This window comes from Urocitellus parryii, chromosome X, assembly GCF_045843805.1.
Source record: "Urocitellus parryii isolate mUroPar1 chromosome X, mUroPar1.hap1, whole genome shotgun sequence".
NCBI lineage: Eukaryota > Metazoa > Chordata > Mammalia > Rodentia > Sciuridae > Urocitellus > Urocitellus parryii.
In genome coordinates, this window is record NC_135547.1 from 37366266 (window position 1) to 37612348 (window position 246083).

Genomic DNA, 246083 nt, shown 5'->3' on the forward strand with positions numbered 1-246083 from the left:
CGGTTAGGGATATTATCAGCTTATCATACCATCTTTTTGAATCAAATAAAGCAAAGATAATTATTTCCATTTTATAGAAGAGGAAATAGTAGCAGAACAAGTTAAATTACTTATAAGTGATTGCATACTGACAAGTTGTAGAAGATAGAGCAGGAATCCAGGGTTCCTGACACCTCTTTTGGATTAATCATAGTTTGAAAGGATATAGACCTATTTCTGCCTCCTCCAAGAGATGCAGGCACTGTGAAGTTAGTAAAATCATGAGGCATTTGAAAGTGGATTTTGTAGGTTAGGGAAGATTCTGGAAACTTCTCACACCAAGGGAATTAGGGGTGGAAAGCCACACAGAATTATCCAGACTATTGGAATAGCACAAGAGAAATGAAAGAAGACTTAATATAGTAAGAGAAGAAAAGAAAGGAAACTGTAATCTTTTAATATTCATTGAGTCCATGACAGCATGCTGTTTCACCTGCTATTCAGCATTTCACATTGGCAACACTGAGTAGGCATATGTTATATACAATTTTACAAAGCTCCTTCACAAAATAGTCTAGATTGGATTCACAACACCTCTGTATGGAAGAACAATTATCATGATTCTATTTTATAGGTAAAGAAACTGAGATTGGGGGAGTTAATTGATTTTTCCCAAGCTGCTCTTCTTCTTCTCCTTTTCCTCCTCCTCCTCCTCCTTCTCCTCCTCCTCCTCCTCCTCCTCCTCCTCCTCCTCCTTCTTCTTCTTCTTCTTTCTCTCTCTCTCTCTCTCTCTCTCTCTCTCTCTCTCTCTCTCTCTCTCTCTCTCCCCCTATAGATGGGGATGGAACCCAAGCCTCCTGCAAGCTAGTCAAACACACTACCACAGAGCTACATTCCAGCCCTGCAAGCTGAAATAAAATTCAAACCTTCTTCTTTTATAGTGTTTTTCTCTTCTAAATATTCTCGCTCATTGAAGAATGACATATATAAATGTCTCATGAAGTTATGACCCAGGGATTCTGGGATGCTAATATAAACAATAAATGTCACTTTATATTTAGTTATGTAGTTCTACCCTCAAAAACTCAAAATACCCTCTTTATATAATTCAGATACATGAACAACAGGTGGCAGTAAGTTCCTGGGGTAAGTGGCTTGAATGATCAATTTGAACTTCTTAGGTGTGATGACCTTAGACAAAATTTATGGAAGCCTGGGACTTTAGAGTCTTATAAAGAATGCCGAACTTTTCTAGTCTATCTTATTTTAAGTAATATGTTCAGGTGTTTTTAAAGGTCAGGCATATAAAAATCATTTCAAGAAAATAAAAGTATGTAAATTTTTTGTCTAGAAATAATCCTTGATAGCTATAATTTAACTAAATCTTTATCTCATCTTCAGAATATAACTAGAATGTGCCTTTCTACTTGACTCTAAGTTTTAATTTTTAAATCAAATTTCTTCCTGATTAGTACATGACTACAAGGTTTCTATTTGATTTACTAACAAAACAGCTATGGGCTCTCTTCTCAAGTGGAAAGTTTTTATCCTTCCCTATTTTCTCTGGCCGCTTTTGGATAAAGGATTTTAAAAATGAGAAAAGAGTACATACAACCATTTTTTTTCTTTTGAGTTCCCTTCTTTGAGCTTCTCTGCCTCTTCCCAACTGACACACTATCAAACAGCAGTGTGTTATCACTGAAAACAAAGTCCTATACTTTTTCTCTTTTTTGGCTATCTGAAAGAGGTAAGTTTTCATTCTAGTTCCTATAAAGAATAGCAACATCCCTCTTCCTAACAGCTAGTTTCAAAAGTACCTACTAGCCTGGCATGCTGACACACACCTGTAATCCCAGAGACTTAGGAGGCTGAGGCAGGAGAATTGCAAGTTTGAAGCCAGCCTCAGCAACTTAGGGAGACCTTGTCTCAAAATAAAATAAATAAATAAATTAAAAGGCTAGGAATATAACTCAATTATAAAGTGCAGTGAGGGGCTGGGGATGTGGCTCAAGAGGTAGCGTGCTCGCCTGGCATGCGTGCGGCCCGGGTTCGATCCTCAGCACCACATACCAACAAAGATGTTGTGTCCGCCGAGAACTAAAAAATAAATATTAAAAATTCTCTCTCTCTCTCACTCTCTCTCTCTCTCTCTCTCTCTCTCTCTCCCCCCCCTCTCTCTTTAAAAAAATAAATAAATAAATAAATAAATAAAGTGCAGTGAGTTACATGGTTACATGGTTATAATGGTTCAGTTCCCAATACTAAAAAAGGGGGGACTTCCAAAAGTAGCAGCTGGCTTAGTGTAACTTGAAATTTAGATGTGGTGAATTTCCCTAGCAAATTCTTAACTACTGGCAACATCTACAGAGTGCCTTCTGCCAGAGATGGGCTCCTCTTTTCCAAGCTAAGGGATAGAACATCAAAACAGCAAATCAAACAACCCACATATGTAAGTGCTTTTTATAGTAATGTGCAATTATTGCATCAAAGATAAACTTGCACATTGTAGTAACAAATGTCCATGTTGTCAGTGAACTTTAAAGGTGAGACTATCTCAGCTTGGCACTGTGCTTGGGACTTTGATAACTCAGGAGAAATGTAAGTCACAGTTCATGCCACAAAAGATTTACAACTGACTGAGGAGATGAGATTCCTAAACTAAGCATTTCTTTACCAGTATAGTATATACATAAGTACATATTCAAGAGAGTGAATATAGTATGAAGTACAGTGAATTATAGTAGAGTTTCTAGTAGTACAATGATTTTCTGCTTCTGGTCCTTGCTTAATTCTGAGAACTTAAAGGACAGAGTTTTTCCATTTTTAATTAATTATTTATTTATATGTGACAGCGGAATGCATTACAATTCATATTACACATATAGAGCACAATTTTCATATCTCTGGTTGTATACAAAGTATATTCACACAAATTCGTGTCTTCATATGTGTACTTTGGATAATAATGATCATCACATTCCACCATTATTTCTAACCCCATGCCCCCTCCCTCCCCCTCACACCCCTCTGTCCTATCTAGAGTTCGTCTATTCCTCCCATGCTCCCAGTCACTAACCCACTATGAATCAGCCTCCTTATATCATAGAAAACATTTGACATTTTGGTTTTTTGGGATTGGCTAACTTCACTTAGAATTTTCCTCTTTAACTCCATCCATTTACCTGCAAATGCCATGATTTTATTCTCTTTTATTGCTGAATAATATTCCATTGTGTGCATTGTGTGTATATGCCACATTTTTAATCCATTCATCTACTGAAGGGGAGTTTTTTTCATATTTTTATTGTTGAGTTATGGTTGTACATAATTGTGGTATTTGTTGTTACATATTTGTACATGCACATGATATAACAATATAATTTGGCCAATATTCCTTCCTAGTACTTTCCCCCTCCCTCACTTCCTCCCACTCTTTGTTCTCTTTTCTCTACTGATCTCCCTTTGCTTTTCATGTGATCACCCTAAACTTTCTTTCCCTTTTTCCTCTCTAGCTTCCACATATGAGAGAAAATATATGATCCTTGACCTTCTGAGTTTGACTTATTTCATTTAACTTGTTGGTCTCTAGTTCCATCCATTTTCCTGTAAATTACAAAATTTCATTTTTCTTTATGACAAAATAAAACTCCATTATGTATATATACCGTTTTATTTATTCATTCATACATTGATGGACACCTAGGCTGGTTCTACAGTTTGGCTACTGTGAAATAAGCTGCTGTAAACATGGGTGCATATGGATCACTGAAGTATGCTGACTTTAATTCTTTAGGATCCATATTGAGGAGTGGTATAGCTGGGTCATGTGGTGGTTCCATCTCTAATCTTTTGAAGAACCTCCATGCTGATTTCTACAGCAGTTGTGTTAATTTACAAAGGGATAGATATATTTTATATAAGCATATATAAGAGGCAAGTATAGGTCCAGAAAAGAGAATAAACCCCAAAATTCAGGTGAGAAACAACCTGATAGGATTTCAGGTCAGGTGGAAGCTTGCCTAGAAGGAGCAGAAATTAGGGTGGAGAAATATAGCTAAATTATATTATGGATTGTCCTAAAGGCAGAGTTTGGAAAAGATGATCCATTTATAAGACTTTTAATCTGCCTTGCATGGAGACTGCTCTAACAGTTAAGAATAAAGGCTTAGCCCAGAGGAGGTCTAGTAAGAGAAGAACAGCCAAGTAGGGGAACTGAAGATGATTAATCTGTGATATGAAAAAAAGGGAGGGACCATGACCTTGAAGGGTTAAGTCAAGAGCCAGGAGCAGAAAATCATTTGTACTACTAGAAACCCAAAGACAGTTGGAGAAGGAGAAAAAAATCTGTTTGGCATGTGAACATTGGAGGGTGATAATACATGTACAGAAGAGACAGCTGAAGATGCAGTCCCAGATAGAGGATGAGAGTTAAAGAAAAAAAAATTATCTTCGCCTTTTGGAGCAACTGAGAACAGCACATCAATAACATCAGAGTCCCCAGGTCCAATGTGGCACCTTCTATTTTTCATCCAAATGTTCAGCCCCATTTATCTTCCCTTCCCACAGATCCTGCATTTAATAGCTCTCACATTGTTCAGGAAACTTGATTGCAACACTGTCATTTTGTGGGTACCAGTCAGAAGGCTTATACCAAAGTCCTTGCAGAAGACAATTTTCAGATAAGATATGTACCTGTCATATCTATAGCAAGCATCTGTCAGCCTCATCATAGGCTGCAGGTAGAGAATTAGTTTCTAATCCTTAACACTCCAGCTTCCCCATGTTGCTTCTCCTGAGTGGATTAAAACATACAAATTAAGTTTAGTTTATTTGATTTGCATTTGAGTAATCACCCTACTATCCACAAAGTAGCAGATAAAACAAAAAAATATCTTTCAAATTGACCAGCTTACCTAAGACCATTGAGAATGAGACAGTCAAGCTATAAAATGCCTTTCAGCAATAAGAGGAGCCACGTTCATAAAACATGTTCATTTTTTCCCACTACAGAGCTATAGGCAATATAACCCATGAAAAAATAGATCAGAGATTCCTGTCATTTTCAAGGCACTGGTCCAGAAATCAGCAAACAAAGACTCAGCAAGATATCCTCTTTACCAGCTGAGGCAGTCAGTTGTAAGTGAAAAATTTAAAGAGACAGAAACTTCAAGGTCATGAAGAAGACTGTGTCAGCTTTTTACCCCCAAGGTTATCAGTAGAATAAAATACCCTATCCAAGGTTTTACTTTCTGAAGTTTCAGTTACCCATGGTCAATTACAGTCCAAAGATGTTGAAAGGAAAATTTCAGAAATAAACAATTCATAACTTTTAAATTATAGCAAGATGAAATTATGTACCATCTCACTTTGTCCCACCTGAGACATGAATCATCAATTTATCCAGTGTATCCACGCTATATGCATTACCTAACTGTTAGTCACTTAGTATCTAAGTTATCAGATCTACTGTCTTATTGCCAATGTGCTTGTGTTCAAGTATTCCTTATTTTATAATAACCCCAAAGTGAAAGTGTAGTGATATTGGCAATTTGAATATGCCAAAAAGAAGTCATAAAGTGCTTCCTTTAAGTATATAGATTAAAGTACCAAAAGATATTTTGGTACACTGTGTTCACATAGCTTTTTCTTACAGTATAATGTTATGATTGTTCTATTTTGGTATTATTATTGTTTATCTCTTTCTGCACATAATTTATAAATCAAACTTTATCACAGGTATTTTTGTATAAGAAAAAACATAATACATACAATATTCAGTACTATCCATGGTTTCAGATATCACTGGGGTCTTGGGATGTAGAACATATAATGGTTTAAGGGTTTGGACTAGAGAGTTTGACTGCCAGGGTTCAAATCTTAGGTTTTCCAGCTATTAGCTATGTAACCTTCTCTGTAAAATATAGAAAATAGCATTATTTTACTCACAAAGGGGATTAAATAAGTTGATGTATGTAAAACACATAATACAGTATCTGACACACAATGTGCTCAGTAGATGTTATGATTATAATTTCAATTTCTTTCCAGCCTTATGATTCTGTTATCAGTCTTATAGTCATTAGCAGGTAACTATAATGCTTATAATTATTAAGAACTTTTATTTATATAAATTATATCAATTCATATCATTGTGTCAAATGTAGCAGATGTGGTCATAATTATCCTTCTTCCTCCTTACCACCTTAGTGCATGCTGCCCCAACTCTTACTGCCAGCACCTCCATTTCTTTTGCTGAAGACTCTCTGCATACCAGAGCCTGCTTTGCCAACACATGTGGAAGAGTTAGTATGGTAAGGAACTAATTAATGGCCCTCAACCAAAAACTGAGCAGTTCTCAACTAAAGACCTGTAGGAGTTAGGGTACTCTCACCTCTCAAGTGAAGTAACTCTGAATCCGACATTTTACATTGCCTCCTAGACTGAAGGATTAAGCTCCACTCTTTGTGATAGCTAGTCTGATGTTCCCTTTAATACCTGCTTGCTTCCCTCTTTTATTTTTCACTACCCCATTCTTCTACCAGTATTTTTTTCAACACTCAAAGAAATTACTTAAACTTAAATCCCTGTCTCAAGGTCTATTTTTAGGGGAGCCCAAAGTAAGATTGTCTCACAAACCTGTGAGACAGGTAAGGGTAGATCTATTTTTGCAATAAGGAAACTGAGTTGTAGATCATGTAGGTAATTAATAGAAGAGCCAGGCTGAGAACCCAAGTCTCTTGGCTACCTGGATTTTTTGTTCTTTTACCAGAGTACATATCATAGCTTTTTCCATCTATGTACAGGCCGGTAATTCCATGTTACTCTCCTCATTGCATATCAGTTGATCTCCCAAAAGTATGCCTGGACCAGGAAGGGAAGGGTCACACTCTATCTGGCATGTGTAGTTAAACTTCTCCATGCACGACATGCATATTTATAAATATTTTGTTTAAGTGTATGATTTTAAGTGTTTACATGCCTAATGAACACTGAATTACCTGTCAAAGTCTATAAATGGATTGGTCTAGTTCATCAAGAGTCTACCTAAAGGCTGGGGTTGTGGTTCAGTGGTAGGGCACATGCCTAGCGTGTATGACACTGGGTTCAATCCTCAGCACCACAAATAAATAAATAAAGTTGAAAATGTTTTTAAAATTCTAGCTAATATAGAGGTTCTGAATTAGCTGGAACTGATTTTTTAAAAGTAACACTTGGGATAATTGTTATACCAAACACAAATTAAGGTTCCTTTGATGACTCAGTGGAAAACTAGAGACCTAAAGGGCCTCAGGGTCATGTGTGTACACATCAATTCTCATTAGTTTGGAAGACCTTCAAAAGAACTGAGTGCTGATGGTTTCCTGATAACTACTAAGTAATAAGAATTTATGTAAGGCACCATCATTTCAGGGCTTTCTCCATGTTCTGTATCTCCCACCCAAAAGACAGGTACCCCATAACCCTGGGTACCATAACTAAAATGCAAGTTTGATTAAACATCTGTTAGATGTAGAGTACAAGAAGGTTCTGTCCATTGGGGTCTCTTATTTGGAGAGTCTCCCTAATTAGTGGCCATCTGGTCCCCCATGAAAGTCAGTAATTAAAGTAGCAGGACAGAAAAACTCTCCTGTGCCTGCCTTCCCTCCAAGATTCTCAGTACTCAGGTGAATGTCAAGGTCATATTGGGCTATTTTCATTTTTCATAAAAATAACTTGGGCCCAGAGGTTGGAATTAAATAAATCACTGATTGAATTAAGTGGCACACATACGACTTGCTGACATCTGAATGCCTCTCACTGAATCTGATTCAGCACAGATCTGCTGTTTTCATTGTCCCTGTTTGTTCCAGCTGATTTTAGGCTCTGTGTGCCAGTAATAGAGGTTTCCTGCAGCTTTGGGATAGATAAAATCACTGGAAAAGACCCTTAGCTTTGTCAAAGTATCTGCACATGTCTTTTCCACAAAAACATGAGGGACAATTCCTGACAGTTATTCCTTATGACAATAATCAAAGGAGTGTTCTTTACACAAGCTCCCAAAGAACATCTGATGAGTTAGAAATCATATATTGCTATATTCAAACCTAGAGATGTGACCAAACCAAATATTTCCCTAAGCATGCAAAAAAACCAATAAAGAACAAGAGAGCTGAGCCCTACATCTTTTTGTCAACCTTATCACCACTATATGTAAGACCTATTGGTAAAACACTTGAATCCCATGCATCAGGTACAAAGTGCTCCTGAGATCAGAAACTGGGGTTGAAGGAAAGGAGTCCAGCCCACTGATATGCTTAAACTATAGTCCTTAGCTATGGTTTTAATATATTTCTCTGAAAGAGATAAAATAATTCCTATCATTTTAGAATAGTGGATATAAATATGAAGCACACAGTCAGCTATCTCCTTGCTTTAGAGTAATTTAAATGTTACTATAAATAATGACCCTTTAGTAAGCAACTCAGTGAGACCCTATCTTTAAATAAAATACAAAAATAGGCCTGAGGATGTGGCTCAGTGGTCGAGTGCCCTTGAGTTCAATCCCCTGTATGAAAAAAAAATGACCCTTTAGGGCTGGGTTTGGGGCTCAGTGATAGAGCACTTTCCTTGCACGTGTGAGGGACTGGGTTCGATTCTCAGAACCACATATAAATAAATGAATAAAATAATATCCATCAGCAACTAAAAAAAATTTAAAGGACCCTTCACCTTTCCCAACCTCACTTTACATAAACAGCAACATTGCTTACCTGTAATATAGATAAGAATCAGGATGTAAGCAAAAAGGGCATCTAAGCACCAAACCCATGCATTTTAACTCATTTGCTTCCTTCAAGGTGAAGTCCTATAGGACTTGACTCAGAATCTGTACACTTGCATTTTACACATCATTCTAACCAAGTTTGCATGTTTTATTTCTGGTCTTACAAAAGATTAGAAACATCATATTAAAATCTAAACAGTGGATGATGCAACAAAGACAACAGAACACTTAGAGCAAGGGGAGAGAGAGAAACAACTAGAAAAAAGCTGACAAAATAACTCTACAGTCTGGGAACATTTAGTGTTGGAGCAAACATTCTTATAGCTATAATAGGCCCCAGGGGCATCACTGGATACAGCATGCTGAGAAGTTTAAAATCATAGCATGGACCCTGAGTCATCAAGAGAAGATGAAATTATATTCCATATATTCTGCCTAAGGAGGCAAGGAAGTGTGCAATACATGTTAGGAAACGTTCTAACCAAAGTGGTTAAATTAAAAATCATTAAAATGCAAAAAAAATAAACTTAAACTTCAGAAAATTCTGCTACTCAGAAAGATTCCTTTTTCAGAGCTCCATCTGTTGCTGAGGTTTCATTCCACATCATTCTGACCTCATCCTTTACAGCCTTGGTCACCCCCTGGTAGAAGAAGATGATGAATTTGCATCTGATATTCCCTTTTAGAGTGGAAAAATACATGTATATGGGTTTACCAAGGTTTACAACTCTCAGAAGAAAGAGGAATCTTTATTTTAAATTATTTTGTATGCTTCTAGGACATCATATAGTGTTCCCATTCTTATATCAATGGTAAATTTCCAATAAAAAACTAGTACAAGTTTTCACACCCCTAAAGTGAAGGAAACTTGCCCACAATGTATTTTTGCAGTAGAAGGTTGGTCCAATTAAATGATAACACAATTAGTGTGATTTCCCATTTGTATACTCAGCACTTAGTTTCCATTTCACCTGCAGCAACTACAGCTTTGACAATTACTCTGATGGGTCCATAATCTACATTCTCTAAAAATGCAAAAGAAACAGAAGCTACCTATGTTTATAAGGTACAGTTCAGAGATTTTGAAAAGGGTAAGGATAATGGACCCAGAACAGAGAGAGAATTGAGATGAAGAGGAAATTGTATGGCTTAGTTCTAAGACTTACTGGAAAGACTGAAAAACTACCTCTAAAGGAGAGCAATGCTGCAAGAAAGAATTTGAGGGAGAAATTATGAATTTGAGGGAGAAATTATAAGGCCAAGATGGCCAAATAAAATTGGTATGGAATTCCCAGTATCTAAAATAGATTCCAAAGTAAGGAGTCAGTGTGAGTGAGATAGAGCAAATCTGATAAATTCTTTTTTATCTACTCTTTGGTGGCAGTGGTGGATAGGGGATTTAGAGAAGCAATAGGAGTAAAGTTTAGAAGTAGCTGGCCTTTAGTGTTAAGGTAAATGAACTGTGAAAAGTGATAAGTATGAATGAAGAGAAGATCTATTAAGTAAACTTGAATTACCAGGGGAACTACCTAGGATGGTGGAGTGTAATAGTATTTCAGAGCTGCACTTATCAAGAAAGTTTTTGTTGCATGAACAAAGAATGTTTGTAATTGTTGAGAAAGAGGGGAGAAGAAAGAACATCCCAAGGAGAGAATAAATACAAATGTAAAAAGTTATTTGTGGGGACACATTTTGAGGGAAGATTACACTTTGGTCACTAGACTTTGCAACATTGCTTGATTTACCTTCTCATTGCCTTAATCATTAGCAGAATCATTTTCACCACTCATTAAAACTCAAATGTCCATCCTTTAGGCCTAAGTCTAAGCAAGGATTTCTATGTGGGAAATATATATGGAGACCAAGGTTATTTTTGAATTCTCTCTGTAGAGAGAAGAGTCTGCAGCAAACAGAAACGATAGCTTTCTTAAGCCAAATCTTCCAGAACAATCCTTGGATTCAATGGCCCAGATTAAACTTTGACAGTGAAAATGACATCAGCAAAATGGCAGAATAAGCAGCTTCAAATTCCCACCCCTCCACAGAAACATTGAAAAATAAGTAAAAATGGTTGGAAACAACTTTGTAATAACTATGGAAATTTGTCAAAGATTTATAGAAAATAAGCAAGTGCTGAATCAATAAAAGGCAACTTCTACATGGAACAAAAGCTTTGCGGTATTTACTTCTGTTTTTGCCTCATCTTGTCCCCAGTTTGGCAGTGATCTTGTAGGTCATAATCCATGTTCCTTTTATTGGGCCTTGGCTGCTAGTTTCAGAAGAAGCAGAGCAAACCTTACCAAAGAATTATTCGTTTGGTCTGTTCTAAACAATCTGGGAGCTCCCTGAAGGATTAATGAAAGGTACATGTTTTCATTTCACTTAACTCATCAGTCATGCAGGATATAAAAGTGGTAGATATGGCTCAAAAACATTATAAGGCAAATTAAAAAATCACGTAAAGCCTAGAAGAAGAATCTGGGGAGATAATTTATTTAGAAAAGTAAAACATTCAAAATCACCCATGTGTACTGAGGAATTTAGACAGCCATGGACATACCCAGAGCATAAAACATATTCAGAAAATACTTAGGAAGATACTAAGCTTTCACCTCTGGCTGATCTTTATGCTCTGTACAGGAAGGAAGTGAAGGCTAAGGCAGAGTTATAAATAGCCTGGCTAAGTGTACCAGATAGAGTGGAGAGAAGAGAAGGGTTTTGTTGTTGTTGTTGTTTTTGTTGTTGTTGTTGTTGTTTTAAGGAAATCTCTGTAAAAACACTAGCTGAATGTAAGCTAAAGGAACAGAGACTTAACTGACCACACATGACAAGGAATATAGCACTTGCAAAATAGTTGTCTATTTTTAAATGACTTGAAAAAGTCATTTAAAAATAGACAATTATAGCCCTCCACAATCAAAAACAGCTAGCCTCAGAAAAGAGGGAAAATCTGATATCCAGAATTACCACATTATAATGTTCAAATGTACATATTTCAATGAACATTCACAAAAGTCATACTGAGTAATAGGAAAGTATGACCAATTCATTTGGAGTGGGATAGGAACTGCTCCTGAGGAAATCCATTATTAAAAGGAAATTTTGTAGCTGTAAGCTACCCCATTAACAAAAAGAAGGAAGATTTCAAGTCAATAGTATAACTTTACATCTTTAAAAAAATAGAAAAAGAAGACTAAGTAAAATCAAAGCTAGCAGAAACAATAATAATGTTTATAAAGAAAACTGAGAACAAAAATAATAGAACCAATAAAATTAAAAGTTCTTTGGCAACATCAACATTGACAAAACTTTAACTAAACTGACAAAGAAAAAAATGAAAGAAGGTGCAAATAACTAAAATTGGAAATGAAAGTGGAGTCATTACCATCAACCTTACAGAAAATACCAATGATTATAAGAGAATGCTATGGACATATATAATGGCAACACATTAAGTAACATAGTCAAAATGAACAAATCACTGTACACATATAAATTAATGAAACTGATTTAAAAAGAAATAAAAATACTTAACAATAAAGAGATTGAATCCATACATGAAAGAAACTTAAAAGATAAATGGGAAAAAACTTTTCAAGAAAGAAAAGTTCAAACCTGATGGCTTCCCTAGTAAATTCTACCAAACATTTAAAGAGTGATTTAAACAATCTTTTCTCAAATTGCTCCAAAAGTAAAGAAGGAGAGAACACACATTCACTCATTGTATAAAGTTAACATTACCCTGATACCAAAGTAAGACACAGACATTTATAAAAGAAAACTATATAGCAATATACCTTATGGATATAGATGCAAAAATTCTCAACAAAATAGTAGCAAACTGAAACCAGCTTTTATTAAAAGGATTATATACTATAACCAAGTAATATTTACCCCAAGAAAAGAAGTGTGCTTCAGCATAAGAAAATCTATCATTTGGGCTGGGGATGTGGCTCAAGCGGTAGCACGCTCACCTGGCATGCACAGGGCGCTGGGTTTGATCCTCAGCACCACATAAAAATAAAAATAAACATGTTGTGTCCACCAAAAACTGAAAATTCTCTCTCTCTCTCTCTCTCTCTCTCTCTCTCTCTCTCTCTCTCTCTCTAAAAAAGAAAAGAAAAGAAAAATCTATCAATTTACTTGGCCATGATAACCTGGCAGGAGGAACTGGTAGGAATGATGAATAACTGCTGGGGGAAAAAAAAGAAAATCCATTAATATTGCATCAATAAAACATCATATTGAGAGAAAGAAGTAAAAATACCACATCATCATCTCAATTGATGCAAAAAAGCTAATAAATCCAGCAATTTCAGGATATAAAATCAACATACAAAATTGGTTACATTTCTATATACCAGTAATGAAGAATCTAAAATGGAAATTATGAAAATAATTCAGTTTGCCATAGCATTCAAACAATTCTAATATCTAAGAATAAATTTCACCAAGGACATGAAAGATATAGACTGAGAGTTGAATAACATCATTGAAAGAATGAAAGAAAGCCATAATAAAGAGAAAGACATTGTGTATTCATGGATTACAAAACTTAATACTGTTAAGATGTGAATACTAGCCAAAGGAATCTACATATCCAATGCAATCCCTATCAAAATCTCATGGACTTTTTTTTTCCAGAAAAGTAAAATGTGATTCTAAAATTCAAATGGAACTTCAAATTGTCCCCAGGTAGCCAAAACAATTTTAAAGTTAAGCATAAGGGTAGAGGACTCACATTTCTTGATTCTAAAACTTAGTTCAAAGTCACAGTAATAAAAAAAAATAGTGTGGTACTGGCATAAGGATAGGCATGTGGATAAATGGAATAGACTAGAGAGTCCCGAAATATATCCATACATCTATGGCCAATTGATTTTCAATAAAAGTGTCAAGACAATTCAATGGAAGAAAGAAAAGCCAAGAAAGAAAAGAAAAGAAAAGAAAAGAAAGAAAGAAAGAAAGAAAGAAAGAAAGAAAGAAAGAAAGAAAGAAAGTCAAGTAATGCTAGGACAGCTAGATATTCACAAGCAAAAGAATCAAATTGGGCCCCTACCTCACAATGTATATGAAAATTAACTTAAAACCTGTAAATGACCTAAATATAAGAGTTAAACCATAAAACTCTTATATGAAAATTTAGGGGTAAATGTTCATGTCTTTGGATTTCACAATAGATTCTTAGATGTGACAACAAAAGCATAAAAACAACAGAAAAAAATAGATAAATTGGACTTCTTCAACATTAAAATCCTTTATGTATCAAAAGATATATTACCAAGAAAATGAAAAGACAGCATACAGAAAGGGAGAAAATATTTGCAAATCACATATCTACTAAGGGTCTGGAGATATATATATATATATATATATATATATATATATATATCCAGAATATATATATGTGTGTGTATACATATATATTTGAAAATTTTTCCAATTCAATAACCAAAAATTAAAAACCCAATTAAAAATGTGTAAAGAATTTTAATAGACATTTCTCCAAAGAAAACATATGTAAAGATTATTTAATTGCATTGGTGATTAGGGAAATGAAAATCAAAACTAGGAAACTCTTCACACCCAATAGAATTTCTAATAATTAAAAAATGAACAATAACAAGTGTTGCTGAAGATAGGGAGAAGTCAGAACTTTTTGCATTGTTGGTAGGAATATATAATGATTCAGCTGCTATGGAACGCAGTTTGGTTATTCCTCTAAATTTAAACATAGAATTGCTATATAAACCCACAATTCCACCCTTAAAATTCTGAAGAATTGAAAACAGGTACTCAGGTAAGTATATGCATGTACATATTAATAGCACCCATATTTATAACAGTCAAAAGGTGGTAATAGTCCACTGACACATTTATTGATACAAATTGTTTTATATGTATACACAGACACACACAAGAGTTGCCAACTTCAGGTGGCTCAAATTGTGATTGTTTTTTTTTACTTTATGATATTCTACATATTTAGTAGAAACTGAACTTCTCATTTTGAATGTTGATCTTTTCCTAGACTAGTAATATATGGTATGAAACTCTCTCACAATACTGGACAGCAGTGAAAATCTGCAGTTCTCAGCCAGCCACAAAGGGAAACAACCCATGCTATACAGTGTAATTCATTGATAAGCTATGCCATTCAGTAGGTTAGGAGTATTGAATGCATTTCAACTTAAGGTTTTCCAGTTTACAATGGGTTCATTGGAAGGTAACCCATCATAAGTCAAGGAGCATTTGTACAATGGAATAGTATTCAGCCATTGAAAGGAATGAAGTACAGATAAATGCTACAACATAGATGAACCTTGAAAACATATGAAGTGAAAAAAGCCAGCCATGAAAGTTTACATATTGTATGGTTGCATCCATATGAAATATCCAGACTAGATAAATCTATAAATACAGAATGCAGATTGGTGGTTTCCAAAAGCTGGAATGGAGTGAGGTGGTGAATAATAGGGGAAAATAGCTTAATGGGTAAGGGTTTTCTCTATGGTGATAGAAATGTTGTAGAACTAAATAGAGGTGATGGTTACATGACATTGTTAATGTACTAAATACCACTGAATTGATCATTTTAAAATGGTTAATTTTATGTTATGTGAATTTTTCCTTTATACTTAATAATAATGATAATAATAATATTAATAATATAGCTTTATGGTTATACATAGTAGTTGTGTTCATCCCAACAAACTCTTACATGCATGGAAATATACTTTGATTCATGATCCCCCCCTTTTCCCTCCAGTCCTTGCTCTACTCTACTAGACTTCCTTTCAATTATCAATTAATTTGTATTTGATTAGTTCTCTTTTTGTAGTTGAACACAATACCTTTACTTTATTTATTTATTTTTATGTGGAGCTGAGGATAGAACCGAGAGCCTGCCACATGCTAGGTGAGTGCTCTACCACTGAGCCACAACCCAGCCCCTTGATTTATGTAGTGTTATCCTTCCCTCCCCATTTCCTTTATTTAATATTTTATTGGTGCATTTTGATTTTACATATAGTAAGATTTAGTGTGACATAATTATACATGCAAATAGTACAATTTGGCCAATTTCATTCCCTAGTACTTCCCATTTCCCTCACCTCCTCTGTCCCCTTGATCGACTGGTCTCCTTTTTCTACTCTTTTCTTGAGATCCATTTTTTTATTCCTGTTTCCTCTGTAGCTGCTGTATATGAAAGAAGATATTTCACCCTTGACTTTCTGAGTAGCTTATTTTATTTAGCATGATAGTTCCCAGTCCACCCATTTACCAACAAATGCCATAATTTAATTCTTTTCCATGACTGAGTAAAACTCCATTGTGTATATATGCCACATTTTCTTTATCCATTTCTCTGTTGACAGACACCTAAGCTGGTTTCATAACTTAGCTCTTATGAACTGTAGTGGTATAAGCATTGGTATACATGTATCACTAAAGTAATGATACACTTTTTTAATTTGTTAGTGTTCAATATGTTTTAAATGCTAATATTTTAACTAGCCTACTCCCATAAACACAATTAAGAATACACAAGCTTCAATAAACTGAAACATAAATTTGCCAATTAGCAGGTGAAGGAATTGGAAGCAGTAAGGTTGAGAGGAGTGCATAGTTAAAATGAAAATAAAAACATTGTCTGACTTTGATAGTCAAGAAGCCATCCCAGATGCTTGTCCTTGGTCTGACTAGAGGCAAAAGAGATACACTCAGACCTTTCATCCCAAAAAGGAATAGGAAGAAATAGGATTTAATCCTTCAGTTCTATCTCAAGGAGCTACAATTATTGCCCCTTTTTCTGGAAAATATAGTTGATTGTATTCATAATTTTACCATAGAGGGACTTCTATGGTAGAATTTAGAGACAACTAAGAAAGACAGATTTCCCAGCTGTCAGTTTTATATCATTGTGACAAAATATCTGAGATAATCAACTTAACAGGAGGAAAGATTTATTTGCTCGGAGTTTTGAAGGTTTCAGTCCATGGTTGGTCCCATTGCTGTGGGACCTATGACAAGGTAATACATCATGATAGGGCAGAGGAAGCTTCTTATCTTATGGCAACTGAGAAAAAATAGTAAGAAAGAGTCTGGCTTCCCACAATCTCCTTTGAGAGCACTCCCCAAAGACCTAACTATCTCCCACTAGACCTCACCACTTAGGCCCTACCACTTCTCAATAGCACCATATGTTGATGACCAAGACTTCAACACATGGGCCTTTGAGGGAAATTCATAGCACTAGTTTATCAAGACTCTTGTAGATGGCAATGACTGTGTTTATAATGGAGGATGAATACTATAGTGGAGTAGACCTTAGATTTTAGAGCCAAAAAGGCCTGAGTTCAAATCCCAATTCTGCCTGTTAAGTTGTGTGATCTCAGCCTGTCTACTTAGCAGTCTCAAACTTCAGATTCCCCTCCTGCTAAATGTGGATGTTTGACCCTACAGAATTGTTGTAAGGATTCAGCAGGATATATATAAAATGCCAAGTACAATGAATGGCATATAGTAACTACTCAACACTAGTTGTTTTTCTTCAGTCAAATTACAGATAACTTTTCTCTCCCACTCCATCTTCCTTATGGAAAAAAAAAAACAATTAGAATTGGTTAATATGGAAGGATAATAAAACAAAGTTTTGATTACAAAAGATATCAAAACAATTGTATAACAATCCTTTATATAGCAATGCTTTTGTATATGCACTTGTGTAGCAAAGCAATGCTTTTTCACCTGGTAAATTATCCTGCAGGAGGAAGAATAAAAACAGATTCCTCCAAGAGAGATCAGCAGAATGAGAGAAAAATAGGCTGATGGACAATTCCACTCCAGAATCCATGTCTTTTCTACTGGCTTCACAAATACCCAAGATATTCATATTCCATGGGCAAAAGGAAGCTCAGCTAATGGATAAGTCTCAATGAAATCATTTGAGTCTGGAGAGTGATGATTTTCTTATCATACTCAGTAGGCTCTAGGATTCAGAAGGCTATAGTGACTAACAATAATGTGGGTATAGATCCAGAAAGATGTTGATTCAAATCCCAAATCTTCCACTTAAAGCTACTGAGTCCTTGGGCAAGTCATTTTTCTTCTCTAAGCCTTAGAATTCTCATTTACAAGTAATAATGCTTATTTTGCAGGTTAGTTGTGTGTATTATACAACATGATACACATAAAGTGCTTAGCACAATTCCAATCACATAGTCAATGATGGATAAATATTCATTCCCCTTCTGCTTCTATCACAAAAACTTCTATTCAATTTTATAGAAATGAACTCCTTTTTTAACATGAGATTGTTATGAAAATGAATCATTATCTCTTCCTTTATTCTCATTTGAATTATCACTTAAGGGTCCCTTATTTCAAGTTATATAAGTGCCTATTAATATGTCTTAATTTAAAAGTTGAGGCAAAAAGTTTTTGTAGTGGAAAATATAACAAAGTTAGAAGTATCAAGTTCAGCCTCTGCTTTTCCACTAACTACCACACCATCTTTCTGGGCCTGTGTTCACATATTGTGAATGAGGAGCTTGGACTTGAGTTTCCCTTCCAGTTTCAAACTGATATTTCCAAACCTACCATATTTCATTACATAATTGTTTCAGACTAAATGTTTTTGCCAAAAATTGGGGTGCAACCAGTATGTGAAGCTTTATATAAATAAATGTGCTATGTTATTTAAAAATAATTTATTACTAAACTGTCTTTGGTGCAAGATGAGGATGCACAGAATACTCATGAATATACATTAAAATTGAATAGTCCAGATCCACACACAGCATTTCTTCATGAAGTATAGAAAGCATTTTTCTGGTCATTAAAAAAAAAAAGTTGACACATTTGTTGTTACTGATTTGTGCACTTTAGTCAAAATAATACACTAAAGGGAACCTACTACAGCATTGCAAAGTATGGATTTAACAGGATTTAATCTTCTATGTCAGAATATTCTGTGCTTCTATCATTGTTTTCCTTATCTGATACATTGTTCTCATCACCTCTCATATAAGATGTGTTTCCCCAATAGTATAGTATCACAGTGCTCTTAACAAACTGAGCAGGTCAGCTTTGAAAATATAGTGATAATGCACATTTGCTGAGATTCTAGGCTTGGAGTTCAGTTCACAGTGCACAAGGAGACAAATGTGCATTCACTGGTGAATGCACTGGTGCTGTTTACCTTTTGTGTGACCTGGAAAATAGAATTATACCATGCAACGATTACATGATAAAAGGTTAGAAATCAGTTTTTGGAAAGAAAAAACAAAGTGCAAGAATATGCAGTGGTGATGATTGTGATGTGAAATATGGTGATCCTTCAGGCTGACAGTGAAAGACAAGTCACAACTTTGGTAATAAGAAGGAAAGAGTCATGGACATGTGGATATTTGAGGGACCCTGAAAGATCAACCAATTTATTTAATATTAGAATAATTTAAGCTGAGCACCTGAGATGAAGAGCCCTACATTCCTTGTTGCATTTTCTAGGGTTTGCTCTTCCTGAAAGTAAGCCTCTGAAATTCATATGCATGGACCAAATTATACAGATATCCTGGGTATATAATAGTCACTATGTTATAGCAGAGAATCAGCATACCCTGGGATATTATGATGTGTAATTTAGTATGGAATGATTTTCAGGTATTCATTAAAAGACTTTCAGAGTTAAGGGCATATTTTTCCTACTATGAAACCTAACAAACTAAAGTTTACAGAAATACAGGGGTAAACTATTTTTCTTAATTTTTTTTTCAGTACTAAGAAATTAAACCCAGGGTCTCACTCACTGTTAGGCAAGTACTACATGGGTAAGTTTTGACCACTATACTTTGAAAGATAATATAAAACAGAACATAAAAACTTCACAAACATTTATACATATGTGCATACACACACACACACACACACACACACACACACACACAATTTCCTTTCCTCCCTAAAGAAATATGGTTTATCTCTCAAATTATACCACTCATATTTGATTACAAAAATCCTTAAATCATCTTCACTATGTAGGTCAAGCAATCTACCAATACCATCTAAAGTAGAACTACTAGAAGGACAAAATTTAGAGAAGGTCATTAAATTCATGTCTCAAGATCAAGGGCAAAAATGTGGTAACTGTTACCTCCATCTTCCTTGTGTAAGAAAATGGCAAAAACACCTTCAGACTATTAAACAGAGGATTAAATGCCTCCAGGGGGAGGGAGATTGTCCTCTTCTTTAGCCATGTATTTTGATGTAGTACCTTTTCTACACAAGATAATATGTAATCTAGAAACTCAATGTTACATATGTTCATTACCCTTAAGAAGCTTGTAATCCAGCCAACACTCCACATACGCACATAGAAGCATAAACTATATAGGCTAGGAAGAATTCTTAGAGATCATCCAGTCTAAGGGTTCTTACACTCTTTCACAGGGTTCCACAGAAGGGCCTCAAACTGCCATTAAGAGGGATTTAGGAGAGTTGCTTACACTCTGGAGGCTCTAGGTCCATGTACTTGCTTTATTGAAAGAGACTCCTTAGACTCCTTTTCAATCCTGTTTTGCATAGTGGTGTGTGTGTGTGTGTGTGTGTGTGTGTGTGTGTGTGTGTGTGTGTAGTTAGTTAGTTAGTTAGTTAGCTAGTTAGCTAGCTAGCAAGTTAGTAAAAAGGGTTCTACGGCCAAAACACAAATCTTGAAAACCATAGCTCTGATTTAAATGTTTTATTTCAAATATGAGAAACAGAAGCCTTGAAGGATCCAGAATCCATTCAAAGTTTTACTGTGTTTGCCAAGCCATGAAATGTTGAAGAGAAGAGAATACATATTGCCTGGTGATACCTCTGCTACTGTTAAATGTCAAATAAACGCTGGAGATAAATCGTGTAGGTGGATATGCACATAGACAGACTTGAAAGGACGGGAACTGCTTTCTAGACAAGATTGGATTTGAACTGCATTTTAGCACCTGTTGGGAGGGTTTCAAGAGTTGGAAAGAGGGTACAGAAGTGCAGGGTCGGTCTCTGAAGCATCCAGGAATGCTCTTTTATCTATTCCCTGCAGAAATAGTGTGTTTTGATTCATTAACAATGTTCAATAACATTGAGAAAAACACTATGGTATATATGTGTCAGGTGAAACAGAATGAGGAATGGAACCAAAATCCATGAAGCAAAAGTTTTACTCAGAAGCACTGGAGAGGTTAGTGGTATCAACAGGAAGCAAATTGGAAGTCCACAGACAGCAGGGTATTCAACAAGTGTGTAGGGTTCAAGACAAGTATAAGCACCTGTGGGACTATGTTTTTATTAAGGTTTATAGGTATTATTATTTAAGGCTTTCCTTTGGGAGTTGTGAATTTTCTAGTTTAAAGAAAACACAGGACAGGCAAAATTATTTCAAATGGCTCTAACATTACCATTAGGTTTTATCATGGTCAATAGCTGTGTGAGCACAAGTTGTGAGTCAGTGAGATGAAGAACCAACAGACTATATTGCAAACAACCACATAGGGAAGTTTTAACTAGACCAAAGGCAATAGGTCATGACTACATTACAAACAACTTATCTCAGGTCAAAAATCAATGTCAACTCAACAGCTATATTAAGTAATTTTATGGCATGTTGCCAGTTACGTTTCTTGTTCATCATACTTTTGATTCCCATTTTGAAAAACCTCTTCCTATTGATCCTTTTAAAATAGTGTCTATACTAGAGAATTCTACCATATAGAATTCAGCTTTTTGTGAGTCCTTATATACTGAAGTTTTTATAATTGGCATAACCAGCTAGTTTTGGAAGACAGTATTGGAGATTGAACCCAGGAGTGCTCTACCACTGAGCTACATCCCCATTCTTTTTTTCCCCAAGGGAGGATCTTGCTAAGTTGCTTAGAGCTTCATTAAATTGCTGAGGCTGCCCTCAAATTTGAGATCCTCCTGCCTCAGCCTCCTGAGTAGTTGGGATTACAAGCATGCACCTCTACATCCTATCTACTCAGCTAACTTTTGTTTTAATCTCCAATAGAAAATTTGAGATAAAATGACAAATTTTATCTCATGTACTAAAATATTATAATTTACATGGGTTTGGGTTTTATTTGGCTAAACTGTTTTTATAATATTTGAGTTCCCAGTTCCTGCACATAATTCTATTGAACTATTATGACCACACAGATCATTCTCCCCAGAAAATATTATGTCATTATTTCCATTAAAAAATACTAAAGGAAGCAAGAAATTCATGTTGACTTTGGTATGAATAGTATCAAGGACAATTCTAATAAATAGTCCTGGTTAAAAGAAAAACATGGGAGTTCTTATCATTAGCTTTTAACAATAACTGAGTTAGTTCACTTTTTGTGGTGCTGGGAATGGAACCCAGGGCCTTGCACATTCTAATCTACCATGGAGCAACAACCCCAAGCCCCTCATTTGACATTTTTAGCATACCTATGCCAGAGGTATAGAGGGTTCATTACTACTTTCACATAAAATGGGAATGAAAAGGGGGAGATGACTTACCCAAAGTCATGCCACAAATAAATTATTGAGACAAGATTACAACATTTGTTTCTTAATTTTTAACAAAGCTTATTCTCTCCCAAATATCCCTAATTAGAAATATTTTCTCAAGTCTAATAAGACTGTTTGAAACTTTCTTTCATCTTTTCTCCTGTTCCTCATGGAGCAGTCAGGCTTTGCTGTGGAAGGGCAGATGTATTAGTCAGTGTTCTTTAGATATATTATTATAAGAAATTGACTCATGATTATGAAGGCCCAAAAGTCTCAAGACCTGCTTAATGGAGACCCAAGAGAGCTCATGGTATAGTTTCAGTCCAAGTTTGAAAGCTTGAGGACCAGGAGAGTGGTTGTATAAGTTCAAGCCCCCCAAAATGACAGGCTTCAGACCTAGGAAGAGAGAGTGTTTTAGTATGAGTCCAAAGAAAGAAAACATTTATTTTAGCTGATGTTGTCAGGCAAGAGGTGCCCTCTCTTACTCAAATGACAGGCTGTCTTTGCCTTCTATTCAGATCTTCAACTGATTGGATGAGGCCCATTCACATTAGGGAAGATAAGGTGCTTCATTCTATATACCAATTTCAAATGAAAATCATATCCACAAACACCCTCACAGACACATCCAGAATAGTGTTTGACCAATAGCCTGGGTATCTCATTGCCCAGTCAAGTTGACATATAAAATTACCCATCACAGTAGGGATGGAAAAAAACTCTTTCAGGGGAAATAGAACTTGAAGAATCATCAGTTCATTGTCAGACATGAAACAGCAACTTCAAGAAGTTATAGTTCACTTTTTTATTTGTTCTAATTAGTTATACATGACAGCAGAATGCATTTTGACTCAGTATATGAAAATGGAGCACAACTTTTGTTTCTCTGGTTGTACACAATGCAGAGTTAAATCATTGATGCAATCAGAGGGAAGGTTATGGGGAATGGGAGTGGGAAAGGTGGTGGGATGAGATGGACATTATTATCCTAGGTATGGTTCATTTTTAAGATGGTATATGAATCTTACAAGCCCAGAATTTCTATAGAAAAATTTTCCAGAGATTGAAGACACCATTTCCTAACTCTATAAATGGGGCAAGGGTGTAAAATTACTAGTTATAATTGCCTTCAATCCCTTTGTAATTTTCTTTTACTTGGACCGCTCCCACCTTGCATTTTCTTTTTATTGGGACTTGAGCAGGGTTAGAGCAGCAAGGGTATAAGAATATGTAGTGTGCTAGGGCTGTAGCTCATTGGTAGAGTGCCCGCCTCGCATGTGTGAAGCACTGGGTTCGATCCTCAACATCAAATAAAAATAAATAAAGATATTGTGTCCAACTACAATTAAAAAAAAACAAAATAAAGAATATGTAGCAAGGGAGTCATGAACTTCAGAAAACATGGAAATATAAGGCAGATTATGGAAGCAAAATACAAGAATATTCAAAAAAGAATCCAGATACATGGAGTTCATGGAAACTGTAGATTATTATAAAATAATAAATCAGATTCAGGCAAGTAAACATAGAAACTCTAGAAGCTGCAAGGCAAGGCAAGCCCAAGGAAGGGCTACATAAGCATCAGAGATAACAAGCCTTTAATACAAGACAGCTTCTCTCTCTGACAGGAAGTCTTTTAGACTTTTTCACAAGATTCTAAGACCTACTTGCCAAAATTTGACCAATTCAGGACTGACAAGGCTGCGCATTCCAGAATCAGAATTTTTGTCAGAAAATTCTGCCAGGGACTATGAGAAACCCACAAGAGACTGAAGGTTGGGAACACATTTCAGTGGCAGGTGGTAGATTTGCAAAGATAAAGTGAATAAGAAAGGAGACAGGGAAGAATTTAAAAGTAACTAAGTCCTGAGATAGATAGATAGATAGATAGATAGATAGATAGATAGATAGATAGATAGATCTCCTAATCTTCAAGGACTATTTTAATAAAAGAGTTTTGCTTTATTGGAGTGGAACTCTATAAATGCTAAAAAATAAAGTGTAGAAAAATGTTAGTATTGCTGTTAATAAAATCCATAGCAGTTAATGTTGTCCCAGAAAAATATTTACAGTAAATTTCATTGTGATTAACATATTTTTTGCCTTTTCTTGAACTGGAGCCAAGCTGGAAGACCTTGCCAATATAATCTTATTTTTGTGTTTGTAAATTTGGAACTACCATAAACTTCTCTTCCTCTTATAGTTGTGCCTTTTTTAGATTCCATACTCCCACTACATGACACACTAAAAAGCAATATATAGGTATTTGTTATGATGCCCCATTTATAATGGTGAATGAGAGCACTTGTTCATTCACTCAACACATGTATTGAGCTTCTATTATGTGCCAGGTATTTTTCTAGACACTAGAGACATAACAGTAGGAATATTGCATGAAATTGCACTCTCTGGGCTGGGGATGTGGCTCAAGCGGTAGCGCGCTTGCCTGGCATGTGTGCGACTCGGGTTCGATCCTCAGCACCACATACAAACAAAGATGTTGTGTACGCCAAAAACTGGAAAATAAATATTGAAAATCTCTCTCTCTCTCTCTCTCTCTCTCTCTCTCTCTCTCTCTCTCTCTCATTTGAAAAAAAAAGAAATTGCACTCTCTCAGGGCTAGGGCTATGGCTCAGTGGTAGAGCACTTGCCTAGCATGTGTGGGCACTGGGTTCAATTCTTAATGCTGAATATAAATAAATTAACAAATAAAAGTCCATTGAGAACTTTAAAACTTATGTTTAAATTTTTAAAAACTGTACTGTCTCAGGAAGCTTGTGTTCTTGTGAACTTCCCACATACTATTTGGAGGACCTGATAACTAGGACTTTGGATCTGTCCTGGTACACATATGAAGAATCAGCTTTTTATTTCAACTAGAAGATTTTTCCTATCTGCCTGAATTGTAATGGTTAATGTAACATCTAAGTCCTAGAAAATTACTCCTACTCTCCATCAAAAATGACAGAGGATTTGGATAAATAGAAATCTGAGTGTGACTTAGAATATCCGATTCTTACAGTATAAATATAGTATCTTCACCTACTAATCTTTGGTACTCTTATCTACTCCAAACTGTATACCTACAACTGACTGTTTAGGCTCCTGGATCTCTTGATGCCAGGGCATTTAGGACCCTCATTCAGAATCTACAAACATTTGTTGAATACTCATTACGTCAGACATTTGGCACTCAGTGCTAGTCACTCATAAGATTATCCCGTTTATTCCTCACACCAACTCCATGAAAAATGGAGAACAGGTATCCTTAACATCTCTTGGCTTTGTGTTTCAAAGCAATATATGTCAATGACTTACCTCAGGTCAATAAATTAGTGAATAGTCCATCTGGAACATAAAAATTGCTCTTTTAAATCCATAATCTTTGCCCCCTAGTGTCCTAGTGGGGTATTGTCTTTCTTCAGCAGTAACCCTAAGTGCATGAAATATCTATACCAACATAACCCACACAGTAGCCTCAGTCTTTGGAGCAGGTATATTCAATAATCTTGACTTTTCAGTGGCTATTATTCCCTTTATTTTTCTTTTGTCTATATTTTATTGGTGCATTATAATTATATAACAGTGGGATTCATTTTTAACATATTCATACTTGTACACAATATAACAATATAATTTGGTCAATATTGTTCCCAATACTTCCCCTTTACCTCCCCCTCCTCCCTCCCACTGGTCCTTTTTTATTTTTTAAATGGTTTATATTAGTTATATACAACATTAGGATTCAATTTGACATAATTATAATTGTATTCATTTCACATAATTATAAATGCTCTAATTCAGTCCCCAATATTTCCCCTTACCCTTCCCCACTTTATTATCCCTGTTCCCTTTTCTCTACTCTAATGATTTTTCTGCTGTTTACTTACATTTTTTTAATTTGGTGTCTTGGATACATGCATAATGGTGAGTTTCACTGTAGTATATTCATACATGTACATTCGAAAGTTAGGTCAGATTCATTCCAATGTTTTCCCCTTATTCCATCCCTCCTCCCTCCCCTCAATCTCCTTTATTCCACTGATCTTTCTTTTATGTTAATGAATCCCCTCTCCATTTCTTTTCTCTCCCCACTCCGTTATTTTATACTAGCTTCCGCAAATCAGAGAACAAATTTGACTGTTGACTTTCTGGTTCTGTCTTATTTCACGTAGGGTTATAATCTCCAGATCCATCCATTTACCAGCAAATGACATATACTCATTCTTCATTATGGTTAAGTAACACCATCTCTGGGCTATTGTGAGTTGAGGTGCTATAAACATTGACATGGTTGCATCCTATAGTATGCTCATTTTAGATCTTTTGGCTATATAACAAGGAGTGGGATAGCTGGGACATATGGTGGTTATATTCCTAGTTTCTTGAGGAATCTCAGCACTTCTTTCCAGAGTAATTGTACAAATTTGCAGTTCCCCCAATAATATATGAGTGTCTCTTTTCCCCCACATCCTCACCAGCATTTATTATTATTTGTATTCTTGTTAATTGCCATTGTGACTGGAGAGGGTTGAAATCTCAATTTGGTTTTGATTTACATTTCCCTAATTGCTATAAATGTCGAACATGTTTTTTCATGTATTTGTTAGTCAATTTGTATTTCTTCTTTTGAGAAGTGTCTATTTGGTTCTTTTGCCAATCAATTTGTTGATTGGGTTATTTGTTTTGTTTTTGGTGTTAAATTTTTTGAGTTCTTAATATATTCTGGATATTAATCTGAGGAACATGTAGGAAAGATCTCCTCCAATTCTATAGGCTTTCTATACATGCTTTTGTTTTGTTTGTTGTACAGAAGTTTTTTAATTTGATGGCATTCCATTCATTGATTGGGGAGTTATTTCTTGTGTTTTAGAGGTCTTGTTAAGGAAGTTGGTACCTGTGATAACATTGTTGGAGTGTTGGGCCTACATTTTCTTCAAGAAGTTGCACATTTTCTGTTCTAATTCCTAGGTCTTTGGTCCACTTCAATTTGAGTTTTATGCAGGGTGAAAGATAGGGTTTAAATTTCATTGTGCTCTATATGGATTTCCAGTTTTCCCAGCACCAGTTATTGAAGAAGTTATCATTTCTCCAATGTATGTTTTTGGCACCTCTGTCTAGTATCAGATAACTGTATTTATGTGGGGTTTTTCTCTGTGTCTGCTAGTCTCTTCCATCAGTCTTCATGTCTGTTTTGGTGCCAATATCATGCTGTTTTTGTTACTACAGATCTGTAGTATAATTTCAGGTCTGATATTCTGATGCCACCAGCATCAGTCTTTTTGCTTAGGATTGCTTTGGCTATTCTTGGTCTCTTACTTTTCCATATGAATTTTAGTACTGTTTTTTTCTAGTTCTATGAAGAATGCCATTGGTATTTGATGGGGATTACATTGACTCTATAACACTTTTAGTAGCATTTTGACAATATTAATTCTGTCTATCCAAAAATATAAGACATCTTTGCATCTTCTAAGGTCTTCTTCAATTTCTTTCTTCAGTGTTTTATAGTTTTTATTATAGAGATTCTTCACCTTCGTTAGATTAGTTCCCAGCTATTTTTTTTTTTTGGTATTGTGAATGGGATAGTTTTCCTAATTACTTTTTCAGCAGATTTATTATTGGAGTATAAGAAAGTAATTGATTTATATATGCTGATCTTGTGTCCTGCTACTTTACTAAATTTGTTTATCATCTCTAGAAGTCCTCTGGTGGAGTTTTTAGAATCTTCTAAATATAAAATCTTGTCATCAGCAGACTGAGATAATTTGACCTCTTCTTAGATCCTATTTCCCTTTCCAATTTTCATGAGATTCTCCTACCATTTCCTCTTTTCTTCCCTCTATATCTTTCACATATGTAAGAAAACATACAACCATTGACTTTATGAGTTTGATTTATTTTGAATGACATAATGTTCTTGAGTTCCAAACATTATCTGGCAAATGGAATAATTTCATTCTTCTTTGTGACTGACTAGAACTCCATTGTATGTACATAGAACATTTGCTTTATTGATTTATCCATTGATACCTAGGTTGGTTCTATAATTTGACTGTTGTGTGCTACTATAAACATGAGTGTGCATGTATCACTATAGTATGATGACTTGATGTCTTTGGGATAAATACCAAGAAGTGATAATAGCCATGTCACACAGAGGTTTCATACCTAGTCTTTTCAGGAAATTCCATATTGATTTACAGAGTTGATGTACTAATTTACATTCCAGTGAATAGTGTAAAAGTGTTCCTTTTCTCCCCACATACTCTTCAGAAATACTGAGCCACAATCCCAGCCCCTGTGGTATGATTTGAAGTTGATATTTTTATGCCTCCAGCATTGTTTGTTTGTTTGTTTTTTCTTAGAATTGCTTTGGCTATTCTGGGTGTTTTTTTCTTATCCAAATTAATTTTAGGATTGTTTTTTCTAGTTCTGTGAAGAATGTCATTGGTATTTTAATGGGAATTGCATTGAATATGTATATCACTTTTGGTAATATAGTCATTTTAATAATTTTAATTCTATCTATCTTTGAACATAGGAGGTCTTTCAATCTTCTAGTATATTTCTTAATTTCTTTATTTAGTTTTCTACAGTTTTCATTACAGTGGTTCTTCATCTCTTTTGTTAGATTTATTCCTAGAGTTTTTATTTTTTGAGGCTATTGTGAATGGAATTGCTTTACTGATTTCTTTCTCAGCATATTTATTATTAGTGTACAGGAAAGCTATTGATTTTTGTATGTTGATTTTGTATCCTGTATTTTTCTCTTTAGATTCCACATTTGCATGGACACACCAAGAGAGGCACAGAGATGATGGTGGTAGTGAGAGGATCATTCACTAGTGCATGACTGAGAATCTGAACTTCAATCCCTATTCAGTTTGGCACTGGGAAATCTTAGGTCTGAGCATTTTTCAACAGAGACAAATGCAAAAACTGGAGCAATATCAGACATCTGTGTGAATGCCAAAATTTATTAATATTCTATGTCATCATTGGACAATAGAGAAAGTCTTCAGTTTTGACTTAACTACAGGAGTTAATTAGACAGAAGCACCTATACTGACCATCTGGATGCATTTATGTGTTCTATTTCTGTTTGTTTTGTTTTCTTCTTGTTGTTCATTGCCTGCCTGTCACATTTACTGTGTGGGTTGGCATAGTGCACATCATCTGATTTTGCAAATCCAGAGGGTCTCCTGGACCATCAAGTCAATTCTCAATTATATAAAAGGATGGAGTAGAGCAGGGGTGGGGCATAGGTGACAGATAATTCTTCATAATGCAGTAGAATCAATTATTTGTTTCAACCACAGGTCCAACCAGACCTTTCTTCAAAGCTTCTAACAATAAGAAAGTAAACTGATTTTCTGCCAGTTCCTTTTATTCTCTTGTGACCCTGTGGTGGAGGTGGTAATGAGAAGGATAAAGACCTCAAAGGCCAGTAGCAAATGGAAATCATCAAGTGGCCTGAAGCATCACAAAACTAGATAAACATCCCCAGAAGAGTTGAAAATTGACTGCTGTCATGAGTGTGGAAAAGTCAGCTTCAGTCAGGTTATTGATTATTTTGTCATTGAAAAATTATCCTCAGTGCCTGAACCTGCTGGAAACATGAACAATGAAAAGAAAGCATTCTCAATAAATAAACTAAGTTGATTTGACAGGGACCTGAACAAGGCACCAGCCCAACTTCAGAGGTAAGGAACATAGGAGGCAGCTGTGCCTTTAAATTCAATCATTGACAAAATCAAATATGATCATTGCCACTCAAGCCCCAGAGATTCCATTTTTATTTTTTCTGCCTCTGCAAAAATAATACTTGCTCATCTCATCACATTGATAATGTACTGTCAGCACTAGAGAAACAAACTGTATACATTTTCTTTAAATTCAGGCCTAAGACTGTCACTCAGGTAATATTCTTTTGGTGCCTCATTGGTTTACACTTCATTCTGTGTTCCTCATCAGATCCTTTGGGTAGCGGGATATAAAAAGTGGACTTTGAGATATAAAGGCTGTTTCCATGGAAAGCTCTCAAGATTTCTGGCCCTCCTGGGATCTTTAATTCCATCACTATTTTGTCTTAAAGGATAGAAACACATCTTTTCCCAAGTTCCTTACCCTTTAAACAGTTGTTTTAAAGAAAATTATACATATGAAAAATGAGAAATTCAGCACAATTTATGATTTAACAACCAATACATTCAATGTTAGATATGAATGAGAGAGTGAATTCAATGTTATATACAAAGTAGGTTTATTTTTCTAAAACTCAAAAATATATGTTTTTAGTCTATAACTTATTTAAGAATGCAGGTAAAGCATGAAAATATGAGAAAATTAGTTTGATAAGAGATTATAATCTTACCAAATTTCAAATGATCTGTCTTTCAGCTATTCTACCAGTCAACAAATTCCACAGGAGGAATGTGAGATGGATACATTGACCTCCCTCACTAGGCTTCCACCTTGTAGGATTCCATTTAGGCATCTGACAAATGGGAGAGTTAGTTTGTTATCTTTAGCATGCTTTTCAATGTAAGCATTTCCTTAATTAGAGTCCTGTCCATAGGTCCCATGGCAACTTCCTCAATATCCCTTCCTCAATAGCTCTTAAAGAATTGACTACTTCTATAGACTGTTTCTGCTCATTATTTTATTTTCACTGAAAAGATACTTGGGGTTCTATAGCAGGTAGAATTCTAAGATGAGCTCCCAAGATTCCCAGTTCCTGTGTATGCATACCTTCTCCCAGGTATTCAATCCAAAACTAATCTAGGTACTGCTAGAAAGGTATTTGCAGATGTAATTAAGGTCCCAAATCAATAAGATCAGGTGATTATCTGGGTGGGACTAACTTAATTACTTGAGCCCTTTCAAGATACAGGGTATTCTCTGGCTGGTGAGAAAGAAGTCAGAGGAGCAAGGCTCTAACTGACTTGGAAAAAAGCAGACATTCATCTTGTGAATTACCTTTGGGGGTCATAGAGAAAGAAACTGTGGGCAGCCTCTATGAGCTGAAAGAGAACCCAAGCCCATAGCTATAAAACAATTCTCCAAACAACCCATGGAAATTAGAAGAGGCCCTGAACCCAGACAAAAAGTACAGCCCAGGCCAGACACACTTTAATTTCAGCTCAGCCAGACCCTGAGCAGAAAATCCATGCATACTGTGTGTAGACTTCTAATCTACAGAAACTCTTTAGAAACTCTAAAAAACTAACTAAATTTATGTTAGTCAAAGCCATTATGTTTGTAGTGATTTTTATGCAGCAATAAAAAATGAATACAGGTTCTTTTAGACACTAAGTCCTGGGCCTTATTGCCTCTCCACTTTTCTTGCTTTAAATTTCCCTTGGCTTAAAAATTATTTCCTCTTCTTCAAATCACTTCTCTGAACACACATAGGAAGAATTTACAGATAATAATTTGTAAGTGGAACAACATTGCATCACTTAGCCATAGCTACAACTTCCTGTCATTTGTGAAATTAAAGACATGAAATACACTAATGTGAATTAAATACCCAGTCACCCAGAGGAATGGAAAAATAAATCCAAAACGATGCCATGTACCTTCTAGCCAAAATACCAGGGTTCGATACAAACCCAGATACATGATCAATTTCTTCATTTGGTCATTTGAAAATACTCAAGGGAGCACTACTATTTGTCATACAGCAGGGATATCACAGTGAGCAAGTCAAATAAGGTGCCTATCCTTAGGAAGCTACCAGTCTGATGTAGCATAGTCCAGTGAAAATATAATGCAAACCACATTTATCATTTTCAATTCACTACCTTCAAAAAAGTAAATATAAAACAGGTGGAATTTTTTAAATATATTTTATTTAGCCCAGTGTATCCAAAATACCATAGAATTATTAGTTAGGCATTTGACATTCTTCTTTCTGGTCTGTATTTTACACTTACAAAGTATCATATTTAAGATGACCCACATTTCAAGGGTTCCATAGCCATATGTGCCTTGTGGTTACTATACCAGATAGCACAAGCCATTGAACTTAAACTACGGAAGGGAAAAAAAAAAACGGTTTTTGTTGTTGTTGTTTGGTTGGTTGATTTAGTTTGGTACTGGGGATTGAACCCAGGGGCACTTTACCACTGGCTCCATCCCCAGTCCTTTCTTATTTTTTATTTGAGACAGGGTCTCACCAAGTTGGTGAGGGTCTTGCTAAATTTCCCAGGCTGGCCTCAAATTTGCAATCCTCCTTCCTCAGCCTCCTGTACACTGAGATTACAGGTGTGAGCTACCATGCCTAGCCAAAGAAGTTTTAATAAGTGTTTAACCAAATGAATAGTGATGGAAAGGGTGGTTCAGAAGAAATAACATAAGCAGAGAACTGGTCATGGAAGAAGATGCAAAGGCCAAAGATAAGCATGCTCAAAGGCTAGAGGAAAGAAAGAAAAGCACTTGCAGAGAACTACAAGTATTTCAGAAACCACTGGAGTGTGGATGGGGAAGGAAAAAGAAAGGCCCAATGTCGCACCACAGAAATTAGCCTCAGTGACTGCTCATTCAATCTGTCAGCTCTGGCTCTTGCTACTTAAGGTCCCTCACAAGCAAATCCTACCCAGTCCTTCCTGTACTTGGAAACTTTATTCTCTAAACTCTTCTTCCCAAGAGTATCTTACACCTCAGACTGTGAAATGGTAGGCTTAATTCCATCATAATGTTAGTGGCAATGACCCAAGGAAAAAGCTATCCTTGGGGCCCAAAATAGTTGTTTTGCATATCCTCAGATATTTAGTTTATATTGCCAACACTCTGGGCTTCTCTGCCTGCCCCAGAAGTCTCTGCTCCTGTTACAACATCAACATGCATTAAGTATTTAAAATGTGCCAAGTTATGTGCTTTATGTGGATTCTTTTAGCCCTCTATATTAGCGCTTTTGTTATCCTGTTTACAGACAAAACCTGAGGCTTCGAGTGATGAAGTGATTTGTTCAAGGTAGTGTAGCAAATAACAGGTACAGTCCCAAATTCAAACACAAGCACTCTAAATTTGGGTAGTTAACACTTTGCTGTTCTGCACTTCACCTCCTTCTACACATACATGCACACATGGGTGCATGCCTGAGCACGTACATACCCAGGTCTCAAGAAGGTGAGATGGTGGTCATTCTGAGGGAGGGAACCTAAAAAGATGGTGATAAGTACCAGGATGTGGGGCCAGGAAGAGAAAAAGTATCACTAACCTGCCAATCCTGTTTTCTGAGTAGCCCCGTCTAGGCCAGCATTTATACCATCTTGGCCCTGCCTAGTCTATTTAAGAAAAACATAGATAAGGAGATTGAATAGTTAATAAAGTTAGTATTGTTCAGTCTCCCTCCCCCCATATCTCTCTCTCTCTCTTTCTCTCTCTCTCTCTCTCTCTCTCTCTCTCTCTCTCTCTCTCTCTCACACACACACACACACACACACACACACACACACACACAAACCTACTAAGGTGATTTTCTATAAGGTAATTGGTGTTTCTCAGGGATGCTGGGCTCATTTATCATCTCTGTTCTTTCCTGAGATCCTCTAGAGAAGAGTAGATGAATGGCAAATGCAGGGGCTACATTGCCAGTCATTCTGAGCAAATAGAATGATTTAACCATTTCCTTCCATGCCTCAATATCCCTGTCTAGTTGCCCCCCACCCCCCCCCATCTTGATAGAAAATAATTAAGCTTGCACATACTGGGCAGTGTTACCTAAAACTGATTGTGATGTTCATAAGCAATTCAAAACATTCTTCTTCCTGGTCTGTTGCTCCATATTAGGGGTGGCTTTTATTTGTTTTGTTCTGTTTTCTCCATGCCTGTGATCTCTAATTTGTCCTGTGTTTTAACAGTAAACCCATTCCTATTTAAATGGTAGAAGACAGTTCTAATTATGATACATGGAGATGGAACAAAGTCACACAAGCCCTACAGAGACTAAATCAAGATAAACAACCTAATTATTTAACTCTTTCCTCTGCTGCTGGCTGCATCCTATTACCCCAGAGAATATTTGTTTAATTCTCCTGATGGGTTCCATTTGTCTTTCATTTGTCTTTGCAAATGGATGCTTGGCTACTTTGATATAGCTCTCCTCAATACAGCTTTGTGAGCATACACACCCTTATAGTGCTTGAAAATTGTCATGGGAATTTGGGTTTAAAAGGTTGCCTATCACAACTGTGTTTTAAGGGGTATCAGATGAAGAGAATTGTGCCCCTTCCCTGACAACAATGGTTTACACAGTGTGGTCCCTGGGTGGACAGCATCCACACCACCAAGGAACTCACTAGGAATCCAGATTCTTGGCCCCATCACATTCCTCACATATCATAAATTCTAGGGAAAACCTGTGTGATTCGGGGTGACTCTGATGAATACATGCATGCTATAGTTTCAATACCATTGCCTTATAGAATCCCTTCTAGAGTAAAGCTCAGAGTTACAGATACTCTGGATTTAAAATCAGCATACTATAGTAACACAGCCACATCAATGTTTGTAGCAGCTCAATTCACAATAGCTAAACTGTGGAACCAACCTGGATGTCCTTCAATGAGTGAATGGATAAAGAAACTGTGGTATATGTACACAATAGAATATTACTCAGAATTAAAAGATAATAAAATCATGCCATTTGCAAGTAAATGGATGGAGTTGGAGAATATCGTGCTAAGCGAAATAAGCCAATCCCCAAAAATCAAAGGCTGAATGTTATCTCTGATAAGTGGGTGCTGATCCATAATGGGGTTGGGGGGCTATGGGAAAGATGGAGGAACTTTGGTTGGGCAAAGGGGGAAGGGGTGGAGGTTTGGGGGCAGGAAAGATGGTGGAATGAGATGGACATCCCTTACCCTACTTACATGTATGACTGCACATATGGTGCTACGCTACATTGTGTACAATCAGAGAAATGAAAAGTTGTGCTGTCATTGTGTACAGTGAATCAAAACGTATTCTGCTGTTGTATATACTTAATTAAAATATATAAATAAATTTATTTAAAAAGTTTTAAAAAGACAAGAAGACAAAGTAAAGGGAAAAGTGGCTTTGGTTTTAACAGTGGTTCTTTCTCAAGCTTGGATGTACATTAAAATCACCCAGACAGCTCTGAAAATACCAGTCTGGACCCTACCCCCAGAGATTCTGACTCAGTTGGTCTGGCATGAGATCCAGGCATTAGTATTTTTAAAGCTACCTAGGTAATTCTTAATGTGAAACCAGGTCTGAGAACCACTATTTTTAGAAATATGAAAGAGGATGTCATCTAGAGTTATCAACTGGTACATGCTGTGCACCACATATAAATAAATAAAATAAAGGTCCATTGACAACTAAAAGGTATATATATATTTATATGACTACATATTCCATAAGCAGAAGTTCATTCTGCAGATCGTGTTTAGGTGATCACCAACATTGGATCAAAGGAATGCCAGAGTGACTCATGAGTAATTTGGAGGTATTACCAGTTAGACAAGGGAAGGAAAGGGAGCTATATAATGCATTGATTACTTGCTATGTACCAAGATCTATGCCAGGCCCTATGCCCACATATCCCTGAGCAGACTGATTTACTAGTAATAATCACTGTGGAGCACCCAAGGTGTTAGTCAGCTTTGCATTGCTGTGATCCAAATACCTGACAAAAACAACTTAGCTGAGGATAAGTTTATTTTGTGTCATGGTTTCAAAGGTGTCAGTTCATGGTCAATTGACTCCATTACCCTGTACCCAAGTGAAACCAAACATCATGGCAAAAGGTCATGGTGAAGGAGCATTGATTCTTTCACGGCATCCAGGAGGAAAGACAGCTAGAAGAAAGGGCCACAGAGAAGATGCACCTTCCAGGGCATGCCCCAAGTAATCCATCTCCTCCAGCCATGCCTCACCTGCTGCAGTTACCACCCAGTTGGTCCATTTAAACTAGGATGGACAGAGTAAGTTGCAGCTCATTTCTCCTCTGAATATTCCCACATTAACAAAAGAGCTTTAAGGGACACCTCATGCACAACCATAAAACAAGGGGAAGAATTAGGATAAAATTATTAGTTCATAAGAGCAGACAGAGAAAGTGCTCATCATATTCATTCATAAAGGAAAAAGTGGGAGTTGCCAACCATACATTTGGAATGGGTTAGGTACATCCCAGTTTAGATGCAGAAGACTGGACTAGATGACCTAGCATTTTTTTCCAAATTTCTTGCACTTTCATATATCATACATAAATAGAGTATAATTTCTCATTTTTCTGGTTGTACATGTTGTAAAATCACATTGGTCATGCAGTAATATATTTACCTAAGGTGATAATGTCTGTTTCATTCTACTATCCCTCTAACCCCAGACCACCTCCCATCCCCTCACTCCTCTCTACCTCATCTAAAGTAACTCTGTTCTTCCCTAGCCCCTCTTATTGTGAAATAGCATCTGCATATCAGAGAAAACATTTGGCCTTTGGTTTTTGGGGATTGGGTTATTTCACTTAGCATGATATTCTCCAACTCAATCCATGGCAAATGACATAATTTCATTCTTCTTTAAACCTGAATAATATTCCATCATATATATGATATATATATATATATATATATATATATATTGTATATATCACATTTATATATCATATACATCACATTTTCTTTATCTATTCATCTGTTGAAGGGTAGGTGGGTTCCATAGTTTAGCTATTGTGAGTTGAGCTGCTGTAAACATTGATGTGGCTGCATTACTATAGTATGCTGATTTTAAATCCTTTGGGTATAAACTGAGGAGTGGGATAGCTGAGTCAAATGGGGGTTCCATTCCAAGTTTTCTGAGGAATATACATACTGCTTTCCATAATGGTTGCATCAATTTGCATTCCCTCCAGCAATGTATGAGTGTACCTTTTTCCCCACATCCTAACCAACATTTATTGTTGCTTGTATTCCTGGTAATTGCCATTCTGATTGGAGTGAGATGGAATCTTAGAGTACTTGTGATTCTTTTGCTGAGAAGAAATTGAATCCATTCCATTTACTGATTCTTGATTTTCCTTTTTGTACTTTTGGGGTCTTTTTAAGGAAGTCAGATCAGGAGATCAACATTATCATACTTATTTTATAGACTTGAAAGGAGATTTTTAGTGTGGCCCCTGGACCTTCAGAGTCAGCACCTAAGAATTTCTTAGAAATGCAAATCTTCAGAACCTATCCTAGTTCTACTGAATGAGAAACTCTGAGAGTGGAACTCCACAATCAGTGTTTTAACATTTCTCTAGGTAATCCTGATGCTTGTTCAAGTTTGAGAACAACAGCTCTAGTGAGGTCATTTGATCCTCAAAGGAGGATTCTGTCTTTTCACAACCATAAGTCACTGAGAAGCCTGCCTATCTGGACCAAATCACACCATCCTCCCAATTGCACAGAAAAACACTGAGATGTGCAGGTCTTCAGTGAGGACTGGCAAGGTGGATGGTAGAAAAAACTAGAGAGTGGAGTGCTAAACCCTGTCACTTGCTTGTGGTGTGACTCTAGGAAAGTCGCCTGACATTTCTGAGTCAAAATCTGGCACACAGCAGCTGCTCAGTAATATTTGATGCCTGAAAACCTAAAGACAAGAATAAAAGTGCTGAAAGAAGTATGTAATGAAGCAAACAGAAGTCAGATATATCTGAGTTTGACTCCTGGCTCTGGTTTGAACTTACTTTTTAACCTTGAGCAAGGCACTACCTGCATCAGCCTCAATTTTCCCAGCTATTAATTGGGGGAGATAAATTCTGATTACCTAATCCTCTGGAGGTCTCTTGGCATCTAAATTTCTTTCATTTCAAAGTCTATGCTGTGATACTGACAGAGTATAATGACCAAGACAGTTTCTGTATATGTGGGGTCATATAAATACAAAATCTACTAAAGCCTCAGAATATGTTCTGTATACATTATCAATTTCCAGCACCCAACAAATAAGTAGGTGGTTTAATCATTAATGTGTGGCAAGAAACCATCTGCAACAAGCTGATTAAACACTGTGCTGACCCATTTAATAATTAGAGTTTTCCATTGTCTGAGACACAAGAAGCTGTTTGGAGTATCTGGGAAACGTTACACTCAAATTATTGGGGCAAGCTGCTTATGTTTATAAGTATTATACAGTTAGGTGAACCCCTCAATAACCCTTAAACATTAGAAAGTGAAAAGCATAGCAAATGGTGATGAAAAATCTTAAACCCAGATTATCAGGAAAGAATGCAAATAGTGGGGCTGGGGCTGTAGCTCAGTGGTAGAACGTTTGCCTAGCACATGTGAGACACTGGGTTCCATCTTCAGCACCACATAAAAATAAATGAATAGAGTTTAAAAGAGAATGCAAATAATGAAAAGAGATAGGGCAATGGAAAGAAGCCAGATCTGCATTCAAATCCCTGCTGCACAGTAGCTGTGTGATTTTGGATACACCATTTAGCATCCCTGAGCCACAGATTCATCTGTGAAGTTGAGATAATAACACCTGCCTCATAAGGTTGTTCTGAACATTAAATAGGACAATGTACTATCTATTTGGCCCAGTATAAACATGCATATCCTCAAAAACCCCACAGAATTCATCAATGAAAGGTGATATTATTATCCTGATTTGCTTTTGCATGTAAAAGCAAAGGGAACTGTGAGATACTAGTTGCCTGCAACTTAATCAAATGAAAAAGGGTTTGACAGTTACCTGATACATACCAAGCTTTGTGCAAGATGCCATGAGGCATAACTAAGAAAATGGTAGGTGATAGATACCATACAGAATTGCAGTATGTGACCATTTTAATAACAAATTCACCACTGTTGTGTGTTTCAAACTAAAATGTGAGTTGATGCTCCATTTCACAGAAAGTCTGATCCCTATTGAGAAATTATTGATGCATAGGAAAATAACAGCAATCCCTCAATGTTTAACCTAGTGCTAAATTGAATGTAATGCAAAATGTGAAGTACAAAGAAACAGTTGGTAGCCTTAGGGACAGCCAACACTCTCTCTTTCTGCTGAGTAACTAACCGAGATCACCATACTTTCTGAATTGCGTTTTAAAAATACCTTCATTTTGGCCACCCATCAGGCCCCATTCCCTCCTTACCCACCAGCTCACAGATATGACGGCAGCAGAAATGCTTAGCCCCACCTTTAGAAGCCCTGGCATGCCAAAGCTGGTGTTGAGGAGCCCTGCTCTGCCAAGCAGAGGATCTCAGTACAAAGTGAGGTAGAGATGGGTAACAGACTTTGATCCTTGAGATTACTTGAGCCCCCCTCCAATGGGAACAGGCTGTTTCATAGAGCCAGACTTTTCTTAGAATAGGCAGCAGATTACTCTTTCAAAATCACAGTCATTATTATGTCTATAACCTTTTCATTATCAAAAAATATATGCATGTCCCACAGAGCTTTGCTTATTTCTATTATCCTTAGGGGGCTGCTGCATTTCACACCCACCAGATTAGACACATTCTGACTTGTTCAGGGACTGTCAGTTTAGGTCCTTCCATACTAGAGACAACAAAATCAACCAAAGGGATTAAAGGATACTAAATATAACGAGAAATTGGGAATGTTTTTCTTGGCAGAAATTTCCCAAAGACAGCCCCTATCCCAGCTGATGAGCCATTCTACCATGTACACAGAATCTAGCTGGTCCTTCTTTTGTCCACACAGCCTCTTCAAACTTAAAATGTCCATTTCTTACCTTTGTCAAATTGTGAAGGGCTGCATGTCCCTCCTGTAGAGGATTAAGATCACTCTGTTTCCAGCCTAGATATTCTTCATGCTTCTCCTGAAGGAAATGAGTACCTGTCTGGCTATCCCTCTCATAGGCTTGAAGTTTGGCTGCCTGGCATCTGCAGTTAAACATTTATTTAACAAACATTTATGTAACATTGCTATGGTTGGTGCATTGGAAGCTTGTGGCAATGTGAGGTGTAGTGAGACCTTTAAGAGGTGGAGCTTATTGTAAGGTGATTGAGTCTTTGAAGCATATTGCAAGGTGACTGGGTCTTCAGGGGTGCTGTACTCAGAAGGAATTGATGTGGTTCTTATGAGACCTCAGGTCTCACAAAAGGGTTGTTATAAAAAGAGCAATCCTGGCACCTCCCCTCACTCTGTCTTCCTGCTTTGCCATGTGATTTCTCCTACTGGCATGCACCCTACCATGACACCATCCACCATTAGGCCTTCACCAGAGACTGAACAAAATATACCTGCCCAATTTTGGACTTTCAATTTCCAAAACTGTGGGCTAACTAGACCTTTTTTCTTTGTAAATTACCCAGTCTCAGGTATTTCATTATAATAACAGAAAAATGTACTAATATGCTTACCATGAGAAAGGCACCATTTTAGGAACTATGTAAATATTAGTATCCTTATAACAACCTTGTGAAGTATGTGCAATTATTAAGCCCATTTTATAGATGAGGAACCTCAGGCAGGGAGAGGTGTAACTTTTCCATAATCAGAGCTAGTAGTTACTCCAGAATCTGTTCTCTGAACAACTAGAATATCTTGCCTCTTGAAGTGTTACTGGTATAGCCATTTTCACCAATGCATGACTTGAGAGGCATTAAAGACTTTTGCTCTAAATATCTTCCCCTTGCCTTGCTGAATCAAAATTCATACTCTACTTGCTCATCTGAAGTCCTTCCTGAATTGTGAATAAAACATAGCAGGAACAATAACGATTTTCAATGGACATAAACACCCAGTCTGAAAGAACATTGTCATATTCAAATTGGAGCAGAGTCCTAAGAGCTTGGGCCCCTAAACAGTCAAGTTGTGAAGATGAGAAACAGACTTTAGAAAAGAACTATGGATGGAAGAGCTGCCTAGGGTAGAAAGGCCTGAGGATGACCCTGACAAGGATCCCTAAGCAGCCAGTGATTTCAAGAAAGTATTGGGTATCTGGAAGGCAAGGTCTCACAAAGAGAAATAAGACTGCTTTGAATTCAGATGTCTCTCCTTCCTGATTTGGCCCCAGATCTCACCTCATAAGCTAAGCCCCAACTCAAAACTAACCAGTGGCAGTAAAGTCCTCTTCTACAGTGGAAGAGAATTCAAGGTTAATAAACAAGGCCCTTAGTGTGTGGGGGAGGTGTCCCAATTCAGAGTTGCCTTTCTCTTGAGGGTGACAAAGAAATACTCCTTAGTGAAGTCTGCCCCATAGTACTGACCCTGGAGCACCATTTGAGAGAACAAGGCAAGAGCAAAACATTCAGATCAGAAGGCTCAAGAAAGCCTTCTCATGGTCTGGATAAACCAAGGTTAGTGGCTGTGGCCATGACAAGAAGATCTCCTAGGATGTCTTAAAGCCCAGACTCCCAGATGGTGATGTTGCCACATACTCAAACCACTAGACTTCTCTCATTGTGAGTAGGATTATGATTAATATCTCATTTTTTTTACTATTTGAAATGCCCTGGACACTCTTATAAGTGTTTTACAAATATTAACTTATTTAGTCTTTATAATAACTTTATTAAATACCTATTATTATGCAAAAGAAAACTGGGGCTGGAGAATTTCCATGGGTCTCTGTTTTAGTCAGTTTTTTTTTTTTTGTTTGTTTTTTTGCTGCTATAACTAAAAGATCTGATCAGAACAACTGTAGAAAAGGAAAGGTTTATTTGAAGGCTCACAGTTTCAGAGGTCTTAGTACATAGAAGTCCGGCTGTATTCCTCAGGGCTCAAGGTGAGACAAAACATCATAGTGGAAGAGTGTGGCAGAGGGACACCACTCACATGATGATCAGAAAGAAGAAAGAGACTCCACACTCCAGATACAAAATATATACCACATACCTCCACCCACAATGAACCACTTCCTCCAGCCACACCGCACCTGCCTCCAGTTACCACCCAGTTAATCCCAACAGGGATTAATTTGCTGATTAGTTTAAGGATATAGCCCAATAATTTCTCCTATAAACTTTCTTGCATTGTCACACATGAGCTTTTGGGAGACACAACATCTAAATCATAACAATCTCTAAGGTCAACTTCTCAATTTTTAAAAATCAATGGGGCCCATGCAAAAGGAGATGACTTCTGTGTGAGGCTCTGTCAATCTTTTCTCCCTCACTTGGAAGTAAAGAGATTCTGAGTTCTGTGGTAAATGAAAGACCCAGAAGGTTGGAGATAAAGGTTGGAGATGAAGGAAGAGGTGGGCCAGGGCCACTTACATCAATCACCAAGGCACCCATCTTCTCACTGTGTCCAACCCTGACCTTCCTCATAAGGGGAACTAAATTATGAGTGTTCAGTTGGTAGGTTTCACCTTGTAGATTACCATTTAGAATATACTGAGACACTTCATGAAACAGAAGACAAGCAGGGAATGAGTAATAGAATAAAGAGTGGCAATTTGATAACATTCTTCTCCCTTTAAATCTCCACATTACCCAGGGAATTAGGCTATGATTGGTGGACTCCTCCATTCTGCTACTTTAATATGGAGTTGCCCTAGCACTGGTCTAAAGCATACCTTCCAGGAAGCACTGGGACTGAACCCCCTTTTATTGCCCTGGGTCCAGATTGTCCATTTCTAACAGTAACCAGAATAGAAAGCAAGGCTATCTGCTTTGGAACATTCAGACATCAAAAGTGCCTCTGTGTCCTAAGGGTTAAACTGGGGTGAACAAAGCCAAGTAAGTGCTGAGGATATAGGGAAGACTAACAGATTCATCAAGGTGATGAATCTGTTATACCATCCTATTCCTCTGTACCTGGAATGATCTTCAGGATCCACGCAGACTCACAGGCATGGAGAGAGGGATAAGTAAGTTGCTGCTGTGTGCTCCCTGATTCAAGCCCATGTAGGAATTTCCTTTCTACTCTAAAGACAACAGATATCAGAAGAGTTTACTTTGCCTGCCCTGGCTCCCAGGAATAAACTTTAAATAACTATCTCTCCTCATAGGGAGGAAACAGAACGCAGAGGCAAAACAAGAGATCAAGTCACTTAAGGGACAGTATCCAGCATAAATCAATTCACATTCGAACTCTTCTGAACACCAAGTATGCAAGTGAAACGAAATAAGTTTCCAAAGTAAACTTATCAGTTTCTCTCTCAAGTTAGCTTCTCTTCCTAATGCTTCCATTCTGTCATGCAGAACTGATCTTAGACTTATCATTGAATATGAGAAATGAAAGAGAAATGGACACTTATGAAATCCTGCTGATTCTACTTGTCCATCCTTTTCTTTCTGGCCTCTGTACCACTACCCTCATCTCCTGACCTTATTCATGCTACTCCTGCCTCCCTATTCTTCATCTTCTTGGCTGTCTTTCTGTCTCTAAGTCTGGCTTCATGGCATGCCAAGCGAGCAGTGTCATGGGCACTTGCACTTGATTTAATGCCCTACTCTTACAACCTTGAAAGTCTTAGTAATTTTTGAATAAGGAGCCCTGCATTTTCCTTTTGCCCTGAGCTGCCCTATCTCTGTCTCTCCCCATCTGAACACATTTTACATATAATCTTTATTGCCAGAGCTTGTTTGCTAATGCCAATAATAATGTCCTGATGTGTCTGTCTAATGGCTCTCAGGTGCCTCTAGAATAAAACTTAAACCCCACAGCCAGGCCTTCAAGGCCCTCTATTACCACATCTCTGTGTAATCTTCCATAAATACCACACAAATTCTACCCATTCCAGACTGGGCATGGTTTTAGAAGTAACTAACTGCAGTAGAGTTGGTTAACAGCTCACAGTTTGGAGTCACTCCTTGGTTTAGGGTCCTGGTTTAAACTAATTGGCTCTGTGGCTTTTGGCAAATTCCTTAATCTTTCTGAGCCTCAGATTTCTCATCTGTAAAAAGGGGATAACAAAGCACTTGTATCATAAGGTCAAATGAGATCATCCATACAAACAAATCTCTAAGCACAATACTCACTACTAATATTGTTGTTTGTTGTAATTGTTATGAAGCTGAGTCCCTCCAGAAGTTCCTACATCTTTATTTCAACCTAATTGGCCACACTGCTGACTATTCAGGTGCATCACAGTGACTGTCATGTCCCTTTACTTCCCTCTCATGCATGCCTCCACTACTCTCGTCTGATTGTAGATGATCATTATTTGGAAACCATTGAGCTATGTTCACCACCTCCCTCTTATCTCCCTCCACTAGTGTGGGAGCAGCTGATGGGCCAGCAAAAGCTGCAGAGGCAGACATGGAGATTCAGAAGCAGCGCACTTGCCAATTAGGGCTTATGGGGAAAGCAGCTCTGAGAACCTGCATTCAGGCTCTGAGCGCCCTCCTCCCACTGCAGAGGCTTATCCATTCTCCTGCTTTGCCTCATAGTGAGTTTTAAAGGATACACAGAGATTTCAGAGGAGCTTGGGCCAGGCAGTTGTGTCAAATGACTCTAGGATCGTCCCCTCAATCATATTAGATAAACTCCAATTTTACAGCAGAGTTTTATCCTAAACTGCCGAAGTCATTCACAAAATAGTTCAGGAAGTGGTTCATGCCAAATGAAGACTAAGAACCCCCACCCCCACCCCCTGTTGGGATTTCTGCAAGGGTCTTTTGCCACATTCCAGAGAAAATGAGGAGAATAGATCTCAGCAGGGTTACTTCCTGCTCTGATTTGGATATGGGTTGTACCCTCCCCCAACTCATGCAGGAATTTAATCTCCTAAGTAATTTGTTAAAGTATTAAAGACTCATTAAAGACTTGGGTCTTATTAAGAATAAGATATAGTCCATGCCTATATGAATATGTCAAAACAGATTCTACTGGCATGTATAACTAAAAGAATCAATAAACAATTTTTATTAAAAAAAAGATCGTTCTATGGTGTTTAGACATGGAATCTTTGGGAAGTGATTAGGATTAGATAAAGTCATCAGGGTAGAATCCCCATGATTGAATTACTGGTGGCTTTATAAGAAGAAAGATCAGAACATACATGTGTTCCCTATCTCTCACCCTGTGTTACCCTATGCCATCTCGGGATTCTGTCAGCAGGAAGGCCATTGCCAGATGAGGACCCTAGACTTTGTACCTTCAGAATTATAAACCAAAATAAACCTCTTTCCTTTATAAAGTATCCTGCCTCTGGTGTGTCATACTAACAAAGAAGGTATTAATATCCTCCTCATTCCTTCCCATCCACTTACAAAGGTGCTTTGTCCTTCTCTTAGAAAAGGTGTACTCCACCTTAGTTTACTTTTTAATTACCTGTGGAACTTCTGAAGCATACCAGTTTGGGGGCACTCTCAAGACTAATTACAGCTGGATATCTGGGAGAGGAGCCCTGGAATTGGTAGTATCAATATACTTCCCAGCCATTTTTAATGTGCATCCAGGGCAGAGAACCACTGGATTAGCTATAGCAGATTCTTGCCGGTCTCCTGGTGTCCATGTCATTCTCTTTCTTGAACACTTCTATATCACCTATTATTTGAAATATAAAGTTCAAGAACCCTCATTATGATCCTATTCATTTTTGCTGCCAATCCTACCCATGCACCCTACCCTCTAGCCACAGCTGTTCTTTAGCAGTCCCCAGAGGCACCACCTATATTAATCTCATTAAAATTTTGCTCACACTGTTTCCTGGAACTAGAATGGCCCTTCTCCTTCACCAAAAATAGTGGTTCTCAAACATAGCCTGCATCAGGGCTTGTTAAAAAATGGCTTTCTGGGCTCCACCCCAGAGTTTCTGATTCGGTAGTTCTAAAGTAGACTTGAGATTTGAGTTACTAACAAATTTCCAAGTGATGTTGGGGCTGCTAGTCAAAACACCAAAAGTTAAGAACCACAGACCTTGAAAGATCTCATTCATTTTTTAAATATTTATTTTTTTAGTTGTAGTTGGACACAATACCTTTATTTTATTTGTTTATTTTTATGTGGTGCTGAGGATCAAACCCAGTGCCTCACACATGCTAGACAAATGCTCTGCTGCTGAGCCACAACCCCAAGCCCAAGATCTTTTTCATCTTTTAAGGTCTGGCCTCCCCAAATGCTGCTGTCACTACAAAGCCTTCCCTTATGCCCCTACTTTTTTCCTTAGGTAAAACTGGACACTCATATTCTGCACTCCCATGGTGTTTTATGTGTGCCTCTGTTGATTTTACTTGGTTGTATTTCTCTCACCCCCGTTGGAGTATAAAACCATTGAAACCATTTATGTTATAATAACTTTTGTATCCACAACAATGTTCAGTGCTTCATTTCAGACTAAAAGAGTCCCATAAGTATGTCTTGAATGAAGCCATTTACTCTAACATCTGGAGGAAGCCCAAATATGTGGGCAGCCTCTGCAAACTGAACTTGAGTCTGATAGGATAGTACCATTCTTCTGTGATTGCATAGTATAAGCAATGCCAAGAAGCTTGTCTTCTGCTTTGCCTTGTGACTCAATAGAAGCTTCTCTCCCCTTCTTGAATTTCCAAAAGGCCTCTTTGCAACTGTAGTGCAGCTCCAGGAAGAAATGACTTTAGCAGGATATTTTCTTTGCAAAGTTATGAAAGAACAAGTTTCTTTTCAGCATCCTTCCATGTATCTTCACTCTATTCTAATTCCCACCCTCCTATTCCCAAGCAGCTGGGATTTTCATTTGGCTATTAGCTGTTCAAAATGCTCCACAACAAAGGTTCTTGTACTCCAAACTCAGTCACTGTACTCTGCTAAGAAGCTCCGTTGGTAATATAACAGCTAAATATAGCCCCATGGTTACTAAGGAAAGGAACACAGATCATGGGCTCTGGGGTCAATGAACTACTGGACTCCTGGATCCATCATTTATCTGCTGCATAACACTGGAAACTCACTGAGCTTCTCTGATGCCACATTTACTCATCTGTAATATAAGGATATCATGCATATTTGCAAGGGTATTATGAAGAATACAGAAAAATAAGGTACATAAAGGACATATCACATATCTTTCATATATTAAGTGCTCAATAAATAGTTGCTATAACAAATGCATTAAAACTTACTACTATCAATACCTAGTGAAAGCTTACACAGTTATCCCCTCCATTCCTGCCTCTTAGGTTGTCTTTGCATTTTTAACAACAACCTTATCAATGAGAATCTCTGGGGAAACCCTGTGTCTTTGCTCTGTACCCAGAATGATCTTTTCAGAATATAAATTGAATCACTTTCTTCTGCTGCTTAAACTATTTCTCCTTCTTTCTTCCTTGCTTGTAAGACAGAATCCTAAATTCTTCAATGGTCTATATAGCTCTATATTCAGTAGTTCTTCACTGGGAGGTGTTTGGAAATTTAGGAACTTTCTGGTTATCATAAACACCAAGGAGGGCATTTAATGGGTAAGGCAGGGACACTATACTTCTGCAAAATTATCTATGCAAACAAGCACTCTCTATCCCCATGCAGGATTACCCCACCCCCAAAGACAATGATACTCCCATTAAGAAACACCCTGTCAAAATCACTCCCTTTTTCTCCACACTCCAGCCACCCTGGGCTTGTTTATAGTCCTCCAAAGCACCTCAGACCAGCTGTTCTTTCAACTTGAAATATACGATTTTTTTTCTGATGAGTCATTTAAGTATTACTGACCCTTCAAATCTCAGTTTAAGTGATATTTCTTCATGGAGGCCTTCATTAATTCCCTCTTACAGTATACCCTTCCTTGGGACTGTGTTCCTTTCCTTTCAAGTATTTATCACAGCTTATAATCATATACTCATCTGTGTAATTATTTGATTAATATTTGTCTCACCCATGAGATCACAATCTCCAAGAAAGCAGGCCTCACATCTGTTTTTGCTCACTGTTGCATGCACAGCACCTGGCTCAGTGCTTGAGTAGTAGCAGACCTTCATTCTCTCTCTCTCCTTGAAATGACTGCCCATCTAATTAGCCTCTAATTTATCAAGTCTTAAGGGAAAGTGGGTTCCTATCACTTTGCTCTACTTTTAGGGGTCTTAGAACATCCAGCTCCCACTGAATCCCTTGAAATCAGAGGGGGAACTGGATAGAATACAAAGATTTTTTCCCACTCATTATTTTGCTTGCATTGCATCTTATTAGAATACAAGGGTTGGTCACAATGGCTATGTGTCAAGTTTTTTTTCCCTGATTCCAAAATGCTACATATAGACATACTGATTGATTGCCTGCTTCCAGTACTAAAATAAATGAAGGACGGTTTAAATCATGTTGTCTGTTCATTTTGATGCTTTCAAGATAGCAGAATACCTGACTCATTTTTGGAAAATACCTTGTCAAGAGTATAACCATCTTGAAACATGGTACTATACATGGTGGAGTTCAACTCTCCAGTGAGTTCTACATTAAGAATCAAGACAATAAGCTGCATCAGCTCAAAGTAGTTTGGAGTTTATGTGTTTGTCTTCTTAATGCCATAGTGTAGGCAATCAGAAAGAATGAGAAAAAAGAGAGGTAATATATAGTGGGAAAGAAGCTGAAGAGATAAACAGAAGTGAATTTCATAGGTACTGTTAAAGGGGACAGTGTGCCAATGAGTAGAGAAAATAGTGCCATGCTGCACAGAGATCTCACCCTGACAGTCTAGATGGGTCATATTCGGAGAGGCTGCATCTGTGTTTTGGAGTCACATTTGGGATGTCTACTATTTGAGAACATTTCCTGGACTTCTAGAAAGTAGCACTGAGCAGAATTTAGGGATAGAGAATAGTTGACTCTTGCTTGTTTTCTTCTCACTCATCCCTATGCCTGATGTCTGGGGCAACCAACTTGCCCCTCTTCCGCAGTGTTTTGGTTAAGATTCTAGTTAGAATCAAAGAGGTTTGGAATGTCTGCCCTGAATATTTCACCTGGGCACTTTAGTAGCACTCCTGAACTGTTAACAGTATGTGCAAAACCTTATGAGGCAGCTCTGTGAGTTCTAGTGGACTTGTGTTTTGTAAACCTAGGGAGATTTTTTTCACCCTAAAGCTTATTGTGACTCATGTAATTATGTGGATTTAGCGCAGATGGGAAAACCAGAGACTTCCTAAGTTTTAAATCTTCTCTATTCTGGAGCCTAAATTCATATCCCCAAGAAAATATCTATGAATCACATTTTATTTGGACTTGCAATTTCACAAACAAATAAGGCAAAGCTTCAACAACCTTGCTAATAGTTCTTAGGATTTTTATGTTCCAACCACCTGCCCCCTATAAAGGTTTTTAAAATGTTAGGTTGGGCATGGTGGCACATGCCTATAATCCCAGCAACTTGAGGCCAGCCTCAGCAACTTAATGAGGCCCTAAGCAATTTAGCAATACCCTATTTAAAAAAAATTAAAAAGGGCTGGAGATGTGGCTCTGTGGTTAAGCATCCCTGGGTTCAATCTCTGATACCCCCACCCCCTCCCCCGCTTTTTTAAGGCCATCATCCTTCCTGATTTTCATTTCCAAGGATTTTTGTCAATATTTTCCCCCACCAACCCTTTGTTTTTCCATATTTTGCCAACCAAATGATTCCATCAAAGTCAAACATAAATGTGCCTAGAATGTTATTACCTTAGACTATATCCTGTTCCTTAGAGTAAGAAGATACTAGAGAAGGCTACATAACTGTTTAAAACTATTTATTCATTCATTCAATAAATAATTATTGAAGAAACAAAATATTCCCAACACTGTTCCTGGCATTGGGAATAACAGTGAACAAAACCACAATCCTTGCCCTTGCAGAGATGAAAATTTGGTGATGTGGGACAGACAATATGTAATAATTAACAAATGTGTCAAATGGTGACAAACTGGAATGGAGAAAAATAAAGTGGATTAAGGTGGTAAGTGAATGCTAGGGGTTGGGATGCAGTCTTATGTAGGATGATCAGGAATGGTATCTCAAAAAGCAGTGTTTGAACAGATATCTGAAGAAGTGAGGAAATAAACTAAGGGAAGTTCTAGAAGGGGAGCATTCCTGGTCAATGGAAGGACAAGGGTGAAGCCTCTGGGGCAGGAGTGCATGCCTAGTATGTTAAAGAAATGCTAATTCTATTCCAGTGTGATGAAAACCAATAAGCAAAGGAAAAATAATAGAAAATGAAATCAAAGAGGTAGCTAAGAGCATACCAGGTTGAAAAAAAGCCCACTTCTATGAGTAAGCTGGGGAGCCAGGGTATGGTTTTGATCATAGGTGCAGCATGATGTAACTTAAGTTTTATTTATTTATTTATTTTGCATTACAATTGTTAATACACTTTATACCACAATTTACCATATCTCTGATTGTATATAAGGTATGTTGACACCAAATTCACATCTTCATACATGTATTTTGTATAATGATGAGGGTCTCCTTCCACCATCCATGCTATTCCCCTTCTCCCTCCCTTTCCCTCCCACCCCTATTCCCTATTTAGAGGTAATAAAAACTTAAGTTTTTAAAAGGTCATTTTGAGTGTTGTTTGAGGGAAAGATGGGAGCCATATGGGCAGGTTACTGGGTACAAAGGACAAAAGCAGCCATGCAAATTAATAGGCTGTTGTAATAATTCAGGTGAAGGGAAATGGAGGCTGTTGATCAGATGGCACTAAAAATTTATCAGATTCTAGATATCTTATGCAATAAATGCGAGGTGTGAGAAAAACAGGAATTAAATATTCAATTATCCAACAAATATTGAGTACCTATTATGAACCAGGTACTCTTTTGTGTGCTTGGGATATCGCAGTGAGCCTACCTCGGTGGAGCTTACTTTCTAACGGATAGTAACAGCCAACATATTCGAGCACTTTTTGTATTCTAAGCACTTTTCTTTCTTAACTCATTTAACCCTCACCATTTCACAGATGAAGAAATTAATGCCAAGAGAGGGTAATTAGTTCCTTGAAGTCTCACAGTTTGTCAAGCAGTAAAGGCATTTTTTAAAACCAATAAGTTCTACTTGAAAGTCTGAGACGGAACCATTCCATACCACTGCCTCTTTAGCAGGCCAGTGTTCCCACATCAAGCCCATACCTTGGGACTAGGCTGTCGCTCAGTGGCAGAGTACTTGCCTAGCATATGTGAGGCACTGGGTTCAATCCTTAGCACTGCATAAAATAAAGAAATGAAATCAAATAGTTATTTTTAAAAAGACCACATCTCAGGGTTATTTTTCATTTTTGTTCTCACATGTTTCTTATTACCGTATCGGATGGGAGATTTTCATGGAAGAATCCTAAGGCAGTTCCACTGACCAAAGCTCCCAAATTTGCCTGGTGGTATGTCAGGTTTTTAGCAGGTCTGATAAACTTCTGCCCTTTTGATTTCCACTTAACCATTCTAGTGGATACTTAGAGCTAACATGTGCATGATGCTATGACACAACATTTTGTGTCAAATAACATAGGGAGTATTAGAAAGTATTTATTGGCCCAAATCATTCTATGTTCAGGATACAAATTTATGTTCAAAATCAAGCACTTTGAGGGTTGGGGATGTGGCTCACTGATAGAGTGCTAATCTGGCCTGATAAAGCCCTGGGTTCAATCCCCAGCACCAGAAAAAATTGATAAAGGCAAAATCAAGCATTTTCAATGGCTTGTGCAGTCATCTCTCAGTATCAGAGGAGGATTGGTTCCAGCACATTCACAGAAAATGAACTCCAACAATGCTCAAGTTCCTTTATATAAAATGGTGTAGTGTTTACATATAACTTATGCACATCCTCCCACATACTTTAAATTATCTCTAGATGACTTATAATACCTAATACAACATAAAAGCTAAATAAAAAGTTGTTATACTGAATTGTCTAGGGAATAATGAGAAGGAAAATATGTACATGTTCAGTACAGCAGCAATTTTTTTTCAAATATTTTCCTCCACAGGGAATAAGGGAAGAAATGTTTAAATCTAAAAGTCCTTCAGCTTGAAAGCAGCCGATTTCTTTCAGTAAACATACAAAGGTAATTAATTGCCAATTACTTCAGAGAACAGGCTTGTATGGTCTTCCCTCAGTATACTCCTCCTCCTCCCCCACGAAAGATACCAAAATCCTCAGATGCTCAAGCCCCTAATATAAAATGGTATAATATTTCCATATAATCATGTATACTTTAAATCACCTATAGATGAGGTATAATACTTGATACAATTTAAGTGTTTTGTAAATAGCTGTTATATTGTGTTGTTTAGAGAATAATGACAGGAAAAAAAACCTCTCTACCAGTTTAATACAGTTTTTTCCCAATATTATTACTCATGTTTCTTATAGTATTAAATCAGTAATTCTTTATGAATTTCTTTACCTGCTTTGGTACAACCTCATTCAAACATGTACCCCGTCTCTCCTAATTCATTTTATAATCTCACTGAGGTCAGGGGCTCTGATTTGCTTACATTTTTACTTCTCAACAGTTTCCATTATGGGCATCTGCCCACTAACTTTTTTTTTGCAGGGAGTGGTACTGGGAATTGAACCCAGGAGCACTTGGCCACTGAGCCACATCCCCAGGCCTTTTTAATACTTTATTTAGAGACAGGGTCTCACTGAATTGTCTAGGACCTTGTTAAATTACTGAGGCTGGCCTTGAACTTGCAATCCTCCTGCCTCATCCTCCCAAGCCTCTGGGATTACAGGCATGTGCCACCGCACTTGACTGCCTGCTCACTTTTGATAGAAGTGAGTTATCAAAAGAAAAGCTGAATGGCTGCAATGAATAAAATGCTTAAAGAATCCGCTCATGATTCTGAATGCTTTCATCCAAAACAAGATTAATATCACTGTTGCAGGTAAAATACTAGCTGCCATTCCTTTCAAACTTAATTTGGCTCAACACTGTGCTAAGTACCCTCTTCTCATGTTATTTTTTTTTAATTCTAGAAGTCTGTATTAGGCACTGTCATCACAATCCCCATTTCCCAGACAGTAAAACAAGACTCAGAGGAGTTTCAAAACCACCTCAAAGTCACTCAGAGTAAATAACTGAGCCACAAGTCTGTCCAACTCCACAGTCATTTTGCTTAACCACCGAGAATTGTCTCAATGAGTAAATGCAATTTTCAAAAATCTATATCTTCAAAATTTTATGCCTTATTGAATTGTATACTTGAAGTACAATAAACTTTGCATATTTAAATTGTACAACTTGGTAAATTTTGACATATGTATGTACCTATGAGACTATCATTACAATTAAGATAGATGGAAATATCAATCACTTCCAACACTTTCCATGCTTTTCTGTAAGCCCACCCTCCTACCACTTTCTGTCCCCCACCAGGAACAAAATACTTTTTTAGTGTGTATGGCTAAGCAGTTTGCAAGAGTCTCAAATGATACCAACTGTTATGGTTCAGATATGAAGTGTCTTCCAAAATCTCATGTATGAGATAATGCAAGGATTTTTAGAGGTGAAATGATTAGAATATAAGAGTTGTTACCTAATTGGTGGGTTAATCCAATAATGGATTAACTGAATGGTAACTGCACACAGAGACAGGGTGTAGCTACAGAAGGTAGGTCACAGAGGGTGTGCCTTTGGGGTTTATATTTTTTTTAATTTTTGGTTGTAGGTGGACACACAATCTTTATTTCAAGGTGCTGAGGATTGAACCCCGTGCCTCATGTGTGCTAGGCGAGCACACTACCACTGAGCCACAACCCCAGGCCCTGGGGTTTATATTTTGTCCCTGGTGAGCAGAGTTATTTCTGCTTCTTGGTGGCCATGTACTGAGCTACTTTCCTCTGCCATGCCTATCTACCATGATGTTCTGCATCACTTCAGGCCCATAGCTATGGAGTCAGCTGTCTATAGACTGAGACCTCTGAAGACATAAGTCTCAAACTTTCTCTCTTTTATGTTGTTTTTGTAAGATCTTTTGGTCACAGCAATGAAAAAGCTAACTAAAATATCAGCTCCATTCCTAACATACTGAATTCATTTGATTAATATCAATTTGCTGATCTATGAATTGAGATTCTCAATATTGAACATCAACTTTGGGTTGACATGTAAGCTGAGTATTGTAAGAAGAATGACAATAAATTCTCTCTGAGTTAGAAAGCTAATTTAAGAAGTCAACTGGGCTGATTGATTTCTTTTTTTATAGAAATAAAAGATGTGGATTATTTATCAGATAAACTGAAACCCTAGGAATCCTCATGGGCTCCTATGTATTAGGAAAAATGGGTTTGGTATTTATAAGCTTTTGAAAAATATCTATATTGCCTACTAGAGCTATTTCCAGTCTATGACAAAGGCAGCAGAGCCAGTCAGCATCTAAATTCATTTTTTACAAAAATCTTCTTTAGTATTTATTTGATGAATGTACCTTGAAGTGATAGATTGCCACCAGGTTCTTAAAAATGATGCATAGGAGCCCTAAAGGGCTTTTATTCATCAAATTGATTCATCTATCATCTTTGCACATTTCTTCATGTGTATCCTCCACCCACACATTAACCTAAGAATTTTGCTCTAAATGAGGAGTAAAACTGAGGGTGAAGAAGGATTGTATGAACATCTGGAGCCTGACAGATCACTGATTTTGGCCACTGCCATCTAGCTGTCTGATTTCATCCTTGTTTATGAAATGGGATGATAGGGAAAGAAGATTAATATGATTTAAATGGTGGGAGAATTTAAAACATTAGGATTAATCTATATGGTTCAGCTGAAATGCCAAAAGGAAAAATACTGGTCACTGTGTACTAAGGTTGACAAGGAAGCCTTCTTGAAGAAGGGACTATATATAGGCCTAAAAGACAAATTGAAAGTATTCTAAATGAGTTGAGCCACTGGCATAGCCACTGGGTTAGAGGCAGGAGTAAGTATAGCAAATGCAATGGGCATATGGGGGAAAAGGATCTTTTGTAGCATTGAAGATATTTAACAGCTCTTATTGCTGACCTAGAAGAGAGCGGGGGAGGGAGGGGGGAGGAAAATGGTGGGGGCAAAAGAATACTTGCAAATTAGTTCTTCTGTCTCTAAATGTCTGGGTCTTTTAATTTCAGACAATCCCTTGTCTACCCATCAAAGATTAAGCAGTTGTGCTTAGAGCAGCTTCTATTAGCAGCAGCAGTTAGCATAAAAGAAAAAGTAAGCATGGGGAGGAAATTCTGCAGAAAAACATTTCCTCCTAATTTTCCTGTCAAAAAGTAGACATCTTTCATGGTGGGAAATATCTAAGACAATCCAACTTCTCTGTAATAGGCCATCTGGTAGTCAAGCACTCTATTCCCCGATTCCTCCATTAAAGGCAGGACAGAGTTCATGCATGAACCCAGAAAGCAATGAATCATTTAAGAGAACTGAAGAAAATAATCTTCATTTATTTTCCATTGATTGGAGAGAGGTAGGATCTTGAATTTTTGATTGGAAATATGAAGACCCTAATGAAACTGGATCTATACAGCCCCTTAATTCTGATTAAGTGAAGAGGCCTCCTCATCCCCAGTGGGAATGACCTATCTACCTCTGTCTAAGAGGATTGATCTTGAATTTCCTAAGGAAAATCTAATGGCCTCCACTGAGATACTTGTATAGTGTCCTCAGGACCCACCCCATCCCTCCCTACTTTCTAGACTGATAACTGGACTCAGGTTCCAGCAGGTCCCTAAAGATGAAGTACAAAGTATGAACTATGAGGATGTACACTACAATGCAAAAGAACTACTTGAGTTTTCTAATGTGTATAGATGGAAATCCAGGGAATCCATGTGAGAATGTATATTAAAGATGTAGGATAATGATGTAAGGGACACAAAGTTAGATCGGGACAATTTTATCAATATGGGCTCACTAAGCATATATTTTGCATTTAATGTTACAGCTTATGGAGCTAGAAAAGATTCTAACAGCTTGCTTTGTTAGATGAAAAGACCCAAAGGCTCTCAGCGAGTAAATTGGAAATGCCAAACCTACCTTAGTTTAGTGCAGATAAAGAGATTTAAAAGTCTAGAGAGACTGGAATTTTTAGTGATTTTGCATTTATGAATTCTTCTCCCATCCTTGAAAGGTCCAGAAGACATATCTTTCAACATAATTGTAAAAAATAAATTTGTGAGGGGGATCCTCAGCATATTTGAGCAGTTCTGTGATTGCTTTTCTCTGTAGAATGGAACCTATATTAGGAATTGCAGGTACTGACTTGGGAATCTAAATGCAATGAGAGTAATTGGATCCCAGAGTGGCCAGGGACAAGTGCAGCACTCAGCCATCAAAGGTAACATGGGTGTGCTTATCATAAAGAACAGCAGAGTCAAAGCAGCAATCAAAATTGTCTGACTTTTGCAAAACTAAAGCATTAACTACTTGATCATGGAGTTCCTACAAATTAAATAGATAGAAAGCCGAATAAATTGTTACTTGATCTGTGCAACTAGAAAAGTGATAAGTCAGGGAACAACAAACTCTAATCCGAATCATAAAAACAGAGTCAATTAATTCCCTCATTTCAGCCAATTTTCAGATCCAGAACCATTTAAATGAAGAGGAGGCCAGATATCCTTGAGAAAAGACCCCAGTCCACTGCCAAAATTTATTTAATGTTAATCTTTCTTCTGTTTTTTCCCAAAGGGATTTATGACCTTTTGCCAAGGTAACTATGCACTGGGAAAAAAAGAAATGATCAGACATTTCAGAGACTACATGACTCTAGCTAAGTGGCAATAATTCTAAAGTGTGTGTCCACTAGTCAGAATAGGGGCTTATGGAGGTCAAGTGATCAATGGAGTTTTAGCTCAGGTGTGTATTACAAGGGCATAGTGGATTCAGGAGCCAATCTTATGGCTGTTTTCCCAGTTCCATAGTTCATAATTGGAATATATATTCTCAGCAGTTGGAAAAATCACCACGTTGCTTTCTTTACCTGTACAGAGAGGGCTATTGTGGTAGGAAAAGTCACATGTATGCCACTATAACTGTGTCTTCCTCATAAAAACAGTAAAGCAAAAGTAATATCCCATTCCTGTAGGGACATCCTCATTCAGCTTGCCCATTTGGCCTGTGCAAAAGACAGATGGATCCTGGAGAATGACAGTGGATTATTGTAAACTTAACCAGGTGGTGACTCCAATTGCAGCTGCTATACCAGATGTGATTTCATTGCTTAAGCAAATTAACACATCCCATGGTGCCTGATATGCAGCTACTGATCTTACAAATGTATTTTTCTCTATTGCTATCTATAAGGACCACCAGAAACAATTTTCTCTCGGCTGGCAAAGCCAGCAATACACCTTCATGGTCCAACCTCAGGGGTACCTCAACTACTCAACCCTGATGTTATAATTTCATTCCCAGATATTTTGATCGCCTTTCTATATCACCTTCCACAAGCTGTCAGAGATTCATTATATCGATGAAGTATACTGATTCAATATAGTGAAAAAGTAGCAATTTTCTATATCTATTTGTGAGACATTTGTGTATCAGATTGTAGAAAATAAATTCAACAGAAGTACAGAGGCTTTCTACTTCAGCGAAATTTCTTGGGGTACAATGGGTATAGCATATCAAGATATCCCTTCTAAGATGAAGGATAAGTTGTTACATACTTTCTCACAATCAAAAAACAAAGCATAATGCCTTTTGATGCTAGTGAGCCTCTTTGAATTTTTGAAAGCAACACTTCTCATTTGGGTATGTTACTCCACCCCATCATCAAGTAACCCAAAAAAGCTGCTATTTTTTTAAAAACTTATTAGTACATCATGGTTATACACAATATTGAGTTCCATTTTAATATCATTATACAAGCATGGAATATAATTTGTTCTAATTCAGTCCCAAGTATTTCCTCATTCCCTCTCATCCTCCCTCCTCTTGTTCCTTTGCTTCTGCTCTATTTGGGACCAAGAATAAGAGAATGCTTTCAACAGTTCCAGGCTACCAGTCAACCTGCTCTGCCCTATGGGCCATACAGTCCAGCAGATCCAATGGTGCTTGATGTGCCAGTGGCAAATAAAGATATTCTCTGGAGCCTTTGGCAGATCCATATGGATGAATCACAACAGAAGCCCTTAGGTTTGAAGAAAATCTCTGCCATCCTCTATAGATAACTATTCCCCTTTTGAGAAACAGCTCTTGCCCTGCTTTTGGGACTCGGTAGAAACCGAAATGATTGACAATGGGACACCATGTTACAATGCAACCAGTGCCATACATCTTGAGATGGATGTTAATCTGTCCCAAAAAGCATGAACTTGGGTGTCACTCCACCAAAAAATAAAAGTGATATATACATGATCAGACTTGAGAAGGCTCTAAAGGCTCAAGGAAGTGACATGAAGAAGGGCCCAAATGTCCACTGTCCCTTCTTCTGCTATACTGTATTCTCTCTCCGGCCTTGCTGAAGTGTTCCCAAAAATTGGACAACAGAGGAAAAGACTCAGGTCTGATTTAGATAGTTTTTCATGATAATATTTAAGCACTGTTAATTTTAGATTTATAGTATTTAGCTTTTAACGTATCAAATCAAAGAGTAAATACCACTTAAGGACTTTATTTCTGTATCTTGGGAAAGGACTAGTGCATTTTCACTTACTCACAGAAAAACATTATATCATGATAGGCTATGTTATAACCTTTGTATTGTCTTTATTTTGAGATTATGATTTAAGAAGATAGCAATGGGTGACAGGTTGACAAGGGTGGACTTACAATGGTTAATTTGATGTGTCAATTTAACTGGGCCTTAGAGTACCCAGATATTTAGTGAAATATTTTTCTGGGTATGCTTGGGAGGATATTTCTGAATAAGATTAACATTTGAATTGATAGACCAAGTAAAGAAAATTGCCCCTCCTAATGTGAATGTACCTCAATTCAATCAGTTGAAAGGCTGAATAGAACAAAAAGGTTGACCTTCCCATGAGTAAATTGGAGACTGCTCCTCCTTGATTACTTGAACTTGGGAATTCATTTTTTCTTGCCTTCAGACTTGAACTGAAACATTAACTCTTTGGGGATTTTAAGCCTTTTATGTTTTAGATTGAAACTTACATAATCAGTTCTGCTAGTTCTTAGGCCTTCCAAGTCAGACTAGAACAATACCACCAGCTCTCCTGGGTCTTTACCTTACCAACCACAGATGTTGGGATTTCTTCATATCCATAATTGTGTCAATACCCATAATTGTATGAGTCAATTCCTTATTATCTATGTATCTGCATCTCATTGACTCTGTTTCTCTGAAGAATCTGACTAGCACATAAATTGATTTCAAGTTGCATATAATTCACAAATAATAAATATCCATTACTCTTCACTGTAAATCCCATTGAATTCTATTGAATCTCAAGAATTCTTTCACTTTTTTTTCTTAAGTCTGTATCCTTAAACAAGCCTATGGTTGTAACTGATGGAGTGTAGTTCTGACTTGAATACTGGGTGAAATTTTTGTTTAAGTTAATGAGTATTTGACCCATTTTGAGTTTGATTTTGCATATAGTTTAAACTATAGATCAAAATACATTTTTCCATAAGTAAATCTAATTGTTCTAGCACCTTAGTTGTAAAAGATTCTCCTTTATATATAGAATTGCCTTTGTACCTTTCTCCTTAGTCAATATATATGTAGGTATGCTTTTGGATGCTATGTTTCCATTGATCTATTTATCTCTGTTGGTGCTAATACTACATTGTCTTGACTATAATACCTTTGTCAAAAGTCTTGCCATCAGATGGTATTTAACCCAATGTTGGTCTTCATTTTCAAAGTTGTTCTGGCTATCTAAGGTGTTTGGATTTTCATGTAAATTTTATGATTAAATTCTCAATTTCTATACCACTCTTCAATTGGATTGAACCTATAGATTTATTTGGGGAGAATAACATCTTAATAATATTCAACATTCAGACTCATGAACATGGTTCATATCTCCATTATTTAGGTATTCTTGAATTTCAGCAATATTTTCGATTTTCAGTTTTTAGGTATTATATACATAGGTATTATATTTGTCAATGGGCCTAAGTATTTTATATATCTGATGACATTGTAAATGATATTTATACTTTATAAAAGAATTTTCTGATTGTTTATGTATATAAATATTGATTTTTATGTATTAATTTTTTATCCTGTATTCTTACCTTTCTGACAAGTTTTAGCAATATTTTTGTAGGTATAATCAGATTTTCACATAGACTATTCTATTATCTGCAAAAAGACAGTTTTAATTCTTTTCACATATGTGTGTGTGTGTATATATATGTACATATATATGTATATACACACATACATATATATATATATATATATATATATATATATATATATATATATACCCACCACATATGTATACACACTCATACACATTGCTTACTTTTTTCATCTAGTGCTAAAAAAAAGTATAATATTAAATAGAAGGGGCAAGAGTAGACATCCTTGTCTTGTTCTTATCTTAGTCTGTCATTATTAAGTATGATGTTAGTTGTAGAGGCTTTTTTATTTTTTAATTGGTGCACTATAGTTATATATAATATTGCAGTTCATTTTGACATAACTATACAAGCACAGAACATAATTTGTTCTATTTCAGTCCCCAGTATTTTCTTTCCCTCCCCTAATCCTTCTCCCTGTTCCCTTTCCTTTACTCAGCTGGTCTTCCTTCTATTCATTTATAGTTTTTTTAAATTAGTGCTTAATAGATATACATAAATGTGAAATTCACCTTGGTACACTCACATTTGTACATAGGACAGCTTGGTCAACTTCATTCCACCACTCCTTTCCCTTCCCTGCCCTCTTCCCTCCCCCTTAATCCCTTTCCTCTACTCTACTGATCTCTTATATTTTCATCAGATTCTCCCTGCTCCCCCTTTTTTTTCTTTATATTGGTCTAACTTCTATGTATGAAAGAAAACATTCAATCTTAACTTCTGTGTCTACCTTATTTCACTTAGCATTATGGTCTCTGGTTCCCTTCATTTACCAGTAAATGCCACAATGTCATTCTTCTTTATAGCTGAGTAAAAATCTTTGGATATATATACCACATTTTCTTTATCCATTCATTTCCTAGTGGGCATCTGGACTAGTTGCATAACTTGGCTTTTGTGAATTGTGCTACAGTTGATGGGCCTGTACTATTATAGTATGCTGATTTCAGATCTTCTGCATATATGCTGAGGAGTGGGATAACTGGGTCATATGGTGGTTCCATTCCTAGTTTTTTAAGGAATTGCCATACTGCTTTCCAGAATGGTTGTATTAATTTACAGATCCACCAACAATGTATAATTGTACCTCCCACACACACATCCTCACCAGCATTTATTATTACTCATATTCTTGATAAATACCATTCTGACTAGAGTAATATCAAGTATCAATGTAGTTTTGATTTGCATTTCTCTGCTAGAAATTTTGAATAATTTTTCATATATTTATGGATCATTTGTATTTCTTCCTTTGAGAAGTGTCTGCTTAGTTTTTACCCATCTATTAATTGGGTTATTTGTTTTCTGATGTTAAGTTTTTTGAATTATTTATATACTCTGGATATTAATTCCTTGTCAGAGAAGCAGGTGGCAAAGATCTTTTCCCTTTCTCTAGGCTCTCTCTTCATTCTCTTAGCCATGCTAATGAAGAGAAGGAGAGAGAAAACTCAAATTACTAACATGCATGATTAAAAGGGAAATATCATGACAGACACTACAGAAATACAGAAGATAATTAGAAACTATTTTGAACACTTGTACTCCAACAAAATAAAAAAAATATCAAAGGCATCAACAAATTTCTAGAGTCATATAATTTGCCCAAATTGAATCAGGATGATATACATAATTTAAACAGATCAATTTCAAATGAAGAAATAGAAGATACTATCAGAAGTCTACCAACCAAGAAAAGCTCAGGACCAGGTGGATACACTGCCAAGTTCTATAAGACCTTTAAAGAAGAAGTAATACCAATACTCTTCAATTTATTTCAGGAGATAGAAAAAGAGGGAGCACATCCAAATTAATTCTATAAGACCAATATCACCCTGATTCCAAAACCAGGCAAAGACACATCAAAGAAAGTAAACTTTAGACCAATATCTCAAATGAACATAGATGCAAAAATTCTCAATAAAATTCTGGCAGATCGAATACAAAAACATATCAAAAGATCACGCACAAAAAAAAAAGAATCGTGCACAATGATGAAGTGGGATTCATCCCAGGGATGCAAGGTTGGTTCAACATATGGAAATCAATAAATGTAATTCATCACATCAATAGACTTAAAGATAAGAATCATATGATCATCTCAATAGACACAGAAAAAGCATTTGACAAATGTAATTTGTGTTCAAAACACTAGAAAACCTAGGGATAACAGAAACATATCTCAACATCATAAAGGCTATCTATGCTAAGCCCCAGGACAATATCATTCTAAATGGAGAAAAATTGAAGGCATTCCCTCTAAAATCTGGAACAAGACAGGGATACCCTCTTTCACCACTTCTATTTAACATAGTTCTTGAAACACTGCCCAGAGTGATTAGACAGATGAAAGAAATTAAAGGGATACAGATAGGGAAAGAAGAACTCAAATTGGCATTATTTGCCAACGATATAGAATCAGATGATTCTATACCTAGGAGACCCTAAAAGTTTCACCAGAAAACTTCTAGAACTAGTAAATGAATTCATCAAAGTAGCAGGATATAAAAGCAACACCCATAAATCAAAGGCATTTCTGTATATAAGTGATAAATCCTCAGAAATGGAAATAAGGAAAACTACCCCATTTACAATAGCATTAAAAAAATAAAATACTTGGGAATCAAGTAATGAAAGAAGTGAAAGATCTATATAATGAAACTTACAGAACCATAAAGAAAGAAGTCAAAAAAGACCTTAGACGATGGAAAGATCTACCATGCTCTTGGATAGGCAGAATTAATATTATCAAAATGACCATACTACCAAAAGCACTATACAAATTTAATGCAATTCCAATCAAAATCCCAATGGAATTCCTCATAGAAATAGAAAAAGCAGTCATGAAATTCATCTGAAAAAATAAGAGACTCAGAATAGCTAAAACAATCCTTTGCAAGAAGAGTGAAGCAGGTGGCTTCACTATACCAGACCTTAAACTACACTACAGAGCAATAGTGACAAAAAGAGCATGGTATTGGAACCAAAACAGACTGGTAGACCAATAGTACAGAATAGAGGACACAGAGATTAATATAATATAATTATATAATTAATATAATATAGATAATTATAATTATCTATATTAGACAAAGGTGCCAAAAACATACATTGGAGAAAAGACAGCCTGTTCAACAAATGGTGCTTGGAAAACTGGAAATCCATATGCAACAAAATGAAATTAAACCCTTATCCCTCACCATGCACAAAACTCAACTCAAAGTAGATCAAGGACTTAGAAATAAAACCAGAGACCCTGTGTCTAACAGAAGAAAAACTAGGCCTTAATCTCCATCATGTGGGATTAGGCCCCAGCTTTTTTAATAAGACTCCTTTGGCATAAGAATTAAAATCAAGAATCAATAAATGGGATGGACTCAAACTAAAAAGTTTCTTCTCAGCAAAAGAAACAATCTGTAAGGTGAATAGAGGGCCTACATCTTGGGAGAAAATTTTTACCCCTCACATATCAGATAGAGCACTAATCTGTAGGGTATATAAAGAACTCAAAAAGTTAAACACCAAAAAAAAAAAAAAACCCAAATAACCCAATCAATAAATGGGCCAAGGACCTGAACAGACATTTCTCAGATGATGATATACAATCAATCAACAAATATATGGAAAAATGTTCATCATCACTAGCAATTAGAGAAATGCAAATCAAAACCACTGTAAGATTTCATCTCACTCCAGTCAGAATGGCAGCTATTATGAAGACAAACAATAATAAGTGTTGTCAAGGATGTGGGGGAAAAGGTACACTCATACACTGCTGGTGGGACTGCAAATTGGTGCAGCCCCAAAAGCAGTATGGAGATTAGTTGGAAAACTGGGAATGAAACCACCATTTGACCCAGCTATCCCTCTCCTCGGTCTATACCCAAAGGGCTTAAAAACAGCATACTACAGGGACACAGCGACATCAATGTTTATAGCAGCACAATTCACAGTAGCTAAACTATAGAACCAACCTAGATGCCCTTCAGTGGATGAATAGATTAAAAAAATGTGGCATATATACACAATGGAATATTACTCAGCAATAAAAGAGATTTTCAGGTAAATGGATGGAGTTAGAGAAGATAATGCTAAGTGAAGTTACCCAATTCCAAATAACTAAATGCCACATGTTTACTTTGATATAAGGAGGCTAAATCATAGTGGGATAGGGAGAGGGAGCATGGAAGGAATAGATGAACCCTAGGGTTGGAGGGGAAGGGAGCAGGCATGGAGTTAGAAATGATAGTGGAATGTGATGGACATTATTATCCAAAGTACAGTTAAGAAGACACAGATTGGTGTGAATATACTTTGTATACAATCAGAGATATTAAAAATGTGCTGTATATGTGTAATAAGAATTGTAATGCATTCCACTGTCATATATAAATAAAACAAAAGAAACTCAAAGAAAAAAAGGTGAACTTGTGGGCTAAGTAGATCCCTGTAGGTACTGAGCTATTTTGGTCTGGGGGATGGAATGATGCAAGCAAAATTGAACTGCTCTTCTTACTCTTTGTGTGTGGGTATTCTTAGGGTTTTGTCATTGCTGTTGTTGTTGTTCCACTGTGTTGCTTCAGCTTCTTTAGGACTCCTGGGATTACCTGGTGCTATTTTAGCTCATAGCTAGCTATCTAAATGATGGGATTTATGAGAGGACAAAGGCTAGGATGGGCTTTGCCACCATTTTGCTGATGTCACTACTAGCTGTGGATTTTTTTATAGATGACCTTTATTAGAATGATGAAGTTTCCTTTTATTCCTAATTCTTTGAGTGTTTTTAATTATGAATTAATTTTTAACCGGCCAAATGCTTTTCTTAAATTTTGTAAAGTTATTGAAGGTTTTCCAATTTTCACTTGCTAATATAGTGAATTATATTCATTGTTTATCACATTAAGCCAAACTATTATTGTTGTAATACACTGAATTTGGTCACGATAGATTCTGCAGTGATTCTTATTAACAGTAATTTCTGTCTTCATTCTTTTTTTGTTCTGATCAGTCTATCCAGAAGTTAATCCATATTATTATCTTCTCAAAGAACACACTTTTGTTCACATTGATTGTCTTTTTGGCTTTCTACTTCATTGATTTCTGTCCTGTTCTTTAGTATTTCATTTATTCTGTTTCCTTTGGTTTTAAATGCTCTTTATTCTCTAGTCTCTTACAGTAGAAATTTTGGGAACTTTATTTTTATCCAATGTAAGTGTTTAATGTTATGAATTTTTCCCAATACTGTTTTAGTAGCAGCCCACAAATTTGTATATGTGTTTTATATTTGTTTAGCTCAAAATAATTCTTAATTTCTCTTTTTATTTCTCCTTCGATGCATGGGCTTTTAAGAAGAGTGCTAGTTTCCAAATATTAGGGGTTTTCTCAAACATCTTTCTGTTATTCATTTCTAATTTAATTCCGTTTTGGTAAGAGAACATAACTTACTTAATCTGAATCCTTTAAGATGTATTGAGAAATTTTTATAACCAAGAATATAACTTATTGTGTAAGTGTTCTGTGTGAATTTGCAAATAATGTGTACTCTGCTATAGTGGAGTGGAATATTCTATAAATGTCAGTTAGGTCAAGTTGACTGTTAAGATTGTTAAGGCCTTTGGATTAATTAAATCCTCTCTCATTATGAAATGGCTTTCTTTATCCCTGGTTATGTTTTATGCTCTAAAATCTACTTTGTATATTAATAAACCCGTTTCACCTTTCTTTTGATTAATATTATAGTGTGGCAGATCTTTACCATCCTCTTATTTTTAGTCAATTTTACATTTTAAGTAACTTCATTGCTTGCAGGCAGCATATACTTGAGTTTTCATTTTACATAAATCTGACAGTGTCTATCAGGGAAATTCAGAGTACATACTTTTAATATGATTATTAATATGTTTATGTTTAAATATATACTCTTAGTACTTTTCCTTTTTAATATTTTACTTGTTTTTTTTCAATTATACATGATAGTAGAATGTATTTTGACATATCACACATACAAGGTGTATAACTTCCCATTTTTGTGATTGTACATTATGTGGAGTTACACTGGTTACATTAGTCAGCTTTTCTGCCAGTGTGACTAAAGGACCCAACCAGAGCAACTGTAGAGGAGACAAAGTTTATTTGAGGGATCACAGTTTCAGAGGTCTTTGTCCACAGAAAGATGGCTCCATTCCTCATGGCCCAAGGTGAGGCAGAACATCATGATGGAAGATTGTGGCAGAGGGAAACAGATCACATGGTGATCAGGAAGTAGAGAGACTCCACTCTCTGGGTACAAAATATATACCCCATAGCCATGCCCCCAATGGACTATTTTCTTCAGCCACACTCCTCCTGCCTCCAGTTACCACTCAGTAAATCCCGCTAAGGATTAATTGGCTGATTAGGTTAAGGCTATAACCCAATCATTTCTCCTCCAAATCTTCTTGCATTGTCTCACATGTGAGCTGAACTATTGGGGGACATCACATCTAAACCATAACACTGGTTATGTATTCATATATGTATTTATATATGAACATAGGAAAGTTTTGTCCAATCCATTCTACTGTCTTTCCCATTCCCCTCTCTCCTCCCTTCCCTTAATTCCCCTTTGTCTAATCCTGTGACCCTCCACTCTTCCCTTCCCCCTGCCTATTGTGAGTCAGCATCCACATATGGGAGAGATATTCAGCCTTTGGTTTTGGGAGTAATAGCTTATTTGACTTAACATGATAGTTTCTAGTTGCATCCATTTACTGGCAAATGCCATAATTTCATTCTTCTTTAGCCTGAGTAATATTCCGTTATGTAGATATACCACAGTTTCTTTATCCATTCATCTTTTGAAAGGCAACTAGTTGGTTCCATAGTTTAGCTATTGTGAATTGGGCTGCTATAAACATTGATGAGGCCACATCACTATAGTATAGTAATTTTAAGTCCTTTGGGTATATGCTGAGAAGTGGGATAACTGGGTCAAATCGTGGTTCCATTCCACATTTTCTAAGGAATCTCCATGCTGCTTTTCAGAGTTTTTGCACAAATTTGCAGCATAATCCTGGAAACCCTAGCCAGTGTAATTACACAGAAGAAAGAAATTAAAGGGGTATGAATAGGAAAAGAACTCAAACTATCCCTATTTGCCTATGACATGATCTATATTTACAAGACCCAAAAATTCATAAATGAATTCAGCAAAGTTGCAGGATATAAAATTAACACTCATAAATCAATTTTATATATATATATATATATATATATATATATATATATCAGTGATAAATCAACTGAAAGAGAAATTAGAAAAACTATCCCATTCACAATAGCCTCAAAAAATTAAAATATTTTTCATTCATACTAACAAAAGAGGTGAAAGACCTCTACAATGAAAACTACAGAACTTTATAGAAAGAAATTGAAGAAGACCTTAGAAGATGGAAAGATCTCCCATGTTTTTGGATAGGCAGAATTAATATTGTCAAACTGGTCATGCTACCAAAAATGCAATTCCTATTAAAATTCCAGTGATATATATATATATATATATATATATATATATATATATATATATATAATTACATGACTGGTATGATTCTACATCATATATGACCAGAAGAATGAGAAGTTAGGGCTGGGGTAATAGCTCAATTGGTAGAATCCCTGCCTCCCAGTACCACAAAAAAAAAAAAAAAGAATGAGAAGTTATACTTCATTTATACATGCTGTGTCAAAATGCATTCTACTGTTATTTATAACTAAAACAATTTTTTTTAAAATTCCAATGATGTTCTTCAAAGAAATAGAAAAAGAAGTCATGAAATTCATTTGGAAAAATAAGAGGCCCAGAATAGCCAAAGCAATCCTCAGTGAGAAAAGTGAAACAGGAGGCATCACAATACCTGAATTATATTACAGAGCTGTAAGAACAAAAATGGCATGGTATTGGCACCAAAACAGACACAAAGACCAGTGGCACAGAATAAAAGACAGAAACAAACCCATATAAATACAGTTATCTCACACTAGACACGGGTGCTATAAACATACATTGGAGAAAAGATAGCCACTTCAACAAATGGTGCTGGGAAAACTGGAAATCCATATGTAAAAAAATGAAATTAGACCCCTGTCTCTCACCATGCCCAAAACAACTCAAAGTGGATCAAGGAATTAGGCACTAGACAGAGACCTACTAGAAGAAAAAGTAAGCCCAAATTTCCACTATGTCAGCTTAGGAATCAAATTCCTCAACAAGAGTCCTAAAGCACAAGAAATAAAATCAAGAATCAATAAATGGGATGGAATCAAACTAAAAATCTTCTTTTCATCAAAGGAAACAACCAAGAATGTGAAGAGAGAGCCTTCAGAATGGGAGAAAATCTTTGCCACCTACACCTTAGATAAGCATTAATCTATCTGCTTAATACTTTTTCAACTTGTCACATCTGTCCTTTCTTGTCTTTTCCCTATTTATGCTTATTTTTGAATTATTTTTTCCATGATTCTGATTTACCTCTTTTGTTCCCTTATTATCTCTAATTATTTGTTTTGTTTCTGTTTTTACCTTTGGACTCATAATACATGTTTTTAACTCACCACAGTCTAACATAAAGTGAAATTATACCCCTTAAAATGCAATATAGGAACAGTACACCACCATTTTTCCAGTCCCTGTCTTTGTATTATAAGTGTCAAAGGGTTTACTTTTATATGATATATCACTAAAATACATTTGTAAAAGTTTTTTTTCTTAAACAACCCATTACATTTAAAGATGCTTAAATGGGCAAAAAATAATTCTATAGCCAGGTGCAGCAGTGTATGCTTATAATTCCATTTATCATGAAGTTGAGGCAGGAAGATCACCAAGTTCAAGGCCAGCCTGGGCCTCTTAGTAAGATCTTATCTCAAAGTAAATTCAAAAGGGCTGGGGTTAGAGCTCAGTGGTAGAGTCCTTTCCTAGTCATGTATGAGGATGTGGGTTCAATCCCCACTACTGTGGAAAAAAAAATGTTTATATATTATAGTTTTCCATTTTAGTCCTCATAATTCCTTTGTGTAGGTCCATATTCCTGTTTTATATTTTCTTTGGCCTGAAGGATTTCACTTAATATTTCTCATATTGTGGGTATGCTCTTCATGGAATCTTTCAGATTTTGCAATCCAGAAAATTCTTTTTTAATCATTTTTAGATACACATGACAGTAGGGTATATTTTGACATATTATACATACATGAAGTGCAACCCATCATAATTTGATCCCATTTTTGTGGTTGAACATGATGTGGAATTACACTGGTCATGCATTCATATATAAGCATAAGAAAGTTATGACCAATTAATTCTACTGTCTTTCCTATTCCCCTCTCCCTCCTTTCCCTTCATTCCACTTTGTCCAATCCAATGAACTTCTATACTTCCCCCCTTACCCTCCCTTGTTATGGGTTCACATCTACATATCAGAACATTCGGCCTTTGGTTTTTTGAGGTTGGCTTATTTCATTTAGCACAATATTCTCTAGTTCCATCCATTTACTGGCAAATGCCATAATTTCATTTTTCTTTAAAGTTAAGTGTATTTCCATCATGTGTATATACCACATTTTCTTTATCCATTCTTCTGTAGAAGGGCACCTAGGTGGTTTCCCTAGCTTGGCTATTATGAATTGAGCTGCTATAAACATTGATGTGGCTGTGTCACTGTTGTATGCTGATTTTAAGTCTTTTGGGTATAAACCAACGAGTGGGAAACCTGGGTCAAACGGTGGATGCAGTCCAAATTTTCTGAAGAATCTCCAAACTGCTTTCCATAGTGGTTTCACCAATTTGCAGTCTCGCCAGCAATGTATGAATGAAACTTTTTCCCCATGTCCTTGCCAACATTTATTGTTACTTGTACTCTTGATAATTGCCATTCTGACTGGAGTGAGATGGAATCTCAGTGTCAATTCAGAAAATTCTTAATTTCATCTGCATTTTTGGAAGATAGTTTTCTGAATATATGATTTTCTAGGTCAATGTCTTTTTTCGTTCAGTATTTAAAGATGTTGCCTCACTTCCTTATTGTTGCATTACTTCTGAGGAGAAATCCAGTATAAATTTACTCCTGTTCCTCTGAACTTAACACATTTTTTTCCTCTGAATGCTTTTGAAATTTTGGCTTTAACAATAATTTTGAGCAATTTGATCCTGTTGTGTTTTGTAGTAGTTCCCTTCATCTTTATTATATTTAGCGTTCCTGGATCTGTAGGTATATATTTTTCATCAGATTTGAAAAGCATTTCAGCCATTATTTTTCAAACACTCATTGTCACCTCCTTTTTTTCCTCTTCTGCTATGGGGACAATGTCTCCCATGAAGCCGTGCCTATGCTTACTGGTATGCATTTTTTCTTTTATTTCTCTATGACTCATTTATTCTTTATTGTCTGATGGCCATTAATCTCCCATGGTATATTACGTACTTCAGAGATTGTACTTCTCACCGCCAAAAGTTAAATTTCAACCTTTTTTGTATTTTAAATGTCTCCATTTAACTTATATTTTGAGGTTCAATTGAGGTCCAATTCATATATAACATGCATACAAACTGCCCAATTAAAGTGTGCAATTCTTGTTCTTTATTATTTTCACAGATATGTACAACAATAAATACAACAAATTTTAGAACAAGTCTTCCAACTCAAAAAGTACCCTCATAACATTGAGCTATTGCCAGCACCCCCATCTCTTTTGTCCTTAAGCAAAAAAAATATCTACATTCTATCTCTATCAATTTGCCTATTCTGAACATTTCAAAAAATGATATCACATACTATATGTTCTTTTGTGACTAGATTTTCTGACTTAGAATAATGTTTCAAGATTCGCCCATGTTGGTGCATTTATCTATGCATAATTACTTTTATGGCCAATTGATATTTCATAGTACAGATATACCTACCACATCATCTTGGGTCATTTCTAGCTGTTAAGTATGATGAATAATGATATGAACATTGTGTGGAAGTTTTTGCATAGACCCATGTTTTCATTTCTTTTGGGTATATACCTAGGTGTGAAATTGCTGGTTCATATTTTATATATATATATATATCCAAGGATTAAACCCAGGGATGCTTAAACATGGAGCCACATCCCCAGCCCTTTTTTATATATTTTATTTAGAGACAGAGTTGCTGAGTTGCTTAGGGCCTCGCTAAGTTGCTGAGGCTATCTTTGAACTCACAATCCTCCTGCTTCATTCTCCAGAGCTGTTTGAGATTACAGGCATGCTCCACCAAGCCCGGCAAGTAGTTCTATTTTTAACCCCTTGAGGCACTATTAGATTGTTACCAAAGTGAATGCTCCATTTTACATCGCCAACACAGTGTATGAGTGTTCAGATTTCTCCACTTCCTCATTAATACTTGCTATTTTCTAAGTTTTTAATTACAGCCATTCTAGTGGGTATGAAGTGGCTTCTCTTTGTTCTGATTTGCGTTTGCCTGAAGACTAATGATGCTGAACATCTTTTCATGTGCTTATTGGCCATTTGTATATCTTCTTTGGAGAAATGTATATTCAAATCCTTTGCCCATTTTCAATTGAGTTATTTGTCTTTTTATTATTGAATTGTAAGACTTCTATATCTTCTAAATACTAATCCTTTTATCAGTTGTATGATTTGAAAATGTTTTCTCCCATTCTGTAAGTTATCTTTTCACTTTCTTGGAAGTATCATTTGAAGCACAAAAGCGTTTTATTTTACAAAATCCAATTTAATCTATTTTTACTTCTGGTATCTGTACAACAAGGCCACATAGATTTACCCCCATCTATTATTCCAAGAATTTCATGGTTTTAGCTCTTACATTTAGGTCTTTGACTAATTTTGCATTTACTTTTGTACTTTTGCACGTAGCTATCCAGTTATCCCAGCACCATTTATTGAAAACACTCTTTTATCCCAACTGAAAGGTCTTATCACTCTTGTAAAAAATGTCAGTTGATGACAGGCATATGTGATTATCCTCATTTTGGATTTTGGTTGTTTTCATATTGAGTTTTAAGAGTTATTTGTATATTTTGGATAATAGCCTTTATGTGTTGTATCTTTTGCAAATGTTTTCTCCTAGTGCATAAATGGTCTTACTGACTTCTTGATGTCTTTCACAGAGCAGATTTTAATTTTAACAAAATCAGCTTATCAACTTTTCTTTTATAAATTTTTGGTATTGTATCTGTAAAATCATCAGTATAGCCATGAAATGTTTCCGATTTTGTAGTCCAAAAATTCTTTATTTCTTCTTCATGAGCATAAAAGAGCAAACTATAGGCCTCAAATTTCATTATTGCCCTTTGGTGTTGTTTTTGTTTTTGTGTTGCTATTATTTATTTATTTGGTGAATTTTTCAGACTAATTATATAAAATCTGCATTTTTTTGTCATGTATAGCCACTAAAGTCTCTGATCATTTAGATTCATGGTCAATGATTGGAGAGAGATTTCTTTAAATGCCTTGACCTAATAATTTTTGTACCTTTTACTGAGGGGCTCTAAGTGTGCATTGGGGCAAGCCTCAGGGCTGTGGCAGACAGTAAACAATTCTGTGTCAGTCTTCCTGCTGTGTCAGAGCATCAAGTTCACTCTTAATATGAGCAGTTAGGCCTTCTCAGGTCTTTTCTGAGCAAACATGCAGCTACACATGTATGCATCACCTTCTAGAGTCCCAAGAAAACTTTAGAACTCTTCAAATTCCCCTGTGGACATTTCATTCCTATATTTTCCTTTTTAAGATTGTCATCCTCTTTTCCCCAACTAGCATTATTGCCTCAGAAAACCATAGTGTTAGACAATTGCCACTTTTTTAATAGACACTTCTTTAAATAAACAGCTTTCCCTCACTGGCAAAGTTCTGGAGTTAGGTGAAAATGCAGCTTTCCCAGAGATTTGCCAGATAGGTCAATAACAGTCTGGTGTAGGTCTTTGGGTAGGTCCAAACCCATTCTGTCCTCTCCAGTGGCTACAAGGATGCTGAACATTTTAGTTACTGTATTTCTAAGGTTACAGCTTTTCAAAGTGACCATGAAGCTGAAGAGTAGATATGGGACTAGGGAAAGTAAAAATGTCACAATGCTTCCTTTTCCTATCAAGATTTAGCTGTTTTTCTTGCTTATTTGGTTCTTAGATTGTTGCAACCATTTGGTTAATTTCCAGAATTCCAGAAAAGTCACTTTTAACAATTTTTGCCAGCATTTTCATTGCCTTTATGAAGGATCAGATTGTGGGGAGGGGTCCTTATACCCTTACACAAGAAATGATTCCCCCATTCTGGGTGTTTTCACAGTCTTATAAATATTCTTCATATTTTGAGGAGCTACTGATAAGATATTTGGAAACAAAATCATCCTTTCCAGGCTTGATGTGCTTAAGATTTGTTAAATGGAATCAGATACTTCTTTATTCTAATGCTAATCTTTCCCACTACTAAAACAAGACCCATCTATTCAATGTTCCTTAATTTATTAAAGTTTCCCATCCATCCAGTAACAAAAGGATCTGATCCTTGTTCTGTGTGAGCAACAAGTAAGGTTCCAACCAGTCTTCAGGTTGTCTCCTCGTGTAAGTGTACTGATTAGTGTTCTTCTTAATACCTATGGGGAACCCTATGCAGTTATTTTGGGTTCTCTTTCTATGCAATTTTCTTTCCATTAATATGTCCTGTGATCTCTAGTTGCCTCGGTTTCTTTCTTAGCTCTATCTGCTCATGGCAGCAAGTATACTAGACTCTGCCTCAGTTTCTCTCCCCGAACCATGGCCTGGAACCTTTCTGAAGTAGGAAACTTGGACAATCATAGTGTTCTCTTCACTGTTTTTTCACTTCTCAAAAATGACTATTTTTCATTGATTGATGTCCAGTGTTCTGAAAAATCATCATATTCTGTTTTATCTCAATTTTTTTGGTTGTTTCAAGTAGAAGGTTAAACATAGTTCTTGTCAGTCCATTTTGGCCAGAGGCATAAGTGTTCTCCATCACACATGTTTTAAATTAAATCTGCATTATTAACATTTTCTCCATTACTTCTTTAAGGTTATACCATCCACAAAACACTAAACCTAACCCAGATTTAGAGCATTTGCCAATTTGCATGCTGTAAATACTCCCACCATGGCCAATTTTAAGCTACCAAAATTTACAACATTTCTACTACAGAGAATAGTATAGATAAAATAACTTCAGGAGTGTAGATTACAGTAAAATATAGTAAAATAACTAGGAAGGAATGTTTTAGAGGTTAGTTGGTTTTTAACATAATTTATTTAATTCGAAGTGATATAATTTGATTTTTAATAGTAGCTACATTTGAAAGATCAGCTTAGAATGTTCCTGAAAATTTAACAGATTCTTAACCATCTGTATCATATCACTGCCTCTGTGCGTATCAATTAGAATTACTGTGGAAGTGTCACTATAAATCAGTGTGCAAGGACCAAAATTAATCTACCTAAGGAAGTACGCGCACACTCCCTGCTCACCAAGGGCATTATCAAAAATGGGAGGGGGGGGTTGACAAAAACACAAAGCAAATATTTGGCCACCATTTTCTCTCCAGGAAAAAAAAAACACACTACATTCAAAATTTTGCCATTAAAATTCATTACTGTGGACTTGAAGTCTTTTTTTTTTAATTTCTAGAAATCACCTTTTAAAATGGCAAGATATTTCCTGTGCACAGTAATATTTTCAGCCTTTTACTCAGCTAACACCTTTATGGATATTAAACAGATAAGAAAGAACAAGTCCCTGTGTCATTGGCCCACAGGCTCTGTGTTTGGCAAAGGCAGTGGTGGTAGATGTAAGAGAAAACTTTAAAAAGGGAAAGAAGAAATACTCAAATTAAAAAGTGCTTTTTCATTGTGTTTCAGAAAGTCAGCTAATGTGTATTCACATATAGGACTCGGTTTTTAAATACTATGAAAATAATTGGTGCCTTCTATTGTGGCCTGATTATCCACTAGCAGGTCATTTGAGCTACTAGCCATTCTGTCTTACCCATCTCCTTAAGAACATTCTAATATTAGTAAAAGAAATTCAAAGAAAATGATAGCAAGTCCATCAATAAACTGCATAAATTCAAAATACCTTTACAACAGTACCCATGCCAAACATAAAAAGCTAGGAATATTCAGCAGTTTGTGTAAAAAAAGGAAAACTATAATGAGGAACCAAAAAAAATAGGAAGAAGAATTTGCTAAAGAAAACTAGGATTGTGATGAAATTGACATTTTTGACTTGAGTTCAATATAATATTTTGCTTAGAATTTCGAAATGAAATTATAAATAGGTGATGAATCACAGCCCATTAATGAATATGTAGAACACATACAACCTTTCAAATACCTTTGATGAAGGAGAGTGCTATGAGCCAAATGCAGCCCCTGTAATCTTGATTACCAATTTCTGTTAGAAGCTGTTAGCCCCATCTGCCAAGCAGGCAATACTAATTCCAGTCACTTACATTGGTTTTGGGGGACAGAACACTGCTCACCCTTGTTATAACCATACATAAAACATCCCCTAATCACCTAATAAGGTCTCCTCATTTCCTCCTCATCCCAAACTGGGGTAAATTCTTACTGGGTGAAGGCTAGTCATTTAGATTGTATCATTCTAGAATGAAACAGGTGGAACTGACTTGTCCCCATCTGCACAGCTTTTGAATATAAATAATAGCTCTCCATATTTCTTGATTTTTCTAAGATATGAAAATACCTAAAGTGGGGAAGGTCTCTATCACTCAAAAAAAATTTGTAAGCATGGATACAACCTGGGAAAAGACCCCAAATGCAGAATCCTCTCTGGAACTTAGATGGAACATGGTGGCTCTGTCTTCAAATACAACATAAAGTAGAGCCATAAGAAGGCAAGAGGGGTAATTTACACAAAGGCTTTTGCTTTGAATACTGTATTTCATAGACCATTCCTTCATATCTCCATTTTATACTTGTGGGGGAAAAAACAAGTGAAAAAGCCTAGAGTGTAGAATCAGAAAACTTGGGTTATAATCCTGATTCTGTCACTTACTAGTATTTAACTCTCTCAGTAAATTATTGATTTCTGTGATGCTAAAAATAGTCACCTATTTTTAAAAGGTAAATGATCATTCTGGGAGGTAGGCAAGAAAAAGTGAATGAGATACACTGAATGACACAATGTATGTAAAAGAAATTTATAACCATAAAACTCTAAATAAGTATCAGGAACCATTAAACTAAGAAGACAACTTAAAAGCCTTCTGACTCCACAGTCACATTTTGTCTGGGAGAAATAACGATCAAGAGGAACCTTTCTAATGATAGGCATAAAATCCCAAGATAGTAGTATTAAAGCCCCACATTACACAGTATATTACAAAACTTACTTATAAAACTTAAACAACTTACACAACCGCTTATTATAAGAAGTAGTACAAGATGACTAACTATATGAATAAATAACACTTTTAAAAGGACCAAGTCACTGAAAATTGTCAAAATATGGCTCCACAAATCACTGGTGGTATTCAGGTAGTATCAAGGTGTTCTGCCAGAAAAATCAATCTGTGCAAGACATTTTTTATTTATATGGACAATTTTAGTTAATGGGAAGAATTTTATCTATTTCCATTTCTTTAGTTGCAAACTTCTCTTAATCCTTTTGTGACTGCTAGCAGACATCTTTGGTGTCATCATGGCTTGCTTTTGTTCATGGTTGTATATTTGTACTTACACTTCAAACTACTGGTAAAAATTTCCTGTAGCCATACCATGGTATAAAACATACTATCCCAATCTCACCTCGAAGGGCCAGTTACCCAGAAAGGAATGTGGGGGTGGGGGCAGTTAGGACAGGAAATGCAAAACAGGACAACTATAACCAAGGGAGAATGGGAGGCAAAAAAAAAAAAAAAAAAAACTCTGAAAACAAGCCAAAGTTTGCAGCCAAGAGGAACACAGTTTACATCATTATTTAATCCAGAGAACAAGGTATGGATGGGATAGGAAGTTGTGAAAAAAAAACATCAGGGGAGGAGGAGAAAGAGCCAGAAGGTGAAAGGCCTGTTGAGCAGGCTGTTGTATGTGTTCAAATGCCCCTCCATTTATTGAGGATTCAGTGCATATTGAGAAACTAATGCTTAAAATTTGGATTAAGCCTGCGGGAATATTTCAGGGAAGCCACAAGAGCATCCTGAATTCCAAGTAATCTTCCATCCACATTTGAGAAGTACTGAAGTTGTTATGAATGGCAGAGCCACAGGGGATCATTATAGGCAATAGATGTACTCTGGGTGTAATCTTAATTCATGAAATTGACACAATGGAGGGACATTGTCTCTTTGAAGAACATATTCATCACAGTCTCTATTAGAAGAAAGATCGTGAGCTGGTTCCTCTTATGATGAAAATCACAAAGATCACAGTGATTCATTAAGATGGCTCTGAGCAGAATGACTGCTATTTCTGGAAATCAGCACTCAAGAGGCTACAATCACAGAACTCAGGGAGTCAGAGCAACCCCATCTTTGGATCTTGTTCTGTTCTACCTTTGGAGTACAGAGTTATAATGTCAGACTGACCTTGGAGTGAAAGAAAATGGAGATTCTTTCTGGATTATCACTTATAAAAACTGAGAAATGAGCCTCAAACTTCATGTCTTTTAGGCTGATTCATCCTGTTTGTCTCCTTGTAGTAAACAAATAGCTGATAAAAGAGTCCCTCATGTAGTGTTGTACCTAACTCAGTGGTCTCTAAGTACTATAAATGTTGCTAATACTTTGCAAACATTTATAATGTTAAAAAAATAGTTGACTTGGGTGCTGACATTGATTTTAGAAATCACCTTACTTATCCCCTTAATTTACAGAAAAGGAAATGAAGACATAAAGAAGAGATAATGTGTCTTGCTTGATTTCATGCTTCGAATTAGTGGCAGAGTTGAGACAAGAATCCAGTCTGCTAATTCCCAGAAAACTATTCTTTAATTGCACCATTTTATAGAGGTATGTACCATTATTTTCATTTTTCAGTTTTTTTTAAGCTGTGCTGTTGTAACATTTCAAGTACAAATGTTATATGTTGGGGAAAGCAAAGCAGTAGAAAATTAACCAGATTTGAAATGTGACCTTCTACAAAAAGTACAATTCTCTGGGTAATAACAAGGATGACCTGGTTTTACAGAACCCAATATGCAAAATGAGAAAGTTACAAAACAATCACATTGAAGGTGATTGCATTATAAGGGAATACTCAGCAGAACTTCTTGAGTGCATTTAAGCATTTAAGATCATTACTTGGCAGAACCTTCTGGGACAAAGAAACAAAGTTAAAATGTTAAAAAGCCACTGCCAAATGAAGACCAAAAAGGCAAAATAAGCATCTTTGAAATAATAATGGAAATCACAAAGAAATAGAGCCTCTTTGACAGAAACTCAGTTTACCCTGAAAATTTTAGGGCTCTAGTAACCAGCCTAATGAATGGCCTTTCTCAGTCATACAGAAAACAGCACTATCATTTCCCCAGTCACTGAGGCTTAAACTTGAATATCATTTTGAGGTTGTCCCTGTGTCTCATCTCCTGTGGTCTACCCATTATCAAGTCCTGTTGTTCTTCCGTTGAAATAACTCTTAAAATTTTCCTTTTCTTCAACAAATGGGACTTACTCAAACTAAAAAGTTTTTTCTCAGCAAAAGAAACAATAAGAGAGATAAATAGGGAGCCTACATCCTGGGAACAAATCTTTACTCCACACACTTCAGATAGAGCCCTAATAACCAGAATATACAAAGAACTCAAAAAATTAGACAATAAGATAACAAATAACCCAATCAATAAATGGGCCAAGGACCTGAACAGACACTTCTCAGAGGAGGACATACAATCAATCAACAAGTACATGAAAAAATGCTCACCATCGCTAGCAGTCAGAGAAATGCAAATCAAAACTACCCTAAGATACCATCTCACTCCAGTAAGACTGGCAGCCATTAGGAAGTCAAACAACAGTAAGTGCTGGAGAGGATGCAGGGAAAAGGGCACTCTTGTTCATTGCTGGTGGGACTGCAAATTGGTGCAGCCAATTTGGAAAGCAGTATGGAGATTTCTCGGAAAGCTGGGAATGGAACCACCATTTGACCCAGCTATTCCCCTTCTCGGTCTATTCCCTAAAGCCCTAACAAGAGCATGCTACAGGGACACTGCTACATCGATGTTCATAGCAGCTCAATTCACGATAGCAAGACTGTGGAACCAGCCTAGATGCCCTTCAATAGATGAATGGATAAAAAAAATGTGGCATTTATACACTATGGAGTATTACTCTGCATTAAAAAATGACAAAATCATAGAATTTGGAGGGAAATGGATGGCATTAGAGCAGATTATGCTAAGTGAAGCTAGTCAATCTTTAAAAAACAAATACCAAATGACTCCTTTGATATAAGGGGTGTAAACAAGGACAGGGTAGGGACGAAGAGCTTGAGAAGAATATTTACAGTAAACAGGGATGAGAGGTGGGAGGGAAAGGGAGTGAGAAGGGAAATTGCATGGAAATGGAAGGCGATCCTCAGGGTTATACAAAATGTCATATAAGAGGTAAGGAGGGGTAAGTCAAGAGAATACAAATGGAAGACATGATTTACAGTAGAAGGGGTAGAGAGAGAAAAGGGGAGGGGAGGGGAGGGGAGGGGAGGGGGGATAGTAGAGAATAGGACAGACAGCAGAATACATCAGACACTAGAAAGGCAATATGTCAATCAATGGAAGGGTAACTGATGTGATACAGCAATTTGTATACGGGGTAAAAGCGGGAGTTCATAATCCACTTGAATCAAACCGTGTAATATGATGTATTAAGAACTATGTAATGTTATGAACGACCAATTAAAAAAAATAAAAAATAAAAAAAAAATAAAAATTAAATTTTACCAATGGAAAAAAAAAATTTCCTTTTCTCCCTTCTATTAGCATTCTACATGAGATTCCATTCATTTATGGTTAAAAATACAAAAAAACACATTCTTTCTTATTCTGGTTCACCATTGGCACAACCATAGGAGTCACTTTATAACACACAACTTTCTTAATCTTGTCTTCTCTAAGAACCTATAGAAAGTCCCTGGTGCCTATAAGATCAAGTTCTAGCTTCTCAACTAGATCTTCAGTGTTGCCAAGTGAGTGGATGCAGTTTACCTTTTCATACATTCTTCCATTTTCAAATATTGCCTGGACTTTCCCAATTCCCACCCTTGACTTCTACCCCCACCCCACATGAAAGAGAAGTATCCTCTCAGCTCCCACCTCTGCCTATCTGAATCCTACCCAGCCTTAAATTTCAGCTCAGATTCTATCTCTTCCAAATACTTTCCTAATTTCCCCTCTCAATAACTCTAGGTACTCTTGATCTTTACATTTTAATTTAATGACTGGGTATAGTGGCCTATGCCCGTTATTCAAGCTACATGGGAGGCTGAGGCAGGAGGATGGCAAGATCAAGGCCAGCCTCAGCGACTTAGCAAGAGCCTGTCTCAAAATAAAAAAAAAAAAAAATTAAAAGGGCCATGGGTTGTAGCTCAGTGGTAAAGAACTCTGGGTTTAATCCCCATACTGCAAAAAAAGAATAATAATTTAGTGTCAGGTACACGCAAGGCACTGATCTTGTCCTTGCTTTTTTATTTTTATTTTTTCGAAATTGAACAAATGAACAGGTAAGAATTGCTAATTAACAAAGCTATTTATACAAGGTAAAAGAGGGATGAGCGAATTTTCCTATAGCCTTTGATGATTCTCTATTACTAAAGAAAATGGCAGGCCATTGGTTGAAGTGTTCCCCAATCTTCCTTCTTCACAAGATGAAAATAACATTGATTGGAAAATCTTAAATGTACTTCACCCTTGATACATTTTCCATTTTTTTTTACTGGGGATTAAATCCTGGGGCATTTTACCACAAAGATAAGTCCCCAGCCTTATTTATTTTTTATTGAGGCAGAGTCTCACTAACTTGGTAAAGCAGGCCTCAAACTTTTGACCCCTCTGCCTCAGCCTCCTGAGTTGGTGGGAATTACAGACTTGAACAAGCATGCTTAGAACATTTTTTCCATTTCTTACAGAAGCAGAGAATCTTAGGATATATAAGAGAGTAGGAACTTTGAATCATTGATCATACATTGCACATGAGAAAAACTGAGGTTCACTTCTGTTTCCTGGGAATTCTGATGTTCTTTCCCCTTAGAAAGCCACTTGAAGTAAATTAATTTAATGCCAGGCATACTCAAGACACTGATCTCTTCATTATTTTTTATGTGTTGAGAGCTTTAAAAACACTTCTGAGTTTTGACCCAGTAATATGATTTCTGGCAAACTATATTGGGTGAATAACCATGAATGTATGTAAAGATCTTTATGTATAAAATTTCCATTGCAGGCTCACATACAGTAATGTAAATAAGTGGAAGAAAACCTTAAATATCTCCAAACTGGAGACTAGCTAGACATAGTATTATAGCATACCTGACCTGACCTGATCTAATGAAATATCATGTGGCCATTTAACATGATATGTTAGCATATATTAATATGAGGTATATTGTCTCAATTTCACCTCAGAGCCATTTCCCCCAAAAGGGAAATTTGTGGTGAGAAAAGCAAAGAGTGTTGTATGGATAATTATATGTGGGAAATTCCTACAAAAATTAAGTGAAGAAAACTGATAGGAATATATGTGTCGAATCTTTTAAGAATGGGCCAAATGCAGAAAGTCAAGGGTCAAATGTTTTCTCTTATACGTGGAAGCTAGAGAGAAATAATGAATTCTTAAAAGGGAGACCTCATGAAAATAGAAGGGAGAACAGTGGAATGAGGAGAGACAAAAAAGGGGAAGAATAGCAGAATGAAATCAACAAAAGTGTGTCATGTGCATGTATTAACATATCACAATGAATTTCATCTTTATGTATAACTATAATTCACCAATTAAGCTTTTTTAAAAAGTTATAAAGAATTCATGGATAGGGGAGAGTGGAATGATGTAATTTAAACCAGATGATCTTATTTTTATGAGAATGTATTCATGATTTCATGGTTTAAGAAATTTTTGTAACTCTTATTTTGAAATAATTTCATAGACATAAAAATGTTGCAAAAAGTAGTACAAAGAAGAATCTCATGTACCCTTCACCACATTTCCTAATTGTTATCACAATTTTTTTACACAAGGAGTCCCTCTGCCCCACTTACAGTGGTTTTGCCAAGAAGCTCCTGTGGATTCCAAAGGACACTCATTTCGCATGACCTGTGAGAACTTGGTTGAAAGCCACTCTGAGACTAATAGTCAGATACAGGACTTTTAACCAATTACACTGCCTATTATTTGCTATAATCAGTGTCATTTCATTCTGCCTTTCCAAACTTGACTACTTCAAGTAACATAAAGCAAAGTGATATTGAATATTGATCAATGGATTTAAACGCTCCTGTGCAGTTAAGTGACTTAAAAGAAGAAAATATAGGTTTTTCACTCATGTCTTCACCCTAGTGAAAATAAAAAGTATTGATCTAATTCATCTGCCAGTGGTTCTACAGAACTCCCCTGGACATTAGAGAGTAGAAGAGCTTGAACAATAAAATCACTACACATCAATTGTCATAAAAATACATTATGCAAATGAAGTTTCCAAATTTGAACATAGATATTACAAACTTTTTCCATAAAATTGGAAGAGTCACCTGTATTATAGATATTTTAGAGATATCATCCAGCCATCCAGCACTGCCCAACAGAACTTTCTACAGTGATTAAATGTTCTACATCTATACTATGCAACATGCTAGCCATGAGCCACATGTGGTTATTAAATGTTTAAAATGTGGCTGGTGCAACTAAGGAACTGATTTTATTTTATTTTAATTCACTTAAACTTAAATAGCCACATATGGCTAGTGGCTAGTGTACCCGACAGTAGAGATCTAGATCCTTCTCCATCCTAAGTAGAAAATTTCTCTCTAGTACCCATAATCTCTTTGCATCCTCTCTGATGACCACATCTATTCCTAATAGCTCCAATTACAATTTATAATCGTGGTACTCTGTTTTTGATGCACATTAGATTCACTTGGGGCACTATTGTAAAATGTCATTATAAGAAGGATGGGTGACCCAGATATGGCTATTTTTTGAAAGCTCCTCTGGTGGTTCTATTGTGCAGTCAGAGTTGGGAACCTTGAATCAATATAGATGACTCCCAATTCTGTATCTCCAGCTCTCAATGCTCAGCTCCATATACTGTCTAGATTTCTCCTGTTGATCCAACAAAATCTTCAAACACCGATATATCCAAACATGATATATTTATCTCTCATTTCCCTCTCTCACATACTTCAAATAGTAATTGCTGGACTTCTGCTATTTTGATATTTGTTTTCTGTATATTTTATACATGCTTTGTTCCCCACTTCCTTCATTACTGCCTTTTTTGCATTTAATTCATAGTATAAAATTTTGATTCCCTTCTCATTTCCTTTTGTGTTTACTTTTTAGTTATTTTCTTAGTAGTTACTCTTAAAGATACAGTTAGTATCTTTGAGTTTCTTGGATGTGTGGATTTAACTATTTCATCAAATATTGGTAGTTTAGAACCATTATTTCTTCAAATGTACTTTGTGTCCCTTTCTTCTTTTTATTTTGGGATTCCTAGCATGTATCTGTTAGTATCGAGTCTTCCAAATCTCTGAGTAAGTATAGTTCATTGCTCTTCATTCTTTCTACTTGCTGCTCCACTGGCTCGATGTTTTTAATTGATATATATTCAAGTTCATTGATTCTTTGATATATCTTCAAGTTCATTGATTTTGTCATCTACCTGCTCAAATATCTTGCTTGATATGTGGCAAACAATACTGGAGAAGCTCCTCCAACTCTGAAAAAATTCCAGGGTTGGGGAGGAAAACAAAGACAACTCTCTGAACTAACCCCTCTTCATGCAATAATTCAATACATATATATTGGCCAGTTGAAACATACAATCACAATTTCTTAAGGACAAGGTTCACATTGCTTTCTCAGGCAGGAGCAAGAAACCCTAGGAATGTGGACCATTCTCCCCAAGGCTTCATTGGTGGTTAGTAGCTGGTTCAGTAAAATTGCCAAAAACTCTTGCCAAATTTAACAACTTCTTTCTTGAAATACTACCCTAGTTATGGTAAGGTTTTTATTAAATTCCAGAGTCCAGAAAGTTGATTATGATGGCTTTTGCTAGTTTAATCAGTGTTTTAGTGGAAAGATGTGTTTTGGAAATTCTCTACTGTGCCATTTTTGGTTATGTTCTTTTAATCAGAATTTTCACAGAATGTTTTACACATTTAAACTCCCATTTAAACATCAAGCATTTTATTTGTTTGTTTTGTTTTGGGGTCTTTTTTTCCAACTCTATGTAAAACCTGAATAAGATAGTTTTATAAGTTTCTATCTTAATATAGCGAAATTATATATATATATATATATATATATATATATATATTTTAGATTGAGTCTGTCTATTTTTTAACATAATATTTCCCTATCCTCTTTGGTCTTTATAACCTTCAATCACTTCTTTTATATGAGTGCTGTTTCTTTCTTGTCAAATTTTTCCCTAGGTACCTTAAGATATTGTCATTATTATGAATTATATACTTTCCACTTTAATTTTTAAGTGGAGATGATAATTTCTAGCATAAACTTTTTAAAGTATTGATAGTTATAAAATTTTCTTGCATTCTGTCACTTGACCAAAGTCTCTTGTTAATTCTAACAGATTTTTTTATAAAGTTTCTTGGATGTTTTATTTATACATTACCTGCATATGAAGGTGGTTTTGAATATGTTTAAATATTTATAATATTTTCATGTCATTAGTCAGAACCTTAAAGTTAAGTAATAGGAATGATGCTAGCATCATTTTCTTGTTCTTTATTTTAATGGCAATGGGTCCAGTATTTCACAAGTTACTATGGCATTCATGATTGATTTAAGGTAAGTGTTTTTGTATAGTTAGTTTGCTTCTGTTGTAGTTTTACTTAGATTCTTTTTTTCCCTTGGGTATGGGGAATTGAACTCAGGGCACTCGACCACTTAGCCACATCCCCAGCCCTACTTTGTATTTTATTTAGAGACAGGGTCTCACTGAGTTGCTTAGGGCCTCATTGTTGCTGAGGCTGGCTTTGAACTCACGATCCTCCTGTCTCAGCCTCCCAAGCCACTGGGACTACAGGTGTATGCCACTGTGCCCAGCTTAGGTACTTAAAGTAAATGGATACTGAATTATACCAAATTATTTTTATCTATTGATATAACCATGTTTTCTTAAGTTGTTGACTTATTCATTGAATTGTATTGATAATTTCTTCTTATTTAATCATGATTACATCTTAGAATGAATCACACTTGGCCATAATGTATTATTCTTCAAAATCATTATTGTTTTTCAATTTGCTAATATTTTATTTATAATTTGGGGGATTATTTTCATGATTGAAATTGGCCTATAGTTTTGATTTGGGAATATTTTTATCAGGTTTTGGCATTAAGATATTCTAGCTCTGCAGAATTGATTGGGGAGTGTTTATTCTTTTCTATGATTTGAAATATTTTCAAAGTTAAGAAAATTGGCTGTATTTTAAGTTCTATATACAGCTGCAATGCCATCTGATCTAAATAATTTAATTAGTAGATATTTCAAAACAATCTTAATTTCTTTTATGATTATTAGTCTGTTCAAGTTCTTTATCTATTGGTGGTTTGATTTTGATAATTTATATTTTTTAAAATGCTATCACTTAGGATGTTTTCACCTACTTTTAATAAAAAAATGACTTAAAGCAGATTAACAAAAATAGGATTATCATGTCACACAACTAGAAGCCTAGAGGTTGAACAGTTCTCAGGTTGGTTAATTAAGTGGCTTAAAAACTTTACCAAGTACCCAACTTACACTATCCTCAGCATGTAGGCTGCATCTCTTAGGTTGGCTGCCCTCATAGTTCCAAAATGAATGCCAGAGTCTTTAGGGTCACATGTAAATGCCAACATTAAGGGGCAAAAAAGAAAATGTTTCTTTTTTTATCTCTTTTGAATTGCAAAAAAAAAAAAAAAATCCTTTCCTAGAAGCCCTCTAGCACATCTTATTGGCTAGAACTGCATCAGAGACCCAAATCCACTTTAATCACTCACCAATGCAATCACATTACCAATATCAATTAGTTTTATAATAATTATGACTCTTTGCCTAAGGTGAAGGAGGTGCTTCTTGCCAGAACACATGGCTCTATGGTGGTTGTAGTATGGAGCTATGGTTATACATACAAACCAAAGAAAGGCTCTGCCAACAGAGTAATCCCCCATCCCTATCTTCATCACTATTTCTTATGATAATTTAAAACATTTATTGAGAGGCTACTATGTGCCAGGTTCTTGGAATAGAGTAGTAAATATGACTGATAAGGGATTTGCTATTATGCAGCTTACATTTGTGTTGGGAAAACTAAATGTCAAAATAATAAACAAAATATGGTCAATTCAAGTAATATAAGTTCCTATAGAACTTATCTTAAAGAAAATATTGAATAAATCAAGCCAGGGTAATGAGATAGTGACATATGGAGGAGCTTGAAAGAGTAGTCCTCTTGGAAGGCTTTACTGAGGTGATAACATTTGATCTATAATACCTATATAATAAGAAACCAACTGGAGACCTATGGAAGAGCAAACCACATATGCAAAGGCCCTGAGGTAGGCACATGCTTGACAGCTTTGAAGAACAGAAAGCTATCCAATCATCTCTTTAATACCATTGTGGTTTATATGGTAAGGCCTGAGCACATGCTATTTCCACTGTGTAGAATGATCATCCCTACATTGCCTTCACTCATCTCCAAGGTGGAGTTGAACACTTCTTCCTGTGCTCCTAATATAGATTAGAAACCTTATAACACTGCAGTACATTTAATTTATTTAGTTTTTTGAGGAAAAAATGAAGTTTTATTGCTTTGCTAGCAAAGGAGAAACACAGGGGACTCCTGTCCCAGAGGCTATGATTCTGCACATCCAGGGGAACAGAGGACTTTTAAAGAGGTAATTCAAAGGTTACATTCCATGTGTTCTCTGTCTGAGTTGTAATGATTTATTTATATTTTTTGTCTCCTGCTCTGGAACTTGCAGTTTATTGAAGGTAAGGCTATGTCATTTGATTAAGTATATTTGTGTTCCCTACTACCAAACACTCTGGGCCTGTCAAATGATAGGTACAGGACAAGTACTTATTGAATTAAAAGACTGAATATATACTATTGTTGATAGTACTATAGGCTTTATGGAGCATATAAAAGAACCTGCCTTCATTGAAGTAGTTAAGAATATAAACTCTGGAATTGGAAGCTTATTTCCAAGTCCCCTCTACCACCTACTAGCTGCATAATCTTAAAGAATTTATTTAGCCTCTCAGTCCTTCAGTTTCCCTATCTATAAAGTAGGAGATAATAAATTAATAGTTAACTTATTATCTCACAATGAGGATTAATTTAAATACTATATATGAAGCACTTAGTACATATATCTGCACATAAGTGCTAAATATTAACTTATTTATAAATTGATCAAATTGTTAGGTTGATAAAAATTTATACACTCATGAAAACAAAATTCTGGAAATACATCACTATGCAGGACTCTATGCCTCCTAAACCAAGATGATATAAAATCAGGACCTCAACAGTGCATTGTGGAAGGAAAGAAGGAAGGAAGGAAAGGAAGGAGTACCCACAGTGTAACTTGTGCTGGCCTGACCATTTCTAGAGCACTTTGTTTATTTCTGAACATCAAAGTATAATAGAGATATAAACAAACCATTAGGATGCTCCAAAATCTGGAAACTACTTAATAGGAAGAACTATTGCAGAAACTAAAAATGCTAATTGTAGAGAAGGGTCTATTTGGACAAAGGAAAACATGAGAACCAACATCAAATTTTTAAAGGTTGTTATATGGAACAAAAGAGCTTTGCTTAATATTACTGTAGAGAGCAAAAATAGGTCCAGGGAACAAAACCTGGAACATGACCTCAGATGAACATTAAGAACATTAAGAAAATCAGCACTCACCATATAGGTGATATTGTCAAGAGAACTTTTTTGTTGGGCTAGGGATTATTTTAGATGACCTGTAAAATCCCTTGCAGGAGGTTCAAGATTGGTACTTTTCAAGGAAAGAGTAGTGTTATTATTTTAAAGTTAGGAAATTATCAACATGACAATCTGAAAGAAGCCAAAATGTTCTGGAAATCAACACCCCACAACCTTCCTCTGAATAGGCCATCCCTGTGCCTTTGTACATGAAATTTGTACTATAGTCACACTTTGGATTGGGCAAAGTCCCTCTCCAAATGTAACTTTTTCCCTAGATAAGTTATGTCTTTAAGCTATTCAGACATTACTACCAGTTTTTTATCACAGTGCTTGGTATATAGTAAGGATCATTTACTGAATGTATTAGTTCTCAGTCATTCATACTTTAGATTGCACAGATTTTATCAGGTTCAATCTTTCTCCCTTAAAATGGCCCTGAAGAGATGGACAATTGGACAGAAGAGCATGGATAACCAACAGAAGTCACAAGGTTTCACCATTTATGCCCCAGTCCTTATGAAACACAGTATGAGCTCTGTGCAGATACCAGGTCCCTCTGAAGGTATTATTATTTTTTTTAGTTGTGAAGCCAGGCTTTTCTCCTCACAGATGAAGTTCTGTGCTGGGCAGTGATCTGGGCCAGGATTTGGCAAGGCCACATTGCACCCTGGCTTTCTGCCCAGCCCATCGATTTAGCTCTTTAAATCACATCATTTAAGCCTACAAATGTCACAGACACCATTAGACAAACTCCTCTGGCCAGCAGTGAAGGAAAGAGAGAACATGATAAGCCCTCTGAGGCAGCCTGTTGAACCATTCTTAATCTTTCATGCTTGGGGGACTACAATGGTAATGGGGTTCGCTGGCAGAATGGCATGGAATACAGGCAGGTTTTGTTTTCAGCAGTTAAGAATAAATTTCAAGGCTTGGTGGCAATGGCAGTTGAGTGAAGTCTGCCAAGTAAAATGGTAAAAGGTGATTAGAGGAAACTTCTCAATAATACCTTCAGAGATGCCAGGAAATCTATCATTATTTCCTTATTCCCAGAATTATGGCAGAGTAGGAGTAATAGTAAGCATATGGAGAAGGGATTGATCTCAGAGTCTGGAATGAGGCCAAAGCTGTAAGGGTTATGTGGCTCCAACTGTGGGGACTGGAAGAGAGCAGGGAATGAGGCAAGTCACTTGACATCTACATGAATTTCATGTCAAGAGACAATATAGGGAACTGAATTTTTGTTTCATTCTCAATGCATAGTGTAAAGGTGGATATGGCTATTTAAAAGAGATTTCCAAGGCTGAGCAGCAGGCCTCTCCTTTCCCCACTATCCTTCTAGTCAGACATCTCTTTAATTCCAAGGTCACAACAACTTTCTTAATGATGAAATCATGTTAAGATATTAGTACCTGTTGGACTGAGGGTGTGACTCAGTAGTAGACTGCTTGCCTTGCATGTGCAAGGCCCTACGTTCAATCCCTGGAACCACACATAAAAAAGATATCACTAGCTGATAGCCATATGATTTATTATTCCTTCTAAGGGTCATTTTGGAGATGTCATACATTAAAGTAAAAGAGTGACTCACTAATGGTACAATATCAGGCAAACATCTGGAGATATTTTTTCTTTCTACAGAAGGATTCAACAAAGCCTGTCATAACAGCCCACTAGAAATGAAATAGATCAGATTAATCCAAATGCAAGGGATGAAAAGTACAACTAGATTTTGAGTTGACTATATACCATCCAATTATACTTATTTCAAATCTTAAATTACCATGATTTCACTGTCGTCTCTCTTCACTACTTTAACTCATATACATAGTGAGAATTTGACACATAGAATTCCATGAATGGTACTGCTTATTGAATTCATTATGGTAACTATCAGAGGCAGTAGTAGTATAGTGCTGCTCCAGTACCTGGCACAGTGCCTGGGGCATATTAACTATTCAAAATTATAATAATTATTTTTACATCTTTATTGCCCCAGCTCCTGGCATAATGCCTGGCATAAAATAGAGCACTGCTGAGTTGCTTCCCGTTGTTCTCACTTTTCCATGGGATACATTTTTCTTCTGTTTTCCCCAATGCTGTGCCTTACTAGTATAGTCTTAGATCTTCCTGTAAGAATAGTGCTTAGCTCAGCACTATCAGTGACACCATCAGAAAAGCCACTTAGCCTTTTCTTCTATGGCAAATGGATAGCGAGTGTTTATGACCATTTTTTCAGATAGGAAAACTGAGGTTATGAGCTGTTACCTTGGAATTTTAGCTTACTGCTCACCCTTGTATCTTATTATAGCTCCCAAAATAGGGCCCTGCTCCACATCCCACCCCCCACCATTTCCCTACCAGGCCATCGTCAATCTCATCAGTTTTATTCTTACACTCTGTGGGGCCTGGAATGCCCTCATATTTTCATATTTATTCCATCCTCCAGGGATTAGCTTAAGAACTACCACCTCCATGAAATCTCTGAGACTTGCAATCCTCATTGAATCTGGTGATTGAGCCTGTTCTGAAATCACAAAGCAATAAATCAGTACCATCTAATTTAGCACTCAACTGTGCCAACTCTCCTCAGTTAGATGGTTTTGCTCATTAAACATCCATTAATTGAGTATCTGGTGTGTAGCATACCCTGTGTGAATGTTTGGGAATTCTCAAATCAAAGTATTCCTACCTTTCTATTGAAGCAGACCAGGTTCCCCACCCAAAAGACCTTTGCCATAATTAAGCTTCTCTTCTTGTCAGAAAGATTTTTACAAAAAGTGTCAAAATAATGTCAGCAGGGTTTCTGCACAGGGCATTGTGGTTTGAAGCTTCCTCTTTCTTGTAAGTACAAGGTTTGCAGACAAAAGGTATGATAGAGTTAGAATCTGCAATCAAGCTTGCTGGGGAAAAAGATATTATCTCTGTTCTCTTGGTAAAAAGTGGTAAAACCTCTGTATAGCCTAAGACTGTGGGATAGAGTAACTGTTATGTACCCATCTACTGTCATGTAACCACACCACTGAAAATAAATCCAAAAGAATTTCCAGACTTGGGGTCCAGAGATTTTTAGCCATTCGCAACTCTGGACTGCTGTAGCTTATAAACCTGCTTCCTGAAAATTCCTCAGGTATCCAGCCTCTACTGTCTTACATCAGTATGGCTAAAACATAGGGTGAAATGAAGAAAGATACAGGAATATCAATGGAAGATTGCCTCATTCTTTCTTCATATAGATACCAAGAGGCTAGGGTGTGCCAGGCACTGGATGAGGTGCAGGTGCTAGAAAAATAGGACAGATGCAATTTTTGCATGTGAGTTTTAAAGTTAATTGGACAGGAGAGATAATTATCCAGCAAGACAAAGAAGTATGTAAAGAGAAATTATGGTAAGCATTCAAAAGAAAGGAAGAGGACAGGGTACAATGGAGAGAAGAATATGAAGGAACTATTTTAGATAGGGTGGTTAGTGAAGGTCGCTGTAAGGAAGTGGTATTTTGTTGAGGCCTGCAAGATGAAAAAAGCTGGAGAAGAGTGTCCCAGGCTGTGATCAAAGGTCTTGAGGGAGGAAAAAGTCTCAGCATATTGGAAGAAGATTTAAACCAGGCATGATGGCACAAATCTGTAATCCCTGAAACTTGGTGGTGGGGGAGGACTGAGGCAATAGGAACACAAGTTTAAGGTCAGCCTCAGAAATTTAGCAAGACCCTGTCTCAAAATAAATTAATTAATTAAAAAGACTCAGTGGTAGTGCCACTTGGGAATCACGTGAAAGACTCTGGGTTAAATGCCCAGAATTTTTGTAAATAAATCCCACTTTTTGTAAAAAAATCGTTCTGACCCTTTTGGTTTACAACATAGAGAGCAGTCTACAATTAGTATTGTGAAGAAGAAAAAAAAATAAGAAGTTCCATAAGGCTAAAGAGTACTGGCTAGGGGTGAGAGAGTTGCTTAAGAAGACAATGGAGAGGTAAATGCTTTGGAGAGCCAATACCTTGCAGACCTTATAAGGAATATTCATTCATCACAAAGGCAGGAGAAAACTAACTAACGAACAATGAAATGGGATTGGTTTTTTTTTCATGGATAATTTGGGGGTAAGATAGAAGGCAGACTTCAATGGGAGAAAATACAATCAGGATGATCAGTCAATTCCAAGGTCATAGCAATGGTACAGGGGAGAGATGATGAAAGCAGCTACCTGCTCTTTCCTGCCCCCTCCTGGCATCAATTGATTAGCATAGTGCTAGGCACACTGGGAGCTCTAAGTGATCAAGTAAACAAATGAAAGTTGAATTGAGTTTCTATTCAGGAGGTCACATAATCTCTTCTCCCTTTCCCCTTTTGGTTTACAACATAAAGAGCAGTCTACAATTAGTATTATTAAAGTCATTTGCTGTATAGTTGTCAATGCTTACTCTGAGTGCTGCTTTCCTTTAGCTACTGCTGAGTTACTTGAAAGTAGTGAAAGAAAATACCAGTGCTTCTCAAGAGAGCCAAACAGCACCCTGCTCTCCTGAGATCTGGATGCAAAGAGAAATTTGTCATTTAGCCCTCTTCAGGGCAAGAGGCACCTCTCATCTACAAATGCCAACTTCCCAGAAGATCACAAGGACATGAATTACAAATTCCACTTGATATAATATGTGCTTCTCCCTCTGCCAAAGCAAGGATATAATTACCTGAAAGAGTGAGGTAAATGTTTGTGGAAGCTCCATGTCTTCATTTTCTCTTACATCCAGGAGATGAGACAAGGGTATCTTTATCACATTTCCATTTCCTTTTGCTGGCAAAATAGTTCTATAATGAAAAACACTGAAATAGGACCATTCTAGTTCGGCCTCAGAGGGAGCCTGGAGGACTAAGAGATGGGAAGGAAAGGGGAGCCAATCACCTAATGGATCTGAGCCTCATGTTCTCCCCTGAGATCAACATTTCCATCTTACAGGGCTAGTACAAGAAGTCAACAAGGAATGTGAGTGAATTTGATCCTGTAAATTATAAGACAAGAGCTCTATCCTGTGATTCATTCTATGCAAATGAAGGCAAAAACCGTATCTTTTTTTCTTGCCCTCACAGATAAAGTTTAAACACATTGTAGGAGCTCAGCAAATAGGTTTTTACTTAAAAATCAATTCCATTAAGAATAATCTGGCTTTAGATCTGGTACAAATAAAACAGACCATTCACTTCTCAGAATTAAATCAAACAGATTCTCAGATCTGTTAGCGCATTGGTTTGGAATGGTAGAAGGAAAAAAATCATGGATGGGCAAAGGCAGTGCATGCTTATCTTTTGCAGATGGCTTTGGCTGATTGGAGTCAATATCCCTTCCCCAGTGAGCAGCAACAAGAAACAGGATTGCAGTTAGCACTAAAACAGCATTGCAATCTAGGATGTGCATCTGGGACAGTTGCAAATGTAATCTTGAAAATTAGTACAAACCCACAGACCAAGGGCTCAAAAGGAAACTGGCCAAAGATGAGCACCAACTTTCCATCATCAACAAGCAGTATTATTATGAGTATTTTCAGGCAGCAGAAAGGAAGGAAGGAAAGAAGGAAGAATTTGTACCATGTGTTGGAAGGTTTACTCTGTGCCAGTTACTTCGATAATGTACACCTCCTGTAACTCTCACAATAGCTTTTCAAGGCAAGAATTATTCTCTCACATAGGACCTGGCACACAACAAGCAGTCACTAAATGATAACTGCCAGTGATATTATTAACATGAATAACCTTAGTAATAATAAGTGAAGCACAGAGGGTTTGAGTAACTTAGCCAAGGTCTCAGAGCTGACAAGTGATAGAACGGGTGTTTGCATTCAGGTCTTTATAACCCTAAAGCCTGAGCTTTTTCTGCTGTACCCCTTGGCAAGAGGGAAAGGGTAGTGTCATTAAAACACTTTGGGATTTTTCCAACCCCTTAGCAAGGCTGCCCTCTGTAACTTGTCACCTGAGACCTTCAGATAACTAAGAATGTTTTTGGTCTTTCCCTCTCTCCTCACTCAGCTTTCTAAATTGCTATGAACCATGGCCCAGCTATACTACAAGAAGGTCAATTATTCACCATATAGAGACCGCATCCCCCTGCAAATCGTGAGGGCTGAGACGGAGCTCTCTGCCGAGGAGAAAGCCTTCCTCAATGCTGTGGAGAAGGGGGACTATGCCACTGTGAAGCAGGCACTACAAGAGGCCGAGATCTACTACAATGTCAACATCAACTGCATGGATCCTCTGGGCCGGAGTGCCCTGCTCATTGCTATTGAGAATGAGAACCTGGAGATCATGGAGCTACTGCTGAACCACAGCGTGTATGTGGGTGATGCATTACTCTATGCCATCCGCAAGGAAGTGGTGGGTGCTGTGGAGCTTCTGCTCAGCTACAGGAAGCCCAGTGGAGAGAAACAGGTAAGAGAACTCCCTACATGCTGGGAAATGGCCAGAAACAGCAGCACACAGTTCAAAGCCTTGAAACTAGGGAAGGTTAGATAGGCTGGAGTTAGGAAGCCCTATCTCAGGAATCGCTTCAGTGATCTCAGGTGGTATTCTAGAGCTATGCTGAGTTATGCTCACTTGCCTTTTCCTTTTTAATATTTGCCCATATACATTCAATACATAACAATTCAAAGTTGTGCTCTTCATTTCCAGAATATGCAAGCTCTTTCTACTTCTCCTACCCCTGCTTCTTTCTTCATTTCCTTACTCTACTCAATGGTTACATTGTAGAAAATAAGAGACCAAACACAGACCTGGCTTTCTCATTCCCACTGGCCTCTCTTCTGCAGATGAGAAAGGAAACTTTGAACTTGGATGCCACTGTAGAGATACAGATGGACCTAAGCCCTCCCATATTTTCCAAGTACCTGTTTATGTGACTGCATTCTACTCACAGACGTTTGGGTTTTGCCTTGGTTATTATCATATGCTTCAAGGCACCTAGATTAGATATTCCATAGTCATCTTTGATACCTCCCTCTATCTTGCCTCCATATTTAATTCCTAAGCCCTATGCTTTCTTAATTCCCATACATATTTTCTTTTCTCTCTATCCCAGCTTCCACCACTATGACTCTATTTCCATCATCTCTCTCCTAGATGAGTGATTCTCAAAGTATAGTCCCTAGATGAGCAGCATCAACATTAACTGGGAGCTTATTTTAAAATGAAGAACCTTAACACTCCCCAGTTCAGTTCTAAAAATCACAAACTCTGGGGTTGGGTTCAGCAAGCTGTAACTTAATAAGCCCTCCAGGGAATTTTAATGCATGCTAAGGTTTGAGATCCACTGTCCTGGACTAACAAAAAATTTCTAGCTGGCCTCCCTGCATTTTCCCTTCTTTCAAGCCATCCTAAAAAATGAGCTTGGTTTATTTGTATTGAAATCTCATAATGATCCTATCATTCCTGTCCATCTTTCAGCAAGTATAATATCTCCTTGAATTAGTCTACGTTCTGTTTCTGTGACAAAATACCTGAAGCTTTGTAATTTATAAAGAAAAGTATGGACAGGCACAGTGGCACACGCCTGTAATCCCAGTGACTCTATAGGCTGAGGCAGGAGGAATGCAGGTTCAAAGCCAGCCTCAGCAACTTAGTAAGGTCCTAAGCAACTTATGAGACCTTTTCTCAAAACACAAAATAAAAGGGACTGCAGATGTGGTTCAGTGATTAAGTGTCTCTGGATTCAATCCCTAGTACCAAAACAACAACAAAATGTATAACTCACAGTTTTGGTGCCATCTATTCAGCTTCTGATGAGAGTCCTCTAGGCTGCATCACATTGTGGTAGGAAAAATGGAAAGGGAACCAACCACAGGCAAAAAGAGCAATATGAGAATATATAGTGGCCTCAGCTATGCTGAATTTTGCTTACTTGCCTTTTCCTTTATAAGAACATGCTCTTTTATAACTAACTCACTCTGCAGGACCAGCATTCATTCCTTTCCAGATCAGTGCTCCCAATAACCTAATTATTTTGCACCTCTTAAAGGTTCTACTACCTCAACATCACCACACTGAGGACCAAACCTCCAGCAAAAGAAACCTTTGGCGACAAACTGCATCCATACCATAGCATTCCTTATTAGAAGAGAAACCAACCCATAAAGCCTAACACTCGGTATCCTTCATATAATAATCTTTTTTTAGTCTTTTCTTCCCCTAGTTCTTTGTAAACACCCCCCAAGTCAGACAAGTCTCTTCACTGTCTCTCTTCTTTAGGAGCATAGAATTGGGCATATGGTAGGGACAAATAAAATACTGAATCATCAGAAATACAACACCTCAATACATTCCACAAAGTAGAGATAGTAGAAAACAAGACACTTGACTAAAGGTTTCTTGAGTAAAGGGTCTAGATGTCCTCCTTCCCCATCAGCATTTAACACAGTCCTGAGAAAGTAGGGACTTTGTCTCTATTGTTCACTGCTGCATTACATCACTAGAAAAGTGCCTGGAACATCACAGGCACCTGGTAAATATTTATTTAATGAATGAGTAATATGCAACCAGCACTATACTAAGCATCTTACACGACTTACCTCATTTAATCCTCTGAGCAACTTTATTAGGTAGACACTATTATATCATCACATTTTACTATTGAGAAAAATTGAATCCCAGGATAATCAGGTCAATTTTCTGATCACAGTTAATAAATGGCAGAGGCAGGATTCTAACCCAGGCAACCTAGCTCCTGAACTGCCCTTTAACCACTACCAATACTGCTTCCCTGGCAATCTAAATAAATCTTAGAATTCCCAGTGTTAAGAATTATGAGACAGAACAGATGAATGCAAGATGGATGAGCCCTCTGGAAAGAACAGGCCTGAAGGATCTGGATGAATAACAAAACAAAGAGGTGAATGTTTCCTACTCAATCCATTTTGCCATCCCCATCAAAACTCATCTCTTTCTGTGTCCCCTTTCCCCAAATACATGTTAAGTGTTGAGTGGTTTAATGTGTTAATATTCTTGAAGACTTCTAGTGACCTTGCTCCAAAGTGACCTTTTCTGTCCCCAACATCCTGCAACCCATTGGCTCTTCCCTTCGCTAGATACCAATCTCATGCCATTTTCTACCACTGGTCAGCCTCACTTGTAGAAATGCCTAGTCTCTGTAACTAGATTGTTTCCTAAATGTGAGGCATAAATTTAGTGCCCACCTGTCTCCATGCTTATCCCATAAGTATCTAAACAAGTGCCTACTAGATAATTGATGATAGGTAAATATTTGCTGAGGGACATGAAGGAGTCCCTCATGAAGGATACATGAAGTATATTACCTAGAAAGCACACGACTTGCTATTAAACAAGACCTCTTTGAGCTGGGCTCAGTGGTGCATGCCTGTAATTCCAGCAACTTGGGAGGCTGAGGCAGGAAGATCTTGAGTTCAAAGCCAGCCTCAGAAGATTAGAGAGACACTTAGCAACTCATTGAGACCCTGTCTCTAAATGAAATATTTAAAAAGGCTGGGGATGTGGCTTAATGGTTAAGCACCCATGGGTTCAATCCCTGGTGCCAAAAATAAATAAACTAACGAACAAACAAACAAGACCTTTTTGGCTTTCATATTCAATCCCATTTAGACTAGTAACTGTTTGAAGAAGAGAATATATGGAAGTTTTGGGGTGGGGGAACCTAGCAATGTTGACACTACTAAGTTTTTAAAATAGGCCAAGTTCTTGTTCAATGGGTCCACTTTCCCCATCATTTCTGAGTGCTCTAGCAAATGATGAAGTTTTGCCAGTCAGGATGAAAGTTACCAGGTATACTTAACACTCAAGTGCAGTCTTTGCCTCTCCTGGGCAAAGACAGAACTTTAACTCAATAGGAATGAACCACTCAGTGTGGAAAGTCAGGCATATGGAACCTGGGTAAAGCTATCTAGGGCAAGCTCTCTTTTGCCAGGACCCTTTCAGACACAGTCAATATAAGACTTTCTTTGTCCATGCTCAGATATCATACTGCATGTACAAACTCACAAAGCCATCAGGTCCATTCCCAAGTTTCTGCAGAAGGCAGCCTTCTCCTGCCCTTCTCCTGCCCTACTCCAACCCCTCCCAGCAGCCTGTGCTACATTTCATTTTCTTCCACTGCTCTGACAATCATTATGATAAGTCAGATGTCAGTAACTATAACAACAGGCTGCCACAGTGTTGGAGCTCTGTCTTTCTGGGAGATAGATACACGGTTGTTTACCTGGGAGCAATCAGGGCTATGAGTCAACCAACACAGGCCTCCTAAAGGACCTTGGATTCAGCTGGGTGGTCCACTCACAGGAAGGTACTCAAGTCTTCTACACATACAATCTAGACCACTGTCCTGTTTCACAGAGGCTCTTCCCTATCTCTCCAGGACGTTGGGTACAGATAAACCAATCCTCTCCTTGTCATTACTGGGCAAGAACTTGAGCCCCAGGCAAGTGGCAAGACCTCCTCTGCTCTTTTTTCCCCCATCCCCCTTATGTTCCTCTGCCTCTCTAGCCTATTAAAACTACTCTCAGATGAAGATCACAGCCAGAGCATAAATGACTGACATGACTCATGCATTTTTAATAGAGATCAAATATTAAAGTAAAAATGATGAGACTCTAGCAGGTAGAATTTTCTGCACCAGAGGGTGTGTGTGTGTGTGTGTGTGTGTGTGTGTATGTGTGTGTGTGTGTGTGTGTGTGTGCATTACTTTATGGTCCTCTAGTTGCTCCAGAAATCTGACATTTGGGGCCCACTACCTAATCACCATGGTCTATTCCTCTAGGGGTAGATTTTGGCAACCTGGAGGATTTGTGATTTCTTGGGGTAAGTAGTCTCAGAATTCAAGCTCTATGGACAACAGGTCTAATGCCAGCCTATTTCTTGTCAGAAAGGGAGACTATATGAGCATGCTCAAAACCAACTCAGAATCCATTGACATGCATATGAAAAGTTGTAAAAATGCAAATTCCTGAGCTTCCTTGCATACCTACAGAATGAGAATCTGGGGTTTAGGCCTTAAATCAGCATTCAACAAGCTTATCTCTACCCATTTCTAAGTAAGAGGTTCACGCACCTCTCGTATTTCCTATAGCTTTCATAACAAATATCCATAAAGTGAATGGCCTAAACAAAATGAATATATTATCTCTCAGTGCAGGGGGCCAGAAGTCTGAAATGAAGGTGTCAGTAGGGTTTGTTCCTTCTGGAGGGAGAATTAATTCCACACCTTTCTGCTAGCTTCTAGTGGTTGCCAGAAATACCTGGCATTCCTTAGCTTATAACTGCCATCACTGTAGTCTCTATCTCCATTGTCACAGAGGTCTCATCTGTGTCTTCTGTTTCTGCATCCAAATATTCCTCTCCATTCTCTCTCTTTCTCTCTCCCTCCCTCCCTCCATCCCTCTCCCCTCTCTCACACACACATACACACATAGTACTGTATCTTATATCTCCTTGGCCCTTGAAGCGCAAGCATAACTTGAAAATCCCTGGCCTAGAAGAGAAGAACAGATTCTCATTTAGAGTTTGTGCTGTTACCCAGCTTATAACTAACAGGGTGACCTTGGACAACTCACAAGCTTTCTATAGCTCAATTTCATCTTCTGTAAAGTGAAGCTAATAATACCTAACCCCTATTGCCTGCTGTAAAGAAGAAATTAGATTAAGATATGTCAAAGTCTTTGGGAAAAAAGGTTTTGAAAATGTTAGATAGAGGTCAATGACTACTATTCCTTCAGGCTTTGTTCCTTCAGTTTGACTTAGTTTGTCACATTGTGTGGAAAGACTATCCAGGAAGTGGAATTCATGACAAGGTGCTGCCAGTACAATGTGAGGGAGCAGTTAGATAGTGAGCTGGCCCAGTTTACAGATTATCTCCTTCTGCCTGACCTTGATGGCAATAGTCTCCCTTCTGCTACCAGGCAAGCTACATGACTTCAAAGTCATCCTTACTTTTTCACTAGAATCTAAGGAATTTAAGCAACAGGGAGGTAGAGATTCTGGCCTCTGCATCAACAGCCCACCCAAGTAATTTTCTTTCTTGGTCACTTGCGTCAATGCAGGCAGGCGGAAAGAGGCTAAGCCAACCTTCTCCCCATGGCCCGCCCCTCTGGGCTCTGCCATAATTACTCATTTGCCTGTGGCAGATGGCTCCAAATTAAAATTGGTCTCACAGATGAGCTACTGAGATTAAATCTCAACAACATTGATAAGTGTTTGTGTTGAGATTATAGAAAATCAGCAACAGGACACTGCATTTACTCCTGCTTCTATCTAGCTCTTAGTCTCAGGGTGAGATTGCACAGTGTGGAGGGGGACATTAGGATCTGCAGAAAGTGACTGGAGCACAGAAAGAAGACCTAAAGAGTCTAGTGTAGAAATCCTAAGCATTCAATATGTGAGGAGAGATTACAAAATAACTCCTGCTATTTATAGGCAGCCTGCCATGGTAGAAAGATCATTGCCTTTAGGTTCAGCCTCCTATTAGATATGTTTCCTTGAACAAGTCACTTAATCTCTCTAAATGTCAGTTTCTTACTCTGTAACTAGAAATAATAATGAAGTTTACTTCATTGAGTCATAGTGAGAATTAAATGAAATAATGCATGTATATCAAACTAGAACAGTCCCTGTATATGTTGATAACATTTACAACCAAGTGGAAAATAAATAAAACAGCTACAAGTTGTGTCTATCCAGAACAACGCACTGATGATAAGTGCTTTAGCCAATAATTAATCCATTTTAGTCCTATTCGATTTTCTAAGTATTTTTCACTATTAATCATATGCCTCACAACAAAATTAAAAGATAATGTTAGTGACCTCAAGAAATTCATAGATTTTATGGAGAGAACAAACATGCACATGCTGTCTAGCCAGAACACCCATCTAGGAGATAGTGATATTCATTCATCTCTTAGAAAAAAAAAAATATGGTTGTTTAAACTTGATCTCAAGTACATAAAGGGAGCTTTCTGCACAACACTTTGCAAGGAAGAAACCATGAACTAACCTCAAAAGCAATTCACTAAATAGAAACATATAAGTGCTTTTAGCCATGCTCCCCCTCCCTACAAATATTTGCCCTTTAGCAAATATTTGTCAGGAGTTGACGATATTGGTCTTTGACCCTCTCCTCTTTTGTCTATCCTCTTCTCCAAATGACACTCCCTCCTCATATATACATGTCCAATGTGTGGGTCCCATTTTTTTACCAGTTGCATTGATATAAAAATTGTCATGCAAAAAATATTGCATACATTTAATGGGGATAGATTGATGAATTTGGATACATGTATACACCTATGCACCACAGAGTAATAAACAAATCCATCACCTCCAAGTTTTTTTAATGCCCCTTTGCTTTGTCTGTGTCCCATTTTTATTTCATTGCTCAGCAATTCTCAAGGCTTCCATGCTACCATGCTTATCTAGGTGTCCTCCTTCTTCCCCTACCACACTGCTTCTTAGGCTTTATTTGTCAGACCCCTTATTTTTTTCTCCCATAGATACTGGTGCTGCCCAAGCTTCTGTCACTTCTATCTTTGTAGCACAATATCTCTCATGGCTCCACAATTTATTTTGCAATTTTCAGTTAGATATACCCCCCATCTAGATGTACTTTAAATATTAAAAATTCATGATTTCTAACAGTAATAATGATAGCAAATACTAATGGAGCATTCACTAAGTGCCAGTCCCCATTCTAAGTACATAACTTGCATTATCTTATTGGACACAACCATCTTGTCATGCAGGATAATAATACCATTATCCATTTTTACAAGACATGAATAAGTTGAATAAAAAAAAAACTTGCAAAAGCTCACATGAGCTAGCAAGAGGACCTACTGAACCTGGGCGTGGTGGCGCACACCTATAATCTCAGAAGCTCAAGAGGCTGAGGCAGGAGGATTGTGAGTTCAAAGCTGGCCTCAGCAACTTAATGAGACCTTGTCTTTAAATAAAAGGGGCTGGGATGTGGGGATGTGACTCAGTGGTAAAGCACTCCTGGATTCAGTTCCCAGTATCAATAAAAAAAAAAGAGGGCCTGCAGGTATCCAAACTTATGAAGTATAGTAGCAGTCTGTGTTCTGAATCCTTGTTCTAGCCTCATTTCATGCTCCTCACTCTCCTCATGAAGTGGATCCTCTCTCAGGTAGTGGCACCATTATCCTTTCAGTTGTCTAGATTTTAAACCAAGGAGTTGTCTTCCTCTCCACCCTGTCCTCAGTATCCCATACTCAGCTGGTTACTAAGTGCTTCTGCATAACTTTGTTGAGGTGAGGCAGGAGAAATATAAACAATCAATGGCAATATAAATTCTGTTAGAGATAAGAGGAAAGTGCTGTCCATATGGGAGCATAGGTATCTGTTCCTGTCCCCGAAACTGCCTCTTATTTCCTATAGAGGAAATTTTAAACTACAGACATAGGATCAATAGTTTGAGAAAGATGGCTGGCTAATGGCCCCACAAATTATGCTGAACTATCTCTAGCCCCATACTTGATAAGATATTGAGGCCAACAGGCAAGATAGAATAAGGAACGGAGTTTCTTCTCCTATCAGCAAGAAGTTTCTGGAATCATAAGGAAAGCCACCATAGCAAAGGTGATCCTGGGTTCAGGGACCTGCTGATAAGCCCAGACATTTTGTTGCCTCTGGCAACAATCCACAAACTCTTCTCTGTTCTAAGACAAAAGTAGAGCAGAGAGAACATCACATGATTAGAAGGAGTTTGACTGAAGAAAGGTTTCCTGTTTCACCTCACTCTCAGAAGATTGTTGTTGCCTATCTATTAGTGAAGGAGGGCTATAAGCCTGATAAGAAAAAAGTACTGAAAGAACCTTCCAAAGAGCCAAATCAGAGAACAAAGACGAAGCCTGTCCCAGCGACAGTTCACCTCTGAGACTACCACTTTTCTCTCTCTCCCCCCATGGGAAAGAGAGGTGATGACCTATAACAATCACTTCTGAAGCTCAAGAGCAAAATTTCTAAATCCCCCTCTAGTCTTCCATGACAGCTCATGGTGATCTGCTGTTTTCAGCCACCTTCAGCTTCATTATCTACAGTGGATAGAACTCTGGAGCTAAAACTGAGTCACAGAGATGCTCCAATCCATCCCCTTCTCATTAAATAGGTTTTCACTCAAACCACTGGGCAGATATTATCTCTCCACCTCCCAATGTACTTGCACAGGAAAGGGCTTCAGTCCCCACCAAGAAAGCCAGTACTTAGAATAATCTGGGCTTTGTCCATCCAAGCAAAATGAGGATGTGTCACATCAAAGCAAACATGTTTTTTCTTCCACTCTCTAGTTTCTTAACTCTAGATATGAGATGCGAAGTTATTCAAGTTGATACTTGAATAACTCCTATATCACCAGTACCCTTATGCATACTCACTTGCTTATTTTGGAGTTTTTTTTATATAAAAGCATGTTAATTTTAAGAATTAAAACAATATAAAAGCACATAAAGGAGAACATCTCCTGTTTCCCACTATCAAAATTAACTTCTTAGAAGTCTTTCACTACAAACATTTTATGTGAGTCCTCCTAGGTATTTTATGAATATTCAGACAAATACACATAAGACTTTTCTTTATAACAAATGTTCTGCAATGTATTCTTTTCCTCTAAAAATACATTATGGCTATCTTTCCCCATGGGGATGTTTATCTGTATTATTTTTAACGGCAATATTGTATCATACAAATGTGTCATAATTATTTAACCAGTCCTGTATTAAATTAGCATTCCAGTGGTTTCAAGGTTAATTGTTTTGTTGTTCTTTTCCTTTTATAAATAGCACCATAACAAAAATCCTTGTATACATGTCTTTCAACACCTGTGTAATTGTTATTTGTAAATCCCCGGTAATGGGATTATAGAATCATAGGTATATACATTTTTTAAATTGGATCTAAATTACTAAATTGACCTCCAACTAGCATTATGTTAGAGTGCCTCTTTCTCATATCATTTTTATCTTTATTTTATTTATTTATTTATTTATTTTTATGTGATTTTGAGGCTCGAACTCAGTGCCTTGCATGTGCTAGGCAAGCACTCTACTGCTGAGCCACAACCCCAGGCTCTGTTTCTCACATCTTTGCAATCATAGTTTGAAAAAATATTTTTAAAATCTTTGTCAATCTGACAGGCAAAAAACTGCTCTCATTATTGTTTTACATTTGAATTTTTATTATAAGCAGCATTTAAATCTTTTAATATGGTAAGCCATGTGTTATTCTTCTGTGAGAAACTGCTCATATTTTTAATCCATTTTTCTACTAGAGTCTTCATATTTTCTTACTTATTTGTCTAAACTCTTTATATATTAAACTTACTAACAATTTATTCATTTTTTAATTGTTCACTCTGATTTATTAAAGAACAGTGCTTTACTCAGTTTTACAGCAAATTTAGAGCAAAAAACAAAGTTTATTGGATTCCAGGTCCTTTAACTTTTCTGCATACAAATACAAGACTGTTAAATAATGCTTAAAATATCTTAGTGTCTTTCTAGTATAAGAGTATTAACACACAATAGTCCTTTATTTTTATGTTTCCATTTTAGTGCTCAAGTATTGATACAAAGGAAAGAATGGTAATACTGCTGTTATAGCTATGGTTTGAGTTGGAAATACAGAATAGGACAAGACAAGCCCACACCTCAAGCCCAAGGGAAGTAGAAAGGAGACAGAAACAGGAAGAGGAGTTGTCTTTAGCATAGGAATGCATTCTAACAACAAGACCATGGCAAAAATCCATTTCATCTATTGTTTTCCTTTTACTTCATTGGCAACAGAATTGCTACTTCAAAAAATAAAAGATACCAAGGGTCAAATTGTACAGGACAACATTTTGTACAGGAAAACAAATTGTACAAAAGTGAGAAAATGTGTTAGAAGTCTATAATGTCTAGTCTAACTCTCCAAATTGTCTGCATTGACTAGATAAAGAGGATAATTTCCAAATTTCTATTTCATATGGTGCCATACAGACATGATCATCAAGATTAAGAATGTATTTGGGTTGGGCACAGTGGCACATGTCTGTAATACCAGCAACTCAGGAGGCTGAGGCAAGAGGATCGCAAATTCAAAGCCAGCCTCAGCAATTTAGTGAGGACCTGAGCAACTTAGCAAGACCTTATTTCAGAATAAAAATTAAAAGGGCTGAGAATGTGGTTAAGCACACTGGGTTCAATCCCCAGTACCAAAAAAAAAAAAAAAAAAGAATGTATTTGGGACCCTGAGACAGTACACCAATGCCAGTGTCAAAATGGATGATCGGGTAGCCCCGTCTAATCAGAAAGATTATTACAGCCATAATATCTTCTCCTCCAACAGTCAATAACCTTAACAATCTCAAGGAGAGGAAGTCTTTTCTAGACTAATGCTACCAACAACCTCAGTTGTCTATTGCTCAGGAAGTTTGCAAAAAGGATAAATCAAGCTCCCCCATGTTCTAGGTGTGTGAAGAGCAATTATATATTCATGATATCTGGAAAGGACCAGGAGATGCCCTGGACAAAACCCTTTAGGCCTTGAATCATCCCAGACAATCCTAGAATATGGCGTTTCTCACCACCCCTATCACCTCGATGTAGCCAAAACCACCATTACCTCTTACTTAGGCAATTATAGTAATCTCCTACCTGTTTTCACACTTGGCCCTACGTAATCTAGTCTTTTCCCAGCAGCCTGAATCACCCTTTAAAACATAAGCCAGACATTGCAATTCTTCCCAAACACCTGCAGAGGTCCTTCCAATGCCTACAGGACCTGCATGATTTGCCCCCCTGGTGTCTCCCTGCTCTAATCTATATCTCTCCCTTGCTCAATCTGTTCCACCCATACTCACCTTTTAGAGGAATTTTTAGCCCCAGTGCCTTTGCCTGCCATGTTCCTTACCCAAGTAGCTTCATGGCTAGCTCTCTCCTGTCCTTTAGATGCCTTATCAGGCAGGCCTTCCCAGATCTTCCTTTTTTAAAAAAAGCACCTCCACTGTTCCCTATCCCCTTGCTGTGCTTCAGGATTCTTCATAGCATTATCACCACCTGGTGTGTGTGTGTGTGTGTGTGTGTGTGTGTGTGTGTGTGTGTGTGTGTATTGCCTCTCTCAAAAAGCTATTTGACTTACTTTGTTGACTTTTGAATATCTGGTGCCTACATCAGTTTTCTGAAGATGGCAGGTATCCCATACATACTTTTTAAACGAATGAATAAGTGAAATTAATAGAATGTCAGATTTGGAAAGATTTGTTAAGTTCATCTCCTCCCCATTTTATTGATGTGAAAAAATAATGTGCAGACAAGGAAAGTGATTTTTTTTCAAGCTCAGTAGGGTGACTTTTATAGCAGAGCAAAGATGCACAACTTCTGATTTTCAACTATTACTTACACTACATTAACATTAGATTCTTTAGTGTCTTTGAAGCCACTCAGAATGAATTCTATGATATCCTTTAATCACTCATTCTAGAGTCTAGCACCATAAATTTTCTTCCATGCATCTAACTTAAATCCTTCATGTTCATTTCAGCTCTGAGTAGAAAAGAAAGACACTCTAAAGACACAAAAACCTTCATTCAATCCAATAGCCATTATTTTAAGGAACTGATAATTGCTCCAAATAAAACCCAAGGCAAGATTTCTGATCTCCATGGTGTCCTAAAAGAAAAGTCTTTCACCACATGGCAGGGATCTAGAGACACATAGTTGGAAGGCCATGTATGAAGCTGAGGTGATAATATCTTTGCCACAAGTTCAATCTGGGCAGAGAAACATTAAAAATGTCCTCTAAAAACAAGATGTATTTGTATCTAAAGAATAAATACAGTTAGTTTGTAGCCAACAGCTCCTGGCATTGGAATGTAAACATTTATTCATCATACAGATGTGATTATAATTTACAGCTTCTGCTAACCAACTAGCTTTCCTGAGACTACTAAGGGAGTATATAGTGGTGAGCCCTGGCTTGACCTTCATGTCATTTTTCTTCCTTCCTTATTGGGAGCCTAATTTTTTCTTCTAGCATTAAAGTCCCCTTGTTATTTTAACCAGAGCTGTCATGATTTTTAATTAGCATGTATCCATTTGTAAACCCAGAAATGGGAAAAGGTGGGCTTGCATATTCTGCTGCCAGTGCTAAGCTCTTCTGGATAATTGCTTGTCTGATCAGAATAAAAAGTGTTCTCTGGATCCTGGGCCTTACTTGGGTGAAAATAACAGATCTTATTTGGAGAAGCTATTCAAATAAGTGAAACTAATCTTTACTGGAAATCATTTTTTTTTTGGTCATTCCTATTACTTTTTCATTTAAAGTACCCATGAGGAAGCCTGAATTACTAAAGTCAACTAAATGATTAAACTGATATGATTATTTCCATTCCCTCAGGGTCCCCCTCCCTAATTTTTTTTTTTTTTTGTACAAGGATTGATCCCAGGTGCATTCAACCACGGAGCCACATCTCCAACCCTTTCTTGTATTTTTTATTTAGAGACAGTGTCTCACTGAGTTGCTTAGGACCTCTCTAAGTTGCTGAGGCTGGCTTTGAACTCACAATCCTCTTGCCTCAGCCTCCCAAGCTGCTGGGATTACAGTATGTGCCACTGTGCCCAGCTTCATCCCATTTTATCATCAAGATTGGAGAACACAACCCAGCAGCCTGACAGAAAACTGTGAGCTAGAACTTTCAATCCTGAGGCCCTTTCTTTCAACCATGCTACAGCACTGAGCCCAGCATCCAACAGGTTAAGTAGATGAGTACAGAGTTACCCTGTGCTTAGAAGAAATGAACTACAAGCTAGGAAAGTATTATTATGGACTAGACTAAGTGGCTTTATTAGAGAAAACCAGGATTGCGAAGTATTTAAAAGTTGGCACTAGGGCCCTTCCTACCAAAGGTAAGCATAACATTGATAAAAATAATGATTATACTGCATCTACTACTTAGCCTGGCTGTCATCTCCTTCTCCATCCCTCTCTCCTTACCCTCCTTTTTGGCCTCTTTAAGAATCTGATCTCTGATGGTGGGCTAGGGTTGTAGCTCAGCAGTAGAGCGCTCGCCTAGCACATGTGAGGCCCTAGGTTTGATCCTCAGCACCACATAAAAATAAAGAAATAAAATAATGGTATTATGTTCGAATACAACTAAAAAAAGTAAATTTTTAAAATATTTTTTAGTGTTGATGGACCTTTATTTTATTCGTTTATTTATATGTGGTGCTGAGATTTGAACCCAGTGCCTCACACATGTGAGGGAAGCACTCTACCACTAAGCCACAACCCCAGCCCTAATTTTTTTTTTTTAAGAATCTGACCTCTCACTTTCCTAACACAAACTAGAGAACCCTGAACTTTACCTCTAAGCATGTGGCCAGATACTTCCAGAGTGATCAGAGGCATCCACCCCACACTGGCCAAGGGCAGCCTTTCTTTTTAAACTAGGAGCACCACTTGATTTTCCAGGGCAATGACCTCCAGTAAGGCTACATGACTCTTGATCTAGGCTACTACCCACCAGCTTTCTTGAGAGGGTACAGCTCCTAGACAGGACAAAGAACTATTTGCTGGTTGCCAAACCATTACTGTGCTGCTGCTACCCTAAATATGGCTCAGGAGGATGAAACAGGAGGATGGTGAGTTCAAAGCCAGCTTCAACAAAAGCAAGTAACTAAGCAATTCAGTAAGACCCTGTCTCTAAATAAAATACAAAATAGGGCTGGGGATGTGGCTCAGTGGTTGAGTACCCTTGAGTTCAATCCCCAGGACCCCCCTAAAAAAGATGGAATCAATAAAGAAGAAGCAATATGTCCTTACTGCTAGATATATACTGAATCACTAGTCAGGAAAGCATTTTTTTAAAACTAGGGATAGAATCCAAGCTCTGTGGAGCTTTACCACCAAGCTCCATCCTTGCCCTTTTAATATTCTTATTTTGTGACAGAGTCTCGTTAAGTTGCCAAAACTGGCCTTGAACTTGTAATTCTTCTGCATCAGCCACCCAAGTCACTGGAATTACAGGTCTACACCACCATACCCAGCAGGAAAGCATTCTTGATAAAGAATTGCATACTAGGGAAAACTATCAGGGGCTGTTGAATAGTGTATGATGAAGAAGAAGGAAATGTAGCCACCCGATATTTCAACATGATAATCACACCACAGGAGAGAAATTGAATGGCATATCATCACAGGACATATTTGGGCAAAGGTAGAATAGCTAGTAGGCAGGGGTATTATCAAGAGGGTTAAACATTTGAGACTGAACTACATCATCATTAAGGTCTCTTCTAATCCTGTGATTTTGCAATGTGTATATCAACTGTGATATATGATATGATGAACAAAGTCTAGAAGTGGAGTTCTCCAGATGACTCCATCCTTCAGCTGTTGGGTAGCTGGAGACAATTTAATCAAACTTTCTTTAGCTTAATTTTTTACCAGTGAAAAGTAAAGGAATAACTCTAAGAAATTTCAAAGGGATGTCGGGAGGAAATGAGCAATGTTTTAAAATTATTCTAACAGTATTTGATAAACCCACATTAATTAGGTATTTTGCCTGAGACACAATTGGCTTACTAGAGAGGCAAGAATACAAAGTTCCAGTTAAAAAAAAAAAAAAAAAAAAAACGGATATTCACTACAAGTTCATAGGCATTGATGTCAATGACACATATCTTGCCATAAAACCTCTAAAATTCTGGAGGCTATCTGTTCATCTATAGTCTACTTAATCATAGAATCATTAGAATTAAATAAAACATAGTGACAATCTGGACCATTCTTCTATCACTACAATCAATTCAAGGTGTATTATTAGCCCCTAGCCTCTGAAACAATTAAACATCTCCATGGTAATTTTTTGGAACTGAACATTGGCAGGGTATAAAAGAAATCCCAAAGTAATTCCCTATTAGTGTCAGTTGCCCATAATTCTCAAATGTATGCCTGGGGCCCCCAGGGAGTCTCAAATTTATGAATGTGACCATAGTTGAAGCTAAAGTTCCTCCATATACACCTGATCACATTTGCTGCCCTTTTCTGACAATAGGCAAGAAATCCCTGTGTCTCTGGAGCCCTCTAAGTGCTAGGTGCTATCTTTCCCCACTTGTAACTTTTCATCTACCTTCAAGATTTTTATCCCCTATTAATTAAAAAAATAAAGAGAAAACCCAAGTAGTAATAAATATAATTTTGAACCCCAATCCCATTTAAGGCCTCCCTGGAGTCAGCCCTGGCTTGTTTTGTGCTCCTGAAAATTTGCTACAAAGTGAAAGTTTGCATTAAAACTATGAGGTGTCTGGCTATGTGTGTCTTTCAGATAGACATGGCAAGTGATTGAAAGGTCATCATTACATTTAAAATGTTTTGCCATTCCAAGTTGCAAATTTGGAGAAATAGGGAGATGCTAGCTGATATTTTCCTAATTTGGTAGTAATCATCCTTTAGATTACCTTTCTCTGGGAAGACAGCAGCCCACATTCCTTGCCTGGAAGCATACATGGAGAAAGTGAGGCAGGAGACAGTAGCAGTAGGGTCAGAAGCCCAAAGTAGCTCTCCTTTCCCCATCCCTAACCAGAGACAACCAACTTCCTGCTCTTTTCGTTTAACATTTGGTCTGTTCTGACCAGAATAAAAGGCAATGCAGCTGCCAGCTCAAAAACTTTGTGAGGAAAAGTGATGTCACAGAAAAAGAGAGATTATAGGGGAAGAAAGTTCTTGACTTCTTCCCTCCCAGAAGGTGATAAAGGAAAAATATATGGGTAAAATCAATACATTATAAGAATATTAGAAGACCTTTGTCAGAAAAAAATGTGTTTAGAGGGGCTGGGGTTGTAGCTCAGTGGTAGAGCACTTGCCTAGCACATGTGAGGCACTGGGTTTGATTCTCCGCACCACATTAAAAATAAATAATTAAATAAATAAAGGCATTGTGTCCATCAACAATTTTTTTAATGTGTTTAGAAATAACTTGTTTCCAATTGAATGATGTCAACATGACAGGCCTGGGTTCAACCACAAAATGACTTAAGTTACTTTTCTTGCCAACCAAAAGTTACATGTTTTTAAAATGACTTCTGTTTTATTAGTGATCAAGTAATTTAACCATGACCATTATGTACTGAAAATCAAATATTCTTTTTGGTGCTGTCCATGGTCACCAATCAGAGACTTTTTTCTTATTTTAATGTTTTAAATATTTTTTTTTAGTTGTAGATGGACACAATACCTTTATTTTATTTATTTTTATGAGGTGCTGAGGATGAAACCCAGTGCCTCACACATGTTAGATGTGTACTCCACCACTGAGCCATAACCCCAGCCCCCCAATCAGAGACTTTCGAATCCCATTTTTCTGCTAAAGTGGAAGAAGTATTATTGATATGTGTTCCACTAAGATGTCTGTGCTAAGTGAACGTGGCTAGCATCTTGCAATTGTCAGGCTTCTTTTCTCAAAGGCTTCCCAACCCTAGGCAACTTCTGGTGCAGAGTGAGGGGCCCTGGTTGCATGGCTGTTTCTGAAAGAAGCCACTCAGAAATTTCAGATGAGGAATTCAGTCAGAAAGACCCTAAATAAAAAAAACTGCTCCAGAGTGCCTCCAGTAGTACCAAACACTAAACACTTCTTGTCTGCCATTAGCAAAAGTCATTATAGGTTTGTCTTACATTTGTCTAGAATATCCATAACTCATGGACTTTCCATTATGATGATTCAAGGATGCTAACTATGGTGCTGCCATGAGATGTATGCCCACTGCCTCCTTTTTAGTGTGGTTGAGAATAACTGCAACTATACCACTGAATGACAGTCTTCATAATGATCTGCCAAGTTCCCTGCCACTATAGCCCTTCAGTCCTCCAGAACCCCCACACCTCCAGAAGAAGGCAATTCCTAGGAAGTAACTCTTCCATTCATTCCTGTGAGATGACAGTCCAGATCTGGGACTAACCCCATTCCTAGATATGATGATAGCTCAGCAGTTTGGCATCAAGTAGGACAAATTTTGGTTCCTTCTAAATCTTGTATTTTGATAGCTATGTTTGAGCCCTTGCCTTTTTCTTAAAAATATTTTTAGTTGTAAATGGACACAATACCTTTATTTTATTTATTTATTTTTATATGGTATTGAGGATTGAACCCAGTGCCTTACATGTGCTAAGCAAGCACTTTACCACTGATCTACAACTCCAGCCCTGAGTTCTTGCCTTATTGTCATGTGACCAAACCTCTCTTTTATATTTTACTTCAGAGATTCAAATTACTGCAGGTAATTTGCCCCCCCATGGGGACATTTGGTACTATGGTTTAAATGGGTCCCCCATATCTCATGTGTTGGAAAATTGATCCCCAACGCTAATCATATTTGAGAGGCAGGACTTTGGGGGAGATGATTGGGTCATGAAGGGATATTAATCCATGCATGGATTAATGGATTAAGGGGTTACTGTAGGAGTGACTTACTCACTCTGTTAACCTCCACCATATTATAATGCAGCAAGAAGGCCCTAATCACATGCTGAGCAGATGTCGGCATCATTCTTGGACTTTTCAATCTCTAGATCTATGAATTAAATATTTGTTTTCTATTCATTATGAATAGTCAGTGGTATTCAGTTATAGCAACTATAAATGGACAAAGACAGAAAATTGGTACTGAGAAGTGAGGCTGTTGCTAATAATGAATACTTGAGAATATGGACTTGGTTCTGGAACTGGGTAATAGGCAGAGGCTGGAAGAATTTAGAGGGACTGGCTAGAAAAATTCTGAATTGCCATAAACAGAGCATTAAGAATGCTGATAGGAATATGGATACTAAAGGCCATTCTGATGAGGTCTCAGATGGAAATGAGGAACAAGGTATTGGAAACTGGATTAAATGCAATCCTTGTTTTTTAGCAGCAAAGAATTTGGTGAATTTGTATCTATGTCCTAGGACTCTATGGAATGTAGACTTTAAAAGTAATGAACTAAGATATCTAGGAGAAGAATTTTCTCAACAGTGAAACATTCAGGCTGCAGCTTGGCTACTTTTAACTGCTTACAGTGAAATGAGAGAAAAGAAGAGATGACTTAAAATAGAACTTATAATTAAAAGGGAGACGGAGCAGAAAGATTTGGAAAAATCTCAGCCTGGCCATGTGGTGAATGAAAAAGGATTTTCAGGAAAGGAAACCAAGGGTGTAACTGAATAACTGTTTGCTCAAGAGATCAATACCAATAGAAGGGATCAAGGCAATGGGAGAAAGACACTTCATGTAATTCAGAGATCTTTTGAGTCTGCCCCTCTCATCTGCATCAAAAGCCCAGACATATAGGAGGACAAAATGGTTTTGGCAGACAGGCCCAAGGTACCCTCCATGGGTTCATTTATTGCCTAGGACCACCTCAAGAATCTACTCCCCAAATTCTTGTGCAGCACCTTTCAGCCACTCCAACAGAATTTCAAGCAGGCCCAGGTGTTCCTCAACCTATAGGTCTAGAAGGTCCAAGCATTAAACCTTGGCAATGTTTACATGGTGCTCAATCTGCAGATGTGCAGAATGAAAAAGCTGTGAAGTACAGAGATATTTACCTAGATTTCAAAGGATATCTCAGATAATATGGGGACCCAGGCAGGGACTTATCACAGGGATGGAGTCATTGCAGAGTCCTCACTAGAGCAATGCTGAATGTGTGAGATCAGAGGTCTCGCAGAGATTCCCCACCAAGGCAATGCTTAGTGAAGTTGCAGCAGGACTGCCACAGAGGCTCCAGAACTGTGGAGCTACTGGGGTTTAACTCCAACCTGGGAAAACTCAAGTGTGGGCTGAACCCAGCAAAGTCTTGGGACTTTGAAAGGCCTTCTGGGCCCAACCACCTCACCAGTATATTCAGAAAGTGGAATGGGAAGTCAAGGAAGAGGACTCCACAACTTTAAGACTGAGTGTGGTTTTCCCTTTTGAGGTTTGGACATAGTGGGATGGGGCCAGTTACTCATTTCTTTATGCCTTTTTCTCCCTTCTGTAATGGGAATGTCTATCCCATGTGTTGTGAAGTGGCTAACTACCACAAATCTACTTTAGGCCCTTTTCTTTATTCACTGCTTTTGAGAGCAATGGTGAGAATTACCCTTTCATAAATTTTCTTTTCCACTCTGAGAATCAAATAAGCTAATTTTTATCACCCAAGCTCTTCTAGACCTAAACTAAGATTCCTGGTGTTGACTACCATCTTTCTATTATTATAGCTGTAAACTGGCTTAAAAAAATAAAGGTCCTCAACCCCTCTGTTTACACACAATACCCGCAATACCCTCTGTCCATTCTGTTCTCATTTTGCTGGTGGTATGTGTGCTCCTATCAGAATCAGCACCCACTAGGAAAATTATAATGGTTATTTATATTGAATCCCATTATACAGTTGATGATAATCTGGTTATCAAGTCTTCCCAATGGTCCTGTGTCTGCACTTGGGTTTTCAGCCCTGTCCAGAAACCTTTATCCTGCCATACAAATTTATGTTAGTCATGTGATAAACAATGACATGGAAAACTCTAAATCAGCTTCTCGCCATCATCTTTCCAGTAAAGCAATACACAAGAGAAATTCAATTTTTAAAAAATCACATGGTGACCTATAAAAATAAACCAAGAACTCTGGCTTTCTGAAAATCTATTTGTATCAAACTCAACCATAGGCCTACCTGGAAAGCTAACTGTATGCTCTCACTGGCAGATTAGGGCTTCATTCCTTTGTGGAATGCTAGAGGCATGTTGATCAGAACTTTACTTCTGATATTTCCCCTATCTCAATAACAACTCATATCTTCTACTTTTTTATTTTTGACTCATTACATCATATTTACAGTTTCTTGGAAGATGTCACATCTTAATTATATACAAAATGCCTTCACACAGGACTGGCACCCCAAAGGCCACTCACTTCCTTTTGTGTCATCTTTTGTCTTTCCCTTCATTTCCAATGTCTACTCCAAGGCGTACCTTATTTTTGGAGTCTATAACTTCCCTCACTTATTGTAGCCCATATCTTGCAAATAAATGTATGGAGTAATTCATTTAACCCTTTATGGCCATCTAAATTTGAGAAAAGTACCTTTCCAGGTTTCCTCCAACTAGAACTCTGACAGTATAAACTCTCATAATCTATGGATCTAGCCATACATTTTTCCTCTTTAAATTTATCTTCTATCTTTCAAAAATTAAAAGCTCCCACATGATGATAAATAATGTTGTTTTCCTCTGATTTTTATTAGTACATTATAGTTGTACATATTAATGGAATTTCTTGTTACATATTCATACATGCACACAATATAACAACACAAATTGGCCAATATCACTCCCCAGCACCACCCCCCAACCCACCCCCCCCCGCATTTCACCCCCTGGCCCCTTTCCTCTACTGATCACCCTTTGATTTTTAGGAGATCCACCCCCACCTTTGTTTTCCTTTTTCCTTTTTAGCTTCCACAAATGACAGAAAACATATGACCCTTAACCTTCTGAGTTTGACTTATTTTGTTTAACAAGATGGTCTCTAGTTCCATCCATTTTTCTGAAAATGGCATAATTTCATTTTGTGTGTGTGTGGCTGAATAAAATTCCATTGTGTATATACACCACATTTTCTTTATCTAAAGAATGGGTTTGGGGGCTGCTAAACCTTGAACAATACTATATAATATTTATCTGGGTTTAAGGTAGAAGATTGGTTAAAAGTGTTACTTAATAGCCAACAAAAACTGCAAAACATTCTTAAGATATGTCTGTATATTTAGTGTTGTGATTTTAAGGTTTGTTTATTGATATCAATCTTATTACTGATATTTTTCTGTTCAGGAATGGGGTAGTATAGTGTTTAACAGTACAAGCTTTGGAGCCAAACTGCCTGAGTTCAAATTCTGGCTCCTGTGCTTCCTAGCTATGTGACCTTATATATAAGACACTTAACTACTCTGTGGCTGAATATTCTCAGATGTAAATGAGGATAATTATTATGCCTATAGCATAGCACCATAGTGAGGACTAAATGAGATGCTCCAGCATGGTGCCTTTCATATAGAAAGTGCTCAATAAATAACAACTATTAGTATTAGTTTTATCCCTGCCACTCAGGCTAATGCTGGCCATCATTATATACCTTACTGGTTTTTATATATCAACATTAACTTTTTTATAAATCATCAAGTGGATTCTGTACCTTTAATCCTGCTATAGTTTGAATATCTAAAAGTCCATTTATTTAAAGTCTTGGTCCCTAAGGTGACATTACTGAGAGGTGCTCTGGACCTTTAGAAGATGGGACCTAGTAGGAGGTCCTTAGGTCATTGCAGGTGTACCCTCAAAAGGGTCTGTGGGGCCCCACAATCCCTCTGCTTCTTCTCTCTCTACTTCTTGGCTTGGGATGTGATCACTTGCTCCAATATATTCTCACAGCATTGCCATCTGCCACCCTTATCAGAAGCCAAACCAATGGGCTGCCCAGTCTTAGATCTGAACCTCCAAATTGTGAACTAAATAAGTATTTTCTCCTTATATGGTAATTATCTCAAATATTTCTCATTATATGGTAATTATCTCAGGTATATAAGGAGAAAAGTAGTAGTGAGATTCTGAATAATACAACCTCCAATTAAGTTTTGTCCATTGTAGTCATCCAATCTAAATTTTTAATCTAAATTATTGTACACTTTGTCTTTGAAATCAACTGACATGATCCAGCAAATCCTAATACTTAAGGCTCTGTTTTTACTAGAGTCTGGGAAACATATTCTTTCTCATATGATGCCAATGGCTGCCCACAGAGTAGCTCATGCATCACCACTACTCCTTGTTGGTAGGCAGAGCAGGAAGCTGGTAATGTGACATGATTAGATGCTGGTGTTCTTCATTTCTGTGCAATACAAAGAAATGAAATTTCATTTCCAATAGTTTTTCAGACTGCTGAAAAAGGTTTAACATTGATTTTATCTGACATGTTGGGGTGGAAAGGAGAGGACCCAGCAGGTGGAAAAGCGGGATTCCAATTTCACTAAATTCAGGCACAACACAGGAGATTAATTTTCAACAAGATGCTATCGGGGCCAGCTATGTGAGGAAGTGCCAATCAGAGAGGTTAGGCCTGTGAAGAGATGGCATTGTGGGTATGCATGAAGTGGCTTCTGATAAGGGTCTTCCCATTAATTACAAATGGAGGGTATAATTTCAGAAGCCTGTGATAAACTCCACCAAGGGCACCTGCCTAAGTCTGTAACAATAGGGTTCAGAAAAATTCCAATTAGCAGATTGTATCCAGCAATGAGGCTAATAGAAATGAAAGAAGAATCATTTGGGCTAGTCCTGAGAGTAGGGAGATTAGAACATCGCCTATCCCTCTGTCATATCTTCTGGCCATGGAATTTAGTTGAAAATACGAGGAAGGTGACTTTATCTCACTTTCTTCTCTGCACTGCAGAGAAGAAATGTGATAAACTCAGCTGTATGATTCTGTCCCATGCTTGTTAATATAGAAAAATCCTAAAAATATAATGCTATCTTTTCAACAAGGAGTCCTAAGGCAGATCTAGAAACAAATTCATTAGTGCCTAAATGCAAATCCCCAGAGAGAGGCAGGCAGTGTAACTTCTTTAGTGGTCATGTCCTTGGCCCACATGTTGCAAATTTTGAAATTCAGTCAAATTGGTTGATGCATCAAGTTTCTTTAGTAGTACACTTGTAGGTAATATGAACCAAATCTAATTTATCATCCTGTTGATTTCTTCCTATCTTCTTCGCTCATCTTTTTTATTTCCTTTAAAAAAAAAAAAGCATGATTTTTAATCAGAAGCCTAAAACCATTCAGTTGGAGATTGAGGGAAGGTAAAACTTGGTAAGAAACAATAAAATTGAATTTTCTACCTGGCCTGAATCTGAACACAGCATGGCAGTTGTAGGATAATTTTTTAAAAACCATTTAAATCATGATCTTTACACAAATTTAAAGTCAATTCATGCCTAAGAATTTATTTAACTCATTAATTAACAAGGGAACTAGTAATCCAAGGGTTTGCAAGCCAAATTCAGGCTTTCAACTAATGTTGCAAATAAAATTTTATTGGAGAACATCCAGGCCCATTCATCTATGCATTGTCTATGGCTATTTTCATGCTATAATGGCAGAGTTGTGTGGTCCACAAAGTCTAGAATATTTACTACTTGGCCTTTTATAGAAAAAAATTGCTATGGGCCTTCAGGAAAGCTGAAATAAATTTATATATGGATACAAAATATTCAATTATCTGCAAGGCTATAATCAATTGCATTCCAGCAGATAAGAAATATTTGCATTATAATGAGTGGAATTTAAAGCTCAAAAACAATCAGAGATTTGGATAAGTGAAAGGTGCATTTGATTTATCATTTAAAGTTCCCTGATTATTTAACAAAAATAAAAAATAAAAATAAAATAAATAAAACTATGGTGTACAGAACATAAACACGCACACACACAAATCAAAGGCACAAGGGACCCATAAAATATACTAGATAGGATCTCCGGTTTTGTTTTTGGCTCAATCTGAAGTCTTTTCCAATTTTTCTTGATAGCTGCTAGGAGAACACTAGGTACAGAGCTATCACTAGTGAAAATGGAGTAGGAAGCAAACTATACAATGGTTTGTAAGGCCTGGGAAAGACCTTCACTATACACAAGTCCCCACCAGTTTACTTCTTGAAATTCTTGCCTTTCAACCAAGGCAAGGTGTTCTTTCTAGGTGCCACCCATTAAAATGCAAATACCCTCTGCTAGTGACAGTTCCAGATGTGGTTACCAAAAACAATTTGGTATAGTTTTTTTTTCAGATATTAATCAGTCACCTAGGAGGGCCCAAAGATTAAGGGAGCTGGATGAAAAACTGGTAAAATTTAGTGAGGTTAATTAATCTATATAGAAAGAGTCTAAAATATAAGAATAGATCAAAGAAGGCACTACTGGTTAAGCCCCACAGGGTCTTGCATGAAAACACTGAGTTAACAAACAGAAGGGTGAACAACAGCTCCAGATTAATTGATATTAAGTTTAGGCAATCATTAAAAAGTACACAAAAGTGCATTGGGGGCTGTGCTCTTAAAGTTTCCCATATTTTAGAGTTTTGTCCAGAACATGGTGAACAAAACACATTGCTGTGCTGGGGAATGTACTTTTGATTGGGATACATTTATAACACATTTGTTATAATGATAGGAACCACATTTGCTGAGAAACTAGTAAGTTCTAAACATTATGTAGATAATACACACAAAATTTCATTTCATCCTCATAAATTTGCCCAGCTGCTATTATTTTTCCCATTTAATAGACACAAAAAGCTTAGTAAATGGCAAAGCCAAGACAGGTATGCTTAAATTGCACTGTGAGAGACCTCCTCCAAATTGCTGTTAGTACAACCCCTGTTCTCTGCATGTCCTGATCATCTTCTGATTTAGATCCTATCCAAAGTGCTGTAATTACTTTATCCTCTTTAATCCAAGACATGTCATTATCTTGGATGATTTTGGCCTTTCTGCCAGTTCCTTGGCCTCTCCATCTCCTCTGACCTCCACGTCCACTGCACTTCAGTCCTCTGTGTTCGTGGCCAACCCAGAGCTGGTCATCACTCAGCGCTGCTCCACTGTGCACATCATGTCCTCCAGTGCCCTGCTCTCTGGCCAATGTCCCATCCTCCCAGTTCTCCTACTCCATCTGAACATCAAGTCCCTTTATGACTCCATTCTTTCCAGGCTTCATTTCTGCTTCGGTTCTAATAAGGACTTCAAACTCAATGTCCCGAACTGAAGTTTTTAAAACCCTAAACCTATTCTTCCTCCTATATGCAGTTAGTGATAGCACCAACCAGGCAAGCAATCTAAAAATGCAACATCCTTGGTTTCTTCTCCTTCCCTTTCCTAATACATCCATGAATGTCTTAAATTTGTCCTTTCCTGTCTCTAGAAACAATGTCTAGTTTTAAGAGTCACACTCTATCTTTACTGGACTAGTAATATCTTTTAACTAGTCTTATCATCCTGAAACTCATCCAACAGTATGCTGGAGCTGGATCATACCAGCTAGTAAGAGCTGGTTGTCTGTTTCTCTTCCCAGCACGTGTTTCACGATGTCATATTGGTAGCTCAAAATTGGTATGGGGGGGGTATTATCACCACAGAAATTGGCAAATGCCAATGATTTTCCGGTGTAGAGTTGGTTGTTAAACATTTACCATCACAGCCAGGTGCTATGGCACACACCTGTAACCCCAGCAGCTCAGGAGGCTAAGGCAGGAGAATCACAAGTTCAAAGCCAGCCTCAGAAACAGTGAGGCACTAAGAAACTCAGTGAGACTCTGTCTCTAAATAAAATACAAAATAGGGCTGGGAATGTGGTTCAGTGGCTGAGTGCCCCTGAGTTCAATCCCCAGTACCAAAACCAAAAAAAAAAAAAAAAACATTTACTATCACAATTTACCACTGCCTGTTTCCCACACTCTGGCCAAACTGATCTTTGTATCATGTCACTCTCGTGTTTAAAACCTTTCAGTTGATCCCCATAACCAATTGATAACATCTAAGTCCCTTAATGGCATTCAAGTTCTTTCATCATTTAGGCTTTGCTTCAATATCCAGCTTCTATTCCCATTTCTCCTTAATCTCACAAGGGTCCCAAACTGGCTCCCTCAAGGCAAATTTGCCTCACATATATATTGTGTTTGACTTGCATACTGTCCTTAAATTTATTTATTCCAAAATTCAAGACTTTAAGAGATTCCGACCCCAAATCCTTATTTCTAACTTCTCTTGAAAAATTACAATGTGGGGCCTGTTTTGAGCTTAAAAATAACAATATTCAGGAGCTGAGCAGCAGGTGCACCCTTTGAGAAGAACTCTATTGTTTAACAGTACCTATCATTCAGTCATCCAAATTATGCATATACACCCATACCTGCACCTCATATCTGTTACGTGACTGGCACTTGTTATAGACCATATCATGATGTCTAGATTATTAGCAGAAACTCTGACCCTCATTTTAGAACTTTATTTACATCAGCTATCCTAATGATAGTCTGTAGTCCATGCTGAACCTTAGAAGGGCAAAGCAGCAGAATGATGAGAATGGAAGCAACAGAGGAGATAAAAGTAGTAGAAATCTGTGTTCTATGGATCAGAGGCTCCATAATGAAGCACTAGAATTATGAAGAATCACACTTCATTGGAACTGTCCCAAGTTTTTGAGACCTCAGGGTAGTTTTCTTATAGTGTTGAGATGTCTACCTTCTCAGCTGGACATGATGAGAAAAATCCCAAGGAAATTAGCTCATACTGACCCAAATTTTGGGAGTCATAAAAAAAGGGTCAGTGTCTTAATTTTAGGAGAGGGGATTTCATTCCTTTTTGCTGAGTGCCTGCTATGTGTCTAACACTGTTATGAATGCTTTAGGGGAAAAAGAGCAGACCAAGACTGTTCTACCATTAGGGCAGAGCTCCCAACCATATAAAAGGAGGCAAGACACAAATGTTTGAGATAATTAGAGAACAAGGTAAAGCTGCGTGAGAAAAGTGATTGGGATGAAACCTAGTGCCCACAATATTTGGATAGGCAGCAAGAGATGGTCTCAAAGTTAGGAGTAGGAGCTTACAATGGCCCTTGACTGACAGGGAAATAGGGTAAGAAACAGGGGCCCCCACCTGGTTATACACACAGGGAGCAGTGAATGAGAACAGTATGGCAACCCAGGAATGACAACACTGACTGGAGGATAAAAGGCAATCTAGAAGGGAGATCCAGACACACCCTCCTCCAACACCTTTAGAGGTGACAGAGATTGAAAAAAACCGCCCCTATCCAAATAAAGGGCAGATTTCCCAGCTAGGAGCTCTTTTCTCCCTGGGCAGACTGTGACAAATTGCTCACTTACCATCTCTCCCAACTCTAGGCTTTATTCTGATTCTGTTTATGTTCATTTCCAGGCTCACTCAGACCTACTTCTTCTTTAGCCTGTAGGCTTATGTTTATTTCTGAGATTATTCTTTCCTGTGTCCAATTTACTTTATGAGCCAAGTTGCTCACTTCCTGCTGCTTTGTTTGTAGCTGTTCCTTCTAAATGTTTAACAATGTTTACTCACTGCTCCATCCTAGCAATTGATGACCAATGTGCAGCCAGCTTTCAACTATTCAGAGGCTGATGCAACCATTCCAGAGGAAGCAGGTTTCTTGCAAACTCCTCCTCCTCCACCTTTCTCCCACTCCCTGTCTTCTGGCCACTTCCCTGTTTGGGAATCCCTCATGAAAGGTGGGAGGAAGGCAAAAATGATGAGAAACAGTAACTCATTCTTTTGTCAGGTTGCCAGTAACTGTAGGTTGTTTTTTTATTTTTAAGAAGTTTTGAAAGTAAAAAGAAAGAAACTATTGATTAAAACAATATAGGAATATTTTGTGAGTATCTCAATTTCCATGCTCTGTTCTTCCCTATAAAATGGAATCATTGGAACTGTTTCATTTTCCCTTAAGTATTATATAATATCAATTTTTCCCAATAATCTGACTCCTATCTATGCTTTGAATACTTAGCTCCACTCTTCCATAAAGCTTCCTCTGACCTAGTCTTCCCCATACTCTAGCTCAGATCCTACCACACTAGACTCTTCTGCAAGGCTAATGATCTGTCTCAGTTTCTTTACTGGACTGAAAACAGACTGGGTTTCAAAAGACACAATTTTTGGTACTGAGGATTGAACCCAGGTGCTTTATCTTTGATCTACATTCCCAGTCTTTTTTATTTATGTATTTTGAGACAGGGCATCACTAAGTTGCTGAGGCTGATTTTGAACTGGTGATCCTCCTGAATCAGCCTCCTGAGACACTGGGATTACAGGCATGTGCCACTGTGCCTGGCCCAAAGAGACATTTTAAAGTTGAAAAAAATAATTTAAGTTCATTGGTCATGTTCCACATGCTTCCCAAGAAGTGCATCTGAATAGCCTTAAAAAACTCTATACCTCTCACCTCTAACTACTACTTATACCAAATAATATATCATAAATATAGCAGTCTTATCAAAGGTCCTTTAGCTATTAGTAACCCCACCACCCAAGTCTAAACGTCCTCATTTACCAAGTACTTCTTCCTGACAATGATGAATTCTCTTGAGCTTCCTAGGACCTAGAGGAAGTTGGAAGAGGCTTCTCTTCAGCCACCAAAGCTTGATTTAGTTGCAGTCTTTAAGATTATTGTCTTTACCCTTCCAAACAAGTTTATACAGCTCATTTGGAACTGACCACATACTATTATGTACTGTTACCAATGTTATGTAAGTCTGATCTACCCAACATAGCTCCAGAAAGCCAGGAACAATTTCTGTTTCCCCTATTCTATGTTAGACAGATCTTGGCATATTGTAATAACATAATTTAAGAACCAAACTCTAAAGTCATACACCCTGGGTTTAAATATTGGCTCAGCTACTAAAACTATGTAACTTTAGATATTGATATAGATATAGATACATATACACACATATATGTATATATAAATATATATAGATTCAAGAATAAATAAAATATAATATACATATAAACAAATATTTATTTATTTACTTACTTACTACTAGGGATTGAACCGAGGGGTGCTTAATCACTGAGCCACATCCTCAGCCTTTTTGTTTTTATTTTGAGACAGGGTCTTACTAAGTTGCTTAGGGTAAGTTGCTGAGGCTGACTTTGAATTTGTGATCCTCCTTCCCCAGCTTTCTAAGTCATTGGGATTATAGGTGTGTGCCACCATTCCTGGCCATATATGTTATTTAACTTCTCTGAGCCTCAACTCCTCAGCTTACCTCAGAAGGTTGTTGTGATATTAAATGTGTAAATCCATGTAAAGTGCTTAGAACAGTGCCTTGTCACACAGTAAGCATTCCACAGACATTAGCTACTCTGGTAAAGACAAGTGACAAGAGAATGGTAAGAGGTGACAAGAAACTCCAGTTTCTAAATTGCCATTTGATGGGCCCTATGCTCCTTCTCTCTACAAACTTTAATCCTGCCCTTCTATGCTTCTCCTTTCTCATATCTAGGTCCCCACACTGATGATGGACACCCAGTTCTCTGAGTTCACACCAGACATCACTCCCATTATGCTGGCTGCCCACACCAACAACTATGAAATCATCAAATTGCTTGTCCAAAAACGGGTCACGATCCCTCGGCCCCACCAGATCCGCTGCAACTGTGTGGAATGTGTGTCCAGTTCAGAGGTAGATAGCCTGCGCCATTCCCGCTCCAGACTGAACATTTATAAGGCTCTGGCAAGTCCCTCACTCATTGCCTTATCAAGTGAGGACCCCATCCTTACTGCCTTCCGTCTGGGCTGGGAGCTCAAGGAGCTCAGCAAGGTGGAGAATGAGTTCAAGGCAGAGTATGAAGAGCTCTCCCAGCAGTGCAAACTCTTTGCCAAAGATCTGCTGGACCAAGCTCGTAGCTCCCGTGAACTGGAGATCATCCTCAACCATCGAGATGACCACAGTGAAGAGCTTGATCCTCAGAAGTACCATGACCTGGCCAAGCTGAAGGTGGCGATCAAATACCACCAGAAAGAGGTAAGCTTAGATCATCTCTGCTTTCAGGGAAGCTTAAGACCTACAGAGTCTGGAGAAGCAAAGCAAGAGTGAGGATTTTCATACCACTTGGACTTCTAACAGATGAATGGTTGGGATGGCTTCACAAATAGGTTCATTTAGCCAAGACACAGATAGCCTCTATATATTTCTTCATAATCAGAAAAAGTAGCTATCTGGTTCTTTGATGGGAAAGCATTCATTCATTCAGAACACAGTCCCCAGCCCTGCCTTTTTGGAGCATACAAGCTAGCAGTGAAGATTAAATGATCCAAATTATGCATATACACCCATACCTGCACCTCATTTCTGTTACCTGACTGGCACCTATTATAGACCATATCATGAAGTCTAGATTATAGCTAAAAGACCTTTGATAAGATTGCTATACTTATGAAATAAATGAGAAAACTAGTGTTCAATGCATGACATATGAAGAACTTTTTGTTTTTCCTTCTTTCCTTCCTTCTTTCCTTCCTTCCCTTCCTTCCTTCCTTCCTTTTTTTCTCTTTCTTTCTTTTGGTATTGGAGAACCCAGGGCCTCATAACATTAGGTGAGCATTTTTCCACTGAGGTACAACCCCAGTCCCAGGTAGTGCTTTATTATCCATTCCCATATTGTTTCCATTGCTATCTGTTATCTGATTCAAACAGTAGGTTCCTGCCAGTTGAAGGACAAATAGCGATACCATCCCTTCATGGATCCAGGTTCTGAGGAAAATCTCAGTATCTGAAATCCCAGTGACTCTGGAGGCCAAGGCAGGCGGATCACAAATTCAGAGCCAGCCTTAGCAAGTTAGCAAAGCCCTAAGCAATTTAGGGAGATCCTGTTTATAAATAAAAAAATTAAAAGGGCTCAGTCGTTAAGCACCCCTGGGTTCAATCCCAGGTGCTAAAACAAACAAACAAACTATAAAACTATGCCTTCTAAATGGGACAAAAACAAGTGTCAGGGGCAACTTTGAAGATAATCAAAAATGACAAAGCAGCAACATGGAGACTGAAAGGGTTATCCCAGGGAGGGGAGGTGGGAAAAGGATAGGCTTACCCCTAACTCTCTTTATCCTATTTTTGCTGTTGTTTTGCTTTAATTGAGTGAGTTTTCTTAATCTTACTTTTCTCTTCTCAAAAGTGTGGATAATAACAGGAACACTTACCTCCCTGGAGAAATTTAAAGATTAAATAAAATAGGCAATGTGCTTATGTATAACACAACAGTGGGCATACATTAGGGATTCCATAAATATTAGCTGCTATTTGTTTTCATTGTTACACATGGAAGACCCTTAATATATGGTCTGATTCTGTGCATTAAAATAACAGATATAGCCAAAGTCCATCTTCTCTTATCCATTTCTCTCATTGGCTCTGCTGATACATACTATCAGTTATTGTGTTAAGTGCTGTACTGCAAGGTCTAATTGATTTTTCTACACTTTGGCATCTTTACTATTTCCATTAATGATGTATATTACAGCTTCAGTGTTTTTTTCACTTTACATAAATTGCTACAATACTGTGAGAAAATATCAAAGGTATTTTTAGAACATGAATTGTTTCTAAGTGACAGAATGGTTAATGGGAACAGAATAATTTTAAAGTAGATATTGCAGAATATGACTAAATTTTTCAATTTGCACTCCACTGAATAGGAGCTAAACTTGACAGTTTTAGGCTCCATCCACCCCTGAAAACTGACAAATCATTTATTGTCAATGTTTCTGCAGCAATGTCATTAATTTTGTATTGTTAGATCATCTTCCAGCTATTTATTTTTTAATTTTTTTGAGAAAGAGAGAGAGAGAAATTTTTAATATTTATTTTTTAGTTTTTGTCGGACACAACATCTTTGTTGGTATGTGGTGCTGAGGATCGAACCCTGGCCGCACGCATGCCAGGTGAGCGCACTACTGCTTGAGCCACATCCCCAGCCCCCAGCTATTTATTACTTGAACCCTCCTGCTCATATAATCTTATTTAAAAGAACTTAACCTTTATTTTATTTGTTTGTTGTTGTTTATTTATTTTTATGTGGTGCTGAGGATCAAACCCAGGGCCTCACCTGTCCTAGGCAAGCACTCTACCACTGAACTACAGCCCAGCCCCTCATATAATCTTTTTTTTTATTGGTTATTCAAAACATTACAAAGATTACAGAATCACATCGGTTACACATCCACATTTTTACATAATGCCATATTAGTAACTGTTGTATTCTGCTACCTTTCCTATCCCCTACTATCCCCCCTCCCCTCCCATCTTCTCTCTCTCTACCCCATCTACTGTAATTCATTTCTCTCCTTGTTTATTTTCCCATTCCCCTCACAACCTCTTATATGTAATTTTGTATAACAATGAGGGTCTCCCTCCATTTCCATGCAATTTCCCTTTTGTCTCCCTTTCCCTCCCACCTCATGACTCTGTTTAATGTTAATCTTTTCCTCCTGCTCTTCCTCCCTGCTCTGTTCTTAGTTGCTCTCATTATATCAAAGAAGACATTTGGCATTTGTTTTTTAGGGATTGTCTAGCTTCACTTCGCATAATCTGCTCTAATGCCATCCATTTCCCTGCAAATTCCATGATTTTGTCATTTCTTAGTGCTACGTAGTACTCCATTGTGTATAAATGCCACTTTTTTTATCCATTCATCTATTGAGGGGCATCTGGGTTGGTTCCACAGTCTAGCAATTGTGAATTGTGCTGCTATGAACATCGATGTGGCAGTATCCCTGTAGTACGCTCTTTTAAGGTCTTCAGGGAATAGTCCAAGAAGGGCAATAGCTGGGTCAAATGGTGGTTCCATTCCCAACTTTCCCAGGAATCTCCATACTGCTTTCCATATTGGCCGCACCAATTTTCAGTCCCACCAGCAATGTACAAGAGTACCCTTTTCTCCACATCCTCGCCAGCACTTGTTGTTGTTTGACTTCCTAATGGCTGCCAATCTTACTGGAGTGAGATGGTATCTTAGGGTGGTTTTGATTTGCATTTCTCTGACTGCTAGAGATGGTGAGCATTTTTTCATGTACTTATTGATTGATTGTATGTCCTCCTCTGAGAAGTGTCTGTTCAGGTCTTTGGCCCATTTGTTGATTGGGTTATTTGTTTTCTTATTGTATACAAAGAACTCAAAAAATTAAACAATAAGAAAACAAATAACCCAATCATATAATCTTCCATTGCCAGTTTTAGTTACTGCTCCACTCTGTTGACTTTCTCACTCTCATGGGGATCAGTTTGAGATATGACCATGGAATCATCCTTGGTTTCTACATTAATAGCCCTTCAAATCTCATGAACTTTTCATCATTTTTCCTCTTTGTTTTAGTTCTTTTACTGCCCTGAAATTTGCCTATGTTCCTTACTTCATAATTTCTCTTATTATTGTTATTAAAGAATGTCTTTATGTTACTGTGTGCTCATAGAGTACATTTTTCAGCTGTCATTATACCTGAATGTACCAAGGAGTTATATTTCTTTTTGCTTTCTTAATTCTGCAGCAGAGATTCCAATAATTTTTTCTGGGAGCCATTTGTATGTACATTAAAGTGGAAGGAGTCACATTTTTACTGTGGGAAAATATACATTATATTAAATTTGCCATTTTGACCACTTTTACATCTTAGCAGCATTAAGTGCATTTACATTGTACAATCATCATTGCTAGAATTTATTTCTGAAGATACCTAAATTTGCTGAGCATTCTGGCACACACCTGTAATCCCAGTGGCTCAGGAGGCTGAGGCAGGAGGATAGCAAGTTCAAAGCCAGCCTCAGCAAAAGTGAGGTGCTAAGCAAGTCAGTGAGACCCTGTCTCTAAATAAAATACAACATAGGGATAGGGATGTGGCTCAGTGGTTGAGTAACCCTGAGTTCAATCCCTGTTACCCTCCCCAAGAAAAGAACAATAAACTTTCATGGGCCACATAAACCCAAATATGACCATAGCCAAATACTTTAGAATTATTTTGAGACATATATTTTGCTCCAAACTTTCCAAGATATTTATCTTAGTAATAGCTATTGATCACTTTTAGATTAGTTTTTCTTCAAACTAAGCCTGATGATGAACATATTAGGCTTGGGATATCAGATATATCTTAAGGTTGGTATTTTAAAGGCATTGCTTGGGGAATATAAAACATGACTTATATTCATCAAACTATAAATTCCTTCTGAATTGCAACTTCACATTCACTAAAAACTCTGTAATTCTTCCAAGTCTGTGAATTACAGTGTTTTTTTTTTTTAAATCTGTGGTGCCATTAAGTCTCAAATGTGTTCAGTTTTGGATTTCTCACTATTCAATCCATATGTCTAGTTGAGTCTGAATATTCTCACTTCCTTGAACAAATCAGCAATATTCTTGCTTGGGGGGTATTTTTTTAATTTTTAACTTTAATGTGCTTGGTAAGAAATACAATCCTTAGTTACTGAGCTTCCAAAAATTCAGTTTTCTGTGAGAGTTTCATTCTTAAAAGTCCCTGATCTGAAGAAGCAGACTGTTCAAAAACTATCCATAGTCTAGTCTTTGAAGAAGTGTAATGTACATATAGCTCTTAAGGACATGAACATTAATTTAAAAGGTCATGATCTTGATCATTTATTTTATCATATTATGCAGTACACTTGACTATCCATTTTTCCAGTATAAACTCTCTTTGTATGTGTGTGATGGAACTAGGCAACTAACAAAATTCCTCAATTCCTGGAGCTATATAGTTTATGTGTGTTAACTCAACAAAGAGAAAACCATTGATGTCTTAAATGGGTCACACCCTGGGATCTGGTGAAACCCCATTCAGTTTGAAAGTTATGTGTTAGGAGCCCCGTAAACATGTTTAAAAAATAGCTGTAGATGGACACAACACCTTTATTTTATTTATTTATTTTTATGTGGGGCTGAGGATCTAGCCCAGTGTCTCATATATGCTAGACAAGCACTCTACCACTGAGCCACAACCCCAGCCCCCTGAACATATTTAAGACATTTTTTAAGATAGGAAAAACAGTGGAAAGAATCTGACATCACTTTTATAAATGCATATATGAATACAGCACAGTGAATCTCAACATCACGTACAACCACAATCCTAATTAGAATAAGATATAGTCCATGTTTGTAGAAAATATTGACAAAAATAAATTTTAAAAACACCTGTTGTGGGGCTGGGGATGTGGCTCAAGCAGTAGCGAGCTCGCCTGGCATGCGTGCAGCCTGGGTTCAATCCTCAGCACCACATACCAACAAAGATGTTGTGTCCGCCGAAAACTAAAAACATAAATATTAAAATTCTCTCTCTCTCTCTCTCTCTCTCTCTCTCTCTCTCTCTCTCTTAAAAAAAAAAAAAAGCACCTGTTGTGCTGGTGAAAAAATAAATAAAAAGGCCTTTATTCCCTGATAAAGATGGTGAAGGAGTGAACTAGGATTATTTCCCAGGCCCATAATTGTTCACAGAAATGACCTCTAAATGGGAATGGAACAACAGTGCTAAAAGAGAAACACTGTCCTTTTTTTACTTGATTGCATGATTGTTACCAGTTGGATCATGAGGTTCTATCTTTAAGGAAAGTTGGAATACTTCCTCAGTCTCTATTAGGAAAAGGACAGAGCAGATGTACCACTGCTCCACTCTTTAGTGACATCCTGATGACATACTTTGATACCAAATGGGAGAAGTGAAAAAATACTCAAAATAAATGGGTAGTTTCTCAATGGGTGGAGGTGTTGTGAGGGAGGTGCTTCAGGAACTCCTGCACCAGGATAAAGGACCCAAAATAAGTTCATTCACATCTTAGATTTCAGACAACATGACTCTTAAAATTTGAGTTAAGAAAGCATATTCCATAAAAATCAGACAATATTTTTCTCTAAAAATGAGATGCAACACAGTTGATTTCCAAAACTGGTAGTTAAGGGATTGTCAACATTAAAAATTCAGAAGATATAGTTTCAGGGAAAGCCAACGTGTTCCAAAGCTCAAGTAAGAATAAAAGTATTAAAAATGGTCAGTATTAGGCTGGGATTGTAGCTCAATGGTGGAGCACTTGCCTAGCATGTGAGGCAGTGGGTTTGATCATCAGCACCATATTTAAATAAATAAAGAAAGAAAGATTCATTGACAACTAAATATATTTTTAAAAAAATGATCAGGGGGCTAAGGTTGTGGCTCAGTGGTAAAGTGCTTGCCTAGCATGTGTGAGGCATGAGTTCGATTCTCAGGACCACATTTAAAAATAAATAAATAAAATAAAGGTATTTAAAAATGGTCAGTATTGACAGGCATGTGCTTCCAATCACAGATTTTGTTAATGAAATCTTTTATTATAGGAATCTAAAATACTAAAGTCATGTTTTATAACTGGGGGCCCCTAGTCCACTTTACACCATCGTTGTATTAAATAATACCTCAAGATATTTTTCCTCATTTTTATAAGGCCTTTAAGATAAAACTGTGACAAGGTATAAAGAGATCAGTGGTTTTCCTTACCTCACTGAAGTGTAGTTTGGTTCTTCAGGGGTATAATGGTGATTGCCTTCAAGGATTCTTTATTACCCTTAAGAAATGGGACGTTTGAGACCAATGGATATTTGTATATGTCAGTAAAAATAACTCCCAAATAATTTGAGGAAACAGGAGCTATATTTACTTTTATTAGAGATTTTTCTGTTGTTTGTTTAGTTGGTTGGTTGGTTGGTTTTTAAGTTTTCTGAGTATTTATATAGACAGAAGAAAAACAACCTTTAAATGTGGACTGGAGGGAGTAGAATCCCTTTATTGAAAAATAATTTTAAAAATCTAGTTGGATCATGGTGGGTTAATAATGTTCAGAGTTATATAATATAACCCCCTCAGGAACAAAATCTTAGCCTTAAATGGAATATAATTTATTATTTCATGAAGGGATTTTTCACCATTGTTTTATCCTCATTATTATTCCTACTAGAATTGAAATAGACTCCCCAAAAGAATTTAATTTAGTGAAAAAATAAGCTCCAAAGAATGAAACAAAAGCTGATTCCAAACTGTAACTTTGACATGATGTAGAATAAGGAAGTGCTAATCTCTGTACAGATGTAAAACTATTGGATGATATTTGCATGCAAAATAGACTTTCAGGCATTCTTATGCATACATTTTTCAGATACTCCTAAAAAGTTCTGATTTCATATATTCCATCCCATTGTCAGACACACCAGACTTTGAAACAATATTGTTTGATTTGTTCCTTATTAGCATTGAAGGTAAGCCAAAAATTGTTAGTTATTATTTTATAAATGACAAAGGGCTATGTTCAGAGATTTGTTACAGATCATCTGACAAGCCAAAAGTAGAACTTCAGACTCTTGGTACAACATTCTCTCTGATTATATGCTACTACCTTCTGTTATATGGGGTGTGTTCATGCTAGTTTAGTAACCTTGAAATTCACTACCAGGTACTTTAAGATGACCACAGGTTCTTTGATTTGTGAATGAAAACTTTATTAGTTTAAAACTATTAAACAACAAAACTGTTTTGACCAATAGTCATAATGACAATAAACAATTATAATCTAATTGAAATACCATCCTAGGGGATATTCCCCTTTTAATTTCCATTAATTGTAGAACAATAAAATCGGGTCCCAAGATGTGAGATAGTTGATATGTGCTTCAGTCCATTGTTAGGTTGAAGAGATTCTCTTCTTTGTTATTATTTGCTGTTATCTTCAAGAAGCCTAATAGAACAAATACAAGTAAAGGAAAAACCACACTGCTAAAGTCAAAGATTTTTGACTAAAAACAAAGATGAGATCAGTCTTTTCCTTCTGGAAGGAAACCAAATCTTACTTGTTCTATAAGATCTTAATAATAAAAATATGCAGAACTAGAAGAAAAATATTGCTAATGTCCAGAAAAATCAGGATGTATTTGGCGAAAAAAAAAAAAAAAAAAAAGATCAGTGATCAGTTCTCACATGTTGGTGAGGGCAAACTGGGTCTTATTCACTTCTTCAACCATTGTTTATATCAGAGAGTACGTCTTCACATAGCTCATCTACATCTATCATGGCTTGATCTATATCAAAGATTAGGTCTTCATCTTCTTGTAGTGAAAGTATTGATTCCAAGTCAGAGAGATCACCGAGATCTGGTAGTGAAGGTTCTTCAGGAGGAGATGCATCTGCACCAATCTGTTCTGTTCTATCATTTCGTTCTTCACAAGGAACTTGTTGTTCTTGTGAAATAGATAGTAAGAGCTCCTCAGCTATTCTTATTAACTGGGCTACACACTCAACAAGTCCACCAACTAGCATAGGAATTGACCCAGACTCCATGCTCTTCTTAACAGATAAAATATTACTAAAAACTGTAGCAAATGGACTCTCGATGACAATGAATCCTGTGGGGCTAGTAAGAGTTCTCTGGTTTGCTTAGATGATAAATTAGGATATTGATATGATTCTGATGGTGGTCAAGTATAGAATGAAGTCAATAGTACCACAGGATGTTTTGATAATGTTGATGAAATCTCCAACAAAATGTATTTATTGTACTCTTGTTTGTACCAGTAGTGAACTGCTGATATAATGACCATCAGATAGATAGTCACAGGCAAGATTTTAAAAAGCAGCAAAGCAGATCTAATGATAGAAAAGAGAAATATAAAAATTAGTATGATTGACACTTTATCCATCCTATAGGTCCTAGCTACAGGATACCCTTATCAAGAGTTATCCATAGGGTTAAAAGAGGATCTCTAGATATTGTTCTCCTTTTGTGATAATCTAAAGACTATCTACTACCTCTTTGCCCATGTAATTTCTCATGGTTTTTATGTCTTCTTAGGAGATTTGAAAATAAAGTGAGCATAGGTACTTTGTCTCTCTCTCCTGAGTATCTCTGTTGAGGAAGGATACATCCACTCAGGGTCTTTCAATTAACTCTGTCTTTATTCGCACCTTTGCATCATTGCTATTTATATTTGGAGCTACTAAGTATTTTCTGTATTTTTAATTATACATTCATTAAAATTTCCAGTTGCCCTGCATCCTAGTGGGGAGTGCATGGTAAAAGAAATTCCCATATTCTCTGACTTTTGTGAAATTTTGGAGAACTGAAGGTATAACGTTAGTTTCTTGTTGTTTCCCGTTACTGCCGATTTTCCATATCTAGCAGCTAATTCTTCCAACTTTGTCTAAAGCCATGATTGCACTATTTTCATCTATATGTCTGGTGGACTCTGCATACTCCCTCTCCCACAGCAAGCATATACTTCTGTAAGGCAATACTCTGTGTGTGTGTGTCATGCTGGGGATTGAACCCAGGGCCTTGTGCATGTGAAGCAATCACTCTGCCAACTGAGCTATATCCCCCAGCCCAGTCAATACTCTTTATTTAAAGATCTATGGACTGGCCCAATATAATCTACCTTCTGTGTCTGTCTGCCTTATCACTCCCATTCCTCTTTAAATGATTTTGTTGAAGATACAATAAATGTTTAGCAATATAACATATCTCATATTGCCTGCTCACTTGTTTGATTCATAGTATTTTTCACCACTTCTCTCAACTTACCTAGTACATTTATGTCCATATGCTCTAAGGTTCTCTTAACCCATTAAATTGAACTGAGGTTTGTCTTACCCATTACATTAAACTGAAAGGAAACTAAACTAGAATCCAAGGTTGTGTGGTCTACATTATTTTTGGGGGGGGGGCAGATTGTCTCCTCTCTCATACAAATAGATAATTCTGTCTTTACATTATGATGAGCTGCTGTGTGTCCTACATAAATAGTTAAATTATTTCTATTGATTTCTTTTCATATCTCCATTCACCAAATTGTTTTTCCTGTAATAGTCCAGTTCATAATTTTCCAGTTCTGAAAGCATATATCTTCAGCCTATGGCTGATCAGTGTGGCTGTGATCAGTGTGGCCACTTTTTCCTTCAGCATATCTATATGTTAAATTTTGTGATACTAATCCTGTAAATTAGGTTGATTTTCTTTCTCCAGCCTCAGTCAGGCTTTTCCTAGCAGAGAGTCTTAGGTAGAAACCATCCATCTCACTCCTTTAGGATACTGCCAAGTCTGTTATTACCCAATTTCCAGAAGTTATGACCAGAGTGGGTCCTAGAAAGGCAAAGGCTTCACCTTCATCTCACTATGCTCTTTGGATGTTTACTATAGTACAGTAAATGATCAGCCAGATGGTCTATAATTTGCACATGGAGTTTAACTGGTCTGCACAGAGCCTAGTTTGACCACTCAGCTGTAAATTATTTCCAATTAGCATAAATTCTGTCAGAGCATTCCAATGTTTTTGTCCAAAATCCTACCATTTTCTGCAAAATATATAATTTTTGTATTATGACACCTAAGGCTAGCTCTTATTTTCTTGTTTATTTGCTTTTCTGCCTCTCACCCTACCCTCACATAGATAGACTAAAATGTAAGTGCCATGAGATTAGGAATCTTGTCTGTTTTGTTTTGTGCTCAATACCCAAGGCACAGAAAATTGCCTACCACATAGTAAATAATTAGTGAGTACCCTGAAATAAGAGAAGGAAGGGAGGGAGAGAGGCACAACCTTTAGCTCATTCATTCAGTAAATACCATCAAGCTTCAGCCATACATGGGGATAGCAGTGAGTGAAATAATGAGCTAGCCCATCAGAATTCATAGTTGATAAAATGAACAGGAAAAGCATAAACAGAGGGAAAATATTCACAAAGCATGTATCTGGCAAAAAAAAAAAAAAACTTTTACCCAGAATATATAAAGAATCCCTACAACTAAACAATAAAATTATAACAATCCAATTTTAAAAATGGGGAAAGACTTAAACAGACATTTCACAAAGAAATAAAAATGAATAGCTAACAACAACATGAAAATGTACTAAGTATAATTAGTCATAGGGAAATACAAATTAATATCACAATAAGATACCACAATGTACTCACTAAACTAGCTAAAATCAAAGAACGACAATACCAAATGTTGACAAACATATAGATCAGCCAGAACTCTCACACACTCGTGATGGAAGTATAAAATGGTATACCTCTTTAGGAAAACACCTGTCGGATTCTTAAAAAAAGCTAAGCATGCACCTATAGCCCAGCAATTCCACTTGTAGGTATTTACACAAGAGAAATAAAAATTTACAAAGAGATTTTTACAAGAATGGTTATAGAACTTTAAGTAAAACACCAAACTGGTTTCCAAGAAGATGGGAAGGGGGAAAAAACGGTGGTATATTTATATAATATAACACTAATCATCAATAAAAAGAAGGGGCCAGACAAGGTGGCATACACCTGTAATCCCAGAAGATAGGAGGATCCCAAGTTCAAAACCTGCCTCAGCAACTCAGTGAGGCATTAAACAACTCAGTGAGACCCTGTCTCTAAATAAAATACAAAAAAGGGCTGGGGATATGGCTCGGTGGTCAAGTGCCCCTGAGTTCAATACCTGGTATCAAAACAGCTACATAAAATGCAAAATAATCTATGGTGCAAAAAACATGAATAGTGTTTACATCTAGGAGATGTAGGGACATAAGAGAACATCCTAGAGTGATGTAATAATCATATTTTAGATATAATTGTAGGTTACACAGGAATATGCATTTGTCAAAAATCATTAGCTGGCACTCTTAAGATTCATGCATTTCCTTATATAATTTTCACTACCCCCAAAAAGAGTAACCAACCACAATCCCCAGCCTCAAAAATATATATCAAATGAGATGACATACCCCTAATTAGTTACTATAATGTATGTTCATTTTAATGGAAAATATTATCAAGGATTATGAAACTCACTTTTATATATTAGTATATTTAATCTTCATAATAAAATAACTATGAAGTTGTGGATGGAAAAATTGAGGATCAGAGGGATTAAGTAACTTGCACATGGTAAGTAAAGATGCATAGCTGGAAGTCAGCACAGGTCTAACTTCTGAAGTCCTATATCAGGGGGTACAAATAAGGTACCTGCAGTAGCAACTTGGTAGGGCCAGACCTGACATCTCATTCTCCTAAACAGGAACAGAACTGAGAATGTTAATCTTACTTGCTATCCCTAGAAGCAAGCTGAATTCTAAGTTGAGTTTGACTAAGGCAGGGGAACAGAGAAACCTGGATCAGTCCCCTATGGAATCCTCATCATCTTGTGACAGGGATTTTATCTGCCCTTCACCTAACCTACTGAACAGGCCTAAATACTCATTAACCATTCACCTGTGATACAGCCAAGATGGATGAGAGGGTCAAGGCTATGCCTATAAAATGATTTCTGGACTTCCACTTTCAAATAAGATGTGAGTGCTCCTGAAACATCTAAAAACATGCCCAATGGTAAATTGCAAAACTAATAGATTTAAGGATATCATTAAGGTATGAAAACAAAGACAAACTGTTCTAAAATTTCAGAGAGTGAGCTGATAGAGGCATCTTTTTCTTCCCTGTGGCATTTGCTAATTCTGGGCACAGATTGAAAATAAGGCTTGGCTCTAAGGCAGAAGGACTCTAGGCTCTAAGGAGAGGACCTCTACTAAGGAAAAGGACAAATTAATGTAACTTTGGGTAGCTGAAATAGGCTAGCATGATGTGTTGGAAACTTGAGGGTGAAGGGCTTGTTTTTCTTACCTTAAATTAGTTGATACCTGCTGGTACCTGGGTGGGAAATATAGAATGAAATTTCCCACAATCTCCTGGTGCTTCAGAGTCAAATTCTCACTAGAGGGAGTAGCCATAAACATGCTACTGGTCTCTGCCTCAAAAGGCTTTGAAGATAGAGGGATATAGGGGAGGCTAATGAATAAATAAGATCAAAACCACTCTCAAAAAGCACTTTAGACAAAGGGATTCTAAAACATGTAAGGATATATAAAGGGAAATATCTTGAAGAACGAAACTGGAGGACATCTGATATCAAGGTTAAGACACAGAGAGACAAATATTCCATGTTTTCTTTCATATAAAGGAACTTAAAAAAATCAATCTGAATGTAGAACAGTGATTACTAGAGGCTGGGGAGGATAGGAAGGAGTGGGAATAAAGGAAGACTGGATAATGAGTACCAAAACTCAAGTCAGATAGAAGGTATATGTCCTGGTGTTTCACAGTAGAGTGTGATACTATAGTTTACAATAACCTAGTGTGTATGTGTGTGTGTGTTATGAATAACTAGAAGAGAGAAGTTTGAAGTCTCCAAACATAAAGAAATGACAAGGAGAGAGAAAAGCCAATTATCCCAATTTGATCAGTGCATGCAGAATATATGTGTTGAAATGCCACAGTGCACACCACTAATATGTGCAAAATTATTACATGTTAATAAAAAAATTAAATTAAAAAGATAATCAAGGTTAGTTTTATGGCTATGGAAATTAAAACAGCATAGTACTGGCACAAGAAACAGACATAAATTCTGGAAAATGAAGGCAAAGTGATTTGGAAATGTAGCTATAAAATATCTACTGATCAACAACCTATTTATCAGTCCAGATATATAAAATCAGGAGGCTATCTGAGTAGCTTATGTTTCAGTAGCCAGCAAACTTTATACAAAGCTTAAGTATATTTTCATGGATAAATCTGGGAAGAATTTTATAAAAAAAAATCACTATGATTTTACTTTAAGATTTGAAAGCACTAATACCCAGAGGTATTACAAAGGTAATGATGAAAATATACATTCAAGTATATAACCTAGAGTTAGAAAACAAACATGTAATCAAACTTTTGTTTTTATATTACAAATAATTTCATGATTTAGATAATGGCTATTGATGAACAATTGATATAATTATTGATGTTTATAAGATTATATGAAAATTTCATCTTATGATTGATAAAAATATTTTAAAGCTGTAACTACAAATTAGTCACCAACAAATGTTTTAAGCAGATACGAAATTTAACAATTTATAGGATTGTGTATTAGCTCTAACAGTTGCTGTTTGCTGTTTTGTACATGCTATATTAGGGAGAAAGCTTAATTTTGTAAATGAATAAATATTCAACATTTTAAAAAGTCCCTAAACAATGTAAATGTTGTTTTTGATCCTTGATAAAATAAAGAACTGAAGATTCTTTCAAACCATCCCTGGGGGAGACTGGCAAAGGTTTCCAGATTGTTAATCCTTTCACTTATTTTTTTTATAGTTGTAGTTAATACTGTTAAACAAAATAAAATTCTTTGTCCAAAAAAAGCATACCAATGTACATAATTTTATATTTCATGTTATTAGTTTCAATAAATTTGCTCTTTGTGACTCTTAAAAAACAGACATAAATTAATAAAGCCATGTCCATTACCTCACACTAAATACTAAAATAATATAATAATAATTTGAAATGGATCATAGATCTAAATATGAAAGATTAAAAAATTTAGATCAAACCACAGGAGAAAAATCTTCATTAGCTTAGGTAGGCAAATATTTCTTATAGGACAAAAACATTAACTATGAAAGAAAATATTAATGTTTTATTTCATTAAATGAAGAACTTCCACTTATAAAAATATACCTTAAGAGGGTGAAAAGCGGAATGGGTTTGTGGTTTAATGGTTGAGTGCTTGCCTTACATGCGTGAGGCACTGGGTTTGATCCTCAGCAACACATAAAAATAAAATAAAGATATTGTGTCCACCTATAACTAAAAAATAATTTTTAAAAAAACAGGGTGAAAAGATCAACCAGAGTTGGAAAAATATTCCCATTATGTATCCAACAAAGAAACATATTCATTCTACACATACATTTTTTTAATATTTTTAATTGTAGATGGACACAATACCTTTATTTTGTTTAGTTTTTTTATGTGGTTCTGGGGATCAAACCCAGTACTTCACATGTGCTAGGCAAGCGCTCTACCACTGAGCCACAGCCACAGCCCTACACATATATTTTTAAACTTCTAGAAATCAATAAAATATAATGTAATTTTTAAAAAGTAGAACAAAAGAATTGAACTGACATTTCACAGAAAAGAATATTCAAATGATCTATATGCACATGAATAGTTTTTCATCACTATTACTCATCAGGGAAATGCAAATTAAAACCACAATAAGATATTTTTAAAACTCACCAGAATAGATAAATTGAAAAACAACAACTTAAATTACTAAGCTTTGAGAACATAGAGCAACTGGAACTCTCATACATTGCTGATGAAAGTATTAATGGATATAACTACTTTGGAAAACTATTTGGCAGTATCTACTGAAAGTAAATATACCTCTATCTCATGAACCTGCTATTCTACTCAAATTAAAAGAGTACAAATATCCACCAGAATACATGTACAAAAATATCAAAAGATGAATAACAATATAGTAAAACCATTCCATTTATATGAAATTCAAGAACAGGCAAATTAATCTATAGAACAGAAATGAACAGAAGTTTGCCTCTGAGTCACCTCTAGGAAGAGAGATTAGAAAGCTTTCTGGAGTACTGAGATGCCACAGTCTGACTGGGCACAAATCACGAGCCACTCAAGCAGGAACAAACTTTATTTCTGAACTCCACCAGCACACTCCACACACGCTCCCCGAGAACTCTCCCAAACGCCACCCACGCGGCTCCTCCAGGAACCACCACACACCAACCAGAACTCCCTCCCCTCATCTGCACGCACATTCACTCTCGGAACCCCGCGAGAACTCAACGGGAACTCCAAAGTAGCGGGCGCCCGAGGCAGCAAGAGCCGCCCTATTACTGGTGTAAAGGTCTAATATGAAATTGAATCAATCCAGCATCATCTTAATGGCTCACCTCTCAACCATTACTTCTGGCAAAATGCCAGGGGCCATTCCTACTGGCTGTGGCTCTCAACACTGAGAATGTTCTGTATCTTGATATAATTCCACATATAAAAGACCAAAACAACATTAAGCTGCATCCTTAAAATCTGTGCACTTCCATATACACACCATATCTCAAAAATTGTTTATGTTTTTATTTTTTTTAATTTTCAACTCTCCTTCCTAAAAAACTAGTGAGGACAGGAAAACAGTGATGAAAAGTGTCATCAGATTTTATCAAGCCAGTCATCAAAGCTAATGAAAAAAATGGAATGAAGTATGAATGTATAGGGAATGATGCCTTTGGCTGGTGTGGTTATTTCATGGTAGTGCTAAGGCAAGAGGCCCGGACTACCAGACACTCTTTGATTGATGAGATAATCCACATCTTATAAGTAGCTCAGAAAGACAACTGGGGCAGAGACCATGCTATCCATCTGCAACTAGGATCTTTAAGCCCATTTGATTTTTATTAATCTCTCTCTCTGATGACATTTTTGTCAGCACAACTAATCAAAAGCCACCATTTTTCTTTTAGCTCAAAGTCCTACACTGCTATTTTATACTGCTTCTAACTCGAAATCTGGCAATAAGTGTCTAACAGTAGGATAGAAAAGGAGCAAAGGAATCCAAATCCTCTGGGTCTGTGTTTATAGTTGATAAGCTTCTCTGCATCGGGCAAGGTAAATTAGTTCATATCCAAAGGGAAAAGAGGCAGTTATGTGGGAGAGATTAAAATGTGCCTTTGGTTAGTACAGGCACCCATTTTCTACATATGAACAGGAAAATTTTTCAAAGTGCTCCCTTCTGTAGTGCTACAGCACTATTTGGATATGTGCATTCAATCTGGATTTTTTTAAAAATTTAAAAAACACCTCTAGATATACATAACTTCTCATTGCCCTCCCCACCTCTGAGGAAATATCAAAAGGACCTTGTCCCCAAAGGACAAATTTCATCATTTTGACAAGCTGGGTCATCTCTAGGGGAATACAGTGAACAAAGTAACAGGATTTACCCTTTAAACTCTTTGTCAAAAAGCTACAAATCTTTGCCTTAAAAAAACTGTGCAATAAGGCATTTGCCTGTTATAGGACCTGACATTTAAAATCCCCATGAACCATATTTAATTTATCAAGAGGAAAAGAAAAAAATGGTACAGTCAAGAGCTAAACATGGTCCTTTCCTGAAAATATATGAAAAATTCAAAACAGAAACTGAAATAAGGGGGAGTAGGGAATGTACTTATGGTCAATTTAAACCAAGTTCTACTAAATTTCTTTCCTTCTCCAAATTTGCTCATTGTTGCTGAGAGAATCACAGACTCTAGCTTACCCTTCAGAACAATTTAGTTACTGCAGAAGAACCACTACTTTTGCAAATATATTTTAGTTATTTTCCTAGACATATATTTAGTTTCCTGAAAACACTGTTTGAACATGAAAAACAGCTACCACCATTTGACTTGGTGGGTGGGACCCTGCACAGTATTGTCCCAGATCTTGGCTGCTATGAGACATCCCAAGACCCCAGAGACTCTGAAAAGAGATGTAGGAATTCTAGATTTTGGGTTTTTAAATATTACCAGTGCAGAAGGTAGGGCCTAACATAAGGGAAATAAAAACAGAACTTGGAGGTAATGGGGAAAAGGTTTTATTGATTTGTTTTGTTTGTTTGTCTAATGGTGATGGGGATGGCACCAAGGGCCTCAGATATTCTAGAAAGCACTCTACCACTGAGCCACACCCCTAGCCTCACAAGAAAAGGGGTCCTATTCCCAAATCTTACCTCAGCTTTTCTTCCCAAGAGGGAAAAAGAAAAGTTGTATTTATTGGAACATAATAATATTCTCCTTTGGAGAGACAGTAAATGATGCTAGTTATTACTATAACAGGATATGGTGTAAAACAGACCTATATTTGAACTATTATTCTACCACTTACTAACTGAAGTTTGCTAAATTACTCTTTGCCTCAGTTTCTTCATCTGTAAAATAATGATAGTAATAGTCATGAGAATTACCTGAGTTAATACATGCAAGAAGTTTAGAATAGTGCCTGGCATACAGCAAGCACTTAACAAATGCTAGTTAATATAATTGTGTTGGAGAAATTCTAGGATCCAGGAAACAGTGTGTGGTACATCCTGGCTACTGACCAGTGACCTCTACAAGGCAATAGAGGAGATGTCTACAGGCATTACAAAAACTGGAAGGAAGTAACAGAGATACAATTCATCTCATAGATAGAGCTAACTTTAGATGATGACTATGAACTTGTATAAAGATGTGAGAGGATAGAACTATCTGGCTCTAGTTCACACATGACCCTTTCAGAAGACCTAAGAGCAATCAAAGACTACAGGGCATCCTTGGGGATTAGTGAATCCTCCTAGCCTAACTCTCTATCACTTTGAAGCACTTCCTCACTCTAGCTCTGAGCTCTGTCAGGGCCCTAGCTACATTTCTGGGCTGGCAAAAGCTGACAACCCTGTAGGCTTATCATTGGCTATGCCTTTAATACACTGCCAACAGCATAGAGAAGGCCCTCCACTTAATCTGAGGATAATAATTTTAAGAAAACATGAACCAGTTATTCCTTAAAAACACCCCACTTGGGAAGTAATTGGCAAGTTAATTGAGACAAGATAATGAAAGCCCCATTACTCTCTAACATGACCATCCAAACTAGTCCAGACTTTCAAGTCTTCCTGTGTGAATCATTTGAGCAGGAAGGGGAAGGAATATTATTCCTTTTACCCCTTACTATCCAGCCTGAACTTCAGAAACACAGCTCAGAAATCTGACAAGAGCAAGTCAAACACCACTCATGGCCTCTTCTCTTTTTCTCTGGCAAATTCCAGCTTGCCAAGAGAGACCAAGCTTCATTCATTTTATCAATTGGGAAGAAAATCAGGGATCATATAGTTCTTCCGTCCGCCTGCAAACATACTTACTATTTGTCCATCAAGGATAGGTCTTTCAGTTTTCAATTTCTTCAAAATGTAATCCCATAATCCCCCTCAGTAGCTCCTTCTAGTGTCTTATAATTTCCTCCTGGTAATTATATCTTCAAGCAAGTTCACATACATTAACCTACAATAATCCTGTGCAGCAAGGATTATTCATATTTTATGGTTGAGGAAGTAAAAATCCAAAGAGGATAAGTGACTTGCCAAGATTATAAACTCAGTTAATAGCAGAGCAAGGTAAGAAGCTGATTCTTCAGGCTCTCAGCCCTCTGCTTAGTCTATATTATACTGTGAGGCCCTGGGTTCAATCCTCAGCACCACATAAAAATAAAATAAAGGTATTGTGTCCAACTACAACGAAAATAAAATATTTTTAAAGCCCTATTAAAAAGGAAAGTTACAAATTAAACTTTTTTTAAAAAAAGGAAAGTTACCAAAAGTCTAGATGGACATTAAAATCACCTTAAGAACAGATGCTGACCCATGAGAATAAAAACTAAAACAAGAATACTTTGGCTTATTCCTTCTAAATTTTCTACTTTTGACCTGTGGAATAGATTAAATTAGAGGATTTGAGGCTGAGAAAAGATTCCTAATATCCTAAGAAAATGCTTTGCACTTGAGTGTGGATTTCTTTTCCTTCTAAAGATTTCCTACCTCTATTTTCAAAGGTTTGTAAAAGGGCCAAAGGTCAGTGTTTTAAACATGGGTAAAGCATGAATCCCATTGCGTATATACTTGACACTCAGCGAAACACACCAGGACCACAGCTCTGTCCCCTGTGTGAGAGCCCTCGTTGTATCAAACCAGCATTCTGGTCAAGTCAAAAGATGAATGCAGTTTTCCTTGTAGAATTCCTCACATGAAGATGACTCAAACATTTATTAAGCCAGCTCTGATCTTTCTCCAAAATCCCATCCTTAGGTCTCCATTTCCTTCACATTGATTTGTGATACCTAAACTGGATCCTTAGTACTTCCTCAAAAAACCTACTCCATTTGTAGCCTTCTCCATCTCTAAGAAGATAGCAATTCTACCCTTCTAACTACTCAAGATAAAAAATCTTGGGTTTATATTTGACTATTCTTTGGCCCACAGCCAACCTTTGAGGACATCCTGTTGGTTCTGCCTCTGAAGTATATATACAATCTGACCACTTGTCTTTGTGAGACACCATTATCCACCTCTTACCTTCATTATTTCAACAGCCTCTTAACAGGATTTACTTAGCCTCACTGAAGCCTCTTCTCTATACACAGCCAGAGTGATCTCTTTAAAATGGAAGTTAGAACATGTTAGACCTCTATTTAAAACCTTTGATGATCTGGGCATGGTGGTGCACACCTGTAATCTCAGCAATTTGAGAGGCTCAGACAGGAGGATCTCAAGTTCAAAGGCAGTTTTATGGGGCTGGGGATATAGTTCACTTTGTAGAGTGCTTGTCTAGCATGCACAAAGCCCTGGGTTCAATCCCCAGTACAAATAAAAGAAAAAAAAAAGCCAGCCTAAGCAACTTAGCAAGACCCTGTCTCAAACAAACAAACAAAATGGGCTAGGGATGTTGCTCAGTGGTTAAGCCCCTCTGGGTTCAATCCCCAGTACTAAAGTAAAATAAAATCTTTGATGACTCTCCATTTCCTTCAGAGTCAAATGCAAAGCCTTATAGTCACCTCTCTGGCCCTCCATTATATAATCTGCAACTTATTCTTCTATTTGTCCCTGCCTCCCTCTGTTTCCACCTCTCTGGCCTCATTGTTATTCCTCCAATTAACCAGGTACACTCCCTGTTTAGGTGCTTGGAATGGTCCTGACTCAGCTATATGAATACCTAAATCCCTCACCTCCATCAAACTCTTATATCTTACCTTCTCAGTGATGGCTTTGCTTATCACCTTTTAATTATTGAACCTGCCCTTCCCAAGCTGCCACTCCTGATTCTTCCTTTCTCTGCCCAACTTTTTTCATTTTTCTTAGAACTTATTATTTTCTACATATTACATAGAATACTTATTTTTTATAATTGTCATTTATTTTCTGGTTTTTTCTCTCTAGAATGTAAACTCCAGCAAGGGAGGGATCTTGATTTTGTCTAAGTGCAAGAACAGTGTCTAGCACAGTAGGTACTTAATAGATATTTGTTGAATTAATAATAGGGTTAATACTTCCTTACATTTGTATAGCATTTTTTTTAGGTTTTCATATCAGATCTCATGTGATTTTCAGAATTTCTGTGAGGTAATTCAAGAAAACACAGGGTTTATTTCCTCCATTTTATATTTAGGATAATCAAGATCCAGAGAAGCAAATATCCAAAGTAACATAGTTAGAATGTCATAGAACCAAGAACCTGGGGTTTCTTTGGTGGTCTGTTTCCATAGCACCCAACAATATACTGCAAAGCCCCTAATCCTTGAGGAAAGGCTTTCCAAATTCTTTGTTAGGACATCGATATCCCCTGCTTATGACATTAATCTGATATCTCAAACCTTAGTGTATTTCACCAGCAAATAGGAAAGTCATCTAAAGACCTGAGTTTATGTGGTGAATTGCCCTGTGTTTATGACTCTCAAATGGTACTCTCTCCAAGAAACATGTTTTGACTATCAGTGGAATAAATCATTTGTTTCTTTCTGACCATTTCTGCCTTCCTCTTGCATTAAACATTAAACCAGTTTTCCACAGCAATATAATAAAACAGTAGGTGAAATTATAGTCCAAGAAATCATCTGTAACCTAAATATATCCCAGTATCTTCTTGAAATGCACTATCATCTAAGCCACCAATTGCCTATGTTGAAAGCTCTACCCCACTTCCATTGCCTTATAAAAAGAGTGGAGATTATCCTTTTAAATGTATCACCAACGAGGAACCTGGTGTCTACTTGGCAGGGGAAGAAGAAGATACTCCCTGTTTGACATACTGTTACCATTGGCATCTAATCCAGAAACTGCTGTATTCTGCAGGGGTGGCAACTATTATGTCCTCAGGATAACATAGTGGAAAATAACAGCTATATTAATGTACAGGCTTTTTAATAGAGATGCCTGTCACCCTGGTAGGCTCACAGGAGGTGACAGCAATCCACAGCCAGGAAAAGGCATGCCAAGTCCTCAGTACCTTCTGGCAGCTGAATACACAGTACCTATGAGGGAGACCTGGATCATTTCCCTTGACCCCAAGAATGTCATTATACTAGGGATATACTAAACTTCCCAAGAATTACTGAGTAGATAAGGTTTGTCTTCAGTGCCCTTTTCAGAACTGACCTTCCCCAGATCACAGCAAACCAAGTAGGTGAAACCTGACTCTATTACCAAGTCAGCTCTACTACCAGGTTCAACAAATGCTTCCTAAGAAAATGGCAAGCAATCAGTTCAATGAATAAATCTCAGACTAAAACCATAAGTGTCACATAAACACAATCTATCAAATACTTGCTAGACTTTATGGATGCAAACATCCCTGAAACATGAGGACACATACAACCTCAGCCACAAAGGCATGTACTAAAGTATTTGGCACAGGGAAAGTAGGAAGGATGGAAGACAGAGACTTTGATTTTAAGGAGGAGAAACAGGGACACTGGAGGCAGAGACATAGGGGTTCAAATCTAAAAGTTTTCTTTTTTTAACAGATTTTTAAAAATATTATTTTAGGTGGGCACAATATCTTTATTTTTATTTTTATGTGGTGCTGAGAATCGAACCCAGTGCCTCACGCATGCTAGGGCGAGCACGCTACCACTTGAGCCACATCCCCAGCCCAAAGTTTTCTTTCTTTAACAGGTCACATAAGCATGCTGTCTGTAACTCACTTTCATGATCAGAAATAAGGATAATGATAACACCTTCATCAAGTATCATCTTTGTGATTTAGATAACTTTTTTAATTATGGGGAGATGTCCTATTGCTTTAGTTAAAAAAATAAAAGCACAGTTTGAGTTCAAATACAGATTTTAAACCCTACCTCTGATACTTGCTAATAGTATGACACTGAAGAAGGCATTACTCTCTGTAAATTTGGGTTTATTCATCTATATATTGGGAATGATGATGACAACTACCTCGGATGGATACTATAACAGTCTCGTGACATAATATCAAAAATGTATTTTGTAAACCATTCACTTCCAAGGCAAAGAAAAGTTTTCTTTAAAAGATCTTGATTAGGGCAGCCAACCAAACTGGTTTGCCAGGGCCTAAGGGGTTTTCCAGGACCCAGAATTTTGAACAATAAATAAGGGAAGTGTTGAGCAAACTAGAATAAGTTGAACACCCTAGTCTTGACTAGACCTTGACTAGATCTTATCTAGGCCAAGGCCCTGAATGGTATTTAACTGGAATAACTAGGCTTTCACCAGACCGACTTGCCTTGACTCTGAGAGGGCATTAAGTACTCTTAGGCCTTTGCTAGGCCTTAACCAGACTCTGGCTAGAATTTAACTAAGTTTAGTGTCTTTTATAACTTAAATGGAGCAAAATAGACCTTAAATAGGGTCAGGCTCTTTCTATGCCTGAAATTAGACTCTGATTAGGCCTTCTATAGACTATTTCCTGTCAAGGCATTAAGTAGGTTTTAAAAAGATGGTAACTAGGCATAGTGTATGACTAAACTTAACTGGAATCTGACTAGAACTTAAGTAGGCTTGGGCCTAGCTATATCTTAACTGACTAGGCCTTAACTGAACTGTCTAGACTTTAGACTTAGGCCCTATACATGCCTTAACTAGACTCTGACTACGCTTTTTTAATTTTTTTTTTAGTTGTAGTTGGACACAATACCTTTGTTCCATTCATTTATTTTTATGTGGTGCTGAGGATTGAACCCAGGGCCCTATGCACGCTAGGTGAGTGCTCTACCGTGAGCCGCAATCCCATCCCCTCTGACTAAGCTTTAACTAGGCTTTAGTCCTGGTTAGGCTTTAACTGTGCTGGCTTCCTTAAGTAGTATGACTAGGACCTAAGGAGGTTTAGGCCCTGCTAAGTCCTTAACTAAAGTCTGACCAGATCTTTACTATATTTACATCATGATTAGACCTTAACCAAGCCCAGACATGCCCTAACTAAACTCTAAACCCTCTCTACACTTAGGCCTTGGATAGGTCTTAAGTATGGATTGACTATGATTTAAATCATCTTAGGCCCTAGATAGACCTTAACTGGGCTGGTTAACCTTAATTCGTATTTGGCGCTAACTTGTCTTTAACTGAGCTACAGGGGTCTTAACCAGGATTATACCCAATCTAGTCCTTAATTTAAATGAATAGGTCTTAACTGAGATGACCAAGACTTAAATATATTTAGACCCTGGCATTTTTTTTAAAAAGAGGGAGAGAGAGAGAGAGAGAGAGAGAGAGAGAGAGAGAGAGAGAAAATTTTATTTTTAATATTTATTTTTTTAGTTTTTGGCAGACACAACATCTTTGTTGGTATGTGGTGCGGAGGATCGAACCCGGGCCGCACGCATGCCAGGCGAGCGCGCTGCCACTTGAGCCACATCCCCAGCCCAACCCTGGCATTTTTTAATTTGTTTGTGACAGACTATACTGGACTTAGTCACTGGCTGTACCTTAACTGGATTCTGACTATGCCTTCTCTAGAGTTATGCCCCAGTAAGGTATTAACTAGACTTTAACTAGATGTTAACTAGGTTTTGAACCTGGGTAGGATTTAACTGAGTTCTGAGTAGGCCTAATCTGTGTTTAGATCCTAATCAAACCTTAATTGAGATGGCTGATCTTTAACAAATCCTAGATTCTGACTAGGTTAGAATTGAACCTTGCCTAAGCTCCAGCTCAACCCTGACTAGGTTGATAAAACTTTAAGTGTGCTTCAGCCATGGCTAGGCCTTAAGAGGACTGACTAGGCCTTAACTGAGTTAACTAGCCCATAATTAACCTTAGACCCTTGGTATGCTTATACACTGACTAGACCTTATCAAAACTTATATCCTGACTAGATTATAACTAGGCTCAGTCCCTAATTAGACCTTAATTGGCCCCTGACTGGGCCTAAACTGGATTTTGGAACAAGGCAAGCCTTAACTTGCTTCAGGATATTGTTACCATTTAACTATAATCCAATGAGGCCTAAACCAAGGTGAATATCCTTTAACTAGCTTAAGCCCTGGGTATATCTTAAAAAAATTTTAATTGGCTTTAACTAACTCTAACTATTCTTCAATAAGATCATAAGATCAGGCCCTGGATCTACCTTAAATAGTATCTGACTAAATCTTAAGTAGATTTAGGCCATGACCAGGCTCCAGGTAGGCCCTACCAAGATCCGACTATACATAAACTAGGACTAGGCCATGGATTGTCCTTAACTGGACTCTAACTAGAACTAAAGTAGGCTTAGGCACTGGCCAGGTCTAATTGGGGCTTTGTCTAGACCTAAATTAGACTAAGGCATTGGCTATGCTTAAAGAATATTCCGAATGGGTTTTAACTAAGCTAACAAGCTTTCAGCTAGAATTAGACCTTGGCTATCTTAATAGACTCTGACAGTTCTTAACTGTGACAAGGCTCTGGATAGGCCCAATTATCCTCTGACTACCTCATAAGTATATTAAATTCCTTATTATGCCTTAACTGGGCTGTAAGGCTTTAACTGGACTAACTAGAACTTAAGTAGGTTAAGTCTCTACCTGGGTCTTACCTAGGTCTTGGCCTTGAGTAGGCCTGAACAGGGTTTGACAAGACTTAAACTAGTTTCAGGTACTGGCTAGGCCTTAAGCGAGCTCTTACATTTAACTAGACTGAGGTCTGCCCCAGCATTAACTAAGCTTAGGCCCTGGTTCAGTCTAAACTAAACTCAATAATCTAAATATATATAACCTTCCCAGAACACATCAAGATTAAAACTAGAAATTAACTAGGCTTAGGCTGTGACTAGAGTTTAACTGGGCTCTGTCTAGATCTAAACTGTCTTAGGCCCTGGTTATGGCATAAATAGATTCTAATTAGATCTAAACTAGGCTTAGGAACTGGCTAGGCATTATATGGGCTCTAACTGACACTTAATTAGACTGAGGCCCTGCCTCTACCTTAAATAGACTTATTATCTTACTTAATAATGATTAGATTCTAGCTAAGTCCAAACTAAGATCTGACTAGACAAACTAGCTTTAAACACTGACTAGTGCTAAACTGACTCTGACCCACGCTAAACTGAGATCTGACTAACCCTAAACTAAGTTTAGGCCTTGACCATGCTTAAACTAGGCTCTGACAAGTATAAAACTAGGATTAGGTCCTAATTTTGACTTAACTGGGATCTTATGAACACTTAGCTATGCTTGGGTCCTGGACAGGGTTCAACTGGACCCTTAATAGACCTAACTTAGGCATAGGCTCTGACTAAGGCTAAACTGTGTTCTGACTAACACTTTTCTAGGCTTAGGTACTGCTTAGGGAATAACTGGGCTCTGACTAGACATAAACTAGGCTTAGGCCCTTGCTGTTGCTTAACTGAGCTCTGACTAGGTCTAACTCAGTTCTCACTAGACCTAAATTATCCTTAGGCACTGACTGGGGTTTAAGTGAGCCTCAACCAGACCTAATCCAGGCTGCCCTTAAGTGGCCTATGACTAATTCTTACCTAGACCTAGGACTTACCCAGAACTTAACTAGACTTAATTATATCTTAATAAGGCTCAGGCCCTGACTAGAGCTCATCTGGTCTCTGTCTAGTCTTAATGTAGTCATATGCTCGGCCTAGTGCTCAGTTGACTCTAACTCAACCTAAATTAGGTTTTGGCCATTACCTGCATTTAACTAGGCATTTGTTCATCCTAAAACAGATTTAAGCCCTAACTAGAGTTTAACCAAGCTCTGACTAACAGTTAACAAGGCTAGGTACTTATTAGTGATTAAGTAGTTTCTTTTTTTTTTTTTTAAAGAGAGAGTGAGAGAGGGAGAGAATTTTTTAAATATTTTATTTATTTATTTATTTATTTTTAGTTCTCGGCAGACACAACATCTTTGTTGGTATGTGGTGCTGAGGATCGAACCCGAGCCGCACGCATGCCAGGCGAGCGCGCTACCGCTTGAGCCACATCCCCAGCCCGGGATTAAGTAGTTTCTAACTTGACCTAAACTAGACTTAGGCCATGGCTGTGCATTAACTGAGCTCTGACTAGACCTAAACAAGGCTTAGGTGGCTATGCCTGAAAAAAATTCCAAAGGGGTCTTAACCCAGCTTTTAACTAGACTTATGCCTTGGCTACACCTTAAAAGACTCTTAAGATTCCTTAACTATGATAAGACTCTTGCTAAGCCTGAATATGCTGTGACTAGACTTTATGTATAGGCACTAAATAGGCCTTAACTGAGCAGATTAGATATTAATTGTTCTAAATAGGCATTAAGTAGGCTTAGTTTGGGGCTAGTTCTTGCCTAGCTAGACTAGGTCTTTTGTAGTCTTTGACCCTGGATAGCCCTTGATGGTGCTCTGAGAAGATCTAAATTATACTTAAGTATTGTCTAGGACTTAAGTAGACAACAGCTTAGCAAGCATTAATTATTTCTTAACTAGGCTAAGGTGCTGGCTAAGCATTAACTGACCTTTGAATAGGACTGAACTATGTGTAGGACCTTGCTATGACTTAACTATACTCCAAATAGGACTTATCTAGGCTTAAGCTATTGCCAAGGTTTAACTGGGCTCTGACTAAATCTAAACTAGGTCCTGGCTGTGGTTCAACAGGACTCTAACTATAGACCTAAACTAAGCTTAGGCAATGGTGACACCCTAACTGTGCTCTAACACTTAACTAGGGTAAGGACCAGTATCAACCTCAGCTAGACTTAATTTATATATATATATATATATATATATATATATATATATATATATATATATTTTTTTTTTTTTTTTTTTGCTGGGGATTGAACCTAGGGCCTCACATATGCTAGCAAGTGCTCTACCCTGAGCCACATCCCATATTCCCATATCCCCACCCAGACATAGTTATATCTTATTGAAGCTTAGTCCCTAGCTAGTCTTAATAAAGCCCTTAACAGAACTAAACTCTTTATGAACTTGCAAGTACTTAGCTGCTCTATGACTAGCACTCAAATAGGTTTATACCCTTGGCTAAGTCTTAACTGCATTCTGAGTATACCTGAACTACTGGGGTCTGACTGAACCTAAACTACATTTAGATCCTGGGTAGAGGTGACCTAAGCTCTAACTAGACCTAAATAAGAATTAGGTACTAGCTAGGCCTCAAGTGTGCTCTAACCAACAGTAAACTAGGGTGAGTCCCTTCCTAGACCAAAACTAGACTCAATTATATCTGAACGAGGCTAGGCCCATGCTGTTTTAATTAAGATACTACTAGACCTAAACAAGGTTTATTTTCTGGATAGACTTAAACTATGCTTAGACACTGGTCTTGGCTTTACTGGGATCTATGGACCTAAAACAATCTATGTACTGGCTGAGATTTAAATGAGCTCTGAATAGACCTAAACTAGAAATAATCCCCAGCTAGCCTTTAACTTGGATTTAATTAAACTTAAATTAGGTTTGGAATTTTACATTTTAATTTTAGGGTTTAAAATGACCTATTATTAGTCATAAACTGGGGTCTAGAGCTTAAATGGGCTCAGCCTGGATCTAAACTAGGATTAGATGCTTGCTAGGGATTACTTGTCATGGAATCCACCTAATCTTCAGGGTTAACTGGGCTCTCAGTAAATCTTTTTTTTTTTTTTTTTTTGAGGGGAGCATACTAGGGATCAAACCCAGGAGCACTCTACCACCATGCTACATCTCCTGCCTCAGCCTCTTGAGTTGTTGGGATTACAGGCATACAACACCGCACCTGGCCTCACTAACTCTTAAACTTGGTTTACAATATAGGGTAAGGCTTATCTGAGGTCTTAAAGACCTAAACTAGGATTAGACTCTGCCTGGGGTTTATCTATGCTCTGACTAGACCTAATCTAGCTTGGGCACTAGCTAGAATTACAGAATACTCTGAAGAGCTCTCAACATAGATAGTTAGCTTTTAACTGGTCACTACAAATTAGCAAGACTCAGACATGCCCTGACTATGTTGAGGCTGTGGCTTGAACTGTGCTCTTTCTAGATATTAACTATGTTTAGACCCTGACTATGCCTTAACTAGGATAACTAAACTTTAACTGAGCTAACTAGGCCTTATGGGTCTTATGCTTTGTGCAGCTCTTATGTGGGCTGTCTAAACCTTAATTAGGCTTAGGCTCCAGTCCTTTGCTTAATTAGGAACTGATTAGGCCTTGGCTAATTCAAATATACTTATTCTACCCCCTCAATTCCCTTAGTCAGTATCTTCCTTTACCTCACCTCCTGTGTAGTTTCAGGATGTTTTCTGGATCATAGAAAGAACAGACATGATCCCCATCTTACCCCATGGCAGCAGGAAACATGGCCGCTCCTAGTCTCAGTTCAGTCAGCCTTACTTGTAGTGTAAAGCAGGAAGCTATCACCAAATTTACATCCCCTCAAGAAAACAAGGGATACTCTTACGTAGCACTCCCCCACTCCAGAGTATATTTTAGTCTCACCCAGTCACCGTAGTCTGTACAACTTCTTCCCAGATACTTATATTTTGTAACAAGTCTGTAACAGATATAGAAGAAAGTGTTCCCATGCACAAGAGATGTATTACAATATTTTTTCATTTGCTTCTTTAGTTCTTCTCCTTTTTGTAAAGTTTATCTCCTGCATTTCTTTGTCAAAAAATATTTTTATTGACACATAATAATTCTACATATTTACAGGGTACACTGTCATAATTCAGTGCATGTATACAACATGTAATGATCATATCAAGGCATTTCTATTTTCTCAAACAATAATGAGGAATTGGCAGTTAAGAAGAGAAATAGTTGGACCAGGCATGATGGCACATGCCTGTAATCCCAGCAGCTCTGGGAGGCTGAGGCAGCAGGATCACAAGTTCAAAGCCAGCTACAGCAATTTAGCAAGGCCCTAAGCAACTCAATGAGACCCTGTCTCCAAATAAAATATTAAAAAGGGCTGGGGGGCTGGGGTTGTAACTCAGTGGTAGAGCGCTTGCCTAGCATGTGCAAGGCACTGGGTTCTATCCTCAGCACCACATATAACTAACTAAATAGGGCTGGGGATGTGGCTCAAGCGGTAGCGCGCTCACCTGGCATGTGTGCGGCCCGGGTTCGATCCTCAGCACCACATACAAACAAAGATGTTGTGTCCGCCGAGAACTAAAAAATAAATATTAAAAATTCTCTCTCTCTCTCTCTCTCCTCTCTCACTCTCTCTTTAAAAAAAAAACTAAATAAATAAATGTCCGCCAACAAGTAAAAAAATATATTTTAAAAAAAGGGGGTGCTGGAATGTAGCTCAGTGGTTAAGCACCCCTGGGTTCAATCTCCAGTACTAAAAAAAATAAAATTAAAAATAAAGAACAGAAATAGTTGATGTATTTATAGAATTGCAGTAAAAGGCCTTGTTTAAGTTTCACAAGGCAAAACCCTAAATGTTTGTAGTTCCTATGAGCTCAGTCCTACTGTGAAGAAGTAAGTATTCTAATGTATACCACTTGGCTTATTATAGAATACTATAATGCAGTAAACTCAAGAATTAAGAATGATAAATCCAGACCAGAGCATGGGCAATCATTGCTGTGTAATGATTTCACAAATTCTTAGTGATAAAAGAATGGTAATTTGTTCCAAACCCTGACTGTATTATTTGGTTTGGAGTATTTGTATACATGCACTTTTTAGTAAAATGCATTTTTATTTCATTCATTTCTTTAATTTTTCTCCTTTTCTTTTTTGAAGTTTTTCCTCCTATGGTTTGTTTTTTGCCAATAACTATTTTAATGGCATATAATAGTTATACTTACTTAGAGTGTCATAATTCAATGCATGTATATAAGTATAATAATCAAATCAGAGAAATTAGCATTTCTATTTCCTCAAGAATTTATCATTTCTTTGTATTAGGAACCTTCAAATTGTAAAATACATTTGACTTTTTCTACATTGAGTGTTCACATTAGCCCAACTAAAAATTTTTGTCATCTGTATCAAGTTCTAAGTTATACTTACATAAGCCTGTATAACACCTTCAAGTACAGAGTGACTCAGTATCAGCCCTGCTTGAGGAGGAAAAGATTAACATTAAACAGAGTCATGAGGTGGGAGGGAAAGGGAGAGAAAGGGGAAATTTCATGGAAATGGAAGGAGACCCAAATTGTTATACAAAATTACATATAAGAGGTTGTGAGGGGAATGGGAAAAAAAACAAGGAGAGAAATGAATTACAATAGATGGGGTAGAGAGAGAAGATGGGAGGGGAGGGGAGGGGGGATAGTAGAGGTTAGGAAAGGCAGCAGAATACAACAGTTACTAATATGGCATTATGTAAAAATGTGGATGTGTAACCCATGTGATTCTGCAATCTTTGTAATGTTTCGAACAACCAATAAAAAAAAAAATTTTTAAAGTATCAGCCCTGCTTGGACTAACGAAAATTTATAAGTAGCATCCAGGGAAAAGCAGCTAAGTAGTTCTACTCACAGGACAGTACATGAATAGAGTAACCATACTTTTATTACGCTGTATGCAGAAGTAGGTCAAATGGACTGATCTGAGCACCAAAACCAGGGAGTTTATGCATTCACTCATCCATTCATTACAACAATATTTATTAATAACCTGTATGCTAGTTATCATCCAGAGTACTAAGTATACAATGGTAAGCTCATATAGCTAAGACCTTGACCCACGGAGTTTTCATTCTACCAACAAAATCAGAGGGCCTGCACAACCATGAATTAAAGTCTAGATTAAAACTATCTAGGGGCTGGGATTGTGGCTCAGCAGTAGAGCACTTGCCTAGCATGTGCAAGGCCCTGGGTTCAATCCTCAACACCATGTAAAAATAAATAAATAAATAAATAAATAATAAAGGGATTGTGTCCAACTACAACTAAAAATAAATATATTTTTAAAAATCTATATACTATCAATATACAAGGCAAGGTCAGATGTGATGGCCAATGCCCAAAATGACAGAATAGCTGGAGCAATTAGGAAAAGGGAAGAAAAGCTAGGCAAATAGCCATGTGTGCAGAAAGATAGTTGCAACAAATAAAAGTTGTCCTCATCACAAAACTATGGAAACAGATAGATGTTTCTCAACATTACCACCACCACAACCACATCATTCTGGGAAATTCATTTATATTTTGGGGGTCTTTAGTTCTTCACTCTATAAAATGAAATAGCTTACCTTTTTAGGAAAAATGTAGAAAAACTGAACTAGATACAATGAATGATAAAATACTGTATTTTAGGGGATAGTATGCATAGTGGATAAGAGCCACAGGCTTTGAAGTTGTACAGATCTGAGTTTGAATCTCTTATCATCTTGTAACTACATGCTCTTATCACCTTGTAACTACAGGCCCTTAGCATATGATTTAATCTTCCTGAGCTTCACATCATTTCTCTGTAAGAAGAGAATGATACTAAGAATAAGTATCTCATGGGGATAGCTGCTATAAGCTAAAATCCAAGAAAGCATGGGGAATATTTAGTTCATCAGTTAACATGCTCTGCTGGAAACCAGGAAAAAAAAATGAGTTAAGCCTCGCACAACCTAACTTCTTTTTATTCACATTACTCTTTGATTATCCTCAGAGTATTTAGCAGATATTCAATAAAGAATGGTGTGCTGACTGACTGCTGGGTGCAGTGGCACAGGCTTGTAATTTCAGTGGTTCAGGGGGCTGAGACAGAAGGATCACAAGTTTGAGGCCAGCCTCAGCAATTTAGTGAGACTCTATCTCAAAATAAAAAGGGCTGGAGATGTGGCTCAGTGGTAAAGCACCCCAGGGTTCAATCCCTAGTACCAAAAAAACAAAATAAGATGTGTAAACTGGTTATTGGCCCTCACCATAGAGCTACAGGAAGATTCAAGAATGATACCAAAGAACCTCAGAAGCTGGAAAAATGTGATGTAACAGAAATACAAATTTTTCCTTATCCTGGCCCCAGTCCAGCTTAACTTATAACCACTCATTCCCTGTGACCATAACAGAAACATCTTAACAGAAAGCACAGGCTCGATAGGGATGACACATAAAAATCTCGGGGACAAGGTCTCCTGGGTTCTCTGTCTTCTCTACTGAAGCAGGGATGCCACTGTCAATTAGTGGGTAGAGGCCAGGGAACCACTGAATATTCCAAAAATCCATAGGATGTTCTCCCAGAACAAAGAATTACCAGCTCCCAAAGTCAACAGAATTAAGTTTGAGAAAAAGTGTGCCAGAGACTCTTTGAATCCCTAGCAGATAACAAATACTCTTAAAGGCCTTTTTTTATGGGCTCTGTGGGATATAAGCCATGGTCTCTCCCCTGAGGGAGCTTACACTATAATGGGGAGACCAACAAAGCACACCAAAGCAACCAGAAAAATAAATAAGTATAGCAAATAATTAATTTTTTTCTACATAATGTGGTATAGCCACTGAATACAGCAAGAAATTTTTTTAAAAAAATTTTGTTCTTTATACATACACATGAATGTGTTTTGACATATTGTACATACATGGAATATAACTTCCCATTCTTGTGGTTGTACATGATGTGGAGTTTCCCTGGTCTGTGTATCCATATATGAACATAGGAAAGTTATGTCGGATTCATTCTACTGTCATTCCTATTCCCATCCCTTCTACTGTCTTTCCCATTCCCCTCTCCTGCTCCCTTCCCTTCATTCCCCTTGGTCTAATCCAAAGAACTTCTATTCATCCCTAACCACCCCCCATCATTAAATAGCATCTACCAGTCAGAGAAAACATTCCACCTTTGTTTCTTTGAGACTAGCTTTTTCCACTTACCAAGATAATCTCCAGTTCCATCCATTTACCTACAAATGCCATAATTTCATTCTTCGTTATGGCTTTTTAAAAAATTTTATTTTAGTTTTTTATACAATATAGAAAACCCCATAAAAATATAAATAATAAACACATAATTGTGTTATACTACATAAAATATGCATTATTATATTTTATTATATAAAATTATTATTATCTATATAAAATACAAACAATAATTATCTATATTTGTGGGGGTACAGTTTGAGTTTTTACATATGTTTAAATTGTGGAAGTGGGAGAACAGTACACATTTGAAGTTCAGAAAAGCTTCAAGGAAGAATTGGATCTTGAAGATCCAAAGAAGAGCTAATGTTTGAAGGAGGCTACTACTCCTTGTACCTTGTAATCTAATTTTAGGACTCCATAGAAAATTATTTTTATTAATCATCAGAGCCAAACAACTGTCCTCAATCCCCACAGTTTTGCAATTCTCTCTCTTCTTAACTTCTATGACGTCATCATTTTATTTTAATTCTTTTTTTTTTCTTTATGGTGGTAGGGATCAAACCTAGGGCCTCACACACACCAGGCGAACACTCTACCCCTGAGCTATATCCCCAACCCAGCCCCCTAATTCCATTTTGACCTAAGTCTCAGGTTTTGTTATACATTCAAGCTATATAGGTATGTGTACCTCTAAGTCCAGCCTACTGCTTTTTCTTATTCCCCTTTTCCTCTTAATTATTATATTCATCCATTTACATTCCTTCTCACTCCACAAGGGATTTGAGGTAGTTACAATTTCATGCCATGCATTGTCTCTTAATTATAATACCCACTCCTGAGGTTTTTTCCACCATTTTTATACAAGGAACTTCCAAACTACACCTCTGACCCTAATATTCTTCCTACACACCACAACTATCTGCCCAACACTGTCTACAGATACCTCAATCCAGCATATCCTAAATTTAAGATGATATTTTCATCCTGGTTTGCCCAAGATATTCCAAATTTTAGCACTAAAAGTTCCATGTCCTGGGAATTCTGTCAATCTCATCAAACTAGGACAAAAATTCACTGTGACTAAAATGAACTCATCGATGTCTATACCAAACCCAGTCCTACTCCTGATGTCCTGATGCTCTCCATAATTTAATAGCAGAGGTATTTTCCTTCTGCATAAACCTCAGTTCCTTTATTCATTTATTTATTTAGGTACTAGGAATTGTACCCAGAGGCACTAAATTACTCACTGAGCCACATCCCTAGCCCTCTTAACTTTTATTTTTTTTTTAATTTTTTTTTTAATTTTGAGACAGCACCTCTCTAAATTACCTAGGGCCTCACTAAATTGCTAAGGTTGGCTTTGAGCTTGCAATCCTCCTGTCTCAGCCTCTCCAGTTGCTGCAATTATTGGTGTGCACCACTGAACCCTCCTCTTCATCTTCCTCTTCCTTGTACAATTGATTGTGAAATAGTATCAATTTTAACTCCAAAATATTTATTTTACCATCACCTTTTGTCCCCCATTGCTTTAATTTAGGTCTTTATCACCTCTCATCTGGGCAGTTACAATAGTCAAAATCAGACCCCTGCCTCCAGCCACTCTGTTGTCCCCTTTGCCAATTCATCATCCCTGCTGCAAAGAGTAATTATTCTGAAAAAACAAATCTGATCCTGCATAGGTAATGATCTCCTCATCACTATGGAAGTCTCACAGACTGAACCCCAAGAACAGCATTAAACCAAGGCCCCTCAATATCTGAGCATGGCACTACACAGTATGTATAGCTTAAAATATGGTTATTATGGAGTAAAATACACTAGGAGTGTGAGTTGTGAGAGGGAAAATAAAATACAATAAAAACAACCAACATACCCTTGAGAAGTCAGTTTGTCCACACCAATTTTTCATCTTCTTGTTTCTTCAGAGAAGTGTGTAACAACCACAGTCAAGGCAAATAAGTATTGCCAGGGAATTCTGGGTAGTACAGACTAGTTACAACCTTGATGTTCATCTGAAACACAATTATAAGTTATATTGCGCAGAAACTAAGATAGCATGAGACAAAATTTACTCACTTCCTTAGACTATGAGGTCTTAACTCATCTGTGACCCTACTTCCAAATTACTCCTGTTGCAAGAACCAGAGGCTTTCCATCCCAGACTGGCCAGGAAGCCAAGAATTTGCCTTGGAGATATTTCTACCAGTGGCAGGAAGTATGTATCCCATTTGAATAAGGAGCTGGGGGGAGGAGACTCCAAATCCAGATAATGGAGAAGGCAAGTACTTTCCCTGGGAATAGAAAAAGAGCTCATCCATTCCTCCCTCAGCAAAACGCACCTAGCCTCTCCAACACTAGCAAGTTGTGATTTGTTTATGAAGTAACTGACCTTGGATGTAAAGGCTGACCTTCACCGAACACTGCAAAAATGTGGCTGCCAGAATAGCAGAGCTGTCACCAAAGGCTTGCCTTTCTACTGGTGGGAATTTTCACCACCCTGTAGAAAACTTTTTCTTCTATCCAGGTAATTAAGATGTACTCACTTCTAAAAGAAGGCTCCCTCAGCTTGGACCCTGCCTCTTTTTTTTTTTTTTTTTTTTTTAATTCTCTGCCACATTCATTTTTTCTAGTTGTTTTTTTTCTTTCTGTAGCTTTATAGGACATTGAAACATTTCATTTATCTTCCAAACACCTTGCTTCTGAAACTAATTCTCCTTTCATTTTAGGTACCTCCAGAGTAAGAAACACACAGAGAGACACACACGCATCCCACAAATAAATACACAGCCCTTCATTGTTTGTTTGTATATTTCTTTATTTTGGTGCTAGAGATCAAACCCAGGGCCTTTGCTGAGTTACACCCAAGACCCCCTGGACTGTTTCATAACAACAACACCCTCCTTCTTCCTAAACCTGAGCGTTATATGCTCTGGTCTTTGCCCTAAAGAAATTTAAAGTCTAATCAGAGAGACCAACTAAGTACAGCAAAGAACAAAGATCCCAGAGTTATTTTTTTTAAATAATTGCTACAGGAACTTGGAGAATGGGGAGGTCAGCATACACTGGAAACTTCAGGAAAACTTCACATTTTTCAGAGTGTAATCAGAGTTCATTCAAATACAACTCAAGGAGAGGGATTTTGAAGATTTTTTTTTTTTTTAATTCTGAACTGACAACTGGGGATTCTTTCTCTTCCCCAATCCCTCATTGTGGTCAGGTGATATGGTTCAGACTTAAAGCATTCATTAGCTTCTTTCACAGTGAGTCCCCTGCTGTTACTCCCCCTCCAGGCCAAGACCACCTACTTCACTTTCCTGTGCTGCTAATTTGCCTACCTCTATATCCAACTCTAAACATAACTTCTGTCTGTCTGTCTTTTTTTTTTTTTTTTTTTTTTTTTGGTACCAGGTGTTGGACCCAGGGGTGCTTACCTGCAGAGCCACATCCTCAGCAGCACCATCCCCTGCCCTTTTTATTTAGAGACAGGGTCTCACTGAGTTGCCTAGAGCCTCACTAAGATGCCAAGGCTGGCTTTGAACCTGTGATCCTCCTGCCTCAGCCTCCCAAGCTGCTGGCATTACAGGCATGCACCATAGTGCCCAGGTTAAATTTCTATCTTTTCTTTAGCAACCCAAAGCCCTAGAGAAGTGAGCAAGAATAAGAAAAAGACAAACACAGGTTATTGGTATTTAATTGAAGATTCTGTCTATTGTCATTGTTACTCCAAAAATCTTACTATCATTTGTTAAATTTTCTATGTGTCAGTCAACCATGCATGGTGCTAAGAACTTTTCCTGGATAGTATTTTATTTAATCCTGTCAACCCTAGGAGAGAGGCAATATTTGTATTCCCGTTTTACACATGAAGAAACTGAGGTAAAGAGCTATAAAATGACTTGTCCAAGAAACACACTGTCAACAAGTGGCAAAGCCAGACTTTGACCTCATGTCTGACTAGCTCCTAAGTCTACATAGTGTGGAGGATGGTGGATAGAGCAAGTATCAGAAAACATTTTTAGTGACAGACCAGATAACAAATATTTTAGATGTTTTAGGCCATAAGGTACACTACTCTGCCACTGTAGTATAAAAGCAGCCATAAGTAACATATAAACAAATAAGTGTGGTTCTAGTCCCAAACTTCATTTACAACAGCTAAAGTTCGATAACCTCTGGATTAGAACATCAGTGGTATGTTCCAGACCTGGCTCCCACCACTTAGTTTCTTCATCTATAGGACTGCAGGGATTCATCCCTTATAGAGTCATCATGAGGATGAGTAATTAAAGGAATGAGTAAATACAAAATGCCTGGTGCATAGAAAAGTCTCAGAAAGTCATTATTTAAAGCTGACTGGTGGGGGGGGGGCCTGGGGTGTGACTCAGTGGTAGAGCACTTGCCTAGCACATGTGAGGCACTGGATATGATCCTCAGTACCACATAAAAAATAAGAAAACAAAATAAAGCTATAAAAAAAAGCAAGTGAGCTGCGGTTGTAGCTCAGTTGTAGAGCACTTGGCTAGCATGTGTGAGACCCTGGGTTCAATCCCCAGCACCACATAAAAATAAACAAAATAAAGGTAAAAAAAAATTATTAAAAGAATCAACCTACCAAAGCCCCACTGGTCTTGATACTCAGCAAAAAGAACTACTCCCTCAGGATTCCAACTAATTTGATTCTCCCTTCAGCTACATGAACCATGTAAGTTTACTTTCCTGTTTTCATCATTACTGAGAAAGTCTCCTGGCTTCCTTATAGTTCTTGTCAGGCCCTGAGGACTTTATCATGGAAGACAGGAGTCTGATTTTTGTCATTATTTGTTAAGTGTTTGCTTTAAGAATGATATTCTGGAAAAAAGAAAGAAAGAAAGAAAAAGAATGATATTCTGGCCACTGGAGTTGTGCCTATGTTCCAAGTACCTGACACAGAGTTCCAGGTTCTCAGTGAACATTGGTGGCTTAACTGAACTGGCTATGTTTGGAGTAGTTCTGCCCACATGTAATCCCAGTGACTCAGGAGGCTGAGGCAAAAGGATCACAAGTTCAAGGCCAGCCTCAGCAACTTAGCAGGACCCTCATACTTGATGAGACCCTATCTCAAACTAAAAAATAAAAAGGGCTGGTGATGTAGCTCAGTGGTAAAGTGCTTTTGAGTATAAGTACTGCAAAAATAATAACAGTCAGACAATTTTTTTTTTTGGTGCTGGGGATCAAACCCAGGACCTTTTGTGTGCTAGGCAAGTGTTCTACCACTGAGCCACATCTTCAGCCTGGAAATTAAATTCTTAAAAAAGCCCTTCTAGCATTGAGAGCCCTTTCTTTCTCCACCAGAGAGAAAGATAATGTGTCTGGGTAGACAGGAAAGGTGTAGGAGTTTGCAAGATGGCTGGGTGGATGAGGCAGTGAAGGACATACTGTTCCTGCGCTGTATTAAACACACGGGAGCTGTAGTGCATTGGTTTCTCTGGGCTTCTGAAAAAGCTCAAGTAAAACTCTGAGCAAGTTTTTTGCTTTTAGTCAAAATCATACTTATGCAATCTTTCATCTCAGTTTAAAAAAAAAAACCCTGAGATACCTCTGTTGAGGGCCACAGCCAAGTAGGGGTGACACGGGCCTTTTGCCAGAGGGAGTCGTTGAGAGGTGACGCCAGCGAGCCATTGAGATGATGTTGGTTAAGTTAAGCTGTGTATTCAGTTGTATATAGACCTTTGCTGTCCGGCAATAGGGTGGCTCCTGCTGCCTCAGGGCCCGCTACTTTGGAGTTCCAGTTCTTGAGAGAGTGCACACCGGGTGGAGGGTGAGAGTGTTCCCGGGGAGTGTGTGTGGGGTGCTGGTGGAGTTTAGGCAATAAAGGAGTTCCTGTTTAAACCTATAAGTGCCTCGTGGTGGCTCGGTTATTTTGTGCCCAGCCAGACTGTGGCATACCTCAGCTTGTCAGACAGCACCCCCACCCTTGAAAAAGCCATCCTTTCTGCAATCCTGACTTGCTAATCTTTCTCAATGAAAAATTCTCTCCTTTATCTACCAAATTGTCTTCCATCCTCTAAAATGCATCTTGCATAATAATCCAGTTATTCTTTCTGGAATTTGTTAGCATTATTTATAGGATCTGACTACAATGAGGAGCATAATAGTATGTACTTCTCCAACCAACTATACCTCCTCTACCTCACCATTTCCCTCCCTCTACCACCACCATCAATTTCCTTTCCAGAATTTCAAGCTGGTAATTAGCATAACAGAGCACACCCTCAGAATATTCAGAGGAACTCAGGATAATGGAAGCAGTGCTGCTGCAGATGCATGCAAACTGTCTAGGCATGGACTGTGTCAAATCACATAAATAGTTACATCAATACTACATATCCAGGAAGCAACCCCATCCATCTATCTCTTCCTGATCCTCCTCCTCCTCCCCATCATCATCATCATAATCATAAAAATAGCTAATGTTTATTGAGTGCTTTTTCATTTAATCCTCACAATAATCCATGATGAAAAAATTATAATAATATTTGTTTTCTAGTTGCAGAGCACCGAATTAAGTCTCTTAATCTCCATAATGACGCCATGACATGAGTTACCATTATAATCCTAATTTTGCACATGGGGAAATGAAGCACTAGAGAGACTAAGTAACTTGCCTAACATCACCCAGCCGAGATGTGGTACAACTGTAATTTCAACCCTATGTCTGTCTCTCTGACTGCAAAGACCAAGTTCCTGACCATATCACACTATCTTATTTGAAATATCTTTAGGCTTGCAGCCCAAAGATGCTATTATGCTAACACAGATATATGAGGCATGCCAACTCCCATCCATTTGGTGTTCAGAATGTTTCAAAGCACTTTCCCACCCGTGATCCATTCAATCTTCACAGTAACCCTGTGAGGAAGAAGGGGCATCACCATTAAGCAAATAAAGACCCAAACAGAAATACTTGCCCCAAGTACTACAAAACAGAGCCAAACCAATGTCAATGTTCAATATAGATGTTCCCTGATTTTTGAGGGATTATTCCTTTATAAACTCATGGTAAATTGAAAGTATCATAAGTTAAAAAAAGGCAGTGATCAAGGCACAGGGGTACACACCTGTAATCCCAGCACCTGGGGAGGTTGAGGCAGGAGGATAGCGAGTTCAAAGCCAGCCTCAGCAAAAGCAAGGTGCTAAGAAACTCAGTGAGACCCTGTCTCTAAATAAAATACAAAAAAAAAAAAAATAGAGCTGGGGATGTGGCTCAGTGGCCAAGTGGCTCAGTGGCCAAGTGCCCCAGAGTTTAATCCCTGGTAGCCCCCTACCCCCCAAATGCATTGAAATACACATAACTTAGAAAACATTGCAGTTTAACAACACAGTAGACTGTAGAGTATCCGGTTCCTCCCCTTGTGATTCTGAGGCTGACTGGGAGTTGCAACTTGCTTCCACTGACCACATCACAAGAGTATCAGACTGCATATAAAGAGCTCAGGAAAAAACTGAAATTCAAAATCTGAAGTATGCTTTGTACCAAATGTCCTTTAACCTCATCATAAAGTCAAAAATCCATAAATCAAACTATTATAAGTCAGGAAACAACAACATATGTTACAGGACACATGTACAATTTATGTTTATCCCACTAATTCTAAACATTCATAGGCTTCATTGCTGATAGAATTAATGTTTGATTTTAGTAGGGTTGCCAGATAAAATAAAGGACACTCAGTTACATGTGAATTTCAGATAAACAAAGAATAATGTTTACTACATCCCCAAATTGTAAGAGACATTATTTTTTATCTGAAATTCAAATTTAACTGGACATCCTATATTTTTATTTACTAAACTTGGCAACCCTAATTATGACTACTGCCTCAAACCCCACTAGGAATGTTACCAACATATTATTCTTCTAAAAGCTGACAAATTTAGCATTCCAAAATATATCTGGCCCCAAGGGTTTTGAAATAGGGATTTTGGGGGTGTTTACAGTGGTGCACACCTATAATCCCAGAGACTCAGGAGGCTGAAGCAGGAGGATTTCGAGTCCATGGCCAGCCTGGACAACTTAGTGAGACTTTATCTTAAACTAAAAAAAAAAAAAAAAAAAAAAAAGGGCTGGGATATAAGTGTCCGTGAGTTCAATCTCTAGTACTATAAATAAATAGATAGATTAGATAGATAGATAGATAGATAGATAGATAGATAGATAGATAGATAGATAGATAGAAAGAAATGAAATAGGGATAGTGGGCCTTTGGTCCTGTAGCATTATCCCAGCACGGGGCTTGGTAATAAATGGAAACCCAACTCTGAAAGAGCAACCACATTTTAAAGAGATGCCATCGGAATTGGCTGTAACTTTGGCACTCAGCAGATTTCTCTCAGCTCTGTTCATTATCATTTGCTAGATTAATGGTTTACTGCTGTCGCTTTGTTATGTTTATTCCCCAAGGCTTTTCCTTTCCAGTTTCCTGACTTAAACCGGTAGGAGTTACTGGATCGCACCCAGTTTGACTCCTTACTTGGCTTTAGTGAGTTTCCAGGCACCCCTCTTCAACTGCTTTTCTGTGTTACATCACTTGCAGGTGTCCCTTTCCTTCTAAACTCCCCTTTTGGAGTAGGAAGTAAGCTCCTCCACCCTCTGCTGCCATCTCATGTCTAGAGTAAGCCACTGTGTTCTACTTAATTCAGCTGCTCTAGCTCCTTTCCAGAGTCCACCACAAACAACAGGGGACAATTAGAACATCTGCCAGGAAAACCCATTGAGCTAGTTCTGACCATGTATGCTTGGAAATGGGAAAAAAAAAACATGCTTTTTTAAAAATATTTGTTCTAAAAGTGTTTTCAGCATCTAACCTCACTTTTCTCTATTTAGTTCAAATTAGTGAGGCCTAGATCTAACTAGAAATGAGTGGTATGGCTTCCAGTTGCCTTATTTTGTGAAACTGCACCTGTGCTACCATTGATATTAGCAACCCAGCTCAGGAACCAAGTCTGCAAGCTAATTGCAACAACAGAACCAGTTTATTGCAAAATGTATCAGTATACCTTGAGGAACTATGTATATCTCTGCACACATACCTCTCTCTCTCTCTCTCTCTCTCTCTCTCTCTCTCTCTCTCTCTCTCTCTCAAAATTCACCATGGATTAGTGATTTGATTGGGGAAATATCAAATTGGATTAGGCAGAGAATTCATGTAAAATAAAAGGGCTACTTCCAATCATAATCTGGGCCTAAACGCTTTGCCAAACCTATTTCTTTGTTTTAAATGTCTGCCACAGTGGAGGAAAATAAAGCTGTACTGTTTAATGAAAGTATAGTTCAGCAAGCTCACTGCAATGGCAAGAGAAGAAAAGTGCTGGGACAGTTGGAAATTTGCATTGTCACTGATTACTTTTTTGAGCATTTTTCTCCACTTCAGAGCCCAAACTTGATTGGGAACTACAAAGCATACAAAACTATATCTCAGGTCATTTCTGCTGACCTGGATTTGTGTGTGTGTGTGTGTGTGTGTGTGTGTATTTAGTTATAGGTAGACACAATGCCTATATATACCTACCTATATATATACCTACCTATAACTAAATACACACACACACATATACATATATAGTTGTAGTTGGACACAATAACTTTATTCTGTTTATTTTTATGTGGTGCTGAGGATCAAACCCAGGGCCCTGCACATGCTAGGTGTGCACTCTACTACCCCAGCCCCAGTGCATTTATTTTTATTTATTTATTTTTATGTGGTGCTAAGGATTGAACACAGTGCCTCATGGGCACTAGAGGAGCATTCCACCACTAAGCCACAACCCCAGCCCTGCTGACCTGAATTTTTAAATACACCCTTGTTCACAACCAGCCTCTCTTTTGAAAAGCTGACATATGATGCAATGAAAGTTGAGCCCATTTCAACTTGTAGCCATTCACTGAAGGAATAGGAGGTGGTTCTTTAAAGAGCAACAAAAAATACCCAAGAAAGGTTCTTACTTTCAATCTTGACATAGCTGATAAATGCTGTTTCTTCCTAGTCCTCACCTTCTTTCCAAGGTGGAGGAGGACTCATCTTCACCTTTCAGTTCTTCTAGTTCTCAAAATGGACTAAAGGAAGAAGGGCTTATAGCTGTAAACACCCCTGCTTGCAGTCAGCTGCTTTCACAAACAGCCAAAGGTAACTCTGGCAAGCCCTTCAGAGAATAATAGCCCTGTTGCAGTGGGGAATTGGTTCCAGGATGCTCTGGATACTCCAGTCCCTGAATAAAATAGCCTAGTATTTTTTGTCTTATCCTATATACTTTGTTCTTTCAGTCAACCCTAGAATGCTTATAATACCAAAACAATGTAAATGCTATGTAGATAGTTCTGGTAGTTCTGGGTTGCTGTTTTTTTGTTTGTTATTGTTGTGGGTTTGGTTGGTTGATTTGTTTTGTTTTATTTTAGTGCTAGGAACCCAAGAGTGCTTAAACCAAGAGTGCTCTACCACTGAACAATATCCCAGCTCCCGCCCAACACCCACCGCCAACCCCCATCCCCAACCCAACCCTATCTGCAAATTTCCACCCTCCTGCCTCAGACTCCCAAACTGCTGAGATTACAGGCCAGTGCTACCCTCCAGGCTATAAATAGTTGTTACACTGTATTGTTTAGGGAATGAATTGAAAAGAAGTCTAAACATATTCAGTTCAGATACAATTAAAAGATTGTTCCCTGCTTGACTGAGTCTGAGGATGCAAAGGGATAACTACACTACTTTAGAAATCAAAGGTTCAGCCTTAAACATGTGTCAAGGTAACCTTTCTTCCAGTTTCATGGATTGCACCCTTTATAAACACCCAACAATTTGAAAATTATCTGGAAATAACCAGTTAGGTGATTCAGCGTGGAAGTAACTTGCCCAATCCTGATCTATTTTTTTTTTTTTTCTTGCTTATAGGCTTGGGGAAAGAGGGTGAACGAGTTAGGGTGGACTAAGGAGGAAGTTAAAAAGTTTTCTCTGCTCTGACTATGCCTGTTCCTCATGGAATTGCTGGAGCTGAATACTGTTGACTTTTTAATCTCCCCCATAACTTGGCTTACTTCTCAAGAGCCCACTCTGACCCCCAAATCCTTTGCTCCTATGAAAAGACTTCCCCTCATTTTCTACTGGGTGGAAACCCAGTCAATAACAAGGGAAGTTTCTCCCTAGCTTTTTATTTTTTTGACAATACCATACCATATAAGAACTTGTATTTTTTAATTGGTTCTTTTTAATTTTACATGACAGCATAATCCATTTTGACATAATTTTACAAGCACGGAATATATTTTATATGAGCACTTACTTTAGAGCTTAGTGCACAGTAGGCATTCAACTATTAATTGCTGTTATTATTATTACTATTTATCTTCTTTGAGCCTCCATTTTCTTATCTGTAAAATGGCTGAGTAACAGTACCAACCTCCTAGGTTTATTAATACAGATGTGTCTTCACTTACAATGGGGTTATATTCCCATAAGCCCATGATAAATTGAATATACATTGACTACACCCAACCAACTAAACATCATAGCTTATTAACAGAGTGCACTGTAGAGTACCAGTTGTTTCCCTTGGTGACTGCATAACTGACTAGGAGCTATGACTAACTGCTGCTGCCCAGCATTACCATAGAGGATCAGGCAGCATATGTCTAGGCCAAGGAGAGATCCAAATTTTAAATTTGAAGTTCATGAGTGCATATTGTATTGGTGCCATCATAAATTGGGGACAGTCTGTACACACAAGTTGCTTTCTAATCTAAAATATCCCATGCTCTTCAGATAGAAGATTGAATGTGTCATCACTTTAAGTTTCTGCAGAGATTTGAGTATAGTTTTGGGGGCTTGGGATTGAACTCATGAAATGTATTTCAAGTAGAATGAGGAGGGGAATATAGATGCCTAATAAAAGTCAGAAAAATATTTAAAGACTTTCCAACAGCAGGGCATGGTGGCACATGTCTGTAATCCCAGAGGCTCAGGAGGCTGAGGCAGAAGGATTGAGAGTTGAAAGCCAGCCTCAGCAATTTAGCAAAGCCCTAAGCAACTCAGTGAGACCCTCTTTCTAAACAATATATATATATATATATTTTATATATAAAGGGGCTGAGGATGTGGCTCAGTGGTTAAGCACCTCTAGGTTCAATCCCTGGTACCAAAAAAAAAAAAAAAAAAAAGGAAATAGTATTAGCATCCCAAACACAGTAAGTTCTACATACATTTTGTCTGTGGCTAGCATGATTACTACTAAAGAAATGTCTTGAGGACCCACAGAACTCAGGTGAAAAGAGAAGCCTTGGGTTTGTCTTAGAGAACCTTAGGGAAATGAGTTCTCTGTGAGTTATGTGCTTGAGTGGCCAGGGGAAACATTCACTGACATTCATACCTTGATTTTAGCAGAGAGGGAAAAAGGGGTACTTTCTCACTTTGTCAAACATATTAAATGCTTAAAAATCCTTTTGATGAATGAACTGATGATGCAAAAGTGCTTCTCCCCCTTAGATGGTATCTTATTAGCATACCATCTAATAAGAAGGTTCTAGAGAGAAGTAAGTGTAACACAAAGCAGACTCTGAAAGGTACCACAAGGAAGAAGCAAAGTTGTCTGGGTTCAAGGAGAAAGAAGAGGTCACCTCTGGCTTATGCAATCAGGGAAGGCTTCCAGAAAGAAGTGATGGTCTCTAATTTCATGATTTTCTGCAGCCTTCTCTCAGAACTCTGGGGCTTTCTGATTTTGCTCATTTCTGAATGCCTTAAATTCCCCAGAGTGCAGTGCCTCATGACAAAGTGGTGAGCTTTTCCTGAAGTTAAATGGATCCAGATTGAATGAGTGTCCTTTTATTCCATCTTTTATATCATAAAATGGTCAAAGGAGATGGAAGAGACACAGACTTTTTCATACCCTTACTTGGCAAAATAATCTCTCAATTTGGAGGGGGGTGGCTTTAACTGATCTGTGAGAGTCAACCATCTGGGAACCTGACATATTTACCATCTGTCCACTTAAGTGAGCATCTGAACACAAACACTATCGTCATGTTACTTGTTTCATGAGTTAGGCTTGTCTCCCCAAGAACTCCAGCAGGCCAGAATCACTGTGGGTCTATCTAGTAGTGACTGTCTCCCAAGTGTCACTCAAAACTGGGCTCAGAGCAGGTACTCTGAAAGGCTTGTTGGAAGATCTCTCTGCAGTCCTTGCAGTGAGCAAGTCAAACTTTGTTCTGGTTTGGGGACATTATGTGAATCAGTCATTAAAGCCTGATTAGACAGTTATAGGAACAAAAGTCACATTTGAGAGACTGGTGAGGGGCTAGGGAGATGATTCTCGCTATGTGAGTGAAGTCAAAACTCTGTTAAGGTGAAATCCAAGCTATTTATTTGCTAGTTTTCTAGGAGAGAAATAGGCTCTTTCCAGTAGAATTTCTATCAAGATATTCCTACAAAAGGGCAAAGTGCCTTTGAGTCCCTTCTTTTAAAACACAGCTTTAGCTGGACCTGGGGGCACACATCTGTAATCACAGCAGCTAGAGAGGGGGAGGCAAGAATACAAAGAGTTCAAAGCCAGCCTCAATTCAGCAATTTAGCTAGGCTATACACAATTTAATGATACCCTGCCTCTAAATTAAAATATAAACAAGGATGGGAATGTGGCTCAGAGGTTAAACACCTTGGGTTCAATCCCTGGTACCAAAAACAACAACAACAACCACCAACCCCCCAGTTTTATGTCAAAGGTGGAAAGGCTTTTCCAAATATTTTGTAAAGTATGGAAAAAATATAATAGATTTTACCCCTTTCTTGGGAGTATTGGAGAAATGAAGCATTATCTGTGGGTAAAGGGAGACAACTATAGTGAAAACTCCAACATATCTGTGCAGAAAATATTTGGAAAGATTGAAAAGGTGGGTCCCATACAGATCTGTCCTGGTAAACCAGGAGATTAAGATCTTTATTGGCTCTTCTATGCTCTTAGCTAACCCTCCATATCTTTCCTAGCTGCTACTCAGGAGCCCTATCTAGGGTAGGTTTCATCATTTCTGGCCTTTGCCAATAGGCAAGTCTCTTAACTGGCTAATATTATATAGCCAATTTAAACTGTTAAAGGTACTTAATATTTTAATGTATTATAATTTCCCACAAACATGAGTATAACTTCAGTGCCTTACCTAGAGCAATAGGAGATGTGGGCATGGTAAGGTCAAATGGGCAAGATATTAGAAAATTCATCTTCTTACATTGCTAAGTTCACACCTTCAATGGATTGTCAGAGAGTGCATTGTTTGAGAGCTTGGTCTACAATGTCAGCCAGACTCTACCACTCACCAAGAAATGTGACCTTGGCTTCAGTCCCATTATCTATAAAATGGATGTAATACCACTATCTGCCTTTAGGGTCTTTGTGAGATGATTCATGTGAAAATCTGGTAAAGTGTCTTGCACATTTTCAGAGCTCAATATATAATAGTTAACCTACCTATGTTAAGAGTAGTTCCTAGTTGCAATTTTCAGGAGACTTGGCTTATCAACCAAACTTTGCCTCCTTCATATACTAAAGAAAGAAGAACCTTGGAAAGAGTGTCCCATGGATGGTTCATCAGGCACAAATCTACTTATTCAATCACTTATTCAAAAAAGTATTTATTCAGCATCAACCTTGTGCCAGGCATTTTGAAAAATGTTAAAAATATGATGAGGAATAAAGTTGTTCCACATCCTTGAGCAACATCCAGTCTTCTGACTGTTAAGATGCTCCTGTACTCCTCAAACTTTATTTTACTTTGTTTTGTTGTCCCTAAGTAGGAATTAGGCAAGAAATCCATCATTTTCATTACCCCCCCAAATACAAGATCATTTCCCATGAAGTTAAAAAGTCATAAGGGGCCAGGTGTGGTGGTACACATTGTAAGGGACCGGCGAATGACGGAGGAAGAGACCACCAAGAGATCGACTCATGCAACAGCAAAAGAGGGTTTATTGCAGATCCAGCGCGCTGGGGCTCCGTGCTCACTCAAGAAGGAAGAGCAGCCAAGAGCCCAGAGCAGAGGTCAAGCAGAGCTTAAGTACACTTTTTGGGGAGGGCGGGGGCTTTGCATACATCAGAGCAAATCATCATGAGGCATGGGAAAATCGAACAACAACTCTCAAACATGATTAGTACATTTATTGGCGGGAACAGGTCAGGGGGGTGGGGTGATAGGTCAGTCCTAAAGCGGGGTATACATTCAAACTGATTGGTTTAGGCCCCAGGGTGCATACGTGCTGAGCTGCACTGGGTCCAGGTTGTTAAGCAACTAAGTGGTCAGGGGGGATTTCGATACATATCTAATGGACAGTCCCGGGAATTGTCTTAACAGCTACAGGAATTTCGGGCTTTGAGTGTAGCTTAGAAACTTAACAATACCTGGTCCTTTACATTTTAACTTCAGTTTCTTTTACTCTTTCAACACCTGTAATCCCAGTTACTTGGGAGGTTGAGGCAGAAGGATTGCAAGTGAGGCTAAGGCAGGAGGATCAGCAACATAGGAAGGCTCTAAGCAATTTAGATTCTGAGTCAAAATTTTTTAAAAAAAGCATGAGGGGAAGCACTTCCACATTGGTGGAAGAAGGACTTCTGAACATCCACTCTTCCAAAATAGCAATATAAGACATTGGAAAAAATTTCAAATTCAGTTTTTTCACAACTCTGGAAATTAACCAAAAGCTTACAATAGCCAGGCATGTGGTGCATGCTGGTAATCCCAGTGACTCAGGAGGCTGAGGCTCAAATTTAAAGCCAGCCTCAGCAACTTAGCAAGGCCCTGTCACAAAATGAAAAATAAAAAGGGCTGGGATGTGGTTCAGTGGGAAAGCACCTCTGGATTCAATACAGAGGTTCAATCCAAACAAGCTTTTATTCAAGAAAAACAGCTGAATTTCAGTATGAACAAGTTTTGTGGTATTTAAACTTGCCCTATTCTCATCTTCCTTTATCCAGTTCCATAGTAACATTGAAAACCAAAGCTAGGACTGGAATTGTGGCTTAGTGATAGAGCACTTGCCTGGCATGTGTGAGGCCCTGGGTTCCATCCTCAACACCATAAATAAATAAATAAATAAATAATCCATTAACAACTAAAAAATGTTTTAAAAAAAGAAAGAAAAGAAAACCAAAAGCCTTAGGTTCACAGTATCTGTGAAAAGCAACAGCCTGGCACCCAGTGGAGGGCACAGAGTAGGTTTAGATTACCCCAAATAGACCTATCCCCAGAATTGTCATTATGTGCACTGTCAGGCAACTCCCTAGAAAAGTCCCATTCAAAGGACTTGTCTTTATGTGATCTGACTCACCCTTTCCTGAGTCCTTTGTTGGAAAAAATAAGCAGCAGTGGTTTAACATCAAGGGTTAGGGTTAGGATTAGGACATATACTTATGGCAAACAATAAGCTAAACAAAAAGCAATTGAAATTCAGCAACATATTAAAAAGATTATACACCATAATCAAATGGAATATATCCCAAGAATGTGAGGGTGATTTAGTATAATAAAGTCAATAAATATAATGCATTACATTAATGGGAGGAAGAAAAAAACACATGAGCATTTCAGTTGACACAGAAAAACCATTTGAAATAAAAAAAGAAAAACCATTTGAGGGCTGGGGATGTAGCCCAGTGGTAGAGCACTTGCCGAGCATGTGTGAGGCACTGGCTTTCATCTCCAGCACCTCAAAACAGAAACAAAGGAAGAAAAGAAAAAGAAAAACAAATTTGATAAAATGCAACCATCTTTCATTATCAAAACATTTATAAAACTATGATTGGAAAAGAACTTCCTCAACCTGATCAAGGCCATCTATGAAAAACCTATAGCTAACATTATACTTAGTAGAGAACTACTACAAGACTTTCTCTTAAGACCAGGAATAATACAAGGCTACTGAGTCTCACCACTTCTATTCACCATTGTACTGGAAATCCTCTAAAGCTAAATTACATAAGAAAAAAATAGAGCAGGCATCTACTTTGGAAAGTAAGAATTAAAACTATCTGTATTTACTGATGACATTATCTTACACAGAGAAAACCCTAAGGAATTGACACCAAAAAGAAACTATTAAAACTGGTAGATGAGATCAGTAAGAATGCAAGTTACAAGATCAGTATACTCAATTAATTTTAGTTTACTAACAATAATTATGGAGGGGACATTGTTTTGAACTAAGCTTCTGAACAAGACCCCAACAGACGAGACCAAAACAATCATTCATGGCGAATACCACATCATCAAACCAAGACTTGAAGGAAGCATACAGAAGCCAAAATAGACCCAAGTGTTCCTGAAACAGAAGATTCTAGTCTACTTGAGTCAAAGTAATAAGGAATTTCTCTCTACTTTAACCCTTACAAGACAATAATAAGTTGAAGTAAACAGATGTTAACCAATCAACTTTTTTTTCTTATTGTTTTGTTTCTTTGTCCCCATCTTATGAATCCAACTGTTCTCCTACTGTCTGGTGAGAGCTTTTATCTCCATTTATAGAACAGAGGCTGCCCTATTTCATGAATTGTGGATAAAAAACCAATTAGATCTATAACTAAATTTGTTGTAATGCTATCTCTTGCCAGTTTTTGTACTCCAGCAATAAACAATCGAAAATTGAATTTTAAAAACTCCATTTACAATAGTCTATAATACAATAGCATTGAAAATAGTAAAAAAAAAAAAACCACTAAACAATAAATTTAACAAAATACCTGTAAGACTTGTACACTTAAGAGCTACAAAACATTGTTGGAAGAAACTAAAGACAACCAAATAAATGGAAAGATGCTCCATGTTCATAGACTAAAAGACTTAATGTTGTTCAAAGTTACACAGCTAGTTAACAGAGTCAGGAATTGAACCCACAGAATTGAATCTACAGAATCTAAAGTCTTTGTTTCTGTGTATTCTGCTAGGAATTGAACCCAGGGCCTCACACATGTGAGTAAAGCACTCTTCCGCTGAGCTACACTCCAGCCCTAGAATCTGTGTCTTAACCACCCTATCATATTTCTCTACACACACACACACACACACACACACACACACACACTGCTTATGGCTCCTCATTGCTCTTAAAATGAGTTTATTCTATTTATAGTGACCCAAGACTAGATCGTTTTGATCTGTGTAACCCCTGCCTACCTCTCCAGCTTCATCTCCTGCCAATCACAGCCTTGCAGTTCAAGCTGCAGCCACCCCAAGATGGAAAGATATAGGAACAAAACATAATGGGAGCACAAAGGAGGCATCCTGGATGAAATTATACCTGGGTGGAGTATTAAAGAATTATACATCTGTCTCCCTCACTAGACCAAAAGCTCCCAGTGGTTTTTCCATTGTGTTCAGGATCTGGCTTGACCCTTCAACTTTTATTCATTTTCTTGAAGTTCTCCATTCCAACCTAGGGCATAGTCTATAATGGTAAGAAGAATAGAAAGGGGCTTCAGGATTTTGTCTTTTTATGTGTGACTGTGTGAAATGGGGATGGGAGTACATAAAGCAGATCACAAACATACTTGGAGAAAATGAGATCACAGGATGAAAACATTTTAGAACTTTCTTTTTCTTTTTTTTATTTGTTATAATTAGTTACACATGATAGTAGAATGCATTTTGATACATCATACATAAATGAATATAACCTCTCATTCTTCTGATTGTACCTGATGTAGAATTACACTGGTCGTGTAATCATATATGCACATAGGGTAATAATGTCTGATTCATTTTATTATCCTTCCTACCCCCACACACCCTCCCCTCCATTCACTCTTCTCTATCTAATCCAAAGTACCTCTATTCTTCCCCAATCCCTCCCATTTTAAATTAGCATCCATGTATCATTAAGCCTTTGGTTCTTTGGGATTGGCTTTCTTCCTTCGCATGATATTCTCCACTCCATCTGTTTACCAGTAAATGCCATAAAACTACACTGAGATTTCATCTCACTCCAATCAGAATGGCAATTATCAAGAATACAAGCAACAATAAATGTTGGCGAGGATGTGGGGGAAAAGGTATACTCATACACTGCCAATGAGACTTCAAATTGGTGCAACCACTATGGAAAGCAATATGGAGATTCCTCAGAAAACTTGGAATGGAACCACCATTTTAGAGCTTATTTTTGGTAGTTTCATAATAGTCAATGGCTTTAGACCCCAAACATATATAATGGCTCAAACACAATAGAGTCTTCTTAGATGTGTAATGGACCAAGACAGACATTCTTGTTTAGCAGATTAGCTCTCTTCCACCTGATAATTCAGGTAATTCAGGCTAACAAAAGCCCCTAAATCACCCTGGATTACTACATTACCTCCAAAAGGGAGGGAAACATGGAGGAGCACACATAGGAGACTTCTATGGGCCAAATCTAGAAGGATCATACATCATTTCTGTTCAGACTCCATCAGCAAGAATTTAGTTATGTGGCCACATCTTACTGCAGTAAGTAAGTTAGGTGTTTAACCTATCCCATGAGAAGCTGGAATAATCAAATACAGGCAGTATAAAATCATGGTTGATAGTTGAGCTGCCTATTGAGTCACATATCAGAAAGTAGCAGCCAGAGGGTGACTTGCAGTGCTGATGACTCCTTAATTATTAATCACTAACACTTTATAGATTGCCTTTAAGTAAAATGAGAACTGGGTTAGTGTACAATATTGTAACGTTGGCCCCCAGATATTTTTTCCTCTGATGCATGTCTACACTAGAAAGGGTCATAAAATAGATGGCAAAGTAGCAATCTGATTCATCGCAGCCAGGCAAGAGATGCCCAAACAAAATAGGGAAAAAAGACAAAATCAAAAAGGGAACTCATTTTCATTTCAAAACATAGCTACAAAAAAAAAAAAAACATAGCTACAGGCATGGGCTTATTCTCTGCCAGTTTGTGTTTGCCCCAATGGAATGCACATTTGATGAGACCTCATGTAGGCGAGGAGGATGAGTAGAGATGAATCAATTTGAAATGAAATATCCTCGTGATTGTCTGCTAAAAGGTATGAAGATCCCCAGGAGAATTTGTAAAACTGCTGCCCAGGCTCTATCCCACACCACCCCAGGGAGTCACATTTAGTCAGTCTGTGATAGGACCTGGCAATCTGGATTTTTAATGCTCCCTGGATGATTCTGATGCAGAGCCAGTTTGGGGGAACATAATGGGAAGGAAGCATTCAAAAGCACAAACAAAACAGTTTTTTTTTTCTTTTTGAAATGGGGCTCTTGCTAAGTTGCTGAGTCTGACTTTGAACTTGGATCCTCTTGCCTTCGCCTCCTGAATGGCTGGGATTACAGTTGTGCACCACTGCACCTGGCTAGTGATTTTGTTTTAATGTGTGAAAAATATAATTAATTCTAATGAAAAATCTAGCCTCATAGCTTGACCTGTAGAACTATCTCGGGTTAGAACCTGGAGAACAAACCTCTCTGGGAGCACTGGTGGGAGGGAGGTGACTCTAAATCAGAGAGGTACTATGAATGTAGACTTCCTCCTGGATGTCCCAAATGCCTAACTTGTTTTCCTCTTTTCCCAGTTTGTTGCTCAGCCCAACTGCCAACAGTTGCTTGCCACCCTGTGGTATGATGGTTTCCCTGGATGGCGGCGGAAACACTGGGTAGTCAAGCTCCTGACCTGCATGACCATTGGGTTCCTGTTTCCCATGCTGTCTATAGCCTATCTAATCTCACCTAGGAGCAACCTTGGGTTGTTCATCAAGAAACCCTTTATCAAGTTCATCTGCCACACAGCGTCCTATTTGACCTTCCTCTTCATGCTTCTCCTGGCTTCTCAGCACATTGTTCGGACAGACCTCCATGTACAGGGGCCTCCTCCAACTGTTGTGGAATGGATGATATTGCCTTGGGTTCTAGGTGAGTTAAAGGGAACAGATGAGCAATGGCTAGACTGTCTTCTGATCCTGTCTAAAAAATATACTCAAACAGGTAGTCAAACTAGCTCGGAACTAGGATACCTTCCCTCTGCATTGTTGGAAGTCTGAGAAACGTGATTCCTTCTGTACCAGGCCCTGGTCACTCAATACTGTATGGTCCACCACAAGATTATCAGTATGCCCAGGGGTTGCCTCTGCTAACCTAATGTCTTCAAGGACAGAGAAGTGGCTGTCAGTTGGTTTAAAGGGGAAAGCCAAGCATCAGTCAGGAAAGCTAAGCAGGGCAAGTATTGATCAGTATATTCAAAGCTCTCTTCCCATTACCAGGAGGTACATGGATTCTAATGCTTTCTCACGGCCACTCCATATAATCCTAGAAGTTGTTCAGGGTCTGCATTCTATTGAGATATTACTTCCACAGTCAGGAGAAAAACCTGGAAATACACACACATCATGGTAAAAGCAGCTCTGTCAGTAGTCTCCAGGTATAATTAAATGACACTGGACTCTCCAGCACAAGGCCATCTTCTAAGCCCTTGTCCATAAAACTGGTCTCCCAAACCAGTAATATGGGGATCACCTGGGAGCTTGTTAGACATCAAAAAATCTGCATGTTAACATGATTCCCAGGTAATTTACATGCACTTTAAAGTCTAAAAAGTACTGCCTTAGACTACAGCTGCACCTTTTACTTTTTTCTATATTCCAAGGCTGATGAAACATCTGTGTCAGCAGGCAAACTCCACAAAACCCTTATACAGTGAGAGGAGAAAGGAGAAAAGAGGATGCATGCTAAATTATTTGAGGCCGCAGTGCCTAGTTTCAGCCCCAGCATCTGGTAATTTGGTTCATGATCAGCTTGCTCACCTCAAAACTCATGAAGAAGTTTTCTCTTCAGTGCCTAGTAGAAATCAGGGACTATGAAGTAATATTGATTTAATCAATTTATTAATAAGATTGCTCCCACTCCAATATGGGAAGAAGATAGAATTCGGAGCCCAAAATTGCAACAGCAAAAGAAAAAAATAAAGAAAATGACAGCATTCCAGTAACTATAGTAAGAATGTTAAAAGTGAGTCAGGGTAGTGCCCAGAAAAGTATGATTTATGGGCATCTCAGGAGACTGCCACCATGTTTAACAAGTCCATGACTGGGAGGTAGAGTAGGAAACAAAGAGGTAAGTGACTACTGCTCCACTTACCCCAATTTGTTCATTGATTTCATCCTTATTCATTTGGGGGTGGTCCTGCTATGATGACCAGGACTTCCCTGATGTGGAAATAAACTTTTTGCCTCTATTCTTCAGGTTTCATTTGGGGGGAGATTAAGGAAATGTGGGATGGTGGATTTACTGAATACATCCATGATTGGTGGAACCTGATGGATTTTGCAATGAACTCCCTCTACTTGGCAACTATTTCTTTGAAGATTGTGGCCTATGTCAAGGTAAAATTGAATGTCTGTCATTGTTCTTAAACAATGATTTTGGTTACATCAATAAGCTTTTATTCTGGGAACATGAAGTGTTTATGGGGAAAGTAATGTTGCCGCTCCAATCCATTGTGGGAAAGTTCCATATAAACAAACATTCTTTCCATAGTTTATAAACAGTGTCTGCTTAAGCAAAGAAAGTGGAGAATGAATCAAATGAATCATTAGCTTCTTAGACTCTCAAGGTAAAGGGGACTTTAGTTCTGAATGCTGAAATCTTCTCCACAATGTTCTTGCTAAGAGAATGGCCCACTGATGCTTGCTTGCATAGTGCAGGGAAATGTACTGAATTTACTGTTTCCAAAAGCCTCTCTTAACCCTTGTCACTTCAATAAAAAGAGTTATATTTGTCTAATACTATTCTCCCATGCCACATCCATGGGTAATCCTTCCCTATGGGGTCATATAGAAAAAAGCTGTTGCTTCTCTATAATAGTACTTCCGGTATGAAGTCATCTCTCCCTTACCCACTGAGTCATTGCTTGCTAAACCTAAACATTCCCACTTCCCTCAACTGTTCTTCACATGACAAGTAGCAATATTCCAGAAACATCATCACAAGAGACATAGACCTTTAATAGTCTCTGCCTCCCTCATCACTTCCACCACCAGGATAATCATTCAAGCAGTTGTGAATCCAGCTTTTTGAATATCACCCAAACTGTGCCTCAATTCAGATAATGTACACAAACCACCACCACCATGTTGCTTTCCCTACCCAAGGTGCCGCTTGAATTATCCTGGAAATAAATTCATATCATATGCCTCACTTTGGGAAATCACAGGCTCTGAGTTCAAGTTTGATGTTTACTAAATAATGGAATGACTATGATCCTTCCACATTTAGTTGAACTTTTCCACCAGAAGGAGATGCTGACAATTTAGTCTCTAAGTTTGTGTAGTCAGTCATGCTTTTGGCACTAAATTTCACATTAAGAAGTTTTAGAATGAGAATATGGCTGTCCCCCAAATCTGCAACAGCTTAGTTTATTTTTATATCCCTAATATGCATATTGCATAAATTTTAAGACCTTGGAAGCTATGCAGAGCATGAATATTGAATGCAGCCGTGAAATATTTTTGAAAGAAGCCCAAGAGTATGCCTTATACATGTGGTGATCATTTAACACATACTTACAACTTCCTTAAAAGAAAAGGCTGGTGAGGAAAATGAATCTCTGGTTAATGTGCCTGGGTGAACTCCATGTCATTCTGGCACTCTGCTGACTAAGTAACACAGTTTCCCTAAAAAAAAAAAAAAAAAAAAATTCTTCCTTTAGAAGTAGTATTTATATACATGAGAAACCATAAATTATCAATCTAGCAATTGCTAGGTTTTGTTTAAACAAAAGAGTTTAGAATAAATAATGAAGAAAAGGATTAACATTGGAGATCTGAAAATGTGTCTATAGATGCTCAACATTAACTAATCACATAACTTATCCACCTTCACGAGTGAGGTTTCTGAAGAGCTAGATGCTTCCCTACCACAAAGTATAACAGTAAATCCAGGGGCTTGGGATGTAGCTCAGTTGGTAGAGTGCTTCCCTCACATGCACAAGGCCCTGGGTTCAATCCCCAGCACCACAAAAAAAAAGAGTAAATCCAATCTACTAAACTGGTAAATGCCAGTCTCATACCCATGAGCTAGAGCTAGATTATCATAGGCAATCCCTCTACCTCTCTGAGCCTCAGAATCTGCCTCATATATAAAATCAAATAGATTCAGGCATGGTGGTGCATGCCTATAATCCCGCGGCTTGAGAGGCTGAAGCAGGAGGATCAAGAGTTCAAAGCCAGCAACTTAGTGAGGCCTAAGCAATTCAGTGAGATGCTGTCTCTAAATAAAATATATAAAAAAGGGCTGGGGATGTGGCTCAGTGGTTAAGTACTCCTGGGATCAATCCCTGGTACCCCTTCAAAAAAAAAAAAAAACAAAAAAAAAACAAAAAAACACAAATAGTATTAGACCAATGGTTTTCAACCTGATAATTTTTCTATGGAATCATGTCTTCAAGCAAAAATTTACACAAAACTAAGTTTGGCTTGAGAAATGAATCTTCTGTGACTCTCATGAAGATCATGAATCCTGAAGTTCTGTGGTGAACTATGGAGAACCCTGAGGTTCTATAGTGAACTATGGAGAACCCTGAGGCTCTAAAGAATACAGTTTGAAAACTACTGTAAGATCATGAGGCAGCAAACTATGGTGTGTGGGCTAAATGTGGCCAGCTGTTATGTCCATTTGTTTATATACTGTCTATGGTCACTTTAGCACTATAAGTATTAAGTAGTTGTGACAGGGACTATAAAGCCCATAAAGCCAAACATTTGTAGTATCTGGCCCTTGACAGAAAACGGTTGCTGCCCTCTGTGTTAGATGAATTGTGGGTTTATTCCCTGGACTCACATGGTAAGGTATCTTTCTCAAAAGGTATATATGCAAAGTACAGATTTGCCAAGATATCCTTTTTCATACTTTTGAGTGTTCTGCAAATCCAGATTCACCACCCCATGGGCAGCAGATTTCCCTGTGGTTATAGTTCTGGGCATAGAGAGAGAAAAAAAAAATACCTCAAATTATAAACTATACATCTTCTAGTTCATTATTTCTAGTTTTAAAACATAGGTCTGTTTTGTTGTCAGCAAAGAGTCTTCATCTCTCACATATACCTCAAAACCTTTAAAGGCCTATCTAACATCTGTGCAGTGAGATTAACTATCATGTAAGTACGTTTAATAGAAATAGTGCTAGACTGAGTATCTGGAGACCTGGGATTTAGTGCTGGCTCTGCCACCAACTTTGCTGTGAAATCTTTAGCAAATGACTCTGCCTCTCTGGATTTCAATTCCTCCATTTGTAAAACAGGCATAATAACGCCTACCCCTCATAGCAATGCAGTGAGTGTTTTTTTGGAAGGAAATATATAGAAATACAAGGTTTGGCCAAGAGTACATAAAACTGATTGGTTGCCTAAAAGTTTATCTGAAACAGAAGCAAAAATATGCTTTGGTTTCTTCAGTTCTTTTGACAGTGAAGAATATTGGATATACACAAATGATTTTAAAAACACCAGTTTCCTCAGTTGTTGTAACTGAAACACATTTTAGAAATGCTAACAATATAATTTGGCCCCCAATACATTTTCTCAGGAAAGCTGTTTACATGTAGTCCTGAGAAATTGTGATATTTAGATGAGAGCTCAAGGCAACACGCTTCAAATGGAATCCCAGTCAAAATCTACTTCTATCCTGAGGAAGGTAATAACTAGTTCCTTGTATTTCCATAACATCTCCCCTCTGGAGTACATATATTTTTGCATGTAGATATATAATCACAAACATGTACACAGGCTGGGAGTAGGCATTATCCTTTTTTATGGCAAAGGTGAAAGATAGAGGCAGTTTGAGGTGTCAATGCCCAAATTGAGGCTCAGATCTCATAATGATGTTCATTTTCTTCAAGACTACTCCTCATGTTCTAGAAGCTAGAAGCATGGAATAAGGCTGAAAATGGGCAACCAATCCTATAGATACTGGTTATTCCTTCCCTTTAATCCCCTGGTTCTTCATTTGTGCTAGAGGGATGTTCTAGCTTGTAGGGTTGTCAAAGGAACAGCAAAATACATTCATATGCCACTGTGCAGAGAAGTACTGGATTCTCTACCTGATAGGATGTCATGCCATTTGCAATAGTGTGGAATACATCAAAATTCAGCAGAAAGCTCTGATGAAGACTCCTTAAGAATGGTCCATCAGCCCCCAACTGCACTCAGTGGGGAAGTGAGGCTAAACACTGTATGCTGAGAAGGTTCCATGTACCTCCTGTCCTTTAATAACTGCAAGTTGTCCGTGGTGCTCAGAACCCAGTGGGGGATTAAGGAATTAGGTCTGATTCAAAATTTCATTAGGAAGCAAGGTGATTTATCCTTACTGCCCTGAGCATACCTGTGGCTCAGTTTCAGTGATACTCTGCAACAATCTGTTAATCTCAGTTAGAAAATGTCTGTTGATAAATCACAGGTGGTTGCTCCAGAGGATTGCTTTGAAATTCATTCAGCTTTGTGTATATGCTGGGTGTATATTTGGATGGGAAAGAGAGGAAGACAGTGTCATATACTAATTGAATGGAGCCAAAAGACAAATAGTTCCATGCATGGGGATTTTTGGATAAATGATGCTTAATGCATATTTTGGTGGCTTTATTTGGGTGTAAAAGAGTGGAAAGGGGAAAGTTTTATAAATGCTCATTGTATTTCTCACCTTCTGCACTTTTTTTTTTTTTTTTTTTTAGTATAATGGTTCTCGTCCGAGGGAGGAATGGGAAATGTGGCACCCGACTCTGATTGCAGAGGCGCTCTTCGCAATATCCAACATTTTAAGTTCCTTGCGTCTCATATCCCTGTTCACAGCCAACTCCCACTTAGGGCCTCTGCAGATCTCTTTGGGACGCATGCTGCTTGATATCCTCAAATTCCTCTTTATCTACTGCCTGGTATTGCTGGCTTTTGCCAATGGACTGAATCAGCTTTACTTTTATTATGAGACCAGAGCTATTGATGAGCCTAACAACTGCAAGGGGATCCGATGTGAAAAGCAGAACAACGCCTTCTCCACGTAAGACTCCCCTCCTCTCCTCTTTTGCCTTTTTTTTCTGCCTTCTCCTTTTTTGTCTTATTTTCAGCCAACAGTTTCATCACTGCCTCTCAATAGTTCGAGCAAAGCTTACTGCGGATTCATCCAAATGGTCTGAGGTGGAGGGAAACTGCCTCTCTGTACAGGCGACAGGGAGAGTGGAGTTAGGGGAAGGAATAAAGAAAAACACATATATGGGCTGCCAGGAACTAGACTTCAGAGTTAGTTCTGAACTATGTTAGTAGCATTCTGTATTTTTAAAGATTTGATGGGGGTGGAATACATAATACCTCACTCAAAAAAGTGGCCTTGCAGGCACAGTGGTACTTGCCTGTAATCCCGGTGGCTCAGGAGACTGAGGCAGGAGGATCACAAGTTCAAAACCAACCTCAGCAAGTTAGTGAGACCTTAAGCAACTCAGAGAGACCCTGTCTCTTAATAAAACACAAAAAAGGGCTGGAGATATAGCTCAGTGGTTAAGTGACCCTGGGTTCCATCCCTAGTAGCAAAAAAAAAAAACCTCCACCAAGGAAATGAAACAGAAAGGCTATTCTTCTTAGCAAGTAACCACCAAAGCTAATTTAACTATTCTGAATCATGCCCGAAGCAAGAAAGGATGTAAGTGTATCATTTTTTTCTTTTATTGGTTCTTTTTAGTTATACATGACAGTAGAATCCATTTGGATATAATTATATGAGGATGAAGTATGTCTTATTCTAATTAAGACCCCATTCTTACAGATGTTAAATTCTCTGTGGTGTCATCATATATGTACATCTTAATGTACCCCCTTTCACAGAAGTAAGCTAGAAAGAGAACAGGTTGTGGCAAAATTAGAGTTAGCTTACCAACTAGCTTAATTTAAGGATTTAGGTAGATGAAGGGGCACCAAGCACTGACTGGAAATGTCTTCCATTCTCACTTGGGATCCAAGAGACAGTTCATGACTCATTGTCCAGGAGTTTGCTACCTCTGGACACATGGAACTCTTGTGCCTTTTGGTCCTACTCTCAAGATCTACTTTGTGGGCACCTTCAAAACTTTAGAATGGCTTTTAATTTCTGAAAAGTTGGCATTAGGGGAAATAGATATGAGAGAAAATAAGCACAAGTTAGACAATTTGTTAGGCTAGGTGCTGCCCTGGGCTGACCCTGGATTGGTGTCCCCCACCTTGTCTGTCTCCACCCCTTTTGAGGAGTGTTGGATGATCACTGGTATTCATAATAATGACCCCAAGGTCATGCAAGATTCTTAGTTATTAAACTAAGAATTAAAAACAAAACACATTAGGAAAAATACAATTTTTCCTAATGTGTTTTGTTTTTAATGACATGTAATCATTGTACATGCTTATGGGGCATAGTGTGATTCCTTACATGAATGCATTAATAATCAATCAGGTATTTAGCATATCCATCACCTCATACCCTGAGCATTTCGTCGTGTTGCAATATTTAAAAATCTTCTCTTCTATGGGGTTAGGGTTTTAGCTCAGTGGAAGAGCGCTTGTGTGAGGCACTAGGTTTGATTCTCAGCACCACATAAAAATAAATAAAATAAAGGTCCATTGAAAACTAAAAAATATTTTAAAAAGTCTTCTCTTCTAGCTATCTTGAAAAAGTACAGCACATCATCTATATTTATAGTTGCCCTACTGCTCAATAACATACCAGAACTTCTCACTCCTATCTAACTGTAACTTTGTATTCCTTCATCAACTTTTCCTCACCCATTCCTCTTCCAATATATCCTCCCCAGGCTCTAGTAGCCAGCATTCTACTCTCTACTTCTATGAGATTGACATTTTTTATATTCCTACCATATATGGGTGAGACCTTGCAGTATTTGTCCTTCTGGTTTATTTCACTCAACATAATGTTCTTTGAGTTCATTCACATTACCACAAATGATAGGATTCCATGTTTTTATGGCTAAATAGTATTTTCATTAATTCTTTTCCTTTAATTCTGTAAAGTCAGTTCATTGAATTCAGACATTCTATAAATGTGTTCAGTAACAAAGGCTTGGAGTGAAGGATTTCTACTTGACCAAAAGTTGTACTAATTCAGAGTAAAACAAAACAAAACAAAACAAAACAATCTTATCTACCCTATCCCTGTCCCTGTTTGCCTCTAGTAGCATTTCCTAAAATTGGTTGTAAAAATAAAAAAGAAAAGGACAGGTCAATGGCATGTTGATAGACATGGAGTTTGAGATGAAATGAGTTTTGGAAATTCTGGGACAAAGTTTAAAAGGTTTTGTTACTGCAGGACTTCTCAGAGTCCTTCCACCATGAATTTACCATGTAGGGAGAAATCTTCTCAGATATATTGACTACAAAAAGAAAGCACTCTTCTCCCCCTTATTAATTTTTAAATGATCTCTCCAGGATGATGCTTCAGAGAAATGGATTTGAAAAATGTGGACTCACTCCATTACCCATCACCACACTCATTCCTTTCCCATAGGCAATACTCCTATCTCTCTTCCCAGAACTCTGGAAAAATCTTGGATGTGACAACCAGACTTATGTGAGAAGAAAAGGAGGCCAAGAAATAATCCAATTTTATTAAGCCAACCAGGAGTGTATAATGGCAACTGATCCCTTTACTAGTGCTTCCTGACTAGGAACTGCTTCCTTTCTTGCGGTACTCTAGAGACAGAACTCACTTCAACCTATTTTTAATATAAAGAGCAACTTTGTAGTGGTTTTCACATTTGTTCCCATCAAAGTATTCAATGGGAGGACTGGGTCCTGGCCAATTACCCTTTCATGTGAACTCTGCCAAGGAAGTTTATAAAATGCCTCCTCGCAAGTTTGTAGTGATTATTAACACCCCTGTTGCCAACTGACATTTTGCTTCCATCACTTGCCCAGCAGGGAAAATTGACAAGAATGGACACTGTCATACACGAAATTATATCTTGGGGTGTCAGATAGGAAGAAGCATTATCCTGCTGGGACCAAATCAGCAGTAGCATTACCTCAACTTTCCCTCTATCTGTTGATGTTTTTCTCCTCCATTGAGGCCTGATTCCAATTTGTTTTCTTTTAAATGCTTCAACTCAGGCATTGTAATACCTATTAAAATACTTATTATTCAGTCAGAGCATCAGAAAGACTCAGCTTTTAGAGAAGGGGAAAATAAGTTTATTTATATATCTGGTGAAAAGTTTGGTACCTGCTTATTGTCATCTTTTTCCTTATGATTCTCCAGAGATGCCATTGTTATTCTTCTGCTTTAAAAGTAGAGAAAGCCCTTTTTTCCCTAGGCATACAATTTAAGGGGAACTCATTGTCCTTGCTGACAAACATGTGACAATATTGTTGATGACTGGAGTTCAGTATTTCATACTGGGAGTACCTGGCCTTCATCTGCTGTTGAGAGAAGCAATTAAGAAGGTATCACGAGGGCTGGGGCTGTACCTCAGTGACAGAGCATGTGAGGCACTGGGTTCAATCCTCTGCACCACATAAAAATAAACAAAGAAAATAAAGGCATGCTGTCCATGTACCAAAAAAAAATGTTTTTAAGAAGAAGGTATATTGAATACATGACCAGTATAACTCGACATCATGTACAACCATAAGAATGGATCAAAATTGGAATGGGTTGCCTTCCATATATGTATAATATGTCAAAATATCTAAGAACAACAATAAAAAATAAATCAAAATTTTAAAAAGAAGGCATCATCATTCTTAGGATACAGAACTTGAGAGAAAAAAAGGTTCAGAGTGGTAAGACACTAACTCTCCAGTCCAGGCCCTCATCTCCAGATGCCTACTGAGCACCTCTGCCCACTTGCCTGTTCCACAGGCCCCCAAGACACAAAATGTCCACAACTAAATTCCTTGTCTGCATATCACCCTAACCAATTTCCCCTTTAGCTCCTCTTCTCATTAAAAGGCCCCAGCCTGAATTCTAGGAGTTATATGGGACTCTTACCCTTTCCCTCATGAAACAAATCTAGTGTCTCACTCAGCCCTTTCAATTTACTTCTTAAATAGCTTTGAATCCATACGCACACACCTACACTTTTGAATCCATACGCACACACCTACACTTTTTAATTCATACACACACATATACACTTTTGAATCCATATGTACACACATACACTGTCTTGGTTCAGGCCTAAATCATCTCTCTCAAAGACTACTACAATAGCCTCTTTAACAAGTCTCCCTGCATCTAGTCTTGTCTCCCTTCCAAACAATCTCCCACTTGCTATGTGGAAGGCTCTTCCTAAATACCAGTCTCATTCTGTCAGCCCCTGGCTCCATGCCCACCAGTGTATCTGAATCTTCTTCATAAATACAGCATCTTTACCATAAGACACAGAATCTTAGAAGTCTAGACCATGCCTCTTCAGCCTTCCACTCCTCTCCTCCATAGTCAACATCTTGCTATTTCCCAGCTACAAGAAAGCATGTCAGCCCTATAGGCCTTTGTATATCACATGCCATTCCCTCTGCCTGGAAAGCCAATCTTCACTTAGCCAGCCTAGAAAACTTTTACACAACTTTCCAATTCTGCCAAAGTATCAAATGCTCTAAAGACTTTTCTTAACCACTCTCAGCTGTAGGCTTCTTCTGTGTCCACCATAGCATCTTAAGCACATATCCATTAAAGTACAAAACCTGTTATATTTTAGTCAGTTGTGTCTCTTTATTCCCACTAGACTGATACTCCTATTTGAGTCAGCTTCACATCTGCCATAAGGGGCCCTAAGACATAAAGATATTCAAAATGCCTATCAAACAGTTGAATGGAAAAATGAAGTTCGTAGACAGCCTATCTTTTTACAGCTTTTTATTTGGAGACAATTATCGATTTACATGCAATTGTGAGAAATAATTACCTGATGTTCCCCAGTGGCAACATTTTGCATTAGTATAGTACAACATCACAACCAGGAAATAAACAATGATAAATACAGTGACTTAATTCAGATTTTAGCAGTTTTATATGCAAGCCATTTGCAAAAACATGGATGGGTCTTAGAAATCCTATCTTTAATTGTACATGATCTACGAATGCTTCTGTCCCTCTGAGATGACTGATGTCATCTGCCCAACTCTGTCACTCTGCTGATTCACTTTGAGCTTGCTTTCAGCAAAAACCCTTGGCCTTTCTCCTACCTCTCTCATCTTGTACTTGGGCACTTGGCCCAGGAGCAAAGCACTACATTGATCCCTATTGTATTTCATCTCGTTAGTTCCAGCCCAATGCTCCAAGATGTTGAAATCTTTCTGATTCTTGACCCTGTCATCCAATTTATTAGCTGTCTCTCCCAATATTGTGTCATCTGAAAATCTAAGAAGCATGTCATTGTTTTTCAATCAAAGCGTTGATAAAACTGTCAGATAGGCTTGGTCTTCACTGGGTGGGATATCAGGCAACTATTAAAATGATATATATGAGGACTGTATATAATACACAAAAAGTCTATGTATAAAATGTATAATTTTTAAAATCACAAAAATTGTATGTACTATGATTGCAGCTATGTACAACTAAATAGGAAAGTGAATAACAACTTATAAAGACAAGGAATGCCAAACAACATCAAGGTGAAAAGTTTAACAGAGGGATAAATTAACTGACATTTATGAGTGCTCAGCCACTATTGCAAATCAGGTTTACATGAATTAACACATTTAATTCTCACTACCATGCAATGAGGTAGACAGTAATATTATTAAACCATTTTACAGATGAGGAAACCAGGGTCCAAAGCAGTTAAGCAGGAGGTCCCCAATAGCATAGACAATAAGTAGCAGAGTCAGAATGGCAATCAGGCTCCAGTCTGCACTCTTACCCAGGAGGGTGTAAATATCAGTTTTGTAAAGTTACATAAGATTTGTTGCAATAGTCACAAATACACATAAATCTGAAGAGAACAGAGCCATGACCTAGCAGGCCCCTGCCACTTCCTTCCCAACTGTTATCATTCATTTGCAGCTACTCCTACTTAATCAGTGGTGATTTCTCCATCCATCATTCAATCTGTATTTTTGTATCTTATTCACATGGATACAAACTTTGTCCCCAACATAGGCTCTTCTCTTTGTTCTGATCAGATTTTGAAGGTTCTTATTGTCTCCAGACCCACACATTCCAGTTCATATTCTTCCAGTTACTGCTATTGAGCTGATGTTACCACTCATTTTTTCTTTCCTTGATTATATTTCTCCTGTCATCTTTGATAGATTTATTAAAAAAAAATTTATTTAGCAACTCTTATGTACCGGAGAAGGAGGATACTGAATAAGGTAACATCCTTATTCTTAAGAAGTTCAGAGTCTGGGGCTGGGGTTGTGTCTCAGTTTAGAGTGCTTGGTTCACGCGTGTGAGGCACTGGGTTATATCCTCAGCACCACCTAAAAATAAATACAAAATAAAATAAAGGTATCCATCTACAACAACAAAAAAAAATATTTAAAAAAAAGAAGTTCAGAGTCTAATGGAGAACACAAATGAACAAGCTGCCATCTTTCCAGTTTGCCATATGGCAAACACCATGCTTAGTGTTTTACATGCACCATCTTATGGGATAGAGGAAACCAGGCTCAAGTGTGTGGTCAAGTGTGTGGACTTCAGAGTCAAAAGAGCTTGGTACAAATCCTACCTCTACAATTTCCTGCCTGTGTGAGCACTCTATCCCTCAGTTTCTTATTTAAAAAGTGGATAAATAATGGTGGGTTATAATCAGATATTGAAATATATGCAAAGTTCTTAATATAATGCTTAGCATATTAAAAGTAAAATAAATATTAGTGATTAATATTTTTTCTACCAGTACCCATTTTGGGGGATAAGGAAATTTGAACTTTAAAGAGGTTCTATAACTTTCTCACAGGCATATTGTTACTAAGGTGGAGAGGTCTAAAGTTTTCTATTAGCTACTCCCCTCTATCTATTGCCTTTATGGTTGGATGGATACATGCCTTTATAAAATAGGACTAGTGTAGTATTGGAGCAGAGATGAGGAGCATCTAACCCAACTTTGTAATAAAGGAGTTAGGGCAGCCTTCTAGAGCATGTGGAGCTTCAGTTAAGACGGGAAGGTCAAACAAGGGTTGGGCTGAATGGAAGACAGGAGAGAAATAGAAGCTAGCGGTAAGAGCAGGGAAGGGCCATTTTATTCAGAGCTAGAAGCTTGTCAAAGGTACAGTGAAATGAGAAATAGCTGAATCAGGGAACTGCAGAATGGATAAGGATGAAGACAAAGGACTAGTCATGCCTTGCTCCATCTGGGTTGATGGGACTGCTGGAAGCTTTTCTCTTTCAGTTCACCCTCCAGTTTTCCTTGTAGGTCTGAATTAGGTCCAGAGGGGTTAATTCTCTCTGTACTTCTTCTAATTCCTTATCACAAAGATGAGATTTTCAATACATGTCCAGGGAACTGCAGTTTCTATCTCCGTTCTCTTGTCCCCCTCTTAGTCTGTGATCTATTTATGGATGGCACCCACCATGCAGAAGTTCCTTCTTAACCACCTGCTATGCATTTGTCTTCTATGCATTTAATACCAATTCTTCTCGAATCTTTGTATCTCCAATCTGTGCCCCTTCTTGAACTAGCAAGTTCCATATGTTTGTTTACTATCTACTAAGTAAAAATGGGTTGGTTGTTTTCTCTAAAATAATTTCCTTTAAAATTTAAATGACATTCATTTGGTATTAGAGTTCTAGAGTTTGGTCAACAAATCTTCCCATCTCTGTGATGATTTTATTATGGACCCAGCCACCAAATAATTCCACCTCCCCTCCAGGTGGAGGTCTTTTCCCTATGAATTCAACTGAGTCCAGCCACAGAGCATCCTATAGATATTCCCCCAAGAATATTCTTATCCATCTCACAGGCCAGTGCTTTATTTTACTTGGGCAGGCCTTTCAGTAGGCCAGCTTCTCCTGGTGACCAGATCACAGTGTGACATTTTGTGCATGATGGTAAAGGCATTCTTACTACCAACCACCAAAACTGAGGAATGATCTTTCCTATCACCCTTCATTCCCACCTCTTATATAATCCATAGAATCTCCCTAACTATAACTTCACCAAGTTGAGGACAAATTTTAAATGCCCAGTCTTTCACTTTTAAGGACTCAATGAAACACCTAGCAAACATTCAGGCATTAACGATTGCAGTTTTAATTGTTGTAGACATGGGTGCTGAAGGAACATAGCATTAAAATTCAGGAGAAGCAACCAATTCAGGAAGACAATACCAACATACTGACCATGGACTTGTTCTTTTTCTGGTCTTGCTGTCATGTAATCGACACTTCTTGAAGGCTTTCTGTGTTTTACATTCAACTCCCAGGAATTCTGGTGCTTCAGCATGCTATGTATATTTGTCACAGCTGCTTTTTGTTTTACTGAACCACAGCTGCTCCAGCTGCTGTCATCCAGCTGCTGTGTTAGCTGTGTGTGCCATTACTGGCCTCCTGCCTGCCTGATTTCTAACAGACACCCCCATGTTCTAGCTGTGGTCTCCTGAAATGGCCAGATTGCTGAACCCCACATCCCCCCATTTTTCAACCCTCTGTCAGGCCTGGTGATACTTTGCATAGCCTATCCCAGACTGTTTGTGTCTTCCAGAAATTCAGATCCTGTGATAGGTATGACTTGCCACATGTTCTGGTTCTTGTATCTACCCTGCTGTGACTTGCTATTGATTTTCAATTATTTCATCAATTGGAAAACTTACTTGAATCAAACAAAAAGCAAATTTCTAAAAGTAGAGAGAGTATAACAGTGGTTGTCAGAGACTGAAGCGAGTAGGGAGGAGGGGTGAGGGTGAGAGATTGGTCATTGGTACAATGGTACAGTTAGGTAGGAGCAAGATGTTCTGGTGTACTATTGCACAGAACGATGGCTATAGATAGCAATAATGTACAGTATATTGCAAACTAGCTAGAAGAAGGGATTGTGAATATTTTACCACAAAGAAATGATAAGTGTTTGAGGTGGTAGAAGATAATCATTACCCTGATTTGATCATTACACAATGTACACATGTATCAAATCTTCCAGCCAGTTGAGGTTGATTGTACCTGTGATCTAAGTGGCTCCAGAGGCTGAGGCAGGAGGATCTTGAGCTCAAAGCCAGCCTCAGCAACTTAGCAAGGGCCTAAGAAACTTAGAAATACTCTGTCTCTCAATAAAAATATTTAAGAAGGGCTGTTTAAGGGCCCCTGGTTTCAATCCCCAGTACCGAATAAAAAATAGAAAAAGAAAGGTCATGTGCATGACCTTGAAAGAGCCCCCCCCCCAGCATCAAGCCAGTGCAGAGCACAGTCTTCATTCAAGTGAACTACCCCTCAGTATGCAGCCTGTGAATACAGTTGTTGATGGGATTAGACTTTTCCCTACTTGAATCTGATGAAATAATAATAGTAATAATTAACATGTATTCTTTCATCTATTCAATAACTATTATTGAGTGCCTACTATGTAGCAGGTATATAATAAATCTATGTCTCTACCCTCATAAGAATTCACATTCTAGTAGAAAGGATAGAAAATAAACATTAAAACACAAAAATTCTTAATAGTATATTTATTATTAATATTATTATAATATTTAATATTATTAGTAGTAAATAATAATTTTAGGGAATTTTAGGTACTACAAATAAAATTAAACAAAACAGTAGGATAGAGAATACTTAATGGAGCTTCTTAAAGAAGAGCAACCAAGGAAAGCCTCTCTGAGGAAGTGTCATTTGAGCTGAGATCTTTTAAGAATACAGCCATGCAAAGATCTGTGGAAAGTCCTTTCCCAGAGAGAGAGATTTTTAAAAACGATTTCTACTCACTCCCCCCCCACCAAATAAACCCAAGAAAAAAATCCCAAAGACTCTCAAAGTACATTGGGCTTATTAATTTAATAATCTTGAGATATATATATATATATATATATATATATATATATATATATATATATATATATATATATTGGTACCAGGGATTGAACTCAGGGGCACTCAACCACTGAGCCACATCCCCAGCCCTATTTTATATTTTATTTAGAGACAGGAACTCACTGAGTTGCTTAGCACCTTGCTTTTGCTGAGGCTGGCTTTGAACTCATGATCCTTCTGCCTCAGCCTCCAAAGCTGCTGGGATTACAGGCGTGCACCACTGCATCAGGCCCAAGCAACATATTCTTTTTTTTAAATTTCTTACATACATGACAATAGTGGAGTGCATGACAATCATAATTATCCATTCACAGCACAATATTTCATAACTCTGTATATAAAGTGTGTTCATACCAAATTATGCCATTATACATGAGCTCTCTTATTATTTTTTGCATTACAATTCTTAATACACCTTTATACCACAATTTATCATATCTCTGTTTGTATATAAGATATGTTGACACCAAATTCACATCTTTATATATGTATTTTGTATAATGATGCAACATATTCTTAACCATTGCATTTACTGCCTCTATAGTAGATCACATAGTCTGAAGATGAAAGAAAGAGTTTGGTAGAAGTAGTCCTTGAAATATGCCTTGAACATGCTTAGTGTTCTGTGGAGATTGAGGGAAGGGAGATGGTATTCCAGGTAGAAAAGCAAAGTACAGGACATAGAAGTAGGAACAAATAAAGTGGCGTGGGCTGTGTTAGAGAAGAGACCAAAATATGTGAGATCATCTGTCTGCCTATTGCAGATCTGACAGTCCTGTTAGAGATCAACTCACATTTTCTCTCTTTTCTTACTCTTGAGAATTAACTAACCTGCTTTTTAAAAATCTCTTTTAGGCTCTTTGAAACACTTCAGTCACTCTTCTGGTCTGTATTTGGCCTTTTAAATCTCTATGTCACCAATGTGAAAGCCAGACATGAGTTCACCGAGTTTGTAGGAGCTACCATGTTTGGAACATACAATGTCATCTCCCTGGTAGTGCTGCTGAACATGCTGATTGCCATGATGAACAACTCCTACCAGCTTATTGCCGTAAGTAGCTTTGCTTTATAAGGGTCTTTACTTTGGTTTCAGGAGTGTGTGACATTGGTATGGAGCCCACTACAAGCTCAATGACAGTCTGGCTGTGTATAGTGGTGCATACCTGTAATCCCAACTACTCCAGAGACTGAGGCAGGAGGATTGCAAGTTCAAGGTCAGCCTCAGCAACTTAGTGAGACCATGTCTTAAAATAAAAACTAAAATGGGCTGGGATGTAGCTTAGTGGTAGAGCACTTGCCTAGCATGTGTGAAGCCCTGAGCTCAATCCCCAGTACTGGGGGGGGGGGGGAGAGAGAGTCTGTCTGCTTCAATGAACTTACATTAGCTTTCTCAACTGTTAAATTGATTTTATTCTTTCTACGGTAATTTTGTTTGGACTCAATATATTGAATTTTGGTAATCTATACTAAGTTGTTTTAGTTAATAGAATTTTCTTGCTGTTAAAAATATTTTAATTTTTAAAATTTATTTTCTTGCCTCAGTAAGGAAAATTGATGGTATGAGCACAACTGGCTTCCCCATTGGGCACCTCACCTCCAGGGTCAATTCAGCCAATCTAGTTCTCTAAGTTGGACAGCGCTATCTCCTGTCTCCTATCTTAGTGGTAAAGTGCCCCAAGTTTGATCCCCAGTACCAAAAAACAATAGTGCATAAGATTGTCTACTGGTATGCTTTAGATCCTAAGTGCTTAGGTAATCGAAAAAGAAGGGCTATATAATGGGAAAAAATTCGAAGTTTAGAAACCAGGGACTTTAATCCTGATTCTGCCATGTATAATAAAGTGACCTTGGGTAATTTATTTTCTCTTCTTGGGCTTCTTTTTTCATCCCAAAACAGTGAGGGAGTTGCAATCAATGGTCTTTAACATTCTTGCCAGTTCTGTGAGTCTGTGTGTCTGCAGATGAACGAAATAGGCTCAGTAAGGTCCTTTTTAGCTCTGAAATTCTGTTGTATTTGAAGTGGAATATAGTTTTGCTTCATTCCCTCACTTGCTTACTTCCTCTCTCTTTCATTCAAACCTAACTAAACCAAAGCCTCTGATATGATCTACACTTACTCCTAACCTGTCTCTAGAAGGGGATGAGGGCAGGCATGCAATCCTATGCCTGATATCCTACCCTCCACCCTTGAACAAAGATGACAATATTCATGGTAAGACATTTGTAGTTTTATCACTACATGTTTGGCAGCAGATCTTTCTTTGTGACAGTAAGAAAGGAAGAGATTTTTCTTGTCACCTCATATAGGGCAGTGGCATTTCACTCTGAGCTCAGTGACATTTTCTAGGAAGGGTGGAAATCATCAACTCCAGCTTTCCTGTCACCACCTGCTGGTAGTAGGTTTTGTTTTTTGGTTTTTTCTTTTTCTTTTTCTTTTTTTTAGAGAGAGAGAGAATTTTAATATTTATTTTTTAGTTCTCGGCAGACACAACATCTTTGTTTGTATGTGGTGCTGAGGATCGAACCCGGGCCGCACGCATGCCAGGCGAGCGCGCTACCGCTTGAGCCACATCCCCAGCCCCTCCAGTTGTACTTCAAGAAAACTCCTTGACTCCCCTCCCCAGGGAGGGTGCCTGGAGTAGATTACATGAATTGTGTCTATGTCTATACCATCTCACACATCTGGGGTCATGGCCAACCATTCTGAAGACTACCTTCTGCTTTGGAATTTTCTGGTAGTTTTTTTTTTAACCATTTGGAAATGGAACAAGCAGGATGCCAATATTCAGCAACCTGATTACAAAAGTATCTGGAACTGCTTAAGCGGCAAAGACCAGCAAGTAGATTTTAATTTCATTTGCTATATCTCTACTTCAGTAGTGAATATAATCTTTAGAAGGGCCTTTACATGAGGGAAAAGGCTACAAAAAAGGGAAATCACCAAAGACAAATTTCTCCTGCCTCTAAAGGTATCACAGGCTGACTCAGTGTAGGTAGAGACCATGCCTTATTGTCAATCTGTTCGTTTTACTTTCTAGTCCACAGTTCAAGAACACCAGGTGAGATCAGTCCCTTGAAGGGTTGACCTCCTTATCAATGTTCCCAGGATTCAGAGATGCTGGTGATATAGGGCTCTGTAGCAATTGGTATTTCTATGCCAAAGAAGACTCCTCTTCTATGATGTGTAGTATTATCCTCAAGATACAGTGAAGCAGGAAATCACTTCAGGCCTGTGCTCCATGTTCCCAGCCAACTTCAGTAGGTGAATCTGGCCATAGTATATATTATTAGTTATTTGCAATTAGCAGTGTTTTACTTTTCTCTTCATATCTCCCTTAAGCTACTTATTACTCTCTGTGACACTTCTTTCAGCACAACCATCTTGTCACTAATGTTATTTATGTACATGCATAAATTACATCAAACAAAGCTGCTCTTGATGCTATTTTAACCAGATTCACCCATTACAAAATATTAGGTGAGACAGATGGAGTAGTCCAAAAATGCTCATTTATCTTAGGCCCTATTCCTATCCCCTGTCCCAACCACAAGAGACATCTCTGTTGCCTGAGATTGGTCATTACAAAATATGATGGTCTTTGATCAAGACTTATTCAGTAAGTTAATAAGAACCTTCAGAGCTGGGTACAATGGTGCATGCCTGTAATCCCAGCAACTCCCAGCAACTCAGGAGGCTGAGGCAGTAGAAATGCAAGTTTGAGGCCCTAAGCAACTTAGTGAGACCTGTTTTAAAATAAAAACTAAAAAGGGCTGGGGATGTGGGTTCAATCCCCATGCCAAAAAGAAGAAAGAAAAAGAGCCTTCAGTTTCATTGGCTGCTGTGCAGCACTCACTCTAGTGCTGACAAAAAGTGAACAGCATGTGCCTCACTGAGCTCCAGCTGCTGAGTGGCTTCAGGAGAGCCCAAATACAAGGGATTGGTTCGGTCATCTCCAGTGGGGTGGCAGCATCTGGAGTCATCATCTCAGATGAATGGACTTCTCTGCGGCAGAAGACAGCCTTGCAAATGAAGACAGTCATTCAAGTAAACCTAGCATTGAAAAAATAGCAGACAAGGTTAGAGAGGGCTGTTGCCCATCATCAAACTGCCAAAGAGGGCAGGTGGTCTCCCTGCCCACCCCCAGCCACCTGAGACCAACCTCCAATTCTCAAAGCACAGAGAAAAAGACAGTACTTCACATACTACACTATGAATTTTAACCCTCTAAGTAGATCTGATAGCCAATTACTATGCATTGATATGACTAACCAGATGTTAAGATATTAGAAATATTTCTGTTCTAGTTGGTAAATAGCTGCCACTCCAGCTGCTCCCTATAGGACACCCCCAGACCTCTTCACTATCCAGCAAGTAAAAGGTAACATCTGGAACAGCAGATAATATGCAGAACCCTGCTCCAGTACTGCAGCTGGCATACATTCAAATTGATTTGTTTCTTAGTCTGAATATCACTGTAGTAAGCAGAAACTTCAATCACTCCCCTTCCATTTCTCACCTAATAGTCAGGACTATGAATATGATGAAATATCACACTTGCAATTATGTTTCATAACATGGCCAAAGGAATTTTGCAGATGTATTGTTACTAATCAGGGAGATTATCCAGGTGGGTCTAATCAAATCACATGACATGAGTCCTTTAAGAATGGTTTTCTGTAACTGATAGCCAAAAAGGATATTAGGGATCTGGGGCACAAGGAAGAGTTGATCTGCCATTGCTGTCTTGACCATGGAAAGGTCCATGTGGTAAGAAATTCAGGTGCCTCTAGAAGATGTGAATGACCCCAATATGACAGACTGCAAAAAAAGTAGAGACCTTAGTCCTACAACTGCACATAAATGAATCCTGTAAACATCATAAATGAACTTGGAAGCAGTTTCTTCTCTAGAGCCTTCAGATCAGAGTACAGCCACCCTGATACCTTGGTTTTAGCCTTGTGAAAACCAGTGTGACTGGAACAGAGTAAACAAAGGGAGAGAAGTAGAAGAGGAAGTCAGGAAGGTAATGGGAGTAAGGGACAGATCATGTAGGCCATTATAGACCATTGTAAGGACTCCGGCTTCTACTCTTGTGAGGTATAAGGAGCCCTGGGAGGATTTTGAGCAGAAAACATATATGATCTAGCTTGCATATTAATAAGATTTCTGTGTTGAAAAGAGGGTAGACTGAAGCAGGGTAGGGACAAAGACAGAGAAATCAATTGTGAGATCATTGAATTGACCCAAAGAAGAGCTGGTGGTGGGTTAGACCAGGTGGTTGTTATGGAAGCTATGAGAAGTGATCAGCTCTTAGATATGCTGCTAGATTAGTTGTAAGGTGTGAGTGAAATACAGGAGTCAAGGATGAGACCAAGTTTTTTTGGCCAACTGGAAGGGTGGAGTTGCGCATTACTGAGATGGGAAAGAGTGGGAAAGGAGTAGGCTCAGTGCAGGGGAATAAGGGCAGAGATCCAGAATTGAGTTTTAGACTAATGAAGTTAGATGCCCATTAGCCATCAGAAGGAAGATGTTGAGTAGACAGTGGTCTACAAGCCTAGAGGAGCAATCCAGACTGGAGACAAAGATTTAGGAGTCACCAGTATCGGCATGGATGAGATCACTAAGGGAGCAAGTGTGGCTAGATAAGTAAAGATAGAAGGGAGACCAGTAGAGTTGAGGAATGGGAACATGGAAAGGGTGGAGGGGAGGGAATTGGGAAGCAATGGGAAATGAAATTGACCAAATTATGCTATGTCAATATATGAATATGAGGCAGTGAATCCCACTATTAGGTATAATTATAATGCATCAACAAAAAGAAAAAAAAGTGAAGAGATGGGAAAATAAGGCCCAAGAGACACTGATATCTACAGGTTAGAAAATGAGGATAGATCACTCAGAGACTGAGAAAGAATACCCAGAGAGAGGACAAAAAGCAGGATAATGTACTATATTGTAACACTATATTCTTTTCAGTATACTAGTAAATGAGACAATCTGGCTTTGAATTGAGGTAGACTAACCCCAAGAGCCACATATAGAACTATTACACTGTCATATTGACCCTGACCTTGAGGGTAAGAAGCATCTGAGTACCATTTTCCCCCTAGTTACATCACAACTCTAAATTGTCCAGGCTCCTTGTCCTAACAGTTTCAGCAATGAAGATTTTGTTCTAATCCCAAGAGACAAAGGGTCCACTATCTGACCTAATCTCTTCCAAGACAGAAAACACTGATGATGTACCCAGCATACCCATGTCTGTCTCAGCTCCCAAGAGCTGTTTCTTAAAAAAACAGAAGACAGTATCAACCCTGCCAGCTTTCAATTCCACTGAGCAGTAAATCATGAAAGCTATAATAAGTCTAAGGAATAGTATAACCTCTTTCCAGATGAAGGAGTTGCTCAATTTAAGCTGTAAGAATTTTATGACGTTGGAGTGGAGCCATTTCAGATTTTAATAAGTGTCTCTTCCCTTTGGGATGCCCTCAAGCAATCTAGATATTGATTTCCTTCATCTCAGTTTGTGCTTTTCCCTGTCGCCAAACCATTCTCTGGAATCTGATCAGGGACTGCAACTTTTCACTAAGGAGAAAGCAAACATTCAGAACCACCAAGGACATTTTAAAAGTGCCCCCTCCCTTGGGTAATGTAGAACCTGTGAATACCTACTGATAATCCCATTTCCATTGACAACTTACATCTTCTGGCAGGTTCTATGAGAGACACAAGGGTAAGGTAAATGACATAAAGGGAAAGACACAGTTGATGCCATTAGGGAGATTAAAGTGTAAAGGAAAAAGTCTGACATGAGTAAACTAAAAATAGTTTTAAACTGTGAATATAATTAGCAGTGATTACTGAAAGCATGGGCCCAAGAGTAGTCAGGCTGCCTGCATTGAAACCTGGACTGTTACTTAGTACGGTTTTGGGTGATCTGACCTCTTTCTGCCTCATTTGACTTCTGTGTAAAATAGGGATTATAATTAGACTTTTTGCCGGTTGCGTACTCAGATCCATTTTCTGCCTATTTCCTGTATCAAGGGAACGATATTCCCCACAATCCCTTGCCCTTTGGCTTCTGAGTAAACCAGAAGGTGGGAGGAGGGGAGAAGCTAGAACATTTGTTCCCTCTCCCCACCCTCACTTTTTGTGATGCCTCTAGCAGCAACTATATTTTCTCTGGGACTCACCTCCAGCAACCAGTAGGCATCCCCTCCCTCCATTGCCACAGCATTTGCAGGGCAGCCCCACTTTGTCTCTAGCTTCTGCCAGAGACCCCAGTCTCTGGGTTCCGTTGACTATTCCTCTTCCTGTTTCTTGTCCTTCAAATTCTAGGGAGAAGAGGGGCTTCCTGTTCTTGCTAACTCTGAGTTGCTTCACTGACTCCTGTTTAGTTTCCCAGCTTTTCCATCATCTATGAAACTAATTTTTGTATTATATCTTCAAGATTTGAAAGACATATAAAAGAAGAATGAAATTATGGCATTTGCAGGTAAATGAATAGTACTGGAGACTATCATGCTAAGTGAAATAAGCCAGTCCCCAAAACCCAAAGGTTGAATGTTCTCTCTGATATGCAGATGCTAACACACAATAAGTAGGGGAGTGAGGGAAGAATAGAAGTTCATTGGATCAGACAAAAGGGAATGAAGGGAAGGAGGGGATAGGAATAGGAAAGACAGTAGAATGAAATGGACGTAACTTTCCTATGTTCATATATGAATACATGACCAGTGAAACTCCACATCATGTACAACCACAAGAATGGGATCCTGATTAGAGTAAATTATACTCCATGTATATATAATATTACTCTACTGTTTTATATATATATATATATATATATATATATATATATATATATATAGAGAGAGAGAGAGAGAGAGAGAGAGAGAGAGAGAGAACAAAATTTTTTTAAAACAGATTTGAAAGATATAGAGTAATTTCTGTTCTCCCTGCTGCACCCCAACCAGTACCTATCTCACTGGATTGTTGTGAGGTAGATTTATGAAGCCCAAGTTGAACTGAGCCTTAAGGATGAGTCAAATTTGGAAAGACAGACAAGTGGGCACTGTGATTAGCTCTCGTTTCTGGCAAATAAATAGTTTGTATAATAGCAGAGATTGGCCTGGTGTCTGGGGCAGTAAGACTATAGGGGTCGGCTTCACTCCTTTTTGCCTCCCATCCTTTCATTCCCCATGAAACCATCTTTTAAAATGGCCATGAAATCCTCTTTGTCCCAACAGCAAATATGCTTAGCAGTGAGGAGAGACATGTAAAGGACTTGTATCCCTAGGAGCTAGATAACGAAGCTCAGCTCTTGCTATTAGAAAAATAATAAAAGGAGATAAAGTCTGTTTTTATAGCTTCTCACATCTCCATTCTGGTCCCTCATGCTGGCTGTCTACCTGGGTTGGCCCAGCAACCCTGGCCAACTGCCGGACCTGGACAAGCCCTGTGTCTCCATCTTTAGGCCCAACTTAAGAGCTTAGAGCATCTCTAACACATAGAGAAATCAGTCATAATAATGGAATAAATAAGAATATTTGGCGTATAGACAAGCCTTTATGAAATGCCAGACATTCAACCAAGTGCTTCCTATTATTATTATAGCTGCCATTAATAGCTATCATCTCTTGAGCACTTATGTGCCACATACTATAAAAAAGAACTTTTTGTGCAGATTAGCTCAGATATCTTCACATAACTAATATTGATTCCATTTTATAGGTGAGGAAACTGAGGCACAGAGATAAAATTGACTTGCCCAGGGGCACACTCTTTTTTCATATTTTATTTTCAATTAACATATATAAAGTGCACATATTAATGGGGTTCAGTGTGACATTTCAACATGTGCATATAGTGTGCACTAGTCAAATTCAGCTTCCCTTTATTCACCCTCCCTTCCCAATCTCTACTAATTACTATTCTAAATTCAAGTCAATTTTTTTAGCTTCTACATATGAGACAGAACATGCAGTATTTGTCTGGTTTATTTTACCTAATGTGTCATCCTCTAGTTCTACCAATTTTGCTGCAAATGACAGGATTTCATTCTTTTTTATTTTTTTTTCAATTTTTTTAAAAATTTTGTTCTTTTTAGATATACATGACAGTAGTGTGTATTTTGACATATTGTACATACATGGAGTTTAACTTATTCTAAATAGGATCCCATTCTTGTGGATGTACATGATGTGGTGCTTCACTGGTCATGTATTCATTTATGAACATAAGAAAGTTATGTCTCATTCATTCTACTGTCTTTTCTATTCCCATATTCTTCCCATCCCTTCATTCCCCTTTGTTTATTCCACTGAAATTCTATCCCACCCCCATGGAGATGTGTTAGTGTCTCCAGATCAGAGAGAATGTTTGACCTTTGTTTTTGGGGATTGGCTTATTTCACTTAGCTTGTGTTTTAGCTAGCTTTTTAGCTGTTGTGACTAAAAGATCTGACCAGAAAAATTTGGGGGGAGGAAAAGTTTATATGAGGGCTTGCAGTTTCAGAGGTCTTAGTCTATAGAAGTCTGGCTCCATTCCCCAAGGCTCCAGGTGAGGCAGAACATCATGGCAGGAGAGTGTGGTGGAAGGAAGCAGCTCACAGAGTGATCAGGAAGGAGAGAGAGAGAGAGAGAGAGAGAGAGAGAGAGAGACTCCACTCTCTAGATAAAAAATATATACCCCCATAGCCACACCCCACCTGCCTCCAGTTACCACTCAGTTAATCCCACATCAGGGATCAATTCACTGATTGAGTTAAGTTATTTCTCCTCCGGACCTTCTTGCATTGTCTCACACGTGAGCTTTTTAAGAATGCCACATCTAAACCATAACACAGCCCAAATCTCTAGGCTCTGATGCATGCACTATACACATTCCCCACCCAATCTCAGACTTCCCTGACTTCACCCTTGCATTTGGTTGACTGACTTACTGACTGTCCCCTGTGTTCTAACCAAAGGGATCCTCTAATGAACTTTCCCCTGAGTTCTTCAAACTAAATGTCTTATTTCCAGGGCTGATATTTCCCCACTAACATGACCCGACCCCCCGCCCACACACACACACAGTAGCTCTCTTTTTCTTCTTTTGTGTGTCTACCAGACTTTAAACACCTGGTTGCACTTCAATTCTGTCCCTAATACTCCAAGCCTCTGCAAACAGTCAGGTAACCCACCTAAGACCACCACACCCATGGAGGGTAAACAGGTCAGCTACCAAATTAATGTGTATGACAAGAACTCCTTATTTCAACTTGTATGTCCTGCCTTGGGACATCTCAGCCCTTTTCTTTCCCAAGTGGCTTTTGCATGCCTAGAGCCTCCCTTGACATTATATGCACAACTGCAAGTTGACTGTCCACCATTTGCAAATGAGGAGAATGGAGCATTCTCTCTGCAAATGATTCAGTGAGTGCTGAAGACTTTTTTTTTTTTTTTTTTTTCAGAACTCCACATTGCTTTTGGGCCTGGCCTGGCCCTCCCCCTGGTGGTTGAACAGAGAAATAGATTTCTTTTTCATTCTGCATCCATACTTGATCTTGGTTTTGCCAGTGAGCTTAGAGTGGGAGTGAGCTGGTGACCAGAGTTCTTCCCCTCAGGGTTCTCCCAGGATACTTTGGCACATCTCAGCTGAACAACAGCTCTGCTTCCAATAGCAGCAACAGCCTGTAATGCCTGCTGCTGCCTGTTGATGGTTTGGGTGACTGACAAACATTCAAGTGGGAATGTGAAGGAGACAAATGAAAGGGAGTGGATTTTCTTTCCCTGTGCTAAAGGGCAACCAAAGGGCAGGTGCCTGATGTGCTGCTCTGTATCCCTGATTCCCTATCCTAGTGTTCATCAGGAACATATGTAGTTGTCATGGAGACATTATCTTGGCTAACTGAAAAGGAAACATCACCAACTATGAAAATGACAGTACAACACCAAAGTCTCTCCTCATCTTCTGGCTGATGGCCTTTATTCTTTCATTCATTCACTTAATGATAAATACTACTTGGATGAATAAATGAATGGATTTAACAAATATTTATTGAAAGACTACTATGAACCACACTGTATTCTTGACTGGGGAAATAATAGGTGATAGATGAACAAGACAGACTCCATTCTCATGGAGTCTACAATTATGGAACTACAGTTACAAACTTCACTTTTTCATTTGTTTCTTTGCCTTAAGACTGCATTTAACCTTTTTTGGGGAATCCCAGAGTTCTTTGACAATCTGAATATGGACAAGAAAAATGAACATATAAGCAAACATACATAAGTTTACCAAAGTCTCAGAGGGTTCACAGACATTTTCCCACTGTCATCCAAAAATTTCTCACTTTAAAATTTTGTTCCCAGATATAATACAAATATGATTTGAATTGCTACTAGTTCACTTGTGACAATGTAAATGAGTGTGTCCAATCCCTTACTGAGATCAGGTTTTCATATGGGGCCAAGCAATAGAGGTATCATGAGGGAAATACACCTGAGGAAGACTGGGGAGGGGACACCAACAAGAAAAAGAGGTTGTGGGCAGCGAAAGAAAATTTCACCAGCATCATAGTTTTGCAAAGAATCAGGTCTGTGCCACAGTCCCCAACCCAAAGACAACTTCAGCCTTTCTATAAAATAACAATTACCAATAGACATTCTAAAGATACAAATGTATTTCAAAAGATTTCAGAACTGAGATTCAAAAAAAATCACTCCTTGTAGAAGACCTGACCTTTCTAAAGATGGTCTCTGTTCTTTTTATAAGCTACCAACAACTTTGGTGGATGAGTCAAATGAATAGGGCCCAAAGGTCATTGTTGGGGAGTGATTCTTCTTGGTTTCTGCCTTACTCCTGCAGTCCTTGTTATCAATGCCAGGCATCAGTTGATTAGAAAACAAAATGATACAAATGTTTTTAATCTCTGAGAAGCTTGAGGTTTATAAACCTAATATTAAGGATGCCTCTCTCCCTTCCTATGGTCACTGGAGCCCGGTGCCATAGCCCTGCTCAGTGTAACAAACAGAATGGGCTAGGAGGTGTCTTTTAGCTTCAACACAAAAGTCAGAATACACAGAGGAGTATCATAGGTTATAACCCCATAGAATTACCTGCCTTTTACTTGAGATCTGACAGCAGAATCACATTATCCCAGCTGTCAAGGTAAATCTGCTATTGTTTAAAAGAGGAAATAGAGAAAATCTAAGAGTAAAAATCAGGAGGAAAGTAATTGTATTTATTTCTTTCTTTTGCCCTTTTCTTTCTTCACAGGATTTTGCTTTTTCTCTGCTCTTTCCCAATTTTTCCTGGGTAATTGAACTTCTAGAGTTTCTGGATCTATAAATTTTGAGTTAATCACAAGGATCTGATGAGAAATATATTTATCTCAAAGCCCCTCCTAACAAATATAACATATCAGAAATCTCCCAGAGTAAAAACCAAAAAGTATTATAGGCTTCTTCATTCATTAGGAAATCAACACCAATTATTAAAGAAGTTTGGAACTAATAGGATTAGAACTCTCTCAAATGACTTCATTCACATTCCCATTGGCCTCACCCACCCTAAAGATTCCTGGAGATAGAGTTTCCATTACCTAATGGATCTTTTAGGAGGTTATGCCTGGGGTTTTTCTCATAATACCTTATTTCATAATTTCACACAGGATATTTTATGCTGAATTTCATCCATCCTTAACAAGGACACACTTCCTATACTATCACTTAATATTCATTGGTAAATGATCAAATTAATGAATTTTTAATGCATATGGCTTTTCAGAATATTTTATAGTATGCAGACAGAGCAAGTAACAAAAGCAGACAAACCTAAGCTTAGTGCCCTCTTGAACAGGGATTTGCAATTTTTCCTACAGGGTCCAGAGAGTGAATATCATGGGACTTGTGGACTGTAAGAACTGTCTAAACTACCCAATTATTCTATTGAAATACAAAAGTAGCCATAAACAAATTGGCTTGGCTGTATGCCAATAAACTTTATTTATAGGCTCTGAGATTTGCAATTCATATATTTTCGAGTGACAAAATATATTTATTTTGATTTTTTTCAAGTATTTAAAATTGTAACACATTCTTAGCTTGTGGACTATACAAACCAAGTAGCAGTCCATAAATGGCCTGCAGGCCATAGTTTGCCAACTACTCTAGTTATTTCAAAATATATATTGTTCAACCTTTGTAGACTGAGGCACCATGAAAACAAGGGCTCTCCTTTAGGTTTTCTTTATATTCCCTGGTGCCTGGAAAAATAGGATACCTAGTAGGTACTCAATAAATGCTTTTTTGGTAATTGATAAGAAGTTGGGGGAAATATCTAATCTTTAGTTTGCCAAATGTTTTAAGAAATACTTGTGTGGATTTGTGTCCATTGCAAGTGTTAAGTGTTTGGAAATCAATAAATTTCTATGGCAATGGGCAGAGGAATTATATAACTGAAAGAAAATATGCCTAGATGATGGATATCATATTTATAGTTAATATTGTCCCTGGGTTTGATCCTCAGCACCTATCTCTATATATATCGTCTATCTATCATCTGTATGTATTTATACATATATATTACTTTAATACAGTGCTTTAAGCTTTCTAAGGCACACTTGCATATGTCTTATTTGATCCTCACAATAACTCTGTGAAAGTAGATACTATTATCTGCAATTACAGATGAGGAAATTGGCTTCTCAGCATTGAGACTTGCCTGGTAAGTCTGTTCATTTGTTCATTCCTTCTTTCTACAAGAACTTGGGAGTCTACTACAGGCAAGGAATTAGCTCAGGGCAAACCCAGGTCTAGTGATTCCTAAGGTGGTTTATAGAAGACGGAAGTATGGTTTGGGAAGTTAAAAGTAAGCTCCTGACAAATGAGACACAAAGTTAGAAGACATATGTTATGACTGAGTTATGAGACCAGTGACAGATCCACTGGGGACAGACCTATTGATTTTCCCATATCCCAAGTGATAAAGACATATCTCTCTTCTGCCCAGGCTCAGAAATGAGTCCCTGATTGGTTTAGTGCCAGTTATTTCTGAGCTCAGCGAACTACCACTCTTATTACTTTAGTGTTGCTTCTGTCCTCCTAAAGAAAAATGTTCCCCACTCCCCAAATGGAAGATACAGGCAAGCAGAATGATCTGTGAACTCAAGGGTTCAACTTATATCCTGTGAGATCCCCCCGAAATGGTGACAAGCAGTTCACTGAGTTTCAGGACTACCACAGCCACAGGTGTTCTCAAAATTGCCCAGAGTACAACCTGCACAGCTGAAAGCAATATCCCTGCAAAGGTCACTTTTGAGGTGGAAAAAGCTGACTTTTCTGCAGAAAACATAAGCAGAAGAAAAACCTGGACAGTCATTCAAGGTTGGCTGAATGTCTAGAGGAATCTGTTCATCAAAATCTCAAAGTTGGGCCAGGTGTGGTGAGGTACACCTGTAATCCCAGCAGCTCAGGAGGCTGAGGCAGAGGGATCACAAGTTCAAAGACAGCCTCAGCAACTTAGAGAGGCTCTAAAGCAACTCAGTGAGACCTGTCTCTAAATTAAAAAAAAAAATAAATTTAAAAAAGCATACAAAAAGGGCTGGGGATGTGGCTCAGTGGCTCTAGGTTCAATCCCTTGTACAAAAAAAAAAAAAATTCAAAGCCCTGTTCAGACTCTGTTTCCACAACTTTTGCAGGTACCTTCCTGACACCTGGTGCACTTCTCCAAAAGATGGTATATTTTAGTGCTTAAGAACTGAGCTCTATGGTCTGGGGCTGCAGCTCAATGGTACAGCTATAGCCTAGCTCGTGTGAAGCACTGGGTTCAATCCTCATCACCACATAAGAATAAATAAAACAAAGGTATTATGTCCACCCACAACTAAAAAGAAAAAAAAATTAACTGGGCTGTAGGCGGGCACAATGGTGCACACCTGATTGCAAGTTCAAAGCCAGCCTCAACAACTTAACAAGGTCTTAAGCAACTCAGTGAGACCTTGTCTCTAATAAATATTAAATATTTAAATATAAATATTCAAAAGGTCTGGGGTGTGGCTCAGTGGCTAAGCACCCCTGAGTTCAATCCCGATACCAAAAAAACTGGGCTCTAGAGTCAGCCCAACCCAGATTTGAATTGTGGCCTACCAGTTTCTAGCTGTGTGTTCTAGTTGTACATTCTTACTATTAAAAGTAAATAATTTTAATGGATTCATTTCTAATTGCTTATTCTTAGGTTTCCTTGCTAGTAGGAAAGCTCAATGAGGTATACACTTTGTCTTTCACTATTGTAATCCTAGAGCCCAGTCCTAGAGTTTAGCACAAAAAAAGTGTACAATCAATTTTGTAGAAAGAATTAGTTGAAGATCTAAAGGCAGATACGTAAGTGAAAGGAACATTACCTAGTACTTTTCAAGCATATCATCCTAATTTTCATAACTGCTCATGAGACAGATTGTATTACTATTTCCATTTAATGAGTAGGGAAATAGGCTCATTGCTGAATATATCTAGACCAACAGGAAGCATCCTTGAATTAATGTTTCTGGAAGTGTGGCTGACAACCACCTGCATCCAAATAATCCAAAGAAGTTTGTTACACTATGTAGGTTCTTGGGCCTCTCACCCCTAGAACACCCATTCTCAGAGATCTACATTGAGATCCAGAAATCCACATTTCAGCATGCATCTTGGGCATGTCTGATACCACTGAAGTTTGAGAATCCTGGATATAAACAAATCCTGATTAGTTCATTTGGTTTCAAAGGTCATGCTCAACCTTTCTATTCTTGCTGATTTTGCATACTGTTGCCTCTTTTGGGAACGTTCTTTCCCTCCATCTCTGCCTAGATATGCCTTTCCAACCTCTCAAGGCCTAGCTAAAATATAATCTATTCTGTAATGCTTTCTGGTCCCTATCTGCCAACAACTGAGAGTGCCCGTGAAGCAATGAGACAGGATATTGGATGGTGGAGCCTGAGGTTGGGAGAGCTGGAATGGAACTAGAGGGTGGGGCCTAAGGTTTGCCCTGAGATTTGGCACCTGAGTATATGCACTGGAGCTGAGACTGTTACAAGGGCTGAGAGCTGGGTAAATGGTAATCAGGTTCATCACACCCAGTCCTCAAATGGGCAGAGCAGCAATTCCAACCATATAGCAAATAAAATCATGGAGGGAGATCAATAGTCTTATCATGTCTGAGGATGGGCTGAGGGAAAAAGACATAATGGCCACCTACTAAACCACTTCACATGTTCAGTATGGAGGATAACCAGCTTGTAACACCCACTAAAAGGGCTCTTGTAGTTTGGGAAGGGTTAAATGGGCTCATGGGAAATATCACTACTAATGTGCAAAGGAGTGTTGGGGGTAAAAGATGAGCCATGAATTAGAGTTGGAAAGAGAGCTCTCTTTGGAGCCCTAATATTTTTCAACTATGGGGGCTGGAGATGTGGTTCAGTGCTACTTATGCTTGCCTAGAATGCACAAGGCCTTGGGTTGGGTCCCCAGCACCACCAAAATTATTTTTTTTCCAGGCATGTTTGTGGATTTCAATTGAGGTCATTGCCAGTTCTCTACAATAGTATCAAAGTAATTCCCAGAAAGCCCCAGAATGATTAGAATGGCAATTTCTAATCACCTAGAAATAGGGAGGAGAGTAGGATTGCTATTTTGTGACAGGGATTTGACTTCTCCCTGAACATGCATGTGATAAGTTAGAGACGAGGGCAATAACGGGTATGGGAGTACACTAAGAGGTTGAACATCATATTTTGGAAATTCTTGTGTATTTTTTAAATAAATTGAAACAAAAATGGAGTTAGAATTATAATATCATTAAAATACTTATATATTTTTAAAATTGTATTTTTAGAACTGAGGCAAAACTATATTGCAATGCAGAACTTCTGGTGAACCCCAGAAATATGTTTTTTTTTAATGGTTGCCCTATATGATTCTGATACACACTAACATTTGAGAAGCACACCCTGAATTCTGCCAGGAGAAGAAAGCATTCCAAGTGATGTAGACTTCCCTTGAGATGTCAGGAAATATGAATTTTCTTGCTTCTCTTTGGAGTATGCATGTCACAGTAACTTTTCTTGCTTTCCTATCAAAGGGAAATAGAGTTGGTTTTATATGCAAATGAAATACACAATTGCTAATTGATGTGAAGGATGCCAAAATGCCCCCCTGCCCAAAATATCCCTCCAATCAGCCTTCCCTGGGGCTGAAAATTCCTAGGAGTAGCCTTTTTCCTTAAGGGTTATTATTAGCTCTGCTCTTGCTGAGTTTGAGCCTGCCACTCTCCCTTTGCATTATGTTATAAAGTTTTCCAATTTGCTAAGCAAGATGCTTGCTGGCAGGAGATCTGAGAGAGTGCACAAGACTGTCAAAAGCTGGTAAGAAATTGGCCTTGTAGTTTGATTGCAAGGAAAATAACCTTGAGCTTGGATTTGTTGAGAATTGTGAAATTGAACAGACATGTCCATTTGACCTAGCTATGGCCATGTGCTCAGAATCTGAGCAACTCAATAGCATTTGAGGGTGTACTGTACAATCAAAGTACATTACACTGGCACTGTGAAAGAAGCTAAAACAAATCCTGGCCTTCTCCACAGGAGCTGACAGTCACAAAGGCAATACAGAGCACACAGACAATTTGAACACATTGCAAGGGTATACGCTTTTAAAGTGTATATTATGGTACCACAAAAGTCCTAAAAGTTTTGGAAAGGTGGGAAGAAGTAGAACCACTATATCTGTGTTCGTATGGGTTATATCTTACACAAAAGCACCCTGTAAGGATGCTGATCTAGGAAAATGTTCCAATGTCATACTTAGGTAGAGAGGTTAGGACAGAGAGTAGGAGACAGCATCACCACCAGACAATGAAAGTAAGCAATGGAAGAAGATACAATGTCTGATTGGTCTATCACATAAGGGGAAAAGCTATTCCAATGCAGATGAATAAAAACCTCCTGGGTATCAGATACTTAGGGAAGTTTTAAATAAATATAATTACAAAAGTCACACCATAATCTTGCAATTCAATTTAGAACAAGGGTTGGAAATAAAATAGATTTCTATATACCAGGTGATCTTGCTGCCCATATTGTTCACTGCTGTAATCCCAACATCTAGCATTCAGCAAGCAATCAACACATAATTGTTGAGTGAATAAATGTATAAACGAATACCTGCCTTATTCTTCAATAGTTCATCCTGTTCAACCAAACCTGTCAGGTGGCCTATTATTTATGCTCTTTCAGACTCAGGTGCTACCTTTGTACTCTCATTGTGTACATCATGGTATTCCCACCATCATCACTGGATAGTCATCTCTATGTACTCAACACCTAACAGAATGCCTGGCACGTACATAGTAGGTTGCTCAAGACAGAAATCAAACACTGAATGGGTGGGTGACTAACTGATGTATCATAAATTAATGGAAGAATGCTGTTGAGACAATTTCATAGTAATTCCCAATCTGAGATCACCCAAGCACCAGGAGAATGGAGGAGTAGCATGCCACAGTCTGGCTGGGCACAAATCATGAGCCACTGCTGCAGGAACAAACTTTATTTCTGAACTCCACCGGCACACTCTACACACTCTCCCCGGGGAAAAATGCCGAACGCCACACCACGTGGCTCCTCCCGGGACACACTACTCCAACAGGAAATCCCTCCTCCGGAATTCCCTCCTACTGCACGTCCCCAACCAATGGGAACTCTCCGGGAGTCCCGCGAGAGCTCCAAAGTAGCAGGCCGAGGCAGACAGCAGGGGTCTAATCTCCAATTGAATGCACATCTTTTTTTTGGGGGGGGGATTTATAACTAGTTTTTATTTATTTTTTTAAACATAAGAAATTTATTAGTTGCTCAAAACATTACATTGATCTTGACATATCATATATCATGCATTTGATTCAAATGGGGTATGAATTCTTATTATTCCCCTGTGTACAGATTGCAGGATCACATTGGTTATAAAGCCACGTTTATACATACTGCCATACTAATAACTAGTTTTTATTATGTGCTTATGAAACAATTCTTCACACAAGAATTCCCTTCAATACCAAATTCCCGGGGCTGGAGATGTGGCTCAGCGGTGGCGCGCTCGCCTGGCATGCGTGCGGCCCGGGTTCGATCCTCAGCAGCACATAACAACAAAGATGTTGTGTCCGCCGAGAACTAAAAAATAAATATTAAAAATTCTCTCTCTCTCTCTCTCTCTCTCTCTCTCTCTCTCTCTCTCTCCTGTCTCACTCTCTCTTTAAAAAAAAAAATACCAAATTCCCTAGCATCCTTAAATTTGATTCAATTTTTAATTGCTTGTTGTTAGAAACTAAAAATTATTTTTAAAAGATATATCAAAATTATGTTTTTTTCCTATATTTTGTACTAGATGTTTTCCTTGTGAATTTTGGAGTTCAGAACATAGGAAAACAGAAATATGTGCAAGCTCTGGGTTCTGGCTTAAACTATCCTCAAAAACCTATATCAGTCTTAGAATGCACATCTTAACATAATCATTATCATCTCAATGGCTTGCTGGCCGTCACCTTTCAACCAAAAATGCCATGTGTCATTCCTACTTGGCTATGGCTCTCAGCAGTAGCAATTGAGCTGTTTTTCAAAAGCTCAGTTAAAATTATAAGGGAGCCAGGCATGGTTGTACACGCCTGTAATCTCAGTGGCTTGGGAGGCTGAGGCAGGAGGACCTCAAATTCAAAGCCAGCCTCAGCAAAAGGGAGGCACTAAGCAACTCAGTGAGACTCTGTCTCCAAAAAAAATACAAAAGAGGGCTGGAGATGTGGCTCAGTAGTCAAGTGATCCTAAGTTCAATTCCTGGTACTCAATAAACAAAAAAAGTTAAATCCATGTTCCTACAGACTTTTAGAAAATCATTTCTAAAAGGAGAGAGCTGCTTATTTTTTTTATTTGCAGTAGTGGAGATTGAACCCAGGAATGTTTTACCATTGAGTTACATCCCCTCTCCTTTTATTTATTTATTTATTTTTATTTTGAGACAACAAAAAAGGAGAGGGGATGTAACTAAGCTGCTGAGGCTGGCCTTGAACTTGTAATTCCTCTACCTTAGCCTCCTGAGTTGCTGGGGTGACAGATGGGCACCACCATGCCTGGCCCTGCTTATTGTTTAAAACACATATGAACAAGAAGCTAAACTCACACAGGATTTTTTTCAAATGGATCATTTCCAGATGCCAGAACGTCTAGCCATGTATGTTAGAAAATAACTGAATATGCACAGGAGTCTTATCATCAGTCTCCCTTTCCAAACATGTCTAGAGGTAGAATTACATGTTTGAAGATGTAACTCAGTTCATTTGAAGAAATGCTTATTGAATACCTATTTCATTTCAAGAACTGTGCTGGAGAAACATAAATGTATTTCCAAGGATGGAAGATGGGCTATTATGGGGCATCAAAGGTCAAAACAAGAATTCAAGGTTTGTTCCTGGTACTATCGGCTCAGACATACAGGAGAAGGAACCTACAATTATACAGCTCTTTCTACATTCCAGGCAGGACCTTAAGAATTTGACATTGACTTCTACAACAATTCTGCTTAGTAGATATTTCCCACCATTTTTACAGTTGAGAAAACCATAACTCAGAAACTTTAATAATTGATCTGAGGTCACACAGATAATAAGTAGCAGGGCAGTATTCCAAAACCTGGTTTATTAGATTCCAGAAACCCTTGCTCATTCCACAATGATCACAATGGCATGCTGCCTCTCACTGTTTCATCCTGCTGTTACCTCCTATCCTCTGCATTCTAAATTGTCTAAACCAACCCAATTTCCCATAGCAGGATTTCAGGCCAGTGATAGTTATTTCAGACATAATTGTATATGTGTGTACATATTTAATTTATAGATTGAAGCCATCTCAGTTCAAGGGCGTTCAAACAGTTTGCTGGCATACTCTCTGATAAATTTGGAAAACATAATCTATGTATCTCCTTATATATTTGGAAGTTAACAGCTACATTTTTCATCATAAGTTTAAACAGTTGCAAAGGATGTAATTTTTGGAATATGGTAGACTGACATTTAAAATAGAACTATCCAATTATTCATTCAAATGTATCTAATAGAATCTGAATACCACAGTAATTTGTTCCTCAAAATCAAGCATATGTTTTAAACAATAAAGGCTAAATTCTTCTTAAGGGTAGAAAGTTTCCATCATTCTATCTTCTTCTAAAATTCTTATTTCCATCATATATTAATTCCATTAGAGTTAATTCCACTAGAATTAATTCCACGGGCTTTAATTCTAATGTTATATAATTTTTACATTTAAGGTCTTTTTGTTATTTTTTATTACATTTTCATATTTCTTTATAATAAAAGTATGAATTGAAATTTAATTTTTATCTCTTATAGTCATGAGGTTATAAATGTTAAAACCATTCTTCTGAATTTAGTTATCATCCAATTATTAGTAGTACAAAGCTGCTCAGATGAACACAATTCCTTTATAAATCTTGATAATCACTAGATTAAAAATTATGTTTTGGGCTGTGGATGTGGCTCGCCTGGCATGCATGGGGTGCTGGGTTCGATCCTCAGCACCACATAAAAATAAAGATGTTGTGTCTACCGAAAACTAAAAAACAAATATTAAAAAATTCTCTCTCTCTCTCTCTCTCTCTCTCAAAAAAAAATTATGTTTTGATTTCAAATGTATTTTTTTAAAGAAGCAAATAGGGCTTTTCTCCCAACTGGTTGTTGTATTCATGGATGAATATGGAGTAATATTCAGGAATAGGATTCAGCATCAATTTTATTCTTACTTTGCATTTTTTTAAACTAAGTGCTAAGAAATATTTCTCATATCAATAAATATATGTGAATGGATAGACTTTTATAATGCCAATGTCATTCAAATTTTGGAACCCAGAATTACATGTTAAATAGTCATATAATGTTTTTCATGAAATAATATTTTAACAATCTATCATCTGCCAACTTGATTAGGTTCTCCTTTAATATTATTGAATGCAAAGAATTATAAACCACCTGAATTAGTAAAGAATTTGTTATCCAAGATTAGAGTCATGTAATTTCTCAATTTGTAGGAACTACTTCTGAGGTAGGTGACCTCTGAGATAGACTCACATGATATCTACCTCCTGGTACTTGAGCCCTTATTCAGTGCTTTCCCCTTGAGTGTGGATTAGACCTAAGGACTCACTTCTAACAAAGAGACCACAGCAAAAGTATAGAGATGTATTGTACAGCATGGTAACTATAATTAATAATAATATACTGTATACTCGAAATTGTTAAGACAGTAGATCTTAAATGTTCTCATCACAAAAATGTAAGCAGGTGACACAATGAATGTCAGTTAGCTTAATTTAAATATATATATGTATATATATATATATCTTATTATATATATTTTCTTGCATTACATATATGTGCATATATATATCTTGTATATATGTATATAAACATCATATTGTACATAAACAAATAGAAATTTTGTCAATTATACATTTAAAAAGCTGGGAGAAACAAAAGTGATGTCTTCCCAGAATATGTTGCAAAAAGACTGGCTTTTCTCTCCCTCTCTCACTTGGAGGGAAGGCTACTACCACCACTATGTTATAAGCTTTTCTATGTAGAAGCCCACATGGCAAGAAACTTAGGAAGCCTGGTGGCCAATAGCCAGCAAGAGAACAACAACAACAAAAAAGATGAGATGTGACAAATAGGTGACAAATAGAAATCTTAATAATTTTTTATGGTACTGGGATTGAACTCAGGGGCACTCAACCACTGAGCCACATCTGCAGCCCTATTTTGTATTTTATTTAGAAACAGGGTCTCACTGAATTGCTTAGCACCTTGCTTTTGCTGAGGCTGGTTTTGAACTTGCTATCCTCCTGCCTCAGCCTCCCAAGCTGCTGAGATTATAGGTGTGCACCACCAGGCCCGGCTCTCATCATCTACATTAAATACAATTTTACCAAAACTTTAGAGCTGCAGATTTAGCAATTTATAGAAAATATCTGTCATGTAGCCTGACTAGTAAAACCAATCATCATTTTGAAACCAAATGACTACATCAGATTTATTTTCTATCTCAAAAGGATGACTTCATTTTTCAACTCATTAAATGTGTCAATACTTATCCCTATAATGACCATCTCACTTGTAAATTCAAACTCTAGGATTAATAGACATACAGAAAAGTAGAAAGAGCATGCAGGCTTGTTATAAGTTTGTCACCAAAATGAAATAAGGTAAAATAGAATGCAGTGCTATCGTTGCTTTTCTTTCACAGAATTAATTCTCCCTCAGGAGGAATGTTGGGAAATGGAGAAGTGAGGTCATTAAAAGAAAATTGTTACCATTCTTGCCAGCCCACTATAAATTATTTCAATAATCCAATATCAGCCAAACCATCCTGTCTTTAATGCCAAGCTTCACTCTTAATAGAAATACATGTAAAGCACAGTAATAGTGAAACCTACCATGGATATGTGATATGTCAATTAAAAGTGTCTTCTTAATATCTTAGTGGTATGGACCTTTCTGACTGCCTTGTATAGCCTTTGGATTTCTTACTTAGAAAGATATTTTTAAATATATCAAAACTATTATTTGCTTTTGCAGAAATTGACAAGCCAATCTTAAAATTCACATGGAAATATAAGGTACTCTGAATAGGAAAAAAATAATTTTGAGGAAGATGAACAAATTTGGAACTTATGTCTCAATTTAAAAACTTTATATAAAGCTATAATAATTAAAACAATGCGGGACTGGGATAAAGATACACATGCAAATCAATGTATTAAAACTAAAGGTTGAAAGGAAATTTCTTTTTTTATGTTAATTGACTTTTGGTCAATGGTGCCAAGAGAATTAAATGAGAAATACATTGTTTCAGCAAATTGTGCTGGGACAATTTGATATTCATGTGTAAAAACTAAAACTACTGCTAAAATTAAACTCTTAGGAGAAAATACAGGAGATGCTGGGAAAACTGGTTATCCACATGTAGAGGAATGAGACTAGATTCTTATCTCTCACCCTGAACAAAAGTCAACTTGAAATAGATCAAAGACCTGGGAATTAGAATAGAAACTATGCAAGTCATTGAAGAAAACATAGGGTCAACACTCCAACATATAGGCACAGACAATGAATTTCTCAATAGGACCCCTAAAGCTCAGGAAATAATGCCAAGAATCCAAAAAAAGGTGGGGGGGATGGCATCAAATTAAAAAGCTTCTGCACAGCAAAGGAAAACATTAGGAATGTGAAGAGAGAACCTACAAGAATGGAGGAAAATCTTTACTAGCTACCTTTGTGAAAGAGATTAATATCCAGAATATAGCTGGGTGAGGTGGTGCACACCTGTAATCCCAGCAACTTGGGAGGCTGAGGCAGGAGGATGGCAAGTTTGAGGCCCGCCTCAAACTTAGCACAGCACTAAGCAATTTAGTAAGACCCTGTCTCAAAGTAAAAATAAAAAGGGATGAGCATGTGGCTCAGTGTTTAGGTATCCCTGAGTTCAATCCCTGGTAACAAAAAATAAACAAATAAATAAAAATTTAAATACAGACATACATACACACACATATTCAGAATATATAAAGAACTCATAAAACTCACCATCAAAAAACCAATAACCCAATTAATAAATGGGCAAATTAACAAAACAGACATTTCTCAAAAGAATAAATAGAAATGGGCAACAAATATATGAAAAAAATGTTTAACATCTTTAGCAATGAGAAAAATGAAAATCAAAACTACACAGAGATTTCATTTCACTCCAGTCAGAATGGCAGTCATCAAGAATGCAAACAATAAAAATGCTGGAAGGATATGGAGAAAAAGGAGCACTTTTACACTGATTGTAAATTAGTGCAATCACTGTAGAAGTCACTATGGAGATTCCTCAAAAGACTAAAAATGATAAGGGCTGGGGTTGTGGCTCAGTGGTAGAGTGCTTGCCTAGCATGCGGGAGGCCCTGGGTTTGATCCTCAGCACCACATAAAAATAAGTAAATAAAATAAAGGTATTATGTCCAACTACAACTAAAAAATAAATACTTTAAAAAAAAAAAGACTAGGAATGGGGCCTGGGGATATAGCTCCATTGGTAGAATGCTCGTCTTGCATGAACAAGGCCCTGGGTTCAATCCCCAGCACCCACCACCACCCCCCCAAGACTAGGAATGGAACTACCAAATGACCCAGCTACATCACTTCTCAGTATTTATCAAAAATAAATAAAGTCAGCATACTATAGCAATACATGCATACCCATGTCTAATAGCAACACAATTTGCAGTAGCCAAGCTATGGAACCAGCAGAAGTGTCCATTGATGGATGAATAGATAAAGAAATTGTGGTGTGTGTGTATATTTATATATATAATGGATTTCTATTCTGCCATAAAGAAAGTGAAATTATGCTATTTGCAGGAAAATGGAAGGAACTGGAGATCATTATGCTAAGCAAAATAAGCCAAACTCAGAAATATTGTGTGCATGTACAAATATGTAACAATGAATCCCACTATGATATACAATTATAATGTACCAATAAAAACATGGAAAAAAGGGAGGGAATACTTGAGGAGCAGAACTCTGACCCAGCACCTGAGAAGAGCACAGGGATTTAGATGAGCATTGTGTCTCTGCGCCAGCTGTCCTTGATCTACATTCATGCCTCAACTGGTGCCATTTTTCCGTGTTTGGAATTCATCAGTTACAATTTGGCTTTTTCAAAGTGTTTCAATTAGCATCTTAAAATCCCCCCTCCTTTTTTTTTTTTGGTACTGGGAATTGAACTCAAGGGCACTTAACCGCTTAGCCACATCCCCAGCCCTTCTAATATTTTATTCAGATGTAAGGTCTCAATGAGTTACTTAGGGCCTTACTAAATTGCTGAGACTGACTTTGAACTCAAGATCCTCCTGCCTCAGCCTCCCAAGTTGCTGGGATTACAGGATTTCTTGGTAACGACTTCACACTTAATTTGGATAAGTCAAAAAGATAGTCTAACAATGGTCTAGAACTGCAGCAAAGAATTTAGAAATGATTGTTTTGAAGATGAATTCTGGTTTCAGAAACAAATCAGTTCCAGGTAAATTTAAGAAACTATTTAGGATCCTTCAACAATTAATTCAAAATGGGAACTTATATTTTAAAATAATTTTAAACTGATAAAAATAAATGAATACATGTTATTGGGCAAATTTTGGAAAATGTAGAAATGAATGAAAGAAAAATAACAGTCATTTGCAAGTCACAACCAAGAGACAACATCCCCTAATATCCTACTGTTTTCTTCCTATATGTATATATATATATCTGTTTGCATGTATGCACTATTTTAATAAAATTATATCATATCAAACATTTAAAGAGGAGAAATATAGGAGTAAATCTTCATGGACTTTTGTTAGGCAATGGTTTCTTAGAGCATGATAGCAAAAGCACAAGTGACAAAAGATAAAATGACAGAGCTACATCAAAATAAAATATATAGAATTATAAAATTTTACTAAAATATTTACCAAAATATTTTTAAAATACAAATTCATGATATGGTAATAAATGTGCTTCTTTATTACCTTACTGGATGATAAAATCTAGCAGTGGGTCTAAATACCTAATTTCAATCTAAAAGACTTATTTTTTACTTTGAAGCTAACTGTTCATTTGACCTAAAGCCATTTAGTCCCTCTTAATAATCCCAGTGGCTCTGGATGCTGAGGCAGGAGGATCAGGAGTTCAAAGCCAGCCTCAGTCAAAGTGGGGCACTAAGCAACGTAGTGAGACCCTGTTTCTAAATATAATACAAAATAGGGCTGGGGATGTGGCCAGTGGTCAAGTACCCCTGAGTTCAATCCCCTGTTCACCTGCCCTAAAAAAAAGAAAAGAAGTATCTCCAATTTGTCTATTAACAGTTGGATTAACCTAGATTCTTAACCATTTATATGAGTAATATTTGAGAATATTATGAAAACCCAGAAAAATTGCAAAACACCCAATATTTTATATACAATTTTAATAGATACATTGATTTCATTAACTTTATCCATGGAATCAGTTTTAAAAGTCTTATTCTTCTGAATGTCACCCTTGAACTCAGTCTGCTAATTCTTTCTTTTTTTATACCTTTATTTAATTTATTTATTTTTATGTAGTGCTGAGAATCAAACCCAGTGCCTTACACGTGCTAGGCAAGCACTCTACCACTGAGCCACAACCCCAGCCTAGCTAATTCTTTAATATGATAGCTAAGCACTGCTGCCTTGGAGAACAAAATAAAAACTTTTATGGAAGATCTAAAAGTCCAAGGAGCAAATTCTAAGACTCTCTGGCAGACTGAATATTAACTCAAAAACCACTCTAAGTCAACACTGGGCTACATTGCTTTCCTTTTTTAAGATCTCATTTGCTAGTAAAGAAATTTATTTTTCTTCATACTGCAAGGTTTTAACTAAAAAGGTGATATTGTTTCCATATTCCAGAACCCATCTTTCTCTCCATAATATCTGTAACAATTGTTGGGGGTGGTGGTTGTCTCTGCAGATATATTTAATTTCTTTTGTCAGAACAACCAAAATATGATAACTAATTCAGGCTGCTTTCCTCCTTTATTTAACTAACAAGAAACAGTGGGTCCAATTTAGTATCTGATAAAGTATATTCTCTCTGCCTTCAACAGATGATCTCTGATCTTTCTGGGCTGGGGATATAGCTCAGCTGGTAGAGTGCTTGCCTCATATATACAAGGTCCTGGGTTCAGTCCCCAGCACCACAAAAAAAAAAAGATGATCTCTGTTATTTAATACACAACTATTAGTTCCCTATTAGTGTTATAACAAATTCCCATGAATGTGGTGGGTTTGAAACAATACAAATTTATTACTTCATAGTTTTTGGTGTCAGATGTCTGAAATGGGTCTCAATGGACTAAAATCAGAGTATTGGTTGAACTTTCCAAAAGCTGTAGCAGAGAATCCATTTTCATGTCTTTTTCACTCTCTAGAGGCTGCCTATATTCCTTGGACTATGGTCAGTTTTCATCTTAAAGCCAGTAATGGCTATGTCTTTCTTACATTGTATTACTCTGGACACTGACTCTCTTGTCTCCCTCTTTCACTTCTGTTATTATATTAGGCCCATCTAGGTAATGTAGGATAATCTAGATAATGTAGGACTTAATTTCTACTACTAGTAGTACTAGTAGTAGTAGTAGTAGTAGTAGTAGGAGTAGTAGTAGAATGCTGGGGATTGAAGCCAAGGGTGCTTTACCACTGAGCTATACCCCCAGTTCTTTTTCATTTTTTAAGACAGGGTCTCACTAAGTTGCTGAGGCTGACCTCAAACTTGTGATATTTCTGTCTCAGCCTCCTAAATCACTGGTATTGTAGGTGTGCACCACTGCTCCCATTTGTGGTAAGATAGATCTTTGATTGTTAGATTACTAAATATCTGTAATTTGGATTTCCAAGGTATATGCAATTTTAATTATATAGCTACTGACAGATTGCCCTTTATAGAAGCAAATAAAATGTGTAGGATAAGACGTGGTCGCATTTTGCAGTTTCCCATCTCAAAACCTTGACCTTCTGTCTTTCATAGGATCATGCTGATATTGAGTGGAAGTTTGCAAGGACAAAGCTCTGGATGAGTTACTTTGATGAAGGTGGCACCTTACCACCTCCTTTTAACATCATCCCCAGCCCCAAATCATTTCTCTATCTTGGTAACTGGTTCAACAATACCTTCTGCCCCAAAAGAGACCCTGATGGTAGACGAAGAAGACACAACTTGAGAAGCTTCACAGTAAGACTTTTAAAATCTATTTCTTTTTAAACAAAACTGTTTTCTCCCTTTCCTCCTGTGTGATACTCTCCATCTTAAACATCATAAAATCACTTCAACTTACTTATCTTTTGGAGATTTGTCAGGCAAGTTATGCCATGTCATTCTCCAATTCTAATATATAGAAATATATTCAGATGGGCGGGTGGATTAGGTGCTGGGAGACTGTTGATGTAACTTCTCTGTCCATTTTCAATTCTAGGAACGCCATGCTGACAGCCTGATACAAAATCAACACTATCAGGTAATGCTTCTTCATGGGGACTAAACACAATAGTTCCTGGCCAGTTCTGTGGACTAAAAGCAAACTTCACTCTGGCTATGACTGGATTTGATGAGAGTAGGAGGCTTGGAAAAGGTGAAGTCACTCTTTAGAGTGGATTCCAAGCCCTTTAACAGCTGGATCAGCAAGGTCCATAGTATAGAAAGCTATCCTTAATCAAAATGCATTCTGCTGTCATGTATAACAAATTAGAACAAACATATTAATTAATTAATTTAAAAAAGAAAGCTATCCTTGAGATTAAGTAAAATAGGATATGTGGCCGTTCAGTCAGTCAACAAACATCTGAGACCTACTATACATCAGACATTAGGCTAGACACTAGAGATACCACTGTAGACATAAGCTTTCTACTCTTATCTAGCCAGAATTAAATACATTAAATAAATCATTATGTGAACAAAAGGCACAGAGTAATGGGAATATATAATAAATAAGGAAGATAGTACAGGACAAAACTAACCTCAATAAAGTAAAAGCTTATATGCATGTCAGAAACTTAGGTCTTTCTAAATTCCAATACAATTTTAATGAAAGAAACATATAAACACTTCTATCTCAGCAGCCAGAAGATAAACAAGCATCCAAATATGTGAGATATCCCTTGAGAGTAGTTATTGCCGATCACAAGAAAGAGAACCCTCTCTCGCCTTCCTAATTAACAGAAACCCCAAGTAGAAAAATGTTCTGCCAGGCTTAAAGCAAATTCAGTCTTATTCTAGAAAGTCAATTCCCTAACTTTGTTCCCTTTAAGCAAAACTAAGAGAAATAGAAAATACAGAATATGGTAGGTAACCTTTCTCTCACTAATCCTGCCTCCAGCCCTTATTATTTTCACAATAATGAGTCTTAGGCAAGATTCATTGCCTTCATTTTATGTTTCATAGTCCTCACCAAAAGAAGAATCAGTTGTTGGGCTTCTCAATGAGTTATTTAAGTTCTCAGAGTAGCAGAAGTAGTAAGTGTAGCATCGGCTATTTATTACTATAGGCCTTGAAATCAGCTTGAAGTAGAATTGAATTCTTATTTTGACATTCACTAGTCATGTGTTCTTGGAGGCATCAGTTAATGTCACTGAGCCTCAGTTTCCTCATGTAAAATGGGAATAATTATAAAAATTGTATTGTGAATGTTTAGTGGTGTGTTTGGGGGGGTGTTGGTTGGCATAGTGTCTGATACATTGCAATAAGTGGCCTATCCTTGTCACCATCACTAATATAAGCCATACTATGTGTGTGCCATTCTCCTGGAGGCTAAAAAGAGGCCATCCCTGTAAAGAAGAATTGGCTGGCTCTAAGAAAAATATGTTGCCTGTGTAGCAGACTTAGTGACTCTCAACTTTATAGAGAGAGAGGGGAAAAAAAAAGTACATGTTACTAGGAGTATTAAAGTTTAATCCATCCTGAAGGGAAAAGATACCGACTGTAAGCACTCGAGGATTATTCTACTCTCATTATTGTATAAATATAAATACATGTTTACCCAACACTTGAGTAGAAATTCTTCCTTTGGAGGTGAATTTGACTTTACTGGCACAATCTGCTATCAAATTCAGATATTGAATAATTAATTTAGCCAATAGACTTAATTCATTTTTTTCTTGCAGAAAATGTCTGGGTCCTGTGAGGATTTTGTTTGTAAAGATGGTCTATGAATGTTCTATTTTCTATGTAGGTTTCTTATTTTATTTCTGAGAGCCTGAGAAAGAAATTGAATGCCTCATTTTTTTTTTAATTCCAGGAAGTTATCAGGAATTTAGTCAAAAGATATGTGGCTGCTATGATAAGAAATTCCAAAACAAATGAGGGGCTAACAGAAGAAAATTTTAAGGTAATCTAATCATGAAGTGGTTTAATTTCTAATTTCTTAAGTATCATTTAATCTCCAGTCTTTAAGATTCTGGTGGTGGAATTTCCCCTGCCTACAACACAGCAAAACCAGCTACAGTTCTTATTCTAAGAGAATAAGTATTGAGAGATTTTAACAATGCCTCTCACACCAGTCAGTTTTATGAACAAAAGAAATCTGTTCTATGCATTCTTTTAATAATCTGGGTGTTTCTTGGTGTGGCAATTGCATTACTTCAAATGATGTGGCAAAATACCAGGAGACTTAAAAGGCCTTCTTTGCCAAATACATATAAAGGTCAAAAACTATTATGAAATCTAAAGCCTTAAGAAACTCTACCATTAAGCACAAAATTTTTCCTATCAGAACTAGCCTAAAACAGTGATCCTCTTTTGTCCCCCAGGGCACATGTTGCAGTCTGTAGATATTTTTCGTTGTCATACTGACATCTAGTGGATAGAGATAAGGTTGCTACTAAACATCCTATCATAAACAAGATAGCCTGCCACAACAAAGAATTATCCTGCCCAACATGTCAATAGAGCCAAGGTTGAGAAACCCTATCCTAAAACACATATACGTTATATACACATATATATGTTATATAATTTTTCCTAGGTCACACAGAAAGGCTATTATCATAATCCATAGACATAAGTCATCTGTTGAGGGCCCACTATGTGCCAAGCACTCTACTAAGTGCTGGGGTACACTGGTGAGCAAGATCTAACTCATACCTAGTTTCATGGAGTGGCAAACAATAATAATGTAAAGTGATAAAAGATTGAGGGTTCTGACAGGGTAAACACAGGGCACTGTAGAAACAGAGAGGAGGGACACTCAATTGGATTTTGGGAGTCAGGATAGATTTTCCAGAGGAAATGATGTTTAAGCTGAGTGTTGCAGGAGGAACTAGATAAAGGGGAGCTGAGAAAAGTGTTCAAGACAGAATGGCATAGATAACGGCCCAGAGGCAGGAGAGAATATGTTCATATGGGTGAACAGTAGAAAGCTTGGGGAAGAAGAAATGAGACTGCAAAGATTGACAGGTACTAGGACTTGAAAAATCCTGTAGGCACGAAATGGCATTTCTACTTTTTCCTAAGGTCAGTGGTAAGTTACTCACACTTTTTAAGCAACAGGATAACATGATCAGATTTAAGCTTTCAAAGATGGCTTTTAAAGAAACAACCTAACATCTAAGCAGCCAGTTAAGGAGAGGACTTGAATGAACAGGGACCCCTATCTCAAAACAGCAGTCCAATCACCTGACATTTCACTTCTCTGATTTCATTCCTTGGAATCATAATAGCTTTTTCTTCTCCAATGGTCCTTTTCTATGCAATAACCTTGAAAGCCAGTGCCCTAATCTAATACTTTGTCAGTTAACACTATTAGTCTGTTGATGTGCACCTGATGGGGAGGTTCTGAAATCAACTTCACTCACTACACAATCTTTCAAACTAATTTGTTTTTCTTGGGCTTGAATAATATAAATTGTTTTCTGATATTATTTGTACTTTGTGGTTTGCTACTAGGCAAGAACTAGAACATTCCAAAGGGTATTCAATGTGCCCATTTTGAACTAAAGTTCAAGCTTTTTGACATACATGTCTCCCCTCTTTCCCTAGGAATTAAAGCAGGACATCTCCAGCTTCAGATATGAAGTGCTTGACCTCTTAGGAAACAGAAAACACCCAAGGAGAAGCTTTTCCACAAGCAGCACTGAATTCTCTCAGAGGGATGACACCAATGATGGCTGTGGTGGGGCTCGGGCCAAATCCAAGAGTGTCTCATTCAATTTAGGCTGCAAGAAAAAGGCCTGCCATGGGCCACCTCTCATCAGAACCATGCCAAGAGCCAGTGGTTCCCAGGGGAAGTCAAAAGCTGAGTCATCAAGCAAACGCTCCTTCATGGGTCCTTCTCTCAAGAAACTGGGTCTTCTTTTCTCAAAGTTTAATGGTCATATGTCTGAACCCAGTTCAGAGCCAATGTACACAATTTCTGATGGAATCGTCCAGCAGCATTATATGTGGCAGGACATCAGATATTCTCAGATGGAGAAAGGGAAAGCAGAAGCCTGTTCTCAAAGTGAAATTAACCTCAGTGAGGTAGAATTAGGTGAAGTCCAGGGTGCTGCTCAGAGCAGTGAATGCCCTCTAGCCTGTTCCAGCTCTCTTCACTGTGCATCCAGCATCTGCTCCTCAAATTCTAAACTTTTAGACTCCTCCGAGGATGTATTTGAAACTTGGGGAGAGGCCTGTGACTTGCTCATGCACAAATGGGGTGATGGACAGGAAGAACAAGTTACAACTCGGCTCTAAGTCAAGTCCCTATCACCTGTTCTGGAACTCAAAACGAAAATTTGTAATTTCCTTATTCTCAGAAGTGACATAGAATATGACTCCCTCACTGCCCCCCTAGAAAGGAGAGTGAAACTCCTATTATTCTCACTTTTCATAGCCACATTCCCCATTTTTGTTCTTGTTTTATTATTACTATTATTTGCCTTTTTATACCTATTAACACTAAGTCCATCTCACAACCAACTGAAGGGGTGTTGCCCCTAATCAGCAGAGGTGCAGTCGGGTGCTTAACCCTTTTGCTTTGCTTTCGTTTTCTTACCCTTGCTTCCTTGAAGCTACAGGTGCCACTTTGCTACTGTTGCTGCCGCACAGATTCCTGACCTTCCTCGGGATCTCATGCCATCTCCCCACAGGGCTGAGGGATGTGGTCAGCAGTCCCCACCAGCTATCAGATAAGGCAAACCAACCTGCCTATCTTTGTTACCCTTCAGTGCTACACGCTGCCCATGCTGGTTCCATGAACAGCATCAAAGGGAGGCTGAACAGACTCCAAAGAATTGTCAGCTTGTGGTTTCTAGGTATAACTGGCCTTTTTGTTTTGTTTTGAAACACAACTTCTCAATTGTGGGGGCTGTTGAGTTTTTGTTTCTTAAAGATGTGTTAGTTTCTTAATGTGTGCCAATGAGATATTTACCCTATAGTATATGTCATATCTAATAAGTTAGGCAAATTCCTGTGTTTGTGTATTTCAGTTAACTTACTACATTTTAAAATTTGATAGTATTGAAATTAGTATTTAGGATGTATACTGTTTTTTAAAAACTTCTACTGCACTCTAACCAATTATCATTACATCTCATACATTGGCAAGAAAAAAATAATTAGCTGGTATATTTATAGGGTCCTATCTACTGTTGATAGTTTTAATTATCATTGCTATCAAGGCATTTCTAAGATAAAAGCCTGGATTTAAAATATTTTTATCAGAACAATGACATCTTGCTGAGGTATTGAAATCTGGAAAAAAAAAACATCTTCATGTTAATTAGTTGCTTTCTGGGAAAAAATCAACAAAACAATTTCACATCTAGATAATCTAATTCAGGTTGCAGTTTTAATATTCATTGGGGGCAGCAGAAGTGCATGTGTAAACTTATGTTAGATATAAAACATAACAACCCTAGCAGATCCATGGACCTGTGAACATGAACCAAATTCTACTGTCTTCAAAAAAGTGCTCCTGGAGATTAAGAATGCATAGCCTAGAAAAGACAGGTTAGTTGTCACCCTATGCTTTTAAATGTCAATGCCAACAGGAATCCATCTAAATTCCTGTATGTAACTTCTGGTTAAAGTAATTAAATAAGGAATTTTCAAATAATGAAAATATTTCTCCAAACTAGCTTTTAACAGTATCGTTTCTGTTGTTCAAATTGATTTCCATTGCTTTCCCAAGCATTGGGAGTGATGGTTAAACTGTTTCACATGGATAAGAGTTAAATTAGGGAGCTAGGGCAGCAAGAGTCTCAAGATGTTGAAGAGTAAAACTCAGATCCAAGGAAATGAGATCAAGCTGTGTCAAGACCCATTTGGCAAAGGGTTGTCTCAAAATAATTCCTTGATCATATCTGAAGTGGTCATTTATTCAAATCTAACTTCTCCCCTGCTTCACTAAGTAGGATTATCATAAATGGCTCTGACATGTTTTAAAACAGGTTACTTTCAAAAAGAAAAACAAAACAGGTTAATTTCCAAAAGAAAGGTTTCTAAAGTTAAAGATTCAACTTTCCTAGTGAGGCACAGTGGTACACACCTGCAAATCCTAGTGGCTCAGGAGGCTGAAGCAGGAGGATCACAAGTTCAAAGCCAGCCTCAACAACAGTGAGGCCCTAAGCAACTGAGTGAGACCCTGTCTCTGAATAAAATACAAAATAGGGCTGGGGGTGTGGCTCAGTGGTTGAGTGTCCTGAGGCCAATTCCCAGCATGCCCCCCCTCAAAGCTTCAACTTTCCAGTCAAATTCATTTGAATAACAACAGAACGCAGACTACATTCCTAACTCATACTGATGGCACTAAAGAACAAAACCAAAAACAATATATAACCCAATTTCATCAAAGAAAAACATGTCTTTTTCACAAATATATGTATGTCTGATAAACAAGGCATAATCATTCTAGGGGTTATTTTATCATCAGAAAACAGAGTAGCCAAACATGGAGTCATGCACTAAAATATGACTTTTCTCAGTTTATATTCTAGAGAGAGAATAAATATAATCACAGTAACCAACCTTGACTATTGAAACGAGTGTTATATTTCATGGGAGTATATGCCTTTCCAAATCTTCTTATTGTCCTTATGACAGGCTTAGGACTTCACTAGTTACCTTGAAACCTCATTTATGATGGGAGTTAGGCTAAACAGCTATTGCCCTAACTTCCATCTTGGTGACAACATTTTTATTAACTCTAACTTGTAGAAAGTAGAAGGGGAAAGAGTTTTGCATTCACTTCTTAACTTTCTGGATCAGCTAAAAAAAAAAAAAAAAAAAAAAAAAAAAAAACATATTTGGGGCTGGGGATATGGCCAGTGGTAGACTGCTTGCTTACCTACCATGTTTAAGGCTCTGAGCTCCACCCCCAGCAATGCCAAAAAAATGTATTTAATATCAAAATACTTAAGTATGTCCTCTAACCCCAGAGAAGGTATAAGCCAACTTGAGAGTACATTTACAAGCTTAAAAGCTAAAATACAACCTTAGAGAAGAGCAATTTTATTCAAACCTTATAAAAGGGGAAATGTGTCCAGAGGATTTGTTCAAAGGCACAGAGCTAGTTAATAAACTCAAATCTTCTAAATAATAGAAACAAGACATTACAAAAATATGTATTATATATAAAATCGTAGATGTATAAATGAAATTGCCATTACAGATAACTAATTTTTTTCCATTTGCCTAACATGTTGTAAACTCCAAAATTTTCACTGGCATATTTAAATGTAAAGTAAGGAACGTACCACAAAGTAAAAAATATATATAATTATAAGAATCATGTACTAATTGATTTTTAAAAAGTATTCTGTGGTTTGTTTCCATTATATCTGGCTTTAACTTTTAAAAACCTTGGATTCATTTGAGTCAGTCTCCTTGATATTAAGGTAAATATATTATATAGTCCAAACTGTATTAGAAAGTGACTAGTGCTTAAGTATATCCTTCACTTCTAACTTTAACTCTAGTGAAGTACAAAGATGTAGGAAAGATTCTAAATTCAAAATCACTGTTTTTCAACGACAAATTTTAAAGAGAATGTAAATTCCCCAAGTTATATCTTTGTACTTAAGTGGGATTATGGAATACCTTCCAGTTCTTTCTGCCTCCCATAATAATTTATTTTACTTTGACCTAATTTAGGCTTTAATTGTTCAGCTAAGCCCAAAATACCTGCCTATAATTTGACTAAAGAACTTAAAAAAAAATAGAACCTCCATCTTTTTAATGGCTTAATATCTTTTTAAAAAAAGAACTTTATAGTTCTAACAGTAGTGCAAACCTCCTCTGAACAATGCAAAAGGTATTTTAGAGAAAAATATGAAGTAATGTCTTAGCCAGAAAATATAAAAACAACTGTTTGGCATTCACACTGCATTGTGGGGAAGATTCAAACTGGTGTTTTGACAGTTTTAGTGGCCCAGACCTTGATTTGTTAAATCATCAGGCAAAAAGGTATTTGAAGTTAGGCTGAAATTCCTTTCTGTTTAACACTACAAAAGAAAACCTGAGCATATTATTTTGGTAATCAAGTTTTTAAAACAGTGCTAACAGATCATTTGTAGAAAGAAGTTAATTAAATGGTTCAAACCATTTAAATACCTCTTCATACCCACTCCCAACTCCTGCAGCTTTGCCCATGGTTATTTTAGATTGTTTCTTTGGCTTAAGTTCTCCAAATACCCACTTTGTTTGTATACAACTAACCCGAGTGCCCTCAAATTCTATGTGAGCCTTACTTTAGTACACAGAAATTCTATTTCAACTATACTGACAATGACCCTTTCTCAATCACCTTTCCCGAATAGATGAAGGTTTTGGCTTTCTTTACTTTTTCAGATGTTCCCAAAAGTGAGAGCCTGTTCTGTGTATGTATGTCCATACACATTGAATCCTTAACAGAATTTGATGCATCTGGCCTTGACCTTTCATCCCTTTTGGTGATCACTAAATCATTTTGAAAGGGAGGAGAAGCAGGGATAACTTTTCAATGGAAAGACACTTCCTGAGATATGGTGAAGTACTAAAATGAACTACCATGCTAACATCCTCTACAGGACAACTGTTATATCCAGAGTTTTCAGGATTTGCAGTTTCTGGTTTTAAGGGAAAATAATTAAGCATTTAAGTCAGAATAAAAAAGAACTTAGGGGCTGGGGATGTGGCTCAAGCGGTAGCGAGCTCGCCTGGCATGCGTGCGGCCTGGGTTCGATCCTCAGCACCACATACCAACAAAGATGTTGTGTCCGCCAAAAACTAAAAAATAAATATTAAAAATTCTCTCTCTCTCTCTCTCTCTCTCTCTCTCTCTCTCTCTCTCCCCTCTCTCACTCTCTCTTAAAAAAAAAACATTAAAAAAAAAAGAAAAAAAAAGAACTTACCTGTAAAAATATACATTTTTGACCAAATAAAGTCTGCATACTTCAGATTTACTACATATTTGAGATATTAGTATTCATAATGCTGATAATGTGGCCTATGATTTTCCTTAGTATGCTACTTGATGTTCCAGAGAAGGTTGGTGGCTTTTGAGTGCTTTTACACTTAGAAAATGGAATGTCTACTAAACAGAGAAGTTAATTGCAGGAATGATGCAGGCAGCAAGCTAGAGTACAATACCATCTTTAAGCTCAATATTTGTGTTCTCTCATTCTAAAGTGGATTTGTCTTGTACCTGTTAATTTATTAGATCTGCTATTTTTCTAAAGATATACTGTCATTGTTTGTGATACGTAAGAAACCTATACACATTAAGAATTATAATACAAAATTAAGCAGAATGCCCTTATGTCAAAAGCTTGTTTTCTCGTCATGTTGTGAAAGCTCTGTAGAGGCTTCCTATTACAGTATAAATTAATAGCAAGCAAAAGATAGCCCACTGCTTTTGATCATTGTAAGCAACATCTGTGTATCTGTCCTCCCTCTGTAAAGTCTTCTTTAAAACTCAAAAGTGACTCGATAGAACCCAAAAGGACTAACTGAAGAAGTAAAAATAGCCTAAAGTTTGGTGGTCATCCTACCAATTGGCAGTACATATTGTCCTTTGTCCAAGGAGCTGTAAAATGAATGCACACCCCCCCAAGCATTGTCCTCAGTGGCACATGAATGAATAGGTGGCAGTGTCCCTTTTATTTAAACCTAAATTAGCCAATTACTTGCAAGTAGCTAAACTGGGCTTGGTTATCTTGTCTTTTCCCATAAAGCTCAATATAGCCCCAAAATATTTATTACCACTGTCTTACAACCTAGAAATCCTCTTGATAATTTCCAGTCTTTCACAACCCTTGAAACACAAGACAAAAAGGATACTTTGGATTTTTGCTAGGTTCTTGGGGAACTTAAATGGTGATAGTGAAGTGTCAAAATCTTTCTAAGTAAGGACCAGTGTGGATAAACACTTTTAAAACATAGGACTAAACCACAAATATGTTAAACTTCAAATAACCAAATTGAGATGGAGTTGCTTGATTGAAATATGTGGTTTCTAAGGAATGGGATGTGTGGCTCAGCGTTAGAGAACTTGCCTAGCATATGCAAGGCTCTGAGTTCAATTCCCAGCACCCCCACCCAACAAATGTTTCAGGATTAAAATATTAACATCACCATTTTCTCCTTTAACAAAATCCAGAAATCAACAGTATGTAAAAACTAGCTCAGAATAACCTATAAATCATTTTTCAAATTTTGAGCTATATTTGAGTTGAATTTCAGAAGGCAGCAAGTCCTCACCTGGGGGCACTATATTCATAAATTCAAAACAGATACTTAGGATTTTATCTTGAATTGTGCAATATCACAGATTGGCTTTCATAAATAATGTACATTTTAACCAACTGGGAGGATTGATTTTTCCAAATCTTATCTAAAAAATAAAATGGGTTTGCTAAAACTCTGAAAGAGAAATAAAAGCTAAAATTGGGGGAAAGCAATATGGAAGAAATGCTAGATTATAAATCTGGTGTCAGGTTTTATCCTCATAAATTTAGAATAAGCATATAAAGTAGGTTTTTAAAGTAATGCCATTTTCATAAAATTATCAGAATATATACACTTAAATGAATGTTGTCCTTCCAAGTAGTCCCCTTAAGAAGCTGTACCTATATTCTAATGATGCTGCCATTACTCACCCTATTTTGGACTTCTACTTTTTGAGGGCTTTCAAAATTCAAAGTATAATCTCTGAATATTAACTAGTAGGAATTATGACCCTTTAAGAGAATATTTTTATTTTTTTATTTATTTTTTAAAATATTTTTATTAGTTGTGGATGGGACCTTTATTTTATTTATTTATATGTGGTGCTGAGGATTGAACCCAGGGCCTCACACATACTAGGCAAGTGTTCTACCACTGAGCCACAACCCCAGCCCTAAGAGAATATTTTTAGAAAGTCAATGTAATTTTAGATAAATTTTAGTAAAATGGTGAGTAATCAAGCTGAGTTATTTTATGGTTTAAAAAAAATACTTTAAGTGGTATTATACAATTGGCACCTTGCTGAATTTTCACAATTGTATATTCCCCTGGAACCATTACTCAATGTCAAGATAATATCTGCATTATCCCCTAAAAATTCCTTACTCCCCTTCACAATCTAGACTCTAGTCTCAAAAGGTGTGTGGAGCAGTGGCAGCCATACTGAAATTAGCATACAGTCCCTCCTCAAAGATACTTTAAAGAGCAACAATATTCAGATTCAGAACTTCCAGATTTGGAATCACAATGATGTAACTCTTAAAACAACTATGCTTAAATAGGAGATACATTGGGAATTCCAGTGACTTATGTTGTGAAAGAACTGAGAATTAGCTCTCCAAATCTTATTTATCTACAAGAAATGATGTTTTTAAAATGTAGAGATTGACAACTAAGCCCTTAGCAGAAAGAGGGAACAGTAAAGAAAAACCTTTATCCTCCATAGAAAAACAGAGGTGAGGGTTGTGGACTCAAGACACCATGGTAACAGAAACAGTAGGAGGCAGCTTCAATGGGAGGATGGCAGTAGTTAGGTCATTTAAACATCACATGTTCAGGATAGATGTTTCCTGTACAAGATCTATTCCTATTATTTAAAACACACTTTTACCACTTCATGGTCACACTTTATAGGGCTTCCTCTTACAATATGTATTAAACAATCTGTTTCAGTAACCAAGACAATGAAGCATGTAGTCCAAAAAGCACAGTGATAACCCTACTTGGTATATTTGGACAGGAGAAGCAGTCAGAATGTTCAAGTGTACAGAACCACTGGAACCAGTGGAACCAGTGGCATTAAACATGAATGTTTAGAGTTCATAAGAAGAGGTCTTCTTAATACATTAGTCTGTGGTTTACTTAATGTTAAAGGAAATCCTGTAAAGATATGGGCCTTCTCCGAGACAATTCAGTTGAGGATATATACATCCATCCTTCTCAAGGGAAAATATATAAATTTGTATTCATTTCTTCTAATATAAGAATGTACACTAGAGAGAGTATTCAAGAAGACAGCAACATCTGAACACTTCACATGATTCTATTTCTATAAGATTTCTCAAAATTGAAGTTCAAATTGAAGATGGAAAGTTTCTTCCTAGCCAAAACAGTGAATACACTTCAATGCTACAGGATGAGTTGATACCAGGAAAAGAAATGCTAGAAAAGACAGGCTATGCTTAATTCACTTTCTCAGTCTAGCTGGTAACCCATCACACATAACAAACCATAATGAAAATGTTTGTGTCAAATTTAAGGTTAAAATGGAATCTCCTGAGCTTAATTCATAAAAAGGTAAATTTCCAAAATGTGTTTGTGCAAATGGCATTTTGACTTTGCAGACTATTTTAAAAACTAAAACTTCTTTGAGTAACTATTACTTTTATTTAAATACTTTCTGTAAGAAGTGCAAAGTTAGTGTCAACTGTGTCAAAAACAATCTTGTATAATAATTTTGTGTATTTTTAGCTTCAGTATAAACAAAAATAAAGCATTTACTCCCCCCAAATGTATGGCTACTTAGATTTAAGGTGTTTTGTTCTTCTCTTTTCCAATGTAATCATTTATGGCTATTAATAAACATATATGAACAACACTGGACTTCCCACTGTAATTTAACCAGCAAAAACACTAATGGGAGAATTCTAGTCTAAAATATTTTGTAAAGTGTATAACTGAACAAATGTTATCACTCTAATTTTTATATTTCCCCATCAAAGACATGACTATTAAACAACAACTTAAATATTCACAAAGAACTATGAAAGAACTATGAGACAATTAAGTAAGAGGACCCATACAGCTATAAAGCTATAACTTAAGGGCTGAGGTTGTAATTCCATGAGAGAGCACTTGCCTGGCATGTGTAAGCTTATTCCCAGCACCACACACACACACACACACAAAAAAAAAAAAAAATACTTAAAAGCTATGGAGAGTGACATTAGGCAATCTTATAGGCCTGATCCTGTAATTTTTCTTTATTGACTTAACACATTGTATGAAAGAGGTCAGATCTACAAATCAGAAAACATAAACCAAAATTAATCTGGTCATGATGAAACTAATGTAAACTGAGTAGATGTGAGCAATACTTCAATTATTAGCTGCCATTACTTGAGATTTTTTTGTAATATTTTATTTAGCAAATCCTTTCCCCCAATTAATTCACATTCCTGAATTTTAGTGTCTTATATTTTACTAATTAAATTTTTACCTTACCAGAAGGCTGGGGATATTACAGCTCAATTGGTAGAGTGCTTGCATAGAAAGCACATGGCCCCGGGTTTAATCACCAGCACCACAAAACAACAACAAAACCTTTACCTTACCAGAGACCTGGTTAGCATATAACAGTTCACTTTCAGATAAATAACTCACCAGCTGATCCTGGCATAATTACTTTAAGTATAAATGAGTGAATAATATTTACATAGTAGTTAAGGACAATTTAAAATGCAGGTGTATATCTGACAAAGATTTGCAACCAGCATGTGTCAAAAACAATTTTGTACAATAATTTTGTGTAGTTTTAGCTTCAGTATGTACAAAAGCACTCCAAAAATGCAATGATGCAATTAATCTGAACATACGCCAAAAAGGAATATATATAATAAAGAAGTACATGAAAAAATGCTTGGTATTAAAAAATATGAGCAGGGAAATGCAAATTAAAACCACACTGTGATAACATTTACTATAAACCCACTAGAATGACTGAAATAATTCTATTCCAAGAAGAATGAAAAGAATTCTAGAAAAAATGTTCATAGGCACATGCCTGCAATCCAAACAACTGGGGAGGCTGAGGCAGGAGGATTCCAAATTTGTGTCCAGCCTAGACAATTTAGCAAGATCGGTCTCAAAAAAGGGGGGTGGGTGGGAGTAGGGGTCTATCTTAGTGGTAAAGCACTACTGAGTTCAATCCGTAGTACGGCACAAAGAAAGGTTCATAGCAGCTTTGTTTACATCAAAACACATGGATGAACCGCACATGCGCTGTGCTGAAAGAATCCTTATCCAAAAGAGCACATTATTTATAAATTTTTTTATTATTGGTTGTTCAAAACATTACAAAGCTCTTGACATATCCTATTTCATACATTTGATTCAAGTGGGTTATGAACTCCCATTTTTACCCCAAATACAGATTGCAGAATCACATCGGTGACACATCCACGTTTTTACATATTGCCATACTAGTGACTGTTGTATTCTGCTACCTTTCCTATCCTCTACTATCCTCCCTCCCCTCCCCTCCCATCTTCTCTCTCTACCCCATCTACTGTAATTCATTTCTCTCCCTTGTTTTTTTTTCCCTTTCCCCTCACATCCTCTTATATGTAATTTTGTATAACAATGAGGGTCTCCTTCCATTTCCATGCAATTTCCCTTCTCTCTCCCTGTCCCTCCCACCTCTCATCCCTGTTTAATGTTAATCTTTTTCTCATGCTCTTCCTCCCTGCTCTGTTCTTAGTTGCTCTCCTTATATCAAAGAAGACATTTGGCATTTGTTTTTTAGGGATTGGCTAGCTTCACTTAGCATAATCTGCTCTAATGCCATCGATTTCCCTGAAAATGCCATGATTTTGTCATTTTTTAGTGCTGAGTAATACTCCATTGTGTATAAATGCCACATTTTTTTTATCCATTCATCTATTGAAGGGCATCTAGGTTGGTTCCACAGTCTAGCTATTGTGAATTGTGCTGCTATGAACATCGATGTAGCAGTATCCCTATAGTACCCTCTTTTAAGGTCTTCAGGGAATAGTCCTAGAAGGGGAATAGCTGGGTCAAATGGTGGTTCCATTCCCAGCTTTCCCAGGAATCTCCATACTGCTTTCCAAATTTGCTGCGCCAATTTGCAGTCGCACCAACAATGTACAAGTGTACCCTTTTCCCCACATCCTCGCCAGCATTTGTTGTTTGACTTCATAATGGCTGCCAATCTTACTGGAGTGAGATGGTATCTTAGGGTGGTTTTGATTTGCATTTCTCTGACTGCTAGAGATGGTGAGCATTTTTTCATGTACTTGTTGATTTATTGTATGTCCTCCTCTGAGAAGTGTCTGTTCAGGTCCTTGGCCCATTTGTTGATTGGGTAAATTGTTATCTTATTAATTTTTTGAGTTCTTTGTATACTCTGGATATTAGGGCTCTATCTAAAGTGTGAGGAGTATAGATTTGTTCCCAGGATGTAGGCTCCCTATTTACCTCTCTTATTGTTTCTCTTGCTGAGAAAAAAACTTTTTAGTTTGAGTAAGTCCCATTTGTGGATTCTTGTTTTTAACTCTTGTGCTATGGGTGTCCTATTAAGGAATTTGGAGCCCGACCCCACAATATGTAGATCAGAGCCAACTTTTTCTTCTATCAGACGCAGAGTCTCTGATTTGATATCAAGCTCCTTGATCCATTTTGAGTTAACTTTTGAGCATGGCAAGAGAAAGGGATTCAGTTTCATTTTGTTGCATATGGATTTCCAGTTTTCCCAGCACCATTTGTTGAAGATGCTATCCTTCCTCCATTGCATGCTCTTAGCCCCTTTATCAAATATAAGATAGTTGTAATTTTGTGGATTGGTTTCTGTGTCCTCTATTCTATACCATTGGTCCACCCGCCTGTTTTGGTACCAGTACCATGCTGTTTTGTTACTATTGCTCTGTAGTACAGTTTGAAATCTGGTATCGCTACACCTCCTGATTCACACTTCCTGCTTAGAATTGCTTTTGCTATTCTGGGTCTTTTATTTTTCCATATGAATTTCATGATTGCTTTATCTATTTCTACAAGAAATGCCGCTGGGATTTTGATTGGCATTGCATTAAACCTATAGAGAACTTTTGGTAATATCGCCATTTTGATGATGTTAGTTCTGCCAATCCATGAACAAAGGCATATTTTTCCATCTTCTAAGATCTTCTTCTATTTGTCTCTTTAGGGTTCTGTAGTTTTCATTGTATAAATCTTTCACCTCTTTTGTTAGGTTGATTCCCAAGTATTTTTTTTTTTTGAGGATATTGTGAATGGGGTGGTTTTCCTCATTTCCATTTCAGAAGATTTGTCGCTGATATACAGGAATGCCTTTGATTTATGTCCTGCCACTTTGCTGAATTCATTTATTAGCTCTAGTAGTTTCTTTGTAGACCCTTTTGGGTCTTCTAGGTATAAGATCATGTCATCCACAAAAGACTTCCAACCAAGAAAAGCCCGGGACCAGATGGGTATACAGCAGAGTTTTACAAAACTTTTAAAGAAGAGTTAATACCAATACTTTTCAAGTTATTTCAGGAAATAGAAAAAGAAGGAGCTCTTCCAAATTCATTCTATGTGGCCAATATCACCCTGATCCCAAAACCAGACAAAGACACTTCAAAGAAAAAAAACTACAGACCAATATCGCTAATGAACCTAGATGCAAAAATCCTCAATAAAATTCTGGCAAATCAGATACAAAAGCATATCAAAAAAATTGTACACCATGATCAAGTAGGATTCATCCCTGGGATGCAAGGCTGGTTCAATATACAGAAATCAATAAACGTTATTTACGTCAATAGCCTTAAAGATAAGAACCACATGATCATCTCGATAGACACAGAAAAAGCATTCGACAAAGTACAGCATCCCTTTATGTTCAAAACACTAGAAAAACTAGGCATAACAGGAACTTACCTCAACATTGTAAAAGCTATCTATGCTAAGTCTCAGGCTAGAATCATTCTAAATGGAGAAAAACTGAAGGCATTCCCTCTAAAATCTGGAACAACACAGGGATGCCCTCTCTCACCACTTCTATTCAATATAGTTCTCGAAATACTGGCCAGAGCAATTAGACAGACAAAATAAATTAAAGGCATTAAAATAGATATTTATAAATTTTTAAAAGCAGAAATCTATTCTGGGGAAAATGAGAAAAAAAAATAGTGGTTCCTTGGGTTAGGGTGTAGAAGCAGGAAGTAAATGGAAAGGAGCCATGAAGGGATGTGGGGGATGATGATGTTATCTTGGTAAGGACTTATAGGTGTATGCTCTGTCACAACTCATGCATTCAACACTGAAGATTTGTGCAAAAAAAAAAAAGTCTTTAACAAACACCAAACTCTAGTTAACAATATGCATGATGAAAAATTTAGAAGTGAAATGTACATAGTCTGCAATTTTAAAATTCAAGAATAAGAATTTATGGATATATTAAAAAAAGAATAGTAAAATGTTAATTGTAGAATGTAGGTGGTAGATATATGTTTATTGCAAAAGTCTTCCAACTTTTCTGGATGTTTAAAATTTTTTCCATAATAATGTTGGAAAAAAAAATAAGCAGTGAATTAAGAACTAAGTAACAAAAGCCAAATCCATGCCATGTTTTGAAAAAATCAGGAAGAGGAAAACTTCTTGGATACTTGAGGTTATTTCAGCAGAGCTAAATGAATGGAAATTTTTTTTTTACAAGTTCAACTACTGAAGCAAGCAAAGCAACCGAATATTAAATGAATTCTTATTAAGGAAAAAATTTCACTTTGAAGTGGCTGATACATCAGAGCAAGGATTACATCTTAATGCTTTAGTACTCAGGGTAGAATTTTTCCTAAAATTCTGCAAACAATTTGAAATAACCTGTATTTTATATATAGTAACATCTACAAGAAAGATTTGCTAATTATGTAAGAAGATTGACCAATCATATAACACTAATAAATTAATCCTAATAACCAATAATATTTGGCAAGAATAGAGCTTAACATTTTATTCACTGGCAGGTTTGAATTCATAAGAACTGATTCCATCAATATGAATATTCAACTTAATATTATAGAAATGCACCTTCCACAAAAGGTCTGTTCAGTGGCAAGAACCATCTACCAGGGAAGAACAAGGGTTCAATAGTCAGGGACTTTCTGGTTTTGAAGATCCACTCTGACATTTGTAAAGAAAAAGTAAACTCAAAAGTGGTAGTGATTTATTAGGAAAACAATTACTGAAATAGTAAAACCTGAAATGTTCACCCACCTCAATTAGTTTCAGTTATAAAAAATATCATGTGTTATTTTTTTTAGAGTGGAAAGTAGAAGCTTTATTAAAGGACAGCAGAAAAGACTTCTCCCCGAAGAAGGGGACCCAAAAGGCGGAATCCATGGAAGGGGGAGCTATCATGTGTTATTAAAAGTAGTTTTTAAGCAACTTAGTGAGACCTTGTCTCAAAACAAAACAAAATAACAAAGACAACAACAACCCCCCCACACACACACACACAAAAAAAAAAAAAAAAAAACAGGGCTGGGGAAGTAGTTCAGTTCTGGGTACTAGAGGGAGGGAAAAAAAGGTTTTACACATAGCTAGTGAATATTCTTCAAAATTACAGAGTTTCAAAGAACCTATTTCCTATCTTACAGGATCCCCACAAATCCCTTAATGTCTTAGCAAGGTATCTTTTGACCAAATGCAACAGCCTCTCCCTAAAATGTGATCAATTTACTGTTTTTCAGGATTCAAGATGCTTCTTAAAACTCGACCACTTACTAACTTCTTAAGCAAACACCTCTTCTCCAGATGGCCAGTTACCAAGATATTTTATTATGAAAAATTTCAAACACAAAAATAGACAATAGCATAATGAACCCAGGCTTCAATGGTTATTATTTAACAGATGACACACAACTAGCTAATATTCTTTCATCTAAAAACCTCATCCCTAGATTCTTTGAAACAATTCCTAAATCAATCTTTCTAAAGCAGCTTTAACCACAAAATGGTTACCTAAACTCAAGAGGATCTTTTCCTGAAGCTACATTTCCCACATGCCCCTGAAAAGTATTACAGGGAAAATTTCCTTTGATAATTGAGCTAGGAGAGTGGACAAGGATTCTAAATCAGCATGCTTCTACCGAGGCTTAATATTATATGTAGGATTGGCAGAGGACAGGTTGTCTTTTGCTATATTAGTTCTCTTAAATTCTTAGCTATTATTATAACTGGAAATAAAATGGACTAAAACAGTCTGAGATTTAGGAAAGTCTAGATGGTAGTTCATGTCCTACCCTCCCCAATGGACTATTGTTATTCATAGATATTTTATTTGAGTGTCTGGTGTTCACATTTTTTTTTAAACCACCATGATTTGTTTATACAATTTCCAAAGCTAATTAAAAGGTTATGCTTTGATTGTAGGCTCCAAGGAAATAAAAGATGTTTTAAATTCACAAGTCTCAAATTACAACAAAACAGATTCAATATTTTCATCTGCTCTTGATCAAGACATAAAGCCATAATTAGTTCTGAGAATAAATATATACAGCCTAAAAATGAATTTCAATACTTCTTCCTTATAATGGAAATTATCCAGCTTTCTACATTTAGTGTGGACAGATTTATATCAGGAAGGGGATGAAAGTAAAGGATCCCAAACAAACCACAGTGCTTTTATATCTCCTGCTCCCAAAAAGTCCTAAGAGATGAAATTTGGTTACCAGTAAAGACATATTTTGTAACATCCAGGAAAACTAAAGAACATTGAAAAAAATAGCCCATGACTGTTTCTGCTACATACTGATTAAAATGTCAACTTTGCATTTAATTACCAGAAAAGTTACTTGTGTGTTATCTGGCAGCTGCCTCTATTAACTATTGCAGACTTCTGCTAGCAGTACAGGTTATTCTCAACCCACAACAGGAGGCCAGAGCTCACTCCTTTATTATTACTTGGAGAAGATGTATTATGATACATGTTATAATTTGAATATGAGGTGTCTCCCAATAGGCTCATGTGATAGACAATGCAGGAATATTCAGAAATGAAATTATTACGAGAGCTGTAGTCTAATTGGTGGATTAATCCATTAGATGGATTAATAATTTCAAAGGCCTATGTATTAGGTGGTAACAACTATAAGCCGATTGGGTGTGACTGAAGGAAGTTGGTCTCTGAAGGCAAGCCTGTAGGGGTTTTATCTTGTCCCACAGGCTCCTCCCTGTCTCTCTCTGCTTCCTGGCTACCATGAGGTGAGCAGGATTTTTTCACCATGTCTTTCTGCCATGATGCTCTGCCTCAACTCGGGCCAAGAGTCTGCTGACCATGGACTGAACCTCTAAAGTCATGAACACAAAATAAATTTGTTTTCCTCTAAAGTTGTTCTTGTCAGGTTTTTGTTCACAGTGAAAAAAGCTTTGTTACACAAAACTAAGCAAAGGGAATCATATGGTTTTAAAAACCATAAATACTGTAGATTCATTTGATAACAATTAGGCAAATCTAGTACACATGTTGATTTCAGAGTTAATAACAGTCATCTAATTAAATTGCATCAATAATGAAATTTTTATTTTATTATTTTTTTTTAAATATGACAGTGGGATGCATTACAATTCATATTAAACCAAGAGACCCTGCGTCTAACAGAAGAAAAAATAGGCCCTAATCTTCATCATGTCAGATTAGGCCTCAACTTCCTTAATAATAGTCCTACAGTGCAAGAATTAAAATCAAGAGTCAATAAATGGGATGGTTTGAAACTAAAAAGTCTCTTTTCAGCAAGAGAACCAATCTGTGAGGCTAGGGAGCAAACTTTTATGCCTCACCTATCACAGCACTAAACTCTAGGGCACATAAATAACCCAAAACCTTAACACCAAAAACCCAAATAACCCAATCAATAAATGGATCAAGGACCTGAACAGACACTTCTCAGAAGAGAATATAAAATCAATCAACAATTATGAAAAAAATGATCATCATCTCTAGCAATTAGACAAATGCAAATAAAAACTAAGATTTCATCTCACTCCTGTCAGAATAGCAGCTAACATGAAGACAAACAACAGTAAGTGTTGGCAAAAAATTTGGGGGAAAAGGTATACTCATACATTGCTGGTGGAACTGCAAATTGGTACAGACAATATAGAAAGCTGTATGGAGATTCCTTGGAAATCTGGGAATGGAACCACCATTTGATCTAGCTATCCCTCTCCTCGGCCTATACCCAAAGGTCTTAAAAACAGCATACTACAGAGACACAGCCACATCAATGTTTATAGCAGCACAATTCACAATAGCTAAACTGTGGAACCAACCTACATGCCCTTCAGTAGATGAACCAATAATGAAATTTAAGGCAAGGCAGCCACCTAAACCTTTGAAACAAAAACAAACAACTGGAAAATTAAGGCAAGAGTGCTCAACTCAAAATCAAATACCAGACTCACA

General features: G+C 37.5%; 2 protein-coding genes across 2 annotated transcripts; one reads left to right on the forward strand and one right to left on the reverse strand.

Moving 5' to 3' along the window:
• Positions 1-94557: 94557 nt before the first annotated feature.
• On the forward strand, positions 94558-229153 carry Trpc5 (transient receptor potential cation channel subfamily C member 5). The gene is made up of 10 exons (XM_026396796.1): positions 94558-94935; positions 124604-125125; positions 179380-179716; positions 181043-181182; positions 185522-185844; positions 196654-196849; positions 224456-224659; positions 224901-224942; positions 226722-226811; positions 228461-229153. The coding sequence occupies exons 1-10, from the start codon at positions 94558-94560 to the stop codon at positions 229151-229153; spliced, it is 2925 nt and encodes a 974-aa protein (XP_026252581.1).
• Trpc5os (TRPC5 opposite strand) lies at positions 133141-133464 on the reverse strand. The gene has a single exon (XM_026396792.1). The coding sequence runs from the start codon at positions 133462-133464 to the stop codon at positions 133141-133143; it is 324 nt and encodes a 107-aa protein (XP_026252577.1).
• Positions 229154-246083: the final 16930 nt, after the last annotated feature.

Excerpts from the sequence above, each read along its gene's own strand:
- Trpc5os (XM_026396792.1), bottom strand. The coding sequence starts at position 133,464 with ATGGAGTCTGGGTCAATTCCTATGCTAGTTGGTGGACTTGTTGAGTGT.
- Trpc5 (XM_026396796.1), top strand. The coding sequence starts at position 94,558 with ATGGCCCAGCTATACTACAAGAAGGTCAATTATTCACCATATAGAGAC. Across the intron at positions 179,717-181,042 it reads GATATTGCCTTGGGTTCTAG|GTTTCATTTGGGGGGAGATT; the intron begins GTGAGTTAAAGG and ends TCTATTCTTCAG. Across the intron at positions 226,812-228,460 it reads TAACAGAAGAAAATTTTAAG|GAATTAAAGCAGGACATCTC; the intron begins GTAATCTAATCA and ends CTCTTTCCCTAG.